General features: G+C 34.9%; 4 protein-coding genes across 8 annotated transcripts; 3 read left to right on the plus strand and 1 right to left on the minus strand.

The window, feature by feature from the left end:
* Nucleotides 1–64,717: 64,717 nt before the first annotated feature.
* Nucleotides 64,718–212,790, plus strand: LOC123538539 (probable E3 ubiquitin-protein ligase MID2). Of its 4 annotated transcripts, none has more exons than XM_053529982.1 (4): nt 64,718–64,975; nt 199,129–199,280; nt 211,178–212,098; nt 212,471–212,790. In XM_053529982.1, the coding sequence occupies exons 2-4, from the start codon at nt 199,159–199,161 to the stop codon at nt 212,646–212,648; spliced, it is 1,221 nt and encodes a 406-aa protein (XP_053385957.1). In that variant the 5' UTR covers nt 64,718–64,975; nt 199,129–199,158; the 3' UTR covers nt 212,649–212,790. The 4 variants fall into 4 exon arrangements, with proteins under 4 accessions (XP_053385957.1, XP_053385959.1, XP_053385956.1 ...); XM_053529984.1 differs by having other exon boundaries at nt 64,718–64,971; XM_053529981.1 differs by lacking the exon at nt 64,718–64,975 and adding an exon at nt 189,962–190,273.
* Nucleotides 89,254–109,699, plus strand: LOC123544072 (zinc finger protein 98-like). Of its 2 annotated transcripts, none has more exons than XM_053529985.1 (3): nt 89,254–89,323; nt 105,226–105,617; nt 107,338–109,699. In XM_053529985.1, the coding sequence occupies exon 3, from the start codon at nt 107,570–107,572 to the stop codon at nt 108,776–108,778; it is 1,209 nt and encodes a 402-aa protein (XP_053385960.1). In that variant the 5' UTR covers nt 89,254–89,323; nt 105,226–105,617; nt 107,338–107,569; the 3' UTR covers nt 108,779–109,699. The 2 variants fall into 2 exon arrangements, with proteins under 2 accessions (XP_053385960.1, XP_053385961.1); XM_053529986.1 differs by having other exon boundaries at nt 89,262–89,379.
* On the minus strand, nt 161,857–166,675 carry LOC123532228 (uncharacterized). Its single transcript, XM_045313615.2, has 2 exons — nt 165,089–166,675; nt 161,857–162,826 (listed from the first exon to the last, which is right to left on the minus strand). Exon 1 carries the CDS (start codon nt 166,506–166,508, stop codon nt 165,093–165,095), a length of 1,416 nt encoding a protein of 471 aa, XP_045169550.2. The 5' UTR covers nt 166,509–166,675; the 3' UTR covers nt 161,857–162,826; nt 165,089–165,092.
* Nucleotides 212,791–241,117: 28,327 nt separating the features above from the next.
* LOC123539006 (glycoprotein 3-alpha-L-fucosyltransferase A-like) lies at nt 241,118–253,402 on the plus strand. Its single transcript, XM_053529752.1, has 3 exons — nt 241,118–241,201; nt 251,256–251,357; nt 251,988–253,402. The coding sequence occupies exons 1-3, from the start codon at nt 241,118–241,120 to the stop codon at nt 253,005–253,007; spliced, it is 1,206 nt and encodes a 401-aa protein (XP_053385727.1). The 3' UTR covers nt 253,008–253,402.
* The last annotated feature ends 16,574 nt before the right edge of the window (nt 253,403–269,976 follow it).

Raw genomic sequence — 269,976 nt, forward strand, 5'->3', positions numbered from 1 at the left:
CAGTCCTTTTGACAGCCCAGGCTCGACATGTTGCCCCTTGGGCACTCGTTTCAAAGTATAATTCCTCTAATACTAAGACCGCCCCTGCGATTATCACGGCTATAACCCGAAACCGTGTGATTCTCACGCCCTTTTTTTAAGATGTGGCTTTGATGCACACCCCCCGAAAATTTGATACGCGCCTGAATACCCAATTATTTAACCCGTTTATGCAGAAATCAATCCTGAATAATATTATTTATCAAAATGGGGATATATGTCTAAAACTAAGACCACTCGTGCGATTACACGGCTATACCCGAAACCGTGTGATTCTCACGCCGCCGCGTAGTTATCGCAAGATACGGGAAAACCCTTTAAAACAACTTTTAATATGAAATACTTTATTACTTTTCCCATTTTTTTCAAAATATGTTGCTTGATGCTCACTTTAGAGTTGCTACGCACCAGAATATTAAATTAATAAATAAATTACGCCGCAAAAAATGCCTAGTACCCGCCCAGGCCCTGGATTTTTTAATAGTTTATCACTCGTGGTTATGCATTTCAGTCCAATTCAATGAAATATATTGAATAACTGAAACTATTTTTAAAAAGAAAGCACAAAAATTTCATGAAAAAAAACTTTTTTTTCAAGGTATGTGGCTTTTTAGCTCACCCCCCGAATTGATACGCGCCTGAAAAAGCCAATATTTTATACCCGTTGATGCAGAAATCATTCCTGAACAATTTTATGTATCATTTTGGAAAATATTGTACAACTAAAACCGCCCGTGCGATTATCACGCTATACCCGAAACCGTGTGATTCTTACGCCGCCGATATTTATCACAAAATACGGAACCTTTTAAGACAAATTTTTAAAATGAAATACTTTATTAATTTTCCATTTTTTTAAAATATGTTTTCTTTGGTGCTCTCCCCGATTTCTTCACACCTGAATATTAAAAGAAAAAAATACCCATTAAATCTGGAATTATTCTGAAAAAATTATTTCATCGTAACCGTACTTTAAAATATGTCTAAACCAGGAAGGTCTAATATTATCAGTTGTTCCAGCTTAGACTAACAACGTCCGTTCGATTTTAAAAGCCACACGCCGAACCGCAAAAATGCTAAGTAACCGCCCTGCCCTGTTTATTTTAATGAATCAACTCGTCGTTAAACATTGATTTTAATGCACTACACGGAAAAATCACGTCGAAATTAATTCCACAGGATCTGTGTTTGCCACGCAATAATTGCTCAAAAACAGAATAATTATTTTCTTTAAATAGAAATAAATATATTTTCATCAAAATGTTTTTACATTTTAGTGTGCACCCTGCGATTGCCTCAAGCCACGCATCAGAAAATAAAGTTTTAAAAATAATGCAGAAGTCTTTCTGAATCTTTTTGCATTATATAGGTAATCATATATATAGTGCGTATTTTTTCTGACCTGGCGAAGATATTTTAAATACAGCTTTACCATTAAAAATCAATAGTAACTTGGTGCTTATCGATTTATCCGACGTAAAAAAACGAAATCTAATGATATACCGATTAAACCCCAAACCAATGATAGAATTGCCCATTTATGACCTTTCATAAATATCTCCCCAGGTCAGAAAATATGCACTATACCTACAATTACGCCGCCTGCATAGACATTTATCGTAGTAAAAACCCCTCACGCCGCCCCTGGGTTTTTAAAGTTCGTATCAGTTTTCTACCCCCCTGGATTATTAAAGATTGTATCATTCAAATATTCGTTAAAAATAATTGTACGGACACGTGTTAACACTATTCTAAAAGGTCGAAACATTTTGTTTATAAAAAAAAAACACTTTCCTTTTCTTTAAAAATAGTTTGCTTTGATGCACCACCAAGTTGCTACGCACCTGCATATTAAATACATTCCTGATAACCTTGTACGTGGGTTTTTTTATATATGTTTAAAACTAACACACCCTATGATTTTAACATACGCTGTACGTCAAATTTCTCTATCAAAAAGGCGTCAATTATAATCCGGGCCCCCGGTTTCTATAAAGACCTATTTGCTCATCCATAAACATTTCGTTTTAATTTCAGTACACAAACATATTTATAATTGATTTCGAAGATAGATAGATTTTTTTATTTCTTTCAAAAAAGAAGACGTGCAATGCTATAATTAAAGTTTCCACGCACATAAATAGTCCGCTTTTACAGAGTATAATTGTTTCCCTTAAATAAACATTTTACCAAAATATTATTACATTTTAGTATGCACGCACGTTTTCCCCATCATTTCCGCCCCTGGGTTCCTAATATTCCAGTCAGTCCAATTTAGATAAAATATTGAAACTATTCTAAAAAAGAAAGACTTAATTAATTTATGAAAAAAAAATTCCATTTTTTTTTAAGTAAAGTGGCTTTGATGCACAACGCCGAATTGATTTCGCGCCTGAAAACACCCAATTATTTTATAACCCATTGATGCAGAAATCATCCTGAATAATTTCATTATCAACTGGTATATATATCTAAAGCTAAGACCGCCCGTGCGATTATCACGGGTATACCCGGGAAACCCTGCGATTCTCACGCCGCCGCTAATTATACACACGCGTGTAATATTACCACGCGTGTGATAATCACGCGACAAACCCTTTAAAATGAAAAACAATCAATATTTTCAGACAAAGCTCATAAAGTTCCGCGTGTTTTTATCCAATCTTGTTTAAGCAGGGGGCGTATGCCCAAAGAACTACTCTCTTGCATAAAAACAACAGGCGGTCCGCCATATTATTTTCCTTACCACTATCACCAACGTGAAAAGATAGTCACTGGTCGTATTTTCAGTCATTTCGACAGTTTCAAACCTCCAGTATCAACAAAAATACTCCAGAATTCAAAGCAATGAAAATCACATGAATGTTTTTATTATATCCAAAGATATATATATATTGTGAGACCATAAACAATCACTACCTTAGTCAGTGGTCGCTTATATCATTCCTCAGCGACCTTAACCACTCGGCCACGGAGGCCCCACGAAGTTATTAAGCCCATATTCATGTTCCTACTCGATTTCCTCGTGCAGCCGCTGTGTTTCAACCATGTGGTTTTACTGAGCACATTTTACACTGGTACATGTGTTAGCTGATATTTTAAGCACGAAACTGATGACAATGGTCTTAAAAGTCCTTCCATTCGGGTAATTGTGTTTTTTGTATTTTCTTTTTATCACCATTGGATATGTTACATGTAAGAATTCGATTGGTTTAGATCCATTTTATTAAAACTGCATTAATTTTAGAACAAGATGGAAGGTGTAAATCAACCTGTGGGCTTGTTTGTTAATCCCCCGCCACAAGTAGTGGGGGTTATAGGAATGGTCTCCGTCCGTCCTTCCGTAACATCTTGTGTCCGCTCTGTATCTTCTAAACCCCTTGAAGGATTTTCATGAAACTTGGACAAGTAGTTGGTATTCCCATGAACAAATTGTGCACCCCTTTTTTAACAGATTTGTTTTATATTGTTATGAAAGAGACTTTAGTTGAGCCTTTCTCCCAGATACCGGGCAGATATTATAACTGCATTTAATAATACATCACGCTATCGGGATGATATTCTTAATATGGATAATCCGTTTTTTTGGTCAATTGGTGGTACTATTTATCCTAGGGACTTCAGTTAATTAAACTAACAATTCGGATACTGATGCTTCGTTTTTAGATTTACATCTCTCTATTTATGACAATATTATACATACCAAAATTTATGACAAAGGGATGATTTTAACTATAGTTTTGTAAATTTTCCCCATTTGGATGGTGATGTACCTCAGCTACATCTTATGGGGTATACATTTCTCAATTAATTCGGTTTGCCAGAGCGTGTAGTCAGTCAAGCATTTAAATTTGAACGTAATCTATATATTACAAATAAACCTTCAACAAGGCTACCATTATTACAAAAATTGCGTAAATATTTTGCTAAATTTTACTATCGTAATTTTGATTTAGTTTTAAAATCAATAGTAATTTAAAGACACTTCTGCGAGAAGGTATTTTTTAAACCCGTTTTTTATGGGGGTGTGGTTTACAAACTTCGTAAGATCTTGGGTCATGGTAATTTTCCCCAAAAGATTTGTAAAATTTTAAAACGTTTATTAAAAAAGGGTTTCGACCCAACTGTTTTGAGACTACCGCATGTTTAGTGTTCAACCCGTTTACAGTTGGACACACGCTTCCCTCTTTGATTTTGTCTGAGCCCGCCCGCTTAGCTCATAGGTAAGAGCGTTGGTCTACGGACGCGGGGTCGCGAGTTCGATCCCGGGGGGGGCGTATGTTCTCCGTGACTATTTATAAACGACATTTTGTCCCGAAATCATTATCCTCCACTCTGATAATTCATGTGGGGAAGTTGGCAGTTTACTTGCGAGAACAGTTTTTTACTGGTACAGAATCCAGGAACACTGGTTAGGTTAACTGCCCACCGTTACATGACTGAAATACTGTTGAAAAACGGCGTTAAACCCAAAACAAACAAACAAATTGATTGTGTCTGACGGAAGAGGGGGAGGACTCTGTGATAAGCATTTTAAATCCTACCAGGACTGAACTGTTTTGATATCTTCTTTTGGCCTGTTTCGTCGGCCCTTAAGGTGTTTCTCTTGTTGCCTGTCTTCTGAAAAGGCATTGTTTCTACATGTTTGGTTCTAAAGGTTTGCTTTTTATATATTATAAAACCCAGCATTTTTGGTTTACTGCCATGCCTTTTGTTTCCATTACGTGTGTTGAGATTCACCTGGAGGGGATTACGTTTATTTACACGTCCCGTGTCTTGGAACAGATGGGGGTAAGAGTGAAGGTTGGGTGCGCACCATAAACCGGTTTAAGCTCCCCAGTGGTGTTTTTGCCACTGACCGTTCCAAGGACGTGCCCCACTGTGTTCCTTTGTTTTGTTCGTTTTGTCCTAATGTGTTGGCTTTGTGTGTGTGCGGTATGTTTGTGGTGGGACTCGCGTGCTGTAGGTTTCGTTTTGGGGAGGCGGCGATTTTGGTACGTGGCATTCCCTGTTTGATATTTGTCTTTGTTTTTTTTTTGGGTCAAATGATCACCTCATCAAGGCAATGTGCAGAACCTGAGTCAGCCATGTCGGTTCAAGGTCAAGGTCACAACTCAAAGTCAAAGGTTTGAGCCTTCCATTTTGTGTCCGCTCTGTATCTCCTAAAGCCCGGAAGGATAATCATGAAACTTGGGTCAAATGATCACCTCATCAAGACGATATTTAGAACCCATGAGTCAGCCATGGGCGCCAGGTCAAGGCCAACTCAAAAGGGCAAAGTTTAGCCTACCAATTTTTGTGTCCGCCTTATCTCTTTAAAATTTTTTTATTTAAAATTTGGGGTTTTTCGGGCGCACCAACAAGATGGGTTATATAGCGCCAAACATACTACAAATTTTGTTTCACATCCATTACATCAAAAAAAAACTGGGGTATGGAATCAAAATTTGTAAACCTTAAATCACAGATAAAACAGAAAAACCAAAGTTTTAACCCGTTTAGTCCCCCTCACATCAGCAAGGAAGGGCAGGGTTAAAATTCTTTTCATACAAATCGCCCAAACCACATGGGCTACCTTTTTAAACCTTTTGAAGGAAATTAAAAATTTGGCTAAATAACACGCCCATCAGGACAATGTCAAACTTGTGAGTCACCCAGTGGGCCAAGCAAGGTCAAAACCCAAAGGCAAAAAGTTTGACCCTACCCTTTTTTGTGTCCGCTCGTACCACTTTAACCCCTTGAAGGATTACATTAAATTTTGGGTCAAATGATCCCCCATCAAAAACTCATGAGTCAGCTATTTCAACTCAAGTCAAGGTCACAACTCAAGGGTCAAATTTTTAATTCTGACTCCTAAACCCCTTTTGGGATTTTCGTGAAATTTTGGGTCAAATGATCACCTCATTAGATGATGGCAGAATTCGGGGTCAGCCATTTCAGTTAAAGATCAAGGTCCAGCTCAAGGTCAAAGGTTTCCCCTTTCACTACCATACCATGGGGGGATTTAGCTGCTTTCAACTCCCTTGTTTAACAGACCTAACGTTTTTGCTTCTTTTCCGGGGGGTAGTAAAAACCGACACTGAGCTATTTAAATTCCAGTATGGATACTGGATTTAAGTTGGCCCCAAGCACTTTTTAATGGGAACATGGTTTCCCCTTTTATCCTCTTTGCAGGGGTGGGATCATTCCACATCTCTCCTCTTTTTAAAGGGTATAGATCGAAATTATTTTTGCAGCTTTTTCAATAAAAAGGAAAGTGAAAATATTTCAGGGGTTTTACGACCATTATGGGGCGAAGGTGGAATCAAATTCTCACCCCTTGAAAAATTCAACCCCCAGTGACTCAAACCCCCATCATGACGGCAAGTGATTTGAAGTCAGGACCTTTAACCCAAACGGCCAGGGGGCCCCCCCCACCACTGGTTGACATGACACATGTTTCAAGTACCCAAACAATTTTGACATCGACGATGGGTTTAAACGCGTTTTTAAATTTGAACATTCAAAGATGGGCTCTGCCAAGTATGTACTGGTCGTACACGAAGTCGTTAAGCGTAGACGTGTGCCTTAGACGGTGCACAAAATATCGAAAAATGTTTGGTCATAGTTCACTGGAATGCACATGTTTCAAATACCAGAACCAATTTAGAGGTAACAACATGTGTTCATACGGCTTCGAACATTTAGCCCCTTGACGGTGGGGGAGGTGGGGGTGGAATAGAAAATTCCGGCCGTATCTTCACGCAGAGGAGTACGACGCCCCCGAAAACGGAGCCGCCTGTTTGCCATGGATGGCGGCCCGTAAGCCGGAGAGGAGAGTCCTAGATGTTTAGGTGCCCCATAGTACCCCGGGGAGGTGATGCATGCCTGTTTACATGTGATCATCCTCTTTTTGGTGTGTGGGTGCAAACACATTTTTCGCCTCTTAATTCGGTCTAGACGTTTTTGGCGGTCGTATTGGCCCGATACGATTGTATGACCCCCAAATGTAACAAGAGCTCGTCGAACACGAAATGCCCCCCTTGATGCATTCAGTAATTGCACAAGGAACAGAAATTATATATATGCTCACTGTAAACAAAAGTTCTACCATTCTGGTTTAATCTGACCTTGACCTTTAACCTAACAATAGATTACAGAGTGATCTTGAAGCCTGTACCCTCAAAAATGTGAAAGTAAGTCACTAGGTCAATAACAAGGTCAAGGTTTTTTTCGGTACACAAACCTATGCATGTGGTCCAAATTTGAAGGCTGTAGCTACAGAAATGTGAAAGTAGGTCACTAGGTCAAAATCAAGGTCAACTCATGTCAAGGTTCATCTTGCCACTCAAAACTAAACAAGCGGTCCAAATTTGAATGATGTAAGTTATGGACATGAAGATTCTAAGTTTTTCCCTATGTAAGTCTATATGAACCATACGACGCCTGGGGCGGGACCATATTTGACCCTAGAGGGGTAATTTGAACAAACTTGGTAGAGAACCACTAAATGGTGCTACATTACAAAATGTCAAAGCCATAGTCTTTGTGGTTTGGGCAAGAAGATTTTCAAAGTTTTTCCCTATATAAGTCTATGTAAACCATGTGACCCCCAGAGCGGAGCCATATTTGACCCTAGGGGAATAATTTGAACAATCTTAGTAGAGGACCATTAGATGATGTCATATACAAAATATCAAAGCCCTAGGCCCTCTGGTTTTGGACAAGAGGTTTTTCAAAGTGTTTTCCTATATAAGTCTATATAAACCATGTGACCCCTGGGGTGGGGCCATATTTGACCCCAGGGAAATAATCTGAACAATCTTGGTAGAGGACCATTAGATTTTGCTACATACCAAATATCAAAGCCCTAGGCCCTATGGTTTTGGACAAGAAGATCAGAAACTGTTTAACTGTTCCTGGCCAATGTGACCTTGACCTTTTAACTAATGACCTCAAAATCAATAGGGGTCATCTGCTGGTCATGGCCAACCTAACTATCAATTTTCCTGACACTAGGCCCAAGCATTCTTGAGTTATTGCCTGGAAACCATTTTACTGTTCCTGGTCATTGTGACCTTGACCTTTGACATACTGATCTCAAAATCAATAAGGGTCATCTGCTGGTCATGACCAACCTCCCTATCAACTTTCCTGACACTAGGCCTAAGCGTTTTTGAGTTATCATCCGGAAACCGTTTTACTGTTCAGGATCACTGTGACCTTGACCTTTAACATACTGACCTCAAAATCAATAGGGGTCATCTGCTGGTCATTACCAACCTGCCTATCAACTTTCATGATCCTAGGCCCAAGTGTTCTTGAGTTATCATCCGGAAACCGTTTTACTATTCAGGGTCGGCCCCTTGCCGGCGGGGGGATAGAAAATGCTGGCTGTATCTCCATGCAGAGGGGTACGACTCCCCCGAAAATGGAGCCACCTGTTTGCCGTGGGTGGCGGCCCGTAAGCCGGAGAGGAGGGTCCTGGATGTTGAGGTGCCCCATAGCATCCCGGGGAGATGGTGCGTACTTGTTTGCATGTGCGCATCTTCTTCCCGGGATGTGGGTGCCAATACACATCTTTGGCCTCTAATTCGGTGTAGACGTTCTGGCGGTCGTATTGGCCCGATACGATCAATCGGCTAGTCATGCCAAGCCCTAGGAAATCTCACATTTACGTTTACATTTTCTATTGTTTGTTTCAAACTGCATCTTCATATGATCCTTTTTATATTTTCACAAACATAATTTTGGAACAAAATACGTTACACAAAACCCGTCTTTACTCTGCTGTACTGTCACATTTTACTGCGCTCAACAAACTTCATATTACGTTCACACAAATTCATTTAACAATATATTTTCATATGTACTTCAATCTATATTTCCTAGAAGGCGGTGGCTTAGGGCCAATCGGGTGGGTAGAGTAACAATCCCTTGAATCCCCTGATTGCTTTTCTGCAATACAGCTGGTGATATGAACAAGATTGTAAAATACCTGGCCGAGTATATCACTACAGTATCCCTAATATGTATGAGCTGGATATCCGCTCTGTTTTCATGTTCCCTTGTTGGACTCCGCGGCGGGTGGGGGCTGCGAGTGATGAATCCATTTCATTTAAATATGGAAAACATAAATAAAAACAAACGACCGCATACTGAAACTGACTCTGATAGCACGGAAGGTGAAAATCCTTACCGGTCACCAACATCTAACACAGCCTTTCCAAGATTTCTACTTATTCAATCTGCTGATGAAATTTCAAAATGACAAGCATCTCCCCATTTGTGATAGAAAAGACACTAGAGAGTATAGCTGCAGTGCCGAAATCGTAAAGAAGTTACGCACAGGGATCTGCTTGTTGAGGTAGAAAAATCAGCACAGCTCGAAATCTTTTAGGTTTAACATCATTCTTCAACCGTCCGGTAAGGCTTTGCCACCGCACTCTAAATTTTCCTAAGGGGTAAATCGTTGTCCCCCCCTGCGGGGGTGCAGAGACCAAAATTTGCGCAAGGGCTTCTGACCACAGTTAAAGCGCCAACGATCAAAATTAAAAAGATTGGAAAAAGGAAATCAAATAAACACTACATACTTACTTTTGGCGCCCCACCCTTTCCATTTCTGAAAAAGTGGGTTATCTCCCAAAAAGGGTCACCCATACATACCAAACCCCTCAGGCTACAACTTTTCAAATTTGGCACAACGAGTAAAACTGCAAAGGAAAAATTTCTATGCAAAATGTAAACAAAAGGGTTTTTTCTCCATGACCTGACAGTCAAGGGTCCATTGTTTGTGTGAATTGGGGGCGAGGAACATTCGGCCAGGTCTCGCAAATCAAGACAGGGGGATCGAAAAGGGGGCCCTTGTCAATTCACACAGGGCTTTGGATTCCTAAGCAAACGAATTCCCCGAATGCTAAATTTAGCCCCATCATAACAAAAACAATTTTTCCATCGCCCCTTGCCGCGGGGGAAAGAAAATGCGGCTGTATCCCATGCAGAGGGGTACCCCCCCCAAAAGGGACCACCTTTTTTGCCTTGGGTGCGGCCCGAAAGCCGGAGAGGAGGGCCCTTAAAATTTGGGTGCCCCAGGGGCACCCCGGGGGAGAGAGCTACTTTTTGCATGTCGCATCTTCTTCCCGGGATGGGGGGCCAAAAACAATTTTTGCCTCAAATTGGGTTAGACGTTCTGGCGGTCGTTTTGGCCCATACGTCAATCGGCATCCCAACCCAGGAAATCTCACCTTACGTTTACATTTTTCATTGCTTTTTTAAAACTGCATCTTTATGGAAAAATTTTATATTTTCACAAACACAACGGAAAAAAAAAATACTTACACAAAACCGTCTTTACTCTGCTGTATTTCCCACATTTACTGCGCTCAGAAAACTTCATATTACGTTCAACAAATGTTTTTAAACAAATATTTTCGTTTTAACCATCGGTTTCAGAAGGCGGTCACCAATCGTTGGTAGAGTAACAACCCTCGAATCCCAGTTTGCTTTTCTGCATTCAGCTGGTGATATGAACAAATGAAAAATACCGCCGAGTATACACTACGTACCCAAACATTAATAGTGATATCCGCCTTTTTTCATGTTCCCTTGTTGGACCCGGGGGGGTGGGGGCTGCGAGTGACAATTTTAAAACATTTAATAGGAAAGCCAAAAAAAAAAAACACCGCAAACCAAACAAATCTGAGGGCACGGAAGGTGAAATCCCACCGACCATACACTTCCAACTGGCATTTCTCGATTTTTTTTGATCCAGTCAACAGACAACATTCAAAAGCAACCCTTTCGCCATTTAAATGAAAAAACCATCAAAGGGATTGCGGGAAACCGAAATCACAAAAAACTGCGAACGGGTGACTCTTGTTGAATTTTGAGAAAGCCTCAAAATTCACAAATTTTTTTTCCCTTAACTCTTTTTACAACCGGCCTGTAAGTGCATTCACACCGACTTAAAACACCTAAAGGGGGGGCACTTTGTCCTCCCTTACGGGTTTCGGAGAGGGGAATTGTGCAAGCCCTTTCAACAACATTAAACTGCGCATACGTATAAAAAAAAAGCGATAGAAAAGAATTCACACAAAACTATTTTTCTTACTTTGGCACCCTTTTTTTCCTTCAGCGAAAAGCGGATACCTCATCACAAAATTTCAACAAAATTTTCCTAATCCTTTTAAATGCATTTTTGCTTTAATTTGGGCACAAGAAAAACGCAAAGGCATTACCTTCCCCAAAACGGACAGGATGGCATTCCATAAACCACGACACTTTGTCGCCTTTGCGTTGTTTGAACTGCAACGAGCCACATTCACCCAAGTCTCGGATTGCAAACATGGAAAATCAAAAAGGGGGGTTCTCATTAAAATTTCACACAGGGCTTTGGGATTTTCCAGAAGCAAACAAATTGCCAACCAAATACATCCCCAACATCGCACAAACTTATTCATCAATAACTAAATCTGTCTCTAGCAAACAACACAGTGCATTGTGCCTGAACTCAAACGATTCATGACTATCAACAAAACCAACTCAAATTCTGTACCAAAAAAAAAGCCAAAGTCCCAAAGCAAACCTTCAAGGCACTAAACCCAAAAGGGGCGCGCTAAACCAAAACACGCCACCAGCAATACAAATTTTTCCGAAGTATTAAAGTACGCCGCGCACGAAAAAACTTTTCACAAACACTAATCAACGGGGGGTGACAAACACCCAAACAAAAAATTGACTTGAACTATGGGTTGGAAGGGATCAAAAAAATCCCATAAAAACCCCAAAAACCCGGTTCCCCATGATAGAACCGGTTAACGGGGAGGATGATGACAAACCGCCTTTATCTCCCCCCCATTTTTAACCACACAAAGGGGGAAAATCAAAAGGTTCCCCCGGGTCAATGCAACACTAAAATTTAATTTTTCCTTCGTTTATTTTTTATTTGCCATTGTAAATGAAAGAAAATACCGTGGAATTCCCTGGACTTAAAGCAAATTATAATAAATTCTCCTTCCTAATCAAAATAAATCCCACAAAAGTGCCTTAGGAAACATTTTTAAGGAAACGACAAAAAAGCTTCAAAAATTTATCAGTGTAAACTTCAAAAACACAACACTGAAAGCGCTGGGGTACATCTTATTTTTAAAATGCATGTCCCATAGCGATTGTTCTAATACAATACCAATCAGTTGCAATAAACAAAACTTACATCGCCCAAATTCATCTTTTCTTTTTACAACCCCCCAAAAAATTTAAACAAATCTAAAGAATTTGAGATTTTAAAAAAACAATACCACAACCTTTTTGCTTATGGGAATTTTAATTTGGTCATCAAATTTCGGGGCGTTCTACGAAACACTAGAGGAAAATTTAAAATTGGAACTTTTATTAAAAGAAATCCCTCTGTTTAAAAAATGATAAATCCAAAATTTCCCTTTAAAACCTCAACAGAACTTTTCTTTCGCTTGATTTGAAAATTTTTGTCAACCGAACATCTTTATTGATTTTGAAAAAAGTACGGGAGTTTGCATTATGACCATTTTCCAATTTTTAAATTTCAAAATACTTCTAACGCCATCAGACCACCCTTTTTTTTTCAAATTTAATAAAGCGTTTGGGAAGAAATTTTAAAACGCAAGTAAAAAAAATTGATTTTTGGAGAATTTTACAAAATTTTTTGATCCTATGAGGGTTTTTCAGTTTTTCTGCCGATATTGTTTGACAACCTTTCCAAAACTTAAAGAAAGGGAAACAAAAAAATAAGCCTGGTAAATGATATTGAAACTGCTGTTCGAAAACGTAGAGGGGCCAAAAAATTAAATATGCCGACAAAGAAAAAAACAACATTAAGATCTGAAGCAAAAGCTCGCAGAACAAAAACAAACAAAAAAAAATCATGGCATTCATACTTTAAAAACTTAACAGGTCACTTTAAAAAAGCTGGAAAGATCGAAAAATAAGTGAAAAGGAAAATCTTCAAAGTTTTCCCATTTACAAAGTAGACCATCTTTTTTCATCTAGAAAAGGGACATTGCCAATAACTTTTTAAAAAAACTCTTCACAAAAAATTTAGAAAAAGGTTTCAGAACAAAAAAACGACTAAAAAAGAAAACCTTTTAAATTTAAATTCAAATAAGGATGAAAATAAAATAAACTTTTTCACCACAAAATTGCTGACGCTTTAGATAAATGTCACGATCCCGAGCTGGTCCGGACCAAATTCAAAATCAACTTTTAAAACATTTAAACCACAAGAATCATAACCTCCTACTGAAGTTTATAAAAATACAGGAAAACGGGCTTTTTTTCCAATTCCTGAGAAAAAGCAATAGTTTTTTCCAATCCAAAAACCCGGAAAGATAGCACAACCCCAGATTAAAGACCGTTTAAAAACTTACCATTTTTTAGAAAACGCTAGAACGTATGACCCAATCAGACAGTTTGGTATCTTAAAACCCCAAGGGCCAAATTAAAATTTTAAAAAAGTTTTTTCGAAAGCACGCAGCACAACGACATCTTTTCGACGGAAAATTTTTTATTCTGATGCATTTTTAAAAAGAGAAATTATGTCTCTTTTCCAAATTAAAAAAGCCAATGACACTACAGGGGAAAAGTATTATGAATAAACTTAACGACATGGGTTTTTAAAAAAGCCCCAACTTTTATATCGAAATTTTTATCAATCGAAATTTTTAAAGACGTGTTGGTTCTACCCTTCTGACTTTTTTGAGCAGAACAGGGGTTCCAATTTTCTTTTTTATCGTCAGCTTTTTAGCATCAAAAAAATAATATTAAAAATGTTTTGTCACCAGGATAGATTGTCTTATAGTTGAGATTTTCTAAATTTATCGTTCAAAAATATCGTACGTTGAACGCCAATTACAGCAGTGTTTGAACAAAAGTTCAAACTTGGCCTGGAAAATGGTTTTAAATTTTCCCAATAAAAAACCAGGGTCCACTTTTGTCAATTCGGAAACAACATGTGACCCTGACTTTTTCTAAAGGGTACAAAAATACCCTTTGTTGACGAAAAAAAATTTTTCTTTGTTAATTTTGATAAAAAGCTTTTTTATACCACACAAAAAATACCGAAACCCAAAAAGTTTAAATCTTTGGACTTTTTAAAGGTAATTCAAATACTGATTGGGGACAATCGAAAGGGTTTTGTTAAGACTGTAAGACTTTATCATCCAAGCTAGATTAGGGTTTGTTTTTTTTATGGTTCACCGAAAATCGTTTTTACGATCTGGATACTTTTCATAATCAGGTTTCGTTTTTCCGCGCATTTAGAACACGCCTTTTTAAAGTTTAAGTTAAACAAACGAACCCCCCCTTTTACACAACGAAAAAAAACTGTCATTGCAATATCCAAAGGGACTGCCAAAAAATCCAACCCCCTCATAAAATCAAATTAAAAAACCAAATACCAGATTCGTATGACAAAAACCCAAAACAAATTAAACCTTTTGGGGATTTCGCATTGATAATTCTATGAAGGGAAACAGTTTTTGAATTTGATGAGTAAAAGAAATTTAGTTCTGAATAAACCACCTGGATCTAATTTTCCCAACATTCTTTTTGATATAAAACCGAAATGAAAAGGGCTGAAACAAACCCGAAATATTCAATCCAAATATAACGAAATAAAGTCGGCATACAAAATCATTTTCCTATTTATACGAGGTTCAAAAGAGATTCAAATTGGATGTGCCCCCGTTAGCCATCTGCCTCATCAAAATTCTTTTACCAAATAACGCTACTTTTTTTCAGCAGAAGCAAAACAATTGTTTTGGGCCCTTAATTTTATTTTTAAAATAAAAAGAAAAGTTTATCCTTTTCCGACTCACTTTCTGTAACAATCAATACACAACCGTAATACAAAAATCCTCTCATTCAAAACATTTTTCCAGGGTTATGAAATATCTTTTAAAAAAACCATCATATCTTGGGTTCCAGTCAAGTTGGGGTTTTTGGAAAAAAAAAGAAAATGCGATACTGCAGCAAAGAAATCACTTTCATTAATCAACAAAATTAAATTTCCATATCTGTTTTTTGGGCAAAAATCAACAAATTCAGTTAACAAAAAGGGGTCCTCTTGGAAAAATGCTTCTTCAAAAAACTTTGTGAAATTAAACCTACTTAAGTGAATGGGACCAAGGAAAAAGATCTTTCGCAGGGGGGAAGTTGTTCTTTTCCCCTTTTCGAAAGGTCATACCCGGTGACTCATTCATTTGCTGAACAATGAAGACAACCTAATTAACCATGTCAAAAACCACTTACTATTAAAAATTTTTTTAAAGATAGACTTCGATCCCAGCGCAACTCCTACAAAAATTTTTAATCTCTAAAGACTGTTCGAGCAAAATTTCAAACCGACAAAATTTTGCAGGAAAAAAAAGGTAAATCATAAAATCGAACCTTATTTTGATTTTATTCACCCCTTTTATACTTTTTAAATGTTTCATTTGATTTTTTTTCACTTTTTATGATTACGCTTTACTTCAGTGGTTTTATTTTTGCTTTTGCAATAAAGAATCCATTTAACGTTTTTTCTCGGGGATATATCCTTTTTTGTGTCATTCGCCGAAAACCCCCAAATCATTCATTCATTCATTAAAAAAAAATTTAAACACTTATAGACTTCGATCCCACGCAAATTTATACTATAAGTTGAATCGTTAAAAGAGTGTTTGAAAAAATTTTAGCCGACAAATTTTTACAATTTTTGAAACAAATAGGAAAAAATCAAAAATCAAACCTTAAAAATTTTATTCACCACTTTTTTTACTTTTGATGTTTGCCTTGATTTTTTACGCTATTTTTTATATACGCTTTTCTTTAATATTTTTTTTTATGCTTTCAATTAACGAATCCATTTTTCTTTTTTCCGGGGGGATGTAGACCCTTTTTGTGCCGATTCCCGTAAAACCCAACTCATTTATTTAAACTGATAAGCGTCTGGTGGAAAATCTATTAAAATTAATAAGCATGTCCCACGGGCAAATTTTTCTAAATACAAGTATTTAATCATTGCAAAAAAACGTAACATTACACGACCAATCTACTTTTCGATTTTCATACCTCCCCCAAATTAAAATAAATCTTGAAGACTTGATGACTTATAAAACAATTACCCCAACCATTTTTGCTTATGGAGATTTTAATGGTAACATGAAAATTTTTTGGGGGGGTTTTTTGGGGAGCAACAAAGGTCAAATTTTGAAAAATTTTTTTTTAAAGAAATCCCCCCTGTTTTTAAATTAAATCCAAAATTTCCCTTTATCCGCAACGGAAAATTTTTTTTTTCGCTTGATTTTACAATTTGTCAACCCCAACATCTTTCTGGATTTTGAAGGGAAATACGGATCTTGCATGGTAGTGACCATTTTTCCATTTTTATTTCAAAAACTTTTAACTGCCATCAACCACCCTTCAAATTTTAAAATTTTAAAAAAGCTACTGGAAACAATTTTAAAAAAAGCTAGTAAAAATGATTTTACTTTGGGGGAAAATTTCTAAATTTTTAAAGACCTATTGACGGTTTTCAGTTCTCTTCCCATATGGGTGACAAATCCATTTCCCAACACTTCAAGAAAGGAAAAATAAAAATAAGCCTTGGGAAAGATGATTGTAAGACGCTGTTCGAAAACGTAAACGGCCCTTAAAAAATTTAATATACGGGCCCACAAAGAAAACCTACAATCAGTTAAGATTCTGAAGCAAAACTCGCAGAACAAAAAGCAAGCAAAGAAAAAATCATGGCATTTATACTTTCAAAACTTTAAATTTTAGGTCATCGCTAAAAATCTGGGAAAAAGATTTGCAAAAAATGGGAAAAAAAAAACTTCAAAAATTTTCCCACTTTCAAAATCAACCATCTATTGCATCTAGAAGGGACAATTTTCCAATCACTTGTGAAACTTTTTCAAAAAACCTTCATCAAACATAATGATAAAAAGGGTTTTAAAACATAAAATCGACTAAAAAGTAAAAAACCTTTTAAATTTTTATTCGAATAATGATGAAGTTAAAAAACTTTTTTGCCCACAAAATTTTTGACCTTTTAAAAAATGCATGATACGCACTGGGCCCGACCAAAATTTATTTTCAACTTTTAAAAAAATTACCACAAGAAAATTAGACCTCCACGAAATTTTTTAATAAAAACATGGAAAAACCCTTTTTTCCAGATTCCGGAGGAACAAAATTATTCCAATCCAAAACCCGGGGGGAAGCACAACCCCAGTATTATAGACCCATTCCCTTTTTTTGTTTTTTATGTAAAAATCAGAAAGTATGATCAATTTTAGACTACTGGGCCGCCCGCTTTCTCATAGGTAAACTTGGTCTACTCCCCAGGCGGAGTTCGATCCCCGGGCGGGGGGTAGTTCTCCGTGACTATTATAAACGACATGTGTCCTGAAATCATTATCCCCACCCTATTTATGTGGGGAAGTTGGCGTTACTTCCGGGGAAAAAGGTTTTTTACGGGGAAAAGAATCCAGGAACCGTTAGGTTTAAAGCCCCCCGTTCATACGAAAACCCGGAAAAACGGGGGTTAAAAAACCCAAAACAAAAAAAAAAACAAAAAAAAAAAAAGTTTGTATTTTGAACTCAAGGGCCCAATTTCTAACTTTTTAAAGCGGTTTTTCGCAAACAGCGCAGCTAAACGATCATCTTTTTGACTGGAAAATTTTATTTTGTAGCATTTTTTAAAAAAGAATCGTGTCATCTTTTTTTGATTTGGGAAAAAACTTTGACACTACCGGAATAGGATTATGAATGTCTTTAAAGACTTCGTTTTAAAAAGGGCGTCTTCCAACATTTTATATCACAAAAATTTTTTTTTGAACGCATTTTAAAAAACGTGTTGGTTCAACCCTTCTGACTCACTTTTAGCAAGAAAAGGAGTTCCCAAGGTCTATTTTATCTGAACTTTTTAAAACATCAAATTTAAAAGATATGAAATTTATTTCCAGGACAGATTGCATTTTAGTTTAGATTTTTTGAAGTTATCGTTTTAAAAAATATGCGTACGAATGAACGCCAAATTTCAGCATTTTTGAATAACTTCAAACTTTGGGGCCCTGGAAAGGTTTTTTAAATTTCTCATCAAAAACCATGTGCCACTTTTGTCAAATTACGGAAACGCATTGTGACCCCCGAGTTTTTTTTTAAAGGTACAAAAATACCCGTTGTTGACGAACAAAATTTCTTTGGGTTTTTTTTTGATAAAAAAAATTTTTTTTAAACCACACATAAAACACTTGAAAGCCAAATTTTGAAATCGTTGAATCTTTTAAAGGTAATTTCAAATACTGATTGGGAGCAGATCGCAAGGGTTTTTTAAAACTTTAAGAGCTTTTATTAGAACCAAACGGATTACGGTTTTTTTGTTTATGGGTTTTGCCCGGGAAAAACGTATTTACAAAAGTTTTGGGTACTACCATAATCAAGGGCTTCGTATTTCCTTGGCGCATTTAGAAAAATCGCCTTTGAAAACTTTAGTTAAAAAAACGAACCCTCCCTTAACGAGACGGAAAAACTATATTACAAAATTTCCTGGAAATAGCTCCAAAAAAATCCAACCCGCCATAAAATCAATTTTAAACCCAAGTACCAGATTCTAAACAGAAAACCAAAACAAATTAACCCTTTTGGGTTTCGCATCAGCAATTCTATAAGGAAACTGAAAAATTTAATTTTTATGAAAAAAGGAAAAATTATTCTGAATACACATCATGGCCTTAGTTCTCCAACATTCTTTTTGATAAAAACCCCCTTTTGGGAAAGTCTAAAAAACCCAAAAAAATTTAAGTCCAAAAAAAATGAAATCAATCACTTACAAAAACATTTCCCAATTTTTTAAAAAATGGTTCTAAAGAAATTCAAAGGGTTTGGGTGTGCCGCCGTTAGCCATCTCATCAAACAAATTAAGTTTTCCAAAAAACGCAAATTTTTTCAGCCGGGCAAAAGCTATTTATTTGGCCCTTAATTTTATTTTTAAATAAATAAAAAAAGTTTATCATCTTTCCGCCACTTTTATTACAATCAAAAAAACCCAACCCCCTCATACAGAAAATCCCCTAATTTCAAAAAATTCTTGCAAAGGTTTTAGAAAATCTTTTTAAAAAGTCCATCATATTCTGTTGGGTTCCTAGCATGTTGGGGATTTAGGAAAGGATGCGATACTCAGCAAAGAAATCATTTCATTAAATCAAACTAATTAAATTACCAATACGAAATTTAGGGCAAAAAATCACAAAACATTTTAACTAAATGGCAGTCTTTAGGGAAAAATGCACGTTTAATAAACTTTTGAAATTAAACCTACTTTAGTGAATGGCACCAGGGGAAAAAATTCGTTTGCAGGGAGGAAGTTGTTCTTCCGTTGCGAATAGTCATACTCGGGTTACCATTTTTATCTTTGAACAATGAAGATCAACCTGAATGTGTACCATGCAAACACCGCTTTCTATTAAACAATTTTTTAAACAAATTTTACTTTGATCCAAACGAATTTTTAAAAAAAAAGAAATCAAAAAGAGTTGTTTTTAAAAGTTCCTCCGACAAAATTTTTCAATTTTGAAACAAAAAAAGGGATATATCAAAAACTGAAATTTTTTTTGATTTTTTACATTTTTTTCATTTTTTTTTTTGCAATTGTCTTTTTTTCCATTAGATAACCTTTTTACTTTAAATTTTATAAGCTTTACAAATTTAAAGTAACATTTAACTTTTTTTTTCCGGGGATATAACCTTTTGTGTCGATTTGCCCTAAAACCCAACTCATTCATTTATTCATAATTAAAATGAAAATTTTTTTTTCCATTTAAAAAAAAACAATTTGCAATTTAAAAAAAAAAGTGCGAAAAGCTGAAATATTTACTATCGAGCAAAAAATAGCCAAAGATATTAGAAAACCGTTTTTCAGGAATCGAACGCGATTATTTATGTATCATCTTTCTCGGGTTGCGAAGGCATAAAACCAAACATTATATCGTGCCCCAAAAAAAAAATTCATTTTTCAATTCAAAAGATTGAATTGTTTAACTTTAATACTAAAAAGCGAAAAAAACAATAAAAAACCTAAACGTTCAGTTTTTTACAGATATTTTAAAAGCAAAAAAAATTCATTTTTCAATTTGAATGCAAACTGCAAAAAAGTTGGTGTTTTTTCCCTTCAAATCGAAACGCATTTTCTAGTTTGGGGAAATTTAACGCAAAAGCAAATCGGTTCGGGTTTTAACGGGATTTCAAATGCAAAATCAATTAACGTTGAGCTGAAATTTTAAATAAAATGAAAGGGAGTGAAAAACACAACGGGTAGCATTGTTCACAACCGTGTAAAAAACGACATCCGTAAACAGTTAATTAATCCGGGCCCCTCTCGACAGTGGGTATGAGCTACAATTTTTTTTTGTAGAGGGCTAGACTTTCATTTTGAAAAACTCAAAAAACCGGAACAGAAAAAAAAGATTGGTTTTTTTAAATACATGAAAATGAACACCAATAAACATGATAAAATTTATTGGGTCTACAAAAAAAAAAGTGTTCACCTTTTTTAATCGACAATAATTTTTGGGCTCCATTCCCTTTTGTTTTCGGTTTTTTTTTTTTGGGTTTTGCGATTTTCCCAGTTTTTTAAATTTCCTAAAATAATCGTTGCCCATAAGCTTTATTTGAGGGTTATATTTTACAGCAAACAAGTATTTAGCTTTTTATTTAAAACCCCGGGCAGATATTTTCATTTCACTTTTAGCAAATTAGATTATTAAAAGTGATTTATATTTTGTGTTTACTTTACTGATTTAAAAAAAAAAATTCATTTTATTCAGAGAGATTCCCACCAAAACTAACATCTCTTTTTTTTGAAAATTTAATTTCACAAAAACTTACAAATGAATGTTAGCCCTAAGCTATGGGGTTTATCATAAAATTTCGTGACAGTTATTACTGCAGATTTAGTAGCCGTTCATTTGTAGAATAGTAAAGGCAGAATACATTAATATTGGGTGCTGAATTTTTTAAAAAATTTTAAAAATAAATTTTTTTGCGTTAAGGGAGCTTTATGACAGACTCGTATCTACATTTAGAAAATAACGTTTACATTAAACAAAATACCTAAAAATTTTTAAATTTTAAAACAATTAAAAAAAAAAAATTTTGGGTTTTTAAAATAAATTCAAGACGAAAAAAAACATAAAGGGTTTATCATCATAAATAACATGTTGTTTAAATTTTTTTTAAACTTTTTTTTTAACCATGTATCCCCCTTGCAGGTCCACAAAAATCATTTATCAAATTTAATCCCCAATTACCCTGGATCCTGCAAAGAACTTGACTCAATGAAAAAAAGTGGGCAAATACATGATAATTTTAGGACATCGGAAAAAATTTTAAGTTAATAAAATAAATTTTTAAACCCTATTTAACTGAAATTTTTGATAAATGAAATTTTACCAAACACACACAAATATAAAAACAAGAAAAAACTCTTTTTAGCGTTTTCCATGTAATTTGAAATTACAAAGAAATGACTTATCACTAAATTTTTAACCATCCCAGTTACTTATATCTTCCTATTAACTGGTGTCATACAGGTGTACAAGTTAATGCAGGAAGAATTATTATTTATGTCAATAATTGATCTCTAGTCTATGCTATTACCGCCTCGGTAGCCTAGTGGTAAAAGCGTCCCGCTTCGAGGCGGAGGTCGGGGTTCGATACTAGCAGCTTCCTCGCTTGGCGCTCAGCATTAAGGGGATAGTGCTAGGACTGGTCGCCCGGTGTCAGTATCATTGACTAGGTTGGGTATCATGCCAGTGTCTACGGCGTGATATTCCAGTGAGGCAGCACTATAACGTTGGGCATTGTGCTCACTGCTACAAGTAGACACCGTCGTTTATATGACTGAAAATTTGTTGAAAAAGACGTTAAACCCGAACACACACACGCACACACACACACACACATTTATACATTTTAATATATATTTTATGCTGTTTTCACAAGGTCGCTGACTTCAAATTACTTGCCCCTCATCGATGTGGGTTCGAGCCTTACTCGGGGCGTTTAATTTTTCATGTGAGGAACCCATCCAGCTGGCTTACGGAAGATCGGGGTCTACCCAGGTGCCCGCTCGTGATGAATAATGCACGGAGGGGCACTTGGGGTTTCCTCCATCATCAAAGCTGGAAAGTCGCCATATGCCTAAAAATGTGTCGGTGCGACGTTAAACCCGGCCATACAATATTATTCTTTCGATATCAAATCCCAGATGTGGTTTCTTTTTTTTAGCTATTTTCCCCTTTATTTTGATTCTAACTCGACGAATGAATGTAACGTTTTACACGGTAAACATTTAAAAAAATCTTTTGTGGTTGTTTAAAGAAGCTGAGAGAGACCTGAGTTGCCAATTTACATGCAGCTTTTATAAAATTAGAGGAATTTTAGCTGTTACATTCTTTTATTTATTCTGGACAAAAATAGAAAAACATTTTTACTGTTTAGTTTTTCCCTGAACATCTGATTGTATTTTTGCCTTACACTTGATATGTTTTCAGACTGAGTGGTACACAAATATAAAAAACAGCATTAACCAAACTTCTACAGGTCATTACCACAAGTAATTTTTACCGACTGGTAGTTACAAGACAGAATATCATATTTTTGTGTGCATTGGGAATGCGTCAAATTTTGTTTTCTTTTTTTGTTTTTGTTTTTAGTTGGGAAATATGAAATTTAGTGAATAATGGGATTATTCCAGACATAGAGAAGTAAATGTCAGTTAACTGATATATGCTATAACATCAATTCTGACAAATGACACACGCTGGATAGTTCAATGCCTTTAAAAAACACACTTTTCAAAAAAATGTTGTCTTCGTTTTGATGCTTTTGCAATATGACCAAGTGCTAAAAAGAACTAACTTTGTGGAACGTAGTTTTCTAGCGTTTCTTTTACAAATGCATTACACTTATAAATGGTAGCAACTTTTTACAATAGTTTATCAGTCGTACGGGACAGACGACAGAATATGCATTGGTCGGTACCTTGCAAATAATTGTTTGTTCGTTATAAAATATTTCTGTGTTTTGGTGATATGCTTCTCACCCTTTAAAACATCCAAAAACATCGTAGCCTTCGTATCACATTGTTGCCTTTCTTTTATCTTGCTTTCTCTGCGAATTGCAAATGCATTAGAAAAGCTGTGTATCAGCTATTGCAATATATAAACATAAAGTGGATCTTCTAAATAGGAGAGGTTTCTTTTTTGCGTATTTGGTCAATATTATACCATATAATATTTCACAGATAAATTAAATTGAGTCGCGACCGCTAACCATGAAATAAGTATAATATAAATTCGTATGTAATGAAATACTGTATATGAGCCGTGCCATGAGAAAATCAACATAATGGGGTTTGCGACCAGCATGGATCCAGACCACCCTGCGCATCCGCGCATCTGTTCAGGATCCTGCTGTTCGTTTAATAGTTTTTTCCAATTCCAATAGGCTTTAAAAGCGAACAGCATGGAGCCTGACCGACTGCGCGGATGCGCAGGCTGGCGGGAAATCCATGCTGGTCGCATTACCCACTATGTCCGGTTTTCTCATGGCACGGCTCATATGTATAAGTACTATAAATGTGTTCTCCTCTGTTCTGCTAACTTTGTACAGTACTGAGACTACAATGAACTCTTCCCTGCTGAAAAATGTATCAAATATTTTGATGAATATTCATACTGTACAGTGGCAAACTAATCTTAACAGGTAAATAGTGTCACGGGTACGGCAATATAACTAAGAACATACAGAAAGTTTAAAACAGCTATGAAACTTTGCAGTATAGATCAGCATTAGCCAAGTTCGGGTGTGGGGTTGCCCCCTTAGAATAGAAATATGTGAATCTCCCGGTATCAGAAAGGGTCTGCTTATCCTGTGCCGATACAGCCGAGACAGAAATGCATGTCATATTAGATTGTCGTCAGTATTTGTCCGAGAGAAATGCTCTTTTTATAAAAGCAAGCTCTATCAATATTAAATTCAATTAACTGAATAGCAATGATAAATTTGAATTCTTTTTTTAACCCCACCCTGGTATGACGGGGTTAACAGCAAAAACCTTTTTGCAATATATTGAAACACCGGACCGTCATAATTTCTCTGTACAGTAAAAACTTGCAGTCTAAATAGATTTAGCTAGAACATATTTCAATAACAAGATGTTATAATCAATAGTACTCTGGTTAAAAAATGAAACTGGAATTAAGTTTTTTTAACTGTAATTCTAATTTGCCACACTATTTTAGGTAAGTGGATATTGAAAGTTAATACCTGCTTGAATACAAAATACTTATACTGAAAACAGTATTGAATAAACAATTCTTTTCTATTCTGTTATAGAATGGCATATGCATATAAATTATTGAAGTAATGTATTTGTATGTAGATGAGACTATAACACATAAACAATAAATATAATATACTGATCTATAGAAAATACTAATTGTTCACGTGAATGCGTATACAGAGGACAATGTAGCATTTGTCGTAAAATGTAAATACATATTAATATTGTAACTGTTTCAAAACGGAATAAATTGAATAATGTTCTAGCGCTTCTGTGTTGTAAATAATGTATAAAGTATTTATGGACAACTGTACTAAGAAAAAAAATATCTTCGCAATATCTCGTTTATATACATTTTCGGTAACGATTTTGTAACATACAGCATTTTGTCACATGAATGTTATCACTGTTCATCGATTTGCCTGTGGGGAAACCCGAGCAGACTATGATCAGCCTGCACATCCGTGGGCCTGATCATGGTCTGCACATTTCGCAATTCAGGCAGTACATTTCTGATAGGCATCCCTTATAACAGTTAATAGTAAATGTCCAAATTGAAAGGTGGACAAGTTCATTATAGAATTAAGCATTTTAAAGGTATATAAATGATTCAGTCTTGCTGAGATTTGCATCAATATAAAACAGAAACATTAAAAAGTAATTTTGTATACTAAAAAATAGTATTCAATAACAAGCGAAATTTTAAGTATGTTCCTTTAAAGTCATTACAATGTAGCACAATGCAGTAAGAACCCTTAAATTTTTTCTTGTTTTTCGATCTCAAGAAAGATATATTTTACAGAACTTTTATCTCATTTCACACCGATATGATTAGTTATTTTAAGTAGTTTTTCCCAGTGGGTTGCCTTTGGTTAAACTTTGTTTTGAACAAGATATACTCACAAAAGAAATAAAAATGTTTAAATTTTTAGAATTCTTTCCATCTAATTTTGTCAATTTCTTCAGAAGGTAATGCAAACCATCGATCAATACTAAATTTCACAAAAGAAAGACATCTTCTATTTTTTTCTTGAAAATTTATTCGTCTGAACTATATCTCTCCGACAGTATCATTTCTTGAAAATAGGTAGCTTTGCTAGGTTCGGTTAAAGGGCATGGTAAGTTAGAGGTTAGGGAAGTTGATGGGATAGGGTATAGTAGAGCAAGGTAGGTAAGTAGAGTGGGTAGGCTTGATAGAGCAGGACAGGGTAATGGTTTAAAGTATGTTACGGTATGAAAAGGTATGGTATGGTACGGTACGATAAAGGTATGGTAGGGCAGAGAGTAGGAAAGTTATTTCCGTCATTGTACATGTAAAGCTTAACATACTTACAGTTGATTTAAGTAAAGTTTTCCCGAATGCTTTACATTTTCGTTAAAACATTACATTACATGGATAGGAAGCAATACACTTCAATACAGCATGAACTCATTCAGTAAAATGAACTTAAACATTTATAAAGGGGCAAAAAAAAACAAAAGATTCAATAAACTTATTAAAATGTTAATAGATGATGTCAACAATAAACAATAATAACAATGACAAAAACAATATAATCTTTAACACCGCCAAGGTGGTCTGGAACTGGTCTGGTATTTGTTTTCTTTCTACTGTTTTGGCTTGGAACATCCCTAAAAACAAGAAAAAAAATAGAAATAAAATCAATTCTCTCGTCTTCTTTTCCTTTACGGCAACAAAATAATCATGTGTTTTAATTTAATGAATAAAACAATAGATAGCTTTTAGGTATTCAGCAATCTTTAAAATTACAGACCAAAACGCTATATCAATTTTCACACAAAACTCACTATATTTTTCCGAATTGCATGGAACAACTCTTCCAATTCTTAATGCGACGAATTTTTTTAATTGCTTCCCTTTTTTAAATAGCGTTTCATCGCAAAACATCAATAAATAAAAAAAAAAAATACGATAAATCTAATTTTAGAACGAAAGTAAATCAAAGGCCTGAAGGCCTGAGATCGGCAATGATTGATGTGATTGAGTACTGGTTTGTATGTCTACCAGTTTCAGTTTTTGGGTTTTATCTTTTTTTCCCCAACTGAACAGAGATTTTTTACAAAGATGAAATGGACATTCAATCGAATTTCCAATAAAACTTTGATTGACATTAACAAGTATTTAAACCCAATATATTTCTCTAAAATTGAAGAGTGGTTCGCAAAAAAAAAGTTGAAAGTACAAACTACAATTTCCAGGTACACTAAAATACTTCCCATGACTATAAATATTTTTTCCAGTAAACCATTTGCCTCCGGCATTACCAAAACAGGCAATTATCATGTGTCATCATGAAAAACAGAATGGGTGACGGTTTCATTTTTTTTTTTGCGAACCGAATCGTAAGCAATAATCCAAACCAGTCAAAATTCGAAAGGTTACGATCTAAAATTCTTTCTAGTATTACAATATCCAAAGTATGACTGTCATTCGTCTTCTTTCTTTCAGATCATGCCCCAGGACTAGAAACGAGTCTGATTATAAATTATATGTAGGTGTAATAAAAATGAATTCTAGAATCATTTCTGTTACAATAATACCTATCATGTATGTTACTTGAATGTTAAAATTTCATAACACAGCTCGATATTTACCCAAAATATTATATCCGGATACGATTACACTTTCTCCAGTTTTCAACAATTATTTTAACAAAATTGTGATGATACAAGACAATTTAGCAGCAATTGGCAGTATCTGACCTTGAAGTTTTCGGTTAAATTACCTCTTATTTAAATCATTTCATAAAAAAGTTGTTTCGTTTCGTCAAAGCAGCCAACATAGACGATCTACTTTCGATTTTAAAAAACTACAAGGAAATACAATTTAATTTTCGGCCGATTTGTTTATTTCTCGAAAAATAAGAATTAATACATTTTTAATATCAGTAGTAAAATAAACAAACCAGTAAGAGCTTCTTCTTCCGATAATTTATCTGTTTACTGACTGAAAAATTCAACCCACGCAAAGTCGTAGAAGCATTGTTATAAACAGATCACGCGTGTTCGCCGAGAAGTGTCCGGAATGTAGTTAGGATTCATCCGCGAAGTCTCGCGGAAGAATTAACGTACTGCACATATCTATTCGGGTCATTAAAATGAAGCTGTCATAATTTAATTTCATCGATGTGGTAAACTCTTTGATAAGAGACATTCCAAATGCTTTCAGAGTACCCACTCAATAAAATACTAGCAGTATGTTCTGGAACTATATTTTGTCTTTCGCTGGATGTTATGCAAGCTTTGTAAGCCTGCGCAATTCATAAAATGCACAGCACAAAAAATTTGTTATTTGCGCAATGACTTTAAAGATTATTTTTTTAAACGGACAGGGTAACAAATGGATAATTTGGCTAATAAGTTAATATGCAGTTTTTATTTGAATTTGTGAACATCATATTTGCTGTTTTGTGACAAAAGGGCATAAAATTCGTCACCATAATCATATGCGCAAATGTATTACCAAATCCTGCAGAATCGTTATGCGTGTTTATACTTAATGAGTTACCGCGGAAGAAAATACGTGGCTTTATTCGAGTATTGCACAATTACAAGTCATAAATATGACAGATTACCTCGTATATTGGTCATAGCAAATAGGATTGACATAAATGAACTTCATTCGATCAATGAACTCTTTGAAATTAGAGACAATCCAATGGAACTACATCACTTCGCTGTGTTGTGAGGCCATTTAAGAATGAGAAATCGTGCGATAGCAAGGACTCGTCAAACGCTTGACAGCGTTTAGCCGACTCAAAAATGTGAGTTATTCATTTTTTTTTCAGTCAGAACATTTCGAAAACCAGGGGTTTGGTTTAAAAAGTCTGAAATAGTTTTAAGTTAGAACTTTACATTTTTGGTGCCATGCAAGTGAAATCGTTCGGGTTAGGCACCAATCTTAACTTTAAAAGGGTGTTTTTTTAAAAATTTTTTGGGCGGAGTAGTTCGGGGAAAATTGGTTGCAAATGTGTTTTAAAATTTTAAAAATAAAATTCATTTAGTATTTTAGATAACCCTAAATTTTTAAAGGGAAAAAAGGAACACGTTTTTCATTAGGTATCAATCCCCAAGTTTCCCCAAAAAACCCTGAAATGTTTTATAAAAAAAAAGGCTAACAAAACCCGGGTTTTCCCAATTTTAGTTTTTTATTTATTTTTTGTCGGAATGAAGTTTTTAAAACAACTTTTTTATAGGGCCCCAAAAAAGGAAAATTTCTGTGGTATCATTAAAGGGTAGATTTTTTTAAAGGGGAGTTTTAATGACAAGATTTGGGGTAAATCGGGGGATTATTTCCCAAAGTTTTTGGTATAGCAATTTTGAACTTTATATTTTACTCGTGAAAATATTCTACAAGACTTGACAATAAAAGTAGTTGTTTTGGGACACGTTTTTTAAAGGGAATGTTTTTCTAAAAATAAAAATACTTTTGTGCCCTAGTTAAAAAAACTTCAGTTACTCAAAATTTTTAATTTTTGACTTAGATTTAAAAAGGGAAAAAAATTTCTGAAAAAAGTGTTATAAAGAAAAAGTTGCCTTTTGGGAGTGACAAGTTTTCCCTATTAATTGCCCTAGGGTTTTTGCATTTGACCCGAGATGACAGTGACAAAATTAATTTGTCTGAGGTTTAACTGAAATGGGTTTTCAAAAAATTTGGGCAAAAAACTGTGACCCTCTAGTTTTTTTTTTAAAAAAGTCAAACTTTTGGCTTTTGCACAACGCCGACGGACAAAGGGGGTTAACTATATCTGACCTCTTTTTTTTGCCAAGGTGAGCAAAAACGGGCCCAATAGGGGCCCCTTTTTTAAAGGGACAAATGGGCCCGCCCCAAAATTTTGTTCACATTAGCAAAGCTGAAAAGAGCAATCAGAACCTTTATTCATTTTTTAAAAAACCTTTTTTCCCTTTTTAAAAATTTTTTATGTTAAACCTTCCCAGTTTACAATAAGCTGCCCTTTAAAATGAACTTTCCCCCCCCCCCCCCGCTCCCAGGATTGATTCTTTTTCTTACATGCCTTATTATTTTTTTTGGGAAGAATTTTTTAAAAAAAAACGGATGTTTTTTCTTTAAGGCATATTTTGTTTATTTGTTATAAATTTTTTCCGCTTTCAGTCATAAAATTATAGCAAGTGAGTTTTTTTTTTTCCATTGGGGTGTAAGATGGTTTTTGCTAGCACCTAAAAAGGTGTCAACCCGGAAATTGAAGTACACCGGGTCGTTTTTCCCAAAAAAATTTAGTTCTTTAAAAATTTTGAAGTTCATAATTTGACGCTTTCCGTACTCTGACAGGTTAAATTTCCCAAATGTATTTATTGACATTTTTCCCATTTTGTGTATTTTGATGTTTAAAAATTTGGGTTTTATGGGGTGTTTTTCGGGAAACTACTTTCTGTGCAAAAGGAAAAAATTCATTTGGCTGGCGGCTAGGGCAGAGGGTCAGGGGGAAATTTTTAAAACATGGATAGATACTTTGATGTTTTAGCAAGAAGTTCAATGTTGATGGGGTGTTTGTCTGGGTTATTGATGGGATAGAATTATCTTCAGAAATACAGAGCTGTAAACGCTGAAATTTTGTTGTGAAATTCAAATCCATGTCTAAAAGTCCCTTGTTTTACTATACAGAAAAAGAAGGAGAAATTGAAAGGGGCCCGACCCCAAAAAGCAGGAAAAAATTTTCGTGTCCGTCATGAAAAGAATTTGGGGGTTTAAAACATGGGGAAAACATTAAATCGATTTCCCTTCTTTTAATGACAAAATATGAAAATTTTTTGGAAAATTGATGTTCTGTTCCAAATGACATTTTAAACTCCAGTAAAATTTAAAATTTATTTTCCCCAAAAGTTCATTTGTTAAAAATTAAAAATTTTTTCCTTCTGAAATCGCCTGGAAACTTCTCATCGGGGTCTGCAACTGAATTTTGTTCAAAGACAAGTTTTCACTAAAAAAAAAAACTCAAACGGGGAATTCCAAAAAAATTAACAAACCCCGGGGTGTCCCCTGAAAAAAATTTCTGGCTTAAATAAAACGCTTTTTGTTATATAAACATAAGCATCATTTCATGAATGTTAAAAATCAAATTTTCATCTTTTTAAAAAATAAACAAAAATAGCCCAAATTTTTTATATAATGTGGGCGTTTATAAAATTTTGGGCTGTTCAAACCCGGAACGTGAAGGGCCCGGAGTTTTAAAATATTTAAATCCATTGAGATTGACATTTTTGAAAGAATCCCAATTTTTACAAAAAAAAAAAAAAACAATAAAATGAAATAATCCACTTTTCAAAAAAACAAGTGCATGAAATAATATTAAATTGGGAAAATTTTAATAGGTTTTCCCTAAAGAAAAGTTAACAATTGTTTCAGGGTCGTAGGGGGCGGATGGGGGACAGGGTGGTTTTTTTTGGGACCGTTTTTTAAAATTTAAACCTTTTAGCAATTTTTTTGACATCGAGTCAATTTTAACTGTTTTTTAAAATGGGTGCCCCCGGGTTGAATAGTTTCCTTAGGCCCTGGTCTATAAAATTTGTATGTTAGAAAAAATTCCAACAAAAAAATAAATACAAAAAAATAGGTCTTTCTATCTGAAAAGTTTATTTGGGTTTTTTTTAAAAATTTCGCAATATTACAATTTCAGATTATAAAGTTTTCCCGGTGCTGCTTTGTTCCCTTTATAAATTTAAAACTCCCAGGCATGGGGTTTCGTAGTTCGTTTCCCCGCCTGCCCGGGGGAAATTTTATATTAGTAACGTGCACGTAAGACCCTTATTGTGTTTGAAGGGGGGAATTATTTGGGGAAAATTTGCTTATTTTAATTAACAAACCCCTTTGCATAACTAAAAATTTTTTAAAACATCGGGGAATTATGTAGTTTGAAAAACCTTTTAAAGCTTAATACGTACTTTTTTTGGGTATGGCGATAAAAATGGTTTCCCAGTGGCTCCCCCCAAAAAGGGGGCGTTTGCCTCTACAAAATTTTTTTCTCCTGGAGGGTAAAAATGGGAAATTGACCGATAATTAAAGGTTTGGTGTTTTTGGGTTTAAAGTATAAATAACTTTATTTAAAGACACGCTATAAACCCGAAATACACGTTATTTTCCAAAAATTTATTTCAAAAATTCAACAAGATCAAAAAGGATAAAAAACAGATTTCTTTTCACGCAGATAGAGAAATTTTAAAAAAAAAAATCAAATCGAAATTGTTTTAAAAGTCACTAACTGGAAAATTTTCCCCAACCCCAAATTTCATCCCCAAGTTTACATCTAAAATCTGAGACGGGTTAAAAAAAAACCTGACAAAATGTGTCAGTGTACAGTGCGGACCCGGGGGTGGGGTCTACCTTGCATCCCCCCCCCCCCCTCCCCCCCCCCCCCCCCCCCCCCCAAACCCCTTTTTTAAATTTGTCCCCCCCCCCCCCAAATTTTTTCGGCCAAGGGGACACTTTTAAAAAATAAAAATTTTAAACCATAAAAAAAACCTTTTTTAAACGGGTATAGGATTTCCTTTTCTCCATGAAAAACCGTTCATTTTTGAAAAGGGCGCCCAATAGATGAAAAATCGGTCATATTTGGTCAGTTTTGGTGAAAAAACAATAGAAATAGTGTCAAATAAAGGGGCTAAGGCATTGGCCTTAAATAGAAAGCTTTTCACATTTTTTTTTATTTATTTGAATTTTTCGGGAATATTAAGGGAAAAATTGTTACAAAATGACAAAATTTTGTTAAAAATAATATTTTATAAGTTTTAAAAAAATTTAAATGAAGCGTCAGCTTTGTTTGGGTTTCCCCAAGGGGTTCTCAGTGTTTTTTAAATTTATTTTTTTTGGTTTCTCTTAGGGTTTATTTTTTTTTCCCTAAAAACGGGATTTGCCCCCCGCTACATTGAAATTTGTATTAAAAGGGAACCAGTGTCACAAAAAAACAAAGGACGATTCTGGCCCATAAAATGAAAAAAAAATTATAAAAATTTAAATTTGTTATCAATAAAAATAACAATTTTTTTATGTGGTCTATAAGGGTTCGCAAGTTATGGGGTTAACATTTTTTTTTAAAGGGAAAAATAAAAATTTTAACTTAATTAACATTTTTTCTTTTCCCCTGTCAAAAACGTTTTTGTTTTGCATAAATTATTTTTGAAAATATTTCGAAATTTTAATTGATATTACTCATTTTGTACAAAATTAAAAATTTATGCTTCTTTATTCTCAGACAGTGCGTTTTTTTCCGCAACACACTTTAAAAATACGTTACCACTATCATTGTTTTTTAAAAAGGTTTTTATTTAAGAAAAAATTAAAGCCCCAACATGTCCATAATGATTTATTTAAACTTTTTGGTGGTAGTTTTCCCTGTAAAGTAAAAATATGTTTTAAAAAAAATTTGTTTTTTAAATTTTTAGAAAAACCCAAACCCTTTGCTCGTTTATTTTTAAACAATAGGTTACAGGAAATATAAAGGGATAAGGGATTTATGTTCACAAAAACATTTCTTTAATTTCAAACGTTAATGAGTGTGATATAAAAAGAAATTTGGCCCAAAGTCTTGTAGGTGTGGGTTTTCGAAAAACCATTTTGGCAATTTTATAATTTTGAAGGGGGGTTTAAAAAATTTTTGGAAACTACTTTTTGGGTTAGAGATTTTTATTTTTATTCTGATTTACGGTCCCAAAACCTTTTCAGTAAAAAATTTAAAAAAAATTAGTTTAATAAAGATTTACACATACGTTTGTTTCCAACAAGGCTGGCAATCTTGTACCTGAGGTTCTCCATAGAATCTCGTTCCGGGGGAACGTGTAGTAGCGCACCCCGGTTTAATGCATTGTCACCTAAAACAGAAAAAGAAGTTTCATCTTTGGGAAAAAAAACAAAAACAAAAAAACATTACAGTGAGTTTGAGTATATAAAGTTGTTGAAAATTTTAACCCCGAAAACAGGGTTACACGCCCGGGGGTCCAAAAATTCGATTACAAATTTTCCGCCGCTTTTATTTCGTTTGTAAAAGGGCATCGGTTGGGGGAGAAATGTTTTTTTCTGGGGGGCCAGTTGTTCTATCCTGGTGGTTGCCCGTGCTTATAAGAATGTATGGTGTGCTTTGACCCTCTTCTCCGTTATAAAAGTTTTAAAGTGACAAAAGACCAGAACTATGTCAATGTGACATTACCACAGAAAATAAATGTACACAAAGAGTAAAGATGTTCTGGTGTTTTATTTTGTCACTATATTTTAATTTGTTATGCTCAATCGGTAATAGTTTTTTTTACCCCTTTATCAACACGTTAAATAAACTTACGCCCTTTGGGAAATTGCAGGGAAAAAAGAGTTTCCCTTTTTTCCAAATATAAAACAATAATCGTTGTTTACTGAAAATTTTTAAATAATATATTACTAACTCTACAAAATAGTAAAATGTTTTAATTTTTCTTTTTTAAAAAGGGTTTTAAATTAGTTTTAACAATTATGGTCAGTTCCCACCTAAAAAGGGTTGCAACGCATTTTTGAAATTTCACTTCCCAAAATTTAGGGGGTTTTTTGGGTAGTCACTCCCAAAAATTGTTTTTCACTCAAGAAAATTAAACTTCAACGAAAAAAATGTTTTAAAAAAAAATTCTGATTTAAAATGACGAATGGACAATTTTATTTGAAAAGGGGTAAAATTTGAAACTAAGTTTTCATCCGCCTTTGGGCCCCTTTTGAATTTTAAAAATTTTAAACGGCTCTAGTTTTCAATCAAGAAAGGGCCCAATTGGTTAAAACACACGAAATTTTGAAATACATTGGGGAAAATATTGAAGGAATTTGGGCGACGAATTTTTCCCCCAAAAATTTTTGTTGATTTGTCTTTTCGCATGACATTTTTGGAAAGGTCTCACAAACGCCCGAATTTAAGTATATTTGTTTGGAGTTTAAAATTTCGGGAAAGGTTTCCGAGGAGAAGTCACATAAAAAGGGGTTGTAAAAATATCTTTTTTAAAAACCGTATATGCAAGGTGGGAAATGAAAACTTTATCCCCCAAAGTTTTTGGGGAATTTTAAATCTTTTGCGGGGGAAATTCGGGTTTTTTAAAAATTTTGGGTTAGCCACCCCCACTTTTTATTTTTCCTTCTGGGTTGTTTTTTAAACCCCATATCTGCGATAAATTATGGGGAATTTTTTTTTTCAGATGATTTGGACAAAGTCTAACACTTTTTAAAAGGGAAACCCTGTGATATTAAAGTGTGTGGAAATTTCTTTCAAATTACAGTATTAATGGTTTTTTAAAACCGGGGAAAAATTTGAACCTCTATTTGCACCCCTTTGGGGGGTTTATCTGATTTTTTTAAGCCGGGTTTTTGGCAATAGGGGTTTAATATGACCTCAAGGGGGGGTTGAAATTTCTTGACTGTAAGTTACAAAAGGGCTGTAATTTTTTTTAAATTTTCATTATCAAAATTTTTATTTAAAAACATTTTTGTTATTTTTTTACAACCCTTCGGAAAAAAATCTTTTTTATAGTTGGGTGTTTAATCAAGTTATTCAGTTTCAGTTTTAGTCTTAATATTGCATATGCTATGTTTTTAACGTATATTTCATATGAAAAGGGCGCTCAAAAAATTGGTTTTTAATAATAATAATAATTAAAAATAAAAACTTTTCAAAACCCCCCCCCTTTAAAAAGGAGAAAAAACTTTTTTTTGGGGTTATTTATTAAGCCCCTAAAAAACGACAGGGAAATTTCCCCTTTATGTTTATGTAGGGGCGTTTTTTGCAGGATTAAGTTTTCAATCTTTACACGTAACTTTTGTTTTACAGAATTCAAATGAAACGTGCTTTAAAATATTTGGTGGATAGATTCTTCCCCCCTAAACCCCTAGAACAGTTTTTTAAAAAACCAAAACTTTTACAATTTTTATTGCACAGGAACAAACCCTTTTTTGGCTCCTTTCACACCTCGGAATATACGTTTTGGTTGTTTTTTTACTAAATTTTTATATCTCACGGGGGGAACTTCAAACCATTTGGGTTTTGGGACTTGACCCCCCACGAGAAAACACACAAAAATTTCTAACGGAAAAAGAAAAATTTAAAAATGACAAAACCCCTTTAAAAAGGTAATAATTTTTTTGCGTTCATTCTATAAAAAAATATTTGTAATTTGTTTTTTTTTTTTTTTCTACTTTGGAAAAAAAAACAACCAGATAAAAACAAAGCCCCGAGGGACTGTAGGGAGGGGAAGCTGAAACCCTTATGCATTTTAATAGAATCCATTTCAAGAAAAGTTTTCCCTCATTTTTTCAATATTTCATTAAAAAATTCTATTTTTTTTTTTTTTTAAAAACATTTAACCAAAAAAAAATAACCAAAAATCCAGAAAAAAGTCGGTAAAGGTTTCTTTATTTAATCTGGGGCCCTTTGTTGCCGAGTGGGTTAAGGGGTCGCTGACTTTTAAATTTACTTTCCCCCATCGATGTGGGGGCCCCGGGCCCCACCCGGGGCGCGGAATTCTAAATGTGGGGAGGGCCCTCCCGTGGCTTACGAAGGTCGGTGGGTTTTACCCAGGTGCCCCTCGTGATTTTAATAAAAGCCGGGGGGGGGCCCTCTGGGGTCTTCCCCCACCCTCCCAAAACGGGAAAATCGCCATATTGGGCCTTTTAAAATTGGGGTCGGTGCGACGTTAAACCAAACAAACAAACAAAATCATAATCTTTTACTTGACTCTAGAAACCCAATTTGATTTTAATAGGGAAACCCAAATTTTGTTTTTGTATGAAATCTGATCATCAGTAAAAAACATACTAAGGGTTTTTAAAGGTCGCTTTGACATCGCCCCAAAAACATAAGGGGGTTTATAAAGTCTTTGGCAAAGGGTTTTAAGAAAATCAAACGGGACAAAACTTAAAAAAGGTTCGTTTGGGCTTTATGACAGGGTCTTCCAAAAATAGATGTCAAATGCTTTTAAAAGGGAAGACAAAAAACAGAAAAAAGGGCAAAAAATTTCTATTAAAGGGTGAAACAAAATTTTTTTTTGAAATCTTACAAACCTGGGTTAATTTTTTTAAAAAAAACATACAAAAAAACAAAGTGAGATTAAAAAGTTCAGTTGTTTTAAAAATCCAATATTTTCATTTTCAAAATCTAACGGGTTCACTTTAAAATTTTTGGTTGGGGCGGGACTTAAAATTTTAGTTGAGCCCAGACTAGCAGAACAAACAAAAAAATTCCACAAAAATAGGTTGCAAGTTGCATCCCTACAGTAATTAAAGAAAGGGGCCCCAATTTTGGGATTTTAAATTACGAGTGATCTATTTTTTGCAAATACTTCATTAAAAAAAACTATTTCCTTGATGTTTTACTTATAAAGATTTGTGCTACCGACGACTTTGGTTTTTTCAGCGGATTAAAATTTTGTTTTCCCGGGGGTCATTCGCCTTTGTACATGACAAATTTTTTTCCGCTTTAAATTTAAATTTTTCAAAAGCGTAGACAAAAAACCCCCCAAAACATTTATAAAAAATTTTCAAGTGTATCCGTTAAAAAATGATTTTTAAATTTTAAACAATGCAATGAAATTTTCGGGGAATTTTTTTTTGTCTGGGAGAAACCCTTTTTTTCTCAAACCCCCCTATAAACTTTATAAATCGGAAAGTTAATGGGTCACGTCTAGTCCATTTCCTTCGAAAACGCGAAAAGTTTTGGAAAAATTTTCGGACCCGTAAAAGTGCAACCCCCCTTTTTTGAAGAGTACTCAAATTTCCCACCCCTATACTATTTAACTTAAATTTTCAGGAGGGGGGGGGGGGTTGGGTTCAAACCCCATAGAACCTAATTTTTTTCATTATTTCGTTGTTTTATCTATTTTTGTATTTATCTATTTTTGCAAAAGGGTGAAAAGGGTTTTTTTATGTGGTTAAAAATTCTTTATTTTTTATTTATTCTGTGGAGGAAATGTTGGTAAGGTTTTATTCTGCACCTTTTTAAAAATTTTTGAATTTCCGTGAGGGGAAATATTATTTTTTTAGTGTTTTGGGGCTTAATTTTGTCCGATTTAAAAAATTTATTGAGGGTCCTAGGAAAATTTTTATCGGGAGATTTTTAAAATTTCAAGTTTTTTTTTCTTTTAAAAACCCCCCCCCCCCCCCCTTCGTAAAACATATACAAAAAAATGAGACAAATTTATTCATTATAATTATACTTTTGGGGGATAAAAAAACTACTTAATTTAAAAAAAAAAAAAAGATTTATTTGTGTTTTATAATTGTTATTTCAATACTTTGAGATTTTTTTTTTTATAAAAAAATGGTATAATGAAATTTTTTGCGATTGTTTGGCGAGTGGTTTTCATTTTGAAATTTGGGGTCAATTTGAGCTTGAGGAAATTTCCTTTAAAATTTTTCGAAATTCAAAAAAAGGGCGCAGAATTGTTGTTTAAAAATTTTAAAAATAGTGCGAAAAAATTGGGTATTTGAGGTTATAAAAACAGTATATACAAAATTACTTTTAGCATTTTGAGAAAGTTTCTAAAACTAACTTGTATATATTGACAAAAAAAACCCAAAAAAAAACAACCCAAAAAAAAAAAAAACAACCTTTTTTCCCCAAAAAAATGCCCTTAAATCAAAAAAATTTTAGTTTCTATTGTAAAAGTAAAAAAAATTTTTTTTGTTAGCAAAAAAATAACATGTAAGCTGGTTTTGATACACAAACCGTAAAATGTGGTCATTTTTTTTCTTTTCGATAACGGGGTCACATAGCTTTTGGGCCCCCACTTTGAACCTTTTAAACAAAACCCATCTGGGGGTATTTTTTGTTTTAAAAGTAAGCTTCTTTCCCTTTTTATTAATCATATTTTGTTCTCATTATTTTTTGAATTACCCCTGCAAAAAAATTACTAGTAAAAGTAATTTTTTATATTAAATTGATAATCAATAATTTCGCAGTTTAATTCATATCGACATTTGGTTTTGAATGAAAAATGCAGGAAAAAAGTGTTTTTTAAAAAGAGCTAATTTTTTGGGTGAGGTTTATAAGCGGTAACCAGTGGTCGCGGGGGAAACCCCTTTCCGTTTTTTTAAAAAACATAAAACCTTTTTCTTAAATGTTTTGATTAAATTTTAATTGATGTATTTTTTTTTTTTAAAAAGGTTTTTACATTAGCTTTATTCTGCCAATTTACATTTTTTGGGTATTTTTTTCATTGAGGTTTTTTCCCCTTTGCCTATCAAAGACGAAAAAAATTCCATTCATAGGGGTTTTTTCATCATAGGGGGCGAATTTATTTTGCTTCGTTTTGTAAAAATTTTTTAATGCCATCTGAAAGGATAACAGAGAGTGCCCCCTTTTTTTAATTATAAGTCTTAAGGGTTCACATCTATTTAATTCTCAAAAAAATGGTATCGATCTGTTTAAAATTTTCCTAAAAAACACAAAACTAATTAAAAAGCCCTAGCTCGGAGAAAGGAAGTAACGGCCCTTTGTAAGTAAAATTTCACCAAAAGTCGGGAAAAGTTGTTTTGGGGAATTTTGGGGAAGGTTCGTTCCCAAAAAAACGGGGTAAACGCCCAAACAGGGGGGATAAATTTACCGTAAGACGGCGAAATCAACCTAATAAATTTAAGCCTAACACTTTGCACACGATGTGCCCCCTAGACCGGGCGTTCATTAGGGAAGGGTTTAAAACAAGTCTTTTTTGTAACGTTGACGAAAGCATGAAAAAATGCGGAAAAATTTTCTGCAATATGAAATATTGAGACAATTTTGATTTTGGGGCACGATTGAAGATAAAAATTTCACTTGTTTTTAAAATGCTTGGTACCCATTCAACGAAATGGGGCGTTTTTTTGGTGAGAAAAAATAAAGATCATGACCATGGGTTTTTGTAGGATTTCCGGGGGGTTTGGGTTTTAACATGTACAGCTGCTTTGGTGCCAGTGGGTCTTGCCGGAAACCCTTTTTCCCCGAAAAAACTTTAAAAACCCTTAGCTTAAAGGTCTTAAAATTTTCTTAGGAAAAAATTTTATATTGTATTATACATTAACACATTCTTTTAAAAACCCACGTTTTACACTTCCTGCTCCCTAAAATTATTTTTAAAAACCCCAAATACTTCCCATTTAATTTAGAAAAAAAAATCTTATCTTTTGAAAATTTAAGGTTTTACCGAATTTTTCTGAAATTAAAAACCGCCCAAAAATATTAAACATGTTTCAGTTTGATGTGTGGATTTGCTACAAAAAAGCATTTCATTTTGAAGTTCCCAAACTTTGAAAAAGTTTTTGAAAAAATTTAGCCGGAAAAATTTCCATCGTTTTTAAAGCAGATAGGAATGTACAAAAAAACAATTTTTTCATATTTTTTTTACATCCTTTTTCAAAATTTTTTTTGTTTGTGCCCATATTTTTTCACCTTTTGTTTATACATTTTTTCAAAACTGTTTTTTTGGGTCGGTATGCTTTATTATTTTTACATGGGTGGGTTTTTGGTAAAGCTTTAAAATTTGATGTTTTTGCTTTACTTTTGGGGTTTGCAATTTTGACTTTTTGTCGGCGATATAGACCATTGTTGGGGTTTGATTTGCCGTAAAAACCCCAACCCCCTCATCACTCCTTTATTTCATTTCGTTTGAAAAATTTTCCTTTCTTCAAATCCCCCGTTTAATCTTTCCTTGTGTCCTCGCCACATTACACGTTCCTGAAAATTAAAAGATTTTAAAAATAAAATTTTTAAATTCCACACTGCGCCTTACCCTTCCCATATGTATGTTTTATTAAGTTTTATTTTAATAGTTTTAATTTTCAGGTGTGTGTTTAAAAACACATTTGTCCCCAAATTTTTGAAGTTATGTTTTAAAACTACTACCTTTTCATCAATGAAGCTGGTATTTATCAATTTCATGTCGGGGATTGTTTGCTTTCTTGACATTTGTGATTTCTTGTATTAAATTTTTTTATTATAAACCGGGGGTTTAAGTAATTTTGATTTTTTTTTGGGGTTTTAAAATCACAAAGGCAAATTTTTTGTCCCTAATGCGACTTTAGGATTTTTTATGGAGGGGAAAAGGGAAAACCCAAAAGGGGCCCCCCCGTGCATTTTTTTATCGTGGCGGCAAATGGATAGAACCCTTGACCTCCCGTAAAACCGGTGAAAAGCCTTGTCATATGAAGGGAATTTTTCCCCAAAAAAAGGGATTTTTTAAAACCCCATCGGCAAGTGGCAAAATGATTTTTTAGTTAGAGACCTTTACTATCGACCAAAAGAGTCCCCTTTACGTAAATGGATTTGTACCCCTTTAAACCCAAATCGAGGCGCACACCCCTGCCCCCTTTCTTTTCTCGCCAAAAAACAGCAAAAACCCACAAATTTACGAAACAATTTAAGATGCATGTGAAAAATATTTAAGGATTTTTAAATCTAAAAAAGTTAATCAAAAGTAAAACTGTATAGTTTAGTATGATATCTGCAACGCGTTGGGGCCAAAAATAGTTCGAAAATCCATGCATTGATCTCCCTTGCCGCCCCACGCTGAGAACGTTTGCGGCACAGGGGATTTATGCGTAGGGTTTGGGCAGGTTTATACCCAAAAAAAGAAATTTTTTCTTTTTTTCAAAATAAAATCCCGCTACAGCAGAATAATTTTGAAAAAAAAGGGGGGTGGAGTTATATGCAGTGAAATGCAAAAAAATAATTTGGTAAAGGGGACAGGCAAAAAAAAAACCCAGCCCCAAAAAGCCAAACGCTTTGCCCCCCAAAGTTTGGCCCAACAACCCCCAAAAAAAACTGCCCCGTAAAGGAAAAAAATTTCGACGGGTTGCTTCAAACCATCCAACCCCAAATACATTAAATTAATTTTTGCTAACCCTTAAGGCGGATGGGGGGGGAAATGGTAAGGGGGAAAAATAGGGCCAGGTGGGGGGGGCGGGGGGACCCGAAGGGGAATGTTGAAAAAAGGCCCAAAAATTTCAAAAGGGGAAAGCCCCGTTCCTTTAAAAACCGTCACATTTTCAAAGTAAACCCAATTGGGAGACACTCATGTCCCAAAAATAAACACACAACCCAAACCAAAATAAATAGCATAAAAAAAACGAACAAGCAACCTTAAAAAAAAGTAGGGCACCCTTTTTTGACTCACGATCAAACGCACCCCGGTCGAGTAGGAAGCTTCCTTATACTTTGTATAGTCGAGCTAAAAAAGTTTTGTATGCGATGAGGCTGTATTTTTTAATCGAGGTTTAAGAAATTTAGTCGAAGATTTCCCTTTATCAAATCTAGGTCCCCAATTCGAATTTTATGTCATCTTAGCTCAAAAAAATGGTCACTAGGGCAAATTTAAAAAATGTTTTTTACACAACCCCATTTTTGTCCAAATTTTAAAGAACATTGGTCAGAATTTTTGTTTCCCTTTAAATCACTATGTTTAAACATGTTTACACTGTAACAGTTATGGTGTGTTTCTAGGGCCATCTTGGCCCTTTTGTTTGTTTTTTGGCCAAAAATGTCACCTTGTGTTCAAGTTTTCGCGTTTTTCGAGTGTTTTACATCAGTTCAGCAAATGTTTTAATGCACAGAAGGTAAAATAAGCTCTACTTTATCAAAAATGCCACAGATGTAAAAAAAAAATCCATCGAGATTTCAAGTCTAAATCATAAATTTACGGGATTTGATGCACCAGGTTGAGCGAAATTATCACCCCATGTGCGAAAATTTGTTCGAAAATAAAAAAAAAAAAACAAGGAGCTGCGTTCAATAAACGCTTGATGCCCCCAGTGGCATCCTTGTCGATAGATTTTGCACCTAAGTCCAAAACGAGGTCAAGGTCAAGGTCAAACTGAGGTCAGGTGATGTTTGAAGATGAGGAATGGTCACAGTTTACATCTGTATTAGTATCAATTCATTCTTGTAAGGCGTATTGATGCTAGACGAAACGGTCCCATTTGGTTATCCAAGAGATGGCCCATATAAAGCAACCTAAGTCCAAAATGAGGTCAAGGTCAAGGTCAAACTGAGGTCAGGTTTTGTCTGAAGATGAGGAATGGTCACAGGTTACATCTGCATTAGTATCAAGTCATTCTAGTAAGGGGTATTGATGCTAGACGAAACGGTCCCATTTGGTTAACCTCGTACGGACGGACGGACGGACGGACGGATGTACTCACGGTATGATACTTAAGTGACCTTTCAATGTTAAATTTTAGCCACATAAACCCAAAAATTAGTCACATAAACCCACTTTTGGACACTTTTTAAAGTGACTGTCATATAAACAAAGAGTCCAAACCCTAACCTGCTAGACACTCAAGTACCAATTCGTTAGCCCGAACGGACGGACGGACGGACGAACAATCACTATAGATGCTGGGGGGCATAAAACAACAAGAGCTGACACAGGAGACAACGCGCTCGAACATTTCAATGCTGGATAGTGAAACTAGGCACATTTAAGGAAACTGGAGATGTCACTGGAGAGTTTAATGAATCCAATGGTGGATGAAAGTATTGCACAATAGCTTGAGTCTTTGTCAAAAATATTAAGTAATAAGAGATGTAAAGATAAAATGTATAAAAACACTATATAAGTATAATGGTTAACCAAAAGTCATACAATATTTATGCAAGAATTATGCACCTTATATGTCATATGATGTGAGTGATGACGTGGAATAACTACTTCAAGTTTGAATCAAATGCATTTCCTTATAATAACTGAGATATAGTGACAATCCATCAAAACTTACCTTGAATTAAAGTACAAGGGCGCATAATTCATAAAATATTGGTGACAGAGTTATAGCCCTTGTGTCATATGATGTGGGAGATAATGTAGAACAACTATTTTAAGTTTGAATCAAATCCATTTACTAATAGTAAGAACTGAGATAGAGTGAAAGTGCATCAAAACTTTAACCTGAAATTTATGTAACAGAGCTGTCCGTAAGACAGCCAAGCTCGACTATTCGAAATATTGTCCCCAGAAGCAGGAAAATATTACCCAAAAAGGTTAAATATCAAAGAGTTTTAAGTTCAAAAGGGACATTATTTGACCAAAATGCATATCAGAGTTATGGGACTTGCTGCTATCAACTAGTTTTATAACCTCAAAGGCACATGTGAAGTTTCAATTCCATATCTGCATTAGTTTTGGAGAGTCCAAAAGGGGGCATAATTTGCCCAATATACATGTCAGAGTTATGGGACTTGACCCAGTGAGGTTGGTAATTGATCTAGAAAAAGTAAAAATAAGTTTCAAATCTATATGCCTTTTAGTAATAGCTGTACGTACTTGCACGCAAAACTTTAACCAGAATTTTCTTAGTCCAAAAGGGGGCATAATTTGGCCAAAATGAAGGTCAGAGTTATGGGACTTGGTGCTATCAACTAGTTTTATAACCCCAAAGACACATGTGAAGTTTCAATTCAATATCTGCATACGTTTTAGAGATAGTAACTTCCATGTAAAACTTTAACCAGAATTTTCTAAGTCCAAAAGGGGGCATAATTTGCTCAAAATACATGTCAGAGTTGTGGAACTTGACCCAGTGAAGTTGGTAATTGACCTAGAAAAAGAAAAAATAAGTCTCAAAGCTATATGCCTTTTAGTAATAGCTGTATGTACTTGCATGCAAAAACTTAACCAAGGTGTGACGCCGACGCCGACGCCAGGGTGAGTAGAATAGCTAGAATATTCTTCGAATAGTCGAGCTAAAAAGGGGGAATGTCATGAAAAATTTGTGACAGAGTTATGCATTTTGTGCCATGAGATGTTGGTTATGATGCTGAACAATTATTTTCAATTTGAATCAAATCCATTTAGTAATAAAATAGATACACTGAAAGTGTACCTAAACTTCAACCTGACAATGTAAGTTAAAAGGGGGATAAATCATGAAATATTGGTGCCAGAGTTATGGCCCTCATGCCAGATGATGTGAGTGATGATGTGGAACAACTACTTTAAGTTTGAATCAAATGCATTTCGTAATAATTGAGATATCGCAAAAATGCATCAAAATTAACCATGAATTCTAAATCAAAGTGTGCCTAATTCCTAATGAATATTGGTGCCAAAGTTATGGGACCTTGTATCATATGATTTGGAAGATAAGGTGGAACATCTATTTTAAGTTTGAATCAAATCCATTCCGTAAGAACTGAGATAGGGGGAAAGTGTATCAAGACTTTAACCTGAAATTCTAAGCAAAAAGGGGGATACTTTATAAAATATTAGAACAAGAGTTATGGCCCTTGTGTCGCATGATGTGAGTGATAATATTGAACAACATTTCATGTTTGAATCCAATACATTAAGTAACTAGAGCTGCTTTTGAGAAAAGCGAATGTCTCCCACAACTGCCTAATCACCTAAATAGCAAGTCAGTCTTTATTTACTGTTTACTCACTACAAGTCAAGGGCAAGAACTCCAAAATGCCTGGACCGATTTGGCTCATTATCGAACTTGTCTGAGGTCTTATGGTCAAACATTTTGTTCAGTTAGGTGAAGATCGGATGAGAAATGTTTGACTTAGAGTGCGGACAAGTGTAAAAAGGTCGATTTTTCGGTTATTCAAGGGCCATAACTCCAAAATGCCTAGACCGATTTGGCTAGTTATCGAAGTTGGCCGAGGGTTTATGGTCAAACACATTTGTTCAAGTTTGGTGAAGATCGGATGAGAAATGTTCGACTTAGAGTGCGGACAAGTGTGAAAAGGCCGATTTTTCGGTTATTCAAGGGCCATAACTCCAAAATGCCTAGACCGATTTGGCTAGTTATCGAACTTAGCCGAGGTCTCATAGTCAAACACATTTTATACAAGTTTGGTGAAGATTTGATAAGAAATGTTCGATTTAGAGTGCGGATAAGAGTAAAAATCCCGGTTTTTGGTAATTCAAGGGCCGTAATTTCAAAATGCCTGGACCGATTTGGCTAGTTATCGAACTTTGCCGAGATCCCATAGTCAAACACATTTTGTTCAAGTTTGGTGAAAATCGGATGAGAAATGTTCGAATTAGAGTGCGGAAAAGCTTTGTGATTGACAGACAGACAGACACACGGACACACAGACTGGAGTAAATCAATATTTATTTTATGCGGGTGATATACTGAGATATAAGTGAAAAATATATTTGATAATTTCACAGTGAAAAATAGCAAATTATATTTTCACTGTTGGACTACTTTTAATCGGTACCCTTAAGGTGCCTCAAACAATGTCAATCGTTACAGCAATTATCTAAAATCACTGAAACTGAAGGTCGGTTCTGTCGTCTTGCATTAATTTGAAGACTTTCGGTAAATTCGTGCACAGCCCAGCAAAAACAGTCAATGAATAAAGAAAACCACAAAAACAGTATAGTGCCAGGCAAGTAAACAAATATCCTATTTTCCATTCAGCTGTTCAGTGCGATATCCTATCCGAATGTCTGTTCAATGGGTCTTCTTGCATTAAATTTGAAGATTTTCAGGTGTATTTATGTACAGCCCAGCAAAAACTGTCAGTGAATCAAAAAAACACAAAGCAGTATTTTGCAAGGCAAGTAGACAAATAGCCCGTTTTCCATTCAATGCGATGTCCTATCTAAATCCTACTACACTTCGAATGAAGCCGTTTTCGCATTCGCCGAAGCCGTTCAATGAGAATTTTCTTTTTAAACGCTTCACCATTTCAACAAATTAAAAGAATAGCACTTTACTCTTGTCAAGAATAAAAATAATTCCAGTATTTGTATCCAAAACAAGACAAATCCATTCTTCGATTCGAGTATTTTATCAAAATGGCGGTCGTATCGATAGAGGCTGATCACTACCAAATAGAATGTAACTTTGACGCCACCACCGCCGTCGTCATCGCCGTCGCCGCCGGAAAAGCTACGCCTTAGTCCGTTGTCAGTTCCTTATGTCGCAGGCGAGACAAAAACTGTCCTTCAACACTCTAAATTTGTTATTTGACAATAATATTAATATTAATTTAACTAGGAACGTGTTAATAGCAAATTAGTACTATTTTACATGAAACGGCGGCCATCTTGAAAAAAGACGCCATATTGGATTTTGAAACCAGTCTTTTGTGTAGGCTGATCACTACCAAATAGAATGTAAGCCTCCGCTGGTCTAGTCACAAGAAGTCCAAATATAAATAGTACTAATCTTTTTTCCTTTCCTAATGCATGTTCTCGGCAGCAACGTGCTTACTTTTACCCTACCGCTTTTCAGTATGTATAACTTTGCATTCTATTGAAATCGGCATGTTCCTATCGCATGCTAGGTAAAAATGGCGGCGTAAGAATTTAATGTCTCGAAAAGAGAAATTTAAAGAAGACAAAAGTAGAAAATTCAGCGGGTTGTATTTAACGAACTGTAGTTTTCTTATATAAAAGTTAACACCCCCTTTTCTTTTTGTTTTTCTAAAGTAGAAAATGTCGAAAAACTGTTATGAAGTAAGTGGATTTTATATGAAATAAAGAACAGCTGGATTTAGTGGTGTTCAGCCTACAGACTTGATTGGCATTTAATATCACTGCGCCACTATTGAGTAAAACAAGTTATAAATTGACACTGCAACAGTCCAAACTGATACTTTAAAATCGTTTAATAAAAACAAAGAGGGGATTTAGTCACTGGTTTTGCAAGAAATATTCCTCGCAAGTATTTTTTATGTGCGTATTAGCATTTGATCACTTGTGCTTTGGTCCGAATGAATGGGGCTACCAGTGGGAAACATTTAATCGAACAAGATAGAAAGTGCGAATTAATTTGCCTTATTTGTTGTGAAAAAACATAAAATAAAAAGAAACTGTTTGTTTCAAGTGTAAGATTTAATTTTATTTCATCTCGTGAGCTTCGAAAAAAGTATTCGCACTCGTGGCTTACACAAAAACAAACAAATATCCTCTATGTCTCCCACACCACTGTGTGGTGGGAGACATAATAACTGAGATAGAGTGAAAGAGCATCAAAAGTTTAACCTGAAATTCTATGTAAAAAGGAGGATATAATTCATGAAAAAAAATGTGCCAGAGTTATGCATCTTGTGTCATAGGATGTTGGTTATGATGTTGAACAATTATTTTAAGTTTGAATCAAATCTATTCAGTAATAACAGATAGAGTGAGTAATAACAGATAGAGTGAAAGTGCACCAAAACTTTAGCTGGAAATTTAAGTGAAAAGGGGGAAAATCATGAAATAATAGTGCCAAAGCTTTGGCCCTTATTTCAGATGATGTGGGTGGTGATGAGGAATAACTAGTTTTAGTTTGAAACAAATTCATCCTGTAATTACAACAGAGAAATGAAGAAAATATAGAAAGTGTGTAAAATATCCTTAACCAAGGTGGGGACGCGGAAAGATGCCGACGCCGGGTAGCTCTCCTTATACTTTGTATAGTCGGATAAAAATCCAAAAATAAGTCTCTGTTTAGTCAAAAAATGTCGTTATACGAGATAAGAAGTAGAATTATGAAATTTCGCCATGTCTGCTGTCCTTTTTAAGGACAAGAGCTGTCACAGGAGACAGCGCGCTCGACTATTTCGATGCTTGAAAGTTAAACTTGGCACATCTGAAGAAACTGGAGCTGTCACCGGAATGTATATTGACTCCAATGGTGGATAAGGCTATTGTACATAGCTTGAGTCTGTGTCAAAAATATTAAGGAATAAGAGAGGTAAAGATAAAGTGTATCAACACACTCTTTAAGTTTAATTCTAAGCCAAGAGGGGCATAATTCATAAGATATTAGTGCAAGAGCTATGCACCTTGTGTTATATGATGTGGGTGATGAACAACTACTTCAAGTTTAAATCAAATTATTTCGTAATAACAAGATTTAATGAAAATGCATAAAATTAACCTTAAATTCTTGGGTAAAAGGGACTAATTTAATATAAAAAATGTAGACAGAATATGCACCTTGAGTCGTATGATGTGGTGATAAGGTGGAACAACTATTTAAGTTTGAATCAAATTCATTTAGTAATAACTGAGATAGAGTTAAAGTGTATCAAACCTTAAACCTTGAATTCTAAGTAAATGGGGGAATAATTCATGAAATATTGGTGCACGAGTAATGACCCTTGTGTCATATGATGTGAATGATAATGTTGAAGAACCGTTTTAAGTTTGAATCGACTCAGTTAAGTAAAACGAGATATAGTGAAAGTGAGTCAAAACTTTAACCTGAAATCTGAGTAAAAGGGGATAATTCATTACATTTTGGGTTTTCCAGAGTTACGAGCCTTGTACCATATCATGTGGGAGATAATGTAGAACAACTACATAATCCATTTAGGAATAACTAAGATAATGCATCAAAACTTTAACCTGAAATTCTAAGGAAAAGGGGGATAATTCATTACATATTGGTACCAGAGTTAAAAGCCTTGTATCATATGGGAGATAATGTATAACAACTGCGTAATCCATTTAGGAATAACTGAGATAGAGTGAAAATGCATAAAAACTTTAAGTTGAAATTCTAAGTAAATAGGGGGATAATTCATGAAATATTAGTGTGACACTTATGACCCTTGTGCCAGATAATGTGTTTGATGATGGGGAATCAATATTTTAGGTTTAAAGCAAATCCATCGAGTAATTACAGATATAAGAGAAAAAAGAGACTCGACTATTCAACAGCCTTGTCAATTAAATGAAAACAACAGTCGAGAAAGGGGCATAGTTTTGTAAAAATACAAAACAGGGTTATGGAACCTTCTCAGTGCTTATCAGCACATAACAGTGGCCAAGTGTGTGAAGTTTCAATCCATTCCAGTTAGTGGGTACTGAGATACCAGTTTACATATGAGAATTTAACCAAAAACCTGCTAAGCTGAAAAAGGGGCATTATTTTGTTAAATGTTGTGACCTCGAAAATCAGTTCATAATTAAATTGATTTTATCTTTACTAAATACAACCTCGTCCCCTTTTTTCTACAAAAATGTCAAAAATACATCCACAGTGAAATGTAAACAGAAAACAGCTTTAATTTAGACCTCTGTGGCAATGCCAAGTGAAAAGCTAGTGTTAAAATCAACCCTGTCTGCCATTACTCGACTAGATTTAGACGTTTCCCATGCTGGTTCTTTTATTGTTAATAAGACCTAAAAAACAACGTATAATATCTCTACATTTACACCCCCCTCGCCCCCCCCCCCCCCCCCCCCCCCCCCCCCCTCCCCTCCATTTCATATATTTTACTGACCTCGCATTTAATTTCTACGGAGGGACATATACAAACTCTTGTTTTACCGACCACTTATTTTAGCCTAGAAAGAAATAAAAAAAAAAAACTTCTGACTCTCCACACTTATATAAGGGTCACCATGTGTCAATAACAATGATTTATAGATATTCAATACAGGATTCTGTCATTTTAATGTTCATCTGAAAGCTCTTAATTTATAACAGGATCTGTAATCACTTCTTATGCTTGTTTTCATTACTAATCATTACGAATATTGTTAGATCTTGATCGTAAGTATCGACTTGGCACTCATGAACGTTCCGTATATTTCCGTAAATTAAATTTCGTTGTCCGAACTTAAATAGCCATATAACTATTAAACATAATTTTAATAGATAAACCGTCGCATGGGCAGGTAGCTGAAAGGACAAAGCGTTTAGCTGCCAGTATCAGGGTTGTGGGTTCGGGACCTTAGTCTGGCCATATCTTTTTCCCCCAGACTTTACATGCAAATTTAACACTTATTTTATCAAACGAATCGTGATATTTTTGGTTCGTTTATTAACAGTTATCAAATTTACCCGTTGTAAAAAAGTGGAAGAAATTGTTTTAAAAGTATCTTTGATAAAAAATACAAATTACCTTTCAGCAGCGTTTCAGAACTTACATTTGTGACTTTCCACATTGAATTTATTAAACGAGTTGAATAAAATTGATAAAATTCTCGACAAAGCCTCGCATTTTATTATTTTATTCAGCTGGTTTAAAAATTCAAAGCCTCGCATTTTATTATTTTATTCAACTCGTTTAATAAATTCAATATGAAAAGAAATTCATGTAATATCCTAGTATGTATAGAATTTATTTCAATGATTCTTTTTATCACATGTTAGTATTTTCCTTTTGAAACATCAAAAATTCTACATTCCTTTACTATATAAACAAGTCAATTTCACCAAATTCTCCTATAATACTAAAAACGACGTCAACGTCAATTTTTTATTACACTAGTGTATTATCATTTGAGCCGTGCCATGAGAAAACCAACATAGTGGGTTTGCGACCAGCATGGATCCAGACCAGCCTGCGCATCCGCGCAGACTGTTCACTAACGGTTTCTCTAATTGCAGTAGGATTTGAAAGCGAACAACATGGATATTGACCAGACTGCGCGGATGCGCTGGCTGGTCTGGATCCATGCTGGTCGCAAAGCCACTATGTTGGTTTTCCCATGGCGTGGCTCATTTTTATTTAATGGCTTTATTACACTCCCGCGACGTCAAACATGTGATAATTCAATAATGTAGATATTTTCAGGATACAAATATTGCGTAAATTAACGAAAATGGATGATCTCTGGCCTATAAAGGCATGTTTCTTAAACTTTTCCCATTTTCACAGTTTAATGTCAATCATGATCCACTACCAAAGAATTTACGAAGTTTTTTTAAAGAAACATTCAGTTTTTTTTTTAAGATATGCACATTTTGCTTGCACCCTGAAGTATGTTTCATTCCGTAAGAAATGAAATCACCGTCTATATTATTAACTTTTGAATATCACCCGACATTACAGTGATGAAAGTGGGCCTTTTTGTCTAAAACCGAACTAAAACAGGCATACCGATGAAAAATTGGGTCATTTGTAATATATTCTAATTTCAGCGTTACGTTTTGCTGGAAAATGGCTTTATACGAATATATGGCCAACACTTGTGACAATTAACCTTTAGCCTGCTAGTGGCAAGTGATTCTGCCTTTAAGACCAGTACAGACCAATATCAGTGCAGGCTGATCATGGTCTGCACTTTTTACTAATTAGTCAGTAAATTTTCGGTGAATGCCCCTTTGAATAATAAGTGGCACTGTCCAAATTGAATGATGGATCAGTCCATAATAGAAATGTAGCGGGCTAAAGGTTAATATTAGCTGTGATAACTTGTCCTTGGACAAGTCTTGTCTTATCTCTACTAGGAATCAGAAACCTCAGCTTAGTTTCCATTATAACAATATGGCGTGTATCGCATTCCATATATTTAAAGAACTATCTAAGTTCCATAAAAATATTCTTAGTATTTTTCGCGTGAATTATATGATCTGTTTACATCGCTGGCGTGACGGGAAACCCCTGTTTCATGAAAGCTTTATTCAATACACAACAAATTCAGCACATATTGTCATAAGGAATAATTACATTATCTAAACACACCAAAAGGGTACTTTTTTGAAAACAATGTATATCTTGCATTTTTAAAATTAGATTCTACTGACCAATCAGAACAGACTATACAAACATTTCCTAATTCCAAGGTATGTAATTTCCTAAGCTCCCTTTCCTTTTCCTTACCTATAAACAGGTCATAATGTTACGTGCCAGGATGCAAAATTTGTAGCTTTTGTTTTGACAGCTTTGATTTTCTTGAAAAAAAAGATATTGTCAGAAGTAGGGCTCGAACCCACAACTCTAAGATTGGCAGCTAAACGCTTTGTCCGTATAGCTATGTGCACATACAACATTATATTATACATGTAATAGCGATATCGCTATTTATGTTCGGACACAAATAATTATTTACGGAAATATACAGAACTTGATATTCATGAGACCCAGGTAAAGATATTTGGATATTTGATCAGATTATGTACATCTGTGTATTGCACTGCTGAGCTGCTTGTCCTTAACTTAGGCAATACATTGTAACCTAGACAATGCCTGAAATAACTTGAATCTACCTAGTAAATTTACAGATAATCTATAATAAATTTATAGATTTTTCAAACTATAAATTTACAGATCAAGTGTTTGAAAACTGCTAAAGTTAGACTCAAATCGCAGCGTGAAATTAATTGATTTACTTATGGTTTGCATAAATAAAGGTCACTTGTAACTCTCAGTCATTTCTGCTGATTTTCTGAAAATGCCAACAACTCGAAGTCAACAAAAATGGCTGAAACTCGTAAATGACCTTAAATTATGCATACTTTAGATAAACGAATTAATTTCAAGCTGCGTTTTTGAGAATACATCGAAAAATCTGTAAATTTATAGATTATCTGTAAATTTACCGATAATTAGATCATACATGTATACCAATTTCCTAGACCTAAAGACAGCTAGGAAACTATAACGATAATATTGTAAATTTTAGAGATAGACCCTAAAATTTTCAATGATAGTATTACATTAAATAAAGTATAGAAATTAATTTCCAAGTCCTTGAAATAACCAAAAATGATTTCACAAATGTGAAGTTTGTGATAGTTTTGTTAATATCAATAACAGAAGTTTTAATTTGTAATTTAAAGTTGTGATCCACAAAGAATGACAACTCTTGCCTTGGGCTAGTACTTATAAGTAGAGATCTATTAGTTTACTTCCCTTGCAATTACACAGTTGAGTAGAAAATGAAAACTGTTTCAGACACAATAAAATACTTTTTTGCACAACAAAATCATTAAGGTTTTATTCATTTGTGTTTGATTTACCCCTCAAGACATGGTTCCTATGATTCTGTCAACTTAAATATGGTAAAAAATTAACTTTTAACAAGCCAATAATAAAATGAAGTACCAGTAGGTAAATAATAGTGCAGATAATACAGTTTTGCTTGTATCAAAATGTCACAATAGATCCACTTTTGTAATACAGAACACCTGGTAGGATTAGTAAAGGTGCAATTATATTGATCTCTATTTTCTATGCCTATAAATTGTGTGACTGCATTTTTCTTAAAAAGTATGGTATTTTCTACATATCAGATTTATTTCCTGAAAATGTTATAGAGCAAAATTTCACGTTATGCTTGACATAGTCCTATCAATAAGACCTGACATAACATATTTTAACATTTTGACGTCTATCGGTTATGTCAGGTCTTATCGGATCGCCATGTATAACATGTAGTGAGAAGCGAACACACTTCATGTCGCCTCTAATCTTCAAATTATGAACAACATAACCCAATCCGAAGTGAAAGAATACTACTTACACCGAAAATAATCTTTTTTTCAACTGCACATGTGAATAATTATAAAATAAAAGTTACTTTTCATATATAAATATCGAGTTGTTTCTTTCCACTGTATGTATTGCCGTGTATCTGTATTATGGTGTGCAACATTGCCGGTCTATTCCGAATGTAGTGTAAACACAGTTTATTTTGAGAATCAATTTTAGACGAAATATTTTCCCTCTGGATCAATTGGCAAATAGTTCACGTGGAAAATTGTTTTCGTCTAAGTCGATTCTAAATATATTATAACCTGCTGAATATGCTTGAAAAATGGCGGAATGTGTATTGAAAACTGTACACAATTGACATATATTGGATATGAGGGCTTTTAAAGGTAAATTTAAACGATATATTACTAGAATATGATAAATAACGGTAGGCTGGACTGTCTAAACCTGCGTATATCGTATATTTTTCGTGTGAGAAAATGCTACATTCTACTGATTAAGGCCCTTTTAGACGTTACAATGCAGATTGAAAATAAAATGTAAAATAATAAAATAATGAATGTTGAAGGTAAAATGAGCATGTACACGTCTAATATTTTGGACTATGCTTGACAATGACACGAGGTGCTTGGTAGCTATCGCCACAATTTTCTAAATATTCCGACAAACTTATGTTCGGATCAAATATTGCCTTTCAGCCTGAGAAAGAAGTAAGAAAGTTAAACATTATATAAATGAGGTATTCTGGTATTGAGTTTTCAACATAAACTAATATAAGGTGCAGTATGAATTTGAAACTCCACAGTCTGAGCAAAGGTGTTTGTGTGTGTTCGGGTTTAACGTCGTTTTCAACAATTTTAGGTCATATAAACGACGGTGCCTACTTGTAGCAGTGAGCACAATGCCCAACGTTATAGAAGGGGAAGTCCCATGACAAACATACGCGCATAGCACTTGGCAAGTTGCAATCAGTAGTGTTATAAGCAAACATGCATTCAGATCAGAATGCACGGCAGGTTTTCGCTCAGTGGAACTCGTATCTACATGTCTTCGAACATTAACATTCAAGCGATGCCTTAGGGATACGTATTCAAGTAATTTACATATGATCCCGAAATAGGGCTATGCCATCAGAGTGTGACGAAATGACCTTAGACTGAGGACATGGGTGTTCTGATAATGTTCTAAAATTGTGTAAACTGTGATTTAAATCATATATACAGTAGAGAGTTTTGTCTTTACCGGCACGAGAGTCATCTTTTAGTGCCGTGTGGCGGCCCGTACTTTGATTCAGAGTTGTTATTTTTGCTGGTCCTTTGGGATCATGGAGTCTTTTCAACATTATGTGTAATAGAATTCCGCTTAAGCCAGTGCTAGGGGATGGGTGTGGGGGCGTGAGAGGTGTTGTACATTTCATTACCTCTCGTGAACAGACTCGATCAAATCGAGTCAGACTGCTGTTATTCTTCTTGTTTCATTCTTTGCTTTCAAGGGATCTTTTTTACAGATTTTATTTATGACACTACTGGGGCTTCAAACTCTAACTTTGAACTAAGGTGGTCTGATCTGATGCGTATTTCAAGCGTGTACTAGGCGATTTGTTGCATCTAGAGCCGTTTAATCTGGAGAGTTCATAAACAAAATACATCTTGGCAAATGATTGCGGTGAATATTGAATTCGACAGACTAATCATTTGGTCTTAGTACATATCACGTCCATACATTTTGTATTTAAATTAGCCGCTTTCGTAATTGGTCAATATCTGTATTTATTTTATGCTAACTGGTGAAATACTGAAAAATATGAGTGAGATGTTTCTCTACATTTGTATATCACTCACAGTGCCTCTTGACTTACATGCTTTGATTATCTCCCTTTGTTACCAGTACTTTCACAGCCGGTTGGCAGATTCGTGGTGTTCCGTCCCAAATTTCGCGCCATAATTTGTTATGCTAATACAGATCCTAGATTAATATTTCCTACCTATTTCTCCTGAATTTACTGCCAATTTCAGAATAGCTCGCCGTTTCAGTGTTTGCATCATACACTTGTAGTCACTGACTGATATCGATTTTCTTATCGTGGGTGGCTAATTTTGTAACCGTCATTTACATTAACTCCGCCCAAGTCGCGAGTCAAGTTATGTGGGTTTTTCCCATTAATTTGTCTTAACAACACATAAATTGCCATTTATGGTTTTAAAACTTGATGATATTACAGTTTAAGTCGTATCTCAGAATCAGTTTCAAATGAAACATTTTTTACAATCTGTGACTGATTACAATTACGTAAAACTGTCCCGATAAGTGTCGCATTATCTAAAAGTACTTAATTTTTCTGTCAGCGATGATAAAAATCATTAATCCATTATAGCCTCACTACAAAATGCAAATTAAGTCAGCGCATAAAGTTTATACATGAAAATTACACATGTGTTTTTTACCACTTGGTCAGAGATCTAAGTTTACAATAGTAAATCATAGCCCGATTGGCATCACTTTTCATGTCAAAAAAGTAAAATATATAATTTTAAAAAAATAAACTCCCTGTTTAAATACGTTACTCAAGCTATAAAGGCAATAAACAGTTCTGTGAGCCTCACGGTTTGAGATTCTACCAAATATTGGGTCGAATTAACTGAAACATAGCCGTGGTACATGGGAAGAACCTCTGCAAGAAACGTCCAAATTTCTCAGATAAAGAGATGTGATCGGGAGCAAGGCTCGAATCCGTGCCCTCCCCACCCACCCAGTCGACCAAATCAGAGATTACAGTGATTTCAAGTTAGCGACTAACCACTTGACTACGGGGATAGTCACATGATGGATGGATACTACAATTCCTAGTTTAGAAATCACACGGGCACATTATTGCAATAAAGCAGAAGTCAGCATTGACTTAGGGCGACGAGTTAGACTAACAGCTTATTTTTACATCTATTTTTTCCGTTTGACTAAAATGTTCATGACATCACATACTACATGGTTTCTGTATGCAGTAATAATCTGACGGATTTCTATGAAAAATTTATAATTTTTGATATGGAAGACTTTTCCAACGAAATTTCAATCGATGACAATCCTTTGTTTTAATATTTTACACAGAACTTACGTGTCTAAAAAGTGGACTCGTTTGAGAGAAAATATCGGTAAAAGTATTTTATCTTTAATTTCATTTAAAACTTGAATTGTAAAAGGCGATCTTGCATAGACTTTATTCACCGTTAAATTGCCTGTCACAAATACTAGAATTTAACGACCGTACCATTTGACAATATGCAGTTAATCAGAGTCACATGTGCTTTTGAAAGTTTAAAATCATAACTATAGTTTTCCTATCATATCTTGTCCAACTTCGACAATTCAAGTATATGTACATACGTAGAATTTAGTAGCCAAAGATCAGTTATTTTGCTAATATGTTTATATGTGTTTACTTGGATGTAATCAATATTGTCTGAAATTGTATTTATATGTGTAATCTTCATATATATATGGAAGATATTAAATAAATAAATAATCATATGTAGCTTTTTACCATGTAGGAAAGGAAATAAGTATTAGTTAAAACATAATTGAGCCGCACCATGAGAAAACCAAAATAGTGCGTTTGCGACCAGCATGAATCCAGATCAACCTGCGCATCGGTGCACTCTGCTCATGATTCTTACTGTTCGCTAATAGTTACTCTAATTGCAATTGCGTTCAAAGCGAACAGCATAGATCCTGACCAGACTACAGACGCACTATGTTGGTTTTCTCATGTCGCGGCTCATATTTTTTTGTATAAGTAAATGTTTCCGTTGTCATTTAAACAATGAGATTTAATAATGATAGGTTCTTCATGACATTTAATTTGACGGATTGTATATATTTCAATATAAATTAACGGATATGTAAGCTTGTGAAATGTAAATATTTATTACTACGTCGTGTGTTTCTGGGAGTGACTGATGAGCCAACGGTTAGGTTAGGTTTCGTAATTGTATATTCAAACAGTCTTTTGATATGCTGGGCCTTTTTGTGTTTTCATCGTTCTCAACAACATGTGGCCCCTTGCCGGCGGGGGGATAGAAAATGCTGGCTGTATCTCAATGCAGAGGGGTACGACTCCCCCGAAAATGGAGCCACCTGTTTGCCGTGGGTGGCGGCCCGTAAGCCGGAGAGGAGGGTCCTGGATGTTGAGGTGCCCCATGGCATCCCGGGGAGATGATGCGTACTAGTTTGCATGTGCGCATCTTCTTCCCGGGATGTGGGTGCCAATACACATCTTTGGCCTCTAATTCGGTGTAGACGTTCTGGCGGTCGTATTGGCCCGATACGATCAATCGCTAGTCATGCCAAGCCCTAGAAATCTCACCTTACGTTACATTTTCTATTGCTTATTTCAAACTGCATCTTTATGTGATAATTTTAATATTTTCACAAACACAACTTTGGAACAAAATACGTTACCCAAAACCAGTCTTTACTCTGCTCTATTGTCACATTTTACTGCGCTCAATAAACTTCATATTACGTTCACACAAATGTATTAACAATATATTTTCATATGTACTGCATCTATGTTTCCTAGAAGGCGGTGGCTTAGGGCCAATCGGTTGGGTAGAGTAACAATCCCTTAATCCCATGTTTGCTTTTCTGCATTACAACTGGTGATATGAACAAGATTGAAAAATACCTGGCCGAGTATATCACTACAGTATCCCTAACATGTATAGCTGGATATTCCGCTCTGTTTTCATGTTCCCTTGTTGGACTCCCGGCGGGTGGGGGCTGCGAGTGACGAATTATAAACATTTAATATGGAAAACCAAAATAAAAAACGACCGCATACCGAAACAGATCTGACGGCACGGAAGGTGAGAATCCTCACCGACCATACACTTCCAACATGGCATTTCCACGATTTGTTTTAATCCAGTCAACAGACGAAACATTCAAAATGTCAAGCCTCTCGCCATTTATAATTGAAAAAACCATCGAAGGTATTGCTGGTGTACCGAAATCAGTCAAAAAACTGCGAACTGGTGATCTGCTTGTTGAAGTTGAGAAAGCCTCACATTCACGAAATTTACTTTCCTTAACTTCATTTTACAACCGCCCATGTAAGTGCATTGCACACCGTACTTGAACACCTCAAGGGGGGTCATTCATTGTCCTGACCTTGCAGGGTTTCGAGACGGAGATGTGCAAGGCCTTTCAGATCAACATGTCACTGCTGCTAGACGTATAAAATCAAGTGATTAGAAAAGAAATTCACACAAATACTATTATTCTTACATTTGGCACTCCGTTTCTCTTCCTTCAGTCGTAAAAGTTGGATACCTCATCACAAAAGTACAACAATATTCCTAATCCTCTTCAATGCTATATTGCTTTAAGTTTGGGCACAATGGAAAAACTGCAAAGGCGATATACACTTGCCCAAAATGCGGACAGGATGACATTCTCATGACCACGACACTTGTAGTCGTCCATTGCGTTGTGTGAACTGCAGCGAGCCACATTCAGCCAAGTCTCGTGATTGCAAGACATGGAAAATCGAAAAGGAGGTTCTTCATGTCAAATTCACACAGGGCATTGGATTTCCAGAAGCAAGACAAATTGCCAATGCCAAATTTACATCTCCAACACTCGCACAAACTTATTCATCAATAACTAAATCAGCCCGCCCGCTTAGCTCAGTAGGTAAGAGCGTTGGTCTACGGATCGCGGGGTCGCGAGTTCGATCCTCGGGCGGGGCGTATGTTCTCCGTGACTATTTGATAAACGACATTGTGTCTGAAATCATTAGTCCTCCACCTCTGATAATTCATGTGGGGAAGTTGGCAGTTACTTGCGGAGAACAGGTTTGTACTGGTACAGAACCCAGGAACACTGGTTAGGTTAACTGCCCGCCGTTACATGACTGAAATACTGTTGAAAAACGGCGTTAAACCCAAAACAAACAAACAAACAAACAATAACAAAATCTGTCTCTAGCAAATCAACACAGTGCATTGATGCCTGTACTCAAACAGATTCAGTGACTGCTCAACAAAATCCAACTCAAACTTCTGTACCAAATGAAAAGCCTAAAGTACCAGCAAAACCTTCAGAGGCATCTCAACTTCAAAGGGCAGATGCTAAACCAACACTACCACCAGCTATACAAAATGTTCCTAGGTATTCAGGTACGCCGTCGTCACGACAGAACGTTTCATCAAACACAAATCAACGTGGGGTGAGTCAAACACCCAAACAAAAAATTGACTTGAGAACTGATGGGTTTGGAAAGGGATCAAATGATCCCATACAAACCCATAACCGGTTCCCTCATGATATGAACCGGTTACAGGGGAAGATGATGACGATCCGCCATTACTGCCCCGCCCAGTTTAACCAGCACAAAGGAGGGGAAAATCAAAAGGTTCCCTCCTGAGTCAATGCAACACTAATAATTTAATTTTCCAGTCGTTTAATTTTTATTTGCCATTGTAAATGGAAAGTAAAATTATCCAGTGGAATTGCCGTGGACTTAAAGCAAATTATAATGAAATTCTCCTTCTCTTATCAAAATATAATCCTTCACTTATGTGCCTTAGTGAAACATTTTTAAAGGAAACGGACAAAATAGCTTTCAAAAATTATTCAGTGTATAACTTCATAAACACTAACACTGATAGGGCGTCTGGTGGTACATCTATTATTATTAATAATGCATGTCCGCACAGACAAATGTTCTAAATACAAGTATCCAATCAGTTGCAATAAACGTAACATTACATCGACCGATTACTATCTGTTTCGATTACATACCTCCCAAATATAAACTAAATCTTGAAGAACTTGATGATCTTATAAAACAAGTACCACAACCATTTTTGCTTATGGGAGATTTAATGGTCATCATGAATTCTGGGGCTGTTCTGACAGCAACACTAGAGGTCAAATTATTGAAACTTTTATTGAAAGAAATGCCCTCTGTTTATTAAATGATCAATCCAAAACGTATCTTCATCCTGCAACAGGTAACTTTTCTTCGCTTGATTTGACAATTTGTCAACCGAACATCTTTCTTGATTTTGAATGGAAAGTACTGGATGATTTGCATGGTAGTGACCATTTCAAATTATTATTTCAAATACTTCTAATCTGCCATCAGACCACCCTTCATATTTCAAATTTAATAAAGCTGATTGAAGCAATTTGAAACGCTATGTAAAAATGATTTGACTTTGGAGAATTTTACTAATTTTATGATCCTATTGATCGGTTTCAGTTCTTCTGTCCGATATTGCTGACAAGTCCATTCCTAAAACTTCAAGAAATGGTAAACATAAAAATAAGCCTTGGTATAATGAATGATTGTAAGACTGCTGTTCGAAAACGTAGAGCGCCATTAAAAAGTTCATATACGGCCGACGAAAAGAAAACTTACAATCAGTTAGGATTCTGAGAGCAAAAGCTCGCAGAACTATAAAACAAGCAAAGAAAAAATCATGGCATCATTACGTTTCAAAACTTAATTCTAGTCATCGGTTAAAAAAGTCTGGGAAATGATTCGCAAAATAAGTGGAAAAGGAAAACTTCAATGTTCCCATCTTACAAAGACAGACCATCTATTGCATCTAGCAAGGAGGACATTGCCAATACACTTGGTAAAACTTTTTCAAAAAACTCTTCATCAAATAATTATGAAAAAGGTTTCAAAACATAAAATCGACTAAAGAAAGCAAACCTTTAAATTTTGATTCAAATAATGATGAAGATTAAATAAATCTTTTTCACTCACAGAATTGCTTGACGCTTTAGATAAATGTCACGATACCGCAGCTGGTCCGGACCAAATTCATTATCAACTTTAAAACATTTACCACAAGAATCATTAGACCTCCTACTTGAAATTTATAATATTACATGGAAAACTGGCATTTTTCCAGATCCTGGAGAGAAGCTATAGTTATTCCAATACCAAAACCCGGAAAGATAGCACTAACCCCAGTAATTATAGACCGATTGCACTTACCAGTTGTTTATGTAAAACGCTAGAACGTATGATCAACTCTAGACTAGTTTGGTATCTTGAATCTCAAGGCCTAATTACAAACTTTCAAAGCGGTTTTCGCAAGCAGCGCAGCACAACTGATCATCTTGTTCGACTGGAAAATTTTATTCGTGATGCATTTGATTAAAAAGAGCATTTAGTGTCTGTATTTTTCGATTAGAAAAAGCCTATGACACTACATGGAAATATGGTATTATGAATGATCTTAACGACTTAGGTTTAAAAGGTCGTCTTCCAACATTTATATCGCAATTTTTATCAGATCGCAATTTTAAAGTACGTGTTTGGTTCTACCCTTTCTGACTCTTTTGAGCAAGAACAGGGAGTTCCACAAGGTTCTATTTTATCTGTCACACTTTTAGCATCAAAATTAATAATATTGTGAAATGTTTGTCACCAGGGATAGATTGTTCATTATATGTGATGACTTTCTAATATGTTATCGTTCAAAAAATATGCGTACGATTGAACCCAATTACAGCAGTGTTTGAACAAAGTTCAAACTTGGGCCATGGAAATGGTTTTAAATTTTCCCAATCAAAAACTCAGTGTGTCCACTTTTGTCAATTACGGAAACAACATTGTGACCCTGAGCTGTTTCTCAAATGGTACAAAAATACCCGTTGTTGACGAAGCAAAATTTCTTGGTGTTATTTTTGATAAAAAGCTTTCTTTATACCACACATAAAATACCTGAAAGCCAAATGTTTGAAATCGTTGAATCTTTTAAAGGTAATTTCAAATACTGATTGGGGAGCAGATCGCAAGGTTTTGTTAAGACTGTATAGAGCTTTGATTCGATCCAAGCAAGATTACGGTTTGTGTTGTTTATGGTCAGCCAGAAAATCGTATTTACAGATGCTGGATACTATTCATAATCAAGGTCTTCGTATTGCTCTTGGCGCATTTAGAACATCGCCTGTTGAAAGCTTGTATGTTGAAGCAAACGAACCCTCCCTTTATACGAGACGTGAAAAACTGTCATTGCAATATGCTCTGAGGGTAGCTGCCAACAAATCCAACCCTGCTCATAAAATCATATTTAAACCCAAATACCACGATTCGTATGACAGAAAACCAAAACAAATTAAACCTTTTGGATTTCGCATTGATAATTCTATGAAGGAAACAATTTTTGAATTTCATGATGTAAAAGATAATTTAGTTCTGAATACACCACCATGGATTCTTAATTCTCCAACAGTTCTTTTGATATGAAAACTGCATTGAAAAGGCTGAAACAAACCCTGAAATATTCAAGTCCAAATATAACGAAATCAAATCAGCTTACAAAGATCATTTTCCTATTTATACAGATGGTTCAAAAGATGATTCAAAGGTTGGATGTGCCGCCGTTAGCCATCTGCATCAATCAAAATTACGTTTACCAAATAACGCTACAATTTTTTCAGCAGAAGCAAAAGCAATTGATTTGGCCCTTAATTTTATTTCAGAATATAATGAAGAAAAGTTTATCATCTTTTCCGACTCACTTTCTGTATTACAATCAATACACAACCGTAATACAGAAAATCCTCTCATTCAAAACATTCTTCCAGGGTTCATGAACTATCTTTAAAAAGTCCATCATATTCCTGTTGGATTCCTAGTCATGTTTGTATTTATGGAAATGAAGATGCTGATACTGCAGCAAAGAAATCACTTTCATTAAATCAATCTAAATTGAAATTACCATATACTGATTTTAGGTCAAATATCAACAAATACATTTTAACTAAATGGCAGTCCTCGTGGAACAATGCTTCGTTCAATAAACTTCGTGAAATTAAACCTACTTTAGGTGAATGGCACCAAGGAATAGATCTGTTCGCAGGAGGAAGTTGTTCTTTCTCGTTGTCGGATAGGTCATACTCGGTTGACTCATTCGTATTTGCTGAACAATGAAGATCAACCTGAATGTATACCATGTCAAACACCACTTACTATTAAACATATTTTAATCGACTGTATAGACATCGATCCACAGCGCAACTCATCTACAATGTTGAATCTCTAAAAGAGCTAGTACGAGCAAATTTCAGCCGACAAAATTTTTGCAGTTTTTGAAAGAAATAGGTATATATCATAAAATCTGAACCTTATTTTGATTATTAATCACCGCTTTTATACTTTTTAATGTTTGCATTTGATTTTTTACACTATTTATGTATTTACGCTTTTACTTCAATGGTTTTAATTTATGCTTTGCAATTAACGTAATCCATTTAACATTTTCTCGGCGATATATGACCTTTTTGTGTCGGTTCGCCGTAAAACCCAACTCATTCATTCATACATCGTTTTTTGTACATTTTAAACCACTGCGATCGATAGAAATACACTTTTTGGCGGAGCAAACTACACGCGTGATCCTCTCACTGATAACTAGAGTGACAGCTACGTCATTTACTACATGCGTTTGATGTAAACGCCCATTCGGCGAGCTTTTCTGAAATTGGCAGTAGATAAGTTTTATAATTCTGCAGCATGAATTACCAAGGCTCCTCTATTTTTTTTTTCGGCGGAGTAATTGGGTCAGGGTAACTGGATACTACTTACGAATAGGTGATACTGATCAAAATAATTTTACTATTTCACTACCAAGCAATAATGTTGTGTCTTCATTATAAAATACCTATTGATGTTTTAATTTATCAGAAGATAAAGTCAATGTTTTCAATGAATAAACGGACAAATCATTTTCAAAAGTGCAGCACGGGTAAATCATGCACGTGCAAATGTATCCTTATAATCCTCGTTGCGAAAAAAATCATTATGACTTTGAGTCTAAACCCGCTTTCAATTTTATTTATTGAACAAACTGCTTTTATTACCTCCCTTTACAGGTCTAACTGTACAAGTTCATGTTTAGTATTTCATGTAGTGCTTTTTTACCCATAGGCATAGTATCTATTTGGACAGCTATGGCATCTGCTTTTAATACAATATTCAAAGCCTTTATATGGGATTTTCAGCTCAATTTTATAAATGCAAAGGAAGTCGCCATATGACCTATCATGTGTCGGTTCGACGTTAAATCAAAAAAAAAAAAAAAAAAAAAAAAAAAAAAAAAAACCACTCTTGTAAGTACTTGCCTTAGACAAGATACTTTATGTAGTGTTGGACAACTTGTGGTCCACTTCAATATAACTTCTCTAAACTCTCCGTCCGCTTTATTCTACGTGCGTGTTTCTTTGTATCAAGCAAAAAGAATAATGGATATTATAATTTTAGTTTTATTTGAAATAAATATTTTGTTCATTTTGTGTATTTCAAAGTCGAATATAACTTTTAAAATAAAGTATAGACTTTTTACGCGTACAAATATTATCAAACGGAGTAAAACCTGTGACTGCATTTCCTTGTTTAAACATTAAAAAAGACTTGGTAGATGTAAAATTGCTGAAAAGAACCTTGTAGGTTTGTATTTCATTTCTCGCATTAGTCTCGCATTAGTTTTGCTTAAACTGTTTGCATAAGAAATTCTAATCTTTTCGGAAGTATCTTAATAAAATATGTTAACATTTATTTACAAATGCCGCAACGCTAACATATAAAAACATAGATACAGGTGCTTGAATAACAATTATTTTTTTTAAATTACGGATAGGACAGATTAAAGATTACAGCTGAAACTGGCTTAGAGGTTATACAATGTATGTATCTATTTTATGCAGCTACTTGCCTTAAGCAGCGAGTTAGCTTATGTCCCGAATAGATCATACGTTTTTATTTTCACCTGACTTAAGCACTCACCTGTCAAAGGCAGCCAATCTGTGTCTCCCTTTGACTGACTGCTTAATTTCAGTTTGACTTAATTTCACATGTCTGCTACCATACTTCTTAAGTTCCGTATTTTTTTTCAAAGGTTTAGGACATTATTTAAGAGGGAAATAGGAAAATACTTAAAATGATCCGGCCATATCTAATCCATTTAAATCCCAGCTCCGCGGCAATTCAAATTCTATTGTGTGAATGCAACCCATGATTACAATAGGTAACAGTTAGTGGCCACGCGCCACACTTAAGCACGCAAAACCAAGGTATTTTATATATAAAATAGACTCTATTTTGACAGGCGTCCCTGTTCATTGTCAGGATTTTCATGCTCTTTCAGTGACATTTTAAGATTAAAAGGTAGGACTGGAGCAGGTCTTTAAGGCAGTTGTTAAGAAGACGAGCTTAAGGTTATTGGCATTATAGACAGTATATCAAGATCTTTAGCCAACATATGTTTTATTCTGAAAGTTCTTTCATGACATTTACAGCATGGAACTTTGACAATAGCAAAACTGAAATCAAGGAAAGGTCGTGCTAGACCATCTTTGAACAGACACCATATCAAAGTATAATCAAATGTGAAAAAAAATGTCATCTACAAATAAATCATCATACAAGTATGGTCTAATATGAAGGGTTTATTCTATTCTGAAAGTGACACAACCCAAATAGAAGAGCAATCTTCCATGCACATAATATGGTATTATATTTGATAAGTATATGTCTTCTTCAGCAAGTGTAAATTTTAATAAAAAAAATAGAAATATATATATACACACATTACGAAGAGCGAATTCACTTTTCGTGCTGCTATTAAAATCTTTCCATCGATATATATTAAGAAATTTGACTGCTCTACAAACTATTTATTTATCAAATGCTTGTCATGAGCGTGACCCTCTTTCCATTAACAAGTCATTTTCACTTATGTAAAAAACCACCGATAATTGAGAGTAAAAGAGGTCATATGAAATAGATCATCGTTAGGAAAATGTATTGTATAAGAAGAATTTAGATAAGGCCTAAAAAAAAATTCTTTGTTTCCGGTAACATGCTCAAAAAAGTTTGGGTAGGTAGGTCGGAATTTTTTTTTTTTTTGGAAATTTTTTTTATTAAGGGAGACTTTTCGGAAATTATTTTTTTGTCCAAAAATGATTACAGGGGGTTATGCCTTTAGAGCATCAGTAAGTTGATTTCTAACATCACTGGCCATGTTTAAAGCATAAAAAGTGCAGTTTTGCATCTTTTTGTTAAAAAGTTGAAAAAAATGTTCTCCAAGGCCATAAAAACATTTAGGGTCGGGCCAAAAATTTAGGGTAGGTCGGGATACCGGAAACAAACAATTTTTTTTTTTACGCCTAAGCGTTAAATAGAACAAAACAATCAGTAAACGTACACGTACATTTGTATACTAAATGCATTTTCCGGTATGTTAAGTATATTAGTTATTACCATTTTTCATTTTCATGCATGTCTATATTGTTGTATTATTTGTATTATGAAGATGAGCTGTATATGCTTAATTCAAAATAAAATGTATGTTCTGTTCTGTTTTGTTCATAAGATTAAAAATCAATGATAAACATGAAACAAAAACATAATTTATATGATATTAACGATACGTAGTATATGTTATTTCATTTTCATTCTTGTGAAAATTGTTGATATGGTAAAATTGGATCCATCTAACTTTAACATGAGTGAAAATAATTTACATAGCGCAAAAAAAACAATACAAATTCACTTTAATCAGAACTTGATCGCATTGCTTTTCAATAAAACTTACACATTGCATAACAAAAGAAATATACAGAAACTTGTACTGGTGAACCAGACATGTTGTATCACGTCCCAGAACCATGAAAAGGTCAATTTGCAAGATATCACCATTTGCAAAGAAATTTACACCACACCAAAACAAATGATGATGCTTTCAACTTTTTCACCAGACATACAAATGCCTCATAAAACTAACAACGAAGGAATTAGATGAAGTATGCATTGCCCTATAATTTATATGATATTAACGATATGTAGTATAACATCATGTTATTTCATTTTCATTCTTGTGAAAATTGTTGATATGGTGGACGGATAGTTCAGTGGTTTGCACTATGGCCTTCCAATCCCGAGGTCGGGGGTTCGATCCCCGGCAGCTACTCGGGAATTTTCAGAAACGCTTTTCAGTGTTTCCCACCCAACTAGAGGTGTACTGGTCATGCAATCCTTACGTGTATCAGTGCTATACACTGGGCACGTTAAAGAACCAGGATGTCTATTCGCAACGAGCTAGGCTAAGTTAGCCGGACAAGCCTGTATCTGATTTCTGACCTCTCTGTCGTGGGGGCTTTGTCTCACTCTGTCCCCCTGGTCAGATCGCTCTGTGTCTGTACTAGTAGAGGATGAATTATGCGCCCTGTGTGGCTGCATTTGAACTATGTAAAGCGCCTTTGAACGTGAAATTGATCATGAAAAGAGCGCTTTATAAATCTGGTATAATGATGATACTGAAGTATTAATGACACCTTATGGATAACATCTGTAATAATTTATGACTTTGAACTGAGGACCATACGCCGCTTTTCATGGAACTGCACTCTGTGTACATGATTGAAGGTTCCATGTACACTGTCGTATGTATACATCTGCTGATGTCTCTAAATTATGTTTTGGTATATATAGCATGTGAATCAGTGATCCTTCGAATGTTTCGAAAATGCTAAAGTTTTTTTTTTTTTTTTTTTTTTTTTTTTTTTTTTTTTTTTTTTTTTTTTTGGGGGGGGGGGGGGGAGGGCGGGGGGGGTGAAGGAGGGGGGGGGGGAGGCAGTAACATTCAGCCAAATTGGATTAAATACTTATGGCTGAATTTGAACAAGAAACATAATTTTTCAAGTGTGACTGTCCATACGCGAGGGAACATGTCCATACGCGAGGGAACAATGTGTCATTATTCTGGATATTGTACTATCAAACATCCAAGCGACTGATACGAAACACTTGCATTTCCCCAAATAATAAAGTTGTGTATAGTTTGCGGTAGAATATACATTTGTAACAACGTGATTTGGTAAAACATATTCAAGGAATTTTACTGGTATAAACGCAGCCGTTAACTGAAGAGATAATGTAATGTTTGTCTCGGCTCGAGTATCACGGACTTATTTTCAATAAAGCAATGTCAAACCCATATTCCTAAATCAAATAGTGCCGTCACCAGTGTATTTTGATAATTGTCACTTGTTGTTACACAGTGACTATATATTAATGAAAAAAATCAGTTTAAAAAGTTTAAAAGTTGAACAGACATATTGATTTTGTGCAATGCCCACATACTCATCTACTTCACTTTTTCGTTTTGTCGTAAGAAATCATATGTTGGTGTTTCCACAGCTGTTATTGGGCGCAACAATAGTCATTGCTTTAATAGGATACGGTTATAGAGCTCGAAACATTTTCACTGAGAAAAAATATTATCCTACTTATGACCTGTCTATAAATCTACATCAATTTACGGCTTTATAATCTTAAAACACCCATTAGGCCTCACCAAATTAAAAGTTATTCATCGGGTTTGCCGCTCGTATATTTTCAGAAACACAATTTTTTTTTTTTTTTTTTTTGCTTGCGCTCGCCCCATTGAAAAAAATCAAGCCAAAATTTGTTGGTGCGCTACGTTTTACGGACGTAACAGTGTACAAATGCTTATAATTCCTCTAAAATGGACTTTAATCACAATAAGTACACACTACGCACATATGTAATATATCATAGTACTCATATTTAGATGCATTAAAGTTATTTCCCCTTAATGCAGTTACGCCATGGATGTACGCCATTTTCTTCAAAAGTTTACCAAATTGAATTGCTACAAAATCGGCTTTATTTCATTGAAAATTGGATGGAAAAAATTTACTAATTTATTTGATAACATCAAGCTACATTATTTTGGTAAATGTAAATACGTATTGATGTATGTCACTTTTCTTATTTCTGTTTTTCCTGTCCAAATTATCAGCATTTGTATACGGAAGTGGGTGGGGTAAGGAATTTACATTATGAGTTGTGTTCAGATCAGTTTATATTTTCACATTTTTCAATCCTCGAGTAGAATAATGTTAATGCACGTTAATCCCCATTTCAGACCTTAACTGAGACTTTGTTTCAAGAAATTTAGTCTGTTAAGAAAGTTTCAAGTTAGAACAAGAGCTGTCCGTAAGACAGCACGCGCGACTTTTCTAAGTGCTTGACTCTGAATTAGAGCTTTGCCACTGAAAGGGGCATAATAGTCTAAAGCTTTGAAAGTGACAGAGATATTGGACATTATATAAAACTTAAACACAATATTCTAAGTTAAAAAGAGGCATAACTCTGTCAAAATAAAATCAGAGTTATGGGGATTGTTTCTCCTGGTTTACTTTGTTAGTAAATAACTATTTTAAGTTTCAAGTCAAAAGCTTTAATAGTAACAGAGATATTTGACCGAAAAGTCAAGCTAAGAATGCTACATTTTCATAGCAGTAAATATTCAAGTCACATATCTATGTCATGATTATGGGTTAAGGTTATAAATGCATTGATTTCGTCGTTAATTACATACTTTAAAAAATGCCAATGTTATTACCTTTTTTAACGAGTTTGCTTTGCTGTGCGTCTGCAGGTCAAATATTCTGAATCCCTGGTGAATTATTTTTAATGTAAAAGGGCTGTACATTCTATTTTAAGATTTTTATTAGTCAATAGAGAGCCAAATCAAGACAAATATATTTCTTCGCTCCTCGCTCATTCCTGATTTTCTCAAAAACCAAAAAAAGTATTTAAATTATTTTTTTCGCTCGGCGCCTCAAATTTTTCAGAAAAAAAAATCCGATGAATAACTTTTCAATTTGGTGTGGCCTTAGCTATCATGAGTTACGGCATTTCATTATTAAACATTGGATCTATAGTTTACAATAAAAGATCTATTAGAATCGAAACAATTTATAGCGAAACCGTGTTTTAACACTACTTATACACTCGCGCGGTAATACGTCGTACAAATAGTAGCCAATATAGCAAACATAACTAAAGAGGAGTTGCAGGCAGTGCGTTTACTCAGCCAGGATGAATCGACAAATCGAATAACATTGATAATAATGAATAAGCACGATTATATACAAGAAATTCATCGTCAGTTGTCCAATGAAGATGATTATGACCCATTGGATGGGTTTGATATTGGTGGGACTGAATCCAGAGATATCCTGTTTACACTCTGCTTTGAGTTTTTAAATCTATATATAGATAAAATTATACGATTGATACATTAAAAGTAAATAAGTCCTAGAAGCATAGTCAGCAAAAATTGGATGTTCAAGGACCAAAGATTCGGGGGCATTTTTTTTAAAATATTAGAAATAAATAATCTCCCTCTTTTGAATTTATCAATATGATAAATTATCCGTGTGATAATCATGCCCATGCTCTGGTCTTTGGACTAAAATGTAACTTACACCTACCCTATACACATCTTCTAGACCTAATGCAAGAAAAATTCTGCTCAGATGATCTGAGGATTTAAAGGTATATGCGTCGGGCACACCGGTAAATCACCGGTTTGTGCAAGATGATACGTCAAAGCAAATAAATCATTTTAAGGACCGGATAAATACAACGAAACATTTCCTTTACTGTATCCGTCTTGGTAGAGAGTATAACGTTATTGTTTTCAATTATTATTTAGAAATGCATGTACTTCATTATCCTGTTTCCTCCCTTAAGGCAGCGCAAAAGGTTTTTGAAATTAAAGGAAAAAATATAGGCCATAACTATGTACCATAGAATTTTATCACCGTGCGTAGGTTTTGGCGTTAATTGATTTATCTCTGTGTCAGAGTGTTTTAAAATATTTACAAAATATACTGATGTCACAAATCATTGTTACGATCGGGAAGAAATTTAAATTAAGGACGCCAAAGTTAAACATTTTGGGTACTTTTAAATGTCTCATCTAAAACAGATTTTTGGAGTGTAATTATTGCTTTTAGCCCTTAAGTAAACAACATGTTTAAATCGCAATGTTGACCTCTTTTAAAAACATTTCCGTTTCAATTGATATATTTTTGACTATGACAATACCGAAGGTACCTAGCACGAGCACTTACTTATTCATAGCAATGTTTTGTCACATCTTAAATATCTATTTTCTCGAATACTTTTGTTGCCCCTGTAATTGAATCTAAGCGCTATAAAATTATGGGTTATATGTGTTATGTATGAATATAAGCCTGAGAATTTCAGATATTTTTCAAATGTATAACACAAGTCAAACATTTCACCAAAATACTTGCTTCTTCAGCCACTTGACAGACTATTTCTGTAAGTTCAAACTTTAGTACTGAAAATATAACGGGGTGTAAGGACATTAAACGGTGTCTGTTAAAGATTTCCAAGGAGTACTAATATATAGTCAATATATTGTTACGTGATTATCAATATTGACTCTGTGTTAATCTTTTTTTCGTACCTTTGGGTTATGAAAACCATTCAGTTTTTTACCATATTCTCTGCTTAGATGTGAGGTGTGCTGTGAATTTCGTTAACTCTCATTATCAGATTCAACCAAACTGAGTTTGCAATTATCTTGTATTAGGTTTCATTTTTCTTTTCTTTTTTATCTTTTTCTGCTTCAAAGGATCTTTTCATAGTTTCTCATTGATTTTACTGTCAAAGAAGTACCTAGCATATTTATTATTTCAGTGAATTAATGCAAATATATGAACAAATATAACAAACATATCTAAATTAATCATCAGTTGATCTGATTTGATATGTCATTTGTATTTTTCATTCCACAAACGCGTATGACAGAGTGTATCTCAGCTGATCTATGGAGAGAAGATAAATTGTAAAATTGCCTGACGTGTAAATTGTTGTAAAGGTTAGTTTAATTTAGCAAACATAGAATTCTTAGTTTTTAAATGATTTATTAGTCTGTCCATGTATCCAGAAAAGAGGTTTAGAAATTGCATTAGGTGGCATTTTTGTTTAATGCTTTCAGGGGGACTGTTACTTTCTAAAGGTCATACAACATGTACTATGGTCACAGCACAAGGTAAAAGTTTGAGACTTAAATAATTTCGCCATTCTTGCTTGTGTTTTAAAACGACCTTCCAATTTGTCGGTTATACTCTGAAGTAAAACAAATAACTTGTTGCCGATTTATGAAATTTTGAGGCTGGCTGCAAGAATTCAATAAGACTAGTTTCTCCTATAGGAAAAGCTAAAACTTTCGTGCGCTCTGATATTTTGTTCTTTTTAAACTTCAACTTTTTAGGTTAACAATTGTAAAGAGGTTGGTTTCTCATCTTTATGACGATTACAGGGTGAAAAAGGTGTATAATATCAAATCTACGTCTGACTGTTGACACTTCAAGAAAGTCTGTAAAAAGGTCGTTTGGAAGAATTAGCAGATTCGGTTTGATTAAATCCAGACACGAAATATTGTGAAATGTGCAATCGTCTAACGATTTACGTCACACGGCCAATAAACGCTATCAATGACAATGTCACAAATTGACATACGGGCCTTAATTTATCTGTAGTGTAAATGCAGGTATTGCATACTTGTATTTTCCCTTAAATGTCAAGGTCAGTAGTGGTATTGTTAATTTACCTTTAAGACACACCAAAAAATAACTATATATTTTGTTTTTCCATGATGGTAATTATACATTTTTTATATGAAGAAATGAGAAATCAAGTATCTAGTTACAATTTGACAGTTACAGATATAGGGCATAAGACAATGTATTTAAAGCCTGCTCCCGTCTCCCTTTTTTAACCTTGAATTGTCACTGAAAAAGCATGAAAATCCTGACTATGAACAGGGGCCCGCCTGTAAAAATAGAGTCTATTTTATAAAAAAATTCTATATGAAATCCCTGTGGTTATGCTGCTAAAGTGTGGCACGTGGCCGTTAATGTTCCCTATTGTAATCATGGGTTGCATACACACAAAAAAATTTGAATAGCAGCGGAGCAGGGCTTTAATGTCTAAATATATTATTCAATGAATGTAGTAGTATGCACGATTATTTGCACCAAGTTCATGTGAGAGGAAAAAGTGGCCACTAGGTATTAGTGGGTCTTTAACACTCCTAATTTCTTGAATACCGATGGATAAAAATAAATGCAAAAGCCTACAATTAACGGTTAATGGCGAACACGATAATTTTTACACACCGATAGCCACACGAGAACTACATCCCGTTATAGACTTGCCACAGTTCGTTACTGCGAAAATACAAAGTGGTAATATTGGACTGGGAATTCACGGCATGAATACCGGTAGGGAGTTCCGAACTTCGGAAACAATAACAGTTAAATTGTCAGTATATAATTACTACCTACAATACAAAAACAGAACACAAACATCAAATGTTTTCATAATTTTTCATGTTTATTATGACAATGCGCTTGATAACTTCTATGGTTGTATGTAATACAGCAATGTTATAAAATATCTGAATGATAAATAAAATTTATACACATCGCTGTCTTCAAAATATATTTTGAATTTTGAAATGCCTTTCAAAATTCTTAAATGTACCCATTGTCATTATAGAAAAGACTTGCACATACACAGATATATAGTGCTTAAACCACCAAGATTATCCAGCCGAGAATAAAAAACAAAATGTCCGGTTATCGCCCTCCTGCATCGCTCTTTCCACAGCTTTATAGAACGTAATGTCGGGGACGTTGCGATGCGTAACGTTTGGCGTTCCGCCAGACGTCGCTAAATTACACCTTCTTTACCCTAACTCTCTAGTTATTTATGAAAAGGGTGTATTAAATCAAATACATAAATTGGTCAAAAGGTAAGGGTAGATGTAAAATTAAAGAAAACACTGTACTTAGGAAAAACTGGACTAAAACTTAAAAAAGAACAAAGCATTTAGTGCACTAGAATGGCACAAAACATTGATAACTTTAAAATTTAATAACAACTTTTACAATTTTTATTGTAAAAGACTTTTATTGTGGTTGTATATTCATTATGTTTTAAAAGCTTGATATTCTTATTGTAGGTGCGTTTTCCCTGCGATATAAATAGCACAGCGACGCTATACAAATACAATCACATAACATAAAATAAGAATGACACGTTTTGTAAATAGAAACGTCAGATATTGAACAACAATGATGACTTTTGTCAAAATAATATCGAACATAAAATAAGAATAACGACATATACAATAACAATGGTAATATTTAGAATATGAATGACACGACATTAAATAACAATATCAAAGTAAAATTTAAGAATAACGAAATATAGAATAACAATAATGGGTTACCATAAGAATATCGAACCTACAATAAGAATAACGACATATAAAAAAAACAATGGTAAGACTTCAAATATGAATGACACGACATTAAATAACAATATCAAAGATACAATAAGAATAACGAAATATGGGAATAACAAAAATGACTTTTAGAATATGAATGACAAGACATTGAAAAAACAATAACAAACATACAATAATAATAACCAACATATATAATTTAACAACATTTGACATGCCAAAGCGGACTTAAAAGGTGTTTAAGTTTTAGTTAACTTTACATCAAAATCTCATCTGCTGCAACTTTTAAAACGTAAGGTCAAGCGCCATCTAGCATTTGACCGTATTAATATGAACACTCAGGTAGAAACTTCCACCTTTTTTATCAGATGTGTATTCTTTTTTTTTCAAATTCGAATAACGTGAATATTATAGCTGGATATAGATGCTAAATCTCTGTCATTTCAATTTTAGCTTGAAACAAATCGGATGATATGAATGAACTGAGGTATAAATATGATAGATCGGTGCCGTTTCCAAACTTTTAACGCAAAAATTTAGAATCGGGTCTCCCGAAACGTGACCGCTCAGAGTCGTTTTAAAACAGCACTTAAAACAGCACTATAAAAACGGTAAGAATTTAGTATGAATAAAGGGGAGGGTAGTGATAACAATGAACTTTCACGTTTTAACGGGTTAACTGCTAACTTCATTTTTTCTTTATTTTATTATTTTAATCATATTCGATTGCCTTTTGGGTTTCATATTATAAGATTTTTTCACTGGTAGTAGGTGCAGATGGGAATATCCGGCTCGAGGTAAATGTTTCATGGCGATAACGAGGCTCTTGCCGAGTTAGCTTAACATTACCTAAGAGCCGGATATTTCCATCTTCACCTACCTCCAGTAATTGAATCTTTTTCTTGCATGCTACACTCAACAAACAGTAGTAAAAATAAATTAAACAGATTTTTTTATGCACTTTTTTTCTTATAGTAGGTATTAACAAAGCGCTGGAACTTTACGTCAATAAACAGGAAGTAAGTCATGACGTTACAAACACGAAAACAACGTAATAGTTCCGATTTAGTTTTATCATCTGCAGTAAGACTTATGTTTTTTCCGTAAAAAGGACATTTTTTGAATGGAGAAATATGTTATAAGGAACAACGAAAAACTATAAAGGTATTTGATTTTTACGTAAAACATTATTATTACTACATTAATCTTCTGTACATCAAATAAAGAGTTTAAAGAAATATCACCATATTTTCCCTTTAACATTTTTTTATATCAGCTTCAGTGTCATGTTAATGCTTTTTAGATCATATTTACACATGATAAGACAGAGAACTGCAATAAAACCCTCTATTTACCCAAACTACAAGGTTCGGTCTTTTTTCTCTTTTATTCTACTGGACTACTAAAAATTTTTTCTCCGGGCACAAAATACAAAGGACCTACTTTTTGGGGTTTGTGAGTCAGAGAGGGTGCAATGTGACAGTTTGTGTTTTGAGTGGCGGCGGTGACTGGTGTGTTTGTTTGTTTGTGTGGGGGAGAGGGGACTAAAAATGTATAGTGAGGAGAGGGGTTTGGGGGTTGTCACACTGCGCAAATCGTCTTATTATTACCTATCTATACCCGAAGTTAAAAGTCAATACCTTGAATATTTTTTGAAGTTGTGATCTGGAAACAAAATACAAAGGGAAAAGCTTTGCCATTTGAACAAGTTTGTGACATTGAACTTTGACCTACCAATCATGTTCATGGGCTCTGTACATTATCTCATCGCCTCCTATTCATATGCCGAGTTTGAAGTCAATATTTTGAACGGTTTTGAAGTTATGCTCGGGGACTCAAAATATAATAGATCTGACCTCTTGGGCGGTAACTCGGTACGCCTCGTTACTGCCCGATGCGTAGGTGCCCTCGGGACGGATATTTCTATCCGATCAGTAAACACATGACAGATATTATTATTCTGGTGATTATATTCAAACGATACAAATGTCTATTACATGTAATAATTGTTTTACTTCAAGATGATAACCTCAAAGATGAACTTGAAATATAATAGCTTACCCCGGTATCTTGAGATATACTCCTTTATACTTAAAATGCAGGAACTCCATTTTAGTCTGAATTTAGCAATTATGGTCAATATTGATACAAAGCTATTTTTTCTATTCCACTTAAAAATTTAATGTTTGGCAGTACTATATAATTTGAAAATGTCTTAAAACTTTTTTCTGAATTTCAACATACATGTAATCTAGTAAATTTGGGGGTTTTTACTCCTTCCACGATCTAATCTCTCTTTTTCAAAAGTGACTTTTTTAACTTATTGACTGTAATTTATATTATGAAATATTAACTTTGTTTGTATTCACTGAAATTGCAATATGTTATAGAAAGCACGTTGTTCTAAATTTGCGTAATTAAATTTAAACAAAGATATGCAGTTTTGGGAGCTTTAAAGATATTTGCCAAATTTCAAACATAGCATAAGAAGATGTGTTATAATATGTGTTCTAACCGAAAACAATGTGTAACTTTCAATTAAGGTCACAGCATTGTTTTACTTCTGTGTTAGTTTTTTTTTCTCCATCATCTTCAGCCTTACCAACTAACATGATCCAGATGTAACTAACTGAGAGTTAAAAGTTAAAGGGACTTGATTGTGTAAAACTAAAAATAAACATTATCTAACATCTATAATATGCTTTTAGTTCTGCTGTCATTGTCCATTATAAATTGATTTTTTATTTATGATCATATATGCACAAACTGCATTTGGATATAAGGAGGTAATGTAAATGGTACAGCGGTCGTTCTGCTGTTACCTATGAATGTCACAAACTAAAAATTATGTAAATATAGGAAAAGTCAACTGCTATTCATAATTCAGTGTTAGTTTTCATAATATATTTCTTAAAACATATATTCATTACAAAAATCTTTCAAAAATCTATCACATGTGGTATTGGGAAAGTAACCGTAATGATAACATTATGAAGCCAAAAGTATTATGGCAGCTATTATAAGTTATCTCTTTGGTGCAGTGAGTCTCCAGTTTATATGTTTTTAAAATGTTTACACTGGAACAGTGAAATGGGACATAAAGAGCTAATTAAAAGGTACAGTGGCCAGTCGGTTTGCAGACAGACTCGAGCTGAACTGACATGTCTGAGGAGGGCTTTCCGGTTTTTAGATTGTTCTTTCATAGAAGATTTGAGAAGTACTAAGTGCTAAATTTTGATTCCAATTACGGTTGATACATGGACTAGGTTCAATTTTTTTTTAAAATACAGTAAGAGGGATGATTTAATACAGCATTTATCATTGGGAAACACTAATTCATGTTGCAGACATACCGTGTAACCATTTAAATTTTACTAGGTAGGGACGGACAAATGAATGTTAATTGTCTCCTTATTTTTCTTGACATTTCTCTAATGATATGGATATCATTGCTTGCCTTATATGTAGTGTTATGATATCGAAAACATCACAAAGCGGCATCGGTAATTATTCAATTCTGTGAAAAGCAAGTTCATGTAATTTGAATTTGGTAACGTATATATATGTGTCTGTTACGGATGTAACAACAGGTCAAAACTGAGTTTACATTTTTTAAACAAAGTTTCTTGTTAACTAACATATTAAATATTGCGCTTGTCTGTTTCATATTTTTTCATTTTTAAGTTTAGAAGTGTTGTTGTTTGGGGGTGATTCTGCTGTACCTATCTGTTTGTTACATATTAAATTTTGTTTCTTTTCTCTAACTAATTTTATTTCAAGTGCTTGTTATATACAAGAAAATGATATTGCAAATACAAAAGCACCTTTATCAGTTACTAAGCAATCAACTGAAATACAATATGAAATATACGCTGTCAGTAGTGTTATATGGTTCTGATGTTTCTATAAATAGGAAAATGCCCAAGGATCTCCGAGCGAAAGTCATGCGATACTGTGATACTGTGAAATGCCCAATCAATGAACAGCATAAAGCAACAGAACTTTTTAAAAACCCCACTACAAAGATTTTCATAATTTTTGCAAGGTAAATAGTATTGACATTTGACGATGGCGGCCATTTCGAATTTTCTTAAATAAAAAGCTTTCCCCAAAGATGTCATCCCGGGGGATTTCATTTACTGAAGTCAAAAGAATAGGAAACAGCAAAAAATACCTTGTATATACCCTATTAAAGGTTCCGTTCAAGTTCTTTCCGGACTATAGGTGGGTTGTGATTAGTCGAAGATTTAAGCAGTGCAACAATGCACGTAACCCCCAACATACAAATTAACCTCCCCATCTGACCAAAATTTTTTCATTTCTTGTGCCTTAGTCTTCCATCACCTCCCCCGTACAAACAACCCCCGCCCCAACCAACCGAGACATAACACACTCCGCCCCCCTCCTACACCCTTGACAAAACATCCCGAAAAATGTTTCTTTAAATTTTACTTCTTCTTCCTCCTTTTTAAACTAACGTATATTGCCCCGTTTTGCGGATTTACGTATTTTATAACAAAACATATAAACAAATAACATCTAGTATATTTATGGTGGCTTATTTCTGCCATTTCGTTCTGTGACGTATGTAAGCAATAACATTTGATAGCGTTCCCGAGGTAACTTGATCATTGTTTCATCATAATTTAACCACTTAGCATCAAAGCGGAGCCAGGTTTATCAGCGAGCTGAAAGAGTTAGCCGAATGACCTGCTTAGAAGCCAACTTTTCGGTAACGTGAAAGTATTTCTACACAGTGATGAATTTGAGAACATTCGCCGGAAGTTAGCAAGCGCATTTAGGGCTAGGGAAATAGTATCTCTACAGTGAGGAGAGAAAAGGGATTCGACCGCTCAAATTGTATATATCGCTGTTTATGGCACATTGATATGGTAAAAACATGGTCGCTTTGACTTTTTTCTCTAAATGCCTTGTCAAAACCCAAATTTAACGAAAAAGATATTTCAGGGAAACTGTTGACACTATGATTTTTAACATGTGATGGCCGCTGGTGGCCGTGACTTGCTAGAAATGTGTGTGTAGTAATATCTGTCGAGCGGTGAAAAATCAGGGGATCGATCTAGAGACCATCATGACCTATTTGTTTTTAGAAAAATATACTCGAACGCTCGATATGGCATCTTATCTCTGGCGCTCAAAATCGTATCTCGAGTGCACATCTTATTTCGATCGCACGACCCGTTTATCTCGAGAGCACGACATCTTTTCTCGGCGCGCGAAATTTTATCTCGTGCGCCGACATATTATGTCGAGTGTCGAGATAACTACACTAAAATGTTTCCTAAACATACCACATATAAAAAGACATGTAAAGTATTTTTCAATTATACTAAGGGTTTCGTTTTGTTCAGGACCCTCTTCATCTACTACGAGGGGTTGCAAGACCACGCGAATTCCCATTACCTGAACAGAATCCGTAGTAAGGACCTTAAATAATTCAAGTTCTGTCGCGCATACCGCGTCGAGGCTCAACCCCGTAAAAAATTTAATCAATAACGTAGTATAGTGTTTGCACATTGAAAAGCAAACATGTAGTTCCAGAACAGTATGCCATTTTTAAAAGATTTAACGATTAACGGTGGTGCGACAATTAACGGGGCCACACTTTATACATGTCATATTTTTTATTAGAGGTATTCTCAAATTCGATTTGTCTAGAACCCCATTGTGCAGCCCGATAGAATTATTTGAGCATAAATATAAAATTTTAAAACACGCAATTTGCCTAACATAATTCTGGAATGGAAGTGTCCCTTTCACTATCCCCCCAGCAAAATTTGAACGTCTTCTGGAGGGATATCCAGTGGCGACTATAAATAAGCTTGCAAACAAGAAAACAGAGTAACCGACAACATATTATCAGTGTGAAATCATCTAGAATTAAACAATATTCACCCTGTACCGCACCCTCCCCCACCCACCCCCAACCCCTCCTGCAGAAATTTACAACAATGCCTAAAAATAAGGTAAACACTTCATTTGGGAAAAAACAAAGGACAAAAAAAGTAAAGTGAAATAAAGAAATTCAAAACTTAAACCTTTTAATTACATGATTTTCCCTTAATTATCGAAAATAGTGTGAGATATATCTAGTATATTGACAGTGAAAAATATCAAATGTAAAAAAAAAAAAAAAAAAAAAAAAAAACACTCCAAGAAGTTCTAATGGTCGGCCCATTATCAATTGGTTTTTACAAAGCTAACCTATCAGTTCTAAATAATTTATTTGAAACATAGATAACAGTCGTGCAGCCGATCTAAATCCAGAAAATTTTTTTATACATCTCTGATGCCCATGACTTAATAATGGACAAGATAAGTATAGGCTACTAGGCCCCTAGACTGCTAGGCTGCCCAACTTCACGATGCACATGGGTGACAGGAAATGAAAAAATGGATGTCCGGTAAAGGAAATATTCATAAAACGGGCCTATTTTGATTGATATTTTATCTGATGAGAAGGGAAACAGCCCCCTTTTTCACATAAATGGTACTTAATATTGTACCTAAATAACATATCTACATTTTAAGGTAGGTTGAAGGTGCAAGGATAACCCCTTTGAGGGCACAGGAGATGATATATGGAAATCAACTACAGCAAAAAAAGATGAAACATCAGTTTTTTAGACCTAACTGAACAAGTTTTGACCCTGGTTCGAGCCTCTGTGTCATCACATACCCTTACTACATATGATCTGACTTGTATGGATCATAACTACTGTTCAAAATCCAATTTGGGTATAAAGGATACCATCTGAGGTCAGGACATATAATAAAATTTAGATGAGTGTTGGAGTCAAACAGCATTATTTTTATCAATATTGGAAAGGTTTTCAACCCGTTTGGATGCCCTGTGACCCGGTATATACTACTATGTTATATCATAAGATAGGTATAGTCCTTGTTATCGAATAATATCAAGTTTGAGTATTTGACATACCCATAAAGGTCATGGCAGGTCCTAAAGGTCACCGGGGGGAGTGTTGAAAATTAGGAAATACGTCAAATTTGATCATGTCTGTACGGCTTTAGACCCGGTTTGAACCCCTGTGACCATGACATAGTACATATATTATACATGCTGGTGTAGGTATAGGTTCTAGCTAAAGATTGAGACCCAGTTCAGGTACCTAGTGTAGCCCGAAGAGTCAGGGCAGGTTGTAGAAAGTCACCAAGCAGTGTTCGAACTTTGAAAATCTGCTTATTTGACCACGTCGGAAAGGTTTTCGATAAAGTCCTGGCTGTCGTTTTATGCCATGTACGAGTACCCGGATAGCCGTTGGGTTTGGGGTGAGTTCGAGTCTCTACATCCTGGTACCTACCTATACCATATATGGATATGTTGGTAGATGTCTAAGCTACTTACAAGTCAATATGATGCCATCAGAGCTCAGGACAGGTATCAGAAAATTACCAAACTTGTTATATGCAGTAGGGGGCAGACCAAGACTAAGCTGGCCCCGGGCCCGGGGGGGCCAAGAGAATTGTTCCAATGGTGTTGTTGGACTTAGTGAAGATTGTATTTCGTTTCAGGACTGCCTTGACTGCTGTGAAAACTTCATATTTTGAGAATATTACCCAACTTTGACCTATGACTTTGACCCCCAGCCGCCGGGTTCGAACCCGACTTGACCTGTTTCCTCGAGGTACTGGCTGGGTCTTTGCATTTATTAAAATCAGACATCAAGTTATGAAGATATAGCTTCTCTGACAAGGCCCACCCCTCTATTTAGTATATGAAGAAATAGCATATTTTCACCAAAAATGGTACACTTTTAGACGGTCCCCCGACGAAACCCTTTTGGGGGTAAAAAACTATAAATTACTATCTGTTTAGAAACCCTGTTTAGATTTATTTATAAAAGATATTCATTAAAATTCTTGTGCTTGGAACATTCTACAATTATTTGAAGTTAATGAAAAACACGAACATTTTCCGTTGGAAAGTACAGAAATACAGCTTTTACCCTAAATTACGTACAACGGACGAACAGATGTTGTCTTTTTGTCACAAACGTTCAGATATTATTATAGCGATAAGTCTCTGAAAATCTGATATGCTAGAAAAATGTCGAAAACTTTATTTTATGTGAAATAAAGTACAGTCGGATTTAGTGGTGTCAGCCAGCAGAGACTGTCCCTTGAAAATTTGTTTCGGTGTATTTATAAATAATACCCAAGAAGAATTATATCGATCAATTTGTCAGAAAATAATCCCAACGACAGTGCGACAATGCGACAATGCGAGGTTTTACTAATTCTCGCAACTATGTCTATTTGGGTTTCCATTTCACGATGCGAGGTTTTAAAAAAGACAAGCGACAATTAAGACGATAATTGTCGCCCTCTTAACCTCGCGAGGATTGTTAAATGTCGCATGTAAGTATGTTTTCGGACAAGGCGACAACGCGATAATTATCGCGTTGTCGCGTGTTGGCGAGGCGACAATTTAAGTGGCACGAACAGGATTCCGTACAATTCTAATGTGCCCTTAATCTAAAACAGTAGTTAAAATATAGCTGCGCTCTTTCTTGGTTATCAAGAAAAACATTGACGTCTCTGCACGTAACGTGACGTCATTCTAGCGTAAGAGTGTATTAACGGAGAAGAGCTATTACAAGTTGGTTTCTAACATCACTGACCATGTTTAAGTCATAACAGTGCAAGTCCCTTTCAACTTTTTGTGGAAAAAAAAAAACTCTCGAAACATTTAAGATTGGCCAAAATATAGGGGTGGGACGGGATACCGGAAACACACAATTTTTAGGCGTAAGTGTGAGTCCTTAGAATGTTCAAGAGACATTTGAACGGACGGGAAATGCAGTCACGTCACCTTTGACAAACTCTTACCCTTTTTGCGCTGGATGGTCGGTCGATGAATGCATGTATGCGCTGATGTCTTATTTATAAGTCTTTAAGGCAGTTCAACGTATATATGGTTTATTGGATGAAAGATCATGTAGTTGTATTTTGTTCAGGTTCTATATTGGTCAGAATGATTGGAGGGAAACTTATTAATTTTAGCGGATTGGGGTTGGGGGAGGCTTGGACACAGACATATTCAGTAACCAAAACTGCTTACTGTCCTATATTTTATTGGAAAGGATTAAGCTTTTTTCTTTAATATGTCAAGGGATCTACCTTTTTCAGAATTAATACAGGCATCTTAAGTTGCAACAATAATCTGTTTACATAGATGATTTATTTGAATACTACCCTTTACCATGGATACAGTGTATAACGTAGCTACAAGACATTTATGCATTATCCTTAACATGTAAGACTAATGATCTGTGGTGGCATATTACTGCCATACATATATATAGATAATCACTTAAATATCTAGGCTGTTTATCTGGTTACCTATTTTTAATCCCGCGAAAGATTTCCAAGCAAGATAAATAACGTAACATAAATTTTGAACTTCTGTCCTAAAACTGCCACCACTTATTTACCTATACAAGATAATTAAGTAACTAACTTTTTAAGTTTTCGCGAACACATATAACTAGACAACGAATTAATATAACAGGCAAATAAGTTTGAATTTCGAACTAGTTATTCGCTTAAATATCTGATTAACTAGTTTTTTTATTAAGATTTCGCGTTAACAGATAATTAAATGAGTAACTAGTTAAGAACAATGAATCATCTAGTCAGTTTAACAAAACGATAACGCGAAACACGAAATATTTTATTGTTTGCAATCTGATAAGAATCAATGCGAAATAATAACTTTAAACAGATTATTAGGTGAATAACTAGTTAAGATTTCGCGTCAATTAACTCGTTACCTTGTTAATTTAACTCGTTATCTGGTTATGTTTCCGCGAAATCTCAATGAGTTAGTCATTTAATTATCTTGGATAAGTGGTGGCAGTTTGGGATGGAAGTTCACAATCTATGTTATATTTATCTGTCTTGTTTGGAAATGTTTCACGGACATATAACCAGATAACCAAATAGATATCATATATATTAAGTGGCTAACTATATAATTAACACGAAATTAAGGCAGTAATAACAATCCAATCAAATGCCGTTGATGCATTTTGTTGTTATGTACATAGATATAAATGTATAAAAATAATATCATGTTAAATCAGCACAACAGAAAATAAAGACGTTCTAAATGTTGCTTAAATTTTTATACATGTTACTGTTCACAAAGTCTTCATTTTCGGTCAACTGTTAATGCAATCAAAATCGCGGTAACTTAACAGACTTTGCAAATGGCTCTGCCTTTTGTCCACCAGCATTTGATTTCCGAGTTATAGTTGATTGCCCTAGAATAACAGAATTCATTCCTGTACGGTAGGCATTGTAAGTTGGGTTAGTAGTCGCGCCATGGTACAGCGATCTCTGTTGATAAAATACATTTTCTATGATGTCACTTTTGATTCTTGACGGAACAATGTTGTGTTTCAACTCTGTAGTGGAATACTGAATAAGTGACATGAAACCATGGTACATATAATCTATGTCTTCTCGTGTTTCCATGATGAACAGAGATTTGTAACGCTTATTTGCAGGACCGTTGTTAGATTCAGCAGTTTCCCAGGCTTTAAACCAGTTATACATGTCAGTCAATTTCATATTTGGTGCTATATTGACCTCTATTTACTGTGGCCATACAGAACTAGTCAGACAGGTACTTGGTGCTATATTACCGTCTATTTACTGTGGCCATATAGAACTAGTCAAATGGGAATTGGTGTTATATTGACCTGATTTACTGTGGCCATATAGAACTAGTCAGATAGGTATTTGAGTGCTATATTGACCTCTGTTTACTGTGGCCATACAGAACTAAACAGATGGGTAATTGGTGCTATATTGACCTCAATTTGCTGTGGCCATAGAGAACTAGTCAGATGGGTACTTCGTTCCATGTTGACCTGTTTTTACTGTGGGCATATAAAACTAGTCAAATTGGTACTTGGTGCTATATTGACATCTACTGTGGCCATATTGAACTAGTCTCATCGGAACTTGGTGTTATATTAACCTTCATATATTGTGGCCATATAGAACTAGTCAGAAAGGTACTTGGTGCTATATTGACCTCTATTTACTGTTGCCAGATTGAACTAGTCATTTCGAAACTTGGTTTATATTGACCTCTTTTTACTGTGGCCATATAGAAATAGTCAGATGGGTACTTGGTGCTGTATTGACCTCTATTTCCTGTGGCCATATTCAACTAGTCAGGTGGATACTTGGTGCTATATTGACATCTATTAAATGTGGCCATATAGAACTAGTCAGATAGGTACTTGGTGTTATATTGACCTCTATTTACTATGGCCATATTCAACTAGTCATATCGGAACTTGGTGTTATATTGACCTTCATTTACTTTGGCAATATAGAACTAGTCAGATAGGTACTTGCTGCTATATTGACCTCTATTTACTGGGCCATACTATACTAATCATATCGGAACTTGGTGTTATATTGACCTTCATTTACTCCAAATGGAACTAGTCATATCGGAACTTGGTGTTATATTCACCTTCATTTACTGTGTCCATATTCAAGTAGTCATATCGGAACTTGGCGCAATATTGACCTCTATTTACTGTGGCCATACTGTACTAATCATATCGGAACTTGGTGTTATATTGACCTTCATTTACTGTGGTCATATTGAACTAGTCATATCGGAACTTGGTGTTATATTCACCTTCATTTACTGTGGCCATATTCAACTAGTCATATCGGAACTTGGTGCTATATTGACCTCTATTTACTGTGGCCATACTGTACTAATCATATCGGAACTTGGTGTTATATTGACCTTCATTTACTGTGGCCATATTGAACTAGTCATATCGGAACTTGGTGTTATATTGACCTTCATTTAATGTGGCCATATTCAACTAGTCATATTGGAACTTGGTGCTATATTGACCTCTATTTACTGTGGCCATACTGTACTAATCATATCGGAACTTGGTGTTATATTGACCTTCATTTACTGTGGCCATATTGAACTAGTCATATCGGAACTTGGTGTTATATTGACCTTCATTTACTGTGGCCATATTGAACTAGTCATATCGGAACTTGGTGTTATATTGATCTTCATTTAATGTGGCCATATTCAACTAGTCATATTGGAACTTGGTGCTATATTGACCTCTATTTACTGTGGCCATACTGTACTAATCATATCGGAACTTGGTGTTATATTGACCTTCATTTACTGTGGCCATATTGAACAAGTCATATCGGAATTTGGTGTTATATTGACCTTCATTTACTGTGGCCATATTCAACTAGTCATATCGGAACTTGGTGTTATATTGACCTCTATTTACTGTGGCCATATTGAACCAGTCATATCGGAACTTGGTGTTATATTGACCTTTATTTACTGTGGCCATATTCAACTAGTCATATCGGAACTTGGTGCTATATTGACCTTCATTTACTGTGGCCATATTGAACTAGTCATATCGGAACTTGCTGTTATATTGACCTTCATTTACTGTGGTCATATTGAACTAGTCATATCGGAACTTGGTATTATATTCACCTTCATTTACTGTGGCCATATTGAACTAGTCATATCGGAACTTGGTGTTATATTGACCTCTATTTACTGTGGCCATACTGTATAATCATATCGGAATTTGGTGTTATATTCACCTGCATTTACTGTGGCCATATTCAACTAGTCATATTGGAACTTGGTGTTATATTGACCTTCATTTACTGTGGCCGTATTGAACTAGTCATATCGGAATTTGGTGTTATATTCACCTTCATTTACTGTGGCCATATTCAACTAGTCATATCGGAACTTGGTGCTATATTGACCTCTATTTACTGTGTTTATACTGTACTAATCATATCGGAACTTGGTGCTATATTGACCTCTATTTACTGTGGCCATATTCAACTAGTCATATCGGAACTTGGTGTTATATTGACCTTCATTTACTGTGGCCATATTCAACTAGTCATATCGGAACTTGGTGTTATATTCACCTGCATTTACTGTGGCCATATTCAACTAGTCATATTGGAACTTGGTGCTATATTGACCTCTATTTACTGTGGCCATACTGTACTAATCATATCGGAACTTGGTGTTATATTCACCTTCATTTACTGTGGCCATATAGAACTAGTCAGATTGTTACTTGGTGCTATATTGACCTCCATTTACTCTGGCCATATTGAACTAATGATATCAGAACTTGGTGTTATATTGACCTTCATTTACTGTGGCCATATAGATTTAGTCAGATAGGTACTTGGTTCTATATTGACCTCTATTTGCTGTGGCCATATGGAACTAGTCAGATAGGTACTTGGTGCTACATTGACCTCTATTTACTGTGGCCATACTGAACTAGTCATATCGGAACTTGGTGTTATATTGACCTTCATTTACTGTGGCCATATTGAACTAGTCATATCGGAACTTGGTGTTATATTGACCTTCATTTACTGTGGCCATATTGAACTAGTCATATCCGAACTTTGTGTTATATTCACTTTCATTTACTGTGGCCATATAGAACAAGTGAGACAGGTATTTGGTGCTATATTGACATCTATTTAGATCATATCCACATATCCTCTTCAGTTTTAAACTTCCATTAAATATTCACCAAATTACAACAGGTGTTTGCTGAGAAATAATCCTACTATAGTATATTACTGTTAAATAATGAAAGGGCAATAACTCTAAAATTCATCCAACCTGAACCTAAGCATAACATCCTCTTGATACTGAAACTTTCTATTAAGATCTGTTAAATTCCAACCAGCGGTTGTAGAGATATACTCCTAACAAGAACTTTACTATAGTAAACTATTGTGGAATAATTGAAGGGCGATAATTCTAAAAATCATCAAACCGCAACATGAAGATAATAATAGTGGGCATCTCCTCTTTATAGTGAAGCTTCCTATCAATTTTCACTAAATTCCACCTAGTGGTTGCTGAGAAATATTCAAAACAAGAATTGTACCATAGTATACTATTGTTGATTAATTAAAGGGCAATAACTCGAAACAATATCAGACCGGAACACAAATAAAATAAGTTTATGCACATGTCCTCTTGATAGTAAAGCTTCCTATGAAGAGTGGCTAAATTCCAAATTGTGCTTGCTGAGAAAACTCTGAACGATAATAGAATATTACTGTATGCACTGTTAAATAGTCAAAGGGCAATAACTCCGTGAAAAATCATCTGACCGGAACAACACAGACCGGAACACAAATAAAATAAGTTTATGCACATGTCCTCTTGATAGTAAAGCTTCCTATGAAAAGCGGCTAAATTCCAAATTGTGCTTGCTGAGAAAACTCTGAACGATAACAGTATATTACTGTATGCACTGTTAAATAGTCAAAGGGCAATAACTCCGTGAAAAATCATCTGACCGGAACAACAAGTCTGTGAAGTTTCGCTATAGATTACAATCATCAGTGGGTACGTAGAAATACTCCGGACAAGGAAGAATACGGGACGGACGGACGTAGTTCCGGTCTTTTAGTGGTGTATAACCTTCAGTATGGAATCTTTACGGTGGAAAAGAGTGGGGTAGCTAAATACGGCGAAAAAGTTGATTATATCTCGAACAGAAATCTCGGTGAGAATATGGTACCGGTTTAAACCGATAGATAAATGTGTACTCTTTCGACTGCAGTAGGTGTCCAGTTGCATATAATAATAATTTACGTGTACCGTAGTAAAAAAATCGCCGAGAACACCGCCCATCAAATTTTCGTACCAGCAGACTTTCGTACCTTGGTAGAGGGGTGTAATATTGCATTGTATGTGTTTTATTGACCGGAACAAGTGCCTGTGTGGGGGATATATTTTATAATTGGGTCGAAATTCTTGAGGATGAATAGTATACTCGACATCACTAATCACGCGTCATCACTAAAAATTTCGCGGTATTTGAGTTTTCGCTACCTGCGTGGTGTTTAGATGACAAAGTTTGTGACCTATTTCACGCATGCTAGTGAAAAACGTTCTTACCTGCAGTTACCATGCTAAATATCTGTTAATATTTATCAAAAGCGTATTTTTGCAGTGTTTTGCACATCTATTGCAAAAAAAAATAAAAAATATTCATTAATTAAGCAAATGTTTACAAGTTTGTCTACCATCCGTTCGGCATTTGTCCTCATTAATTATGCAAACTAAGTCCCGCCCATAGGTTAGAGAACACTAAATTTTACGTAACATACCCAGCAAGGCAAAAATGAGTGAAATATCACTATAAGGTGAAACATCATAAAAGTCGAAACTCAACGTATTTTAAGAGGGAGGAGGGGATAGGGTCACCGCGACCATCCCCTCAAAATACACCCATGATACTTAGCAGTGAATTGGAATATGTTAGATAAGTATCAGATAGAAAATATTCAGTAATAGTACATAACTTAGGCTCCAAGTCCGAAACATTATGACCATGCCCGAGACCTTGTGGTTTACTTGCAAAATATCTGGTGTGTCCACTTCCCAGAGAGTAATATTTGATAATGCCATTGTAAACCGATGATATAAAACGTTCAAGCTGGCGTTTATTTACTTTTGAGTGTTCCTGTTAGTTTAACTTAGATAGCTTTTCAATGTTTGAGTGATATTTAGTGCTTTTTTAACCTTTGATAGTTTGATTGACACAATTGTTGACCTATACCGCGAAATTAGTAATGTGACGTCACATGATGACAATGGCTGACTATTGTTGTTCGAAGTACACATGGAAGTTTCTTGGATGATAACTGATTTATTTTCACACAGTTATTGATGCAAATGACATGAAATATTACGGTAAAGACAAGAAATACTCTGTTGTGTTGTTTCTCATTTCATGTCGTTACCTCGAATGTTAAGTACCGCGACATTACAGATGGACGGTATACACAGACGACTACAAATTTATGTTAAGTTAACTTTCTTCCAACATTAAATTGAAGTTTGTGAATACTCATTTCATCAATGTTTAATTCTATCAATGTTACAGATTATTCCATTTTATTTTATTTTGATACAAAGCATATTACTTTCGTTTTCATTTTCACCAGTAGATATACAGAAACTCAATTAACTCCGTATAGTTACCGGAAGTTATGGCAATAAAAGTTGGCAGTGGCTACGATTACGGTACCGTAATCCTAGCCTCCGATTCTAGGATTACGGAAGTTCCGTATTCCTAGACAATCCTATGATGATAGGCTAGGATTACGGAAGTATGTAACGGGCATCAAGTTAGAGGTGCGTGGTATACCGGTAACTGTGGTACCATCTTCCCGTGGTACGATACCATGGTACCATTCGGGGAATACCAGTATTTTATCAACATTATCCCTACTTCTGTTTATTTTTAATTTACATTGTCTATGTAGCCTTTCGTAACAGCAAAATTTTGACATCATGCATGATTTTCCGATTTATACCTCTATCTATCTATCTCTTTATACTGCCTCACACCTCTCGCGAGTATTATGGAATTCCCATGCTACTATTATTAGTTTCCAAAAATAACGGCCCAATGGTGCAATTGAACATGGATGATCGATTGTTTTTACTTTGAGTCTGGTAAATTCGGTGAGTCCCGACTTCTTGTTTAAATGATGATAGTTTAAAATATCTCGGTATGTATCTGCATGTATTAAAAAAGAAATAAATAGTATAGAAAATGTTGAGTAGAAATTTATTATTTTTTGTTTGAAAACGATTCAATGAAGCCTTCATACTATTTGTAAACGTTACTGCATGGTTTATCAAATGGGTGCACGAATCGAACTTCAAACAAGCGCGACCTATATACATGTGACCCAGTGCTTCCCTAGAGACAATATGGCATCTTCCGATGAATACACGCTGGTAAAAAATACTAAGGGTCATTAATCTAACTAGTCATTAGTCAAGTTAATATTCCAGAGTATTTTTTTCTTTAATTCTAGTCAAGTAACTAGTCTTCGTTGTTGCTCATAATAAATTAAGTATTTCTGAGAGTTTTTCAATATTTTTATGACCACTACCATAGCTGTGTCTTACGATAAATATGGTGGTATACCGTGGTATATACCGCGGTAATTAGGAAAAAACTGGTTTATACCGCGGTATTTTTTCAAGGCTGTACCCAGCCCTACATCAAGTATATGTTAGAACATGCATAAATGATGTTGTAAACTTACATATTTCACTAAAACAGCAATTTTTCATGCCTGACGTATATACGGGTGTTGATTTCGCCTGATTCTATTTCTAATATCCCCACTCGCGCCAAACACTCGAACGACCGAAATAGTTGAAGCAATTTCATTGGTGCTGATGCTTTAGATGCTATAGGTTTAAATGCCGATTATTTCGCGAATTGGCCATAAATTCAAATAAAACTTACATGTATCGAAAGGGGATTCAATTCCTGATTGATTTATGTAAAAATTATCATATAATATCAAAAATTACAAATTGTTTGTGATTTAAACCTATGTATGTACTGTACACGATTAACGTTTACCGTGTAGACTACCGTGTATACACAAGTGATAAAACCAATAACTTTACATGACTGTGTATAGGAGAGATCGTGTTTGTACACAAGTCCGTTGTATATTCTATTTTTAGAACTGATAAGACCAAGATCGGGTGGGCAGACGCCGAGCGACCATGTTTTTTGTTAACAGTGATGTTTTTTCTAACTGCTTAAATTTTCTTAAAACATAAATAATATCAATAATTTTTTGATCAATGGAAAGGATATAAAACAAGCAATTTATTGATAACTTTTAATTATTATTTCGAAATAAAATGGATTAATTATGAACGCTTAACTTACAGTGTTTTTTATAAAAGTTTGGAGCATCGCTATGCCGCTATTAAAATCATACGTCATTTAAAACGGTAAGCTATTTTCAAAAGATATTTGAATAAGAAAATATGAAGATCATAAGCATTTCAAAACTTTTTGAATTTTTAAAATCCATATATGAACGAAAAAGTTATTAACAATTAAAAATTCCGATCCCATACACAAACGATGTAAAATTATTTTGTTTTGCCCACCACCAGATAAACAGGTGTTGATGCGTGACGTCAGGGCGATCTCTCCTATTGTGATTTTATCTTCCATTATTTTTGTCCTTCAAAGTTTTGACGTTTAGATTGCCGGTCATAAATATAAAACAATCTGAACGTTGAATTATTTTGACTATATGAAAGTGCTACCTACATCATATACATGTCAAGCATAGATCTGTCATGTGATTTCAGCAAAAAGACTGCTAAGAAAATAGCTCTACAGAGCAAAAAAACTGAGGACTATTTGATTCCGTCATTATGCGACTACCATTTTTATCGCGCCATTTTCCTATTTAGTGTCTGTATGCCTTCTGACATGAATTCTGTCGTGTAAATATATGTATATTTAATACATTGTAGTCTGTGTATCGCCCTTTCTCCGGACATCTCTACAATTCTAATATAAAAAAGGCCAAATGAACGATGAATCTGTTCTGCTTTTTTACCCCTTTTCATCTTAGAAGCTGGTTTCTCTGTACTCACTCATGGGAATGAATGGAAACTTCAGATACATGTTTACTGTGATCATCTGACGTGCAATGCACAGGGTTCTTAAGTCTACTTAGGATATTTAAAAATTATGTCCCTTTTTCGACTTAATGATTTTTGGTTTAGTTTTGTATGTGCATGTAACCTGGTAGCTCAGTACCCATTAATTAATGGAAATGGACTGAAATTTCACACACTTGCCAGCTGTGATAAGTTGACATGCATTGTACAGGTTTCATAACTAATAAGTTCAAGATTAAATTCTAGTTCGTACAAACCATCAGTACTGAATGGTCTGATATAAACAGTCATGAACAGTACATCTTAATTTAAATATACAAGTAAATGTAAATTGCATATACATGTATATAATGTTTCATTATCAAACTCAGCTGAGTCTAAAATGTTTTGTGAACAAGAGGTGTTGAGTTTCCCTAACGATTATCAATGGATGTCAACTTAACAGGTTTTATTAGTCCCATACTGTTTGAAAACCAGTTTCGGGGACTATAGGAATGCACTTTTCATTCCGTCTGTCCATCCGTCCGCAATTTTGTATCCGGTCAATAACTGTCATCCATGAAGGGATTTTTATATTACTTGGCACGAATGTTCCCCATGATGAGTCGACGTGTCTTGCGCAAAAGCTGGACCACTACTCAAAGGTCAAGGTCACAATTGGAGGTCAAAGGTGAACAGGGCTGTTTTTCCTGTCCGGTCCACAACTCTGCCATCCGTAAAGGGACTTTAATAATACTTGGCACAAATGTACCTCATAATCAGACGATATGTCATCCCCAACTTTGAGACCACAAGCTCAAAGGCCAAGGTCACACTTGGCAGTCAAATGTTACCATGGTATGAACAGGGTCTGTTTCCTGTCCGGTCCACAACTGTGCCATCCTTAAAGGGACTTACTTGGCATAAATGTACCTCATAATCAGACGATGTGTCACGCACAACTTTGAGAACGCTAGATCAAAGGTGAAGGTCACACTTGGCAGTCAGATGTTACCATGGCATGAACAGGGTCTGTTTCCTGTCCGGTCCATAACTCTGTCATTAATTAAGGGATTTTAATATCACTTGGCAGAAATGTTTCTCATGATGTGAATGTCATGTGCAAAACCCGAACCCCTGGCTCAAAGGTCAAGGTCACAATTGGGGGCCAAACGTCAACAGGGCTTTTTTCCTGTACGGTCCATAACTCTGCCATCCATGAAGGGATTTTTAGCTCTACTATACAAAGTATAAGGAGAGCTATCCTACTCGCCCCGGCGTCGGCGTCTTTCCGCTTCCCACCTTGGTTAAAGTTTTTTTTACACTTTCTCTTTTTTCAACTTATCTCTGTAATTACTTGATGGATTTGATTCAAACTTGAAATACTTATTCCTCATCATCATCCACATCATCTGACTAAGGGCCATAACTCTGGCACCAATATTTCATGAATTATCCCCCCTTTTCACTTAGATTTTTCATGTTAAAGTTTTGATGCACTTTCACTCTATCTCTGTTATCACTGAATGGATTTGATTCAAACTTAAAATAGTTGTTCAACATCATCACCCACATCATATGACACAAGGTGCATAACTCTGGCACCATTTTTTCTTGAATTATTTCCCCTTTTAACTTAGAATTTCAGGTTAAAGTTTTATGCACTTTCACTCTATGTTATATTACTGAATGGATCTGATTCAAACTTAAACAATTGTTCAACATCATTACCTTTATCATATGACATAAGGTGCATAACTCTGGGACTAATTTTTCATGAATTATTTCCCCTTTTCACTTAGAATTTTAGGTTAAAGTTTTGATGCATTTTCACTCTGTCTCTGTTATTACTGAATGGATTTGATTCAAACTTAAAATAGTTGTTCAACATCATCATCCACACCATATGACGCAAGGTGCATAACTCTGGCACCAATTTTTCATTAATTATTCCCCCTTTTTACTTAGAATTTTAGGTTAAAGTTTTGATGCACTTTCACTCTGTCTCTGTTATTACTGAATGGATTTGATTCAGACTTAAAATAATTGTTCAACATCATCACCCACATCATATGACACAAGGTACATAACTCTGGTACCAATATTTAATGAATTATGCCCCTTTTTTCTTAGGATATACTTAAATATAGTGTTTTGATACATTTTATCTTTACCTCTCTTATTACTTTAAGTTGATATTTTTGACATAGGCTCAGGCTATTGTGCAATATCTTCATCCACAATTGGAGTCATTAAACACTCCAGTGACAGCTCTAGTTTCCTCAGATGTGCCCAGTTTCACTATCCAGCATCGAAATAGTCGAGCACGCTGTCTCCTGTGACAGCTCTTGTTATATTACTTGGCACAAATGTTCCCAATGATAAGATGACGTGTCATGCGCAAAACCCAGACCCATAGCTCAAAGGTCAAGGTCGTAATTGGAGGTCAAATGTCAATAGGTTGTTTTTTTCCTGTCCGGTCCAGAACTCTACAATCTTTAAAGGGATTTTAATATATCTTGGCACAAATTTTTACCACTATGAGACGGAGTATCATGCACAAGAACCAGGTCTCTAGGTCTAAGGTCAAGGCCACACTTAGAGGCCAAATGTCGGATACAAGAATGACTCTTTCTGGAGCATTTCCTCTTTATGCATTGGGGTGGGGTGGGGGGGGGGGGTTGATGTAACTTGACACAAATGTTCACCACCATGAGACAGATTGTCATGCGCAAGAACCAGGTCCCTAGGTCTAAGGTTAAGGTCTCATTTAGAGGTCAGAGGTCAAATTCAAGAATGATTTTGTTCAGAGCATTTCTTCTTCATGCATGGAAGGATTTTGATGTAACTTGGCACAAATGATCACCACCATGAGACAGCCTCATCTTTAGAATTAATACCTTTTTTTTAGCTCACCTGTCACAAAGTGACAAGGTGAGCTTTTGTGATCGCGCGGTGTCCGTCGTCCGTCCGTGCGTCCGTCCGTAAACTTTTGCTTGTGACCACTCTAGAGGTCACATTTTTCATGGGATCTTTATGAAAGTTGGTCAGAATGTTCACCTTGATGATATCTAGGTCAAGTTCGAAACTGGGTCACGTGCCGTCAAAAACTAGGTCAGTAGGTCTAAAAATAGAAAAACCTTGTGACCTCTCTAGAGGCCATAATTTTCAATGGATCTTCATGAAAATTGGTCAGAATGTTCACCTTGATGATATCTAGGTCAAGTTCGAAACTGGGTCACGTGCCTTCAAAAACTAGGTCAGTAGGTCTAAAAATAGAAAAACCTTGTGACTTCTCTAGAGGCCATATATTTCACAAGATCTTCATGAAAATTGGTTAGAACGTTCATCTTGATGATATCTAGGTCAAGTTCGAAACTGGGTCACGTGCTGTCAAAAACTAGGTCAGTAGGTCAAATAATAGAAAAACCTTGTGACCTCTCTAAAGGCCATATTTTTCATGGGATCTGTATGAAAGTTGGTCTGAATGTTCATCTTGATGATATCTAGGTCAAGTTCGAAACTGGGTCACGTGCGGTTAAAAACTAGGTCAGTAGGTCAAATAATAGAAAAACCTTGTGACCTCTCTAGAGGCCATATTTTCCATGGGATCTGTATGAAAGTTGGTCTGAATGTTCATCTTGATGATATCTAGGTCAACTTCGAAAGTGGGTCACGTGCCATCAAAAACTAGGTCAGTAGGTCAAATAATAGAAAAACCTTGTGACCCCTCTAAAGGCCATATTTTTCAATGGATCTTCATGAAAGTTGGTCTGAATGTTCATCTTGATGATATCTAGGTCAAGTTCGAAACAGGGTCATGTGCGGACAAAAACTAGGTCAGTAGGTCTAAAAATAGAAAAACCTTGTGACCTCTCTAGAGGCCATACTTGTGAATGGATCTCCATAAAAATTGGTCAGAGTGTTCATCTTGTTGATATCTAGGTCAAGTTCGAAAGTGGGTCACGTGCCATCAAAAAGTAGGTCAGTAGGTCAAATAATGAAAAAACCTTGTGACCTCTCTAGAGGCCATATTTTTCATGGCATCTATATGAAAATTGGTCTGAATGTTTATCTTGATGATATCTAGGTCAAGTTTGAAACTGGGTCAACTGCGATCAAAAACTAGGTCAGTAGGTCTTGAAATAGAAAAACCTTGTGACCTCTATAGAGGCCATACCCTTGAATGGATCTTCATGAAAATTGGTCAGAATGTTCACCTTGATGATATCTAGGTCAAGTTTGAAACTGGGTCACGTGCCTTAAAAAACTAGGTCAATAGGTCAAATAATAGAAAAACCTTGTGACCTCTCTAGAGACCATATTTTTCAGTGGATCTTCATGAAAATTGGTCAGAATTTTTATCTTGATAATATGTAGGTCAAGTTCAAAACTGGGTCACATGAGCTCAAAAACTAGGTCACTATGTCAAATAATATAAAATACTACGTCATACTCAAAACTGGATCATGTGGGAAGAGGTGAGCGATTCAGGACCATCATGGTCCTCTTGTATTAGCTCACCTGTCACATAGTGACAAGGTGAGCTTTTGTGATCACCCTTCGTCCGTCGTCAGTCCGTGCGTCCGTCAACAATTTCTTGTCTGCATGGTAATGGTTTCATTTATGATTTTATTTTAACCAAACTTGCACACAACTTGTATCACCATAAGAGCTCGGTTCCTTTCTTGAACTGGCCAGATCCCAATATAGGTTCCAGAGTTATGGCCACTGAAAGGGCCAAAATTAGCTATTTTGACCTTGTCTGCACAATAGCAGCTATATTTTATGTCTCCCTCCCTCTGGGGGAGACATATTGTTTTTGCCCTGTCCGTCCGTCCGTACGTACGTCACACTTCATTTCCGAGCAATAACTGGAGAACCATTTGACCTAGAACCTTCAAACTTCATAGGGTTGTAGGGCTGCTGAAGTAGACGACCCCTGTTGTTTTGGGGGTCACTCTGTCAAAGGTCAAGGTCACAGGGGCCTGAACATTGAAAACCATTTCCGGTCAATAACTAGAGGACCACTCGACCCAGAATGTTGAAACTTAATAGGATGATTGGTCATGAAGAGTAGATGACCCCTATTGATTTTGGGGTCACTCCATCAAAGGTCAAGGTCACAGGGGCCTGAACATTGAAAACCATTTCCGATCAATAACTAGAGAATCACTTGACCCAGAATGTTGAAACTTCATAGGATGATTGGTCATGAAGAGTAGATGATCCCTATTGAATTTGGGGTCACCCTGTCAAAGGTCAAGGTCACAGGGGCCTGAACATTGAAAACCATTTCCGATCAATAACTCGAGAACCACTTGACCCAGAATGTTGAAACCGCCTCGGTAGCCTAGTGGTAGAGCGTCCGCTTTGAGTGCGGGAGGTCGTGGGTTCGATCCCCGGCCGCGTCATACCAAAGACGTAAAAAATGGTACTAGCAGCTTCCTCGCTTGGCGCTCAGCATTAAGTGGATAGTGCTAGGACTGGTCAGCCCGGTGTCAGTATAATGTGACTGGGTGGGGTATCATGCCACGTGTCTACGGCGTGATATTCCAGTGAGGCAGCACTATAAAGTCGGGCATTGTGCTCACTGCTACAAGTAGACACCGTCGTTTATATGACTGAAAAAATGTTGAAAAGACGTTAAACCCGAACACAAACAAAACCAGAATGTTGAAACTTCATAGGATGATTGATCATGAAGAGTAGATGACCCCTATTGTTTTTGGGGTCACTCCATCAAAGGTCAAGGTCACAGGGGCCTGAACATTGAAAACCATTTCCGATCAATAACTAGAGAACCACTTTACCCAGAATGTTGAAACTTCATAGGATGATTGATCATGAAGAGTAGATGACCAGTATTGTTTTTGGGGTCACTCCGTCAAAGGTCAAGGTCACAGGGGCCTGAACATTGAAAACCATTTCCGATCAATAACTAGAGAACCACTTGACTCAGAATGTTGAAACTTCATAGGATGATTGATCATAAAGAGTAGATGACCCGTATTGTTTTTGGGGTAACTCTGTCAAAGGTCAAGGTCACAGGGGCCTGAACATTGAAAACCATTTCCGATCAATAACTTTAGTACCACTTGACCCAGAATGTTGAAACTTCATAGGATGATTGTACATGCAAAGTAGATGACCCCTATTGATTTTGGAGTCACTCCGTTAAAGGTCAAGGTCACAGGGGCCTGAACATTGAAAACCATTTCAGGTCAGTAACTTGAAAACCACTCGACCCAGAATGTTGAAACTTCATAGGATGATTGTTTATGCAGAATAAATGACCCCTATTGTTTTTGGGGTCACTCCGTTAAAGGTCAAGGCACAGGGGCCTGAACATTGAGAACCATTTCCGATCAATAACTTCAGAACCTCCTGATCCAGAATGTTGAAACTTCATAGGATAATTGAACATGCAGAGTAGATGACCCCTATCAATTTTGGGGTCACTCTATTGAAGGTCAAGGTCACAGGAGCCTGAACATGGAAAACAATTTCCAATCAATAACTTGATAACCACTTGACCCAGAATGTTGAAACTTCATAGGATGATTGAACATGCAGAGTAGATGACTCCTATTGATTTTGGGGTCAGTCTATTAAAGGTCAAGGTCACAGGGGCCTGGTCATGTAAAATCATTTCTGGAAAATAACTTGAGAACCACTTGACCAAGAATGTTGAAACTTAATAGGATGATTGGACATGCAGAGTAGATGACCCCTATTTATTTTGAGGTCACTTGATCAAAGGTCAAGGTCACAGGAGCCTGAACAGTGACTTGAGAACCACTAGGCCAATAGTGTTGAAATTTAGCGGGATGACTGGACATGCGAAGTAGATGATCCCTATTGCAGCCAACCATCAGTGTCTCTTTGACTTTCGCTCCTGACCCCTAATGACTTCTTGCCTATAGGACTTTGCATTGGGGGAGACATGTGCTTTTTTACAAAAGCAATTTCTAGTTATAATTTGATTTTTACCAAACTGGCACACAACTTGTATCACCATAAGATCTTGGTTCCGTTCTTGAACTGGTCAGATTCCATAATGGGTTCCAGAGTTAATGCCCCTGAAAGGGCCAGAATTAGCTATTTTGACCTTGTCTGCACAATAGCAGCTTCATTTATGATTTTATTTTAACTAAACTTGCACACAACTTGTATCACCATATGATCTTGGTTCCTTTCTTGAACTGGCCAGATTCCGTTATGGGTTCCAGAGTGATGGCCCCTGAAAGGGCCAGAATTAGCTATTTTGACCTTGTCTGCACAATAGCAGCTTCATTTATGATTTGAATTTAATCAAACTTGCACAAAACTTGTGTCACTATAAGATCTTGGTTCCTTTCTTAAAACGGCCAGATCTCATAATGGATTCCAGAGTTATGGCCCCTGAAAGGGCCAAAATTAGCTCTTTGACCTTGTCTGCACAATAGCAGCTTCATTTATGATTTGATTTTAACCAAACTTGCAAAGAACTTGTATCACTACAAGCTCTCGATTCCTTTCTTGAACTGTCCAGATTCCTTCATGGGTTCCAGAGTTATGGCCCCTTAAAGGTCCAAAATTGGCTATTTTGGCTTTTGCAGCCATATAGAGACTTCATTTATGGTTTTATTTGATACAAACTTCCAAAATATCTTCAACAACAATAAATCTTGGATTCCATTGCAAATCAGATCCATTCTTAGGTTCCAGAGTTATTTTATATCTGATTACCTCCCCTGATTGTAATCAAAATGGATTTATATCAGTAAATACTTACAGGACTTATTGAAATTTCATTATTGTCATTAATTGGACTGAGCCAATGAGGGTAGATAACTATAGACTGATTTTATGTTAAATTACCTCCCTTTATTTCAAATTAAAATGTGTATATCTCCATAACTAATGAAGATACTGATCTGAAATTTCATTTACGTCAACAGATTTATTTGGCAGATCCTTCTTTTGTTAATTTACAGTCTTTTTTTTTTTTTTAATTAATTCCCTTTTACGTTACTATAAATAGCTTGTTTTTAGTAACTTTTTAGCTCACATGTCACAAAGTGACAGTGTGAGCTTTTGTGATCACGCAGCGTCCGTCGTCCGTGCGTAAACTTTTGCTTGTGACCTCTCTAGAGGTCACATTTTTCATGGGATCTTTATGAAAGTTGGTCAGAGTGTTTATCTTGATGATATCTAGGTCAAGTTCGAAAATGGGTCACATGCGGTCAAAAACTAGGTCAGTAGGTCTAAAAATAGAAAAACCTTGTGACCTCTCTAGAGGCCATATTTTTAAAAAGATCTTCATGAAAATTGGTCAGAATGTTTACCTTGATGATATCTAGGTCAAGTTCGAAACTGGGTCACATGCCTTTAAAAACTAGGTCAGTAGGTCAAATAATAGAAAAACCTTGTGACCTCTCTAGAGGCCATATTTTTCAGGGGATCTGTATGAAAGTTGGTCTGAATGTTTATCTTGATGATATCTAGGTCAAGTTCGAAACTGGTTCAGCTGCGGTCAAAAACTAGGTCATTAGGTCTAAAAATAGAAAAACCTTGTGACCTCTCTAGAGGTCATACTTTTGAATGGATCTTCATGAAAATTGGTCAGAATGTTCACCTTGATGATATCTAGGTCAGTTTCGAAACTGGGTCACGTGCCATCAGTAACTAGGTCAGTAGGTCAAATAATAAAAAAAACCTTGTGACCTCTCTAGAGGCCATATTTTTCATGGGATCTGTATGAAGGTTGGCCTGAATGTTCACCTTGATGATATGTAGGCCAAGTTCGAAACTGGGTCAACTGTGGTTAAAAACTAGGTCAGTAGGTCTAAAAATAGAAAAACCTTGTGACCTCTCTAGAGGCCATATTTTTCACAAGATCTTCATGAAAATTGGTCAGAATGTTCACCTTGATGATATCTAGGTAAAGTTTGAAACTGGGTCATGTACCTTCAAAAACTAGGTCAGTAGGTCAAATAATAGAAAAACCTTGTGACCTTTCTAGAGGCCATATTTTTCATGGGATCTGTATGAAAGTTGGTCTGAATGTTCATCTTGATGATATCTAGGTCAAGTTTGAAACTGGGTCACGTGCCGTCAATAACTAGGTCAGTAGGTCAAATAATGAAAAAACCTTGTGACCTCTCTAGAGGCCATATTTTTCATGGGATCTGTATGAAAGTTGGTCTGAATGTTCATCTTTATGATATCTAGGTCAGGTTCAAAACTGGTTCACATGAGCTCAAAAACTAGGTCACTATGTCAAATAATAGAAAAAAAAACGACGTCATACTCAGTTCAAAACTGGGTCATGTTGGGACAGGTGAGCGATTCAGGACCATCATGGTCCTCTTGTTTATTATTTGCCGTAGAGAAAAACTGAGACCACTTTTCTGTGATACAACATGGATGGTACCTCCAATTTTTAGGTGTATTTTGACATATTTGTACCTTTTAAGAATTTTTTTTTTCTTTTTGGTTTAATTTCTTCCCTTATTTGTTTCTGTCCTTTGGACTTAGATGTTTTTTCTGAGTACCTTCTTGTCCTCAAGTGCAATGATAACAGGTGAGCGATATAGGGCCATCATGTTACTATAAATAGATTATATTGTAAAATTTTTATTACTGGCCGTAGGGAAAAATTGAGACCACTTTCCTGTGGTACAACATGCATGTTACATCTGATTCTTAGGTGTATTTTGACCTATCTCTACCTGATAAAGAGTTTCTTGCGGACTTATAATATATAGGTTTTTAGGAGTAATTTCCCTTTGTTGTTTCTTTAAATAACTTAGATGATAACTTTATTAACGGCCTAAAAAAATCCATATGAAAAAAACTAGGTTTTTATATTTATATTTGCAAATTTTAAGTGTTTTGTATAACATATTGTATATATATGCGATAGAGGCTGTATTTTTCAATTGATCTTCATGAAATGTGGTCAGAATGATTGCCTTGATGAATTCTAGGTCGAGTTCGAATGTGGGTCATCTGGGATCAAAAACAAGGCCACGAGGTCAAATCAAAGAAAATCTTTGTGTATGCGATAGAGGCTGTATTTTTCAATTGATCTTCATGAAATTTGATCAGAATGATTGCCTTGATGAAATCTAGGTCGATTTCGATTATGGGTCATCTGGGGTCAAAAACTAGGTCACTAGATCAAATCAAAGAAAAACCTTGTGTATACGATAGAAGCTGTATTTTTCAATTGATCTTCATAAAATTGGTCAGAATGATTGCCCTGATAAAATCTAGGTTGAGTTTGAATATGGGTCATCTGGGGTCAAAAACTAGGTCACTAGGTCAAATCAAAGAAAAACTTTGTGTATGCAATAGAAGCTGTATTTTTCAATTGATCTTCATGAAATTAAGTAAGAATGATTGCCTTGATGAAATCTATGTTGAGCTTGAATATGGGTCATCTGGGGTCAAAAACTAGGTCACTAGATCAAATCAAAGAAAAACATTGTGTATGCAATAGAGGCTGTATTTTTCAATTGATCTATATGAAATTAAGTCAGAATGATTGCCTTGATGGAATCTAGGTTGAGTTTGAATATGGGTCATCTTGGGTCAAAAAGTAGGTCTTTATGTCAAATCAAAGAAAAACCTTGTGTATGCGATAGAAGCTGTATTTTTCAACTGATCTTCATGAAATTTGGTCAGCATGATTGCCTTGATAAAATCTAGGTCTAGTTCGAATATGGGTCATCTGGGGACAAAAACTAGGTCACTAGGTCAAATCAAAGAAAAACTTTGTGTATACGATAGAAGCTGTATTTTTCAATTGATCTTCATAAAATTTGATCAGAATGATTGCCTTGATGAAATCTAGGCTGTTTTCGAATATGCGTCATCTGGGATCAAAAACTAGGTCACTAGGTCAAATCAAAGAAAAACCTTGTGTATACGATAGAGGCTCTATTTTTCAATTGATCTTCATGAAATTTGGTCAGAGTGATTGCCTTGATGAAATCTAGGTCGAGTTTGAATATGGGTCATCTGGGATCAAAAACTAGGTTACCAGGTCAAATAAAAGAAAAACCTTGCGTCTACAATAGAAGCTATATTTTTCAATTGATCTTCATAAAGTTTGGTCAGAATCTTGCCTTGATGAAATCTAGGTCGAGTTCGAATATTGGTCATTTGGGGTCAAAACCTAGGTCACTAGGTCAAATCAAAGAAAAACATTGTGTATGCAACAGAGACTGTATTTTTCAATTGATCTTCATGAAATTAGATTAGAATGATTGCCTGAATGAAATCTAGGTCGAGTTTGAATATGGGTCATCTGGGGTCAAAAACTAGGTCACCAGGTCAAATAAAAGAAAAACCTTGTGTCTACAATAGAAGCTATATTTTTCAGTTGATCTAGATGAAATTTGGTCAGAATCATTGCCTTGATGAAATCTCGGCTATGTTCGAATATTGATCATTTGGGATCAAAACCTAGGTCACTAGGTCAAATCAAAGAAAAACCTTGTGTATGCAACAGAGACTGTATTTTTCAATTGATCTTCATGAAATTAGATTAGAATGATTGCCTTAATGAAATCTAGGTTGAGTTTGAATATGGGTCATCTTGGGTCAAAAAGAAGGTCACTAGGTCAAACCAAAGAAAAACCTTGTGTATGCAATAGAAGCTGTATTTTTCAATTGATCTTCATGAAATTTGGTCAGAATGATTGCCTTGATTAAATCTAGGCCATATTTGAATATGGGTCATCTTGTGTCAAAAACTTGGTCACTAGGTCATATCAAAGAAAATACTTGTTTAAACTTGAAGGGACCACATTTTTGGTCCATCCAAATGAAAATTTGCCAGAATCTTTGTTTCCATGAAATCACAAGGTCAATCATGTTTATACTTTTATGGTGTGTTTCTCAGGTGAGCGACCTAGGGCCATCTTGGCCCTCTTGTTTATGCAATACGTTTACTAATTTTGTATTTTGTAGGTCTTTGCAGATCGCTAAACGACACATGATTGTGACACCAGCTTAGCAGAGAAAAGTGAAGTAAATGTACTATCTGTACAAATACACAGAGCCGGGACATTACTATAGACTACAGAAGAGAATCTGCACATGATCGATATTCCTTATGAACCCATTTCCGACATAGATATTCGTAAAACGTAAAATGAGGCATATATATGTGACACATGGGAATATACCCAGGAGGGACCAGCTGTCAATATTATGTTTTGTGAAATTGGGTGTATTTGAAACACTTATTTGAAGTGACATGTAACATTGTAAAAAGAAGGTTGAGAATATTGCCACAGCAGTCATCTGAAGAACATATTAGAATGCATACAGGAGGTAAATGCATTGTAATTTTGCATACTGTAAGTGTACTTTTATTAGCGCAGCTAAAGTTTAGCGCAAACGCCTTTAATTGAGTAGTTTCGACTTATTAGCGTGTACCTGTATTAGCGCAGTGTCATCAGCGCTAAAATAGCCAATTGGTGGCTGAATAATATTCGTAATGAAATCGACCAGGCAAATAAACATAAACATGCATAGGTCTACAGTATGACATAAAATCTACATCTGTTTAGATCAGTTAACCTGTATACTGTAAATTTGTACATGTATACAGTGCAGAATTGTGATAATTGTTTGTTTTCAGATTTGCACTTGGTTTTCAAAGCAGTAAAATGTTATAGTGACACTCGTAATAAGCGTGACCAGACAAACTGGCGATCTACTCCGAAGGTGTTATATACCATGTTTACGAACAATGGCGAAGATAAAAAAACTGCATCTAAATTTACAAAAATAGATGACTTTTGTACTAATATTCAAACACTAAGAGTAAGATAAGATAGTGGAACTAACAACCAACACAGATTAAAATTTACAGATTTATTAAAATGACCGACGTTTTGACTCTTCACGAGTTTTCATCAGGGTGAACAAATAACAGAAACAAATCTACTAAGGTACAAAAATTTGGGAGCAAATGTCACGTGATGTATGTCTAAAAATAGAATTGTAAATATTGTCCTAGGGAGCAGTTGTTATTTAGTGTTAGTGAAAATTGTTATAGAAATCGTAGATGATAATTAACAGTTCTTTTCAAAAATGCCATATATTGAATAAATACTTATTTGAATGTCTAGTAATGTTGTTCTTTCATCTTGGCACATAGTGTCTATACTTGTATTGCTGGTGGATGGTGAGGGGTCTGTTGACCGGATGGGTGATTCTGGTAATGGAGACAGTAGCATTGGTCTTCTCATTTTGTGTAGGATTTTTTTAACTGATGTTGTTTTGGGTGTAGATTCTTCCTTCAGCCAAGGTTTGCTTCCTGGAACTGTTCTAAATTTTGGTGTAGCTTCAAATGGCGGTGTCCATGGTTTAACTTTTTCTGCTGCTGGTTTAGGTTTAGTGTCCTCATATCTAGTTATGAAATGCGTCAGTGGTGTGTAATGTTGTTCTGTTGAGTGTATTTTTAAGTGTTCCCTCCTGCTGAATGTGTTATCACAAGTGATGCATACATATTTAATTCTAAATTTTTCATGCGTTTCGTATCGGGTAATTGCGTCATCAGGTAATTTCTTCTTTTCTAATTTGATGTTGCTCATTTTAATTTATAATGTTGAGTCCTGCTGGAGTTCTTGTTTTGAATTTCGCTATTAATGTTTCTTCCGTTCGGAGCCTGATGTTGATGGTTTTTTGTGTAGTCAATAGTATCGTGACGTCGACATCATTTGTGCTATGGTTGTTTAACGTGAAATGGCGGGAGTCTGGTTTTACATTATTTTCTGATCTTATGTCTGCAATATGGCCATAAAAACGTTCAAACAGGTTAAATCATTTTATTCAAAACTTTCTGCAGAATAATAGTTAGGAATGCAGTCATTGTCATATTTACACAATAAATATATATTTCTCTGTGTTATGTTGCATTGTAATTACGGTATTATCAATACTATAAATATCACTTTTTAAAGAAGAGCCTTTCAATTCAGTCTAATATTAACGGTAGACATGAATTAGCGCATGCCTGATCCCGCTAATTGCGCGAAAATTAATACTCCGCTAATATTAATACACTTACAGTATAACAGAAGCGGTCTTGTAAAGAAAGGAACTGTGACCTGGAGAAACATATGACAGTACATACAGGAGAGAAACACTATTGCTGTGAAGTTTCTGACTGCTTGTAATGAAAGTTATATCCTTACACGATATAAGACAATACAAACAGGAGAGGAATGTTTAAATGTCATATTTGTGATTATGCATTTAATACTAGTCTAGTAGTAGTAGTCTGACAACAGATACATGACATATGGCGATGCATTCAGGAGAGAAACGCTTTACATGTGGTGTTTGTGATTATTCATCTAACACAAGTGGTTATATAAAAATACATATGACAGTTCATACTGGAGAAAAACGCTTTAAATGTGACGTTTGTGATTATGCATGTAATCAAAGCAGTCATCTGAAAACACATATGGCAATACATACTGGAGAAAATCCCTTTAAGTGTGACGTTTGTGATTATGCATGTTATACAAGCAGTAATATGAAAACACATATGATAGTACATACAGACAAAAAACCCTTTAAATGTGATGTGTGTGATTATGCATGTAATGGAAGTAGTGATCTGAAAGCACATATGACAAAACATACAGGGGAAAAAAATTTTAAATGCGATGCTTGTGATTATGCATGTAATCGTAGAAGTAATCTGAAAAAACACATGGCAATACATAGTGGAGAAAAACGCTTTAAATGTGATGTTTGTGATTATGCATGCTATCACAGAAGTACTCTGAAAAAACATATGGTAATACATAGTGGAGAAAAACGCTTTAAATGCGATGTTTGTGGTTATGCATGTTATCAAAGCAGTCGTCTGAAAACACATATGGCAATACATACTGGAGAAAAACGCTTTAAATGTGACGTTTGTGATTATGCATGTTATACAAGTAGTGATCTGAAAACACATATGACAATACATACAGGAGAAAAAAGTTTTAAATGCAATGTTTGTGATTATGCATGTAATAACAGAGGTAATCTGATAAAACATATGGCAATACACAGTGGAGAAAAACTTTTCAAATGTAATGTTTGTAATGATGCATGTAATCAACGCAGTCAGTTGAGGAAACATATGAGGATACATGCAATAGAGAAACGTTTTAAATGTGATGTTTGTGGTTATGTATGTAATGTTAGTAGTCGTATGAAAAGACATATGATAATACATACTGGAGAAAAGCGTTTTAAGTGTGGTGTTTGTGGTTTTGCATGTTATTGTAGTCGTAATCTGAAAAGACATATGACAGTACATACAGGAGAGAAATGCTTTAGTTGTGATGTTTGTGATTATGAATGTAATATTAGTGGTAATATGAAAAAACATATGGCAATACATACTGGAGAAAAGCGTTTTAACTGTAATGTTTGTGATTTTGCAAGTAATCATAGTGGTAGTTTGAAAAAACACATGGCAAGACATGCAAGAGAAAAACGTTTTTAATGTGATATTTGTAATTATGTATATAATCATAGTGATTATCTAAAAAGACGTATACAAAATGTACATGTAACAATATATACAGGAGAGAAATGCTTTAGATGTGATGTTTGTGATTATGAAAGTAATGTAAGTAGTTATGTGAAAAGACATATGTCAATACAAACTGGAGAAAAACATTTCATAGAGATTATCTGAAAAGATATGATAATACATGCAGGAAGGAAATGCTAAAAATGTGATGTTTGTGATTATGTATGTGGTTATAGTGGTAATTTGAAAAAATACATATGGCAATACATACAGGAGAGAAACGCTTTAGATGTGATGTTTGTGATTATGTATGTGGTCATAGTAGTAATTTGAAAAAATACATATGGCAATACATACAGGAGAGAAACGCTTTAGGTAGCAGGGCACACTTAGATGCGAAAATTTTGGGCAAGGACGGTCTTACATGTAGCGAGTCAGTCGCAATATTGCACTTCCCTTATGAAAAAAGCATGCCAAAATCATCAATTTTGCACTTTTTGAACAGCCCACAATGATCCCGCTGCAAGGACACTGCCCAATTTTATTGCATTTCTCGATTTAAAACTCCTTACTGAACGTCAGGATATAAACGGAATGGGGGCCCATCCAGCTCGTTTTTTCACAAAATAGCGAAAAGTTTCCTGAGTATCAATCAACAAGCACAGAACCCTTCCGTGATTTGAATTTTTCCGCGAAAAGGTGTCTCATTGATCATACAAAGCTACCAGCAGTTAGTTTTCCAACTGACATCAGAATTTTACATGTATCAACTGTATAAAATTTCTAAAGAATTAATAATCATTATCTCTCACCTTAATTTACAGACATCCAAAATCACGAAGTTCTATTTATAACAAATATTGACGGGGGCCAAAATTCGAAGTGTACCCTGCTACCTTAAGATTTTTCTGTTAATGAACAGAAGAGGGTTTTACTAGTTCTGAACTTTTATATGTCTTTCGCAAATTCAACCAAATAAAAATGTTTCCAATAGCATGAAAAGAAGTCTGTATGAGAGAGTATAAACTTGCCCACCCCTAATGCGCAAATTTAGCCAAAAGTTACAAATTGTCACTATGAGACAAAGAACGTACAATACATCCATTTTTACCATTTTCTGACATGATTTAACGTATATTGTCATCAGGAATGATATAAGGGCAATTCTGCACCATTTTGCGAAAATAAAATGTCCCCACCCCCTATTTTCCTATTTCATGGGGTCCCCACCGTCCGAACATCCCCCTGATTGACGAAATGCATAGCTGGTGGGCCAAATATGCGCTGGGTGGGTTAATAATGATAAAAATGATGTTTTTACTATACCAGAACCTTGTTACTAGAGCTAGAATTTAAAAAATTGTATGCGTGTATATTGACTTTTATGCTTTTATGTGTCCTCACCGTAACATTTTTGGGCTGCTGTGCTGTCAGGTAGCGTTTTAAGTCCCCAGAAAGTTTAGAATATCGAAGAAGAGGTTCTAAACTATGTGAAACCACAAAAATTTAAGAGTTCTTTAAAAATTTAATTCTGGCAGATTTCCCTTAAGGTAGCAAGGTACACTTAGATGCGAAAATTTTGGGCACGGACGGTCTTACATGTAGCGAGGCGCAATATTGCACTTCCCTTATGAGCAAACTCAGGGTGGCCATTTTATAAATTGCGTGCATGTTTTGTGCTTTTATTTAAAGGCAAGATCAGGATTCTCATACAAGAATAAAGAAAGTTATCAAAACGAAAGGTTTACACCATCCATGAAAAAAGCATGCCAAAATCATCAATTTTGCACTTTTTGAACAGCCCACAATGATGGCGCTGCAAGAACAATGCCCAAATTTATTGCATTTCTCAATTTAAAAGTCCTTACTGAACGTCAGGATATAAACGGAATGGGGACCCATCCAGCTCGTTTTTTCACAAAATAGCGAAAAGTTTCCTGAGTATCAATCAACAAGCACAGAACCCTTCCGTGATTTGAATTTTTCCGCGAAAAGGTGTCTCATTGAAATTACAAAGCTACCAGCAGTTAGTTTTCTAACTGACGTCAGAATTTTACATGTATCAGCTGTATAAATTTTCTAAAGAATAATCATTATCTCTCACCTTAATTTACAGACATCCAAAATCACGAAGTTCTATTTATAACAAATATTGACGGGGGCCAAAATTCGAAGTGTACCCTCCTACCTTAGATGTGATGTTTGTGATTATGTATGTGGTCATAGTGGTAATTTGAAAAAATACATATGGCAATACATACGGGAGAGAAACGCTTTAGATGTGATGTTTGTGATTATGTATGTGGTCATAGTGGTAATTTGAAAAAAAACATATGGCAATACTTACAGGAGAGAAACGCTTTAGATGTGATGTTTGTGATTATGCATGCAATCAGTATAGTAGTCTGAAAAGACCTATGACAATTTATACAGGAGGAAAAAAAGGTTATATTTTTTTTAATTGCTGTAATTATGCATAAGAACCCATAAGTGAAAAAAACATATAGCAATACTACAGAAGAAAAATTGTATGTGTGTGATTATGCATGTACTGAATACAGTCAGCTGGCTAAACATAGAGAAAACATGTAGTAGAAATGCTTATAATGTCGAGATGTTTGTAATTATAATTTTTATTTACAGAAGTATTCTGAAAACATATAATATGTATATCAAAAAAAATAGATTAATTATTCTGCTTTATATATTGTACATTTTTAACTGCCTGTCTCTGAAAGAGCGCGGCATATTATGTGAACATCTGCACATGTAGGGATGGCAGCCAGCGGCCAAAATATGTCCTCTCTCTAAGTCAAAGTTTTTATCCGATCTTCAAACTTGCTTACAATGTTTGTGGGCGTAATATCTCAGCTAAGAACGATAACCACCAAAATCGCTCCTGGCACCCTTTGGTTATTGCCTTTGAATTACTCGAAAAACTGCCAATTTAGACTTGTCTGCGTGCTAAGTCGAACAGTTTTCATCCGGTCTTCACCAAACTTAGTGACAATGTTAATTGGCATAGTATCTCAGTCAGTTTTAATAACCACCCAAATCGCCCCGACGCACTCTTTGATTATGGCCCTTGAATTTACCTAACTGAATATTTAGACAGGCGTATTTTATGACAGTCTGGCACTCTTATTATTTGTTTAAACCTTTACATATTACATACATACTTACATACATAAATATTTTTCTAATGATACAGTACCAAAAACTTGTTGAAGGAATGTCCTTACACCGTTTAAGTCAAATAACTGTAAACATATATTTTTTCCACCAAGGTGTGTGTTTTTCCCAACTTTTCAAACAGTTTAGTTGAAAATGTATAAACATTTCTAAAACACATTATGAAGAATAGATAAAAAAAAATAGAAAATAACAAATGAAGACTTGGAACATTATTTTTTTTTCTGCAAGGTATGTCAAGAATTATCTCAGCAAGTCAGAAAAAAACATGAAAGGTAAATTCTCAAAATTTTGCTGGAGGACAATTCAATTTTTAGCTCGACTATTCGAAGAATAGTCTAGCTATTCTACTCACCCTGGCGTCGGCGTCGGCGTCGGCGTCACACCTTGGTTAAGTTTTTGCATGCAAGTACATACAGCTATCATTTAAAGGCATATAGCTTTGAAACTTATTTATTCTTTTTCTAGGTCAATTACCTACCTCTCTGGGTCAAGTCCCATAACTCTGACATGTATTTTGAGCAAATTATGCCCCCTTTTGGACTTAGAAAATTTTGGTTAAAGTTTTACATGCAAGTTACTATCTCCAAAACTAATGCAGATATTGAATTGAAACTTCACATGTGTCTTCGGGGTTATAAACTAGTTGATAGCACCAAGTCCCATAACTCTGACCTTCATTTTGGCCAAATTATGCCCCCTTTTGGACTTAGAAAATTCTGGTTAAAGTTTTGCGTGCAAGTACATACAGCTATTACTAAAAGGCATATAGATTTGAAACTTATTTTTTCTTTTTCTAGATCAATTACCTACCTCACTGGGTCAAGTCCCATAACTCTGACATGTATTTTGAGCAAATTATGCCCCCTTTTGGACTTAGAAAATTCTGGTTAAAGTTTTACATGCAAGTTACTATCTCCAAAACTAATGCAGATATTGAATTGAAACTTCACATGTGTCTTTGGGGTTATAAAACTAGTTGATAGCACCAAGTCCCATAACTCTGACCTTCATTTTGGCCAAATTATGCCCCCTTTTGGACTTAGAAAATTCTGGTTAAAGTTTTGCGTGGAAGTACATACAGCTATTACTAAAAGGCATATAGATTTGAAACTTATTTTTTCTTTTTCTAGATCAATTACCTTCCTCACTGGGTCAAGCCCCATAACTCTGACATGTATTTTGGCCAAATTATGCCCCCTTTTGGACTTAGAAAATTCTGGTTAAAGTTTTGCGTGCAAGTACATACAGCTATTACTAAAAGGCATATAGATTTGAAACTTATTTTTTCTTTTTCTAGGTCAATTACCTACCTCACTGGTCAAGTCCCATAACTCTGACACGTATTTTGGGCAAATTATACCCCCTTTTGGACTTAGAAAATTCTGGTTAAAGTTTTACATGCAAGTAACTATCTCCAAAACTACTACAGATATTAAATTGAAACTTCACATATGTCTTCGGGGTTATAAAACTAGTTGATAGCACCAAGTCCCATAACTCTGACATGTATTTTGGGCAAATTATGCCCCCTTTTGGACTTAGAAAATCCTGGTTAAAGTTTTGCGTGCAAGTACATACAGCTATTACCAAAAGGCATATAGCTTTGAAACTTATTTATTCTTTTTCAAGGTCAATTACCAACCTCACTGGGTCAAGTTCCATAACTCTTAACATGTATTTTGAGCAAATTATGCCCCCTTTTGGACTTAGAAAATTCTGGTTAAAGTTTAACATGCAAGTTACTATCCCCAAAACTAATGCAGATATTGAATTGAAACTTAACATGTTTCTTCGGGTTATAAAACTAGTTGATAACATCAAGTCCCATAACTCTGATATGTATTTTAGTCAAATTATGTCCCCTTTCGAACTTAAAACTCTTTTGATATTTAACATTTTGGGTAATAATTTCCTGCTTCTGTGACAATATTTCGAATAGTCGAGCTTGGCTGTCTTACGGACAGCTCTTGTTGTATCTCATTTCACGATCTACCAGTGAACTTAAAACACAAAGTTTTAAAAACAAGGAAGAATATCCAACAGGGAAAGCTACGTTCTAAAAACGCAGCCTCCCCAAATGCGCACACATTCAACACACGCACACCACGCATAAACCATTATATTAATTCAAACTGTTAGAAAGGAAACGTCCTTTACACTGCTACGTTTCTATAATGAACTAGTCCATCTTTCAATTTGTGTAACGTCAGATATTTATCATGTCACTTTGCAGTAATTCATATCAGTTTAATTTCTTAAAATTTCGATATCCAAACTCTAAAACAAATGTTTAAAATGAAAACTTATGAAAACTGTTCAATTGTGTTGGGTATAAACCAATGAAAACAACACACATACACTTCAATTTACGGACATTTCATTGTTATAATATTTAAAAAAACAAAAACAAAAAACAGCAATTATCTACTACAACCAGCTATTCTTGAAGCTGTTCATTTAGTAGTTGTAATCCATTGGAATATTTTTTTTCACTACTAAAATATGTTTGTTACCATGACAATTTCGATAACGGTCTGTTGTCTTCCTCAGATGTATCATACTACGAATATCGGCTATCTTCGGCCTTGTCCGTCAGTTTCCGTAATATGATTTATCTCAGGAAGACAACAGACCATTGTCAATACTGTGATGGTAACAAACATATTTTAGAAGTGAAAAAAGAACTTTATTCAAATAATACCAGCTATTTCTATTTGTCATCGTTGTAGAGAGTAGAACAGTGCAAGGACAGTAGAACGCCTCTAAATTAGGCGTCCTTTTTGTAAAAAATAAAATGCTAGTTAGTAAGTACCGGTAACTGATTTACTGAAAAAAATGATGATACAAGGCATAGGAAACATTTTTCAAAAAAAAAATTCGTCCGGTGCCTGGGCTACAAGGATAACCAGTTTAGAGGGATAAGTTTCGTATATTTATTCAAACATGCGTATAACGATGCGCACTGATATCAATTTTGAGGGTAACATTGAAATATCACATGCGCGAATTTTATGCGCTACGGTTCACTTATGAATGTAATCTGAATCCCAGCGGTCGCTTGCATGAAGCGCTGGCTGATAACAGAACATGCCGAAAGGGTACATAACAATAAAAGAAATTTTTCTTTGTTTCATATAAAACTCAGCTACTTCAAAACAATTTTAATACAATTTCTAGATTTTCAACCCGTCGTAGATCTATTTTTTCCACAAGATATCCACACAAGAAAACGAAAAGAAAAAAGGGTGTTGAATAGTTTGCAGTGAAATACAAGTCAACTGAAATCATGGTACCCTCATATTGCCGCATTTCAGAAAGCGAACTGTAAAATAAATACCCTGCTTCCATTTTCAAGCAAACACCTCGAAAACATGCAAGAAAACTTTCTTATTCCATGTAAAATTCATTTCATGCGTTAAATAATGCGCAATTTGCCCCCCTCCCCCGCGGTTGACGCGAAAATGCACGAAAAATGGGGAAATCGGGATCAATTTGTTAGTTTATATTTCATTCACATAGTTTGAACAAAGTATGTAGGAAAAGATAAGAATGAAAGTCACATAGTCTTAAAGAATTCTTCTCTGATTGATCTATTAGAGACTTCTTTCGACTGAATCACGGAAGCACATTTTTCACCCAGTTACTACTATATACCATATGGATTTTGTTCGTCTCGTAATTATTTTATGACGATTTCTGTCGATATAATAAAATATTGCATTCGAGAGTGTGACATGAAAATCGTTCACTCCTCTGAACAAGAATATCAAGTCTTTATTACATACTTGTTTCTATTCCCCGTTAAGTTACACTGGTACCGGAAACGTCAATATTTTTCCATACACTGACGCCTGAATTTCATATCGGGTGCGTGACGTAATTCAGTGTGTGTTGTTGCACTATTTTTTTCTATTTAGTTTTGTATTATCAATCCTATTCAGGCTATTGAACATATTGATGATATTTACTTAATATTTATACGTGTAGATGCGTATGTGATAAAAAGGTTATTATCTTTGCATTGGGAAATATGCACTCGTTCTTCAGCGGAAGAATATTGCGCTCTTAAAGTCGCGCAATATTTTCACTGAAGAACTCGTGCATATTTCCCGATACAAAGCTAATAACCTATAATTATTTCACTTTTATGAGAAATAAAGGGGGAAAAATGAAATTTCCTTGAAAATCATTCAATATACCTGTGCATTTTTTTTTTGTGTGTGTGTGTCTTTTTTTGTCATTTCATCGACGATCGGCTTTTTTATATCACCCTCTCGTGAGAGCAAGATTTACATATTATTTTATCTCACATAAATATCCAATGCAAATTTTCCATTATATTTCCATTAGTTTAACTCGAATGTTATATCATACCCACCAGTGATTTTATAACTCCTGCGCAAAGCCGTTATTTTCAATTTATGCGCATGTGATATGATGCATAATTTCATACCACATGCGCAACTACGCATTTTTGGTTTTCTATGCATGTGATGTTATTTTTTCATATCTCTCATTGAGATATCTATACTTCCGCATTGATAAAAAGACTGAGATGATACATTTTCATACGAAGCGTTTATAGATACTTTAGGATTAAATGACCTTTCCTGGTGTTTGTGCATGTGTGAATCCGGCCTTCATTATGGCGCCTCGGTCGATATTCATATATCTCACGGTGAACATTTTGCATATCACCCTCTCAGGAATTCCTTTGTTTCTTTTACTTTAATGTGTATGTACTTTTCCCGTATTTAACAGCCTTATTTTATGAGCTCATCAAACGGGTAAGACACGGAGATCAGGACAAACCGTCAACAATAACGTCACACGCACAATGCGCCGCGTTTCAAATTGAGTTGAATTATGCAAAATCTAAATCGAGAGGGTATGGTTTTTATTAATCCATTTAGTGCAGAAATGATAGAGGAATTCACAGCAATTTAAAAAAAAAAATTACAGCGCCGTTTTTTCGTTATACGCAGTCAAAGATGCAACAGTGCGTTAAAACAGGTACGTTTATAACATTCTGACGTTGCATTTTTGTAGGGATAATACACGTTTTTTTTTGTGTATTAACGTCTGCAGAAGCCCGCGGGATTGTTTGTGACCGAGAAGGTCGAGGTCACAGACATATCCCAAGGGCTTCTGCAGACGTTAATACACAAAACAAACGTGCATTGTCGCTATTCTTGCATAAAAATATATTTCACGACGATTTATGTATTGTTTTCATATGTGATGACTTGACGATTCCGGTACATTTTTATTTACCATTCCAGTTGTTCTTGGAAACGGTAAACATGTTTTAAATATCCGTATCCAGGGCCCAGATAAAACAAAACTATCAAAAGCACATCCTGAAGGTTTTTAAGCGTTTTTTTATCTCACATTATTACAAACATAAAATTACCAATAATTGTTCATTTCATTTCACAATTTTGGTACTCTGTCACAATTTCAAGAATAATAACTTTACATTCGAGTTATATTGAGTACGGACACGCAATTGGAGTACGGATGAGTACGAACGTATTGTCAAGTTTCCAAGCTGTTTATATAAATTCTTCGAGAAATTAGATAAAAACATACTAACTGATACTTACCAAAATCATAAATATGATACCTAAAAACAAAGAATCGTGCAGGTATAGTGCATATTTTCTGACCTGGCGGAGATATTTAAAGAAAGGTCATAAATGGGCCATTCTATCATTGAGTTTAGGGTAATCGGTTATATCATTAGATTTCGTTTTATTACGTCGGATAAATCCGATAAGCACCAAGTTACCTATTGATTTTAATGGTAAAGCCTGTACTAAAAATATCTTCGCCAGGTCAGAAAATACGCACTATAAACACGCGATTCTTTAACTTTATGCTGTTTTTCGAGTTAGCCAATTATCAATATTTCCAATGACAATAAAATTTCACAAAGAAAATTGTTAATTACAGGCGCACGTGAATTTCGTGCAAAATGGCTATTGTGGGACTACTGCCTTTTTTTAAATTTTACAGGTGAAGTTCTTCAAGTGTAATGTGATATGAAAAATACAAGTGATTTATAAATTAAAGTTTTTAAATAAAAAATACCTCAGTTATAAAACTGGATAGTTTCTTCTGCTGTTCAGTATAGTATCATTTTTATGTCTATTGGCGTCTACTAGAATAATAATTTTCTATTTCAGTTATATTGAATACTGTATAAAATCAAATGCCTTTGTAGTGGTAGTTTGTATCGTATCGTACAATACGGGATTGAAAATAAGATATTTCACGAAAAATACACGACATTACGCACCAGATAATAAAGCTAAAACTGAACTATTCGTGGTTTTGCTACTGTGAAACGTCATGACGGCATGAGAAAAAACGATAACGGGAACATTTTCAGCACAAAATTTATACTATTTATAGATACTCGTGTAATGATAAAAATAATGTACGAGACACAACGGATTGGGTGCATAATAATTCATAAATCCGCAGTTACGAGTGGTTTATCTGACCTTACGTAGTTTGTTTGCAACAGCAGCCATTAAGTGCCATGTGGCAGCTGTAATAATTCTCCCGTACTTGGACTCAGTGGTGCTGTATTTTCTGGTCGTTTGGGATCATGAGGAACATTCCATGTGACCATGGGGAACATTCCATATACTATGATATCACTCCGCTTAAGCCGGTGCTAGGGGAGGTGAAGGGTGAGGTGTTGCACATTACCTCTCAAGAACAGACTTAGTCAAACTAAGTCTGTTACTGTGCCCCATGTGGTTCTGGGACGATCTGCCAGTGTATGAAAAGAATTGGAACCACTGCCTTACCCTTGCATGATCGTAAGAGGCGCCATATAACCTATACTGTGTTGGTGCGCCGTAAAACCCAAATAAATAAAATAAATAAGTCTATTATTGTGTAGATTAATTGCGTTCTATGCTTCCAAAGGATCTTTTCACAAAGAACGAGATGTGATAAGATATGAGAAATGCGCCCCCCCCCCCCCCCCCCCCCCCCCCCCCCCCCCTTTCCCCCGCTCCCTCTCCCTTAATAGTTAGTATATGAAAACTCTGTAATTAAACTTTTAATTGAATAAAACAAAAGATAAGATCATAATCGTTAAAACTATGACTTTAAAAAACTTCAAAACCAAATTATTTTACGACCCAGACCTTTAAAATACTCAAGGTCCGCGACTTTTACCGTTTTCACACGCGATTTACAAACTACATGCTCGATTTTCTTTGTGAGCCGGACCTGGTGTCAAGCTGAAATTTTGCTGAGAAAATAAGGTTACTAAAATAAACGTTTTCAGAAAAAAAAACAGATTGACACCCGGTCCGGCTCATCTTGAATTTCCACTTTTTCGCAATTTTTAGCCGCATGTTTCTTTGAAAGAAACATGATAACGCGCTCATCTCTTAAGCAACCGAGCATCAAATAGATATTTTAATTACCACAGTGTATAGACTCTCTGTACGCCCAAACGGAAGTCGCCAAAAACTAGGCGTTCAAAAAATCAAAACACATTTTTTTTTTGCTGTCGCGGATGGCTTGGATTTTCTTTGTTTATTTCGTTAGTATCGCAAGTAAGTGTATTTTTAAATAACATATTGTCTAAATGCTACTACATGTATTTACTTAGATACCAAACACGCCTGATAAAACTCATTTATATACTTAATTTCAAGTTAAATCACGTGTTGATATTTGTTTGATTTTGTAATGAAACTATCAATTCTTTGAAATACATGTATCTTGAGCTTTTGCAAAGAATTGAAACCTTCGCTTTTTATCTTACGCATCGATAAATACTAGCATGGCTGTATGGTAACGAATACGTTTTCAGGAAAATGTGTTGTTCTGAGACATGTATGCCGCAATTCGATACAGTAACTGGCCCACTAATCGCAATTTTTAAAATCCGAACTGTACGCTTAGTCGAAAAACTGTAGGCCTATTCAAAACTTCTTTTCATTCTTATATTTCAATGTTCTGACTTTGTTTTATGATAACCAACAGTTAAAAATAATAGTTATAATTCCTTTCGTTTTCAGAACAGTCATGGACCAGTAACTTTTCGTATAGGTTAGTGTTTATTAGTAAGCATTTATCAAATTAAATTGGTCTAACGCGGCGCATTTAATTTGATAAATGCGTACTAATAAACTCTTAACAGTGTTTGGAATTATTTTTTGTAATAATGACTAGATTCTTTACACAGTTAGGAACATTAATCACTAACGCATTATTCATGTAGTCGTTACGTGGCACACCTCAGTGTTTGATCCATTTCCAGCATCTCAGAGACTTGTTCGGACTTTACGACGGGGACTTTATCATCAATCACAGAACAAACAGTTGCCGTCGGCACGGTAACTGGTAATTTCAGTTTATTTTAATATCCGGCTCCAGAGCACCGCTGATGTCATTCAAAATCAAGCAGATCGGAACTAACATCCAGGTCTTTCTCATTTTCATTCATAATTATTGCAGTATTCGCTACAGAACAAAGTGACCCGGCTCCTAGTGATTACATCAGCTGTTCTACATGTATTACTAATTTCAATAAAGCTACCATCACCTTGGAAGATAGGTGAACGGGACTCGTTCTAATTGGACACTTTGGCTCTACCAAGTAATCAGGTAAACCGTGTTTGTGCCTGTAGGCGGATATTAAATTTGTAAACAAAGAAATAATTTCAAACACTAAGTTTAAAACACCTTAGATGACCTTCACCTTGGGTGTAGTGGACACAGCCCCTGCATAAATAAGGCTTTGTTTGTATGCTGCTCAATGTCTATGTGAAGCTACAGTAAGATATAAGCAGAAGTAAAAAAGATGTGACAGAAAAACAAAGGTTGCCGAAAAACTTTAACCAAGAATGTCTATGCCGAAGCGGGGCGAGAAAAAATAAAAACAAAGTGTCCTGTCAAACTGAGCGGAATGAATATATATATTTTTTATATGTTAGCGGAAACACGCATACAGCTTCTATTTCTTGCCCAAGACAATGACGTTGTTGGTGAAATAAACCAATAAATACTGGTTGACTGTCGCAAGTAAAATACAATACAAAACTTATATTTATTAATTCATTGAGTACAGTGTATGGAGCTTTTAAGCCCAAACACTTGATCATTTCTTTATTGAATAGGCGTACAGTGTTTTGGCGAATAATGGAACAGTTTTATATCAGGTTTTTCGATTTGATTGTAAATTTTATTGTATGTATGTGATTTGTATGTATGTGATTTATGTACATGATATGTTAATAAATACTGTTTAAACTGGTTAGTAAATGGTAACATAAGTAAATATTATCAGTTATATATCTATTTTAGACTTAAACCATGTGTTGACGTTTTCCTGTAATCTTATATAATTTCCGTGTTTGTGTGTAGAAGGCAAAGCCCCTCTAAATATTTATAAGAGACCGTCTTTTGGTATCTGTTGTAAAGGGTTTTTAAATTTCTAATCATTATTGCAAAAATCAAATAAATGTAAGCATTTGATACGTTTTCTTTCATTGTACTGTAAAAATAGAAATTTTCGCGAGGGTTTAAATTTCGCTATATGCGCGAGGCCCTACATTAGTGTTATTCAAATTCAAGTAGGATACCATTTTTACAATTTCACGAATATTAGCCTCGCGAACATACTCAAAACTTCAAATTCGCGAAATTTTGACCTATCGAAAATATATGCTTTTACAGTACATAGCTTTTAAGACAGAATTAACCAATTTGAACAATTTGTAATTTCCGGGAAGCAATGGTAAGAATTAGGGCAATTAGGCAGTTGATGATCAACTTAGGAGTAATGTTACCGGCATTTATCAAATTAAACCACGCGTCATTCGCACCGTAAAATACTTAAAACGAATACACTATAATTGTTGTTAAAACAGTAATTCACGTGAATGGCCTTTATAATCTAATATTACAATCAACATCTTATAAGAATGTTTTATTGGTCGAAGGTACGGATGGGCATATCTGGCTCGGGGGTAACTGTTGCAGTTTCCCGAGAGCCATATATTTCCATCCGTACCTTCCACTAGTGATAGACTCTTTTTCTTGCATGCGTATTCTTCAATATGTAGAAGATATAAAGAAAAACTGAGGTTTTTCTTTCAGGCGCTACTTTATTATAGTAGCGTATGAATTTACGCTTTCATTCATAAATAATAACACGTTAGTCTTCTTACACCCCTGGGGATAAGATGAATTTTTCTAGCACCGGAAAAGCACGGGAAAATCCTGTTCGGCATGCAAGAAATCTTGATTAACAATGCAACCCTTAAAACCAGTAATCAGTGTGTGTAAAGTTAACATTCGCATGTATCAATGAAACACAACATTTGAAACACGCGATCTACGTGAACGTCATTAAATTCTAATATTAACATTCATATCAATCGAAATTGCAACCTTTAAAACCTTTAGTTTTTGTGAATGTCATTTATATCATACTACTAACATTTATATTTATCTACAACCAGTATTTTTGCGGGGTTATTTTTGGGGTGTGTGAGGGGGGGGGGGGGGGTTAACGTCGTACCGACACAATTATAGGTCATATGGCAACTTTCCAGCTTTGATGGTAGAGGAAGACCCCGGGTGCCCCTACGTGCATTATTTCATCACGGGTGGGCATCTGGATAGAACCACCGACCTTCCGTAAGCCAGATTGATTGTCATAAAATTGTGCCCGTTTGTTAGCTGGAATCTCAGTACCCACTGAAACTTTTAAAATTTCACATACTTATCCACTGCGATGAGTTCCAGATTCCCATCCCCGGATTGCACCGAATGTGTAAGAAAAAATTGGTTTTGCGAATAATGTAATCATAACAGAACCTTAATTAAGAACCGGAATAAAACCGTAATAGGTCGTATTTTTTACCACAGTGATTGTCTTCCGGACAGTTACGATCTTTTAAGATCTGTTACGATCATTTTTGAGGACTGTAAATTATGCTGCGTTTACACTTTGCCACAATGCCCACGATGTCAACGATTTAAAGAAAAGCTCGGAGCTCCACGATTTTTTTGCACGAATTTTGTATTACTACGCTTTCCTACGCTTTCTTACGCTCTCAGTACGTTTTGTTACTACCTGCAGCGTTTTATTACGAAACCAACACGATTCTGGTCGAGATCTGCCACGATTTTCATCACGTTCTCTCAAGTTCTCTTACGATTACCACGATATGCTATCACGTTTTGTCACGTTCTGTTTAGATCCCTCATGTTATGAAGTTTTGTTAGGCTCTCCTACGATTTATGGCCACGATTTGATAAAGAATGTCACGTTTTGAGCACGAATCGGGTATAAATAGGAGGCATGGGTCATCCTCTCATTCTCTCCATAGATTCCAAAAGGAACGAGCTATGCATCAAAGAGCTGAACAAGATGCTGAATTTGCAATTTTTGTGTATGCCTGTAATAGTTACTCGTCGGTAGCAGCAACAAGGCACGGAACATGGCAGGATACAAGAGAGAGGAAGGAGAAGAAGAAATACAAGGCCTAAGACCTGCTGGTGTGACCATGGTTAAGTGGAAACCGAAGGCACCAACTGGGGCAATACCCTCAACTTTTCAACACAGAACTCAGGTGTGAAGATGTTGGCTCCAACGTCAACTATGTAAGGATGCCTCCAGATCTAGTGGAACTTAGAATCGTGTTTCCAAGATCACCAAGATCCCCATACGATGGAGCATCAAGGTCTGATGCGCTACGTTAAGGTCTGTTAAGCTGCATTACGCTCTACAACGATTTTCCACGTTCTATCACGCTTTAGATTTAAGATAAATCAGGATAATCGTGGCAAAATTTTTGACTGTCAAGAATTTTGTCACGATCATTACGATCATTACGATTCCACCAAGTTCTCTCAAGATCACAACGATTCGATACCACAAGCCCCCACGCTCACCACGCTTCTCTCAAATCGTGGACATCGCGGATATCGTGGCTAAGTGTAAACGCAGCATTACGGATTCCTTACGGATGTATTATCCGTGGCAAAATTTTGAGCATGTTTAAAACTTCGAACCATTGCCCCCGGATGCTTTCTGAACGGATACACTAGATGACTTACGAATGAGTAAGAAGTTCTACGGATGCGTTACGGATGTTATCCGGAACTCACCCGCAAGCCCATCCGGGGCAGTGTGATTCTAGCTTAATGTAGATTTCTTCGAGATACTTTAATTTTTACTTTCTTCAGAAAGTTGTGAATATTGAAAAAAATATCTTAAGGGACAAAGTATAATTCACTCGACATACGCATATAGACTTTGAATCGAACTGGTATATGACTAAAACACCATCATCTTTTTTCATGAAAGTTCTTCTGAGTTGAAACTAGATAGGGCATGTAAGGTATATTTGATGTATCAGTTGTGCTGATTATTCTAACATAAAGTTGCTGTTGTTGTCACTTTTTGTGGGTGTTTAACAGGAGAGAAAACGTGTGTTAACAGAGAGATTCCCGCGGTCATGTGCTGTTAAAACACCTTTTTATATATGCGCGTTCCGTGGCAAAGCGTAAACGTCATTCGGCCCCAAAACAGATAATTGAAATGGAAATGACGTCAACGTAAAAAAAAAACAACATTCCCGCGCATTTCGTGGAAATTTAATAATGCTGAGTGGCAATGTATTAAGTTATCAGTTTTTTACGCGTTTCATGCTAGAACAACGTTGGCGCATGTTCATTTCTTGTTATAACATCTTCACAATCCATCGGGACATGCGTTATCCTTACATGTTAAAGGATATACCATTTATAATTTGACAAGGTTTCGGGGACTTTAAAATTGCGCTTTTCCGTCAGTCCATCCGCCATTCGGTGTCTGGTTTATAACAGTCATTCATCAGAGGATTTTAATATTAATTGGAACAAATGTTTCCCATAATGGGACGACGTATCGTGCGCACAACCCGGATCCTTATTTCAAAGGTCAATGTCGCACTTAGAGGTCAAATGTCAACAGGACTGTTTTCCTGTCCGGTCTGTAGCCTGACAGTCCATCAAGGGATTTTTATTTTATTTAGCACAAATGTTTTCCACAAAAAGAAAATGTGTCATGCACAACTTTCTTACCCCTAGCACAAAGGCTAAGATCACACTTGGATGTCAAATGTCAACAGGTGTTTTTTCCGTCCTGTCCATTATTTTGTCATGTATTAAAGGGTTTTAATATTACTTGGCTAATTTTTTTCCATACTAAAACAAGTGCTAGCTCAAAGGTCAAGGTCAGGCTCTGAAGTCTAAAGTCACTAGGTTTCTTTTTCTGTCAGGTCAATAAATCTGTCATTCATCAACGGTTTTTTAAATATTACTTGAGACAAATTTTCCCGATCATGAGCACTTTGTCGCGCAAAACTCAGATCCCAGCTCAGAGGTCCACGTCGCTCTCGGAGGTTAAAGGTCAGTAAGGTGTTACCCTGTCTGGTCTATAACTCTATCATCCATGAAGGTGTTTGTATTGTTTATTGGCAAAACGTTCCCCATATAGAGACAATTGTCCGTGTGAAACACCCAGGACCCTAGCTCAAAAGTCAAGTTCACATTTGGAGATCAAAGGTCAAGAGGGTTTTTTTTTTTCTTGTCCGGTCCATTACTCCGCCATCCATCAAGATATTATAATATTACTTAATACAATGTTCGCCATCAGGAGAAAACTTGCCACCACGCGCTGATGATGATTGTAATATTTGAGATTTACCTGAATGATGATTCGTACACGAATGTTGGGACACCAAATTTGTGTAACTATTTATAAATAGTGTAAATGACGATCGTTGTGAGCTCGGCTATCTCCGTAAACTCTGTAGTGTACTTGCGGATTGATTTTCAACGCTTGATATAACTGATAGTAATAAAAGCAGGTGTTTGATATGGTTTTGAATGACAAAATGTAGTACTGCCGAAAAGTGTCAGAAATGCAGTCATAATTTAAAATTGCACTCTTTTGTAGAGCTTCATAATCTTGATTTCTTGCGGGAAAATGACAGTTAAAGTGATTTTATTTCAACTACTCATAATCAAAGAGGGCATTACGAGAAAGCATGCACAGTATGAAAAAATGACTTTACCATACTTCATTACCTAAACTACAATACATTAAATCCCGAACAACGCCGAATATCATTAAGATATTTCTTGTTTTATCTCGCAGGGATTTTTCTCACACATTAGGATACATTGATTTTTCCTGGAAAACGAATTTATAAAATGTCGAGGGATTCGATGTCGTAAAATTTAATGTTATAGTCTTAATTGTTTTTATTATGAATGATGCTTTCTTTCCTACCATCGTGTCACACGTGTACATTTCCAGGAGTAATAAATATCATTTCTCAATGCATTAATTTGTTTGAAAATTAAAGGTAATATTTAGCTTTTGTACTGATAACCAAAACATCAGAGAACTTTATAACGAAGTGAGAATTTTTGTATTGATTTGTTTTGATGAAAAAAAGTAGCCTTTGAATACCTACTTTGTTTAACATGAGTTGTTCTTGTAGAAGTGTGCATGTGACAAAGAGCCTAAGGTTAGCAGTGATTTAGTATCATATAACAAAAACAGTTCATGATAATTTGAAATTAATCAGAAAACTTCTGAAAATAAACGAAAAATTTTTTAGAATAGAATTTTCAAATATGCCTTTTGTGTAAATTCCCGTAAAACCCCACTCACTCACTCCCCCACCCTTTTTTGGGATCCCCGTGAAGATCGCTATGAAAAAAAAAATCCCAAGAAAAATTTTTGTGTTTTTACTTTTTATGTTTATTTAATGTTTTATTTCTTTAGGTCTCGGTGTTTGGTGAATCTGAGGAAAGTCCAAAATATTGCAACTGTTCCAGTTTTTAAAAATTGAAAGCAAAGACTTTATGCTGGCTTAAACCATCAACAAGACAACAAAAACTCATTTTTAGCTGGCTCCAGTGATGTTAATTCAGCTGCAGATACTTCTGTTCTAAAATTTGTATCCATCCTGTGTCAATGTATGCAAACGTTTTTATCTTAATTTTGCGAGCCCGCTCGCGAAGCAAAGATAATGCCCAAATGGCTTTCTGTGTGTGCGTGTGTGCGGGCCCCGTCCGTCAGGATTTGTTTGTCCACCATAACTGCATGGTGGGGCAAACTCGTTTTTTATTTGGCTGAATTTAACCTCAGTGGAAAAGGAGTTGTGCGCAAATGCAGGTTCCCCATCCAAAGGTCAAGGGCACACGGGGGTCAAAAGGTTTTAAATTAATAATGACTGTCCGGGGCATTAATTTTTTTTTTTATCTGGAGGGATTTGATGAACTTGGCACAAAATTCACAACCATGTGACAGAGTTTCATGCACAAGAACCGGGCCCCAGGGTCTAACTATAAAGGGAGGCAAACTTTGAGGTCAAAGGTCCGGACATTTTTTTTTCATGATAGAGGGAAATTTTTATGTAACTTGCACAATTTTTCACTCATGGATGGAGTGTCATGTGCAAAAACTAGATTACTTCCCTTTGTTTTTAAATAAAAATAGCTTTATTGAACTTTTTTATTATGGGCTTTTGGGAAAAAATCAAGACCCTTTTCTGAGTACAATATCGTTACATCCCAATTTTTAGGGTATTTTTCCTTTCTCCTGGTAAGATTTTTGTGTGGCCAGATTTTTTTTAAAGATTTTTTCCCCTTTTTTGTTACTTGAATTTAATTATTTTGTAACTTTTTGCAATCATTTTTTAAATTTGGCATAAATGTTTGCCTCAATGAGCCCAGGGTGTTTTGTGAAAACTCCTAGTCCTTTTGCAGCTGGCGGGCTTGACTTTGTTGCCCGTGGGAAATCTAGTTTTAAAAAATTTCCTTAAAAAACTGACTCTAGTAAAACCCAAAAGTACTGTATGTTAAGAATGTGTTAGGGCGGATTCGCCTCATAAACAAAAACATTACATAAAAGGCCCGACACCCAAAAAAAAAGGAGTCTGCTGCAAACCTGCTTTTTTAAATAAAGGGGGACATTAGAGACTGGATTCCTTTCCCCTTATTCAGACGTCCTTTGATCTTATAGTTTAAACTTTTTTATTTTGGACTTTCATTTCTTTTGTGGTTTTGAAAATTTTTTGAATTTTAGTTGTTTCTTAGATTTTAATGCTTTTATTTTTTGAAAATATGAAAAACAATATTATTTTAATGTGTTTTTTGGGCATAAAATGTATGTTTGTTTGATAAAATGTTTATTTTTAAAATTTTTTTTGTAAGTTAAAGAAATGTTCAAAATTTATTTATAATATTATAATTTAAACCCACCGCTTATCTCAGTAGTAAAAGGGGCAGTTCTACAGATGACGGGGTTGCGGGGGGGTTTTGGGGCCCCAGGCAGGCCAAATGTTTCCGGGGCCCTATTTAAAAAAAGGGCCCTTGTGTCCATAATCATTCCTCCCCCAAAACATTTTGGGAAATTTGGCATTTTCTTGGGGAAGAACGGGTTTTTTGTATTGGTACACCCTAGAACCCAAAAACACGGGAAAATTTTATTCCCACCGTTACTTAAATGAAAATATTTTTTGAAAAAGGGTTTTTTAAACCCAAAAAAAATTTAAAAAAACATTGGAATACTGCAAAATCAGCTCATTTTTTGTGGGATGAATGAATTTCTTGTTTTGACAATTTGGAATTTTCTTTGTTCTTTAGGAATTAATTTTGTGCTTTTAATAAACCCACAAATCCACAAAAAATTAGTTCTCCCAAAAAAATTTAATGATTTCACGAATTTTTCTTTTTAATTATGCCCCCCCCACAATTTTTTAAATTTGTGTTTTTGATGTTGTGTATTTAGTAATTTCTGTCCCCCCCACATCTTTTTAAAAATATAAAATTTATATTTTGTTTTTTTAATTTTAAAGAGTTTGTTTGTGTTTTTAGCTTCTTTTTAAATAGGGGAAAAGTAGGGGACATTGGTTGCTTTTTCAGGGTGGCAAAAATTTTAGTATAGGGGGGGTTTGGCCCAGGGTGGGCCCGTCTTCCCCCATTTTTACTAAAACCCATCTTTTGAAACATGTGTAAAAAACTAATACCAAATTTGGTCTGTGAAAAATCCGGTGAGGTCCTCTTTTCAAGTTTTTTTAAAAATGGGGCTTTTGGGCCCCCTTTTAAAAGGGTTTCGCTAGAGCTAAAAATAAAAAAAAACCTTTTTAAAAAACTCATAAAACCCCAAAAAGGTTTCTTCATAAAAAGGGAAAAATACATTTAAATGATTTTTTAAAGGAACCGCTGGAAAATTTTTCTTCATCAAATTGTCTTTAGCTAAAATTTTTGGTCCTCTATAAAGTTTTTTTTGAATGGGAGCACGGGGCCCCTTTTAGGGGCTGCTAGAGTTTAAAAATGGGAAATATTTTTAAAAAATGATTCTTACCCCAAAAAAGCTTGATTGATTTTCATAAACTTGATCTGTAGCATCATTTTTAATTTGGTCCTTCCCAATTTTTTTTTAAAAAGGGGGGGCTTTTGGGCCCCCCTTTTAGGGGTTTGGCGAGAGCTAAAACTTTGAAAGAAACCTTTTAAACAATTTCTCTCAACTGTTCGATGGTTTTTAAATCAAAAGTTTCTGTGAATCACTTTTGGGTCCTTTTTTCAAGTTTGTTCAAATGGGGGCACTTGGCCCCTTTTGGGGGCTGAAAATAGAAATACCTTTGAAAAGGGGCCCTTTTCTCTTCGGGTGACTCGTTTTAAGGTCAAGGTCACACTTGGGGGGCCCAAAGGTATATGATTTTGTTTTTTGTGTATATTGCCTGCATTGCGGTGCTCTTGTTTATCTTTGGCAGCCCTTTTTTTAGCTAACCTGTCACATAGGGGAAAAGTCGAGCTTTTTTGTTAACCCTTCGTCCGTCGTCAGTCGTCAACAATTTCTTGTCTGCAGTAATGGTTTCATTTTTTAAATTTTATTTTAACCAAACTTGCACACAACTTTTTTACACCTTAAAATTTTGGGTTCCTTTCTTGAATGGCCAGTTCCCTTTTGGGGTTTCAGTGTTATCCCCCGGAAAAGGGCCCAAAAAATTACCCTTTTTTAAACCTTGTCGGGAAACAATAGCAGTTTTATTTATGATTTTTTTACCAAACTGGGCCCCAAAAATTGTATCTCTTTTAAGATTTTGGGGTTCCCTTTTCATGAATTTGGTGAGTTTCCCTTTAAATGGGTTCCGGTTAGGGCCCCCTGAAAGGGCCAGAATTAGCTGTTTTGACCTTGTCCCCCACAATAGCAGCTTCATTTATGATTTTTTTTTAAACCCAAAAATTGCACACAATTTGGTATCCCCCAAAAGGGATTTTGGTTTCCCTTTAATGAACGGGCGAGATTCCGTATGATAAAGGGCCCCTGAAAGGGCCAAAATTAGTATTTTGCCCTTGTTCCACAACAGCAGCTTCTTTTTATGTTTTGTTTTTAATCAAACTTGCACAAAACTTGTTTTCCCCTTTAGATCTGGGTTTCCCTTTAAATTTGAACCGGCCAGATCCCTTTGAGGGGGCCCAGAGTTATGGCCCCTAAAAGGGGGAAAAATTTTAGCTATTTTGCCCTTGCTGCAAATAGCAGTTTTCTTTAAATGATTTGTTTTTAAAACCAACTTGCAAACACTTGTATACTACAAATCTTGTTTCCCCTTTTTTTAAAACTGGCCGATTCCTTTCAGGGGGTTCCAGGTTATGGCCCCTTAAAGGTTCAGAATTGGCTTTTTTGGCTTTTGCAGCCTATAGGGGACTTAAATTTTTTGTTTTTTTTATACAAACTTCCAAAATTCTTTAACAACAAAAATTTCTTGGATTCTAGGGAAAAAATCGACCCAAATTTGTAGGTTCCAAAAGTTTTTTATTCTGATTACCCCCCCTGATTGTAATCAAAAGGGGATTTTATATCATTTAAATACTTACGGGGAACTTATTTGAAATTTCTTATTTTTTATTTTTTGGGGCGGGAGCCCCAATCGGGGTTTAAAAAAACCTATGGGATGTTTTTATGTAAAATTTCCCTCCTTTTTTAAAAATTTTAAAAAATGGGTTTTTTCTCCTTAATAATAAAGGGTTTACTTTTCTGAAATTTCATTTATGTCAACAGATTTATTTGGGACCCTTTTTTTGTTCCTTAAAATTTATTTTTTTTTTTTTTATTTTCCCTTTTACGTTACTATAAATAGTTTTTTTTAAAAACATTTTTTTTTTTGGCCCTTTAGTGAAAAAACCGAGACCACTTTTTGGGGTTTCAACATGGTGGTACCCCCAATTTTTTGGTGTTTTTTTGACTTTCTATACCTTGAAAAGGAATTTTTTTTTTTTTTTTTTGGGTTTTAAAATTTCTTCATTTTGTTTTTCCCTGACCTTTGGACTTGTTTTTTTTTTTGAGGCCCTTTTTGGGCCCTCAAGTGCAGTGATAACAGGTGGCGTTTGGGGGCCCATCATGGCCCTTTTTTTTCCCCTTATTTTCTTTTTTTTCTTGCGGATTCGATTCATACAAATTTTTGTATGGTTATTTCCCCCATCACCACATTTTCAGGAAAAGATCCTTAATTTGGGGGGCCACCAGTATTTTTGTTTTAAATCCCCCCTTTCCCATTTGATTTTCGTTTTAATGTTTTGGTGCATTTCATCTATATCGTTTTTAAATGAATGGTTTTGATTAAAAATTGTTCAGCATCCCCCCCCCATCATTTTTTACACTAGGTCCAAAAACTCAAAGCAAATTTTTTCTGAATTATACCCCATTTTTATTTTGAATTTCAGGTTAGATTTTTTGATGAAATTTTCACATCATCTCTGTTTTACAATAAATTTTGATTCAAACTTGAATTATTGTTAAACTTCATCACCCCCTTTCATAGGGCCCACAAGGTGCAAACTTGCACAAATTTTTATGATTTTTCCCCCTTTTTTACTTTGAATTTCGGGTTTTAGAGTTTTGTTGCAGTTTCACATAAATCTTGTTTTTCGAATGGTTTTTGGTTTTCAAACTTTAAGAAAAATTTGTTCAGCTTTTAACTATTTCATATGCATAGTTGCAAAACTCTGGCACATTTTTTTATTTAAATTTATTCCCCCTTTTTTTGGAAAGTTCAGGTTAATGTTTTGTTGCACTTTCAAAACTATCAAATTTTGTCACAAAATTTAATTAATTTTTTAACAAAAATGGGTTTTTTTCAGGTTTTAAACAATTCTGTTTGGATGTATTTGGGTTTCATTTAATTTTTAACCTTTTACTTTTTTTCATGTGTAAATTTCATTTTTATTGTCACCCCCCAAAAAAAATATGTTCCCTATATATCAAGTTTTTTCTTTAAAATTTTTGACACAGTCTAAAAACTATTGTGCAGTATTTTTCCTTCACATTGGAAGCATTTAAAAAAATCCAAATGACAGCTCCAGTTTCCTCAGGTGGGGCCCCCCTTTCACTATCCCGCCCCCCCCCTCCCCCCAAATTTTTGGCAAAAATGTTCCTCATAATGAGGCGATATTTTCAAAGCGTAAGATCCAGGGCACCTTTGTTTCAAATTTGAGGTTTTAAAGTTAACATGTGGTTTTTTCTTATCGGTCCATTACCTGCCCTTTTTGGGAAAGGGATTTGAAAATTCTTAGATCCCCTAAGGGAAAAGAAATTTTCACACAAAACCACATATCCCCAGCTTTCAAGTTTTAAGTTTCCCCTTAAAAGTCAAAGGTGTTTCTTGTCTGTTTAGGGGTTTTAAGGGTTTTTTAAAAAAATTTGATCAACAATATTGGGCCCCAAAAGTTCCCCACCCTCGAGACGACATGCGGGCAATTTTTTCGATGGCTTTCCCCTTTAAGGTCCCAAAGGGCACCCCCCCCTTAGGGGTCAGAGGGGATAGACTTTTTTCGTGTCCCCTCTGTAAATTTTTGGAAAATGCTTGAAGGTTTTTAAAAAAACTTTGCACAAAAGTTCACCACATTTAGGGCGTTTTTACAGAGCCAGTGGGTGGCTTTTTTTTAAAAGGGCAAAAGGGCACACTTAAGGGGGCAATGGGAAAGTGACTTGGTTTTTTGTGTATATTACCCCGCATTGTGGTGCTCTTTTTTTTTCTTTTGGGAAATCCTTTTTTTACGCCCGTTTTAAAAAAAGGGACGTATTATGGGGAACCCCTGGTGGGGGGGGCGCCCGTCCCCAGGGCTTTGTCCCCGGGGCATAGATCTTTACATGCAGGGGGGGATTTTTTTGAAAAATTGGGCACAGTTGTTTTACCATAAAGAGGGCGGAGTGTCATGACAAGAACCCGGGCCCTTTGATCTAAGGACAAAGGGCCCCACTTAGAGGTCAAATTCAAGGGAAAGACTTTGTCCGGAAACATATCTTCTTTTATTCATGGGGGATTTTGTTTATGTTGGACAATTGTTCATCATCCCTGAGCGGGTGTCTTTCGCAAGGGAACCCGGTCCCCAGGTTTTTAAGGTTTAAGGGCACACTTAGAGGTCAAGGATACAAGAAAAAGAAATCTGTCGAAGCATTTCTTTTCTTTCATAGAGGGATTTTGATTTAAAAAAGTCCAAAATGTTCACCCTGAGGGGGAGTGTCATGCGCAAAAAACCAGGTCCCTAGGTTTTAAAGGGCAAGGTACACTTAGAGGTCAAAGGATACAAGAAAAAAAACTTTTTTCGGAGCATATCTTTTTTCAAGCATGAGGGATTTTGTTATTTCTTTGGCCCCCCAAAAAAGGTTTCCCCCCCCAAAAATTTGGGGGGGGGGCCGGGGGAGGTCTTTCCCCAAGGGAACCCGGGGCCCCAGGGTTAAAAGGGCAAGGTCCCCCTCTTAGGGGGTCCAAAAGGTACAATAATGAAAAAACCCTTTTCCGGAGGGGGGGAAAAGGTTTTTTCTACATGCAAAAGAGGGATTTTGATTTTAACTTTGCACAAATGTTCAACCCCCACGGGCGGGAAGTTATAGACAAGAAAACCGGGGCCTATGTCCCAAAATTTAAAGGCACACTTTGAGGCCAAAGGTTTAAAATAAAGAATGACCCTTTTTTTCCCAAACATTTCTTCATGCATGGAGGGATTTTGATGTTAATTGGACAATTTTTATCCCCTCATGGATGAAGTGTCATGGCAGTTCCCCTTTTTTAGAATTTTTTCCCTTTTTTTGTTACTTTTTAAAAAAGCTTATATTGTAACTTTTTCATTAATAGTCGTAGGGAAAAAAACGAGACCATTTTCTGTAGTACAAATTTCATTTCTTTATCCAAAATTTTGAGGTTTTATTTTTACCCAAACTTTACCTGTAAAGATTTTTGGGGGTTGCCCTTTCAATTTTTTTTTTGGTTTTTTTTTTTTTTTTTTTTTTTTAAAATTTTCTTCCCTTTAGTTTTTATATAAATAAAATTATATTGTAACTTTTTTTAATTGACCCCTAGGGAAAAAAAAGACCCAAATTTTCTGTGGTACAACATAGATGTTACTTTCAAAAATTTTTGGTGTATTTTAAGGTATTCAAGGTAAGGAGTTTTTTTTTGGGACTTAGAAAAAAAAAAATGACTTACAATTTATTACTAACAACCCAAAATTAAAAATTTCCCTTTGGGAAAAAACGGTGTTGAGTAAAAGAAATTTGCTTTTTGCGGGCGTATATTTTGACATTCTGGCCCCTCTTGTTTATAATTGACCCTAGGGAAAAACCAAAAACCACTTTTTGTGGTTTCAAAATAGATGCCTTTCTTTCAAATTTTAGGTGTATTTTAAGGTATCTCTACCCGGTTTAAAATGTTTTTATGTTGGGTTTTGAAAAACAAAAGGGAAATTTCAATAATCACTACCCCAAAAATTTAAAAATTCCCCTTTGCAAATACGGTGCTGTGTAAAAATTTGCTGTGAAGGCGTTTTATTGGGGACATTTTTGGCCACTCTTGTTTATTTATGTTAGGGTTTTGTGGGTTTTATTTATTTTGTTTATAAGTATTTTTTTTTGGTATTTTTTTTAAAAAAAATAGATTAAAATTATGTGTTGAAATTTTCAGTTATATTTGTTTTTTTGCAAAATGATATTAAGTGGCATTTTTTCCCTAAAAACGAAAAAAGAACAGAACAGGAATTTTTTTTTTCACTTGAAAATAAAAGTTCCTCGTGATAAATACATTTTCAAACCCTAAATTTGGGATGGCATGGAAAAAAACTGATGACATGCATACAATTTTTTATGGATTTTTACTTTTTTTTTTATACTGTATTTTAAAATTATTTGTAAAATATTTTAGGGTTTGGATGGATGGTTTTAAATTTAAAAGCCCTACAATTTTTTATTTCAGTTTTTTTTATAATATTCCCGTGTCCAACCCATGCGCCGCGGTCAATTAAAATTTCGCTAAAAAAATACGAACAATTTTTCCAAATGTTTACAGATTTCTTATTTAGTTCTCCCCATTTTTTCCTTTTTTGGGGGATTTTTCAAAAGCGTACAAAAAATCCCCGACAAACAGAAAAAATTTCCCAAAATTTTTTTTTTTTTAAAATTAAAATTTTTTTTTTTCTCAAATTTTTTGTTTCGACAAATGATTTTGGGGAAATGAAAAAAAAAATTTATTACAATTTGGAAATTTTTTCGTAGTAAAGAACAAAGTTCCAAATTGATTTTTTTTTTTAAAGTTAAAATTTTTTTTTCAGTTCTCCCCCTTTGTTTGTACGTAAAAAACAAATGCAGGTTTCTCATTATGAACAAATGATTTTTGAATGAAAAAGAATTTTTAAAGCAGTTTTTTGGGTTTTTTTTTCGAACAAATTGGGCTGTTCGAACAGGAAAAATTGAATTGGAAAAAAAAAAATGGACAGGATTTGTTTTGTACTACGAACAAAAAATTTCCCAAAATTTTTTTTTTAAAAATAAATTTTTTTTATTGGGTTTTCTCATTTGTTCGTACGTACGAACAAAGTAGTGAGAAATTTAAAAAAAAAATTTTTTTAAAAAAGTTTTGGGAAATTTTTTTCGTCGTCCGAACAAAATTGGGGGTGTTCAAAAAAGAATATCAGAAATTTTAAAAAAATTTAAAATGGCAGGGTTTGTTTTGAACGGGAAAATCAAATTGAAAAAACAAAATGGACAGGAAATTTTTTCGTACGTCCGAACAAAATTTTCCAAAATTTCCCTTTTTTTTTTTTTTGAATAAAATTTTTTTTTTCGTTCTTCATTTGTTCGTACGTACGAAAAAATTTAAAGGGGTTTTGGACATACAAAAAAATGTAAATAAGAAATGAAAAGAATTTTTTTAAAACAGCTTGGAATTTTGTTTTACGTCCCAACAAATTGGGCTGGTTTTTAAAAGAATTTCAGAATTGAAAAAAAATAGGGGCAAGAATTTGTTGTTTCGTACGAAAAAAAATTTTAAATTGCATTATTTAAGAATAAATTCTTTTTCAGTTCTTCCCTTTGTTCTACGTACGAACAAATCCAGAATGTTTGTTTCATTTCGAACAAAAGAATTGAGAAATGGGAAAAAAAATTTTTTAAAAACAGTTTGGAAATTTTTTTTCGTACGTCCCAACCAAAATTGGGCTGTTTGAACAGAATTTCAGAATTTAAAAATTTTATGGACAGGATTTGTTCGTACGTACGAACAAAATTCCAAATTGCATTTTTTAAAGAAAAAATTCTTGTCGAACAGAATATCAGAATTGAAAAATAATATGGACAGGATTTGTTCGTACGTACGAACAAAATTCCAAATTGCATTTTTTTAAGAAAAAATTCTTTTTCACTTCTCTCATTTGTTCGTACGTACGAACAAATGATAGTGAGAAATGAAAAAAATTTTAAAGCAATTTGGAATTTTGTTCGTACGTCCGAACAAATCTGGGCTGTTTGAGCAGAATATCAGAATTGAAAAATAATATGGACAGGATTTGTTCGTACGTACGAACAAAATTCCAAATTGCATATTTTTAAGAATAAATTCTTTTTCAGTTCTCTCATTTGTTCGTACGTACGAACAAATCCAGGCTGTTCATGCGTACGAACAAATGATAGTGAGAAATGAAAAATAAATTTTAAAGCTATTTTGGAATTTTGTTCGGACGTACGAACAAATTTGAGCTGTTTGAACAGCATGTCAGAACTGAAAAATAATACGGGATATGGATTATTGTTCATACGTACGAACAGCCAGGATTTGTTCGTACGTACGAACAAAATTCCAAATTGCATTTAAAAATGTGAGAAATGAACAAGAATTTGTAAATTTTATTTGGAATTTTGTTCGTACGTACGAACAAATTTTGATTTTCTGTTGCTGTGGTCTGCGATTTCTTCAATTTTTGCTGTGATTTTCACCGGTAAAAACTCCATATAGCGGCAAAAAAGAGGGACAGACCGGAAGATCCTCTTTTATTCCGGAAGCAGATATATGCAGATGATACTGTTATTCTTGCTGAATCCAAGGAACAGTTACAGGCTGCTTTGAATACTATGTACTTATATTGTCAGACATGGAAGTTAGAGGTTAACTCATCTAAAACTAGGGTGCTTGTATTCAGCAAGAAGAAGCACACAAACAAACCTGTATTTACTTTCAATGGGGAAAATATATCAGTAGTTGATGATTTTGTATACTTTTGCTTGTAATGGTGAAATGTGTATTGATAGAACAAGCCAGAAAGGCCATGTTTTGTGCTCTACAAAAAGCAAGGAAGTTGGCATTACCTTTAGATATGCAACTCCAGTTATTTTTGCCAGTATGATTGCTCAAATAGCATTGCATGGTTCTGAAGTTTTTGGATTTGAAAAATGTGATGTCATAGAGTCTCTGTTTATTCAGTTTTACAAATATATACTTCATTTTAGTAAAACCACACCAACCTGTATACTTTACAGTTTGTTGTAGAGATAGTACCTAAGCTTTTCAAATCATAGGTTTGAAGTTAGAAAGCTTTGAAACGAAGCAAGTGTCCATATATTTCTCAAAAATAGATATACAGACATTGTTTTAACCAGAAGCATAGTGTTATGAGCATTTACTATTTTCATGCTAAAGAAAATGTTGTGATCAAGGAAATATAACTCTTCTTGAGCATGGAGAGCAGAAACATCAAAGGGACATAATATTGTGAATATTTTCTAATTGGGTGCATTTGATTTAACATTTAATTGTGATCTGGATTGCTAAATAATGATCCATGATACTGTGTGCTAAAATTTAGAACATCTGAACAGTCTGCAAACATAAAAATATGCTGGTAGCAGAATGCAAATATTTAAGCTCTAACCGGAACCCGAACCCAGGACCTCTCACACCTAAAGCAGACACTCTACCACTTCCCTATAACAGCTATGCAGTTTAAGTGCACCTATTACATTACGTGAACTGGAACAATTTTGTGACAATAACATCATCATCGATGAACTCCGAATTATCGGCGTATTTGTTTTGTTATCTAACGGCAATTTTCGTGTAAAGAAAAAATATAATCTAATACTGCCATCTTCTAAATTGGTCAAAACTGCCCAAATTTCTCTGATGTGCTGTTCAGAGTATGAACTTATTAACTAGTAGTACCAGTGAAATATAACTTACATTGAATCTTTTATATTTGTCCTTTTAGCAGCTGGCGAACGGCAAAGACGGTAAGCTTTGTCCAGATATAAGCAATTAGTTTACCAGTTTTTAGAGGATTTCAACTGATAGGAAATTACAGTTACAAACTAAATACCTTTCTGCCACACATTGAGTCATTAGCATTCTATGTCAATCAGTATTATGACTAAGGTCGACTGTCATTCATTCATTCCAAAGATTCATTGACAGAGTCCGTTGTTTACAGTTTTTAATTGTAACCGGCGCACTTGTAAAAACCACTTTATTTTGAAAAATCGAAGTAAGCATCTGCGAATTATGTTGTATTAACAACTTTGGGGAGGAGTATCATTATATTTTTGAATGTCATTATTTTAGAAAAGAAAGAAAGAAAGAAAGAAAGAAAGAAATACGTTCCTACCGATTTTATTAGAAACCATAACACTACTAAAATGAATGCACTGTTTAATTCTGAAAATGTAAGTATATTATTCAGGTTGGCAAAATTCTGTAAAATTATACTACGGTGAAATCATTAATTTTCGTGGGGGACTAATTTTCGTGGATTTCGTTGTTGAGTCAATCCACGAAATTTAATCCCAACGAACAAATAAAATTCCCATTCATTTTATGTTCGAAAGTTGAAATCCACGAATTCTTATGCCAACGAAATTGACGTTTTAATCAAAACCACGAAATTTCATGCCCACGAAATTAAATGATTTTACAGTATCTAAATTTCGAATGTGTCTTCCTTTTAATTACACATTTATCTGTAATTGTTAAGTAATAAATTTTCATTAAAAAAGCTTAACACTTCTAAAATGAAAACACTGTTTAATTCTGGAAATGTTAGTATAGAATTCAGGTTAACAAAAGTTTGTAAAACTTGGCTATCTTAATTTCAATAGTGTCTTCCTTTTAATTACAGACTTGTCTGTAAATTTTAGGTGATTCATTCTTATTAAAAAACATAACACTACTAAAGTGAAAGTACTGTTTAATTCAAGAAATGTTAATATTTTACTCAGGCTAGCAAAATTCTGTAAACTTGTACTATCTTTGCAATAGTGTCTTTTCTCTTATTACACTTTTGTTTGTAAATGCTAAGTCACTTGAATTTTTTTCTTTGTTTTTGGTCTCACTGAATATGGTACTGTATAGATGTCTCTGTATTTTAAGGTTTTTGGATTGCGACTCTAGTGTTCTGAGATGATCCACAGGAATTTGGTGCAATTATCATCTAGTCATTCCATTTAATATTTCTTATTTCTCCCCATCTTGGGAATTGTGGATGGTGCAGACTGCTGGAGATGTACTTCCAAATATTTTTGATATGAATGTAAGTCCAGTTACATATAGCCATTCATAATCATAGTAATATGTATTGCTCAATCTTGTGTATTATATTTGTGTAACATGTATGCACACACCCCTGTTAGGGGTCATGTTCTTCTGAATAAACTTGAACTAAACTTGAACTCAGTAAGTATTTAAAGGACTCATTTGAAATTACATTGAACAGAACAACATATTCTTTATTAACTTGTACAACATGTACATCGTTAGATAACATACATTATTCTATACCAATTTTATCTATCTAATCGCGAACGTTCATTTACAACACGTGACCGTACAATATATTACGGTATTTGGATGCACGTGCGTACAAAAATCCTGTATTTGCTGTATTTGGACGCACGCGCGTACAAAAAATCCTGTATTTTCTGTATTTGGACGGTTCAACAGTCCCATGTTAAACATACGATAAAGCCCGAAACGCGTGAAAATGTTCCGAATGTAAATCGGATGAAGTAGGCGCTCTATGTACAGAGTTTGATTATGCGTCTTGAAATCTGGATTTAATTTGAGTTTTTTTTTTGTTTACAACACAACAAAAACGATTCAAGGGATAAATATGCTATCTGATTTAGATATTAAAACGTTCGTTAATAATCAAAAACTTAAAAATACAGTAAAAAGGATCATCAGATGTTGGAATATTTGAAAAGTCGCTAAAAGAAGCCGTTCCGGACGAAACCTAGAAATTGGTATCAGCCCTGACTGTCTGAATAGCTACCTCAGCAGTTTTCATTTAACGGTTAAGAAACAAAATGGAGAAGATTATGAATGGCAGCGGACGGGCAGTCAGCATCCAAAACATGTCTGCTCTAAAATTCAGTTTTCGTCGGATCTTCACCAAACTTGCTGACAATGTTTGTGGGCATTACATCTCGGCCAATTTCGATAACCAGCCAAATTGTACCAGGCACTCTTTGATTATAGTCCTTGAATTACTCAAAAAACGGGGAATTTAGCCTTGTCCGCTCTTTTAAGTCGAACAGTTTTCATCCGATTTTCACCAAACTTGCTGACAATGTTTATGGGCATAATATCTCAGCCAAGTATTATTACCACCCAAATCGCCAAATGGCTGTTGTAGGGATGTTGCACCATATACTTTTTTTAATGATGATACGCAGAAAAAACAACATTCAATGAATTACGTATATTACGTATGAAGTGAAATAAATATAGAATAAAAAGGTTATTTAAGGTCTAACATTGTTCTGTATAATATATATTTGCACTCATGCCAAGCTGGGAAAAACTAGAAAAGGCAGGAATACAATATTCAGTGAAACATTTTTAATTTAAACTATTATTATAGTAAGATAAAATAGATATAGTATAAAACGGTTATTTAACAGTATCTCCGTATTGTACTGAACAATGTTAAATAACCTAATATTACAAAATACAAATTCAATAGGTAACGATATTCAAAAGTTACAAAACAAACATACTAAAACACAAATTAGTAAACACTAATAATTAGAGGATCAGCTGGTTACGAAAAGTGAAATTCTTCGATTGAAAGACAATTTGATAAATTTACATAATTGAGGATTTATTTTTATCAGTGCACTTTAGCAATTCAATACGTTTTTACATATTTGGTCAGTTATAAAAATAAGATTCAATATATTTTCTTCTAAGATCAGCTAAACATGGACCATTACAGAAAAAGTGAAATTCATAATCTATATCATTTAAATTACAAAAAATACAAATACGTTCATTTTTTGGTTTTCTATCAACTCCATATCGTCCAGTTATGAATGTGATGAAACACGAAATCTAGTTAAATAAAACCTAAGATCAGAAGGTAAAACATCTAGATAGATTGTATACCCAAATGTCACCTTAACATGATCATACAATTCCAGCACAGTGTGTTCGACGGCTTACTATAATTACACCATTCTTGGACAAAACATTCAAATAACCTTTGTTTACAAATATGTAAAAAGTATGTTTCGCTAACAGACGTTGGGTTTTCAAACACATAGTTAAATCTATAGTCACATAACATTTTTTTTTTACTAGAAACTCAATTTTTCTTTCCATTTATACACTCTTTATGAGACATATTGTATATAGTTTTCAGAATAATATCTGTTTTTATAATATTGAACCAATATTTCACTATACGAATATACCTTTGTATATACAGTGGATATCGTCCTAATTCTCCATATACTGTAGTATTTGCTGTATTAATTTTACCTTTTAAAATTAGTATTTTCTTCAAAAAGTTAAGGTGAATTCTCTCAATTTCCTTAGATTTACCAAATCCTCATATTTCGGACGAGTAACTTAGTATAGATCCTACGAATGAGTCAAATAACTGACATAGTACCTTTTTTTTATATTTTTTACAATTCATTAATAGAACATTTAATGCTTCCAATGCTTTACCCGCTAATTGTTGCTGAATTAGCCCAGAGTTTATATCATTTTGGAGAAGCAATTCCAAGTCTTCAATAAACAAAGAAAATAGTTTTGGCAAAATTACCTCCCCTTGACGTAATCCTACTGAAAATTCGACAAAATCAGAATAACAATGAAATGACAATTTGAAATTTCATTATAGACATTAGTTGGACTGAGACAATCAAGGTAGATAACTATGGACAGATTTTATATCAAATTACCTCCGTTTGTTTCTAATTAAAATGGGTGTATCTCAGTGGAAAAGGAAAAACTTCAAATGTTTCTCAACCAAAAAATAAGACAAGTCTGTTGCATTTACCAAAGAGGACATTGCCAATACTCTTGGTGAAACTTTTTCAAAAAACTCTTTATCACATAATTATGGCCAACGTTTCCAAAATATTTAATTTACTAAAGAAACCAAACCTCTGAGTTTTGATTCAAATAATGAGGAAGATTATACTAAACCTTTTCCGATCACAGTTTTACTTGACTCTCTAGACAAATGTCATTATACTACCGCTTGTCCAGACCAAAGACATTACTAACATTGAAAACACTTACCACAAGAATCATTAAACCTTCTCCTTGAAATCTACAATATTACATGGAAAACTGGTATTTTCTAGACTCTTTAGAGAAGCTATTGTTATTCCCATAGCACAAACCCAAGTAAATTTAGCCCTAACTAGCTGTTTATGTAAACTCGAGAACGTATGATCAATTCTATACTAGTTTCAAATTGGTGTCTCGAATCGCATGGATAAATTACGAATTTTTAAAGCGAAAAAGAAATCCATAATCAAGGTCTTCGTATTGCTCTTGGCGCATTTAGAAAATCGCCTGTTGAAAGTTTGTATTTTGAAGCAAACAAACCCTCCCTTTACACGTGAAAACTGTCATTGCAATATGCTCTGAGGGTAGCTGTCAACAAATCCAATCTTGCTCATAAAATCATATTTAAACCTAAGTACCACGATTCGTATGACAGAAAACTAAAAAAATCAAACCTTTTGGATTTCGCATCAACAATTCTATGAAGGAAACAGACTTTGAATTCGATGATATAAAAGAAAATTCAGTTCCGGATACGCCACCATGGACTCTTAATTCTCCTCCATTTCTTTTTTATATGAAAACTGCCTTCAGAAAGGCTGAAACAAACCCTGAAATATTCAGGTCCGAATATAATGCAATCAAGTCGACTTACAATGATCATTTCCCCAATTTACACAGATGGTTCAAAAGATGATTCAAAGGTTGGCTGTGCTGCCGTCAGCCACCTACATCAGTCAAAATTACGTTTGCCAGATAACGCCACAATAGTTTTTCAGCTGAGGCAAAAGCTATTGATTTGGTCCTAAATTTTATTTCAAAATATAACGATGAAAAGTTTATTCTCTTTTTCGACTCTCTTCCAGTTTTACAATCAATTTACAACCGGAACATGGAAAATCCTTTAATTCAAAATATTCTTCTCAGGGCTCATGAACTATCAATGAGAAAGTCCATCATATTTTGTTGGATTCAAGGTCATGTTGGTATCAATGGAAACGAGGAAGCTGATACCGCGGCAAAGAAATCGCTTTCATTACAACAATCTAATTTGAAATTGCCATATACTAATTTTAGACCAAATACAAACAAATACATTTTAACTAATTGGCAATCATCGTGGAACAATGCTTCGTTCAATAAACTGCATGATATAAAACCTACTTTAGATGAATGGCACAGAACCTGTTTGCAGGAAAGAAGTTGTTCTTTCCCGCTGTCGAATAGGTCATACCCGGTTAACTCATTCTATTAAACATGTTTTAATCGACTGCGTGGACTTTTCTCCACAGCGTAATGCATTTTCAATCGTTGAAAGAATTGTTTGAGCAAATTTCTGTGAACAAAATTTGTTGAAATGGGTAGGCTTTTATCATTAAAATTGAACCATATTATATTTCTTATGCACATCTTTTGCAATTATTATAATGTCTTCAACTGGTATTTTAACACTATTATATGCATGTACGTTTTAACTTTGTTTTACATACGTTTTACAATTAAGGGTATCAAATTAACTTTTAGTTGGCGATGTATGACCTTTTTGTATCGATTCGCCGTAAAACCCAACTCATTCATTAATTTACTATGGTTTTCACTCTGTTTTATTAACGTTTCAGCTTTAAGGTCTTTATCAAAATGGTATGATGTTCTAGTAGAGAATTCTCAACTCGCTTGTACGGATAAACTTTAAGCCGAAACGTTTTATAGAATGGAGTTGTTTCTTACTAATTAATATCATAATTAACAATGAAAATTTTATTTTGCCATTTAAAAAAAAAAACAATTTGCAATTAAAAATAAAAAGGGCGAAAGAGACTGAAATATTCACTTTCAGAGCATGAATTATAGCCAAAGATATTAGTATCCGTTTTCATGGAATGCGAATCGCGGATTATTTATGTATCATCTTTCTCGGATTGCGATAGGCAGTACATGACCATACATTATATCGTGCGGCCCAAAATAAAACTTCAGTTTGCAATTCATATTAGATTGAATTGTTTAACTTTTAATACTAAAAAGCGAAAAAACAATAACGTAATCTCTGATAGCGTTCACGGTTGATACAGATATTGAATAGCAAAATAAAATTCATTTTGCAATTTGAATCGAAAACTGCAAAACAGTTGGTGGTTTGCCATTCAAATCGTAATCTGCATTTTCTAGTTTGTAATTCGAACTGCAAAATGCAAATCGGTTAGCGGTTTGCAACTGGTATTTCAAAATGCAAACTGCAGATTAACGATTGAGCTGTATAAGTTCAAAATGATAATGACGGTATGTGTAAATACACGGAATCTGGATAGCATTGTTCACAACTCGTGTAAATACACGACATCCGTATACAGTTAATTAATCCGGCCCGTCTCGACAGTGGGGTAGTAGAGCTATGCAGATTTTGTTCGTAGAGGCTTAGACTTTCATTTTGAGAAAATATCAAACAACTCCGGAACAGATAAAAAGATTGTTGTTTTTAAATTACATGAAAATTGAACACCATATAAACATGATAAACATGTAAATTGCTCTACAAAAATGAAAGTGTTCACCTTTTTCAATCGACTAATAATTTTTGTCTCCAGTTCCCTTTTAGTTATCGTGTTTTTTTCTTGGATTTCGCGATTTTCCCATGTTTTTATTGCGCTATTTAAGTAATCGTTAGCCGATAATGCTTCATTTGAGGTTGAATATTTGAATTTATTCCCTCATGATAGATGTTACAGTTCACTTTTAGCAGTATTAGATTATTAAAAGTAGATTTATATTTTGTGTTTGACTTGACTGTGACTTTAACTCTTTAGCGTTTACCATATAATTTGAAATTACAATGAAATGACTTATCACTAAGTTTTTAACCATCCAGTTACTTTATTCTTCCTATTAACTGGTGTCATACAGGTGTACAAGTTAATGCAGGGAAAAATTATTATTTTTGTCATTGATTGATCTCTAGTACTATGTCTATTACCGCCTCGGTAGCCTAGTGGTAGAGCGTCCGCTTCGAGTGCGGGAGGTCGTGGGTTCGATCTCCGGCCGCGTCATACCAAAGACGTTAAAAATGGTACTAGCAGCTTCCTCGCTTGGCGCTCAGCATTAAGGGGATAGTGCTCGGACTGGTCAGCCCGGTGTCAGTATCATGTGACTCGGTGGGGTATCATGCCACGTGTCTACGGCGTGATATTCCAGTGAGGCAGCACTATTACGTTGGGCATTGTGCTCACTGCTACAAGTAGACACCGTCGTTTATATGACTGAAAAATTGTTGAAAAAGACGTTAAACCCGAACACACACACACGCACACACACACACATTTATACATTTTAATATATATTTTATGGTGTTTTCACAAGGTCGCTGACTTTAAATTACTTGCCCCTCATCGATGTGGGTTCGAGCCTCACTAGGGGCGTTGAATTTTTCATGTGAGGAAGCCATCCAGCTGGCTTACGGAAGATCGGTGGTTCTACCCAGGTGCCCGCTTGTGATGAAATAATGCACGGAGGGGCACTTGGGGTCTTCCTCCATCATCAAAGCTGGAAAGTCGCCATATGACATAAAATGTGTCGGTGCGACGTTAAACCCGGCCATACAATATTATTCTTTCGATATCAAATGCAGATTGTGGTTATCTTTTTTTTTAGCTAGTTTTCACTTTATTTTGATTCTAACTCGACGAATGAATGTAACGTTTTACACGGTAAACATTTAAAAAAAAATCTTTTGTGGTTGTTTAAAGAAGCTGAGAGAGACCTGAGTGGACAATTTACATGCATACTTTTATAAATTAGAGGAATTTTAGCTGTTACATTCTTTTATTTTATTCTGGACATAATAGAAAAACATTTTTACTGTTTAGATTTTCATGAACATCTGATTGTATGTTTGCCTTACACTTTGATATGTTTTCAGACTGAGTGGTACACAAATATCAAAAACAGCATTAATCAAACTTCTACAGGTCATTACCACAATGTACATTGTACCGACTGGTAGTTACAAGACAGATATATTCATATTTTGTGTGCATTGGAATGCTGTCAAATTTTGTTTTCTTTTTTTTGTTTTTGTTTTTAGTTAGGAATATGAAATTAGTGAATAATGGGATTATTCACGACATAGAGAGAGAGTAATTGTCAGTTAACTGATATATGCTATAACATTCAATTCTGACAAATGACACACGTCTGGATAGTTCAATGCCTTTAAAAAAACACACTTTTCAAAAAAACGTTATGTCTTCGTTTTGATGCTTTTGCAATATTGACCAAGTGCTGAAAGAACATAACTTTGTGGAACGTAGTTTCTAGCGTTTCTTTACAAATGGCATACACTTATAAATGGTAGCAACTTTTTTTACAATAGTTTATCAGTCGTACGGGACAGACGACAGAATATGCATTGGTCGGTACCTTGCTAATAAATATGTTGTTCGTTTATCAAATATTTCTGTGTTTTGGTGATATGCTTCTCAGCCTTAAAACATCCAAAAACATCGTAGCCTTCGTATCACATTGTTGCCTTTCTTTTATCTTGCTTTCTCTGCGAATTGCAAATGCATTAGTAAGCTGTGTATCAGCTATTGCAATATATAAACATAAAGTGGATCTTTCTAAATAGGAGAGGTTTCTTTTTTGCGTATTTGGTCAATATTATACCAGTATAATACTTCACAGATAAATTATATTTGAGTCGCCGACCGCTAACCATGAAATAAGTATAATATAAAATCGTATGTAATGAAATACTGTATATGTATAAGTACTACAATTGTGTTCTCTGTTCTGCTAACTTTGTACAGTAACTGAGACTATCAATGATACTCTTCATGCTGAAAAATGTATCAAATATATTGATGAATATTCATACTGTACAGTGGCAAACTAATCTTAACAGGGTAAATAGTGTCACTGATAACGGCAATAATAAGCTAAGAACATACAGAAAGTTTAAAACAGGCTATGAAACTTTGCAGTATAGATCAGCATTAGCCAAGTTCGGGTGTGGGGTTGCCCATAGAAATATGTGAATCTCCCGGTATCAGAAAGGGTCTTCCCATTCTGTGCCGATACAGTCGAGACAGAAATGCATGTCATATTAGATTGTCGTCAGTATGTGTCCGAGAGAAATGCTCTTTTTATAAAAGCAAGCTCTATCAATATTAAATTCAATTAACTGAATAGCAATGATAAATTTGAATTCTTGTTTACCCACCCTGGTATGATCAGGGTAACAGCAAAAACCTGTTGCAATATATTGAAACACCGTGACCGTCATATTTCTCTGTACAGTAAAAACTTGCAGTCATAAATAGATTTAGCTAGAACATATTTCAATAACAAGATGTTATAATCTATAATGTACTCTGGTTCAAAATGAAACATGGAATGTAAGTTTATTTTAACTGTAATTCTAATTTGCCACACTATTTTAGGTAGTGGATATTGTATGTTAATACCTGCTTGAATACAAAATACTTATACTGTACAGTATTGATATACAATTCTCTTCTAATTCTGTTATAGAATGACTATATGCATATAAATTATTTAAGTAATGTATTTGTATGTAGATGAGACTATAACACATAAACAATAAATATAATATACTGATCTATAGAAAGTATTAATTGTTCACGTGGATGCGTATACAGAGGACAATGTAGCATTTGTCGTAAAAGTGTACTACATATTAATATTGTAACTGTTTCAATAACGGAATAAATTGATATAATGTTCTAGGCGCTTCTGTGTTGTAAATATTATGTATAAAGTATTTATGGACAACATGTACTAAGAAAATAATATCTTCTGCAATATCTCGTTTATATACATTTTCGGTAACGATTTGTAACATACAGCATTTTGTCACATGAATGTTATCACATGTTCATCGATTTGCCTGTGCGACCAGAGCAGACTATGATCAGCCTGCACATCCGTGGTGCCTGATCATGGTCTGCACATTTCGCAATTCAGGCAGTACATTTCTGATAGGCACCCCTTATAACAGTTAATAGTACTGTCCAAATTGAAAGGTGGACAAGTTCATTATAGAAATTAAGCAGTGTAAAGGTTATATAATGATTCAGTCTTGCTGAGATTTGGCATCAATATAAAACAGAAACATTAAAAAGTATTATGTATACTATAACATAGTATTCAATAACATGCGAATTCTAAGTATGTGTCTTTAAAGTCATTACAATGTAGCACAATGCAGTAAGAACATTATTGTTCTTGTTTTTCGATCTCAAGAAAGATATATTTTACAGAACTTTTATACTCATTTCTCACTCGATATGATTAGTATTTTTAGAAGTTTTTCCCAGTGGGTTGCCTGGTTATCTTTTGTTTTGAACAAGATAGACTCACAAAAGAAATAACATGTTAATTCTTTCCAATCCATTCTGTCAATTTCTTTCAGAAGGGATATGCAAACCATCGATCAATACTAGTTTCACAATAGAAAGACATCTTCTATTTTTTTCTTTTGAAAATTGATTCTGTCTGAACTATATCTCTCCGACAGTATCATTTCTTGAAAATAGGTAGCTTCGCTAGGTTCGGTAGGACATGGTAAGTTAGAGGGTAGGGAAGTTGAGTGGGATAGGGTATAGTAGAGCAAGGTAGGTAAGTAGAGTGGGTAGGCTTGATAGAGCAGGACAGGGTATGGTAAAGTAGGTTACGGTATGATATGGTATGGTACGGTACGGTACGATATGGTATGGTAGGGCAGAGAGTAGGTACGTTATTTCCGTCATTGTACATGTAAAGCTTAACATACTTACAGTTGATTTAAGTAAAGTTCCAGAATGCTTTACATTTTCTGTTAAAACATTACATTACATGGATAGGTAAGCAATACACTTTCAATACAGCATGAACTCATTCAGTAAAATGAACTTAAACATTTATAAAGGGGGCCAATAAAAACAAAAGATTCAATAAACTTATTAAAATGTTAATAGGTGATGCCAAACAATAAACAATAATAACAATGACAAAAACAATATAATCTTTAACACCGCCAAGGTGGTCTGGTATCTGGTCTGGTATTTTGTTTTCTTTCTACTGTTTTTGGCTTTGGAACATCCCTAAAAAACAAGAAATAAAATAGAAATAAAATCATTTCTCTCGTCTTCTTTTCCTTTACGGCAACAAAATAATCATGTGTTTTAATTTAATGAATAAAACAATAGATAGCTTTTAGGTATTCAGCAATCTTAAACTTACAGACCAAAACGCTATATCATTTTCACACAAAACATCACTATTTTTTCCGAATTGCATGGAACAACTCTTCCAATTCTTAGATGCGACGAATATGTTGTAATTGCTTCCCTTGTTTAATAGCGTTTTATCGAATACATCAATAAATTAAAAAAAAATACGATAAATCTAATTTTAGAACGAAAGTAAAAAATGTGAGTTATTCATTTTTTTTTTTTTTTCAGTCAGAACATTTCGACAGACATGGCTCTGGCTAAAAATGTCTGAAATAGTTTTACAGTTTAGAACATACATTTTAGGTGTCCATGCAAGTGAAAACGATACATGATAGCGCACACAATCATTAACATAAACGGGTGTATTTTAAATATAATGCAGACGTAGTTCGTGGAATAGGTCTGCAAATGTGATTTAAAGTTTGAATCAAATTCATTTAGTATTAACTTAGATAAGCCTTACATTTTAAGGAAAAGGGAACATCGATTCATTAGGTATCAGTGCCAGAGTTATCACCAAAAACTGTACTCGTGTATGAAAAAAATGACTAACAACCCTGGTTTCAATTTAGTTTTTATTTATTTTTTGTCAGACTGAAGTAATTTGAACAACTCGATATAGGGCCACCAAAGAAACATATCTGTGGTATCATTAAACGTAGCTTTTATAAAGGCAGCATTATGACAATGATTTGTGTAAATCAGACGGATTATTTACCAAGTCTTGGTACTAGTAATTCAATTTTGAACTTTCGTATATTTACTCGTGACAATCATTCTGACAAGCACATGACAATCAAGTAGATGATATGGACCACAGATTTTTAAGAATGTTTTTTCTAAAAGTAAATACATTGTGTCCTAGTTAAACAACTTCAGTTACTCTAAATTAATAATTGACTTAGATTTCATAAAGACAAACATTCTGATAAAGTGTTATGAAGAAAAATGTTGCCTCTTGACTGACAAGATTTCCTATTAATTGACCTAGTGACCTTGCATTTGACCCGAGATGACCAGCTGAGAAAATTAATTTGTCTGAGGTTTAACTGACATAGGTTCATTAAAACTGGGCTAAAACTGTGATCTCTAGTTTGTTTTTGAAAGTCAATCCGTTGACGTTGCGCAACGACGACGGACACAGGGTGATAACTATATCTGACCTCATTTTGTGCTAAGGTGAGCTAAACAGAGCAATACGGCGCTTTCATTTGATGACAAATAGAACCGCACAAAATTTATGATACACATGTAGCAAAGCTGATAAGAGCAATCAGAAACCTTATTCATTTATTAAAATATCACCAAATACATTTTAACTAAATGGCAGTCCTCATGGAACAATGCTTCGTTCAATAAACTTCGTGAAATTAAGGTTTCGATGGAGGCCTTGAGAAACAAAAATCAAACAACACCAAATCATAGAAAGAAAGAGTTGTTTGACATGAAAATTGAACAGCATATAAAACATGTATATTACTTTACGAAACAAGTGTCAGTATACTGATATAAACATTGAATTCCGGAAAAGGGCTGCCTAAAGGGGCTCCACTTCCGGACAGTTAAACGCCTTTAAAAACTCACCATTTTCAAAGAACAGTTACACATGTTCGTTTTGATGCATTTGCAATAGCGTGCGAGTGGTGAAATTTCGCATAACAAGGTGGAACACAGCTTTCAGCAATTGTTTATCTTTATTTCTTTACAAATCGCATTCATTTTCAAAGGGAGACAACTGTTCCCGATTATTTTAAGTACAAATGGCATTCATTTTCAAAGGGAAACAACTTTTTCCGATTATTTTAAGTAATCTTTGAGAAAAAGTTGTCTCCCTTTGAAAATGAATGCCATTTGTAAAGAAAAAAAGATAAACAATTGCTGAAAACTATGTTCCACCTTGTTACGTGAAATTTCACCACTCGCACGCTATTGCAAATGCATCAAAACAAACATGTGTGACAGTTCTTTGAAAATGGTGAGTTTTTAAAGGCGTTTAACTGTCCGGAAGTGGAGCCCCTTTAGGCAGCCCTTTTTCGGAATTCAATGTTTATATCAGTATACTGACACTTGTTTCGTAAAGTAATATACATGTTTTACATGCTGTTCAATTTTCATGTCAAACAGCTCTTTCTTTCTATGATTTGGTGTTGTTTGATTTTTGTTTCTCAAGGCCTCCATCGAAACCTTAAACCTACTTTAGGTAAATGGCACCAAGGAAATAGATCTGTTCGCAGGGAGGAAGTTGTTCTTTCTCGTTGTGGAATAGGTCATACTCGGTTGACTCATTCGTATTTGCTGAACAATGAAGATCAACCTGAATGTATACCATGTCAAACACCACTTACTATTAAAGATATTTTAATCGACTGTATAGACTTCGATCCACAGCGCAACTCATGCTATAATGTTGAATCTCTAAAAGAGCTGTACGAGCAAATTTCAGCCGACAAAATTTTGCAGTTTTTGAAAGAAATAGGTATATATCATAAAATCTGAACCTTATTTGATTTTTATTCACCGCTTTTATACTTTTTAATGTTTGCATTTGATTTTTTACACTATTTATGTATTTACGCTTTTACTTCAATGGTTTTATTTATGCTTTGCAATTAACGTAATCCATTTAACATTTTCTCGGCGATATATGACCTTTTTGTGTCGATTCGCCGTAAAACCCAACTCATTCATTCATTCATTCTATTTTTTCTTTTGAAAATTGATTCTGTCTGAACTATATCTCTCAGACAGTATCATTTCTTGAAAATAGGTAGCTTCGCTAGGTTCGGTAGGACATGGTAAGTTAGAGAGTAGGGAAGTTGAGTGGGATAGGGTATAGTAGAGCAAGGTAAGTAAGCAGAGTGGGTAGGCTTGATAGAGCAGGACAGGGTATGGTAAAGTAGGTTAAGGTATGATACGGTATGGTACGGTACGATATGGTATGGTAGGGCAGAGAGTAGGTACGTTATTTCCGTCATTGTACATGTAAAGCTTAACATACTTACAGTTGATTTAAGTAAAGTTCCTGAATGCTTTACATTTTTTGTTAAAACATTACATTACATGGATAGGTAAGTAATACACTTTCAATACAGCATGAACTCATTCAGTAAAATGGAAAACATTTATAAAGGGGGCCAATAAAAACAAAAGATTCAATAAACTTATTAAAATGTTAATAGGTGATGCCAAACAATAAACAATAATAACAATGACAAAAACAATATAATCTTTAAAACCGCCAAGGTGGTCTGGTATCTGGTCTGGTATTTTGTTTTCTTTCTACTGTTTTTGGCTTTGGAACATCCCTAAAAAACAAGAAATAAAATAGAAATAAAATCATTTCTCTCGTCTTTTTTTCCTTTACGGCAACAAAATAATCATGTGTTTTAAATTAATGAATAAAACAATAGATAGCTTTTAGGTATTCAGCAATCTTAAACTTACAGACCAAAACGCTATATCATTTTCACACAAAACATCACTATTTTTTCCGAATTGCATGGAACAACTCTTCCAATTCTTAGATGCGACGAATATTTTGTAATTGCTTCCCTTTTTTCAATAGCGTTTCATCGCATACATCAATAAATTAAAAAAAATACGATAAATCTAATTTTAGAACGAAAGTAAAAAATGTGAGTTATTCATTTCTTTTTCAGTCAGAACATTTCGATAGACATGGCTCTGGCTAAAAATGTCTGAAATAGTTTTACAGTTTAGAACATACATTTTAGGTGTCCATGCAAGTGAAAACGATACATGATAACTCACATAATCATTTACATAAACCGGTGTATTTTAAATATAAAGCAGACATAGTTCGTGGAATAGTTCTGCAAATGTGATTTAAAGTTTGAATCAAATTCATTTAGTATTAACTTAGATAAGCCTTACATTTTAAGGAAAAAGGAACATCGATTCATTAGGTATCAATGCCGGAGTTATGACCAAAAACTGTACTCGTGTATGAAAAAAATGACTAACAACCCTGGTTTCAATTTAGTTTTTATTTATTTTTTGTCAGACTGAAGTAATTTGAACAACTCGATATAGGGCCACTAAAGAAACATATCTGTGGTATCATTAAACGTAGATTTTATAAAGGCAGCATTATGACAATGATTTGTGTAAATCAGACGGATTATTTACCAAGTCTTGGTACTAGCAATTTTGAACTTTCGTATATTTACTCGTGACAATCATTCTGACAAGCACATGACAATCAAGTATTATAGATGATATGGACCACAGATTTTTAAGAATGTTTTTCTAAAAATAAATACATTGTGCCCTAGTTAAACAACTTCAGTTACTCTAAATTAATAATTGACTTAGATTCCATAAAGACAAACATTCTGTTAAAGTGTTATGAAGAAAAATGTTGCCTCTTGAGTGACAAGATTTCCTATTATTTGACCTAGTGACCTTGCATTTGACCCGAGATGACCAGCTGACAAAATTAATTTGTCTGAGGTTTAACTGACATAGGTTCATTAAAATTAGGCTAAAACTGTGATCTCTAGTTTGTTTTTAAAAGTCAATCCGTTGACGTTGCGCAACGACGACGGACACAGGGTGATAACTATATCTGACCTCATTTTGTGCTAAGGTGAGCTAAACAGAGCAATACGGCGCTTTCATTTGATGACAAATAGAACCGCACAAAATTTATGATACACATGTAGCAAAGCTGATAAGAGCAATCAGAAACCTTATTCATTTATTAAAACCTTTATTCCTTTAAGATATTTTATGTTAAACCTTGCAGTTTACAATAAGCTGACCATTAAAATGAACTTTACCCGCTGCCAGTGATTGATTCTTTTTCTTACATGCCTTATTATTCAATTTGAAGAATATATAAAGAAAAACGGATGTGTTTCTTTAAGGCACTATTTTGTTATAGTAGCATATGAATTTACGCATTCAGTCATAGATTATAGCAAGTGAGTCATTTTTCACCTCTGGGTGTAAGATGAGTTATGCTAGCACCGGAAAAGGTGTCAACCCGGTATTGAAGTACATCCGGGTCGTTGTATCCTAGGAAGTAGTTCTTTGAAATTTTGAAGTTCATAATTTGACGCTATCCGTACTCTGACATGTTGAATTCCAAATGTATTTATTGACACTATACATTTTGTGTCATTTCTGATGTCTTTAAAAGTTGTTTTATGTGTGTTTTTCAGGACTACATTTCTGTGCAGAAAGATTAAAAAACTACACCAGACTGGCGGCTATGACAGATGTCAGTGGGCAATTTTAACATGGACTAGATACTTTGATGTGTAGCAAAAAAGTTCAATGTTGATGAAGGTGTTTTTCTGTGATATATTGACTGGGATAGAATTACTCTTCAGAAATACAGAGCTGTCAACGCTGCAATTTTGTTGTGAAATTCACAATCCATGTCTAAAAGTGCTTGTTTTACTATACAGCAAAGAAGGAGAAATTGTACTGGGCCGACACCAAAAGCAGGAGAAAATCGTGTCCGTCATGCAAGAAGATGGGGTTAACATGTGGAACATTGAATCGAGTCCCTTCTGTAATGACAAAATATGCTAATACTTGGACATAGAAATGTTCTGTTCCGATGACATGTACTCCAGTACAATAAAAGTACTTCCCAAAAGTTCAGTGTTATACATATAATTTTTACCTTCTGAAATACGCCCTGGCACTTCTCATCAAGGTCTGCAACTGCATTTTGTTCAAAGACAAGTTGTTCACTGAAAAAAAAACTCAAACTGGAATTCCATACAAATAACTACGCCGTGTACCCTGAAATATTTATTTCTGGCTTAAATAAAACAGCATTATTTGATTATATAAACATAAGCATCATTTCATGAATGATATAATCTAATACATGCATTTGAAAATAAACGAACATATGACCAATGATTATATAATGTAGGCGTTTATACAATGAGGCTGTTCGAATCCCGGAACGTGAAGGAGTCCGTAGTGTTAATACTTAATCCATTGAAGATTGACATTATTGAAAGAATGCCGAATGTTTACAAACAAAAAGAAAAACAATCAAATGAAATAATCCACATTTCACGAAACAAGTGCATGAAATAATATTTGAATGGGCAAATACTAGGATTGCCTAAAGCAAGTTAACATATTGTCTACAGGGTCGTAGGAACAGGATGAGGGACAGGGTGGCTAATTTGACCGATTATAATAATTACCTTAGCAAGTTTTTTGACATCGAGTCAATTTTAACTGATTTTTAAAATGTGTGCCACCCAGTCTGAAAATGCTTCCTACGGTCCTGGTCTATATAATAGTATGTTAGACATAAATCCAACAAAAAACATAAATACATAAAATAGGTCATCTATCTGTAAGTTTACTTGGTTTTTTTAAATTTCGCAATATTACAATTTCAGATGTATAAAGATTTCGGTGCTGACTTTGTTACACTATATAAATTTAAAACTACATGCATGTGTTTCTGTAGATCGCTACCCGCCTGTCAGGAGTATTTTATATTACGTAACAGTGCACGTAAGAGCTTATTGTGTCTGAAGCGGGAATTACTTGGAAATTTGCTTATGTAATAACAAAACCACCTAGACATAACTACAAATTTTACAACATCGAAGAATATGTAGTTCTGTAACCTTAAAGCTTAATACGTACTTTTGTTGTATGGCGACTGAAACTGGATTCCAGTGGCTCTCCACCAAAGTGGGCAGTTTGCCTCTACATATTTGTTTCTGCCTGCGAGGGTAAGAAAGAAATTGACCAGATAATTCAAGGTTTGTGTGTCTTTGGTAAAGTATAAATAACTTTAGTAAAGACACGCTATGAACAGAAATACACGTTATTTTCCACAAATTTATTTCAATAATTCAACAAGATCATATGATGAAAACAGATTTCTTTTCACGCAGATAGAGATAATATTATTGATCAAATCAGAAATTGTGTTAAAGTCACTTACTGGAAATATTCTTTCCCAATTTCATACCCAAGTTTACATCTAGAATCTGAGACATGTTATAATAATTACCAAATGTAGTCAGTGTACAGTGCGGAGCCGGTGGGGTCTACCTTGCATCTCCCCCCCCCCCCCCCCCCCCCCCCCAACTTTTTTCATATGTACCAAGTCGTTCGGCAGGACCAACTTTTTCAAAATAAAAATGTTACCATGAAAAAACTCTTTTGAACTGTATATGATTTCACTGTCTCCATGACAACCGTTCATTTTTGAAAAGGACGACCATATAGATGATAATCAGTCATATCTTGGTCAGTTTTGGTGATAAAACAATAGAAATAGTGTCAAAATGAAGCTAAGGCTTTGGCCTTAAATAGCAGCATTTTCACATTAATTTACTTATTTGAATTTTCATGAATATTAATGAGAATGTTACAAAATGACAAAATTTTGTTAAAAAATAACATTTTATAAGTTTTAAATCAATTTAAATGAAGCAGTCAGCTTTGATCTGGTCTCAAAGTCTCTCAGTGCTTTTTAATATATTATTTTTTTACTCTTATGGTATTTGTTTTACTCAAAACTGGATATGCTCAGCTACATTGTAATTTGTATAAAATGGACCAGTGTCACAAAAAAAACGAAGACGATTCTGAGACCCATAAAACTGAATAAAATTATATAATTAATTGTTATCAATGAAATAACAAATTTTATGTGGTCTATAATGTTCGCAGATATAGAGTTAACATTTTATTGAAGGAAGAATAAAAATATAACATACATTACACATGTTACGTTACCATGTCAACAACGTTGTTGTATTGCATCAATTAGTTTGAAAATATTTCAGAAACATAACTGATATTACTCCACGGAGGGGCACCTGGGGTCTTCCTCCACCATCAAAGCTGGAAAGTCGCCATATGACCTATAATTGTGTCGGTGCGACGTTAAACCTAACAAACAAACAAATCATAATCTTTGACTTGACTCTAGACCTAATAGGGAACCAATTTCTGTATGTATGAAATCTGATCATCAGTAAAAGCATATTTAGGTTTTAATGGTCGCTTTGACATCGACACCAAAATCATAAGGCGCTGTTCATGTCTTTGGCAAGGTTCTAAGAAAATCAAACGGACTAGACTTAAAGCAGGTTTGATAGACAATCATGACAGGATCTTCCAAAGTGAGATGTCAAATGCATAAAGGCAAGACAACAAACAGAAAAAATGTCAAAATATTTCTATTAACGGTGAAACAAATTTTATTTTGAAATCTTACAAACCTGGGTTACATTTTTTTAAAAATCATACAAAAAAACAAAGTGAGATTAAACGTTCAGTATGTTTAAAGTCCAATATTTTCTATATTTCAAGAAATCTAACGGATTCACTTAAAAATATTGTGTGCTCACATAAAATATAGTTGAGCCAGACTAGCAGAACATCAACAAAATACGACAAGAAGGTTGACAAGACTAGCATCATATCAGTACTATATAAGAAAGGGACCATAATGGCATTTTAAATTATGAATGAGTACTATTTTATGCAAATACTTCATAAAAAATCTATATCCTTGATGTTCACGTTATAAAGATTTGTGCTACCGACGACTGGTATTTTCAGCGGATTAATATAGTTTTCCGGGTGTCATTCGCCTTTGTCACATGACAAATATTTACCGCGTAATTAAGTAGTTCAACGCGTAGACAAAACTCAATACATTTATAAAATTTACAAGTGTATCCGATAAAACTGAATTTTTATTTAATCAATGCACTGAAGTACTGACGGGGCAATTTTCTTGTCTGGGAGAACTTTTTTGCTCAAACCCCGCTATAAACATGATAAATCGGACTGTTAATGATCACGATCTAGTCCATTTCCTTCGAAAACGCGATAGTTAGGAAAATTTACGGACCCGTAATAGTGCACCACCTTTTTTGAAGAGTACTCAATTCCTACCATATACTACTTTAACTAAGTTTTCAGGAGGGCGTGATTCAAATCCCACTAGAACCTAATTTTTATTCATTATATTCGTTGTTTTATCTATTTATGTATTTATCTATTTTTGCAAGAAGGGTGAAGGTTTAGATAATTATGTGGTAAAAGTTCTTTATTTTGCATTTATTCTGTGGAGGAAATGTAGGTATAGGTTTTACTTCTGCACTATGATTATTTTTGAATGCAGAGAGCAACGGTATTATGTTTTCAGTGTTGGAGCTTAATTTTGTCCGATTAAATCATTTTACTCGAGGCTCCTAGGAAAATTGTTATCGGTATATTTCAAGTTTCAAATTTATTTCATTTAACTCTCAGTTCGTACACATATACAAAAACATGAGACAAATACATTCATTATATATACATGAGGGTTACAATAAAAACTACTTAAATAAAAGTAAAGAAAAAAATAGATTTATGTTGTGTTTTATAATTGTTATGCAATACTTTGAGATTTCTTTAATATAAAAAATGGTATAATGAATTCTCTGCGATTGTTTTGGCGCAGTGGTTATCACTTTGAAATTTGGCTCAATTTGAGCTTGAGGAAATAACATAAATTATTCGAAATTAAAACAAGGACGCAGTAATAGTTGTTTAAAAATTGCAACCTAGTGCGAAACAATGATGTATGATGGTTATATTCAGTATATACAATATTACTTTCAGCATTTGTGAGAATGTCTCTAAAACTAACTTGTATATATATGACAAAAAATGACAAAATAAAACAACAAAAAACAAAAACAATAACAAACAAACAAACTGCCGTGAAATCAAATAATATTATAAGTTTCTATTGTAAATGTAAACATTATTTATGTAGCAAAATATAACATGTAAGCTGTTTCGGTACACAAACCGTAGAATGTGGTCATTTGTTTCTTCTCGCATAACTGTGTCACATAGCATTACCTCCATTAGAACCTTTAGCAACTGATCTGGGAGAATTTAGTTTTAAAACGTAAGCTTCTCCTTTATATTAATCATATTTTGTTCTCATTATTTATTGAATTACATGCAAAAATATTACCTAGTAAAAGTAATACTTTTATATTAAATTTATAATCAATAATGCGCAGTATAATTCATATCGACATTTGTTATGAATGAAACTGCTTGGGACCAGTGTTTGTTTAAATGAGCTATTTATAGACTGAGGTCATAAGCTGTAACCGAGTGGTCGCAGGAATCCCGTTTCCGTTTAAACAACATAAACATTATCTAAGTGTTTCGATTAAATTTTAATTGCATGTATATTTTTGTTAAATACGTCTTACATTTCGCTTGATTTATTAGCTTTATCTCTGCAATTTACATATTTTGTGTATTCTGTCATTGAGTTTTACCTTAGCCCTATCAAAGACGAAAAAGTTCCATTCATACGGATATTTCATTCATAGGGGGCGAATTGATTTAGCTTCGTTATGTAAAATTTTCTAATGCTATCTGACAGGATAACAGAGAGCTGCCAAATTTTTTTATTTATAAATCGTAGGTGTTCACGTCTATTGCATTCGCTAAATAAATGGTATCGATCTGTTTACTCTCAGACCCTTGAATTTCATAAAAGCACTAAACTACTTATATAGCGTATGCACGGAGAAAGGAAGTAACGGCATTTGTAAGTAAAATTTCACCAATGTCGGTAAACGTAGTTGGCGAATTTGGGAAGGCTTCGCTTCCCAAAAATCGATATCGCCAAGCAGAGGGATAAATTTACCGATAAGACGGCGAACTCAACCTAATAATTGATGCCTAACACTTTGCACACTGATGTGACCTCTAGACCGGACGTTCATTAGGGAAGTTAATACAAGTCTTTTTCTGTAACGTTGACGAAAGCATGAAATATGCGGAATATGTCTGCAATATGAAATATTGAGACAATGTGATTGGTGCACGATTGAAGATAAATTACCACTTGTTTAATATGCTTGGTACCCATTCAACGAACTGCGCGTTTTAGGTGAGAAAAGTACGATCAAGACCATGGTTCTTGTAGCATACCTGGGGGTAGGGTATAACAAGTACAGTTGCATTTGGTGCCAGTGGTCTTGCCAATAACCTTCTTCCGCTGAGCACTTGAATCCATTAGCTTAAAGGTCTTAAAATTACTTAGAAAACATTTTATATTGTATTATACATTAACACATTTCTTAAACAACCCACGTTTTACACTTCCTGCTCATAAAATTATTTTTAAACCCAAGTACTTCGATTCATATGAGAAAAAAACATTCTTATCTTTTGAATATTGAAGATCAACCCGAATGTGTCACATGTCAAAAACCGCTAACTATTAAACATGTTTCAATCGACTGTGTGGACTTTGCTACAAAATGCATAACATATTATGAAGTTCAATCTTTGAAAGAGTTATTTGAAAAAGTTTCAGCCGGAAATATTTCATAGTTTTTAAAGCAGATAGTAATGTATCAAAAAATTTCTAAATTTGTACTCAAATTTTAATTTTATGAGTAAATTATACTTACCTGACATATGTACCTAAGGATTCCTTTCTTGGATAAAATTAACTCGCTGTACGGTAAAATACCGTATGGTGTAGGTTTTTAAACATACCCGGATATGATAACCTACGCATGCGCACACAGTTCTCTCCATTTCACGTGGGCGCATGGATAGTCACTTTCTGGCGTCTTAGAAGACACCAGAAAACTTAATCTGAAGTGGGGAAGGTGGGAGGGTTGTTACATATGTCAGGTAAGTATAATTTACTCATAAAATTAAAATTTGAGTACAAATTTAGAAATTTCATTTCCTAAATTAACAACTTACCTGACATATGTACCTAAGGATTCGATTTCCAAAGCAGTTCCTTCAAGCGGAGGTGGGTTCAGATGTCTGAAGTTTTCTGCATACCAATAAATATCCCTCCTTTTTACATATCTACACTATATATATATACACCTTCCATTAAAGAGCTATTTTGCTCTAACATTCCAATATATGCATAAAATCTGTATATATAGATAATTTCACAGTTAATCATCCAATTACTATACATCTACATGTATAAACTGTACAACATGCTTTCCTCCTGATTATTGCATAACACCAAATTATATACACTGTGACTCTTCAATATCCCAAAATTAACTCGCCAGGAAAGAAAGTTTAATCTCCCAGAAAATTCGCACTGAGATTTTTTAAATAAAATTTTACAAAAGTAGAAGCATGACTCCAATCTGCACTGTCCATTACATCTTTCAATTGTGCTCCTCTGAAGAGGGCCCAGGAAGGACCAATAGACCTAGTTGAATGACCCTTGACTTTTGGAACATCTTTATTGTTCATCTTGTATGCTTTTTGAATAGTTTTCACAATCCATGAAGAAATAGTTTGAGATGATGCACTGTTGTGCGGTTTGTTAACTGTCAAAAACAGAGACAATTTTTCATTTTCACCAGAAGATCTGAAATCTTCTGTTCTCCTAAGATATATTGTCAGAGCACGTTTTGGATCTAACAACTTACTTGCTGTGTATGCTGGAATGAATATTGTGCTACCTTGATGTGAAAACCTGTCCTGTTTGGATAAACCATGTCTTATGAAAGTTACACCTTTTTTCTGTACATTGACTGAATTTTCACCAAGTTTCAGTGATTGAAGATCTCCACATCTGCGGAAACTTGTAATGGCCACCAGAAAAATTGTCTTATATGTTACATATTTCAAACTTGCTTTCTCCATCGGTTCAAACGGGTGTTGTTTCAGCATACCTAAAAACAAGTAACAAATCCCATTCAGGTACTAGTCTACGAATAGGAGGTCTTTCATTAAAAACTCCTTTTAGGAGTCTTATAATGAATGGATGTTGTCCTACAGGGATTTTATCAATTGGAGGTAGAACCGATGAAACATTGAGCGGTAACCTGCAATAGTTCTGTATTTAAGCCCTTGTCTATAGAGATCAGACAGAAAATTTGCACATTGATTTAAAGATGCACAATAGGGATCAATCTCCCTTTTACAGCACCAGCTACTGAACTTCCTAAATTTGCATTTATAGTCCTTTTGAGTTCCAGCTCTCCATGAAGCATTGAGAAGTTTTCTAGTGTTCTTAGAAAATCCCTCTGCTTTGAATTGCTTGTTGATAGCCTCCATGCAGTCAGGTTTAGAAATTTGCTGTTCGAGTGTACTACTTTTTTCTGAATCAACAGATCTGATAAATTTGGTAGTTTGATTGGAGGTGCTATTAACAACTGTAGAAGCATTGGATACCAATGTTGCCTTGGCCACATCGGGGCTATCAGAAAGATTTCGCAATTGTATCTCATCATGTGAGCTAGAACTTTGGGTATAAGACAAATTGGAGGATACGCATATGCTATCATGTTTCTCCCAACTTATCGACAATGCGTCCTGTGCTAAGGCTTTTGGATGATTTATCCATGAGCAAACACAGGACACTGTCGATTCTCTGCTGTCGCAAACAAGTCTATTGTTGGTTCCGACCACATCTGAAACAGACTCTTGACTACTGTTTTGTTCAGTGACCATTCTGTCGACTGAATTTTGTGTCGACTCAGAAAATCTGCTAATACATTCATATGGCCACTGATATGAGCTGATTTCAACTTCATATTGTGGCTTAGAGCCATTGACCAAATATTCTGTGCAAGATTGCAAAGTTTCACTGAATGAGTACCACCCTGTTTGTTCAGGTATTGTACTGCTGTTATATTGTCGGAACGAACAAGAACTTGTTTGTTCTGCAGAACCGGGAGAAAATGACTCATAGTTCTGTACACAGCTTCTAACTCCAGGAAGTTTATATGCTGTGAACTCATGTTCTCTGACCAATTGCCCTGAACTACCTGATTGTTCACATATCCGCCCCATCCCGTTTTCGAGGAATCGCAAGTCATTGTTATTTCTGCTCGAAAACCCTCCAAAGATCTTCCCTTCAGAAAGTTTGCTTTGGACAACCACCATTTCAGATGTGATATGAGCAAAGGAGTACATGGAATGTGATAATCTAACGGTAGTCTTGCTGGGTTCCAGTTCGTTAACAAATGCAACTGAATTGGTCTCATGTACAGACGAGCATTCGGTACCAACTCTAAACAAGAAGCAATCATCCCTAGAATCACCAGATACTGTCTGGCTACTGCATGTCCCTGGATTAATTTTTGAATTGCTCCGACAAGAGCTATATATCGTTCCTCTGTCGGGCAAACAAGACCCTTGTCTAAATGAAAAACTGATCCCAGATAAGTCATTACCTGAACTGGTACAAGGGATGATTTGTTCTTGTTTATTATGAAGCCTAAGTTCAGAAGAAGATTGAGCGTTATCTCTCTTTCTCTTAAAAGTAACTGTTTTAGCTGATTTAACTGTAGCCAGTCGTCTAGATAAACTGACATTCTGATTGCTTTTGATCTCAGATAAGCTGCTACTACTGTCACAATTTTTGTGAATACACGAGGTGAAACGGTTGGGCCAAAGCAAAGAGCTCGAAATTGGTAAACTCTGCCTTTCCAACAAAATCTGAGATACTTGCGATGTTTTTTGAATATTCCAATATGGAAGTATGCATCTTTTAAATCTATTGATATTGCCCAATCTCCCTTCTGAACTAGGCCGATCACTTTGTTTAATGTATCCATTTTGAAGTGTTGCTTCCGGAGATACTGATTTAGAGGTTTCAGATTTATTACAGGTCTTAAATCTCCTGTTTTCTTTTTGACTAAGAAGAGAGTACTGTAAAAACCTGTTTGCCATTCTGATTTTTGGACAATTTCTATGGCATTTTTTTCTAATAAAGAATTTACTTCTTTTTCCATTAAATCTGAATTTTTTGCATTTGCAAATGTCTCCTTTATACCCAAAAATGGTGGTTTTTGAATGAACTCTAGTTTGTAACCCTCTTCTATAAGAGATAACACCCATTTGTCTTGAGTTATTTGTTTCCAGTTTTGTAGAAAATGACATAGTCGACCCCCTATCGGTATCTCCGGGTGCAACACTAACATATTTACCTTGTCATTGTTTTGTAGACCTAATTCCACTGGTCCTGGTTTTGTTGCCAGTACTGGACTGAAACGATTTGGTTCTGTTATCTGTCCTACTGTCAGATTTGTCGTATTTTGACTTGTTTCTGAAAGTTGACTGTGTTTGTGACAACTTGGGAATGCGAAAAGTTGACTGATTTTTGCCATAGCTAGTTGATTGTGCTGAAGATGTATAACTGGCTGTATATGGCTTTTTTACTACCAATTGTCCAGAATTGTCACTAGATTTGCGTTTCAACGGTTCCTTCCTGTTAAACTTTTCGGGTAATAAATCATCTAATGTCTTTCTTTTCTCTTTCTTTTGTTTAAGAGTCTTTTCTAAGTCTGCCCCAAAAACACCATCACTTGTTAAAGGTAAGTTACTCATAGTACGGGCATCATCTAGTTCAAATAAAGACGTATCACTCATAGCTACTTGTCTGCGTATGATATGGAAAAACGCCCCAGTACGTCCTAACTGATCTAAACTGCGAGTGCACATTGCAAAAATGTCTTTAACTTTCTGCACAATGTTAGTGTCCTCTGGTAACATGTTAATTAATGCACCAAGACCTTGTTGAATATATAATTGCATTACTATTCCCATATAGGCTGCCTGTTGGCCCCTGTAGGCTGTTTTCTCTACCATTTTGCATGGTTGTGAAAATAAATATTTCCCGTGTTTGTTAAAATTTGCCTTAGCACCATACTTGCGTACCAAACAAGATTCTATTAAATCGTCTAACGTTGGTACCTGTAAAAATTTTTCCGTCTGTTCATCTACCGGAAAAAGATCCTTATTTTCTTCAGCATAAGCTGTCACGTTGTTAGGTGAAGAAGAACGATAACTCTGTTCTAACACTTCTCTTTGTGATGTCTCAATGTTAATTCCTGATTTTGTTTCAGATTTTTTTATGCAAGCATCTTCACCAAAAATTTCTAACAAACATTTTTTGGTAACTGGATTTAAATTTTCATCGTCACTGCAATTTTCACTGTCATATTTGTCAAAATTTTCATTACCAGACGGATGTAAAGAAACTGTATCTTCGTCATCCATTTCAAAATTGGGGCTTTTACCATTCCCCTGGTGTTGTGCAGGTGTGGGTGGCGAGTCCTCTATGGGGCTTTTACCATTCCCCGAACTCATAGGTTCTTGTCTTTGTGACAAAGAAGCTAAAATACTGTCCATTTTATTCTCCATACTAGAAAATCTAGATTCAAAACGTTCTTCCAAAATGTCGACTTTCGACCGACGTTTTTTCGTACTCGTAGTTTTGGTTGTATTCCGTGACGAATTTTCACCGTCGTGACTATGAACTGACAAATTCTCCTCTTCATCAACTTCCGATGAAACATCTCTCTGAGACTGAACTTGTATTTCAGTCATATTAACACAGCGAGTCATAAACAAACAAAAAAAAATGTGTGTCTTCTAAGACGCCAAGAAAGAAAGTGACTATCCATGCGCCCACGTGAAATGGAGAGAACTGTGTGCGCATGCGTAGGTTATCATATCCGGGTATGTTTAAAAACCTACACCATACGGTATTTTACCGTACAGCGAGTTAATTTTATCCAAGAAAGGAATCCTTAGGTACATATGTCAGGTAAGTTGTTAATTTAGGAAATGAAATCTAATATTTCATATTTTTATTTACATCTTTGCAATATTATTATGTTTGTAGCTGATATTTTAACACATAAAAGTATATACATCTTACATAACTGATTTTGGATACGGTATGCCTTATATTTTTACATGGATGATTTTAGGTATGCTTTACATAGATGTTTATGCTTTACAGTTGGCGTTTGCAATATGACTTCTTGTCGGCGATATATGACCATTGTGTGTCGATTTGCCGTAAAACCCAACTCACTCACTCACTCACTCATTTCATGCGTTTTGAAAATTTACCTTTCTTCAAATCCTCCGTCAATCTTGCCCTTGTGTCCTCGCTCACATTACACGTTCCTGAAAAGTAAAAGATTTTAAAAGTAAAATTTAACTTCCACACTGCGCCTTACCTTCTATATGATATGTTAATATAAGTTCTATTGTAATAGTTTATAATATTTCAGGTGTGTGTTTATAAATCACATTTGTCCGATTTGTGAAGTTATGTTAAAACTACTACCTTTTCATCAATGATGCTGGTACTTTATCAATACACTGTCGGTATTGTATGGTCTTTCTTGACATTTGTTACTTTCTTGTATACTTGTGTTATTATAAACAGCTTTAAGTATATTTTGATTTTGCTGGGTTTAACATCACAACGGCAAATTTTAGATCATAATGCGACTTCAGAGATTTTCATGGAGGAAAGAAACCAAAGGTGCCCCTCCGTGCATTATTTCATCGTGAGCGGCACCTGGATAGAACCATAGACCTCCCGTAAGCCAGGTGAATGCCTTGCTCATATGAAGAATTTTACGCCCCAAGAAAGACTTTAATCCACATCGGCAAGTGGCAAGTGATTTGTAGTTAGAGACCTTTACTACTCGACCACAGAGTCCCCTTTACGTAAGTGGATCTTACCTTCAAACCCTAAACTCGAGGCGCACACCACTGCCACCTTTCTTTTCTCGCTAAAAGCAGCAACCTACAATTCACGAAACAATTTAAGATGCATGTGCATACATATTTAAGGATTTCTAAATCTAAAAATGTTAATCAAAAGTAAAACTGTATAGTCAGTATGATATCTGCAACGCGTTGAGCACACAATAGTTCGAACTCCGATGCATTGATCTCCCTTGCCGCTACGCTGAGAACGTAGCGGCACAGGGGATCACTGCGTAGGAGTTTGACAAGGCTATATACCAATAAAAGAAGTTGTTCTTTGTTTCATATAAGATCCAGCTACAGCAGAATAATTTTGAAAAAAGGGGTGTGGAATTATATGCAGTGAAATGCAAAAGATAATAGGTAAGGGAGCACAGAGCACCAAAACCACAGCCCCAGAGCCACGCATTTGCAAAGTAGGCCAACAACAAAAAGAAGCTGCTGTAATGGCAAAATATTTCAGACGGGTTGCTTCAAACATCCAACAAGTACATATTAATTTATGCTACATACAGACGGATGGGAGGGAAATGGTAAGGGACAAAATGTGGCCAGGTGGAGGGGGGCGGGAGGACCCGAAGAGGAATGTTGAACAAGGACGAATATACAAAGGGAATGCCACGTTCCTTAATAACAGTCACACTACAACGTAAACCACAATAGCGCAGACACTCATGTACCAAAGATAAACACACAACCACATCCAACTAAATAGCATAGAAAAACGAACAAGCAACACTTAAGAAAACAGTAGGGCACCGTTTTAGACTCACAAGCATACAAACGCACCCAGGTCGAGTAGGATAGCTCTCCTTATACTTTGTATAGTCGAGCTAAAAACGTTTTGTATGCGATAGTGGCTGTATTTTTCAATCGAGGTTGATGAAATTTAGTCAGAATGATTGCCTTGATCAAATCTAGGTCAAATTCGAATGTATGTCATCTTAGCTCAAAAACTAGGTCACTAGGTCAAATTGAAGAAAATGTTTGTTTACACACCACATTTTTGATCCAATCTTAATGAACATTGGTCAGAATATTTGTTTCCATGAAATCACTATGTCAACCATGTTTACACTGTAACAGTTATGGTGTGTTTCTAGGGCCATCTTGGCCCTCTTGTTTGTTTTTTGTTTTGTTTTTTGGCGAAAAATGTCACCATGTGTTCAAGTTTTCGCGTTTTTGCGAGTGTTTTACATCAGTTCAGCAAATGTTTTAATGCACAGAAGGTAAAATAAGCTCTACTTTATCAAAAATGCCACAGATGTAAAAAAAATCCATCGTGATTTCAAGTCTAAATCAGAAATTTACGGGATTTGATGCACCAGGTTTAGCGAAATTATCACCTCATGTGCTAAAATTTGTTCGAAAATAAAAAAAAAACAAGGAGCTGCGTTCAATAAACGCTTGATGCCCCCAGTGGCATCCTTGTCGATAGATTTTGCACCTAAGTCCAAAACGAGGTCAAGGTCAAGGTCAAACTGAGGTCAGGTGATGTTTGAAGATGAGGAATGGTCACAGTTTACATCTGTATTAGTATCAATTCATTCTTGTAAGGGGTATTGATGCTAGACGAAACGGTCCCATTTGGTTATCCAAGAGATGGCCCATATAAAGCAACCTAAGTCCAAAATGAGGTCAAGGTCAAGGTCAAACTGAGGTCAGGTTTTGTCTGAAGATAAGGAATGGTCACAGGTTACATCTGCATTAGTATCAAGTCATTCTAGTAAGGGGTATTGATGCTAGACGAAACGGTCCCATTTGGTTAACCTCGTACGGACGGACGGACGGATGTACTCACGGTATGATACTTAAGTGACCTTTCAATGATAAATTTTAGCCACATAAACCCAAAAATTAGTCACATAAACCCGCTTTTGGACACTTTTTAAAGTGACTGTCATATAAACAAAGAGTCCAAACCCTAACCTGCTAGACACTCAAGTACCAATTCGTTAGCCTGAACGGACGGACGGACGGACGGACAATCACTATATGCCTCCCGCATCAGTAGATGCTGGGGGGCATAAAACAACAAGAGCTGACACAGGAGACAACGCGCTCGAACATTTCAATGCTGGATAGTGAAACTATGCACATTTAAGGAAACTGGAGATGTCACTGGAGAGTTTAATGAATCCAATGGTGGATGAAAATATTGCACAATAGCTTGAGTCTTTGTCAAAAATATTAAGTAATAAGAGATGTAAAGATAAAATGTATAAAAACACTATATAAGTATAATGGTTAACCAAAAGTCATACAATATTTATGCAAGAATTATGCACCTTATATGTCATATGATGTGAGTGATGACGTGGAATAACTACTTCAAGTTTGAATCAAATGCATTTCCTTATAATAACTGAGATATAGTGACAATCCATCAAAACTTACCTTGAATTAAAGTACAAGGGCGCATAATTAATAAAATATTGGTGACAGAGTTATAGCCCTTGTGTCATATGATGTGGGAGATAATGTAGAACAACTATTTTAAGTTTGAATCAAATCCATTTACTAATAGTAAGAACTGAGATAGAGTGAAAGTGCATCAAAACTTTAACCTGAAATTTTATGTAACAAGAGCTGTCCGTAAGACAGCCAAGCTCGACTATTCGAAATATTGTCCCAGAAGCAGGAAAATATTACCCAAAAAGGTTAAATATCAAAGAGTTTTAAGTTCAAAAGGGGACATTATTTGACCAAAATGCATATCAGAGTTATGGGACTTGCTGCTATCAACTAGTTTTATAACCTCAAAGGCACATGTGAAGTTTCAATTCCATATCTGCATTAGTTTTGGAGAGTCCAAAAGGGGGCATAATTTGCCCAAAATACATGTCAGAGTTATGGGACTTGACCCAGTGAGGTTGGTAATTGATCTAGAAAAAGTAAAAATAAGTTTCAAATCTATATGCCTTTTAGTGATAGCTGTACGTACTTGCACGCAAAACTTTAACCAGAATTTTCTTAGTCCAAAAGGGGGCATAATTTGGCCAAAATGAAGCTCAGAGTTATGGGACTTGGTGCTATCAACTAGTTTTATAACCCCAAAGACACATGTGAAGTTTCAATGCAATATCTGCATACGTTTTGGAGATAGTAATTTCCAGGTAAAACTTTAACCAGTGAAGTTGGTAATTGACCTAGAAAAAGAAAAAATAAGTCTCAAAGCTATATGCCTTTTAGTAATAGCTGTATGTACTTGCATGCAAAAACTTAACCAAGGTGTGACGCCGACGCCAGGGTGAGTAGAATAGCTAGAATATTCTTCGAATAGTCGAGCTAAAAAGGGGGAATAAGTCATGAAAAATTTGTGACAGAGTTATGCATTTTGTGCCATGAGATGTTGGTTATGATGCTGAACAATTATTTTCAATTTGAATCAAATCCATTTAGTAATAAAATAGATACACTGAAAGTGTACCTACACTTCAATCTACAATGTAATTTAAAAGGGGGATAAATCATGAAATATTGGTGCCAGAGTTATGGCCCTCATGCCAGATGATGTGAGTGATGATTTGGAACAACTACTTTAAGTTTGAATCAAATGCATTTCGTAATAACTGAGATATCGCAAAAATGCATCAAAAATAACCATGAATTCTAAATCAAAGGGTGCCTAATTCCTAATGAAATATTGGTGCCAAAGTTATGGACCTTGTATCATATGATTTGGAAGATAAGGTGGAACATCTATTTTAAGTTTGAATCAAATCCATTCCGTAAGAACTGAGATAGGGGGAAAGTGTATCAAGACTTTAACCTGAAATTCTAAGCAAAAAGGGGGATACTTTATAAAATATTAGAACAAGAGTTATGGTCCTTGTGTCGCATGATGTGAGTGATAATATTGAACAACATTTCATGTTTGAATCCAATACATTAAGTAACTAGAGCTGCTTTTGAGAAAAGCGAATGTCTCCCACAACTGCCTAATCATCTAAATAGCAAGTCAATCTTTATGTACTGTTTACTCACTACAAGTCAAGGGCAAGAATTCCAAAATGCCTGGACCGATTTGGCTCATTATCGAACTTTTCTGAGGTCTTATGGTCAAACACATTTTGTTCAGTTAGGTGAAGATCGGATGAGAAATGTCTGACTTAGAGTGCGGACAAGTGTAAAAAGGCCGATTTTTCGGTTATTCAAGGGCCATAACTCCAAAATGCCTAGACCGATTTGGCTATTATCGAAGTTGGCCGAGGTTTTATGGTCAAACACATTTGTTCAAGTTTGGTGAAGATCGGATGAGAAATATTCGACTTAGAGTGCGGACAAGTGTAAAAAGGCCGATTTTTCGGTTATTCAAGGGCCATAACTCCAAAATGCCTAGACCGATTTGGCTAGTTATCGAACTTGGCCGAGGTCTCATAGTCAAACACATTTTATTCAAGTTTGGTGAAGATTTGATAAGAAATGTTCGATTTAGAGTGCGGATAAGAGTAAAAATCCCGGTTTTTGGTAATTCAAGGGCCGTAATTTCAAAATGCCTGGACCGATTTTGCTAGTTATCGAACTTTGCCGAGATCCCATAGTCAAACACATTTTGTTCAAGTTTGGTGAAAATCGGATGAGAAATGTTCGAATTAGAGTGCGGAAAAGCTTTGTGATTGACAGACAGACAGACACACGGACACACAGACTGGAGTAAATCAATATTTATTTTATGCTTTAGTGTGATATACTGAGATATAAGTGAAAAATATATTTGATAATTTCACAATGAAAAATATCAAATTATATTTTCACTGTTGGACTACTTTTAATCGGTACCCTTAAGGTGCCTCAAACAATGTCAATCGTTACAGCAATTATCTAAAATTCACTGAAACGGAAGGTCGGTTCTGTCGGTCTTGCATTTAATTTGAAGACTTTCGGGTAAATTCGTGCACAGCCCAGCAAAAACAGTCAATGAATAAAGAAAACCACAAAACAGTATAGTGCCAGGCAAGTAAACAAATATCCTATTTTCCATTCAGCTGTTCAGTGCGATATCCTATCCGAATGTCTGTTCAATGGGTCTTCTTGCATTTAATTTGAAGATTTTCAGGTGTATTTATGTACAGCCCAGCAAAAACTGTCAGTGAATCAAAAAAAACACAAAGCAGTATTTTGCCAGGCAAGTAGACAAATAGCCCGTTTTCCATTCAATGCGATGTCCTATCTAAATCCTACTACACTTCGAATGAAGCCGTTTTCGCATTCGCCGAAGCCGTTCAATGAGAATTTTCTTTTTCTTTTTCTTCACCATTTCAACAAATTAAAAGAATAGCACTTTACTCTTGTCAAGAATAAAAATAATTCCAGTATTTGTATCCAAAACAAGACAAATCTATTCTTCGATTCGAGTATTTTATCAAAATGGTGGTCGTATCGATAGAGGCTGATCACTACCAAATAGAATGGAACCTTGACGCCACCACCGCCGTCGTCATCGCCGTCGGAAAAGCTACGCCTTAGTCCGCTGTCAGTTCCTTATGTCGCAGGCGAGACAAAAACTGTCCTTCAACACTCTAAATTTGTTATTTGACAATAACATTAATATTAATTTAACTAGGAACTTGTTAATAGCAAATTAGTACTATTTTACACGCCATATTGGATTTTGAAACCAGTCTTTTGTGTAGGCTGATCACTACCAAATAGAATGTAAGCCTCCGCTGGACTAGTCACAAGTAGTCCAAATATAAATAGTACTAATCTTTTTTCTTTTCCTAGTGCATGTTCTCGGCAGCAACGTGCTTACTTTTACCCTACCGCGTTTCAGTATGTATAACTTTGCATTCTATTGAAATCGGCATGTTCCTATCGCATGCTAGGTAAAAATGGCGGCGTAAGAATTTAATGTCTCGAAAAGAGAAATTGAAAGAAGCGAAAAGTAGAAAATTCAGCGGGTTGTATTTAACGAACTGTAGTTTTCTTATATAAAAGTTAACACTCCCTTTTGTTTTGTTTTTCTAAAGTAGCGATCTAGTTCTTTATGGAAATATAAGTCTCTGAAAATCTGATATGCTAGAAAATGTCGAAAAACTGTTATGAAGTAAGTGGATTTTATATGAAATAAAGAACAGCTGGATTTAGTGGTGTTCAGCCTACATACTTGATTGGCATTTAATATCACTGCGCCACTATTGAGTAAAACAAGTTATAAACTGACACTGCAACAGTCCAAATTTATACTTTAAAATCGTTTAATAAAAACAAAGAGGGGATTTAATCATTGGTTTTGCAAGAAATATTCCTAGCAAGTATTTTTTATGTGCGTATTAGCATCACTTGTGTTTTGGTCCGAATGAATGGGGCTACCAGTGGGAAACATTTAATCGAACAAGATAGAAAGTGCGAATTTATTTGCCTTATTTGTTGTGAAAAACCATAAAATAAAAAGAAAATTTGTTTGTTTCAAGTGTAAGATTTAATTTTATTTCATCTCGTGAGCTTCGAAAAAAGTATTCGCACTCGTGGCTTACACAAAAACAAACAAATATCCTCTATGTCTCCCACACCACTGTGTGGTGGGAGACATAATAACTGAGATAGAGTGAAAGAGCATCAAAAGTTTAACCTGAAATTCTATGTAAAAAGGAGGATATAATTCATGAAAAAATGTGCCAGAGTTATGCACCTTGTGTCATAGGATGTTGGTTATGATGTTGAACAATTATTTTAAGTTTGAATCAAATCAAGTCAGTAATAATAGATAGAGTGAGTAATAACAGATAGAGTGAAAGTGCACCAAAACTTTAACCTGAGATCTAAGTGAAAAGGGGGAAAATCATGAAATAATAGTGCCAAAGCTTTGGCCCTTATTTCAGATGATGTGGGTGGTGATGAGGAATAACCAGTTTTAGTTTGAAACAAATTCATCCTGTAATTACAACAGAGAAATGAAGAAAATATAGAAAGTGTAAAATATCCTTAAGGCATCGCCTACAGTGGCAGCCATTTGACTCAAAATTTTACATGCAAATTTTCATAAAAATAAAAGATGACTAAGTGGAAACTATAAGTCAATAAATTTGTCATAATTATGTTTTAAATATCTATGTGAACATATGCAAGTAGAAGGATGTGCATTTCACTACCTGTATTATGCCTTTATTCGATATTTTTTATGACAAAATTTTGCAATTTTATCTGCAGTCAAACTTGATATATATTCAATACATTCCAAAGATAATTACAGCCAATTGTAAAGCAGACCGTGAAGAATAAAGTCTTCAGAAATTATTTTGAAATTTTACCTGATTACTGAATTATACACAAAAGTCCCAACACCATCAATTTATCCAATTTGTGTTATCTGTTCACACATAATTTACATGTACATAAACAGGTGATATTATAGGATTATGTATAGGTTTACCTGGCTACCTGTGGTCAGTAATGCATGTACAAACAACATTTTAAATTAAATTTACACGGGGATGTCTTTTTGTGTCTAATGCAATAACCAGGAACAATTTCGACAAAAATCCGTAGGAGTTTGCAGTATACATATAATTGTACTATGAAATTAACTAAATTTTGTCTTTGTAATATCTTTTATATTGGAGTTCTACTGCACATAAAATTTTAATATTTTGGGGTAAATTTTCTGTCTAAACGAGACTCAAATATTTTACAAGCGGCATATGTACTATAAATCATCATATGCTTCTTATGTTGATGATAATTTGACCAGCTGTTAAGGCTTTAGTGCAATTTTCAAGAGAAAAATACTCGGCCTGAAAATATGAACTGATACTGAGTTGTGACTGCCTTAACCAAGGTGGGGACGCGGAAAGATGCCGACGCCGGGTAGCTCTCCTTATACTTTGTATAGTCGGATAAAAATCCAAAAATAAGTCTCTGTTTAGTCAAAAAATGTCGTCATACGTGATAAGAAGTAGAATTAGGAAATTCCGCCATGTCTGCTGTCCTTTTTAAGGACAAGAGCTGTCACAGGAGACAGCGCGCTCGACTATTTCGATGCTTGAAAGTTAAACTTGGCACATCTGAAGAAACTGGAGCTGTCACCGGAATGTATATTGACTCCAATGGTGGATAAGGATATTGTACATAGCTTGAGTCTGTGTCAAAAATATTAAGGAATAAGAGAGGTAAAGATAAAGTGTATCAAAACACTTTATAAGTTTAATTCTAAGCCAAGAGGGGCATAATTCATAAAATATTAGTGCAAGAGTTATGCACCTTGTGTTATATGATGTGGGTGATGAACAACTACTTCAAGTTTAAATCAAATGTATTTCGTAATAACAGAGATTTAATGAAAATGCATAAAATTAACCTTAAATTCTTAGTAAAAGGGACATAATTTAATATAAAAAATGATGACAGAATTATGCACATTGAGTCGTATGATGTGGGTGATAAGGTGGAACAACTATTTTAAGTTTGAATCAAATTCATTTAGTAATAACTGAGATAGAGTTAAAGTGTATCAAACCTTAAACCTTGAATTCTAAGTAAATGGGGGAATAATTCATGAAATATTGGTGCACGAGTAATGACACTTGTGTCATATGATGTGAATGATGATGTTGAAGAACCGTTTTAAGTTTGAATCGGCTCAATTAAGTAATAACTGAGATATAGTGAAAGTGAGTCAAAACTTTAACCTGAAATTCTGAGTAAAAGGGGGATAATTCATTACATATTGGTTCCAGAGTTATGAGCCTTGTACCATATCATGTGGGAGATAATGTAGAACAACTACATAATCCATTTAGGAATAACTATGATAATGCATCAAAACTTTAACCTGAAATTCTAAGGAAAAGGGGGATAATTCATTACATATTGGTACCAGAGTTAAAAGTCTTGTATCATATGGGAGATAATGTAGAACAACTGCGTAATCCATTTAGGAATAACTGAGATAGAGTGAAAATGCATAAAAACTTTAAGTTGAAATTCTAAGTAAATAGGGGGATAATTCATGAAATATTGGTGTGACACTTATGACCCTTGTGCCATATAATGTGTTTGAGGATGGGGAATAAATATTTTATGTTTAAAGCAAATCCATCGAGTAATTACAGAGATAAGAGAAAAAAGAGAAAGTGTAAAATAAGAGCTGTCGGAGAACAGCAACGCTCGACTATTCAACAGCCTTGTCAATTGAATGAAAACACCAGTCGAGAAAGGGGTATAGTTTTGTAAAGATACAAAACAGGGTTATGGAACCTGCACAGTGCTTATCAGCACATAACAGTGGACAAGCGTGTGAAGTTTCAATCCATTCCAGTTAGTGGGTACTGAGATACCAGCTTACATATGAGAATTTAACCAAAAACCTGCTAAGCTGAAAAAGGGGCATTATTTTGTTAAATGTTGTGACATCGAAAATCAGTTCATAATTAAATTGATTTTATCATTACTAAATACAACCTCGTCTCCTTTTTTTCTACGAAAATGTCACAAATACATCCACAGTGAAATGTAAACAGAAAACAGCGTTAATTTAGACCTCTGTGGCAATGCCAAGTGAAAAGCTAGTGTTAAAATCAACCCTGTCTGCCATTACTCGACTAGATTAGACGTTTCCCATGCTGGTTCTTTTATTGTTAACAAGGCCTAAAAAACAACGTGTAATATCCCTACATTTACGAGTAGGATTTGAAAGCGAACAACATGGATCTTGACCAGACTGCGTGGATGCGCTGGCTGGTCTGGATCCATGCTGGTCGCAAAGCCACTATGTTGGTTTTCCCATGGCGTTCCTCATTTTTATTTAATGGCTTTATTACACTCCCGCGACGTCAACCATGTGATAATTCAATAATGTAGATATTTTCAGGATACAAATATGTAAATTAACGAAAATGGATGATCTCTGGCCTATAAGGCATGTCTCTCAAACTTTTCCCATTTTCACAGTTTAATGTTAATCATGATCCACTACCAAAGAATTTACGAAGTTTTTTTAAAGAAAAATTCATTTTTTTTAAGATAATATTATGCACATTTTGTTTGCACCCTGAAGTATGTTTCATTCCGTAAGAAATGAAATCACAGTCTATATCATTAACTTTTGAATATCCTCCGACATTACAGTGATGAAAGTGGGCCTTTTTGTCTAAAACCGAACAAAAACAGACATACCGATGAAAAATTGGGCTATTTGTAATATATTCTAATTTCAGCGTTACGTTTTGCTGGAAAATGGCTTTATACGAATATATGGTCAACACTTGTGACAATTAACCTTTAGCCTGCTGGTGGCAAGTGATTCTGCCTTTAAGACCAGTACAGACCAATATCAGTGCAGGCTGATCATGGTCTGCACTTTTTACTATTTAGTCAGTAAATTTTCGGTGTATGCCCCTTTGAATAATAAGTGGCACTGTCAAAATTGAATGATGGATCAGTCCATAATAGAAATGTAGCAGGCTAAAGGTTAATACTAGCTGTGATAACTTGTCCTTGGACAAGCCTTGTCTTATCTCTACTAGGAACCAGAAACCTCAACTTAGTTTCCATTATAACAATATGGCGTGTATCGCATTCCATATATTCAAAGAACTATCTAAGATCCATAAAAATATTCTTAGTATTTTTCGCGTAAATTATATGATCTGTTTACATCGCTGGCATGACGGGAAAACCCCGTTTCATGAAAGCTTTATTCAATACACAACAAATCCAGCACATATTGTCATAATGAATAATTACATTATCTAAACACACCAAATGGGTACTTTTTTGAAAACAATGTATATCTTGCATTTTTTAAATTAGATTCTACTGACCAATCAGAACAGACTATACAAACATTTCCTAATTCCAAGGTATGTAATTACCTAAGCTCCCTTTCCTTTTCCTTACCTATAAACAGGTCATAATGTTACGTGCCAGGATGCAAAATTTGTAGCTTTTGTTTTGACAGCTTTGATTTTCTTGAAAAAAAGATATTGTCAGAAGAAGGGCTCGAACCCACAACTCTAAGATTGGCAGCTAAACGCTTTGTCCGTATAGCTATGTGCACATACAACATTATATTATACATGTAATAGCGATATCGCTATTTATGTTCGGACACAAATAAATATTTACGGAAATATACAGAACTTGATATTCATGAGACCCAGGTAAAGATATTTGGATATTTGATCAGACTATGTACATCTGTGTATTGCACTGCTGAGCTGCTTGTCCTTAACTTAGGCAATACATTGTAACCTAGACAATGCCTGAAATAACTTGAATCTACCTAGTAAATTTACAGATAATCTATAATAAATTTATAGATTTTTCAAACTATAAATTTACAGATCAAGTGTTTGAAAACTGCTAAAGTTAGACTCAAATCGCAGCGTGAAATTAATTGATTTACTTATGGTATGCATAAATAAAGGTCACTTGTAACTCTCAGTCATTTCTGCTGATTTTCTGAAAATGCCAACAACTCGAAGTCAACAAAAATTGCTGAAACTCGTAAATGACCTTAAATTATGCATACTTAAGATAAACGAATTAATTTCAAGCTGCGTTTTTGAGAATACATCGAAAAATCTGTAAATTTATAGATTATCTGTAAATTTACAGATAATTAGATCATACATGTATACCAATTTCCTAGACCTAAAGACAGCTAGGAAACTATAACGGTAATATTGTAAATTCAATAAAATTGTGTGACTGCATTTTTCTGAAAACGTATGGTATTTTCTACATATCAGATTTATTTCCTGAAAATGTTATAGAGCTAAATTTCACGTTATGCTTGACATAGTCCTATCAATAAGACCTGACATAACATATTTTAACATTTTGACGCCTATCGGTTATGTCAGGTCTTATCGGATCGCCATGTATAACATGTAGTAAGAAGCGAACACACTTCATGTCGCCTCTAATCTTCAAATTATGAACAACATAACCCAATCCGAAGTGAAAGAACACTACTTACACCGAAAATAATCCTTTTTTCAACTGCACATGTGAGTAATTATAAAATAAAAGTTACTTTTCATATATAAATATCGAGTTGTTTCTTTCCACTGCATGTATTGCCGTGTATCTGTATTATGGTGTGCAACATTGCCGGTCTATTCCGAATGTTGTGTAAACACAGTTTATTTTGAGAATCAATTTTAGACGAAATATTTTCCCTCTGGATCAATTGGCAAATAGTTCACGTGGAAAATTGTTTTCGTCTAAGTCGATTCTAAATATATTATAACCTGCTGAATATGCTTGAAAAATGGCGGGATGTGTATTGAAAACTGTACACAATTGACATATATTGGATATGAGGGATTTTAAAGGTAAATTTAAACGATATATTACTAGAATATGATAAAAAACGGTAGGCTGGACTGTCTAAACCTGCGTATATCGTATATTTTTCGTGTGAGAAAATGCTACATTCTACTGATTAGGGCCCTTTTAGACGTAAATATGCAGATTGAAAATAAAATGTAAAATAATAAAATAATGAATGTTGAAGGTAAAATGAGCATGTACACGTCTAATATTTTGGACTATGCTTGACAATGACACGAGGTGCTTGGTAGCTATCGCCACAATTTTCTAAATATTCCAACAAACTTATGCATTTTTTCTAAAAAAAAAATATTCGTTATAATTTTTTTTCTATATATGTTATCTATTTTTTCTTTACAGTATATGCTATCTATTTGAAGAAGATTTTTCGTTTTAGAGATAAACTTTTCAGAAAAATTCAAAATATCATGATAATTTCTGAAAGTATCGAGATACATATTTAGCTAACAGATGGCAGCTGTGGACACTTACACAAACCGTATCGAGATAATAATGTAAGTTATCACAACTATATTTCAAAAAAACCTTTCAACTATTGAGATAATATTTTCAGAAAAATTGGCTATTCTATCAAAATATCTAAAGTATCGCAATAGCTACCTATTTCATGACAAAAATATGTCACAATACAGAGAAATAAAGAAATATTCATAAAAAAAAATGAAAACAAATGTTCAAAACATTTGTAACATACCATTTGCCGGATCTCATCCCACTCCCTCTGCGTTTCTGCGTCGGACTCCATGCCTATAGAAACTACACTGCACTGCGATAGTGAAAAGTATGCTTTAAAATAATGTCGGATAATCCACGTGCAAAAAGGCGAGTGAATACGTAATCAAATAATTTCCACCTGCAAAAGTTGAGTGAACACTTTTAAAACCTGTGTACCACTTCTTTTTTATTATTGATTGGTAATAGCGTATTCGATATTTTCTTTTTTCTAAAAGAAGTGTTAGCTCGTTCTTGTTCTCAACTTTACCGTAGTCGGTTAAAAAGATAGTCAGGGTCTTATGTTGTATTGTTATATATCATGACGACTTGAAATAAAACTTATCTCATCTGATCTTGTAAGATAATACTTGCGACTTTTCAAATTATATACTATGCGAATGAAGGACCATTGAATAATTGTAAAAACACATATTTTCACTGCGGTAAAACTTTGCGAATTTGAAATTTTCATGTGTACATTCATCTTCGTACTTTCTGTTTCCCATCATCGTTGATTCGATTTCATCATCGCATGTTTAATTTCTTGTTTCGTATACGGTTAGCCTATCTTTTTTTTACTAGTAAGTCATATCGTCTAATGTATGCGTGCATAAAAAAGTCGTAACTATGCTGGTGAAAGAGCCGAAAACACATAAGACGGAACCGCCCGCTTAGCTCAATAGGGAGATCGTCGGTCTATGGATCGCGGGGTCGTGAGTTCATTCCTCGGGCGGAGCGTATGTTCTCCGTGACGATTTGATAAAGGACATTGTGTCTGAAAGCATTCGTCCTCCACCTCTGATTCATGTGGGGAAGTTGGCAGTTACTTGCGGAGAACAGGTTTGTACTGGTACAGAATCCAGGAACACTGGTTAGGTTAACTGCCCGCCTTTACATGACTGAAATACTGTTGAAAAACAGCGTTAAACCCAAAACAAACAAACAAATCGAGATAGTGATAGCCGAATCAACAGTGATAAAAGTCGAAATAGTCCTATTTCCCATTCCAAAGTAACATGCAGTGTTATCAGCAAATTGTTATCCAGACCGAGGCACAGACTGCTGGATGGACACATTGATATATATAGTCAATAACCATTCTTTCTTATAAGGTAACTGACAAAATCGATTTGTTTTTGATGGACTTCTTCACACATTTCCTACCAGTCAGTTCCTTACTGAAAACCTCATTTCAGTTCATATTCATAATAACCCTTAATATTATGATGCAACTTTATACTTTATTATTGTCTCATCTTTGTACAAACAATATAGGTACATAAAGTAATAAATACATTAAAAACACCAGTACACAGTCATTCAATACATAAGAATTATAAGTGACTTATGTTAATGTATACAACACTATGTCTATCATTCCCATGTACATATAATTACAGGTACTGTTGTAATAAAATCATGATGTTGTTGCTAATCACTAATTAAAAAAAAAAAAAAACTGATAAAAGTACGACCTAAAATTACAGTGAAGCACAATACACCTGTCCGTAAGACAGCATACTCGACCTGTCTCAGTGCTTAACTCCGAACCAGAGCATTGCCATTAACTGGAGGCTTGTAACACCTCAGAATTGTTAATTTTAGGAACGCGTTTTGGTAACGACAAAATTCGATGCAAGGTACATATGATGTGTTAAGGATCGTGGAATGGAACGTATTTTGGTAGTTTTTTCTACATTAGAAGGTGTGCTCATGTTTACATTACGCACAAAAAAGAGAGATAAAATGTCTCCTACAAAAATGGTGGGTGTGTGTGTGGTGGGGTGGGGCTGAAGGCGGTTCCGAGTTCCCCTCACGAGATATAGTTTTCGTATAAAACAAACCCAATTGTAGATTAATAAACGTGTGAAAGGGGCCCCAAACGACGCTTTCTATGCGATAACATTGTATTACTTTGTTGTTTTAATGTGCTAGTGTTGTCGGAGGGATAGTCCACCTAGATTTTTAGAAAAAAATCTGTTTTATTCTGTAGAACGAAGTATAAATAATACGATGGCATGTGGGTCCTCCACCTAGATATTTTTAAAACATCCAGCTTAAACATAAATGGTGAATTCTGTGCGTATTTTAGGGGTCTTAGATGAATATTTAGGCAAAATTAAGTTTTTAAAGTTATCATACAAACCGCCTCGATAGCCTAGTGGTAGAGCGTCCGCCCCGAGTGCGGGAGGTCGTGGGTTCGATCCCCGGCCGCGTCATACCAAAGACGTAAAAAATGGTACTAACAGCTTCCTCACTTGGCGCTCAGCATTAAGAGGATGGTGCTATGACTGGTCAGCCCGGTGTCAGTATAATGTGACTGGATAGGGTATCATGTCACGTGTCTACGGCGTGATATTCCAGTTAGGCAGCACTATAAAGTTGGGCATTTTGCTCATTGCTACAAGTAGACACCGTCATTTATATGACTGAAAATTTGTTAAAAAAGACGTTAAACCCGAACACACACACACACGCGCACACACACAACCCGTCTTATGAGGCCTTTTCTTGTGAATCTTCTGAATTTGAATATGTAACAATCTATACTTGCTTATGCTGCGTTTACACTTAGCCACGACGCCCACGATGTCCACGACTTAAAGAAAAGCACGGAACTCCACGATTTATTGCACGAATTTTGTATTACTACGCTTTCCTTCGCTTTCTTACGCTCTCAGTACGTTTTGTTACTACCTGCAGCGTTTTATTACGAAACCAACACGATTCTGGTCGAGATCTGCCACGATTTTATCACGTTCTCTCAAGTTCTCTTACGATTACCACGATATGCTATCACGTTTTGTCACGTTCTGTTTAGATCCCTCACGTTATTAAGTTTTGTTAAGCTCTCCTACGATTTATGGCCACGATTTGGTCAAGATTGTCACGTTTAGAGCACGTTTGGAGTATAAAAAGGAGGCATGGGTCATCCTCTCATTCTCTCCAGAGATTCCAAAGAGGAACGAGCTATGCATCAAAGAGCTGAACAAGATGCTGAATTTGCAATTTTCGTGTATGCCTATAATAGTTACTCGTCGGCAGCAGCAACAAGGGACGGAACACGGCAGGATAGAAGAGAGAGGAAGGAGAAGAAGAAATAGAAGGCCTAAGACCTGCTGGGTGAGATCATTGTTAAATGGAAACTGAAGGCACTAACTGGGACACTATCCTCAACTTTTCAACACAGAACTCAGGCGTGAAGATGTTAGCTCCAACGTCAACTATGTAAGGATGCCTCCAGATCTAGTGGAACTTAGAATCGTGTTTCCAAGTTCACCAAGATCCCCATACGATGGAGCATCAAGGTCTGATGCGCTACGTTAAGGTCTGTTAAGCTGCATTACGCTCTACAACGATCTCCACGTTCTATCACGCTCTATCAAGATTTAAGATAAATCGTGATAATCGTGGCAAAATTTTTGACCGTCAAAAATTTTGTCACGATCCTTACGATCATCACGATTCCACCAAGTTCCCTCAAGATCACCACGATTCGATCCCACGAGGCCCCACGCTCTCCACGCTTCTCTCAAGTCGTGGACATCGTGGACATCGTGGACATCGTGGCTAATGCTGCGTTTACACTTAGCCACGATATCCACGATGTCCACGATTTAAAGAAAAGCTCGGAGCTCCACGATTTATTGCACGGATTTTGTGATACTACGCTTTCCGACGCTTTCTTACGCTCTCAGTACGTTTTGTTACTACCTGCAGCGTTTTATTACGATTCTGGTCGGGATCTGCCACGATTTTCATCACGTTCTCTCAAGTTCTCTTACGATTACCACGATATGCTATCACGCTTTGTCACGTTCTGTTTAGATCCCTCACGTTATCAAGTTTTGTTAAGCTCTCCTACGATTTATGGTCACGATTTGATCAAGATTGTCACGTTTTGAGCACGATTGGAGTATAAATAGGAGTCATGGGTCATCCTCTCATTCTCTCCAGAGATTTCAAAGAGGAACGAGCTATGCATCAAAGAGCTGAACAAAATGCTGAATTTGCATTTTTCGTGTATGCCTATAATAGTTACTCGTCGGCAGCAGCAACAAGGGACGGCATAGGGCTGGATATAAAAGAGAGAAATGAGAAGAAGAAATAGAAAGCCTAAGACCCGGTGGGTGAGACCATGGTTAAGTGGAAACCGAAGGCACAAACTGGGACAATACTCTCAACTTTTCACAGAACGTGTGAAGATGTTGGCTCCAACGCCAACTATGTAAGGATGCCTGCAGATCTAGTGGAACTTAGAATCGTGTTTCCACGTTCACCAAGATCCCCATACGATGGAGCATCAAGGTCTGATGCGCTACGTTAAGGTCTGTTAAGCTGCATTACGCTCTACAACGATTTCCACGTTCTATCACGTTCTCTCAAGATTTAAGATAAATCGGGGTAATCGTGGCAAAATTTTTGACTGTCAAAAATTTTGTCACGATCCTTACGATCATCACGATTCCACCAAGTTCCCTCAAGATCACCACGATTCGATCCCACGAGCCCCCACGCTCACCACGCTTCTCTCAAATCGTGGACATCGTGGACATCGTGGCTAAGTGTAAACGCAGCATAAGTGTAAACGCAGCATTAGGGCGTTTGTGAAACTTGTCTAAGGGTCAAGTAGTTTCGGTGAACAGTGGTGCCAAATTTCTTCAATATATCTCGATGTATGTCAAAGTTAGGGTGGCATTGACCTCTCTCACGTGTGTTCCAATGGTCCTGCTTGACTGAATCTAGGACCAATATAATATCAAGGTCAAAAGGTCAAGGTCGAATGAGTGACTTAGTTCCATCATAATGTTACTCTCTTTGAAATAATATTGTCCATTCGTCACAAAATATTCTTTTTCTTTAATTCAAGAGATTTATATTAATTCCGTTTTACGTTAGGTGTATGCATATCCAATGTGTTTTGGTACTACATATTCGTAAACTACCGATCTGCATTGAGTGTAACGCATTTTGGTAGTGACTACCAAAACTCGATCGAATTTCGGTAGTGACTACCAAAGTACGTTGCTATCATTTTGAGGTGCAACAGGGGCTTACCTCACTCAAACATATAAACAGAGCTTAAGATTGTCTATCCTGGTGTAGACTTTGACAGTAAATAACTCACGCCAAAAGCTATTGATAATAACAGAGATATTACACTCTATCAAAAACACTAACCAATACATCCCATGTTAAAAAACAGGGAATTCCTCTGTCAAAATTCAATCAGAGTTAAGGAAATTATTCTTTCTTATGTAGTTTTTGATAGTAAATATCTATTTAAAGTTTCAATTCAAAAGCTATGATAGTAACAGAGAAAACTGCCTTTGTCCTAATGTTGCTTTTTCAAAAAATAAACATTTTCTTTCAATCTTCTCTTCTTTCCTTTTTTGGGGATCCGGACGCCCGGATCCTACTCTGGATCCTTGCATGAAATTACTTACATGATTATAAAAATATACTTTCTGTCATAATAAAATGTAAAAGAAATTTAGGAAACTTAATAGAACTTTTTATTTTCTACAAAAATATTCTGACGTCACGATACTATGACGTCATGATGTATATTCACGGGACGTTGCGCGAGCAAACTTGTTTTAATTCGATGTAACTCATTGCAGAGTTGGCGCGGTCTTCTGCGCATGCCCAAAAATGATTTTCAGTTGTAGCGCACGGTAAAAATATGCATGTTTTTGCCTGTCCGCACGCATTTAGTGTATAAAATGCATAATATACTGACTAAAGGTTAGGGTTAGTATCACCATGGTTACAAAATATATACATTTAAGATATTTTTCGTTCAAATTTAGTTAATCCGGTATATACCGGAGTCTGTAATTTATACCGGCGCTCCAAGTCTGCATTGAGTCACAGTCGTTTTAATTTTGTTATAACCATTATAAATGTTGAGGGATTCGATGTCATAAGATTCATATAGTCTTAGTATTTATAGTTTTTCTACGAATAATGATTTCTTTCCTATGATCATACCATAAAAGTAAGTCATCGGCAGTAATAGATAAAAAAAAGTTGTCTTTAAATTAGCTCAGTTGAAAATGAAAGATAATGCTTAATTTTTTGTTTGAATGATTATTCAAAGATCTTAAAATTGAAGTAAACTATATATTTTGAAAACACATCCGAATCTATGCATAATTCGTTCAGATAAGTAAATAGTCCTAGAAGAGTTATCTGTCACTGGCTTCACTTTTCCCAGTAGGACCAAAATGTTCGGATCAAATATTGCCTTTCAGCATTAGAAATGAAGTATGAAAGTTAAACATTATATAATTGAGTATTCTGGTATTGAGTTTTCAACAGAAACTAATATCAGATGCAGTTTGAATGTGTAGGAACTCTCTACAGTCTGAGCAAAAGGGAAAACCCATGCCAGACATACGAGTATCATAATGTTCTAAAATTGTGTAAACTGTGCTTTAAATTATAAAACTTTAAATTGTGGTGGACGGATAGCTCAGTGGTTTGCACACTGGCCTTCCAAGCCTGAGGTCGGGGGTTCGATCCCCGGCAGCTACTCGGGAATTTTCAGAAACGCTTTTCAGTGTTTCCCACCCAACTAGAGGTGTACTGGTCAGGAACCCAGACAATCCTTGCGTGTATCAGTGCTACACACTGGGCACTTTAAAGAACCAGGCTGTCTATTCGAAACGAGCTAGGCTTAGTTAGCCGGACAAGCCTGTATCTGATTTCTGATCTCTCTGTCGTGGGGGCTTTGTCTCACTCTGTCCCTCTGGTCAGATCGCTCTGTGTCTGTACTAGTAGAGGATGAATTATGCGCCCTGTGTGGCTGCATTTGAACTATGTAAAGCGCCTTTGAACGTGAAATTGATCATGAAAAGGGCGCTATATAACTCTTATAATAATAATAATAATAATATACAGTACAGGCTTTGTCATTACCGACACGAGAGTCATCTTTTAGTGCCGTGTGGCGGCCCGTACTTTGATTCAGAGTTGTTATTTTTGCTGGTCCTTTGGGATAATGGAGTCTTTTCAACATTTTTTATGCGCATCTTTCTGCGCAGCTGACACTTTCTATGGAAAACTGAAGTGAAGTCAACATTAGTTGTAACATGTAACCGACAATCTTAAATATGAGGATTCTTGAATGAAATATCATTTTTGATAAGTTTTATCAGTAATCAAATGTTGATACTGGTTTATGTTGTATTGACAAGTTTAATGCCTGACATGGTATCTTGCCATGTTTGTGGTTGTGTTTTCACATCGCATTTTAGTACAAAGACAGTGTTGCTCATATAATGTAAGACAATTGACTTAGTACTGATGACACAGTATCACCTTTCAGATTATTTAGTATTCAATTATAGAAAGAATTAAGAATTTTTAAAAAAAAATTTAACTTCTAGCAGATATACATGTAATCAATTTTGTCAGATTCGCGCCATTTTCGTCCGAACAGGTGTTGTATTCAAGCGGTCTTAACATAAAATTTAGCCTGGTGACCCATACATTTTTAGCTATTTTTACGCTCACAGTACAATTATTTATACACAAGAAAAACAGCAAAAAATTCTATGAAACAGTTTTTTCAAAATTAAAAAATATTCTTCACTAAGGGTATTTTTCATTGTAAAAAGTTCACAAAAGTGAATATGAAACAAGAATTTTTTTTTCATTTGTACCCATTATTGTAAGGATATAGTATTACAAATATGACTATGATATCAAATAAGTATATAATAAAATTTGTAAAAAGAATAAACATTATTGTGCTGTCTTAATGTATATTTTGGTTGGTATTTATAAAAATGCAGAAAATTATGAAAATGTTGAAAAATCGCTGGCAGTTTCAGCAACAGTGGGTGTGTTCAAAACAATTTTTCACAAAAACAAGCCTGGTGACCCATTGTTTTTATTTGTTCATTGTTTTCAGCATAAATTTTCCTTTCATATATGTGAATTTGAAAAAATTCTATGAAAGGAAAAAAACTATAGGAATTCTCTTTAAGCCAGTGCTAGGGGATGGCGTGGGGGGGGGGGGGGGGGGGGGGGGGGGGGGCGTGAGAGGTGTTGCACATTTCATTACCTCTCATGAACAGACTCAATCAAATCGAGTCAGACTGCTGTTATTCTTATTGTTTGCATTCTTTGCTTTCAAAGGATCTTTTTTTACCGATTTTATTTATGACACTACTGGGGCTTCAAACTCTAACTTTGAACTAAGGTGGTCTGATCTGATGCGTATTTCAAGCGTGTTACGCGATTTGTTGCAACTAGCGCCATTTAATCTGGACAGGTCATAAACAAAATACATCTTGGCAATGATTGCAGTGAATGTTGAATTCAACAGACTAATCATTTGGTTTTAGTATATCACGTCCATACGTTTTGTATTTAAATTAGCCAATTTCGTAATCGGTCAATATCTGTATTTATTTTATGCTAACTGGTGAAATACTGAAAAATATGAGTGAGATGTTTCTCTACATTAGCATATCACTCACAATGGCTCTTGAATTATATGCTTTGATTATCTCCCTTTGTTACCAGTACTTTCACAGCCGGTTGGCAGATTCGTGGTGCTCCGTCCCAAATTTCGCGCCATAATTTGTTATGCTAATACAGATCCTAGATTAATATTTCCTAGCTATTTCTACTGAATTTAGATAAGTTTTATAATTCTGCAGCATGATTTACCAAGGCTCCTCTATTTTTTTCGGCGGAGTAATTCGGTCAGTGTAACTGGATACTACTTACGAATAGGTGATACTGATCAATATAATTGTACTATTTCACTACCAAGCAATAATGTTGTGTCTTCGTTATAAAATACCTATTGATGTTTCGATTTATCAGAAGATAAAGTCACTGTTTTCAATGAATAAACGGACAAATCATTTTCAAAAGTGCAGCACGGGTAAATCATGCACGTGCGAATGTATCCTTATAATCCTCGTTGCGAAAAAAATCATTATGACTTTGTGTCTAAACCCGCTTTCAATTTTATTTATTGAACATCCTATTTTTATTACCTCCCTTTACAGGTCTAACTGTACACAAGTTCATGTTTAGTATTTCATGTAGTGCTTTTATACCCATAGGCATAGTATCTATTTGGACAACTATGGCATCTGCTTTTAATATAATATTCAAAGCCTTTATATGGGATTTTAAGCTCAATTGTGTAAATGCAAAGGAAGTCGCCATATGACCTATCATGTGTCGGTGCGACGTTAAAAAATCAGCTCTTGTAAGTACTTGCCTTAGACAATAGATTTTATGTAGTGTTGGACGACCTGTGGTTTTCCACTTCAATATAACTTCCCTTAACCCTCCGTCCGCTTAATTCTACGTGCGTGTTTCTTTGTATCGAGCAAAAAGAATTATGGATATTATTTTTTGAGTTTTATTTGAAATAAATATTGTGTTCATTTTGTGTATTTCAAAGTCGAATATAACTTTTAAAATAAAGTATTGACTTTTTACGCGTACAAATATTATCAAACGGAGTACAACCGGTAGTGATTGCACTTCCTTGGTTAAACATTAAAAAAGACTTGGTAGATGTAAAATTGCTGATGCTGAAAAGAACCTTGTAGGTTTGTATTTCATTTCTCGCATTAGTTTTGCTTAAACAGTTTGCATAAGCAATTCTAATCTTTTCGGAAGTATCTGAATAAAATATGTTAACATTTATTTACAAATGCCGCAACGCTAACATATAAAAACATAGATACAGGTGCTTGAATAACATTTATTTTTTTTAAATTACGGATAGGACAGTTTAAAGATTACAGCTGAATCTGGCTTAGAGGTTATACAATGTATGTATCTATTTTATGCAGCTCTCTTAAGCAGCAAGTTAGCTTATGTCCCGAATAGATCATGCGTTTTTATTTTCACCTGACTTAAGCAGTCACCTGTCAAAGGCAGCCAATCTGTGTCTCTCTATTGACTGACTGCTTAATACAGTTTTGACTTAATTTCACATGTCTGCTACCATACTTCTTAAGTTCCGTATTTTTGTTCTAGGTTTAGGACATTATTTAAGAGGGGAAATAGGAAAATACTTAAAATGATCCTTAAAAGGACTAATATATTAAGAATGCCTTTCAATGCGGGTTTACTTTGCTTAATGGGCGGCTGTCTTCTTTGAATGTGGCTGCTCGTGTTGGACTTCTGTCCTTCCATGATCGTTACCGTTGTTATATAATTGTGATTTTTAACTTTTTCAATTTCGAATCAAAAGGACACGGTACAGTGTACATTGATAAATGGCCTTGAGATAATTTAAAAGCTATACATATCTGATGCCTAAATTCCATCCATGACCCAAACTCTAAGCATCCTAGAGGCCGAAACCCTTTGCTCTAATTTATATATAGAGGTAGAGAAAATTTATAAAAATCAATCACCACTACAATATACCAGACTAGTTACGACATAGCGCCTGGCAGTACAAACGAGCGTGAATATGCCGCAACAAGTCCACTAACCCAGTAAGATTAGTTTCGATGCTGCGTTTTATAATTGCCCAAATTGTACAGCACATTTGTATGCATGTATACCCAAAGTGCTCTTAATATGTCTCACAAATTAACATTGACATTTTAGTCTTTTCAAATGATCGAGACCAGCGAAGCTACATATTTTCTCTTTGAAAGTAAACTGGATCTCGAGTGAACAACGAATTTATAGAGACAGTGTATATTATGGGTTATATCAGTAGTGAAGTCCGCGGGAGCTTATAAAATTATTATAGGTAGAGAGAAATTATACGAACAAATACGGTCGTGAAAATAATATCATCAGAACAAATAACATATATTATTCTATACCTATTTTATCTAGTATCCAATCGCGAACGTTCATTTGCAACACGTGACCGTACAATATATTACGGTATTTGGATGCACGTGCGTACAAAAATCCTGTATTTTCTGTATTTGGACGCACGCGCGTACAAAAAATCCTGTATTTTCTGTATTTGGACGGTTCAGCAGTCCCATGTTAAACATACGATAAAGCCCGAAACGCGTGAAAATGTTCCGAATGTAAATCGGATGAAGTAGGCGCTCTATGTACAGAGTTTGATTATGCGTCTTGAAATCTGGATTTAATTTGAGTTTTTTTTTTACAACTACACACAAAAACGATTCAAGGGATAACAATGCTATCTGATTTAGATAACATGAAATAAGGCAAAGCCTCAAAGCGAGCTCAAAGAAATCGGATTTAGCTAAAAATATTATGCATCATTTATTTGTCACAAAGAAACTATTCACTAGTCACAAGAATTCAGGAGAACCTATTCACTTGAAAAAGTCTACATTTAGTGTCACCATACCTGTAACAGTGAATATCATACGTTGCAAAATTTATGGGAAGCCGGTGTCACGGTGACGTCATTACCGCGTTCCCGTTTCTTTCTGCTTATTAATGACATTTTTTCCATTTTCTGGCCGATGCTTGATCTTTTAAATGAAAACAATATTTTTTTTCAAACAACTGGAAATCATTCTTTCATTATTGTTGAGTGATGAATATTTTTTAGCAATTGAATGAAGTTCTGTATTCACTCCGGAAAGAAGTACTTCCTGTGAGCACCTATCCGCTAGGGTGCGCTTTTTAAAAACTTCCGACGAAACTTTTTAAATCAATCACCAAGTGTGCAAGTATACTTGCGTTACCGTAAAGCTTGATTCTCGAGCTCGCTAATATGAACTAAGGCAAAGCCTCAAAGCGAGCTCAAAGAAATCGGATTTAGCTAAAAATATTATGCATCATTTATTTGTCACAAAGAAACTATTCCCTACTCACAAGAACTCAGGAGAACCCATTCACTTGAAAAAGTCTACATTTAGTGTCACCATACCTGTAACAGTGAATATCATATGTTGCAAAAATTATGGGAAGCCGGTATCACGGTGACGTCATTACCGCGTTCCCGTTTCTCTCTGCTTATTAATGACATTTTTTCCATTTTCTGGCCGATGCTTGATCTTTTAAATGAAAATAATTTTTTTTTTCAAACAACTGGAAAAAATTCTTCCATTATTGTTGAGTGATGAGTAGTTTTTAGCAATTGAATGAAGTTCTGTATTCACTCCGGAAAGAAGTACTTCCTGTGAGCACCTATCCGTTAGGGTGCGCTTTTTTAAAACTTCCGACTAAACTTTTCAAATCCATCACCAAGTGTGGAAGTATACTTGCGTTACCGTAAAGCTCGATTCTCGAGCAGGCCCTTTGGTCCTGCTCTTCGAGCTCGCTATTAAAACGTTCGTTAATAATCAAAAACTTAAAAATACAGTAAAAAGGATCATCAGATGTTGGAATATTTGAAAAGTCGCTTAAAGAAGCCGTTCCGGACGAAACCTAGAAATTGGTATCAGCCCTGACTGTCTGAATAGCTACCTCAGCAGTTTTTATTTAACGGTTAAGAAACAAAATGGAGAAGATTATGAATGGCAACGGACGGGCGGTCAGCATCCAAAACATGTCTGCTCTATAATTCAGTTTTCGTCGGATCTTCACCAAACTTGCTGACAATGTTTGTGGGCATTACATCTCGGCCAGTTTCGATAACCAGCCAAATTGTACCAGACACTCTTTGATTATAGTCCTTGAATTACTCGAAAAACGGAGAATTTAGCCTTGTCCGCTCTTTTAAGTCGAACAGTTTTCATCCGATCTTCACCAAACTTGCTGACAATGTTTGTGGGCATAATATCTCGGCCAAGTATTATTATCACCCAAATCGCCAAATGGCTGTTGTAGGGAGGTTGCACCATATACTTTTTTTAATGATGATACGCAGAAAAAACAACATTCAATGAATTGCGTATATTACGTATGAAGTGAAATAAATATAGAATAAAAAGGTTATTTAAGGTCTAACATTGTTCTGTATAATATATATTTGCACTCGTACCAAGCTGGGAGAAACTAGAAAAGGCAGGAATACAATATTCAGTGAAACATTTTTAATTTAAACTATTATTATAGTAAGATAAAATAGATATAGAATAAAAAGGTTATTTAACATTGTTCTGTACAATACGAGATATATTTGGACTCGTACCCAGCTGACAAAACCATATTGAACTCGCCTAGCGGCTCGTCCAATATGGTTTTTTTCAGCTGGGTACTCGTCCAAATATATCTCCGTATTCTACAGAACAATGTTAAATAACCTAATAGCAATTTATCAATTTTTTGTTTATGTTAATAATCACGTTGATAATGGAACGTTTTCAAGAAGCAATTTACTGTATTTCTTCCGTCTTTCTTGCTTATAGTATCGTAGTCGAAGGACAATGCTATTTTTTTCTAGTACGTTTCTTACTACGTGAATATTTAAATCTATTTTATAAAAGTTATCTAAGGCATTATATAGATCATCAAACAATTCAATTACTGAAAATGAATGACTTGTTACGTGTCGTTGAAATGTGCTTCATGAAAATGTGTCAAACTGATGTAGGTAATCAAGTTAATATTAGCATTACTGAGGATGTTTGTATAATGTTTCTTTCTGATAAAAACTGGGTAATGATCATTTAAGTAGTGTGCAGGAAAAACATTTATTTCGTTTATGTTCATTTAATTAAACATGATCTGTAACCTTTGACGAAGTGTTTGTCCATGATAAATGCTTCAACTTGTTGTTTTAAATGTACAGTATCTGCAAGATTAAACCAGGATTTATTAACTTAGATGAATTACAATATAGTCAAACTCACGTATATAGTTTGCGCTTTTCTGAGGTTGATGACAAAAACTAGGTCACTAGGTCTATTCATTGCAAAAACTTGTTTGCATACCTTATACCCCAGTCACACATATGGCGCGGCTAGCTACGTCGAGCCACGGATAGAAACGTAGTAATCCGTATCGGTCCGTACCTGAAACGTTCCTTTATGTAGTAACCCGTATCAATCCGTATCATTCCGTACGGCTTAGGTACGGATCGATACGGACTACTACGTTTCTATCCGCAGCTAAACGTAGCTATCCGCGCCGTATGTGTGACTGTGGTATCAGGTATGTGTAATGTAGTTCCATCCTCGTTTGTAACACAAGAAATGACCTCATTAAACCTGATCAGAAAGTTTGTGGACTGTAGCTTTACCTGGTGGGTATTCATACTTGTTTCTAACGTAAAGTCACAAGAACACAAATTGTCTGAATGACCTCATTAAACCTGATCAGAATGTTTGTTATTAATGGAATCTAGGTCAAGATTATCTATAGTCGAAAACAAGGACATATGTTAGAAAAACATTGTTAACACTGGAGAAGCCACATTTTCTACACAATGAGCTAATACAATGTTTATATTTCAATAAAATCTAGGTTATATATGAAAGTGGGTTAGCTGATGTCAAAAACTTGGTCACTATGTCAATTCATTGCAAAATCTTGTTTACATTCCTTAGGTCACATTTCATGAAATCTTGTAAGAATGTCTGTCTTTATATTCAAACCGTTGTCAACTAGAATAAAAAAACTTGGTCACTAGGTAAATAACAGAATAATCTGGTTTATGTTTTATATGATTTAAATAAAGCATGCTATACACGATTGATCCTGCCTTTGCGACCACAGTAGATCATGATCAGCCTGCATATCCATGCAGTCTGGTCAAGATCTGCACTGTTCGCCATTCATTCAGTATCTTTTTTGGTAAGCACCCCTTTTGACAGTTAATGGTATTGTCCAAATTGAAAGATGGATAAATTCATTATAGAAATTTAGCAGGGTAAGTGTTAAATAAAGCATGGTTAGAATGTTTATTATCTGGGGTCAGAAGTAAGTTAATTTTAACATGCGTTGTAAATAAAATAGAAAATTGCGATGTTTATTAGTGTGTGGTTCATGGGAACATGTGTTTGCAACACCTAGATTAACAACAGATATTTGTAAAACACGTATGCACCCTGTGGAGTCATGACCCATTTTCAGTCTCAAGATCACCGTGACCATGACCTTTGACCTCTGACATAAAAGGGGCAGTCTGCAAATGATAAACTATCATCCTTGAAGTTTGTTGGTTTACTGTTTGCCAATGCCTTCACTACTTACTGGGTCGGAACTTTTTTTTCAGTCTCAAGGATGAGTGTGACCTTTAACATTGATCACCCCCAAAAATAGGGATCATCAACTGATCGAAGGCAATCATTCAATGAAGTTTAAATACAATAGGCCAAAGGGTTCACGGGTTACTTAACGGTATCAATTTTCAGTCTCGAGGTAACTGACCTTGACCTTTAACAATGTTGTTTTCAAAACAATAGGGAACATCTTTTAGACACAGGAAATCATCCGATAAAGTTCGATCTATATATGTTAAAGCGTTATTTCTTTACTGAGTGAAAACCGTTTTAAGTCTCGAGATTACTGTGACATTGACCTTAAATCATTCTGCCTCCAAAACAGCTGACCACGGGCAATTATCGTATGAACTCTCACGATTATAGGCTTCAGTGTTCTTGAGTTATTGAGCAAAAACCATTTTATGACTTAAGGTCATTATGATCTTCACCTTTGTCCTACTAATCTCTAATTCAGTAAGGGCCATTCAATAAGTGTTTATAAAATGCACCTAGGATGACGATAAGTAACTATAAAAACGCTTTTTAAAGAAATAGTATGTAAATTACCAAGGACATAAATATCTTCTTCAAATAACTGCATAAATGTATGGATTACCTTTTTTATTATTTAAAGAAATGTACACTTAAAAACAGAACGGCTCGGACAATTCACACATTCAAACATGTCTGGTTTTTGCCATTTATATCAAAACAATTTTAAAATGTTAAAGAAATTAATTATCAGAAATAGGATTAAATCAGAAATTAATGTATTTTATGTTCATAACGGAAAATGTGGCAGGCACATTTTAAACACAGGCATTATGAGCCTTTAATATCTAACCATATTTTTATGAGGGTACAAAGTTGCATGTCAGGTATAAATTGCTTCCTCTATGTCCATGTTTTAATTGTAGCAGACCATTTCCTATATCATGTTTAATGAGGCTGCATACTTTACGTACAATTAATGGTTTCCTCCTTTGTAATTTTTTTATATACATGTATATATTTCAAAGAAATAAGCAGCTTTGCAATTTGGTTTATTGTGCAAAACACTCAAATTCATAATCGATATAGATAATCTTCAGATAAAAAAATTCGCAATGTATTAAAATATACAAAGGACCGATCATAATGTCCTTAATTTCATAACTGGATTATCTGTTAGCTTAAATTCAGTGACATTTCTAAACAAACATTGGCTTTATAATTATTTTACTGAATTAGAATAGAATGATCTTCACCAGATCGTCTTACAGGTGTATAGATAACTGGCTTTATTATGGAAGGCTGACTCTAATATTCTAAAAAAATGACCAGATTAAAAAAAAAACAATGCATTAGTTTTTAGTATTTATAATTTTTAATAATAATAATAATATTTATAATATTTTAAACATTTAAGTTGTTTTTCAGACAGATTAATATTAATTGAGTTTATAATCTACGCGACATGTTCAGCCAAACAGCATGCATCATTTTCATTTTTGTCGTGCTGAATAACCTGTGAAATTTCCGTTTTTTTTACTATTCAATAACAATAATGGTAGGCCTCCCGGTGATGCCAATGACCGTTCCAAGGCGATGCCACATAGTGTTCCTTTATTTGTTCGTTTAGTCCATGTGTGTTTGTTGTGCGTACGTGCATGAATTCTATGTTGATGAATTTTGTATTGTTCTCCCTTGAATCGCCTTTTCCTCATATTCCCTGAGAACGAGTGTGTGGTTTTTTTATTCGTTTGTGTGCATGTGACCTCTTTGTTGCTTATATACGCAGACCGATGCTGTTGAAAATATATTTATACTTTTGTTGTCTTGCTTTTTCTAGCATAATGCCTCTATAACTTTCCACAACTTTATGGATGAAATATGTGTGTTGTCTATCTGTGCCTGTATAGTTTGAACATTCTTTCCTGTCATCGATGGTACACTTACAATTTTACAGTAATATACGTATAAAGATATATATCTGTAGCATAACAACATATCTTATGAGCAATGCTAATGATCAAAACAGTTTACATGTATAACAGAAGTATAACACATATAAGGCTAGGGTATCAATCGTGACCTATATGATGTTTCAATAATATCTTTATACTACACATGTAATTAAAGATACGGACTTCCTTAATTCAAAATGAAATCTTTGATCAAGTGTTCATTTTCATAAATGTTTCTCATTGCAGAGTTGGTGCAGCCGTTCTGCGCTTGCGCGGAATTATTATCCATCGGAGCGCTAGGCAAAATTACTCATTTTTTTTGCATGTCCGCATGCATTTAGAGTATCAAATGCATAATATACTGACTAGAGGTTAGGGTAAGTATCACCATGGTTACAAAATATATACATTTAAGATATTTTCTTTCAAATTTAGTTAATCCGGTATATACCGGAGTCTGTAATATATCACAGGTGCACCAACTCTGTATTTAGTCACAGCCCATTTTCATAACATTTCTTTCCTCAGTTATGTAGGTTAAAAAAATTGTTAATTGTGATGAAACTTAAGTTTCGTTATTTGATGACACAAATACTTCAGCGTACATACTTATTGTGAATATTGTTTATATATTATCCTGTTTCATTGTATTGTCTGTCATTTGTATATACATACTATGTATCTTGTTCATCTCCTCATGGTATATTATGGAGGATTAAAAGAAATAATGTTTCAAAAATTATCTTGCCTACAGCTGCCATTTATTACCTAGATAGCTGTTTCGATACTGTCAGAACCACCTTGATTTTTAAAAACATTTCTGAAAAGGTATCTCAATAGCCCAAAGTCTCTTGCAAATAAAAATCATATCTAGAAAAAAAATTATTGCGATAACGTTTTCAGAAAAATGCACAACTTTGTTGGAAAGTTTAGTTTATTATCGTCACAGTTAGCAAGCATTTCGCGGCAGTTTCAGGCGAAATTTTCAGTTAAAAATTTTTCAGGAAATAGATAAAACATGTAGATGATATTATTTATTGCAGAATTTATTTTATTTTGTCGAGTTTAACGTCGCACCGACACGATTATGGGTCATATGGCGACTTTCCAGCTTTGATGGTGGAGGAAGACCTCAGGTGTCCCTCCGTGCGTTATTTCATCACGAGCGGGAACCTGGGTAGAACCACCGACCTTCCGTAAGCCAGCTGGATGGCTTCCTCACATTTATTGCAGAAATGTTTTCAGAAAAATGCACGCATTTTCTAGTTTACATTTTTTCTTATTTTTTTTTTAATATTTATTTATATTTATATTATCGTGATAGATACCAAGCTATCTTGTTGCAGAAATATGCCTATTTACAGTTATCCACTCATACATTGGATATTGAATGCGTACATGCTTATATTATAGGTGCGGCAAAGATAACATTTTTCATGACTAATGATGGATTTGTCGGACACACTAAAATGTCCAGTATGTCTAGGGAAATTTATTCGTCCTAAACAACTTCCTTGTCAACATAGTTTATGTAACAAACCGTGCCTGGTGGAGATATTAAAGAGGTAAGATCATTATGATACTTGCATACATACGTACCAACGTCAGTTTTAAAACAAATGTTTCATTGCCTAAACACTATAGTTCAGTCTACTAAATTTTAACGTTTCGTCGGTCATTTTTGTCTCAATCCCTCAAATGGTTAGGGTAAATAAGTTGCTGGCTTTAAATAAAACAGAATGAATGATATACACTTTTCATACAAAGAATAAATAAAATTCAACAAAATACCATTGATAAATTTACTCCTAAACCATACTTAATGGCTAGTGATCGAATTCGTTTTAAGATAAACCTTACTATAATGAAATCTGTATGGATAAATTATCCTAGACTACATTTACCCTTTTTCATTATGTGAACTGGGAAAAGAAATATTCTTCCATTGCCAGAACATAAATTCAATGGACACGGAACAAGTATAATAATATTTTACTATTACATAATAATCAAACGAGTGAATTAACTACTTTAATTTGTTGAAACTATGGAATGCTATCGATATCCCTCAATCATGTGAAGACATTGATAAAAAGATCAAATAACACCTAGTTGATCTGGAATTTATCTTAAGATGAAACATGTAGGTCAGGGGTGTTTGGGCAATATTAACATGACGACACTCCATTATCAGACCAAACTGTCAAAAAAATACTTCAATTTTATTTCATTTCTACAAATACAACTTTTATAATTATAATTTAATTGCAACTTAACTCCCTAAGATGATAAAGAGTGAAATTACATCCAATTTATTTTGGCAAAAGTTTGCATTACCATAATAAAAAATATCAGATTACCCTTTTTCAGTCTATATGGGCGAAAACTATGTACTATTTTAATTTTTGTATTGAAAAGACAACAGAATATAATTATTAGCTGTATTCATTTGGTTCTTCTTTTTAGCTGTTTCTTGATACCTTAGTTTCTTTTTTCTAAATGGTCGCTAAGCTATCCATGGTTTCCAACAGATTGCTGAACTGCTTTTTTGTTCCTGCATTTTGTTATGGCATCACAAGATGCTGAGTAAACAAACAAGAGACAGATAATGGTACAAAATTAAAGGAATATCCTTCACTGTCGTGAATTTAAAATGATTTATTAATGTGTATATTCATCGTCTGTGTGAAGTTAGCAGAATAACAGAATAGCATAATGGCAGAATAACTCCAGCACAATAGCAGAATAACAGAACAGCAGAATAACTCCAACAGAATAGCAGATAAATTTTCCAGCAGAATAGCAGAATAACAGAACAGCAGAATAACAGAATAGCAGAATAACTCCAGCAGAATAGCAGAACAGCAGAATAACTCCAGCAGAATAACAGAATAGAAGAATAACTCCAGCAGAATGGCAGAATAGCAGAATAACTCCAGCAGAATAGCAGAATAACAGAACAGCAGAATAACAGAATAGCAGAATAACTCCAGCAGAATAGCAGAACAGCAGAATAACTCCAGCAGAATAACAGAATAGAAGAATAACTCCAGCAGAATAGCAGAATAACTCCAGCAGAATAGCAGAATAACTCAAGCAGAATAACAGAATAGCATAATGGCAGAATAACTCCAGCACAATAGCAGAATAACAGAACAGCAGAATAACTTCAACAGAATAGCAGATAAATTTTCCAGCAGAATAACAGAACAGCAGAATAACAGAATAGCAGAATAACTCCAGCAGAATAGCAGAACAGCAGAATAACTCCAGCAGAATAACAGAATAGAAGAATAACTCCAGCAGAATGGCAGAATAGCAGAATAACTCCAGCAGAATAGCAGAATAACAGAACAGCAGAATAACAGAATAGCAGAATAACTCCAGCAGAATAGCAGAACAGCAGAATAACTCCAGCAGAATAACAGAATAGAAGAATAACTCCAGCAGAATGGCAGAATAGCAGAATAACTCCAGCAGAATAGCAGAATAACTCAAGCAGAATAACAGAATAGCAAAACAGCAGAATAACTCCAGCAGAATAGCAGAATAATAGAAAAAAATCAGTAGAATTGCAGAATAACTCCAGCAGAATAGCAGAACAGCAAAATAACTCCAGCAGAATAGCAGAATAACTCCAGCAGAATAGCAGAATAACTCCAGCAGAATGGCAGAATAGCAGACTAACTCCAGCAGAATAGCAGAATAACTCCTGCAGAATAACAGAAAAACTGTAGCAGAATAGCAGAAAAACTCCAGCAGAAAAGCAGAATTACTCCAGCAGAATAGCAGAACAGCTCTAGCAGAATAGCAGAATAACTTCTTTTTCATTTTACCTCGCATCGGTATGTCAATTAAAATTAGCCTTAAACTTTTTTTGTGGTAAACATGTAACCATAATTTGTTAGAAAACCATTTTTGTCAGTTAAAATAACATCTTTAGGACCGACGTTATACATTATACGTCTCGCATATTACCCCGCACAAGTAAGGCAGAAGAATAGCAGAATACCTCAAGCAGCATAGCAGAATAACTCCAGCAGAATAGAAGAATAACTCCAGCTGAATAGGAGAATAACTCCAGCTGAAAAGCAGAATAACTCCATCAGAATAGCAGAATAACTCAAGCAGAATAACAGAACAGCAGAATAACTCCAGCAGAATAACAGAAAAGCAGAATAACTCCTTCAGAATAGCAGAATAACTCTAGCAGAATAGCAGAGTAACTCCAGCTGAATAGCAGAATAACTCCATCAGAATAGCAGAATAACTCCAGCAGAATAGCAGAATAACTCCAGCAGAATAGCAGAATAGCAGACTAACTCCAGCAGAATAGCAGAATACCTCCTGCAGAATAACAGAAAAACTGTAGCAGAATAGCAGAAAAACTCTAGCAGATTAGCAGAATAACTTCTTTTTTATTTTACCTCGCATCGGTATGTCAATTAAAATTAGCCTTAAACTATTTTTGTGATAAACATGTAACCATAATTTGTTAGAAAACCATTTTTGTCAGTTAAAATAGCATCTTTAGGACCGACGTTATACATTATACGTCTCGCATATTACCCCGCACAAGTAAGGTAGAAGAATAGCAGAATACCTTAAGCAGCATAGCAGAATAACTCCAGCAGAATAGAAGAATAACTCCAGCTGAATAGGACAATGACTCCAGCAGAATAGGAGAATAGCAGAATATCTCCAGCAGAATAACTCAAGCAGAATAACAGAATAGCAGAACAGCAGAATAACTCCAGCAGAATAACAGAACAGCAGAATAACTCCATCAGAATAGCAGAATAACTCCAGCAGAATAGCAGAGTAACTCCAGCTGAATAGCAGAATAACTCCATCAGAATAGCAGAATAACTCCAGCAGAATAGCAGAATAACTCCAGCAGAATAGCAGAACAGCAGAACAACTCCAGCAGAATAACAGAACAGCAGAATAACTCCATCAGAATAGCAGAATAACTCCAGCAGAATAGCAGAATAACTCCTGCAGAATAGCAGAATAACTCCAGCAGCATAGCAGAAAAAAATTAGCAGAATAACTCCAGCAGAATAGTAGAATAACTCCAACAGAAAGCAAAATAGCAGAATACCTCCAGCAGAAAGCAGAATAGCTGAATAACTCAAGCAGATTAGCAGATTAGCAGGACAACATAAAAAGACAAAAAGGCTAAATGTTTTTATTTAGACTCGCATCTGCATGACAATTAACATTAGCGCTTAAGACTATTTGCAACAGGAGTATATCTTTAAAACAAACTGTCCAAAAAATAGAAGTTCACTACTTAGAGTGTCCTTAACAGTTTTGAAATTTTAATGATGTTTTATGACAATACTGTATGGTGAATACAACCTTCTCTTTCATATATAAATCACCGCCATAAAGGTATTTTCTTTTCTAATATTTTTCAAATTTTAGTGAATAATCAGCTGAAGTGAGACACTGAAAATTTTGTAAGACAAGTAATATGAGCGGAAAAAGCAATTTATATAAAGTACATGTTGCTGCTTTGGTAAGGCCATTTTTATTTTTTTTTGTCTCCATCTTTGGAACTTACAGGTCATTTCAAATGAAATTTGTATAGGATTATTCTATGTTTTACCCGGAAAGTATATCAAAATATAAATGCTCATGGTTTTACATACCAGTTATTGAAATGCTTTTTTTGACAACAAAATGCTTTTCAAAAGTTTTTAAACAATTTTCTCTTTTGATCATCCATATCGGTACATTCTGTGGGCCGGCAACTGTCGGTCTAAGGTAAAAACAAGTTTTGCCATCAGCGGCCGAGGTGGAAAATACTCAATTCTGTTTGAGTGAAAGGTATACCAATGGAACAGATGTTTCCACGGAGCACTTGTTCCTTTTTGCTGTGTATTTACGAGCCCTTTTCGCAGATGTACGCAACAATTGTCTTAAGGAGGTAGGTTACCTTGTTACAAGGGTAAATTCAAATTAATTGAACCGCAGCATTTTCTTGTATTTCGTGTAATATGAAGTTTTAATTGCTACAATCTCAATTTCGTTTGTGTCTGTCCCTTCAAGTTCAATTTTTATCCAGGTTTGAAGAACATGACCCTCCAAAGGTATTTCATATTAAAAGAAGAAGGAAAATACGGATATTTAACACTTTTCAGTGTATTTTAGTTTCATTGATATCCGTAGAAGTCTGCATAATTGATAATTTTATAAGTATGCACGTTAGCTTTCTAGTATAAGCTTAAAATGTATATGTCGCGGGGCTCGTGTTTCCATGGTAACGCATTTTCTCTCATTTTTAAACAACTATGTATAAAAATAGGGGTTTTCGACGGCTTCAGTGCCATTCTGTTAATGACCAAGATGGAATATTTGGGTAATATTATTAGCAAAATACCAAGCACTTTACATGGTACCCTATTTTTCTTAAAGTTTAAAGTAACCATGGCAACAGAGATGTTTAAAATAGCTTATATCTTGCTTTTTGTCGTAATTTCCTATAAAAATATTGAATAAAATTCTCTTTCTAGTTAATGGAGCTTTAAAACATATTATTTCTAACGTACGTTATATTTTCGTGTTATTTGCATTTACTCAAACAAATTTCACAGCTTAGAATACTTACAGTAGTACCCCTCGTCTGGCATTTTTTATGGAAAAATCGTTCAGCATGCTGCTATTATTCTCATGGATATTGTTGAAATGAAAATAAAAAGCCGAAGCTGTGTTTCTTAAATAGACCAGTGTCGACGCTTTTGAATTTTACATTTAGATTCATAGGTCACGGGCGTCGTTTCCATGGTAACATCAATTCAAATCAAGAAACCACAATTTTCTACTGAAATTTGAACAATTTTAGATCTTAGTTTTAGTATATAAGTAACAAATTATCGACGGAACCTGAAAAATAGGTATTACAAATCAAACTGCTAGATTTTTTATTTGAAAATGGCCGTAATAAGTAACCTTTCACCCAACTATATTCCAAATAACATTGGTTACCATCATCCATTTTCTTACGTTCCGCATAACATTTCAATATAACTACATAAAAGAAGCAAAGTATTGATTATTATTCAGAGCAAAAGACTAATAAAAACATATTATAGCATATAATGGTTATTTGGAAATAGTTAAAATAAAGAAAATGCACAGAATTACGTACTTTCAAGATAAAAGCTATTAATTTTGCGCGGTAACTGACACGTAACGTCATGATGTTAATGACGTCATTTTAAGGCAACATTGTTTTGAAGCGTTTCTGCGGCAATTTATCCATTATTTCTGCATTATTTAACCATAAAGCATCAGCTCGAAGACAGGTTCATGATTTGTTTTCAGAAGAATGGATATACAAACACATTTAGTTTTTCGTAAACGTCGTCGTAAATCGTCACGTTAGCTTCCGGTTGGACATGCGCACATACAAATATGAAGGTAACCTACCTCCTTAAAGTAACGGAAACTGTAACGAATGTGTCGTAGTCACGATGATGAGCACTAAGTTCTTAGGTCGGTTTACTCTTCTGTTAAAGCTTTTCTGTAAGATAATTAAAACAGTGTTTCTGTGTATTAATACAATTTCTTTCATTTCATAGACACCATATCGTGGAATTAATAGCAAAAATGTCTATAAAAGGCTGAATTCGGTTCAGTATTTACAACAGTACGCTTTATATTCAGAAATTTTGTTTTCACAGGTACACTTGTAGGTAAATGTACAGGGGTACACTCTATAGTGTATTTTCTTTTCTGTCTAATAGCTAAGTCAATGGACATCTCAACTCAATAGTATCTGCAAGTTCCTAAAACTGTGTAGAAAATGTGAATACAATTAATACAGCAACATAAGGTTATACGTATAGTTAGCTATATATCAATACAGGAACATTAGGCGACACAGTTCGCTATATATCTGTATTTTACAGTGTAGACCTGAGTTGTGTTTTTTCTACGATTTAAAGGTCTTTGTGCATGTTAACATAAAAGGAAGTGTAAATGTTATAGCTGTGCAAACGCTGTTTACTCATATCGAACTTTCAATTTTTCCAATAATCGGTATTATCTTTCTTTTTTTTTTTGACACATTAAATAAAGGAGCCTTTAAAATGGTTTAAGCTAACGAATTTGCTTCCTCTAAATGATGATATAATTTTAGCAGTTGTAAGATCATTATTTCACTTACTTTTTGAAGCGTTTATGTTACCACCCTTACTTTCCATTGAAGTCAGTAGTAAAAGTCTAATTTTGGACAAAATTTAGGGTCATTTTCGTAGATATATTGCGCAAAATACGAAAAACGGAAACAATAGTTGTTTTTGATTCGGCGATGTTTCAAAGAAAAAATATTGCTCAACTCAACTGTGTAAAAATGAAATGAAAGATTTTTTATTTCGCTTACCCTTCGGGCCTTTTATACAATCACTATTACTTTTAAGACTCGGGCCGGGTAGGGAATTTCCGAGGAATCCCCAATGCGAGAGGAATAACTAAGCAGACATCTAAGTTACTTATAACATTAGATGTTTACACGACTTTGTTTGGAATCCAGGTGCGAATTGATTTTTGCTATTTGCGTTTGCGTTTTTCGTTTTGCGCTTTCATTTTTGCCATTTGCTGTATGCCTTTGCTATATTGCGTTTTGCTTTTTTAAAAACAATGACATACACATCAACTAAAGGCTATAATGACATATAAACGGGCTTTTAAAATACTAAATCAATAAGATCTTAAACTGAGGCCGCAGTGAACTCAACTGTATTTTATGGAAATCGTGTCTTTTGCTACCTACTTTTTATACGCTCATGAATTTCGGGAAACTATGCGTATTTATTTTATAAGAACACCTGCGGCGGCGGACAGCGTCAACTAAAGATGTCCACTCTCTAACTTGAGCAGTTCTTATCCAATATCCACCAACTTGGTCACAATGTTAATAGGCATAATGTCTCGGCCAAGATTGATAATCAGCTCGATTGTCCAAGTGGCTCTGGAGTTTTAGCCATTGAATTACTCAAAATAGCAAATATTGACAGTGTCCGTTCTCTAACTTGAGCAGTACTTGTCCAATGTTCACCAAACTCGGTCTCAATGCTTATGGCTATAACTTCTCGGCCAAGTTTGATAACCAGCTGGATCCTCCAAGTCTTGCTGAAGTTATGGTCCTCGTCGGATACCCACAGTCACTTTTGAGTTTTGGTCATTGAATTACTTAAATTTGTTGATATTTTCCACCTTATAACTTAAGCAGGTTTTATCCAATATTCACCAAATTTAGTCAGAATGTTTATAGGCATATTATCTTTGATAGCCAGCCAGATCGTGTGTTATTCTTATAGGTGCCGGGCCTGTTTTGGGATGCTTTGCCATTCTTGTTAATGCTTGATTTTTTTAGGAATCTCGGTGCGACTTTTTTTTTTATAGCTATTTGCATTTTGCTACTAGTATTTGCTTCTTATCTTTTTCTCTTTGTTACTTGCGTTTTGCTCTTTGTTTCTTTCGTTTTGCTTTTTGCTATATGTATTTCTGCGTTTATGTTTTTTTGTGTTTTGCTTATTGTGCTTCAGTCTGACTGAAATCTTCTCTTAAAATGCTACATTAGTAAACTCGTGTACGTCAGTCAGATTAAATGTGCTTTTTATCTAATAAAGAAATATTACATACAATTATAGTACTATTTTTACAATAACGTTTACGTAAAACAGTTTCTAAAAATAAAAATCAAGCAGATCTTTAATTTCAACAGCAGGGACTATACCTTAAACACAACCGCTGAAAATTGACTTAGGCATTTGATCAAAAAGTCCCTTTAAACATCTAATGTTATAACATGTATAAGTAACTTAGTCGTCTGCTTAGATATTCCTCTCGCGTTGGGGATTCCTCGGAAATTCCCTACCCGGCCCGAGTCTTAAAAGTAATAGTGATTGTATAAAAGGCTCAAAGGGTAAGCGAAATAAGTTTCATTTCAGTTTTACAATGTTGAGTTGAGCAATATTTTTTCTTTGAAACATCGCCAAAGCAAAAACAACTATTGTTTCCGTTTTTCGTTTTTTGCGCAATATATCTACGAAAATGACCCTAAATTTTGTCCAAAATTAGACTTTTACTACTGACTTCATTGGAAACTAAGGGTGGTAATATAAACGCTTCAAAAGGAAAGTGAAATAATGATCTTACAGTTTCTAGAATTATCATCATTTAGAGGAAAGATTAAATGAAGCAAATTCGTTATCTTAAATCATTTAAAAGGCTTCTTTATTTAATGTGTCAAAAATGATAATATTACCGATTGTTAGAAAAATTGAAAGTTCGATATGAGTAAAACAGCGTTTGTACAGCTATAACATTTACACTTCCTTTTATGTTCACATGCTCAAAGACCTTTAAATCGTAGAAAAACACCACTCAGGGCTACACTGTAAAATACAGATATATAGCGAACTGTGTCGCCTAATGTTCCTGTATTGATATATAGCTAACTATACGTATAACCTTATGTTGCTGTATTAATTGTATTCATATTTTCTACACAGTTCTAGGAACTCGCAGATACTATTGAGTTGAGATGTCCATTGACTTAGCTATTAGACAAAAAAGAAAATACACCATAGAGTGTACCCCTATACATTTACCTACAAGTGTACCGGTGACAACAAAATTTCTGAATATTGAAGCGTACCGTTGCAAATACTGAACCGAAAGCAGCCTTTTATAGACATTTTTGCTATTAATTCCACGATTTGGTGTCTATGAAATGAAAGATTTTGTATTAATGCACAGAAACACTGCTTTAATTATGTTACAGAAAAGCTTTAACAGAAGAGTAAAAACGATCTAAGAACTTAGTATTGATCATCGTGCCTACGACACATTCGTCACAGTTTCCGTTACTTTAAGACAATTGTTGCGTACATCTGCTAAAAGGGCTCGTAAATACACAGCAAAAAGGAACAAGTGTTCCGTGGAAACGCCTGTTTCATTGGTATATCCTTCACTCAAACAGAATTGAGTATCTTCTACCTCGGCCGCTGATGGCAAAACTTATTTTTACCTTAGACCGACAGTTGCCGGCCCATAGAATGTACCGATATGGATGATCAAAAGAGAAAAATGTTTAAAAACTTTTGAAAAGCATTTTGTTGTCAAAAAAAGCATTTCAATAACTGGTATGTAAAACCATGAGCATTTATATTTTGATATACTTTCCGGGTAAAACATAGAATAATCCTATAAAAATTGCATTTGAAAATGACCTGTAAGTTCCAAACACGGAGACAAAAAAATAAAATAAAAACGGCCTGACCAAAGCAGCAACATGTAATAAATTGCTTTTTCCGCTCATATTACTTGTCTTACAAAATTTTGAGAGTCTCACTTCTAAAATTGGATGATTATTCACTAAATTTTGAAAAATATTAGAAAAGAAAATACCTTTGTGGCGGTGATTTATATATGAGAGAGAAGGTTGTATTCACCATACAGTATTGTCATAAAACGCCATTCACATTTCAAAACTTTTAAGGACACTCTATGTAGTGGACTTCTATTTTTTGGTTATTTTTTTTTAAATATACTCCTGTTGCAAAAATAGTCTTAAGCGCTGATGTTAATTGTCATGCAGATGCGAGTCTAATTATAATAAAAACATTTAGCCTTTTTGTCTTTTTTTATGTTATCCTGCTAATCTGCTGTTCTGACATTCTGCTAGAGTTATTCTGCTATTCTGCTGGAGTTAGTCTGCTTTCTGCTGGAGTTATTCTGCTATTCTGCTGCAGTTATTCTGCTATTCTGCTAAAGTTTCCTGCTATGCTGCTTGAGTTATTCTGCTATTCTTCTAGCTTAGGCTAATGTTAATTGTGCAAGGTAATATGCGAGACGTCTAATGCATAAAGTCGTTCTTAAAGTCGTTCTTTTCACTAACAAAAATGGTTTTCTAACAAATTATGGTTACATGTTTACCACAAACATAGTCTTAGGCTAACTTAAATTGACATACAGATGCGAGGTAAAATGAACAAAAGTTATTCTGCTGGAGTTATTATGCTATTCTGCTTGAGTTATTCTACTATTCTGCTTGAGTTATTCTGTTATTCTGCTGGAGTTTTTTTTCCTATTCAGCTGGAGTTATTCTGCTATTCTGCTGGAGTTATTCTGCTATTCTACTGGATTTATTCTGCTATTCTGCTATTCAGCTGGAGTTATTCTGCTATTGGGATGGAGTTATTCTGCTATTCAGCTGAAGTTATACCCCTTTTCTGCTGGAGTTATTTTGCTATTCTGCTAGAGTTATTCTGCTATTCTTCTGGAGAGTTATTCTGCTATGCTGCTTGAGTTATACTGCTATTCTTCTACCTTAGGCTAACGTTAATTGTGCGGGGTAATATGCGAGACATATAATGTATAACGTCGGTCCTAAAGATGTTATTTTAACTGACAAAAATGGTTTTCTAACAAATTATGGTTACATGTTTACCACAAAAATAGTTTAAGGCTAGTTTTAATTGACATACAGATGCGAGGTAAAATGAAAAAAAAGTTATTCTGCTAGAGTTGTTCTGCTATTCTGCTGGAGTAATTCTGCTATTCTGCTGGAGTAATTCTGCTTTTCTGCTGGAGTTTTTCTGCTATTCTGCTACAGTTTTTCTGTTATTCTGCATGAGTTATTCTGCTACTCTACTGAAGTTATTCTGCTATTCTGCCATTCTGCTAGAGTTAGTCTGCTATTCTGCCATTCTGCTGGAGTTATTCTGCTATTCTGCTGGAGTTATTTTGCTCTTCTGCTATTCTGCTATTCTGTTGGAGTTATTCTGCCATTCTGCTGTTTTTTTCTGCTATTCTGGTGGAGTTATTCTGCTATACTGTTACTCTGCTGGGGTTATTCTGCTGTTTTGCTATTCTGCTGGAGTTATTCTGTTATTCTGCTGGAGTTATTCTGCTATTCTGTTATTCTGATGGAGTTTTTCTGCTGGAGTTATTCTGCTATTCTGCTGGAGTTATTCTGCCATTCTGCTATTCTGCTAACTTCACACAGACATATTCATCATATATATGAATACTGATAAAAGGCCATTCTGTTTGTGCTTTTTCTGTGCTACAAGAGGCATGACTACAGCTCGTGAAGTAAACTTTGTTTAGGATAGTTTTATTTTGATATGCAGGCGTTTGGTCGTCGGAAAAAATATTGAATAACACTTCAAGCCGCGACACCGTTAAAATAATCAGTTGATTAAGATTTCCTATTTTAAATGGTTGAAAAAAAATAACTTTGCGAAACGTAAAAACATGTAATGTTGAATTAATTACAACACTCTATGCGTTATAATGTCACACACGGAAGCATGACACAACCTAATAGTTACTCCTGCGATACAATGACAGGATACTGAACTTTTTTTTTAAAAGTTCAATACGATACCTTGTTGCCACAGAAATATCTCTTTTAATCAGAAGACTGATGTTTCTTTTTCAGTTCAAGAAATGGACATTTCAGTTGTCCGGTATGCAAGACAAAGCATGCCTCTCCATATGGCGGAGCAGATGAAGTCCCAAGGAGTCTAGTTCTTCAGCAACTACTTGATGTCGCTGAGAAAAACAGAGAAACGGTGTCATCATCTAGACAAACGAAAGAATATTTAGCAAGTGACGAGGTCAAAGAAACAGAAAATGGACATTTAAGTGTTAACTTATCAAGTGAAGAAGCGCCCGATATTGACTCATCATCTGTCTGCAACGTTTGCACAGAAATAGACAGGCCATGCAATACATGTTTTCACTGCGGGAAGAAAATTTGCAAACAGTGTCACGAAAAACACATGGATCGTGTTCGAAATGCAATTCTTACATACCATGATCAAATACAAGTGGTCAAAACTCGGTTAGAAGAAAAGCAAATTGCTACAAATTATATTCTTAATGAGAACGAGGAAGTTGCATCAGATTTGGAAATAAAGAGACTGTTTGAACTATTTGATCAAAAGAGGCATTACATTGCTACCTACTTTGAATCCGTACAATCAATAATAGAGGGAAATGCTGATGAAAATAATCTAATTGCTATTATGTTTCAAGGAGAAGAACACCTTACTGCCCTATCAGAACTTGAGATCAACCCAGCGATGTATAAATTACAAACACAACTTGAGCGCCAAAGCACCCCAGCTGCGAATTATGAAAGTCGACAGCCGAGTAATAATTCGAGTAAAAAACAAGTTAATCACAATGTGTCCACAAACTCCGTTCCTGCTAATCATCTGGCAGTTGATCGCCTTAACCCTGAGCTCCAAAATATCCCAGCTGCGAGTTTTGAAGATCAACAGCCGACTATTTATAGGAGCAATATCGCCCCCGTTCTGCACCCGGGAGTTGCTTTCCCAAGCCGTCGCAACGAAAGGTATGAAAGTTTGTTTGAAATACCTAACTTGTAAATTTCCTGCCGTATCCAGTATAAAACCATTGAACTGGTCATTCCGATCGTTTTGGAATTCACCAGGAGCGAAATTTACGCCGATATTTCTATTAACTTCAATTTGTATGTAGTATCTGATGTTGGCGTACAAAACGCAATATTGTGGCAAACTCGATCCTTAAAGAAAAGTTTGACTATATCTCTCCCATTTCCTTTCAGAGTCTATACATATAATTACTTAATGTAATATTTTTCAATGTTGTAAATTTTTTGGCATATGTATAGGATAGTCCGGCCTGATAAAATTTACAACTTGTCAAATTTAGAGATGTATTTTCTTTTATTGCAATATTACAGATCAGGACAACAGAGCAATGATTTGACCACTCATGCAGGCAACGAAGGTCAAACACAACATAGAGCCATTATTTTTCTGAATCGAAACGACAACCGGCGCAAAGTTTTATTTTCCGGAATTGTTTTCGCTTTGTGTGCTCTGTTGCTTTTGATACTTATGATACGATTTCAATCTTGAACATGGTGGAAGTCAAGAGTGAGAGTTTGTGCACAGTAACTGGTTTAAACTTGACGTTTTTTTTTTCTTTCTTTTTTTCTGCTAGGTCTGCTTAACCATTCCAAATCGTGTCGACCTTTTATATGTTAGTCTATTTCTTTTACATTCTACTTTATGTATTATGTGCATACGTCGTTAAATAAAATACTTAATTTTCGTTTATAGCCAAGGGGATATTTGCCACATGTGTCATTCTTTATAAAAGCCTCTAGGTTATTTTAATTGAAATGTGTTCAAGATTGTTATTCCACATTAATATTATTGTTATATGAGAAGGTTTTCCTGCGAAATTTTCTTATTTGTAAATAATCGAGACAAATGAAATATGAAATGGCGTATCAAATCGTGACTTTCTTGTTTAAAACATGAACAAAAAACGAAGGTCCTAGTTTTTTTCAAATGAATGTTTGTGCTCAAATAACTTCTTTATATTAGCTGATACGACTGTGCTTATAGCAAAGTTTGGAAATGTGCTCAAACCATTTAAAAACATATAATGTTACCTTTCTTTTTCTGTTTAAATGTTCATAGTCTAGAATATTAAATTCTTATGAAAATATCCTTGATAATACTGAAAGCAATTTGATATATGGCAAGAAGTAGAATCTGAAATAGAAAGAACACCTTTTATGTCTTATTTGATTTTAAAGTGATGTGCATCGTTGTACTTACTTTTACATGTTTTAACAAAAATGACAGTGATTTTGACTATTTAATATCTAATGTAATTATAATCTTGAACGAAAGGTAGTGATTTACGTAATCATGCTTCTGTCTATAATTGTTAAATTATCAGTTCATGATCACAGATGACAACACAGCGATGATGCTTTTTCGAAGTCTGCTTAAGTTTATTTTGCAAGCGCCATATATACACATTGATATTCATCGCTATCAAGCTCCTGAAAATGACTTAAAACAGCTATAAGGTCAAAAATGCAAAACTATTGTAATGAAAAACACTTATACTCTAAGATACATGTTGCCAATGTGTTGAAACGTTATGTCTCTGTAACATAACAAACACACTAATCAGCCTCTAAGTTACACATAGACGCGCCTAACTGTAGTTAAATTATTTCTTATGTAAATCTCTAAATGCAAATATATGACATATATTTTATTATTTTTTGTAGATTGTAATTCGCAGAATAACTCCTTTTCTGTTACTAATGAACTTGTTACTGACTTTAACACATGAACATACTGTTTCAATTGCGGGGTTGTAATGCATAAGAAAATACATGCCGTATAATGTAAGTATTTATGCAAATGATAAATGAAGAAATACTTATGAAAGTTACAATTATGATGATAACAATGAAGTTTACTTATCAATGATATTTCACTGTTACAGTAGCAATAAAATGCCACTTATTTACTTTCGAACATTTTCGTTCATCGACTTAGTTGCTTCCGAGCATTTTTTATTCATCGACATTATGTCAATAGAAACGTTTTCGAAAATTGAAATACAAACCCATCATGGATTCTTCATATTGATAAATGAGCCGCACCAAGTGAAAACAAACATAGTGACTTTGCGACCAGCATGGATCCAGACAAGCCTGCGCATCCGCGCAGTCTGGTCAGGGTCCATGCTGTTCGCTAACGGTTTCTTTAATTGCAATAGGCTTTGAAAGCGAACAGCATGGATCCTGACCAGACTGCGCGGATGCGCAGACTGGTCTAGATCCATGCTGGTCGCAAAGCCACTATGTTGGTTTTTTCATGGCGCGGCTCAAGTAATCATTATGATGATCATTTGCAATGCTATGTTTATGTTTATATGAGTGAATGACAGACCATTTCAACGTATCGAATCAAGTTCAACTATATATATATATATATAAACGTGTTGCATATGGAGTGCTCTCAATTTCATTACAAAGTTGATACTTATACCAAGATACATACTAAAGCTCGAAACAATAATTTAATTAAAACAACTATAAAAATAATTCAAAATTATTGTAATGAGAAACACTTATAGTCTAACGTACATGTCGCAAAAATGTTGAAACATTATGTTTAGGAAGTAAAATACAAAGTAATTGATTAGAAAGACAAAACAATAGGGATCTAAAGATGTAGTTGACCTAGAAAAAGACAGTAAGTGGATCTCAAACATCTGAATGATTCTGCACTTGAATTTCAAACGCAACTTGAGCATCCTACTTCACTGTACTTCCTGTAAGCATTATTTTACAAACTGCTTTTTACAAACTGCCAAAGACTGTTTTGACGCCTTTATTTTAAGTAAAATGTAAAATATGTTATAATTTAAATACTAGTTAACAAGTGATTTGGCATTGGTCCAGGATCTATAACAGTGCCATTGTCAAAACAATGTTTATTTATAATGTCATCACATGATCACTTTCAACTGTATCAGTGTGGCTGATCACATGACCTTTGTTTATGATCACATTGTGTCCACCTCAATGGCTGCCATCATTTTCTAGAAGGTATTTTTTGTAATTCTACCATTTCTTATCAAATTTTAATATATTTTACCGACCATGTTCCAGTCAACAACTTTCCAGTTCCAACGAAGTATTTTTCTGCAATGTGGCTATTTCCGTTTATCCATTTACCCTGATTTGTTTTTTCAAAGCGGTGAATTTCTATCTTGAAAAAGTGTGATACCATTGGGTCCGAAATTCAAAATAAGACATTTTATGGATTTAACCAGGTCTGTTATTGGTAGAAACTGACGGAAGATGCACTGTGGTCTATAGAGAGTTTGAGATTTCAACCTTCGCCTTCCCCTTCAACGTCTCTTGCGAAGTTAACGTATTAAGTTGAAGTTCGATTAAAATTCCTTGAGATTTCAAACTTTAGACTGAACCTTACTTCTTTTAATCCGCCCATTCAATTTATCCGTAATTATGATCGTTTTGTTCGTGCATTTTGATATCAATTGTCCGAAAAGGGCAGGACTTTTACAAGAGGTTTTAAAAAAGAAAATTATATAAAAACATTTCAATTAATATAATCATCGCATGGATACCAGTGCGATTACGTTAAAAAAAAGAGCGCCGCCAAGCGGGGCAATATACACCCGAAGGGTTACATCAGAGGATGGGAGCAAAATTTCAAGAACTTGACTGTTGAAGCCCAAAGGACAGGAACAACAAAAAGAAGAAATTCCAAAAAAAAAAAAAAGATGTCCAAGTCCAAGAAATAATTCTTACTAGGTAAAGTTATGTCAAAATACATCTAAAAATTGGATGTACCATCCATGTTGTACAGCAGAAAAGTGATCTCAGTTTTCCCTACGCCAATAATAAAAAAGTTTCAAAATAAGCTACTTATAGGCTGTTTATAGTAACAAAAAACGGAAGTAATTCAAGAGAACAAAAAGGTATTTTGCCAATTAAAAACAAGAGCACTGCAATGCAGAGCAATATACACAAAGCGAAGTCATATATGACATTTGACCCCTAAGTGTGACCTTGACCTAGAAGCGAGTCATCCAAAACATGCGCTCTGCACGTCGCCTCAGTGTGGTGAACATTTGTGCCAAGTTTCTTTCAAATCCTTCAAGCAGTTCAAGAGTTACAGAGCGGACACAGCAAAGTCATAAATGACCTTTCACTCCTAAGTGTGACCTTGACCTTGAAGCTAGTCATCCGAAACAAGCACTCTGCACGTCGTCTCAGTGTGATGAACATTTGTGCCAGGTTTCTTTGAAATCCATCAAACAGTTCAAGAGTTACAGAGCGGACACGAAACACACTCATATGACCTTTGACCTCTAAGAGTGACATTGACCTTGAAATGAGACATCCAAAACATGCGCTCTGCACGTCGTCTTGGTGTGGTGAACATTTGTGTCACGTTTCTTTGAAATCCTTCAAGGGATTCAAGAGTTACAGAGCGGGCACGAAATTGCTAACGGACGGACAGACGGAAGGACTGACAGACGGACCCCGGGACCATAACATAATACGTCCCTTCGGGCGTATAAAAACGAAACAATGTGAACAATGTGAAAACTCGTTGGTGTTTCTCCGAACATTTAGGTTTTATATAAAATGATGTCAGTATAAAATGCACGATTGTAAATCATACATGAGAGGAAATAAAAATGATAATCGTATCAACGTATTTTGTTCTTGATGGTGTTCTTGAAAGATAATACAGTTAATATTTTTAAACAAAATCATGAGACACCAACTATTACAAATGCATGTCTCGATATACTTTGAAGTTAAGTTAAATATATGCGATAAAGCAAACACAAAAGGCATGACCATAAACTATAAAAGACATATTCCTTCGTCATGCTGTTGACTAGTATTAATTTCATGGTTTTTCTTAAAGTTTTTTTTTTTACTTTGAATTGGTACTTTGTACATCGAATTCCTTAAAAGACGCGTTTTACTTGTAGAGTCTCATAATGTACCTGGTGAAACTAACCTTTTAAAAGATCTGTTGATAACATGAGCCAATATACACAGTTTATGAATACATTTAACAAGCGATTTGAAACAAATGTAAGATACTCTCGTAATCATAGACCGATTTTCTTTGTAAAATGTAAGAATAAAAGGGGGGATGACCCACAATGCCCCTATGCCAGGCTCTGCGTCCGTGCATGCAAAGAATGGAGTTATCCCATACGGCTAACAGGAAACTTCTCGCATCATGATATCATAGATCTGAAATTGTCTGATACTTCAGAAAAATTTTCCGTCTTACTAGTACCATTTATGTTTATGATTAAGGGGACGCATATTGCTACATTCACAGTTCATACAGAAATGCGGAAGGGGTGCATATTCAAGAAATCAATGGTGGAAAAATAAAAAACATATTCCTAAACTGATATAATACTGATGGACACCTGTAATATTCAGTATTTTGTGGATAAGGATGTGGTACTATGAATGTAATAGGAAAACAGAGGTCTTTGTGAAAGTACATTCAACACAAAATATTTAGATTTTGTATAAGGAAAAAACAGGTTTTTTACAATAACAGTGTTCCAAATAATGTTGAAGGGATAAGATTTTCTTTCTAACACACCAGGTTTGCTTAAACATGTAAAAAATTAACGCCACGTCATTTCAGCTCGGGATGGACGCCATATTTCTCATTGATAAAAATGTAAGCAAAAAAAATCAGAGTGGGATTAGCATTGCAAGGGCATAACATGACATTCTACACAATAAATATCTTAGAACAGATATCTAAGATGCTACACAGGTCAGGCGGGTTAAATGCATAATGGCGATTATTTGAAATTCATCTTGAAAAGGTGGTTAATTTTAGTTTATTTACATGGTTTTTAATTTTTTCCACGACTTCTCGGCGATTCACTGCAAATGTATTACTGCGCCGGACGAAAGGTAACTCTAATAAACAACGGGAGACAACTTAGGTGTCAGCACGTGTACGATTTAAAAAAAAAACATGTCGATGATTATAATTTCTTATCAAATAATGGATCCTATTCAGATATTCGTCTTTAATATTAGAAAATTATTAATTTCTGTGGACATTTGTCAAAAAATATTACTTACATTGGACTACTTTGCGCATCAAACTGGTTTCCGCTTCAGTTGTGAGGCACTTCCGTTATACTTTTTGACAACAATAACAAAACATAAAATGAATCAATAAAGTCACTTATAAACCGACTGCTACTTAAATCAGTGTAAGTAAAGTTGTTGTTACAACATTATACATGTCCGTTACGTTATGAGATAAAGTTTATCTTGAACTGCATAATCCATTAATTACGTTTAGATGATATTGCATTTACAACATTTGACCCCATTTTTTTACGTGAATGACAGCATTCTCGTGCAACTCGTGCAAACAGAGTTATGAAAAGTATGGTGGAGAATTCAAGGACAAATTATAAATGACATTAAAGTGAGGATAACTGTATATTCGTCCAGTTTTGATCATTGACATGCCTGCTGTGTATTAGTAACTTTTGTGAACAAGATTAGAATGTTACTTTTGCACATATACACATTGATTGGACCTCTCAACCAAATTTCATACCTTATTTTAGAGATTTTTAAGACAATACATTTTCAAAAGTTTGTTGAATGTGTTTTGATATTTAAGTGCATTGTAGCTCATGAATACCAAGTTAAAAATTAATAATGGCAACATTTCTAGGCCCTTATTGTAAGCCACTAGACTTCTGTAACGATAAATGTTTAATGTATTAAGGGGAATATACTCTTTTAGTTTTGGAATGTGGCATTCCTTGACCACCGTATCTTTTCTTATGCACTACTTTGTAAACAAACTAAATAATGTGTTTTAGCTTACATATGCGAAATGAAAAGCAAGACAGTGACCATATTTCACATTCTTTCTTTAAATTAGAATCTGTAGGACATTGATAAATGTTTGGACAAGGTGAAGCACTATTATTTTCGCACACAATAAGTCTTATGTAATTCAACCATAACTTTCTTGTTTCAGTTTTCTCATTTTTATTTTAGTGAGCAATCCTTTGTGTACTTATAACAGTTGAAACAGTATCCATTTCATGTACCAAAACCTTGTACTTTTTTGCAGGTAAATTTTATCATACCCCACCCACTTTTTTCTAATTTCAAAGTATGCGTCCCCTTAAAGCGCAATTGTCGTATTAAGTGTCTGACAGAAACGGATTGATTTTATTTGGAAGTGAAAATAAAATGTTCCACCAAATGATAATCGCCCGTTATTATTCATTGTTCAGTCTTTGATGCCGAGAATGTGGACAGAGTAGATGCAAAAAGACTGAAGTTTTGACTTTCGTGATATCACATCTTCGGACGTTCAAAACTTCACTTCTTACGACAAAAAGGCCCAGCTGGTATAAATCGATACCGCCTGGGGACATAAATATGCCGTAGAAGTTAAAGTTTGAACAAATTCTCAAAGTTTCTCAAAATCAGTTGATAACTTCATACTTCCAGGTTCAATTCAATGTATTTAGTTAAAATCATTAGCCATACAAAACTTCATTTTTCTTATAGTTATTGATTGTGTTTCGCATCAAATTTAGTCTAATTATACATATGGATAATCGAATAATTTAACAAGCAGAAATCCTGAAACTAAGCTTTTTATTTCACATAGTAATAAAGAGAAGTCTTAGGCTTACTTGATATTACATGGAAAACTTTAGTAGCAATGTCTGATATAAATAAAATACACGCATATCGGTGACGTTTTACCTCAAACATATATATATTATGAGAGACGTCGAAGGGGAAGGCGAAGGTTGAGATCTCAAACTCTCTATTTATTTTGCTTCACACGCGACTTGTAACTTTATGCGTGTCCAGGGATACATGACTGAATGATTATTATTCCTTCTCTTGAGAAGGAATATTATAGTTTAATAAGTCACACTTGACTGAGCTACTGATACCGAAAGCTGTTGTCATTACAAGCTGGCCAATAAAACTCCGTGACCTTAAAAATAACCTCTGACGTTAGACTATTCTTTCCTAATTGAGACGACTCTCTGACTGAACGCGTTCCATGGATTACATATTACTAAACCCGAGGATGTTATTTCCTCCATTCTTGAGGAACATAACATACATTCAGTCGACCAGACAGACATATATCAGCAAATTTAAATGTAAACAACTAAATATTATCGTTACCTTGAAATGCATAGTTAATATATGAAAACAAACCCCATTGCGACCCTCTAATTATGCGCAACAAATTCACGCATCGAATCGTAATTGATTAACCGGGTCAATGTCTTATTGCCGTATTTACTCTACTGAAAGTGGTAACATATTTAATTTGTTGTTGGATTTAACAATTTATGTTAAATAACTAGCGTAAATACTTACTTGAAATTTTTTGGCAGTATAAAACAGACATTGCAACCAAACTGTTACAAGATGATCATTTTATATTTATATAGATATGCCCTAGAAGGAACTTTTGCTATACTTTAACTTGTATTATGTCCAGTGTCCAATAAATTAAGTAAATGGTGTATATAGCAAGTAACTCCAATCTTCTATATAATAATGAGTCTAAGTGTTTAGTGATGCAATTCTCTAAAGGTATAAAAGTACTAATTAGGTAACAAGGCAGTACTTTCGGGCTAGTCACATAATGGCGAAAAGAAATAAATATAATTTTTCCCGTAAAATGGAAAATCGATAACAATCACATTGCAGAATAATAAATCGTTGAAACCGGAAAATTGTTGGCTGGAGCATGGCCGATAAAATATATTTAAATATAATAAGAGGTAGTAGTAAAATACGAAATACCGTCTAGCCGCCCATTGTAGCAGCCATTGAGTTTGGCACATTGTTATCATAAACAAAAGTCACGTGATCACCCACCCTGAAAATGTCAACAAATTAATCTCGCTCGTCTAGAATTTGCAGTCTACCTGACATTTGTAACGGTTCCGTAGAAACTACAAGTCATGAAAAATGAAGATCTGTCAAATAGTTTGCATGCTTGTATTATACAAAGCGTTTGAAAGTGCTTGGTCACAAGTTGTAGCATAATATAGGTCAGATTAATGCTTCATCTTTAGCTAGACTTTATTACAAACAAACTTACCACAAAATCATTAGACGTTTGCGTTTCAATATATTTGTGTTTAAACTTATCAGTGTCTATATCTTGGAAATTGTCTTGGATGACCGTTGAGGTTCCACTTTTTTATCATCAGGAGTAAAAAACAAGGATAAATATCAGACGGGGTATGCCACGTTCCAAAAAACGCAGCCTCCCCAAAACGAAACTCACAGCACGCAGATGTGCACATTACAAATACATACTCACAAACAAAGCAAACACACGAGGACAAAACGAACAGATAAAGGAACACATTGGGGTACCGCCCTATAACGCACGGTCAGTGGCAAAAACACCACTGGGGAGCTTAAACCGGTTAAGGATGCGCACCCAACCTCACTCTTAAGTCACGGGACATTGTAAATAAAAGTAATCCCCGCAAGGTGAATCTCTTACACACGCAGTGGAAACAAAAGACATGGCATGTAAAACACAAACATGCTCGTGTATAATTATATAAAAAGCAAACCTTAAAAACCAAAAACATGTGTACTCACAGCCTTTGCAAAAGACAGAGCATCAAGAGAAACAATCGTAAGGGTCAGAAGACAAATCAAAATAGTTCAGTCTTACTGCTTATCACAGAGTCCTTCCTCTTGGGTTGAACACTAAACATGCGGTGTGTCTCAAAACAAATGGGTCGTAACCTGTTTTAATAAAACATTTTATATTAAGTTTATAAATAAACAGTTGGAAAATTACCGTAAAGTTTGTAAACCACTTCCCCATAAAAATCGGGTTTTCAAATACCTTTTGGCAGAAGTGTCTTTAAATTACTACTGAATTTTAAAACCAAATTAGAATTACGATAGTAAAATTTAGCAAAACATTTATGCAATTTGTAATTCGCTCTTGCAAACCGGATTAATTGAGAAATATATACCCTACAAGATGTAGCCCGAAGTACATTCCCATCCAAATGGGAAAGTTTTCAATTTATACTAAAATTAAAATCATCCCTCTTGTCATTTATTTTGGTATGTATGATATTGTAATAAATAAAGAGATGCAAATCTAAAAATGAAGCAGCAGTGTCCTAATTGTTAGTTTTATCTAACTGGAGCTCCCGGTGATAAATAGTATCTACAAATTGACCAAAAATACCGGATTATCCATATTAAGAATATCACCCAGACAGCGTGATGTATAATTGAATAATAATGTCTGCCTGCGTATCTGGATAAGCTCAACGTAAAGTCTCTTTCATAACAATACAAAGGCCTCCGTGACCAAGTGGTTAAGCTCGCTGACTTCAAATCACTTTCCATTCATCGATGTGGGTTCGGGCCTCACTCGAGGCGTTGAATTCTTCATGTGAGGAAGCCATCCAGCAGGCTTACGGAAGGTCTGTGGTTCTACCCAGGTGCCCGCTCATAATAAAATAATGCACAGGGCACCTGAAGTCTTCCTCCACCATTAAAGCTGGAAGGTCGCCATATGTCGGTGTGTCGGTGCGACGTTAACCTGTTCTATTTATAAACTACACTGCTCACTAAATATGCCATAGACAGTTTGTACTTTGTTATAAATCTGTATGACAAAACCGTTTTATTCTATGTTTTTTTTTTAAATTGCTGCCTTTGTTTATTATTAGATATTTTTCTATTCTTTTTGTTTTGTATTTTGTGGTTGAAAGTCTACACTTTTTACATGTAATGTTATAAAAAAAAAATCGGCTGTTATTATAATTTTTATAATTTTGCTTAACATTCTGTTAATATCTTATCAAAAATGCTGTAGAATTCAAGCTATATTTATTCTCTAGCGGAACTGAAAGCTTGAGGCGATAATATAAAATTATAATGAATGCACTACGCGCGTTGTTTCTGTGCCTAACGCCTAAATTTAGCCATGTTTCGTTTAACTAAAAAATTTCCTGATTTTTTGTATGTTATTTCGTCGTCTGGTATTGACTATACATCCTCACTACTAGATTTTCCTATGGTGGCCTCTTTCATATACCTGTTGTCCCGGACCGTGCGCTGTATGCCACCATAAGTCCCTAACATATATATACCAATGCTGGCCTAACTTTTAATGTTAAATTTATTTTGTATTTAATTACTAGTATTGTATTTTTTTTTAAGAAAGCGCTTTTTGAGGCCATTACTAATAGTTTTATTTAGATTTGAGTTTATACTGATAAAGAATTTTTAGAATTGAGTAAAATTAGTATGGTAAAACTTGCTAAAATCAAGAGCCGGCCTTTGCCGAAAAACAAAAACACAAAAGACTCAGATTTCTAACTTTCATTGTGCCAAAATAATTGTAATTCTTTTTCTAAACTTGTATTTAACTAGAATGTGTCTGTAGGACACAGGGTGTGCCCCCCCCCCCCCCCCACTGGTACATTTGTCACAAATAAGAGGAAATCATTCATATGTTTGCAGTCTTAATGGGGTATAGTTAAAAAAAAATTATGAAATGGATTCATTATTCTATCACAAACAAAAAATCCACTATTTTGGCTATTTCAAGGGCCATAACTCTGTAATAAACGCTAAAATTCTCAAGAAAAATGCCAGTTGTGCAAGGTCACATTATGATAAAGACTCAAGTAAGGTTTCGTGAATTTGCATCAAATACTTTTTGAGTGAGGCACATAATTAGTGAAAATGTGCATTTTTTGACTATTTCAGGGGACATAACTCTGGAAATAGAGGGCGGACCCAGATGAAAATAGGAGGTGCACAAGTTCATATCATGATAAAGATTCATGCAAGGTTTCATGAATCTATCTCAAATAATTTTTGAACTAGGCATGTCACAAGGTGAAAATGTGCATTTTTAACTATTTCAGGGGCCATAACTCTAGAAATAGGGGGAGGACCCAGATGAAAAATAGAAGGTGCGCAAGTTCATATCATGATTAAGACTCATGCAAGGTTTCATGAATCTATATCAAATAATTTTTGAGCTAGGCATGTCACAAGGTGAAAATGTGCATTTTTGACTATTTCAGGGGCCATAACTCTAGAAATAGGGAGAGGACCCAGACGAAAAATAGAAAGTGCGCAAGTTCATATCATGATAAAGACTCATGCAAGGCTTCATCAATTTATATCAAATATTTTTTTAGTTAGGCGTGTCACAAGGTGAAAATGTGCATTTTTGACTATTTCAGGGGCCATAACTCTAGAAATAGGGGGAGGACCCAGATGAAAAATAGAAGGTGCGCAAGTTCATATCATGATTAAGACTCATGCAAGGTTTCATGAATCTATATCAAATACTTTTTGAGCTAGGCGTGTCACAAGGTGATAATGTGCATTTTTGACTATTTCAGGGGCCATAACTCTAAAATTAGAGGGCGAAGCCAGACGAAAACTAGAAGGTGCGCAAGTTCATATCATGATAAAGACTCAGGCAAGGTTTCATTAATTTATATCAAATACTTTTTGAGCTAGGCGTGTCACGAACTTCGGACGGACGCACCGACAAGAGCAAATCTATATGCCCCCACCACTCATGCCGGGGGGGGGGGGGGGCACAAAAATAGGTGACCATCCTTGCCGAAATGTAAAATGGGCGCAAGGATTTGTCTCCTTATGTTTTTATTGTAGTCTAAAATTGTGTTGTTATATTTTCTGGTCCTATGGGATCATGGAGTCCATTCAATATATGTGTAATATAGAGTTCCGCTTAAGCCTGTGCTAGGGGGCGTGAGAGGCGTTGCACATTTTTAATTACCTCTCATAAATAGACTCAGTCAAACCGAGTCTGCTATTATTCTTCTTGGTTGCATTCTTTGCTCCCAAAGAATCTTTTTACTGATTTTATTATTTACAACATATGAGTTAAAATTTTGTATAGGTTTAAAATTTGATTACAGTTTTTAAGAAGGGTAGAAGTACTAATAGGCAGTCAAGGCCGTGATATAATTTTCATTTAAAAAAAAAAAAGTATAATAAGAACATATTTACATTTCATAATAACTAATAAGATAAAATAGTAAAATATAAAGGAAGGAAAAAGCTCTTTCGGGCTATTTACGGTTATGCTCATTACATTGCTCATGAAACTATGTTTTGTATACATTGCTGAGGCCCAACCGCTACAAGTTAAATTGACAGCGCCCTTCACCCTGAGGATATATTGCTCCTATTGCTAGTACCAGTGCCGCAAGCCTTACATGGTACGCCCAGACGGGCTGCATGTATGAGCTCACCCCCAATTCCCCCCTGATTATTGACGCTATCACATTTACTTGGAAATTTGGAAATTTTATGTCTATACACTTTCCACTCAGGTTATATTACCTTTATTTCTGAAACCAGTGCTAAAAGCCTTAATGCCTCGATAGCCTAGTGGTAGAGCGTCCGTTTCAGGTGCGGGAAATTGTGGGTTCGATCCCGGGGCCGCGTCATATCAAAGACGTGAAAAATAATACCATTGCTTGAAGCTCAGCATTAAAAGGGAAAACTGGCTTCTCTTCTCTCATACCCTAGTGACGATGTATTCCATCTCGTATGAGGTGTCGAGAGTGATTAACATATTAAGTTATATAACTTGCTTTACAATCGACCTAAAATAAATTATGTATAAACTAAAAGCCTTACATGGTATGCCCTGGTGGACTGCATATAGAGATTCAAACCCCCTGGTACTTTGTGTTATTAAAATAGAAAAAAGTGGAACACGACAAAACTTAGGTTTGTTGCGCAGTCAGGCCCCTGCTATGTTATCTGATGTTTTTGTTACGTTTATATCCGATTTAAATATCCTATTTTTGTGATGAATTGCAATAGGAGGCTGTAGACTTGTTGCCCGTCTTCCTTTAGAGGAAAGAGGAGAGTTTTTCCGTCAATACTGACCAATCCGATTTTCAGGAGTCCTCATTCAAGTTCCAATCTGTGTTCGGCATTTCATGTACACTCTTTATGTATGTATGTCAAAGAATACATGATTGAATGTTTCGTATTCTGGACAGTGTGGACATAGATTGTTGTTTGAGAAGTTCTCCAAGCCCAGACCGTTCCGCCAAAGGCTTAAAGGCAAAGAAAATCTCCTATATAAGTGACCCCCATAAATGCCAGACATCTTAATCCCTAATAAACAGGATCCTGTCTGGTCCAGTCTGATAAGGGTCCAAAAACCCCTGTAGACTAGACATGTAGTCCATGTCAGAGGATCATAAATTTTATTGATATGTACAGATAATTGGTTACTTCCTGTGTTTTGAATTTATTTGATTGAAATGCAGCTTTTTCAGAATATACACACAATTATTTTAGTTGATAATATACTATTATTGTAATTGTTCAGTCATGTTGAGAAATGTCCTGACCAATTAAATTATAACTCTTCCAGCAAAGAAATTCTCACCCTTTTAAAAAACTCTTACCTTTATTTAATAAAAAAAAATCATTATTTAAAACGGAAAAAGAGAAATAATAAGTATTTTTTATTCCATTATTATGATTTTATTATCTAAGTAACAAAATAATACCAGAAAAAATGGTCATTGCTGGATTTCATTAGAAATTAAAGAAGCGTTCAATTGCATTCTTAATAAATATCATTGCAATAAAACTTGATTTATTAAAAAATAAAAATACTGTTGTATCTTATCACTTTGTTTGTTTAGCCCTAATTTAATCAGGCTTTCTAAACTCGTTATAAAGGTGAGAACTAGTTTGCTATAAAGGTGAGAAATATCACATGCAATCTATATACTACACAGTAGCTATACAGTAGCTTATTATGATACACAGAACCTAGTCTATCAATGGTCCAGTCTTGTATATTGGCCCTTACCGCCAATACGCAGACCGTATCATCACCATAGCCACTTGCATACCAGAATTAGTGTCTTTAATCTAGTTATGGTCTTATCCTGCCCGATGTATTTCTATAAATTTGCATCTTAGTAGGGCGCAGCGCATTGTGTCTTGTTGACGCCATCTCTGCTTAAAAATACTCCCTTGATTTGGCTTTTATTATACTATTTACTTATGATATTGCTAATTTGACCTTGTGCTGGTTTCTGTTTTCGGAACCTTGCTTTGCTAGTTGATCGACCCTTTCGTTTTCCATAATGCTTATATGACTCGGAATCCATACTAAGGAAACGTTTATACCTATCTTAGAGAGATGGCTGATTTTATGTAAAATATTTATTATTATTTAAGATCTTGTTTGTGACCGACGAGCAAAGTTCTTTGCCATGGGAGTCATAAACAACAAAGGCCGCGCCCGCTTTTTACTTCAAATAACTTGCCCCTCATCGATGTGGGTTTGAGCCTCACTCGGGCGTTGAATTTTTCATGTGAGGAAGCCATCCAGCAGTTTACGGAAGGTAGGTGGTTCTACCCAGGTGCCCGCTCGTGATGATATAACGTTGGGTTTAACGTCACACCGAAACAATAATAGGTCATATTGTGACTCTCCAGCTTTGATGATGGAGGAAGACCTCAGGTGCTCCTCCGTGCATTATTTCATCAGAAGCGGGCACCAAAGTAGAACCACCGACCTTCCGTAACCAAGCCGGATGGCTTCCTCACATGAAGAACTCGACGCCCCAAGTTAGGCTCGAACCCACATCGGTGAGGGGCAAAGTATTTGAAATCAGTGACCTTCACAATTCGACCACGGAGACCCCCATTGCATTGATCAAGGGCCATATTTAATTCAAAGAGAGTGAATGGCTTATTATACCCAATATCATCGTGCGGGTCTGTGCTATTTTCAGTGTAGATATCATTTTGTGCTCTTTATGTTGTTTGTTTTCTATAAATTTAGCATTGTAATTGTCATGGCTGCTAGTTTTCTTATACTGTTGCAACAGGAAATTTGCCTTATCTTTGTCCATGACCACCGGTTCGTTGTCATTAATAAGTGTGCCTATTGCCTCTAAATTTATGTACAACGTCCCGTACAAGATTTGCTTCTAAATTTATTGACAACGTCCCATATTCTTTAGATGTTGTTTTATGATTTATTTGCGTTATGTAATTTTCAAAACGGGTGCGTTTTGCCCTTTTAATGATCTCTACTGCCTTATTACGTATTGACCTGTATTTTTGAAGGTTTTCGATTATAATTTGTCCTTGCATTCTCCCTTTGTTTAACCGCATTTGCGCATTCCTAAGTCCAACAGGGTATAACCTTTTTCTCATTGGTAATATTTTTGACCATTGGAATACTCTTTTTACTAACACAGTAACTATAGACTTCATTAATAAATTGTGTCTGATTTTATTCCACTGTCTTTCCCTCAGTGCTATAATAAAAATGTCTAATTGCAAAATCATGATATTGGTCCCAGTCTGCTTTACCTTTTTTATATTTACGGGTGGTATGAATCGCCTGTGCTTTTATTACAATTCTAATCCCAATAATATGGGAAAATGATCACTGCCAATAACACCAAAGAAAGTAATGTGTGCCAAAGTATGAGAAACTATAGCCAAATCTAAAGCTGAATCCTTCTGATTTGATAAAATACTTAACCAAGTTTTTTTTTTCTGATAATAAATTCAACATAGTCTCAGAGGCTGTGTCACACCTTGGATTATCCGGGGAATTCCAGAGTGGATTTTTGACGTTGAAATCTCCCAGAATCCGTAAGTTAGGGAACATATTTTGATAGTGTTCTTCAGTGTTGTATTCTGTTTGTGGTATGTAACAGTTGTAGATTGTTATGTCTTTGCTATGACCAAATATTGTTATGCCATTAACCTCATACTCAATTTGAATTAATGATTTTTCAACTATGTATTTGATGCCCTTTTTAACACATATTATTGTGCCGCCGCCATTGTGATCTTTTCGTTTTTGATAGGTTGCTGTGTCATAATCATGAAGTTTCTGTAGTGATAAGTTTTTACCCTGTCTAAACGCTTCATGTATACACACGGAATTGACTGTATCTGTAGATGACTTGAGGAAGCTATTTAATTCTGTAACCTTTGTGTGTTTTGTCCCCTGCAAGACCCCAGGCGTTACAACACATTATGTTAAAATTTTTATTACTGTCTTGGAACTTACACCGGACATTACTTATCAGCTAATTATTTGGGACATTATTATTTAATGTTTTAATGACTTAATGTCACCTAGTAGGGGCCGTAACCGGCATACCACTGGGCATAAATTGGGAGCATATTGTTTTGCCTGTACACTTATTTGCAGAATGCCCATGTTTTTGGCAGTTATCACATCTGAGAGGAGATAGTAGGGACATCCTTACAAAATCAAAGTAAATCGAACGACTACTTTTAAAATTCTGTAAACGTTTTCTAAAGGTAAAAACAAATACTTGTAATGCTACTATATATAGCGAGTTAGGTAGATACCCTTTGTATGTCAACAGATATATTAGAATTATTAAATACTGGATTAAACTTGACAGCACTGACAATATTTTATATGTTTAACATACAGTGGTGCTTTCTCTGTATCGAATATTAATTTAATGGTTGATTATGGTGTTTTCATTCCATTAACTGTTTCGAAAAAATCTTAGGTTATTTTCCTTTGCAAACTGGCTGATCTTGTCTTTATAATTGATATCTCTAACATAGATGACCCCCTTTTACTGTGCTTATTCAATTTGCCTTGATGCTTTAGCTGCGTTGAGCGGTTCAAGCACAAAACCATATTTGCAATATGTGAAATGCTTGGCCATATCATTGCAATTTCATCGTTCCGTGTATCTTAAATGTGAGACATCCTCCCTCTTTGTTGGGGTCCTGAATACGGGATCCACGACCATAGGCAATAAGGACAGATGATATCCCTTGTATCCTCTGTTGTTTTGGGAACACGCATGCCACATTGCGTAGTGCCATTGCTACAAAGCACAGGGCAGCCGTGTTAACGATTGATTTAGGTTCCTTGGGTTCCCTCGGTCCCTAGGTCTTCCTTCCATGGGGCTTCAGAATCATCCTGCACCAACATGTCCCCCGTTGCTCAGTAGAAGTGTTTGTGGCACAGGGTGATACAACATGATTTGTACATGCATGTTGTCCTGGATGGCTGTCAATATTGTCATCAACCTTGGCAGTGTGAACGTAGGTGGTGTACTTACTGGTAGCTTTGGATAATACTCATTATCAATGGGCGGTGCACCAGGGTCATCTTTACCTGTTGCACAGGATGATGCTGCACCACATTGCGTATTGTTGATTTGGGTGGTGTGCGTCTCCACGTCTTTTATAGGAGCTTTAACCTAGGTAAGCTGGGCGTTGGGGACATACTTAGTGTACCTGCACCCTCTGGTGACGATATACCATTGTGGTTACCGTCTTCAGTTACTTATTGAGGGCACTGTCTATTGTGAGTCTCCCCGGACTATTGCTAGCATTGGAGTCCTCAGTTGTATTTTGGTGCTGGATATATTACGTTGTTAAGGGATTGTAACCTTGTAGCAATGATATATAAATAAATATTTATTTGGGTTTTTCTGCAACGTAATACAAACGATGTTAATGAATGACCGTACAATATCTAACATTGTTTACCGTTCAGTCTCTATAATTGTCTACCGTAAATACCGTACAATCTCTAACATTGTTTAATACTGTTCAATCTCTTGCATTGTTTACCATGTAATTTCTAACATTGTTTAATACTGTTCAATCTCTTGCATTGTTTACCCTGTAATCTCTAACATTGTTTACCGTGCAATCAATAGTATTGTTTATCGTACACTGTCTAGCATTGTTTACCTACACTGTCTAGCATTGTTAACTGTACAATCTCTAGCATTGTGTACCGCACAATATCTAGCATTGTGTACCGTACAATTTGTAGCATTGTTTACCATTTAGCATATTTTATCGTAAACACACTTAGTATTGTTTATCGTACAATCTCTATCATTGTTTACCGTACACTGTCTAGCATTGTTTACCGTAAAATCTCTAGCATTGTTTACCGTACATTTCTAACATTGTTTACCGTTGTTTACCGTACATTGTCAAACATTGTTTACCGTACAACCTCTAGCATTGCCGTACACACTTTAATAATTTTACCGTACAATAAAGATTATCTAGCATTGTTTACCGTACAATCTCTAGCACTGTTAATCGTGCAATCTCTAGCACTGTATATCGTGCTATCTAGCATTGTTGACCGTGCAGTTACTAACAATGTCGATCGGTCAATGACGCTCTTTATTTTACTGCTGTAATGCGCAATGTTGTAAATCCTTTGTTTAGTAAAACTTATCGGCATAGAAATAAAGTAATGTTCGATGCAAATTCTGTTTTCGATAATGCTGACTGGTTCGATACAGAATGTATTCATGCACGTAAAGTTTATAAGGATGCATTATTTTTATTATGTTTGTTTTCGTTCTGTTGTGTTGGGTTTAACGTCACATCGACACAGTTATAGGTCGTATTGCGACTTTCCAGCTTTGATTGTGGAGGAAGACCCGTGGTGCCCCTCCGTGCATTATTTCATCACGAGCGAGCACCTGGGTAGAACCACCGACCTTCCGTAAGCCAGCTGGATGGCTTCCTCACATGAAGAATATTTTTGTTTAATTCCGTTAAATTCGAGGAAAGTAGGCGTTATTTGTATGAGGCGAAATCTAGTTATAAATCTTTAGTGCATAAAAAAGAAATATCAGTATTACAAAATGAAAATAAAGGAAATTGAAAATTTAAAGAAAAGGCGAACGAAAGATTTTTGGAAATACTTCAAAAGCAAAAAAAAAAAAACCTATCAGAAGCAATTATATTGATCTAAATGCTTTCTGGGAATACTTTTCAAAGTTGAGTTCTGAAATTTCTGAATGTAATAACGATGAGGCGGGATATTTTTGTAATAATAATGATTTCAATGCGCAAAATAACTAGTTTCCTGAACTTGACTAGCTTTAACTGTCAGCTGTAAAATTACTGAAGCGAGGAAAGACTATGGGCAATGATAATTTGATGAAGGAATATTTTATTGAAAGTGCAGATAAAATAAGACTACATTTATGTTGTTGTTTTTTTTTTTTTGATAGTATTTTAGATTCTGGGTTTTATCCGAAGAAGTGGACCGAAGGTATTGTTTTACCAATGCATAAAAAATGTTGTGTAAACGACGTGAATAATTATCGCGGAATTACTTTACTACTCTGTTGTTAACTTGAAAAAACGAAAGTAGGTTGTTTATTCTGCGGACCGCTTTATGAAATGCGGCAATATGAGGGTACCTGACTTCAGTTGACTTGCATTTCACTGCATACTATTCAACACCCATTTTTCTTTTCGTTTTCTTGAAGCAAATGTATGGATATCTTGTGGAAAATTGGTCTACGACGGAGTGAAAATCTAGAAACTGTAACAAAATTGTTCTGAAGTAGCTGAATTTTATATGAAACAAAGAACAATTTCTTTTATTGGTATATAACCTTGAGAAAAGCTGAAGTGTTATCTCCCTTGCTTTTTTCATTGTTTGTTGAAGACTTTGAGTTGTTTCTAAAAATGATATTAACTTCGGTTTACAGTAAGATGATATTATCATAATGATATTACTTTTTGCAGAAGACATGGCTATTTTAGGTGAATCACCAGCAGAAGTCCAGAACCATTGAGCCATCTTAGTACATATGTATTTGACAATGTTAAATCAATCGATGTTATGTGTTTTTATCCGAGATTCAGTTCCGATTATTTGATATAGTTAAAGGTGGTTGTCGTGGGTCTCTTGAAAATAGTACTGTTTTAACCCTGTAAAAACGCAGTCTGGTTATGAACCTTACTTAGACATTTTACCTCGACATCTGCGATTTTAATTTTGTAGGCTTAGAATACAAAAGAAATAGAATACCACGTGAAGAGAGATATTGTTTAATTTGCAACAGTGCTGCTATAGGAGATGAATTTCACTCTGTATGTCTTTGTCCTGCTTATACTGATATTAGAAGAAAATATATAAGTAACTTATACTCCTTCCGTCAGTCTGTTTTTAAGTATTTACAATTGTTAAGATCAACTGGTAAAAATATTCTTGTGAAACTAACATTGTTTGTAGAATAAGCTCTTACTGTAAGAAATTCCATAAATAATAATGTATTTTAACTGTTTAACCTCCTATATATAAACTGTTGTACCAAGCTTTTGTATTCGTAAATACTTTTCAGTTATTTTTCTATTTTTGTCTTACTGTCTATATATTGTATATATTTCATGTACATTGATGTTATATTCTTGTATTTATGTGTTGAGACGATGTACTTCGTAAAGTCTATAATTATAGGCTATTAGCTTTGTATCAGGAAATATGCACGAGTTCTTCAGCGGAAATATTGCGCGACTTTAGGAGCGCAATATTCTTCCGCTGAAGAACGAGAGCATATTTCCCGATGCAAAGATAATAACCTTTTTATTACATACGCACTTACACGTAAAAATATGTAAATATCATATATAATATGTTCAATAGTCTGAATAGGATTGACATATGTCACAATACTGAACTAAATAGAAAAAAATAGTGCAACAACACACACTGAATTACGTCACGCACCCGATATGAAATTCAGGCGTCAGTGTATGGAAAAATATTGACGTTTCCGGTACCAGTGTAACTTAACGGGGAATAGAAACGAGAATGTAATAATAAAATATATGTTCTGTTCTGTTCTGTTCTGTTCTCATCCAGAATACAATTTTTAATTAGACTTCTCGTTTCATAATGTTTTTGAATTCTTGTTCTTCTGTGGAAATTCATGTCTTCACTACAAGTTTATTGTATTTCTATATTTTATGAGGCTATAAATATAATATTACATTTAATGCGAATAAAGTTATGTTATGCTGTGCTGTACTATGCTATGCTATAAATTTGCTGTCATAACGGTAAAGTGCAGTGTATGTTACTTAAACCTAAATATTGTACCTAGCTGATTAGCTATATTTACACAACTGTTCTATTGTTCTCTGCGGGTTAATAACCAAAATGAATACCTACATACCATACCTGCGCACGTGCACAGGAATCATACCATACCTGCGCTCGTGCACAGGTATCATACCATACCTGAGCACGTGAAAATAATGTTAGATGAGTTCAAATATTTAATACCATTGTCCGTAAGTATTGACCTGACACACAAGAATATTCCGAGTATTTTCCGTAAACTAATTCTCGGTGTCTGAAAATTAAATAGCGATATAAATATTGCGTGTAGATTTCTTTATAATTTTCACAATGTCACATGTGCAAATAGCTGTGCGGACAAAACGTTATTATTACTTATCTGATCAAACCTTATGTCTTTAAACGTTATGGAAAATGTTGAATAAAGTATATTTATAAGTATCTTAGTTAGATAAAAAGACAAAGTATTCCTCACCAGCGTTTCCTGAAAATGTATACTAGATCTACAAGAGAAAACAATCAGATTTCCTAAAATATGTCACGCAGATAACAATATAACATTGAATTTAAATAAATGGTCTGAGGTGATTTTGAACTAGTGGTATCTTGAGTGGCAGTCAGACAGCTACCACTACGCCACCGTGCCATTGGTTATTTATACTGGTTATTTTAGGATGCAAATATTTCTTAAAATAATGGAAAACCCGAAAATACTGCCGCGGAATAAAGTGCTTTTGAGTTTGCACATATTCTCATGGGTAAATGCAAATTTAGAAGAAATGTCTTGCAAATAAACATTTAAATCATCTTATTTGCAAACATACAACACTTCTTGGTCGATAAACTCCAAATTTAGTATTATATTGCTTAATATAAGTAATTTATGGCCATTTTATTTACCCTAGGGGTCAGATGATTTTGAGTAAAGTGAAAACATGGGGTGGGATGGAATTTTTAAGAAATTTCTTTTTATTCACCTGGAAAGGTGTCCTAATATTTTAAAAACAATTCAGTGGTATGATATAGATAATAAAAAACACATTTTGAATTAAGTTTGGAATATTGTCCATTAGAGTTGTCCTACCTTAAGTAGCATTTACTGATGTATACTTAATTTTTTAAATAGTGTATATTTTGACCCTTGAATTACGATCTTCGCGTTTTCACCTACAAGATATATTAACAATTCAGTACTTAACAGGAGAGGAGTAGAAGAAGAAGATAATCATTTTAATTATTGTTGTTACATGATGATGATGATGATGACGACGACCACGACCACAACGAAACCATATATACAGAGCCAGAAACTAAGTTTATCATGAAAAAGGTTTTATAAACATGCCACCGAAATGTGAAGTTGTGCATTAAAAAATCACAAAAACAACAACAACAAAAGCGAATGAAATAAATTTGCGGACTTTTCATTCAGTTAAATAGATAAAAAGACGATAACATTTTCGGATACATAATTGTTAAATATCACTTCTTCAAAATGTGAAATATTGAGGTAGCAGTGTACACTTAGATGCGAAATTTTTGGGCACGGACTGTCTTACATGTAGCGAGTCGCAATATTGCACTTCCCTTATGAGCAGAATCTGGTTGGCCATTTTATAAATTGCCTGCATGTTTTGTGCTTTTGATTAATGGCAAGATCAGGATTCTCATACAAGAATAAAGAAAGTTATCAAAACGAAAGGTTTACACCATCCATGAAAAATAGCATGCCAAAATCATCAATTTTGCACTTTTTGAACAGCCTGCAATGATCCCGCTGCAAGAACAATGCCCAATTTTATTGCATTTCTCATTTTAATAGTTCTTACTGAACGTCAGGATATAAACGGAATGGGGGCCCATCCAGCTCGTTTTTTTTCACAAAATAGCGAAAATGTTCCTGAGTACCAATCAACAAAAACACAAAACCCTTCCGTGATTTGAATTTTTCCGCGAAAAGGTGTCTCATTGATCGTACAAAGCTACCAGCAGTTAGTTTTCCAACTGACATCAGAATTTTATATGTATCGGCTGTATAAATTTTCTAAAGAATTGATAATCATTTTCTTTCACCTTAATTTACAGACATCCAAAATCACGAAGTTCTATTTATAACAAATATTGACGGGGCCAAAATTCGAAGTGTACCCTGCTACCTGATGTTACAGAGAACATACTGGTGCGTTCTTTGTTTTTCTGTAAAAGTAAAATGAAACAAAGAAAAACTCCCAATAAATAATTGGCTAACAAAAATGCATTTACACAGGCGAACTAGCAGAACTTTCATTACTTTTTTCAATATCATTTTACGTATTTCAATTTCACTGCTGAAGTTAAAGTAATTCCCACAATCATTTTTCTGACTGGGAGAAGGAAATACTTAAATAAATAAATATATAAATATATAAATAAAAACTAACTAATTAAAATGACGTTGTGTATGTCAGTTACTTACCTCTTAGATCGGTGTTCATGAATTGCAAATACCCGCGCTCGTGCGGTAACACCTCGAGCGCTACACGCTCTCGGTGTCACGATTCGCACGAGCACGGGTATTTTCAATTCATGAACACCTCCTACTCGGTTAGTAACCTACACATAATTCTATAACCCTAAGGCTTAACAATAGATATCGTCGCGCACGGATTTATCTTAATTTTACCTATTTTCAAGATCTTCACGCAGGTAAATATATTCCAGATACCTTTGAATGGCAGATGCCCGATGTCCAGCGAAGATTTCAAATGGACGGCCAGTTAATCGAGTGGTTCTATGAGCATACCGTTGCGAGGAATACGTCACGGACGGGCCTATTTGCCCTACTCGAGCACCTACCGAAGCCAAGTATGACACTAAGTCTTGTCGGTACTTTGCTGTACCAAACGACAGGTCAACGCACCTGTTACGCAGCCTATATGGTGCTGAAGGCAGGAGAGGGGAGAGCACGATAGGGGGATCGCCCGTCCTCTCTCTCTTAAGGGGGTTCGGGGGATCTCCCCCAAGAAAATTTTAAGATTTGGGATTCCAGTAAGTGCGTTTTCCTCGCATCTTGAAAGCATTTTCTGTTAAGATTTCCAGTCAATTTTATGATATTTTTCAAGGATAACTATATCCAACACTTGGCCTATTTTAGCAGATTGCTATCAGTGTTGGTGTATTTTCTATAGTTTAGATGTATGTCGGCATTTTGTTTTATTATTTAAAATAAATAATCATATCTTCAAAAAAAATAACTAGAAGAAAGTAGCTTTCGGTTAGTTTTATTTTATTACGCCGCGAAAAACACAATTGTTCCGGATTTTTTCTAAAGATACGGCATGTGTTTTTATTTAAAAAATATACACTACAATACGTTTCTTCCGGCATCAAATATTGCATTCTGTCATAAAATTTCGCACGAGAAACCATATGTTACCTGCAAAAACTGGAAATTAGACAAGAATACCATTAAACCAAAGAACATGCAGCAACTGTGAAAACGAGGTGGGATATGAATTTCATTATCTTTTCTAGTGTAACATGTTTTCAAATGAACGAAAACAAAATGAATATTTCTTCAGAAATACGAATGTATTTAAACTGGAACAACAATTTAAATAACAGTTTTAGTATAAGCAACTTATAAATACTTGAAATAGAAAAAGAGTTTTAAAACTGTGCAAATTAATTGAAATGATATTGTCACAGCTAAGATAAATGATATTTTATACTTTCATCTCCGTAATTACAGATTTTGTGACACTCCGATGCCCGAATGGGGCACCATTTATGTATTATATTGTAATATTGGCATCTAGATATGAAAGGCCTTTGTGTGAAAACTCATCTTATTTTGTAAGAATTGAATTGTATTATTATTTTCTCAGAGCCTCCAATATATTGTTGAATATCTCACCTCGTTTATTCATGTATTCATGAAATGAGTGAAATAATAGGTTTTTGACTTGACTTGACTTTTTTTTACTTTGACTACAAACAGACAGACAGACAGACAGACCCTTTATTCAAGTCAATTTTTTCAAGTCAATACTTTTATTCAGAGTCACAGTTTACATGGTGTAAATACATGTGAACAAATAAATACACATAACTGAAAAAGTTCATACGGGAGTGGTAATTTCTGAAGGGGAAGTGATCAAATCAAGAAGACACTTTAAATAGAAAAAATTGATACTATACGATGAAAAATATCAATAACATAATGTCAGATTTAAATAACAAATAGAAATAAGAGACAAAAGCAAAAATAGAAGTTGAAAAATAAAACAACAAAAAACAAACATTGCTTTCAAATTATATGGCACGTTATTTTTGTTGTGTAATATAGAAGTAGCTAGGTTTGCATATACTCTGTTTTGATTGGACGAGTTCGCAGGGCGCGCGAAGATCACGGAATCCACGTGTACAGTTTATGAATGGAGGCTACTATCGAGAGTTTAACTTAAATTGTAATAACAAAATAAGTCCGAAAGTACATTTTCCTTATGCTGATATCAAAATGGATTAAGATTTCGGAATGCGTGGACTTACACGAAGGTACTTTATTTTCTTTCTTTCAGTTAATAGCCACATAAATAATTATGATAGATTATGAAAGAAATCGTTATTTAAATCATACATCATTAATCGTTTAGTTATGACTAGTCCTATCAATAAGACCTGACATAACATATTTTAACATTTTGACGTCTATCGGTTATGTCAGGTCTTATCGGATCGCCATGTATAACATGTAGTGAGAAGCGAACACACTTCATGTCGCCTCTAATCTTCAAATTATGAACAACATAACCCAATCCGAAGTGAAAGAACACTACTTACACCGAAAATAATCCTTTTTTCAACTGCACATGTGAATAATTATAAAATAAAAGTTACTTTTCATATATAAATATCGAGTTGTTTTTTTTCCAATGTATGTATTGCCGTGTATTTGTATTATGGTGTGCAACATTGCCGGTCTATTCCGAATGTTGTGTAAACACAGTTTATTTTGAGAATCAATTTTAGACGAAATATTTTCCCTCTGGATCAACTGGCAAATAGTTCACGTGGAAAATTGTTTTCGTCTAAGTCGATTTTAAATATATTATAACCTGCTGAATATGCTTGAAAAATGGCGGAATGTGTATTGAAAACTGTACACAATTGACATATATTGGATATGAGGGCTTTTAAAGGTAAATTTAAACGATATATTACTAGAATATGATAAATAACGGTAGGCTGGACTGTCTAAACCTGCGTATATCGTATATTTTTCGTGTGAGAAAATGCTACATTCTACTGATTAGGGCCCTTTTAGACGTTACAATGCAGATTGAAAATAAAATGTAAAATAATAAAATAATGAATGTTGAAGGTAAAATGAGCATGTACACGTCTAATATTTTGGACTAAGTTATGACTACTCCCGTCAAGCAGGGTCGAAGTGTGCCGAAGTTGTTTTCACACCCGCGGGCGATTATCAAGGCAATATTTCGGCACTTTTAATCAAAGCAAAAATGAAATTTAATGCGAAGATAATGGTAGGAGTTTATACTTGTTTTCTTTTCATACAAACATATATCCAAGGGAGACAAACAGATACTGATTAAGTACGGCTGTACTTCTTATTTCTTTTGTACCAGCATCGTGCACTGGAGAGCTGCAGCCGCTTGACGTGTCGGTAAAAAAACAGTTTAAGAGGGAAATAGAAATTATTTTTCAAGCGGGTCGAGAAGGAACATCGGCAGTATGATGTCAGAGTGGACTTGCGACTACTTATGCTAAAACCAATTTACGTGCAATGGATAACAGACGCACACGCGCGCGTTACAAACACTACGATTAAACTCGAATGGAGTAGAGGCCATGTAAAAATTCGTCAGTAGAAGACTTAACACAGTGTATTCATTTGGAGTTCCTCGGTTATTTAGGTTTTGAGAGAAAAGGTAAACAATCGGGTGAACGCTGATATCTGTTAACCATTTAGATCCAAGTTTTAAGAGAACACTGGTTAAGTCTTATTTGTTATTTCAATTTAAACAAAATTGAAGTTGTAAATAATTCTAAATCTCTAGAAAAAGGAGGTCGGTATCCCTAGAAAACCCCTAACAGGCATGTCTGGAGGTACGATCTAGAATCAAATTCTAGAGGTTCGGATCCGTACACCTAGACACTTCCTTTACAAATGCGCTACTGTACTTATATAAATAAAAAGTGAATTAATTATATATTGACTTACTGTTTCACATTTAAATGTTTGCAAGAAACAAAAGTTAATATGTAGACGTAATTGTATTCTGCCTTGATTAACACTACTACGGCAGGTGATAATATGTAATACACGTACTTTAAAATACCCCGGTAATTACGGGTAATCTCGGAAATGCCCGAAAGCATTACATGTACTTGCAATAGTTACGTTATAAACCCTGTTTATGATGTGTTTTAGTAAAAAATATTTTTTTTTTTTTTTCTACGATCACAAAATGGATAAAAGTGATTTAACAGTCGTATAAATGTAGACTCTTATTAAGCCAAAACAGTACGTTGCTGCCCGTGTCTACCATACATATGCACAAGATGTCCCCGTTTTGTTTTTGTATTGTTTATCTCACCACTGCTTACTAATAAACCTTGATAATGTGGCAGTTGAGACCAATAACTCCAGGGATGTTCAAAGATAATCCGTCATAAATTTATCTTGGCGCTATAATGCGAAGTATATTATCTGTTACCTGCTCTGTTCTGTTCTGTTCTTTATTGGAAAATTCAAAGTTTATTAATATGTCAGTTTTGTAACACCTTCGCAAAACTCAAACTCAAAACAAAAGGCGCGAAGTCATACATATATATCTAGATATAGGCCTGTCTCGAGTTTTCGTGATCTAATAGCCTTTTTTCAGTTTTAAATGAAGATTATACTTCATTAAGTAGTTAATTGATGGATAGCGATAGCGGTTTCCGTATTTGTAACGGTCGATTTGGCCGTGATTTTATTTTTGGTATGTATACATAATAATATTATGCTAGCAAAAATGGTGCATCCATTGGCGAGGGATAAAGACTTTTCTCTATTGTATGATTTTTGTATAGATTCTTTCAATAAATACAGCGGTCTGGTTTGTTCGCATTGTGACGTAATGTTTATGTTAATGTGCCTGGGGTTAAAAACGAGGTCAGATATAAATGGAACGAGAACTATAAAGAAATCTTTTGTGCGGGGATTATTTCAAAATTACCAGCTTTAAATCGATTGACTAATCGTATAGATACTAAAAGCAGAGATTCGGTCTGAATTTACAAACATTGTAAGAGACGTCGCGGATTCATTGTTCTTGAGGTCATATAACTATAACTGTAATAACTCAGGATAAACCTATTATTAATCATGCAGGTTGGTTCGATAATGATTGTCAGGCTAGAATTGAAGAAGGTATCTAGAGACACTTAACGTGTTCAATAGGCTTAAATATATTAATAGTAGAGAACAGATTTGTTCATTAAAGTTTATAAAGAGTTATGTAACAAAAAAAAAAAAAACGAAAAAAAAAAAAAAACGCAACTCTGTAGAAAAAAAAAGATTGAAATCGGTAATTGAAAACGCGCAATTCCTACACAGTTTTTGAATTTTTTTAACGTAAAAGCAATAATAAAAATAATATTTCTGTGGAGGAATTCGAACAGTATTTGAGCCGCACCATGAGAAAACCAACATAGTGCATTTGCGACCAGCATGGATCCAAACCAGCCTGCGCATCCGCTCAGTCTGGTCAGATCCATGCTGTTCGCTAGCGGTTTCTCTAATTGCAACAGGCTTTGAAAGCGAACAGCATGGACCCGTTTAAGCGTGAAACAAAATACTGTAACGAAATCACTGTGGCACTTTTTATTTAAAGGGGTTGGGGAAATAAAAGCACATGTACCGAAATATTTTGAGTCGCTGACCCAACCCCTCAACCTTCCGCCCCCCCCCCCCATTTTATTTACGGTATACATTTTAAACACCGTTGTTGTTGTTTTTAAATAATTAAGGGATTTTTAATATGCTACTTCAAGGCTAAAAACGTAGCAAACTGAGCGCCAATTTTTAGTTAAAAACGACGATTTTCTTTCCATTTTTTAAAAAAGATATTAGTCAGCATAAAACAATGATTTTTATATCTACACCTTGTTTGAAGTATGGTCAAGTTTACACAAGCCAAATTTCAAGACGCTACTTAAGCAGATTTTGTCCCGTAATCCCGTATTCTTTGTCGAATGCCGTAACTATTTACTTGCCTTTGATACATTGTACTGTTTATTTGACCTGTCACAGCTTGTTCTCGGCTTTCATTATATTCTGTTCGCACCTCTATAAGGTTAACACGAAAGTCAGAAACATGTTTTGTCGGTTCAAATAAATAGTATATTTTTTTTTAATACGTTTGTACACTGTAATATCATTTGATGTAAATATATGGATTATACCGGTACGAAGAAATATGGGGTTTATAAAATATCTGATTAAAAAAAAGTGGAGTGTCGTAAACTGGATTTTTTACAATGGGAACAACTACAAGGTATAAGTTAATATCATAATCATTTTAAAATATGTATACTTTGGTCAATTTATCTGGTAATTCATAACTATTTTCATGATCACTATGAAACCAATAAATCCTGTTTTTTGACGGGTTCGTCTTGAAATATGCACGAAACAACTTAACAGACATGCACCATGTGATAATAAATTCATGGTTACAGTCATAATGTTGTGAATGTGATGTTTATGTATTAAACAAAGTCCGTTAAATTGTTTTAAAATCGTTACCTATATTAATCTCTGATGGAATATTTATTCTTCTTATTTTAATTACTTTATTCTACTTGTTAAAAATGCTTCTTCCCCTTCCGTTTGGATCCGTTCATGTTTACAAACATGTTTGTTTATTTTATTGACTGTACACATGTTCGTTTACATTTTTGGCATTACTGACGAAAGTCGTACTGGAAAAACACATATCATGGTGAAATTGACACAAGAGCAACGCGATCGGGCTTTCTTTTAAATGCAAGCATTATTAACCCATTTATTTTGTATTTATTATAAGAAGTGTTAGTAAACAACTGTACAGAACTTTTACTTCTTCTATACCAGTGTACCAGTGTCTTAAGGTCTTAAGTTATACTTGTCTTGCTAGAATGTAATATGACTTTTCATTTGAATGTTTATCTCCTAACATATAAGGTACAATACATCAACATTATATTGCTTGTTAGATACAGATTAACTAGTGTCTTTTATTATGTGTCTTTCATATTTTATATATATTGCACTCTTTGTACGGTGTGTTCCCGTGGAGTGCCCCGATCCACGCACACCTATGGACGGGGAAAATAAAGATGTATTAAAAAAAAATATATATATTAACCCTTAGCCTGCTAAATTTTTAGAATGGACTGGTCCATCATTCAATTTTGGCAATACAATTTATTATTACTAGGGGTGTTCACTGAAAATTTACTGACTGAATAGCGAACAGTGTAGACCATGATCAGACTGCACGGATGTGCAGGCTGATCTTGGTCTGCACTGGTCGCAAAGGCAGAATAACTTGCCGCTAGCAGGCTAAAGGTTAACTAAATAGTTACTGTATATAAACAATACAATCTGACCGATACGGAATTTTACTGAGTGTACTACGATAAAATATACACATCAATGTCTTTCTTTATAAATCTGTAAATTAAATCTCTGCTAATCCATGAAACATAGATACCTGAACGCTGCATACTTAGTCTATAGGTTGCGCCTTGAAATGTAAACAAACAAAACAATAGCATGCATTTATGTCAATACACAGCGTTTACGCTGCAGATAGTAATTCCTCGTTGGCCGTGCGGTATTGGTATCCGTCTTATACTTTTTCGTCGGGAGTTCGATTCCGGACCCGTAAGAAGTTTTTTTTAAAACTGTACTTAATCTCTTTGTTTCAATACGATTCAACGAAAGCAACACAAATTTGTTAATACTAACTTGTTCACTAACTTATATGTTATGTCACTGTTATCACGTAATCATGTTTAAATACGCTTCATTTTTAATTTGATCTAATATTTCTGAGGCTTTCGTGAATAAATTAGAAACTAGAAACAAACAAACTTACACAAAGTATATAAATTAAATGCAAAATAAAATAAAAAATGACAGATGCAAGGTTCGAACCATCAAAACTATCACTACAAAATCATTACATGTGTATCCACTGAACCTACTGCGCCATCAAGCCAGCTGTTGATCTTAAATCCAATATATTTTGTTTTAAAAGCGATTGCTAAGTACTTATTGTTTATTTATATGAGCCTAAAAATACAAACACAGTGGTAAGGTGTCTGACTTCCATGCATGTTACCAAGGGTTCGAAATCACATTAAATCATTTCATGCATTTTTACGTAATGTAATGTTATCGATGCCTGTTTTATTGTTACATTATTTTATGCATCATATTTTTATGAATTTTAATTGTTTCTCTTGTAGTATTTATTTTCTGGAAACGCTGGTGACAAGTACTTTGTATTTTTGTATAAGACCCTTCTAAAATCATTTTTATTCCACTTTTTCTACAACGGTGAAATATGATAAAATTCAGTAAATGGACCATAAAAATCACGATACGTTTGATCCGGTAAGTGGAATTAAATATATTGTTATAGTTATATCGCTATTCATGTTCAAAAACCGATAATTAATTTACGGAAATAAACGGAATATTCATGAGTGCCAGGTCAATACCACTGGCACCAGAACAGAAATAAAATGCCTCTGTACATGTTATACCAACCCCCTAGGTATTCTATAAGAACCATGGTCATGAAGGGGAAATATACTAACCCGTTTCAATCGTAAATTTCTCAACTTAAACGCGCAGTTCGGTGAATGGGTACCTAGTATATTGAACAAGCGATAATTTATCTTCCATCGTGCACCAGTCACATTGTCTCAATATTATATATTGCTGAGAGTATCAACATATTTTATTCTTTCGTCAACGTTACAGAAAAAACTTGCTTGACCTTCCCTAATGAACATCCGGTCTAGAGGTCACGGCAGTGTGCACATGTTCGGTGAAATGTAAACAAACAAAAACAGAATTTAAAAAAATCACATTTTTACAATAAAACTCGACATGTTGAATGAAATTCATCTTGTATATGATCTTTAATTTGAAATCGTACATTGGTGTGCATCTGTTCTGTTTGTTTTATTCATTTTGCACATATATGCTGCATTTTCACATTTTAGCGAACACGAGTAGTAAAATGGCGATTGACAAACATTTTCACATTAGCCAATCAGAATGGTTTTGTAATCTAGAACGGAACTTCACCAGGGAAGTTCAAGCAAGTTTTTTGTGTAACGTTGAAATAACTATAAACTACGCGTTGTTTTTCGGCGAACGCCGTCTAAATTCGTTTTCGTTACCTATGCCACGTGACTTCAGTTTGCAAATCAAACTACTTGATAACGCATTATAGATAATTTATCAAAATGGAAGATTTATGCAACACTCTGCCTGATTGGACGAGAGTGTCAATTTCGTTCACTCTGTTGATTGTGCTACGCTGAGTGAAATGCAGACAAAGCGTTTATCCTAAACAACGCTGTTCACAGTTTCAAAGCTAACTTTAGCTCAGTATATTTAGCAAGAATATTGATATATCTCAAAATGATAAGTAAGTTTAATAAATATGATAAAAACCTGTTCAAATACCAACATATATCAAATTAAAGAAAGAGCTGAATACGGTCTGCATATCACATGAATAAGGGTGTGATAAGAGTCTTTTATGTAGAGAAGTGCTTTTTAAAAGATTTTCCTTGTTACAATTGTCATCTGTATAATTATGAAAAGGTTTCTTGCTTTTGTGACTTATTCAGATTGCATATTAAAATGAGTACTTGTTTGCTTTGATATATTTGTTATAAATTATTTAACTGATTTATTATATATGAATATTTTTCTTTAGTATGGTATGCAAATATTGAACTCAGTTGAAATCTGTTTTATTATATATATGCTATATAATGACCAATCTCATTACACTGAAATGAAGGTACGCTGCATACAGTTTATCTATGTGATATGACTACGGTCAAACTTTGCTTATGAAACAGAAATATTGAAATAATTACAATTGTATGTTTTGCTTGACCTTCACTTTTTTATAGGTGTGACGTCATTGTCCAAAGATTCATGAATAGCGAATATGCATTTGTTAAAGCGGGATCAGTTGGCCTATTTTAGAAATCAATAAAAATAATAAATAAAAAAATCCTTTAATTGATTTTTTCTCATGTATTCTAATCAAAATTGATTTGTAGCATCTTTATTAGGCCCGCAGCCAACTTTGTTCAGCTGGGACATTTGACCCCTTTTAGGGGCTGCTAGAGCTAAAACTAGAAATGCCTTTATACAGCGTCTCATGAACAGCTTGGTGGATCTTTGTCATACTTGGTCTGGAGCATCATTATAAGGTCCTCTTCCAAATTTATTTATATAGGAACTTAGGCCCTATTGGGGACCACTATAGCTAAAAGTGGATATGCCTTTCTTCGCATTAACCACTAAAATGTAATGGATTTTTATCAAACTCGATGTGTAACAATATCGTAAGGTCTCCTGCTATTTTGTTACAAATGGGAATAGGGACCAATTTAGCTAAAAATATAAACACGTTTAATGACATCTTCTCGTGAACCGCTTCACGAATCTTCATCAAACTACTGCTGTAATTATTCGTCAAAGGATAAACGAAACAAAATTGCAACCCTACGAAACCTTTGCGTAAAATTAAAAGAGAACCATTTAAATTGTTAAAGTGCGGTGTTAGTTTTGCAATTTGAAAAATGTTAGATGAAAGATGAATGTTAGATGAAAAATTCATAAACTTATTTCCTTATTACAATTCGCCGACCATCATTTTTAAAGATATTTCTTCTTCTAAGATAAGATGTATTGAAGAAATGTGACCGGTACACAATGGAAGATAAATTACCACTTGTTTGATATCCATAGTACACAGTTACCGAACTGCGTGCTTTAGGTATGAAATGCGCGATTGAAACGGGTTAGTATATTTTCCCCTTCATGACCATGGTTCTTATAGAATACCTAGGGGGTTGGTATATCATGTACAGAGGCATTTTCTTTCTGTTCTGGTGCCAGTGGTCAATACTTACGGACAATATACTTTTTTTATAGTAAGTAGCCTGTCAATCAAACCAATAATATTGACCTATAAGATAGTTAAGGCGCCATTGTCTCACAAGGTTATGTTGTACTTTTGAACTCCCGGCTTTCATTGTCTATATTAAGATCAACATTAAAGCCAGAAACATATTTTGACAGTTCAAATAAATAGCACAATAAGAAGAAAAGAAGTGGCCACACAAGTGTAATAAATAATTCAGGAAGCGTCGGCGTTTTCATAAAACAGTGTTTACATAAAGTTACAAAATTGAAATTATTGATCAATCATTTGATGGTATACTGGTTCTATGGCTGACCAACCGGGCCACTGAAAAGGAATATTAATTGCGTCTTCACGTTACTTACCGCCCGAAAATTCAGTACGGTACCGTTTGCGGCTTTGACAAAATTCCTTATGATGTGCTCAAATACCCTACAGTGATAATATATATATTATACTTATTATGATTCCGATTCGCGATATTTTGTTTCTAAAGAACAAGTTTATCTCCTTGCTACACTGCATATAAATTACTACATCCATCCGTCTCTAAGCTAGCACAGAGTTGCAATAAATGTTTTATAGTAATACGTGCGTACGTAATAAATAACACGTGCGCACGTATTACTATTATACATAAACTTCAGCGCATATACTAGTGTGTGCGCACGTACTAGTATAAAACCAGGCATTAAGTAATAGGTAATACTAGCGCAAGTATTAGAATATTATATTATATAACATTTGCACAAGTGTAACTGATTACGTGCGCACGTATTAGTAGATCAATATCTGCCTAAGTATTAATTAATACATGCGCAGATGCTTTTTATACGACTGGAGGGACGTATAATGTTGTATCCACGTGTCCGTCCGTTCGTCCGTCTGTCCTTCCGTCTGTTAGCAAGTTCGTGTCCGCTCTGAAACTCTTGACCTCCTTGAAGGATCTCAAAGAAACTTGACACAGATATTCAGCACATCGAAACGAGGTACAGAGGGCGTAGTCTGGATTGCTCGCTTCTAGGTCAAAGTCACACTTATGGGTCAAAGATAATATTAGTGTTTTTCTGTCCGCTCTGTAACTCTTGACCCTCTTGAAGGATTTCAAAGAAACTTGACACAAATACTCATCACATCGAGTCGACGTACTGAGCGCATATTCTTGGTGGCTCGCTTCATGGTCAAGGTCACACTTAGGGCCCAAGGATTTCAAAGAAACTCACCACATCGAGACGACATGCAGACCTATGTTCTGGATGTCTCGCTTCAAGGTCAAGGTCACACGTAAGGGGTCAAATGTCATACCGTCGGGCATATATAGTTCTCTGCATTGCGGTGGTCCTGTTTGATACTATTACGTGCGCACGTACAAAGATGTGCGCTGATATCTTATGCCAATCATGCTTATTCATGCGGAAATATTAGTATAAATCATCTGTCATCTTAGTCATTTGATTGCATACGTTTTGATAATCTGGTGGCATTACCTGCAGTGGCATTTTTCATAATACATTGTCGTACTTTTCTAGCAACAAGGTCCAATCTTTGCATGTCGCCGTAGGTCCCTATACTCATTATTCTATTGTTGGCACAACATGTGTCCTACATGTATATTTTGCACAATAATTCAGCTCGAGTTGCAGACAAATCGGTATTTTGTTTGTTACGTTTCCTGTCCTAGGGTTAGCATGTCACATTATCTATAGTGGAGTCAGAATGTCACGCAGACTGTCAAAGGGTTAGCAGGCCATATAGTTTATCGTACGGGATGGTGGGGGGGGGGGGGGGGGTTAGTATGTCGCATAGTCTATCGTTAGCACTAACATAAAGGAAACTCCCAAAATCGGCTATTCTTATAGATTTAAAATAATCAAACGAGTTTTGTTTGCTTAACTTACATTTGTATTACAATAACAAGCCCATAATGTATGAGGGTACACACAATTTCATATAGAAATAAAGCTTGTTTTAATTGATATCTGGTGCAAATTACTGCAACTATAAGCAGCCACTTTAATCATAGATATAGAAAAGTCCGTTACGGTAGTAAAATAAATCCGCAATGAGTATAGATTGACCGATCATAATATTCTTTATCTACTATTTGGATAATCTGTGAACGAAAGGATTATTTATTAAAAATTAATTGTTTTGAAACTGGCTATCGGGTGATTTTCTATTACGCTGTTACTAGCATTTCTGCATCAAATGTATACACAACTGTTAAGAATAAGGAGAAGTGTCTTTAAGTACGGAATCCTGTTGGTGCCATGTGATGAACGAGAAAAATATTATTCCATTCTTAAATACGGAATCCTGTTGGGACCATTTATAATGTCGCCGTCGCGTTTGTGGTGTCGACACACGACAACGCGAAGTGACATAGCGCCATTACGAAGTGACATAGCGACCATGCGATATGACGCTCGACAACGCGAAGTGACATCGCGAAATATCGTGCTTTTGAAAGGCGACATCGCGACATTGTCGTTTGGGATTGTCGCCGTCGTTTGCGATTGTCGGGTGTCACTTCGTAATGTCGCTATGTCACTTCGCGTTGTCGTGTGTCGGCCCCACAAACGCGACATTATGAATGGCCCCAACAGGATTCCGTATTTAAGAATGGAATAATATTTTTCCCGTTCATCACATGTATTCCGCATGCCCACATTCAAATTTGTAAAACATTTCAAACAAAAATAATAAAAGAATAATTTGACATTATGTTCATACTAACACATTTCACAAAGTACCTTCTGTTTTGAAAATGTTACAAACCATTTCAAAACGTTGCAAAAATTGCGAAATGAGGTTGAAAAAAAAGAGCTGTCTAAATAACAGAATGCTCCTATATGCTAGAAAATATATGTTAACCATATTTATTCCTGGGTATACTGTACCTCGATTAATATGTTACACACACAAGCTAAAGTTTAAGAAAAAACTCTTCGAAAAAGAAGATTGATATTCTTCTACAAAGTTATATGTTGACAGTCAAAGTACATGTAATATTTGACAAGATATTCTCCAAAAAGGATTACATTGAATAAAATAGTTCCTACTTCCTCTGAAACTTTCAGTATATTTGAGCCGTGCCATGGGAAAACCAACATAGCGGGTTTGCGACCAGCATGGATCCAGACCAGCCTGCGCATCCGCGCAGTCTGGTCAGGATCCATGCTGTTCGCTAACAGTTTCTCCAATTTCAATAGGCTTTAAAAGCGAACAGCATGGATCCTGACCAGATTGCGCGGATGCGCAGGCTGGTCTGGATCCATGCTGGTCGCAAAGCCACAATGTTGGTTTTCACATGGCGCGGCTCATTTATTGTAAAAAGTAGTGGTCTATGAGATACAGATTTTCAAAATAGACATTCACACGATAGGCTGTCTCCAAAACTTTTGATGACACTTTAATTCCGTAAAATATCTAAACAAAAATGTGTGTTGTTATTCTTTTATTGCATTTTAATTATCATTACAATATCCTCTCACGGACTTTATAGATACTTATTGACAGCTTCATTATGAAGGACTGCCTCTGAATTCTAAAATGTTGTCAATACAATTTATCATTTTTCAGATGAACTGATACCAGTCAAACAAGTTCAGTTTATTTTGGAGTTTGAAGATGCTCAATAAAAGCGAGTCTGCAAAATTTCCTATTTGTTGTCATGTTGAGTGACCTTCAAAAATCACATCTTTTTCTATTGTAATGATTCTATGAGTTAGGCTACCCAGTTGTGCCACCGACCGTTGAAAGGCGTGTCCTGCCGCATTTCTCTCTTTCTCTTGTGTGCGTGCGTGCGTGAGTGTGTGTATGTGCGTGTGCGTGCGTGTGTGACGTGCTGTGGGTTGCAGTTTGTGGAAGATGCGTTTTGGAAACGTGGTAATCGTCTTTGTTTTTTCCTCAATGAATGTTGTATTATGCTGTTTTTCAGGTGATGATTAGTATGTTAACCTGCGTGTTGCTTTTGGTCGTGTACAACTCTGTGACAATTTTTGGAACGTCAGCGGCACTGAGGGACAGCCAAACAATTCAAGTAAATGTTTTCACTTAGACACTTCTCTTAACAAACGTGTACAGTATACATAAGTAAATAAATGAAGAGTTTATTTTCTTTAAATAAAGGTTAGCTTTTTCCTCGTATTGTCCGTAAATGTTCAAGTCAGTTTGCTTTTTGGAAATTTAAATGACAACAAGGATTTTTGATACATAGTTTAAGACAACATTACTGTTTGTCATTGATGATTTTAATAACTTATCTTAAACATGTATAAAACATCATTTCTGTTAGTCATTTGAATGAGGCACTTTGCATGTAATTAATAGAATCTATATGAATAAGACCAAAATTAACATAATCATGTTAGCAAAATATTACACCAACAACAGATATGGAACACTGTATCCTTTTTTTTTTACCGAAAACATAAAACAGTCAACAGTAATTGTACTATATTTATTTATGTACTCATTTAAATAACTAATTTAAATTAAGAAAACGCGTTTCCAACGAATGAAACTTCAATATGTGCAGAGTAAAGATAGCGGTAAAGATCTGAAAAAAAAACAGAAGAAGTTGAACATAGCACAAATTGTTCTAATAAAATGAAGTAAAAAGACCTTAAACGTTATATGTTATTAGACAATCTCTCTCTATATATTTCAGAGCTTTGGGGACATTAATGTTCAAAGTAAAATAGTTACCGGCAAAAGGACGTTTAGAATACACTGGTATAATCCGCCAAGATATATCAAAGATCATCGCAAGTACGCAATGAGTTGTGGATTTGAAACATGTAGGTACAGCAATTGTAAAATGAGTTATGATAGAACTGATGCAAACAGAAGCCACGCAGTTATATTTGATGGCCGATTTATGCCACCAAATCTAAATTTTACGCGTCCAGACGGACAAATTTGGATTTTTGCGGCTCACGAGGCCCCAATTCATTACTATAAGGGTGGAGATTGGTGGTATAAGAATAAACAATATACATTTAACTGGACAATGACCTATAACAAAGACAACACAGACATATTTCTACCATATGGAGAAATACTAAAACACAAAAATGAGATCAAGAGAAACTTCAAGTCATTAGCCCTGAGTAAAAATAAGACACTTTTGATCATTACGTCGCGCTGTCAAACCGATTCGAAAAGGATGGAGTATGTGGAAGAACTGAAGAAGTATGTTGATGTCGATGTTTTAGGACGATGTGGTAAAAAATGGAATTGTGGAATACCCCACATACATGACGATTGCTTTCAAATTTTGAATACATCTTACAAGTTTTATTTAGCATTTGAAAATTCTATATGTCATCAGTATTTCACGGAAAAATTTTACGAAAATTTTAACTATGATCTGATTATGTTGGTACGTGGCGGTTATAAGGAGGAGGCAAAAACGTTATTTCCATATATAGCAACAGCAGATTTCAAGTCAATCGAGGATCTTGGAACCTACCTGAAAAATCTTAGCGTAGACGAATATGCTGAACTGCTGAAACGAAAGAGTCAGTTTTATTCTCCTAGCTATTCAAAAGTTTATCAAAGAGCATTGTGTGACATATGTGAAAGAATGAATAATCAGAACAAATATTCAAAAACTATTGAAAACATTAAAGAGTGGGCATTCAGATCGCAGCCTTGTCTTCAACGGGAAAATGTAACAGACGTTTGATTAAATGGGATAATAACCATGTCTAAAGCCAGTCATTTAAACGTTCTGAGTTAAACAAATTCTAAGATAAACGTATTGCTGCGGAAAAAGAACCTGCAAGGAGTTATTGCCCATTTTGTGGATATTGCATCTGGAATTTTATAAGTAAATCTAATATGTCTTAAGGTTATTATTTTGGACTAATCGCAATAATATTTTAATTTACAGAACTATATTTATAATTGTGGGTGTGAATTTTCGAAGCAAATGGACGCATTAGAGATATGAACATGATTAAGGTAGAAGTATTCGATTCTTGAGTAAATGATTTGGCTGTCAAGTTGTCCCGTGCATCTGTATTTCTGCATCTACAGCCAGTGTTAGATATGTTTCTTGTTTATCACATTTTAAACATTGTTGTTGCAAATAAAGTTAAACGAAACACTTTCTTGTAACACTCTTTCATAGATCCGCGTATTTTAACAAACCATATGAAATTAAAGCCCGCTTACAGAAATGGCGTCATGTTGTTGTAAAGATGCACAACCGAAATGTTCAGGTTTAGGTGCGAGGGGCATGGGAGGTGTTGCACATTTCATTACCTTTCATGAACAGACTCAATTAAATCGACTATTATTCTTCTTGGTTGCATTCTTTGCTTCCATGGGATCTTTTTACCGATTATATTAGCTATCACAACAGCAATCTTTAAGTGCCGTGTGGCGGCTGTGCAATATCTCCTTGTACTTGTATTCATTGTTGTTATATTTTCTGGTCCTTTGGAATCATGGAATCCATTCAACATATGTGTAATAGAGTTCCGCTGAAGCCGGTGCTAGGGGGCGTGAGAGGTGTTGCACATTTCATTACCTCTCTTCAACAGACTCAATCAAATCGAGTCAGTTATTATTCTTCTTGGTTGCATTCTTTGCTTCTAAATGATCTTTTTACAGATTTCCTTATTAATCATTGGCGTAACGTTATTTTTCATGAAGCACCTTTTTGAATCAAATAACAAAGAACAACTATCAAGACATTGGATGTATATCGAACTGTGCAAAATCAATAAATAATCAATGAATGAATCGGTAGTTAAGTTGGCAGGAATAAACTCACTGGAAACCAAAGTTCTGCGCGCAATGAAACAATTTTGTAGGATATACTGGTATGGCTTCAACTAAGTACTTTTTTCATTTTCCTGAATATGCGTTACATGTTTCAAAATTCAGAACATTTACCTCTAATCGAATAAAAACACACAAACAAATCGCTCATAAATCCTTCACATTCGGTTTATAACAATTCATAAACGAAGACTTTTCTTAGAAAGAGTTTATAAACGGAGACTGTTGAACTGCTCAAAGCTATAAAATGCAAAGGAAAAAGATATCAAATTAATCTAAAGAGAAAGCAAATTGACCTTTTGTAATCTCCAGACCTTGAAAGGCGCGCCTTTAAGGCGAAACAAAAAGTTTGAATACAAACTTTAGTATACTGAAAGCGAAATAAAGTCTCTTGTGAAAATCTGCTAAGTTAACTCAAGAGGATAAGCAAAAGAATCTCATAATATCGATGTTTGGAAAAGAAATACACTGAATATAAGATCAAAGCTAAAAGAAGACGAAGCATTTAGTCTGAAATTAACTTTAAATGAAAAGAATCAATCTATGCCTACAAACGTCAAGTAAATGGAACCCCTCCCGATAATAAAAATACTTCACAGTATCTAACTACTTTTTATACAGTTACCACTATAACGAGTAAAGGTTTAGAATTGTTGTTGACTACAGACAAAACACAAATAGTATATATATTTTCATTAGATTCTTACACACTTCCAGAATTGTTTTGTTTTGAAATAGATTGCAGTAATTTTTAGAAGTCTAAATTGGCTTATGGCGTTTATAAAGTTTAAAACATTTGAACAGGAAAATTTGATTTACAAAAATGCTTGATATCTTGAAGCAAAAACCCTTCAGTCATATTAATAAACTACAACTGTTTTACTAAGATATATTTGTTACTTAACTGGTTATCAACGACTTATACAGTTTATTTAGTCATTCGGTATTGTCTAACTGTAATCATTTGTTTTGTGAGTTATAGGTAGATCCATATATTACTTGTCAGTGATTTTGCCTTTAACAAGCTGTTGTATCATGCTACTTCACATTTAAATCAAAGTAAAGAAAGAAATATTGCTTGCTTTTTACAAGTTATAGTGCATTTTTGGTAATTCTTAACCTTTTAATTAATTAATAGCAAATTAAGATCAAGATGCTGCAATATGTACACTTTTTGACAGTTTTTATACAAGTATTTTAATACAGATTTCAGTTTCGTGTTTGAATAATTCATATGTAACTGAATTAATATTAGCGTGAAGGAATACTTGCGTGTGGGTAATTTTTGTTTAACCGAATTATATGAAGTGTCAGTATTTTTAAAAAAATACCTGTTTTGGAATCCGGTTGGTGAAGTTGCCTGAAAACATTTTTATACCCACACAAAACAAAGTTTGTGGCGGGGTGTATATACGAGTGAGCTGGTCGGTCGGTCGGTTGGTCGGTCAGTTGGGTTTCATAGTTTCCGGTTGATAATTCATGAAAGGCTTGACCGATTAAAAATTTTTTTGGTACACAGGTGTTACATCAGAAATACAGGTCAAGTTCGACTTTGGGGTCAGTAGATCAAAGGTCAAGGTCACAGTGACCCTGAACAGTTAAACGGTTTCCGGATGATAACTTGAGAACGCTTGAGCCTAGGATCATAAACTTAGGTACACAGGTGTAACGTCATAAAATACAGGTCAAGTTCTACTTTGAGGTCAGTAGGTCAAAGGTCAAGGTCACAGTAGGTTACAGGTCAAGTACAGTGACCCGGAACATTTAAACGGTTTTCGGACAATAACTTCAGAATGCTTGGGACTAGGATCACGAAACTTAATAGGGAGATTAGTCATGACCAGCAAATGACCCGTATTGATTTTGAGTTCCAAAGGTCAAAGGTCAGAGTCAGAGTGACCCGGAACATTCAAAGCATTTCCGGACAATAATTTTACAACGCTTGGGCCTAGGATCATGAAACTTTATAGGGAGGTTGATCAAGACAAGCAGATGACCTCTATTGATTTTGAGTTCAGTAGGTCAAAGGTCAAACAAGTTCGGCTTTGACATTGGCTTAGTACTGTGACAAGGCCATATTGTGAGGGTGTAATTCGTCACTCCTATGACAACTCTAGTTTAAACATAGAAAAAGAATTTTACATACGTTTTGCATTGGACAAACAGACCCGGATAATCAAGCAATGTATATTTTTTAAGAACTTTTTCAACTTTTAACTTGCAATTGTAACTAACACGAGTAAATATTAAGGAATAAAGGACTGCATTTACTACAATAATAAGAGTTCTGACACACATAATTAAAGTATAAACGGGAAGGTAGAACAATACTGTATTTGAAAATAAAATATGTCTGATCTATACCATGCTAGTAGATGAATACCAATTTTGTTAGAATGTGTTTTGCATGAGAAACAAGTATCTTAGGTATATTTTAATACAGGATCAAACATGCACATAACTATCGAATTGATAATTTTTTTTAATCCGAATCCATAATAGTCATCAAATGTACAGCTATCTTCATATATAGTGCCTTTAAAAACGGAAAGTCTTACAGTAAGTTACTGTAAATGGACATAGTAGTTGTATTCTACATTTTTGATTGTTGCGCTGTTACCATACTTCGAGGGCTCAACGCGAAACTAGTTTATCTACTTCTATTTCTATATACACTTAGACTAGTTTCGCACTGAGCCCTCGACTTGAGCTAGGATACACAGTCTCCTGTCACAATGATGTAAAATGTTCATTAAAGTACTTACTTATTAAGCGTATTTCCTCCATTGACAAACATTTTCACCAATTTGTAAAACTTGCGTCATCAGAAGAGAACAGAATTTAATTTTATGCTCCCTTCGAAGAAGGAGAGGTATATTGTTTTGCAGATGTCGGTCGGTCTGTCGGTTGGTAGGTCAAAGGTCAAGGTCAAAGTGACCTGGAACTGTTAAACGGCCAGATGATAAAGCAAGAATGTTTGGGCCTAGAATCTAGAAAGATGATACGAAAGGTTGGTCATAAACAGCAAATGGCCCCTATTGATTTTGAGGTCAGTAGATCAAAGGTCAAGGTCTCAATAACACGGAACAGTTAAACGGTTTCCGGACGATAACTTGAGAACGCTTAGGCCTAAGATCACGTTACTTGAAAGGTAGGTTGATCATGGCCAGCAAATGACTCCTATTGATTTCAAGGTCAGTAGGCTAAAGGTCAAGGTCACAGTGACCCATAATAGTTAAACCGTTTCCGGACAATAACTTGAGAATGCTTGTGTTAAGGATCACGAAACTTAGTAGGGAGGTTAATTATGACCAACAGATGATCCTATAGAATTTTAGGTCAGTAGGTCAAGGTTACAGTGACCCGGAACAGTTAAACGGTTTCCGAATGATAACTCAAGAACACTTGGGCCTAGGATCATGAAAGTTCTTTGGGTGGTTGGTCATGACCAGCAGATGACCTCTATTGATTTTGAGGTCAAAGGTCAGAATCACAATGACCAGGAACAGTTAAACGGTTTCCGGACGATATCTTGAGAACACTTAGGCCTAGGATCACGATTCCTAATAGGGAAGTTGATCATGGCCAGCAAATGACTCCTATAATTGATTTTAAGGTCAGTATGTAAAAGGTCAAGGTCGCGGTGACCCAGAACAGTTAAACCGTTTCCGGATAATTACTTGAAAATGATTGTGCCTAGGATCATAAAACTCAATAAGGAGGTTGATCATGACCAGCAGATGACCTTATAGATTTTGAGGTCAGTAGGTCAAGGTCACAGTGATCGGAACAGTTGATCCTTATTTATTTTGAGGTCAAATGTTAAAATCACAATGACCAGGAACAGTTAAACGGTTTCCGGTCGATATCTTGAGAACGCTTGGGCTTATGACAACGAAACTTTTATAGGGAGGTTGATCATGAACAGCAGATGAACCCTATTGATTTTGAGATCAGTAGATGAAAGGTCAATGTCAAAGTGACCCAGAACAGTTCAATCGTTTCAGGACAATGACTTGAGAATGCTTGTGCCTAGGATAAAAAACTAAATAGGGAGGTTGATCATGACCAGCAGATGAGCCCCTATTGAGTTTGAGGTTAGCAGGTCAAAGGTCAAGGTCACAATGGCCCGGAACAGTTATACCGTTTCCGGATGATATCTTGAGAACGTTTGGACCTAGGATCATGAAACTTAATGGGAAGGTTGATCATGACCAGCAGATGACCCCGATTGATTTTGAGGTCAGTAGGTGGTCACGGTCACAATGGCAGTAAAATTTCTGTTCTTTGTTCAGTTACTTAATGCATCAAGGGGCAATTCATGTTCTACAACTTCTTGTTATTCACTTGAACCAAAAGTTCTTTGTGATAAACACAATAATGTCATCTTGACCTACATCAAACGTTATGTGTTACATGCAGTAAAGTAAAATTATTGAATAAACGTCCTCTTATTCTTGTTCATTCTATCTTAAATTACGCATTTTTGCATGCATTGATATTTTAATGTACTTGTATGTTTGTTTTGGGTTTAAAGCAGTTTTTCAACAGTATTTCAGACATGTATCGGCGGACAGTTAACCTAGCTAGTGTTTCTGCATTCTGTACCAGTACAAACTTGTTCTCCGCAAGTAACTGACAACTTCCTCACAAGAATCAAAGGTGGAGGACGAATGATTTCAGACACAATGTCTTTTATCAAATCGTTACGGAGAACATACGCCTCGCCTAGGGCTTGAATTCACGACACCGAGATCCGTAGATCTGCACTCTCCCTACTGAGCTAAGTGGGCGGGCTGATTTTAATGTAATGATATGATTCTAAATTAAATGTGTATTATATAAAACAGTGTTTCATTACGTCACTGTAGAGCTATTTCTGTCAGACTTTCTGATATTCCTTAGATTTCTCTTTTGGTAACGTATACATGACAGTATGTTACATCCGTCACAAAACAATTCTTATGTCCATACATTTGTTCTTCACGTAAGGAATGCTACATTTTAGGTCTTTAAATATCGGTTTGATTTTACGATGACTGTAAAGTGGACATTGTACAGATTGTAAAGACATAGTATTAAGTAACGAATGTTACATTTTATTGTTACACATTCCATATTGTAATAGGCAGATTTAATAATTATTAAATGAAATACAGTTTATTTATAATTCATATATTTTTATGGACATTATAGTTAAATATTTATATTTATTGTAACGTACGTAACGGACATTACACTTATGGTACTGTACCATTACAGCTATGAAGAACTGTACCTATGTTCTTTGAATGGATAAATAAAATATATAAATACTATTTATTTTCACATTTTGCTATTACTTCTCGAGTATGTAGTGTAATAACATATATTAAATCAAGAGGCTTGAGATAAGCTTGACTCTAAGGTTAATAATTAAATAACGTGAAGTCATCACTGTCACGATTTCAATCTCAATTTTAAAATTGGCAAACACCATGCAAACTATACTTTAGACATATAGTTTTCAAAATATAATAATGAACAAAAATCCCTTGGGGTGCAAGGGTGTCTATAATAGCCCGGGGACTATAATAAGGCTCAAATTGCTTGCTTTTAAGCACCACGTTTTTAAATTCAGACTGTATGTTTGTATTACGTATCTTGACGGACAAACTTTTCAGTGAATGTTCTAACTGTATGCCTGCTTTTGTTGTTTTCGTTAAAGCTTTTGATAGTGTAATGCATTCCATCTTATTGCATAAAAACTGTGGGATCTTGGAATTTAGGAATCACTCCGCTTACTCAGTTTTTGTATCAGTATTTCTACAAAAACCCACTCTCTAAATTTTACGTGTAATGCAACACTCTTGGAACAAATTCTTTGCGCTTTGATTGCTTTAACAGCATGGAGAGACTGCGTTTTGATTGGTAAACAGCATAACGTGGCGCCATATTCTAGGAAAGTCGAATTTAACCCTAACCCTTACTCTGAAATATCACTCAGTCAGCTCTGGCTATCAGTCCTTTCAGGACTTTGATTTATATTTCTGATGAATAAGTGGATTCTGTAAAAATTAACTGTGATTGTTGTATTGTGGTGATTTGCAGTTGCTGTCACGAGGTCCAACAGTTTAGAAGAACTGTATTAAGAAATTAGACAGTTACTGTGACGATATTTGTCTCATTTTCAATCTAAAATAGACAAATGTTGTTAATATATTTAAATTTTGTAGACTTCAAAAAGACCAATATGTCTTTAAGAATGTAGCAATCAAGCATGTAACAACACACAAGAATCTTAGAGTTATTTTTTCATCCCTCCTCTGGAACCTTTTGAAATGTACATAGGAACATCGAAAATCTTGTTCAAGTTAAGCAAGATATTTAAGCAGATACTGTAACAGCAGAACTTCGACACAATAATTATTATCCACCTTTTTATCATACAATGAAACCCATATTCCTGTACGGCAGTGAAATACAGGGCACCGCTAATACGAGTTGTTCATTTATTAAGAAAGAAAATTACAATATACTAATGTTATTTTGTATCATGACTTGTAATAACATGTACAGTTGTTGTAAATGTAAATAGAAAAGCCAACGAAGCCATTACTGGAGAGCTAAGGGATTACCTTATTACCCTAGTAATGCTCTACATTTAAGTGTACAACACTGCTACTTACCTATTGAATGTAACGTCATTGTTAATAGCTTCTTTCTAAGAAAAGTACAACCTAAGCATTAGTATTAACAAAAATTGGTTTATTTAGTATACAACCTGTTTTGAAACCATTTAATATTTCTTAGTAAGAAATTGGCAAATATTGTATTTTAAAGAAATATTAGTAAGTATTTATATTAGGATGGTGTTCAACTATTTCTACATATAGTACTGTGGATAGAGGAAAGTTATGATCTAACTCCTCTTTGAATAAAAGTTTACAGAGAACTTGTTTTTCAATATATTGAAGGATGTAGATAATAGAACTTTTTCGCCATATTAAGAATGATTGCATATAAACAGAAAGTTAGATCGAAGTAAGTTAAATTCGAATTCGTACCACGTGTAATTCTGTCTCTATTGAAGATGAAAATCATTTAGCCATATGTTACACCATGAGTAACATTTGCGCGGACAAGATTTTAAAATGAAAACAAATATGGCATATTCAGTTATTTTTAAACACAAAAAGGAAGCGTGGAAGCAACAAATGACAAATAAGAAAACATGAGTTCTGCTGTTTAGGTAACATGACCTTTCAAAGGTATACTGCACTCCTGTACTAACACTCCTTCATCAAATCATAAAATAAATATAAATTACAGTCAACTTAGTACACATTTTAGAAACTATGCAAATCGGTGGTGCTACCAAGGTGCCCCCCTGCTACTAAAATATTCAAAGGCAAGGAAAGTCGCAATATGACATTTGATTGTGTCGGTGTTTGCAGTAATACATGCTGTTTTAAGACTATTTTACTGTTAACGCTGGTCTAAGCATATTTCCATGGATGTTGATAGTGTTTTTTTTTTATTTGTTTGTTGTTTTTATTTGGCTTATAACGTCACACAGACACAAGTATATGTCATATGGTTACTTTCTAGCTTTTGACGGCCGAGTTAGACTCCAGGTGCCCGTCCGTGCATTATTTCATCAACATTGTGATATAGTCAAGAAAGTAATCTATTTTTTATGTTTATGGAACAACTGATGAAGCATGCCAAATGCAATTACGTTTGTATCCTACTTCATATTAAATACCCTCTGAAGCAAAACATAATCCATTCACATTTTACTTATTTGTAAATTACTCCTCCGCTGCTAATGCTGCTTTCTTCACATATCACATGATTGCTTTCAAATGAATATTTAAACAATCAACAGTAACGTTAAATGCAGTTTGACTTCTGTTTCATGTTAATCAGTAGTGCCAATCCGGGCGTTTGAATACAAACGAAGTGTAGACGCTAATAAAATCAGCCGGAAACGGCAAGATACTAAAAAAAACACTTTCCATGTTTTGGTTCCATAAATACAAAATCCTTTAAACGTGTTAAAGCCGTTCCGTATTGAGGTAAACTTAGAACTTCGTGTGGTAGTCATGTTTTCATATGGAATAAAAGAAAACGATGTAAGGGAACAATGAACTGACATATGGTGTTCGCTGAAATAGGATTGAATTTGGAAAAGAATAAATGAATGTAAAAAATATCCTGTCAGTATAACAGCAGGTCATTGACGTGATAAAACAAAATATCCGACAAGTGTTCAGGGGCAGTTGTCATAATACATGTAATAACAAGACAAAATACAATTAAAGTTTTGTTAAACTTTGTACATTTTACGCGGAGCATTAAATGCTTAAACTTAGACTGGTGGTGTTTTCCCCGTAACAAAAACAAGTCTGTACTTCTTAAATGTGGCATTACAGTGTCAGTGGTGTAGCATTAGGGTTTGCTGCCATTGCTCATATCTCCAGATTTGCTTGTGACCATCCGTTTGTTCGTCTGGCTGTCAGTCCGGCTGTCCGTTATTCAGTTCGACAACATATGTGTCGTTCATCTTCACAAGTCTTTGACATGGAGTCATCAAACACTAGAGTAATGGTATTCATCATACGAACTTGTACCCTGTGGTTTTGTGTGAAATGTACTCCTTAAGACTTAAGGCCCTTGACGTTGTTATAAATACGTGAAAGGATTTGTTTTTATCACACGTATCGCAAGTTGTACTTTACGTACTTTAGAGTATTCAAGTATGAGAAGTTGCACACCTTATGTTTTATCTGGGATTTAACACATATCACGGAAATAAATAAATGTTTTCTTTTTTTTTTAGATTTTACTCCTTCAGTATCTTGTATCATATATCACTTCCATCATCCTCACCAAAGCATACAAATACCTTGTTAAGTGTTTACAGTGAAGGTAAATTAAAAAAAAACTTTTTTTTTGTTATCTAATGTTAATTGTTTCATGGTCAACTAAAGTCTGTCCCACCTACTAAGTATTACGTTTACCCCGTACCTGAGTTATCAGCGTCGGTAAGGTCGTCCAAAACAGCATTTTTATATACCATACATCGATGTCTCTATACATTGTTTTCAATTTTTCATAAAGTTTAGTTTAAAGTTACACTTTTACAACTCCCTTCGCTTAGGTGAAGGTCACATATACCGGAAACATTCCGAAATAAGTACAAATAGGAAGAAGTGATATGATTTTATCTTCTGTACTAGGTCTTTTCAGATGACGAGGTAAAAAATGATGTGAAAAGAAAAGCGAGGTAAGTTTTTATGTGTTTGTTTCTTTCAGTTTTGTTCTTAGTACCTCGAAAATAGCAGCAGACAGGCTATGCAGTGGAGTACTTATAGGTTATTAGCTTTGTTTCGGGAAAGATGCACGAGTGCTGCAGCGGAAATATTGCGCGATTTTAGGAGCGCAACTTTCTTCCGCTAGAGAACGAGTGCATATTTCCCGATGCAAAGACATTTTACCTGTTTATTACATACGTACCTACACGTATAAATGTAATGTAAATATTATAAATTTGTTCAATAGCCTGAATAAGATTGACAATACTGAAGTAAATAAAAGAATTAATGCAACGACACACATTAAATTACGTCACGCACCCGATATGAAATTCAGGCGTCAGTGTACGGAAAAATAATGACGTTTCCCGTACCATTGTAACTCAGTGGAGAAGAGAAACTAGTATGTTATAATCTACAATATTTGTCGAATCATATTTGATAACATATTTGTATTTCGGCTTTTCAGTACAAATTTATGTCCATGTCGTGGTTTAGTTCACCTTAAATGAAGTCTAGACAATGACGTCTAATCAAACGAAATGTTAATTTACTGCATACATCCCTCACAACATTGTTTTGCATATAACGTCTGATGTATTTATGTGAAATGCTATTCCCTTCTGTTGTCATTGCTATGCCTTTGTTTCTATTCCAGCGGCAATTTTACTTAGCACCAGATAATGACGTCAGCACCTATGAACAGGCTCAGCCTGTTGTTGTCGGAATAGACTCTACTTGGAGCGGTCTTATTTTGATTACAATGTTGATTACTTCTACAAAGATATTTGAAACTTTAAAATGGTAACGTGAACGCGATTGAAAAAATGCAAGACTTAGATTAATCATGGGATGATATATAACATTTTTATATTTATTCAGAATTCATTATACCCCCGTCAAACGTGTTTGGGGGTATACAAAAAAGGTACATTGAGATCGGTTTGTGTTTGTTTCCATTGTTCCATTTTATTTTCAACACATGTTTACTTCTAAGACAAATGTTCAATACGTCGTACGTCTAATACAATAACTTTCAGTCACCTGAAGGGTCCTGCATGTTATTTGATGCAATTATGAGTACAGCAAGGTCTGGAAATGTACAAAAACCTGTCTTAAAACATGCAATTCTATCTTATTTTATTCTCTTTTCTATTTAATTATTCACAATCTTTATCATTGCTGTAAACAGCATTGGCAACACCGAATATTGTTTTTAATGTTAATAAGTGTTTTGATATATGACAAGGAAAGGAAAGGAAAGTGAAAACAGAAAGAACCAGTTCTCTGTTACAATTATAATAATATAGGTATATACTAGTATCTCGTTGTACGTCAGTTTTACACGTTTTTATATAAACTGTGACTGTAAAGTTGGCTATCGAAACTCTGATGCAACTGTAATCTTGAACGAGAGACAGTGATGAGCATCTTTAATTGCAAAGTTATCAGTTCATGATCACAAATGATCAGTAAATATAACAACACTGAGTGATGATGCTATACCTCAGCCCACTGAAGTTTATTTGCAAGTGACCATATTATAATACAAACATTTGTAAAACAAAACTACCAATATGTAGCGATGACGCATGTTTTTTTTCATGTTTTAACATCTGAATAATTCCTATGAATTAGTTGGTGCCTGAACCCGGAAAGAGAGCGAACCAACCTTTCTGCACATGTTATAATAGGAAACTAACATGCGTTAACGCTTTTCAAGCGTCAAATGACTATATTTTTCATGAATGTCATCACATGTTCATTAAATGCACGTGAATGTCAGCGTTGTTTGATCACGTTTGATCAAGTTGACGTCACTTCCTTTCGGATTATCCGTTATAAGGCCGTTATAAGTTTACATGTTACCACAGAACGCGCATAATTATATAAAAGAGCGTTTTAACAGCCCTGCACGTGAGCGTGAGACCTCTCTGTTAGCACGTGTTTACTCAAGAATTGCTATTTTCTTAAAATGACTTTAACAAACATGATACAGGGGCTAACTTTGTGTATCAAAAGTAGAGCACTTTTCAGCTCTTAAGCTACACATAGAAACGCGTTAACTTAATATTATCTTGAATCTTTCCAAAATCCAATAATATGATGTTTGATATTTGATTTAAAAGAAACCAACGAAAAATAATACCGATGATGGTTACAATGAAAATGATAAAAAATATTTAATGTTTTCTTATCAATGATATTTCACTGTTACAGTTGCAATAAATTGTCACTTACTTACTATAGATATACTGTAAACCTAGATATGTTCGCGGATACTTATTTCGGGTTTTTCAAAACATGAACATTTTGGCGGATACAAATCTTCACGGAATCATATCCATGCATAACCCTACTAAGTAATTTTGGTAAATTATTTACTAGTATATTGACGCATAGAGTGGAGAGATGGTTTGATAAGTACAATATTTTGTCAGATGCCCAGTTTGGTTTGAAATTCCGCAAAGGCTGTAGTACAGTAGATGCGACTTTTGTCTTACATAGTATAGTTGAACATGTTTTGTCACAAAAATTAAGGTTACCTTGTGCATTTATTGACCTGAAAAGGCATTTGATTCAGTTTACCGTAATGGTCTGTGGTATAAACTTTTCAAATTAGGCATTGATGGCAAACTGCTGAGGATTTTTAAAGCCATGTACCATGTTGTCAAATCTTGTGTAAGACATTGTAATAGTTTATCTGATTTTTTTAACATATCAGTAGGCTTACGTCAAGGTCAAAATAACTCTCCAGCTCTGTTTGCTCTATTCCTAGAAGATTTGGAACTGTATTTACAGAACGATATAAATTCTGGATTATATTTATATGAAATTTGTGTTATTTTACTATTATTTGCGGATGACATGGTAATATTGGGCCATTCCCAAGAAGATTTGCAAACTAGTCTTGATAGTTTATATGAATACTGTCAATTATGGGGACTTCAAAGCAATACTACAAGGACCAAAATAGTTGTTTTTCGCAAAAGGGGTAATATCTATCCCCATGAAACTTGGTTTTATAATAATGAACAAACTGAAGTAACTGTTGTTGATGACTTCAATTATTTAGGTGTTGTTTTTAAATAAACAGGTTCTTTTGTACTTAATAACCAGTACGTCTGTGGGAAAGCCTTAAAGGCTATGAATGCTTTGTCATATAATGTAAATAAGTACGAATTATCACCACATGTTGTATTGCCATTGTTTGACTAATTTGTTCGGTCTATTTTAAATTATGCTTGTCCAGTTTGGGGATTTACCAAAAGTAAGGATCTAGAAAGGATCCACTTAAAATTCTGTAAATCTATTTTGGGTGTTAAACTTAGTACCAGTAATGCGGCAGTTTATGGCGAATTAGGAAGATACCCTTTATACATAAATAGATATGTTCAAATAATCAAGTACTGGTTTAAATTATTGCATACAAACAATATTTTACTAAATGTAGTGTATGACAATGCTTTAAATGAATGTAAGAAAGGTGTTAAAAATTGGGTTTCCAAAGTAAAATGTTTCCTTGAAGAATATGGTTTTTCAGATATATGGAATAACCCACTTGCTTATCAGTCAAATGTGTTTTTACTAACATTTAAAGAAAGGGCTATAGATTGTTTTAAGCAAAAGTGGTTTTCTGATATTGCAAACAACAATGTATTAAATACTTTGTATATGTACATTAAACCTGTATTTGGTATGGAAAGTTATCTAGAAAAAATTGTTTGTAAAAAAACTAGACAATATTTAACCCGTATTAGGGTATCTGCACATAGTTTGCGCATAGAAACTGGAAGATATGGTAGAGATAGATTGGAGAGAAACCAAAGAATTTGTCAACTCTGTAATGTCCACGATATTGAGGACGAGTTTCATTTTATTTTGAAATGTAACTTTTATAATGAACATCGTAGCAAATGTATACAAAAGTACTACTATGAAAGACCAAATGTGCATAAATTTGTCGAACTATTGCAATGTACTAAAAATCTGTTCAGTTAGGGTTATGTAGATATATCAGATTGGCAAACGATAAAAGGAATACTATGTTACTTAGATAATAAGGCAACATGTTCATTATGTCTCCCACCACAAAGTGGTGTGGGAGACATATTGATTTACTCCGGTCTGTGTGTGTGTGTCTGTCTGTCACAAAGATTGTCCGCACTTTAAGTCAAACATTTCTCAATTGATCATCACTAAACTTGAAAAATATGTTTGACCATAAGACCTCGGCCAAGTTCGATAACTAGCTAAATCGGTACAGGCATATTGGAGTTACTTTGGAGTAACGGCCATTGATTTACCGAAAATCGGCCTTGTTGCTCTTGTCCGCAATTTAAGCCAAACATTTCTTATCCGATCTTCACCAAACTTGAACAAAATGTGTTTGACCATAAGGGCCAAGTTGGATACCTAGCCAAATCGGTTCAGGCATTTTGGAGTTACGGCCCTTGAATTACCGAAAAATCAGCTCTATTGCTGTTGTCCGCACTCCAAGTTGAACATTCCCAACACGATCTTCGCCAAATTTGTATAAAATGTGTTTGACCGTAAGACCTCGGACAAGTTCGATAATGAGCCAAAGCGGAGTTTGGGCCCTTGAACTGTTGTGAGTAATCTGTATATAAAGGCTTGACTTGCAATTTAGATGATAAGGCAGTTGTGGGAGGCATTCCCTTTTCTCAAAAGCAGCTCTATTTGTAGTGTTGATATGATTGTTTCATGTGTATACGGCAATTGAAAGTATTAATTGTGCTCATCCCACATTGCATAAAAGCATTTACAATTATACCTGCATGGAAACATTAGTACCAGCAGTACTAACAACTAGTTATTTTTTGTCATAGTTCATTCTTTCGGACATTTTATGTTACCATATCAATATTGAATAGCAATCACTGATGTTGTTATTGTAACGTTGTTTGTGTTCCTTCGCAACATCATCATCTTTATTTTTAAGACCGTTACGATTCGCGGGTCTTTTTGCCCCGGGACCTCCCAGTTTACATTTTTAGGTTTGTTTGTCTGTCAAAATCGCACCAATTGAAAGGGCAATAACTGCTACATCTTTATTTACAGTTAAGCGGTTTTGGGTTGTTCCCCTTGAGTTATCATGTTATATAGTTACCCACTTACAGTATCAAATAAGTGATTATTTTGATGCTGGGTGTCATGGTGGTTGCTGTGTTTTGGGGTGTTCTGGGGTGTCTTGGGGTAAAAAGACCAGCCCGTTACGGTTTGTTACGATCCGTTCTCCATTTATAAATTTTAAACAACTTTGTCACATGATCATATCTTATATGTCAATGTATAATATGTAATGAGGTACTATATGTACAAATTACTGAATAAACTTTTGTTCTGTTCTGTTCTGTTCCATCGCGAATCCCGCGAATATGAAGTCGCAAGTGAACATATTTAGTATAATAAGGTATCACTGCATAGTTGCATTTATAGTATTCTCGAAAACATTCAGTTTTATTGTACCCTTCAATTATAAATGCACCCTAATCCTTTTCATCCATATCAACGGTTATTCACACCTCCAATTATTGACAGTCAGTAAATTGCAGTTATTACACTGTCATTTGTTTGCCATTTAAATAGGCAATTAATCCAAACTTAGCAGAAATAGACACAATATTTTACTTACAAATAATATATCGTATTGGCTGCCGACTGCAAATTACATGTATATGTCGTTCGATAGATGCATTTTGTTTTTATCCCCTGTTTGTTTGCCTTACGGATCGATATCGAAAATGCTGTTGCTTCATTAATAAGTAAATTGTAAATCAATTGAAATAATGTGGATTTGTGCACTGATGTTTTACAATTACGGTACTAGAATATGAATTATTAATATCCAGGTATGTGTAAGCACAGAACCATTTTATAGCGATCTATATAAGCTGAAGCAAGAATCTTTCGCGTTTTTGTTAGATCAGAGTTTTTCGCGGCTATTTAATTTCACGGAAATATACTACCCACGAAAGGCGCTAATTTAAAAAGCGCGAAAACAGTTCTAGGTTTACAGTAGGCTCTTTTAACCATTTAAGTTGCATAAGTTGGTTAGTTGAATGTTTTCAAGCACATTTTCATACTCATCTTTTATATTTTGAAATCCAAATGTTCACAGTAAAAGTATATAACTCAAAAGGACAATAGTAAAACAGTGAGAAAAAATCCGAAACTGGTACGTAACTTACTGATTTTATTATGGTACCGAAAAAAAAAGTCTATTAAGTTTTACCAGAACTGAAGGAAATGGAAAATGGCTTTAGATTTTGAAATTATTTCGTATTCGTGCAAAAAATATGGGTTTTTTTTATTATTATTTCTTATTGTTTTACAACTTATCCTGATTTTTAGATTTTGATTTTTTCGTATAACAATATTACATTTCTTTTACTATTTAGGTTTTTACAAATCTTGTGTATCGGAATAATATAGATTTGTGTGTAGTATGAGTGCGTTGTAAACGGATTTATTTTTACATTTTGCCAAAAGAAAAAAAGCGACGCTAAAATAAACAATCTCTGTTCAATTGGTGAAGTTCCGAAC

The sequence above is a fragment of the Mercenaria mercenaria genome, chromosome 18 (assembly GCF_021730395.1).
Source record: "Mercenaria mercenaria strain notata chromosome 18, MADL_Memer_1, whole genome shotgun sequence".
NCBI classification, from domain to species: Eukaryota; Metazoa; Mollusca; class Bivalvia; order Venerida; family Veneridae; genus Mercenaria; species Mercenaria mercenaria.

Bases quoted from the DNA above. Each gene is read 5' to 3' on its own strand.
- LOC123544072 (XM_053529985.1), top strand. From the start codon at position 107,570: ATGGCGATGCATTCAGGAGAGAAACGCTTTACATGTGGTGTTTGTGAT.
- LOC123532228 (XM_045313615.2), bottom strand. From the start codon at position 166,508: ATGACTCGCTGTGTTAATATGACTGAAATACAAGTTCAGTCTCAGAGA.
- LOC123538539 (XM_053529982.1), top strand. From the start codon at position 199,159: ATGATGGATTTGTCGGACACACTAAAATGTCCAGTATGTCTAGGGAAA. The intron at 199,281-211,177 runs GTAAGATCATTA...TTTCTTTTTCAG, and splicing joins CTGGTGGAGATATTAAAGAG to TTCAAGAAATGGACATTTCA. The intron at 212,099-212,470 runs GTATGAAAGTTT...GCAATATTACAG, and splicing joins CCAAGCCGTCGCAACGAAAG to ATCAGGACAACAGAGCAATG.
- LOC123539006 (XM_053529752.1), top strand. From the start codon at position 241,118: ATGGTGCATCCATTGGCGAGGGATAAAGACTTTTCTCTATTGTATGAT. The intron at 241,202-251,255 runs GTTTGTTCGCAT...GCTGTTTTTCAG, and splicing joins TCAATAAATACAGCGGTCTG to GTGATGATTAGTATGTTAAC. The intron at 251,358-251,987 runs GTAAATGTTTTC...TATATATTTCAG, and splicing joins GGGACAGCCAAACAATTCAA to AGCTTTGGGGACATTAATGT.